This window comes from Primulina tabacum, chromosome 4 (genome assembly GCF_025594145.1).
Source record: "Primulina tabacum isolate GXHZ01 chromosome 4, ASM2559414v2, whole genome shotgun sequence".
Classification (NCBI taxonomy): domain Eukaryota; kingdom Viridiplantae; phylum Streptophyta; class Magnoliopsida; order Lamiales; family Gesneriaceae; genus Primulina; species Primulina tabacum.
In genome coordinates, this window is record NC_134553.1 from 2,650,011 (window position 1) to 2,877,440 (window position 227,430).

Consider the following 227,430-nt stretch of genomic DNA (forward strand, 5'->3'; position numbering starts at 1 on the left):
AGAAAGCCAGTACTAATTAAGTATATTTTCTTATTTCAAGATAAAGTAAATGTTACAATTGTTAATTGATTGACAAAGTTGGAATACAGAGTCAATAAACCAATTTCAGGAAAAATTTAGTAAGATTGCTCGACCGTTCAGTGAATAAAGTATGGAAATAATATCCATATTTATGTGCTTTCTCTAAAGCCATTGATATAGTGTAAATTCAATCATGAAATTGAATGATTCTAATCAAAACCTCTAAGTGGGGGGAGATGTATTTTGATTAATTTTTTTTGTTTACAATGAAACAACCGATGAAATATTAAATTAATATTTTATTACTTTACATATTACTGATACAAAGTATAATGTATTTCAAATGACGCCATAATTGAGTGAACTGAAATCCATCTTTATTATGAAATGCTATATAAACATGTAAGTGTTGAATTAAAAATTTTCGATCTACTTCTCTGAACAATAAAATTACTTTCATTACATTTGGAATCCATTGATTTTCAACACAAACGTAACATTAATTTATTATTTAATCCGATTTTAACATGATATTTTTAATTCATATCGAATTCAAGCAGTAATTTTCATTTGTCCATTTTAAATAAATAAAGATGATAATTGCATAGAAGTTAATAAATATTACGATAAGTTATTAGGAGGATAAATATAATTATCAGTCACTCGTTTAATCTAATATTCAGTGACAATTAGTTTTAATAGTTTGTTTTGATGTATAAAAAATAGGTTATCTGATGTTCGCTATTATGTAATATCGAAGAGATTTTTTGTTTTTTTTTTAAAAAAAACCCTAGTAATTTCAATTATTATTTATAAATAAACTTGATATATCACGTTTTCTTTCTCGTCTTCCCAAATATATAATCCATTTTTTCACATTTAATAAATCATTTTACTAATATATCCATATTTAATATGTATAATTTTATTCACTATGTTTTCCCAATATCACTAAATTAATGAGAAATTTGCAAAATAACATTGGTCAATTATTTATTTAAGAAAATGATCTCCTCAAGTGTAGTTGAAATATATTTGAGGGTGTCATTTTCTTAAATAAATAATTGAACAAGGTTAAAAAATAAAATACCCTCTAAATGAGGATGTATTAGAAAATTTACATGTACAATGTATTTTCTCAATGACATTCGTATTCTGCATTTAAATAAAAAAAAATTTGAACTATATAATTAGGATGTAAAGAGTTTTATTTTCGCTATTTTTTTTTTACAAATCAATTTCTATTTAATGTATTTTTAAAATTATTCATTAAATAAGACTAAAATAAGAAAAAATAATAATTTTCCAATAATTTTTTTAAATATCCAGTTATAAACCCATATATAATGGAAAGAGAGGTGGCACACAATGGTCAAGGATTCAAAATGGACTGATGTCGACTCCAAGCGTTGAGTGCTGACCTGCAAAATCCTACTTCACTTGCATTGACATCTCACAATGTTGACTTTTACCCAATTAAATGTTGAAAACACCACATTTCACACACACGCACGTATCTATATATATATACATACATATATATATACATACATACGGGGTGGAGCCACATGCTCCTTTACCCGGGCTTTGGGTGGTCCAATTTTTTTTAAAAAAAATGTAATATATGTAATAATGTAAATTTTGTATAATTTTGAAATAATATAATATTAACCCGAGTAGATCAATTTAAAATATTAAAATATTTTAGAGTTTAAAATTCTAGCCCGGACAGAGCCATATTTCTGGTTCCGTCACTGCATACATACGTGTGTGTGTTACAGCGGCGCCGGAAAAAAGGTGGGAATCGAGAGGACAGATTCTGAAAGAAATTGAGTTATTACACGTGCACATATAAGCGTATTTTTTCTCAAATATTTTGTTTGATTTTATTGAAGATATGGAGTGGAACTCGAAAGTTCAATCAAGTAATCTTGACATAAAATTTATGTTTCCTTAAAATGGCTATGTCTCTTTCCATTGGCAAAAATGCTCACGTTTTAGCTCCAAAAAATAAAAATGATTACGTTTTTAGAGTTAAAAATAAATTATTGCCGTATTTTATTTTTATTTCAATTAAAATAACCTAATATAATTTCATATAGAATGCGCCATCAATAATCAATCATACAAGAAAATATCACATTCATAAACAAAATAATATACATTAGTTCCCCATGTGCACACATTGTGTGCATTCTTATTCGGTTTTTTTAATAACTACTTTTGTTAAAGAAATTAAATTAAAATTAAAATAAAATTAAAACTTATGATTTTTTGATGTTTTTTAGAATTTTTTCACATAAATTTATTTTCCCATACCAAAAAAATAGAAAAAAAACGGGGGATAAAAAAAAAAAAAAAAAAAGAGGTATTTTAAGGATTCCAAAAAGACATTTTTTGTCTATGTTATGATTCAAATGGTATATGAAATATAGATATAATTTTTAATATTTACACAATAATATTTCTATAAATATATTATGTATATACGTATTTTTTGTTATTTATTTATTGTTGTTTTTGTTTGGGAGCGGTGATGTGTTTGAATTCTAAAAATTAAAAAAAAAAAAACCAAAGAGGAGGCGGAAGGCGGTTTGATTTGGCTTGTTTCTTTGGTTGTATATAGGCAAGTGAACAACGTAACTCTGTTTGGATTATATTTTTGTCAAATATATCAGACCATAATAATTATTTTATATTAATCTTTGCATTTTACAAAGATAATTAATTATTTCAATTTATTATAGGAGTTTATAAAAACCATTTTAAATAACTATTTTTAAATTAGTTCCTAATGAAACAAGGGACTTTACGTAAACAAAGAAATAAAATATTACTTTTATATGATCTTGAATAGACTCTTAACAAAAAAAAAGAATAAATAAAGTATTACTTTATACGATTTCATTTAGACTTTGATTACATATCTTAATATAAATTATCATATAAAAAAAATATATTAAATGTCACGTAATCGCATGTCGATCACAAATAATATATTTAATAAAATTTAAAGGAAGAAAGGATGCCACGTTTCATGTTGAAATGGTGCGTCGGGGCCAGTTTTCTGGTTTGGAGAATATCAAGAACTACGCCGACAAGTCAATATCTATTTTTTAAAAAATAAAAGCAATGTGTAATTATCATCAAACGTGATGAAATAATGCGTCGTCAGAGTTCCTCCAAATTTAAAAATCACACACACAAATATATAAATATTCCAGCGTATTTTAAAATTGTTGTCCTTTCATTTTGGAATTTCTTGGACAATGTTTTAATATTTTTATTAAAATTTTCGGGTCACGGAAAAAAACACATTCACCAAAGCCTCGATCCCCTATTGATATAATTACCACCCGTGGAAATATATTAAAAATATAAAATAAACTAATTCATCGTTATATATATTGGTTTATCGTCTCTAGATTATACATATTTCATTATCTCGTACGAATGATAATATTTTCTTGTTTTTAAAGAAAATTAGTAGTGGGAGATAATCAGTTCATTTCGTCATAAATACATTATTTCCATGTTTGGTACAAATGTTTGTTAAGTAGATAAATCACCAATGGTCACTTCAATGTTAATACCTTCAAAAATAAACGATTGAAGTTGTTCTTTCTTGAAGGATATTCGCACAACCTTTTATTTGATTTATAGTGTGATTAATCTTGATTTCATCAAGTTAGTTTTGAATTATTGATTTACAATCATTAATTTGACACCAGTGTTAATTTTGAGACGAGATTTCAGATTCAAGATTATGTTGTAACAGTTATTTTCTCGAACAAAAAAAAGACGGTTTTAAGAAAATAGTCATACTAAACTTATTTAGTTGAGACATGTATGGATTTTGTGCAATCAATCTATTTTCGATTTCATTGAACAAAACCCGATTAAACTATTGCTTAAAATTTCATCGAACAAAATCGATCTCCTACGATAACAAATATATCATTAAAAATAGTGATAATGAAATAATTGAAAGTTAAATTAAATATATTTAAGTTTGCGTGGTTAATTTAATTCAACTTAGGTTTGGAAAAACCATGTAATAGAAGAATAATTGTTATTTTATTAGCGAAGCCATAATGTAGTTAGTTATAAATGTCCATTTCAAGGTCAAAATATAGAATTATGTTAAAAATATATCGTACAATAATGATATTTAGATTTTTCTATTATGTCGTGAGATTTTGTATTGGATCTATCATGAAATTTTGATAAATAAAATTATCTATGTTATATAAATTTGGTTGTACATATTACTCCGATATATGTATGATACACATTGATATGGTGATAGATTTTCTACGATTTTGATTTTTTAACAATTAGAGAGGGCAATGATTTTCGTAAAAAATTTCTACCTCGAAGCATGTTTCAACTATGGTTAATTGTCTCACATCGGTTAGATAAAATCATTGAAGTTGCATATATGGACTTGAACAATACTCTCCTCTTGAGATAGCTTTTGCGGTTGAGTTGAGTTCAAGTTATAAGCTTAAAAACCATATAATGAAAAAGAAAAATGTTTTTTTTTTTGCAATTACAAATTTATAACCAAATAATTAAAGTTACCAACGATTCCGTGATAAATATCTTATTCGCACGAGTTTAAACTATTAAATAGAAATATATAATTATGTTTTTTTTATAATAATTATTATTTTCAGCTTTCATAGGTTACGTCGACCTGCTTTATTATTTTTTTTAAAAAAAGTGAAATTTAATTCGTACAATAAATATGTGGGCCTATTTCTCCATCTATCACGCCGAACCCCGCCCGCTTTTGCTCGCAACCCGTATTATTCGTCCACCTTGGCAGTCAAACTGAGATATATGTCATTATTACACACAATCTTTTTCACCAATTGAGCACGTGACTTAATTACTATTTTCTTAGTATAAATCTCGGCGAAAATTCTCCAAACTCCAACCCAAATCAATCATCTTCTCCATTTCCATATTTAACCATGATTCTCTCTCTTCTTTCTTGTGTCACTCTAGGGTTTCTTCTGGTTTCTTGCATTATATCATCCAAAAAACTTTTTCTGAAATTCCAAAAGTTCGCCTCCTGTGTCAGTAATTTTGTCAAGATTCCATTGTTCCTTCGCATCAATTGTCTGATTTCATTCTACCAGAATCGCCACCGCCTGCTGGATTGGTACACACACCTCTTGTCCCAATCCAAAACACAGACGATTATCGTGCACCGTATCGGTGCACCGAGAATTGTCGTTGTCGCAAACCCGAAAAACGTTGAATATATCCTGAAAACGAACTTCGTCAACTTTCCAAAGGGCAGGCCTTTTACGGATTTGCTCGGTGATTTTCTTGGGCTCGGAATCTTCAACGTTGATGGTGAGAAATGGAGCACTCAGCGTAAGCTGGCTAGCCATGAATTCAGTGCTAAATCTCTGAGAGAATTTGTGGTGAAAGTTCTTGAAGGCGAGGTGGAAACTAGGTTGATTCCTACCCTCGAAAATGCTGCGGAAAATGACAAGATCTTGGACATGCAAGAGGTTTTGAAGAGGTTCGGATTCGATACCATTTGTAAGGTTGCACTGGGGGCGGACCCTTTTTGTTTGGACCTTTCTCGAGCAGCGCCGCCTCTTGCGACTGCGTTCGATTCTGCTTCAGAGAAATCCGCAATGCGTGGGGTTGCGCCCGTTTCCACGTTGTGGAAATTGAAGAGAGCCTTGAATTTGGGATCGGAGAAGGACTTGAAAGAGGCTGTGGATATTGTGCATGGTTGTGTGGATGAAATAATTCAAGCTAAGAAAGAGAAGATAAAAAATGATGGCGGCGGCGGCGATCTTTTGTCGAGGTTTCTGGAAGCTGGTCTGGGTGGTGAAATGGTAAGAGATATGGCTATAAGTTTTCTCATGGCTGGAAGAGACACCACCTCCGCCGCCTTGACGTGGCTGTTCTGGTTGTTCACGGGTCACCGGGAAATCGAAAAGCAAGCGGTGGAGGAAATTATTTCATTCAAGATTTCCGATAACAAATTTGTTTTCGAAGACTTGAAAGAAATGAACTTTATCGAAGCATGCTTGTATGAATGCATGAGGCTTTACCCACCAGTGGCGTGGGATTCGAAGCATGCAGCAAACGACGACATTTTGCCAGACGGGACTCCTGTTTACCGCGGGGACCGGGTTACGTATTTTCCGTATGGAATGGGCAGAATGGAGGAGTTGTGGGGCGAAGACCGACTCGAGTTCAAACCGGACCGGTGGTTCCATAATGACGGGGTTTTGAAACCAGTGAGCCCTTACAAGTTTCCCGTGTTTCAGGCCGGTCCAAGAGTATGCCTTGGGAAAGAAATGGCTTTCATTCAGATGAAATATGTGGTTGCTTCGGTCTTGAGCCGGTTCGAGCTTCTACCTGTTCTTCACGAACAACCGATTTTTGTTCCTCTGCTGACGGCTCACATGGCTGGAGGTTTCCATGTTAGAATTCGTCGGAGGGCAGCGTAAATGGCGATGATGATTTTTTATGTTTGTATTTCATTAATTTAAACAATAAAATAAAATTATATAATTTTATGTATATCATTCATTACATCAAATTAAATGCAGGGTTGAAGTCAAATGGTCTGTTTTGACTCTTCTACCAAGCTTTCTTTTATTTTTTTCTCCCGACAGTATCACTGTTTTACCATTTGGAAATAACCAATGGTTTAATTGCAATCAAACCTTGGTCAAAATTTGTACATACGTGACGATATTGGTAAAATTGTTTATGTTTTGATTTCTACAAATTTGTTTTTTGTTTCAAAAAAAGGTTAAAACAAATTTTCTTGAAGAATGACTTTTTATATTATATTTATTGAAAATAAAAAATATTATCAAAACTTAAAAATTTTGATTAAAAATTATAGAGCCACATTAAAGTTTGATTGAATTAAACCAACCCCGCAAGCAAATGATTTATTTTCTAAAAGCATATTTAGTTTTTTTTCACTGATCTATATGTTAACCAAGTTGTTTGATATTTTATGTAGCGTTATCATATTCATTGATTACATATTTATATATAATCACGTTAGTTGTATCTTTTAAACCCAAAACAGATATTATTTTATATTTAAACAATGCTAAATTAATGTAAAAAAAATTCAATGCGAGAACAAATTTTTGCTATAAATTTTTTAAATATAAATAATAATAATAATAATAATAAAATTAAAATTAAAATAGCACTTTAGGAAGATAACAATAGCTTTTAAACAAATTGGTTTCTTGTTATGGAAAATTTAATATCCATGAAAATTTTATTCAATATGTCTTTTGATGTATATATAACATTTCTTAGGGTGGATATTCTACTATATATTTTTAGGAGATAATTATATTTTTGGTCATGTAATTTGCATTTTTCCAATTTTTGTCTTGTTAATTATGATTTTGTATTTATAGTCATATAGCTTGCATATTTTTTTTTATTTTTGGTCTTATTTTGCATTTTTACACATGTAACTCACATCAGTGTTTTTAAATTTATTGGTCATTTTTTAATTTGGAGGACGTGGATGTTGACATGAATTTTAGAAGGAAACTTGCACATGTGTCATGATTTTTTTAAAAATATTATTTGAAATGAAACAGGATGCAGGACTCTTCTAATTTAAAAAAGACCAAAAATGATAAAATAAAAAATTATTTGAAAATTGAAGTGTTATTTACACTCTATGTTTGGTTAATCACATTACAAATCTCCATCATATATTTTAAGTTGAGAAGAATACACTTATTGCCTCCTTTTTTTTAAAAAAAAAAACTTTTTCACCTTTTTAAATATGTTCCAAATATTGGAAATGTCTTTGAATGTTTCTTCGTATTTTTTAACATTATATTCACAATATTAATATGAATAGAAAATGTTGAATCTAATGTAGGTAAATTTCATAAATTTTTTATATTTAACAAATATTTTTTAAAAAAATGATTTTATTTGAAAAATAACTTATTTAAAATGATAATTTTTGGGCATTGATATATTTTCATAAAATATTACAATAGGTTGTCTTTTTTATGATATTTAACACAAACTATATACTTAACAATATGCTGCAAAATGAAATTTCATGTAGATAAAAAAAAAAAAAATTTTGGATGCAAAATTTTCTTAATCAAAGTTTCTTTTTAATTTTATTTACATATGTTTATTTTTCAGTTTATTTTTGTCTCATAAAAAATACACATGATAAATAAGAAAATAAATTACATTATTTTAAAAACATAAATTCATAATATATTTCCAGTTTAATTCTATTTTAGAATGAATGCTTATAAATCATAATAGAAGAAATTCACTGGATAATATAATATTAAAACAATAATACATTCAGAGTAGATATTTTATGAGACGGTCTCACGAATCTTTATCTGTGAGGCGAGCCAACGTTATCGATATTCACAATAAAAAGTAATACTCTTAGCATAGAAAGTAATATTTTTTCATTGATGACTCAAATAAGAGATCTGTCTCACAAAATACGACACGTGAGATCGTCTCACACAAGTTTTTGTCATACATTTATAGACAATGATACATCAACAGAAAACAAGTTTTATAACAATATATTAATTTAAAATAAAACGAAATTAATTTTAGGGAAAAAAATATTAATGTTCGTTTATGTTTCAAATTTTAAGAAAAAATGAGAAATATATTAAATTTGTGTTTTAAGCAAACAAATTTTGTTTTGATATTGTAATTGTTTTAGGAATTAAGATAAATCAATAAGTTCTTCTAAAAATTTAAAACATTATTGTTACGATAATTCTGATAAAAATTAATTGTTTGATTAAAATGAATGAGTCTGATTCTTCCATTCCAATTGGTATTGATGTAACCTGTCTGCCGAAGAAACGTTCAGAGATATGAAGCACAGCCCAACGTGTCGGCCATACAATAAAGGAACAAATGCAAAAAGTGTTTAGACTGTGTTTGATTGGAGTATAAAATTATGAAATGATTAAGAGATAAATGATAAAGAAAATGATTGAAATAGAAATATCATATATAGTGATAAAATAATATTATGTTTGGTATGATGGTTAAGAATGAGATAATTTAGAATCTTTGATGAATTGACTAAATTGTCCTTCCACTATTGCGACGGTGGTCGGCCGACGGTGTGGTGACCGGTCGGAGGCGACGGTGGTGGGAAGTGGTGGTGAGGGTAAAATTGAAAAAATAGGATGGATTAAGAGTATGATAAATAATCCTATGGGATGAAAAGTGATCATTTTAACCCACCTAATATAACATAATCGTTCATAGGAGGAATTGACTTGGTTAAATAAAAAACGTACCAAACATGAGATTAGGTGGTTAAAAAAAAACATAAACCCACATAATCAAGGCAACCAAATGCAGCCTTAAAAGATAAAATTAAAATAGTTTGCAAGACGTTAAAGATATGAGTAGGTCTCACGGTTTCACGAATCTTAATATGTGAAACATGTCAACCATACCAATATTCACAATAAAAAGTAATACTCTTAGCATAAAAAATAAGATTTTTTCATTGATGATCCAAATAAGATATCTGTCTCACAAAATACGACCCGTGTGACCGTCTCACATAATTTTTTGCTTAAAGATATTGTGTTTGAGTTTAGTCAAATATAATATCTATGTTATCTATCTATATATATATATATCTATATATAAAGAATATTTTGAATATAACATCTTTTTTTTCAAAATTATCTTTATATGATGTACATATTATATATATTTTTTCAATATTTCAAATTACACTCTATTCACTTTCCTAATAATGACAAAAGAAGATGACAATATCTTTCGTCTCCTAAAATTATCCTCATATGACGTACATATTATATTTTTGTTTTTAATTTTCAAAATTTCAAATTGTTCTTTAGACTCTCAATAGTTTTTTAAAATTATGAAATGACCCTAAATATAAATATAATTAATTCAAACAGCAGTATGATCCTTCAATAAATTTTAAAACAATAATAACATCCCTTTAAACTTACCTAAAGGATCTTAGATGGAGACAAACGAATGTATTTCCAAGAAAAACAAACTTCATGACAAGTGAAGATTGTAACTTGTTCCCATCCAGTGGCGGAGTCGGAAATATAGTTCTGCTCGGGATAGAATTTTAAACTTTGAAAATCCTTTAATATTTTAAATTAATCTACCCGAACTAATATCATATTAATTACTCCAAAATTATACAAAATTTACGTATACATGCATGTGGCTCCGCCACTGTTCCCATCCATATTGATTATTCTGACTCTATATATTTTTGAGTCTTTGCAGTGACAAATTAATACAAAATAGAGGTATTGGATATGTATTTTATTTTTTCGTAAGTGAATTTTGACATCATCTCTCAAATGTTCTAACAATAACAAAAATTCTTCATAATTGTCTCTATTTTCCATCACAAGCATTTTTTAAAAATTAGTTTCTCAAGTACAAAACAAGCATGTTAAGAGGCTACAATGGTGAATAGATAATCCTTAAGGTATGGATTCAAACTTTTTTGGTGTGTTTGAATTTATTGTGTTTTAAATTATTTCTACCATTTTATTTAATATGATTAAAAATAATTTCACGTTCCTTCGTTCTTTTTCCCGTGTTCTTTTCAGTTTTTTGTTTCCTCTTACACTTGTTATTAAATTTATATTGTTTAGTTACAATTCTTTTGATTTTCATCCATGATAATTTATTAACTTTGTCTACTCCTTAAAATTTTATTTGTTTGGCGTACAATTCCTAATGATTGTACCTTTTTTTTTTTTTTTTTTTTTTTTGTAGAAAAGTTCTGCCTTTGATTATTGAACAACTCGCAAGACTTCTTATTAATTGAAGTCCATATCTTCGCTTATAGAAAGCGGAGAACTTTAAAATTCTCATTATTTGTAATTAAGGATATGCATGTCATGTATTTTTTTTGTTATGCTACCCAAATCATAGTTTTTCTATTTAATTTTCTGTAGCTGCAAGTGTCTTCAATTTATATTGGTAATTTGTTGCTGTATTCCACATGCAACGCGTGTGTCCCGTCCATTGGTGTTTTAAAATATCTATATATTTGAATGTTCAAATTAGAGTGTTCTGTTTTTTATTTAGGAGAGAAAATTATATTTCTAGTTATGTAATTTGCATTTTTTTCACTTTTGATCATGTTGACAGTGAAAATAAAAAGAATTCCAAGTCATGTAACTAAAAATACAAAATTATCGTTAACAGAAGTAAACTAGAAAAATACAAAATGTAGAATGAAAAATGTAATTTTCTCTAAGTTTGTGATAATTTTTTTTCTTTAAGTTTTCCATAAATACCTATTCCTTTAAAATCGGTAAACTTGTATATTTCATACTCATTATTATCGTGTACGTAATATATTTCTTATTCCTACAAAGGCATTTTGCTGGAGAAAATCTATCAGGGCTAGGCATGAAAGACTCGAAACAACTGGAACGCCAGTTGAGGATTAGTGTCGAACGAGTTCGCTCTAAAAAGGTAGTATTTTACAATGCATATATTAATATGTCACGCTTCGAGCTCGGGCCTGCGCCTGCATGACTGCACAATGGACCCTGATGTGATCTCGTTGAAATGAATGAGCCGGGTAAGGAGCTCCAACAGATCAAACCAACAATTTATAGTGTTTGGGAATTTTGAGTGAATATAATGGTTGAGATTAACACCTGCAAACAAGAAAGTAACTCGTGAATGGGCGCCGGAGGGGTGTCAGACGTGGCCACTCCGATCCTAAAGTCAGCAGGTTGAAGATGAACACAAGCAATATTTGAGAGAAAATATGTATAGTGCTTAGAGTTCAAAGATTTCAGAATCCTTTAATGGCATTAATGCTTGTTATTTATAGTAGATGAATGGGTAGTTACCTCGATTTCCATGCCATCTATTAAGTCGGTTTACCATACTAGCCTCTGATGACTTCTAAGACACTCCAAGCCCAAGTTGTTCCGACAGATTAGACGGCCTGTATCAATCATACTCGAGTGTGGTTCAATTCTCGAGGTAACCCGGGTAGTGGCAAGTCGGTTGCCCATACCCTAGCATCTGATGGCTTCTAAGACACTCCAAGCCCAAGTTGTTCCGACAGATTAGACGGCATGTACCAATCATACTCGAGTGTGGTTCAATTCTCGAGGTAACCCGGATAGTAGAGTTCCCGGCTCGTTGGTAGAAAACCCGGGCTATGATGACTGCCCAAGGAGAGGAGAAGTGCCTGAGATGAGGCCTCTTGCCCGGGTCCTCAAGAAAATGACTAGCATATTGGTTCTGTTTTGGGCTAATCAAGTAATAAACCGGGTTGATGAGGACCCAGATCCTTATGGGAGTATCTTGAATTCAAGACCTAAAAAACCCCCTCCCTGGTGTCAAAACAAAAACAAGCATATATATATGCGTTCAAGTTGTCACTTTTCCAAAACGAAACTGTAATAAAATTGTAAGTTTTGATATTTCTCATCGAGTGTCCCTAATCTAGTGATTAATGTTGTATACTGATACATTTATATATTTGTCAGGAAAATCTTTTACTAAAATCCTAACATTTTTAAGTCGTTAGCTAGCTTCATAACTTAAATCACAGAACATATAAATTAATCAGAGATGTCTCAAATTTCACAGTGGCGTATCGTGACCAAATTTTTTAAGGCATTCAGATAAATTTTTTTTTTTTAAGGTTAAGCAGAATGAGTTTCAAGAAAGCAACACGAGCTCAAGCGTTTTTAAGGCATTAAGTTTTTTTTTTTATACTTAGCTTAATACGTACTTATGGTCATGAATAAAATTATTTAGCATATGGCTGATCGCATTACATATTCATTTTAGACTGCAAAAAATTAAATCGCCAAGGCGGCCGATATACTTAAATATATCTGATTCGTTTGTTTTTTTTTTAAATTTTTCTTGAAGTATTGAATCGAAGAATTCATCATGGATGAAGTTCATTCCTCTGTTTCAGTTAAGCTTGGAGTAGTTTGGTTTTCTTTCTTTAATATATTTCTATAAATATTTGGTTTTCGTTTTAGTCTGTGATTTTTAAGCTTCCTGGAATAATCTTTTTTCAAACTTAAAAAAAAAATATATATATATATATATAATAAATATATATATATATATATTTACGTTATGAAGATTGATTTTTAATTGTAATATTTATTAATGGAAATTTTCAGGGAATTTGAGACATTGAAATTGGTATTAATTTTCACAACATTTGTTATATGCGTAAAGAAAATTTTAAATATAGAAGACAAGAAAATTAAAATTATATTTTTTAAAAATAAGAATTAATTTAGATTTCCGACTAATCAATGAATTGATCAGCACTTGTCTCCTTCTGAATGGCGTTGTTTGAGTCTATGTCAATGAAAGTTTATTCCAAGAACCAATAATTTTGAAAATCATTACATTTTTTTAATTATTTGTAGATGAAAACAACATTTTATTCGTGATTTTAATAAGCTTAATAGTCAACTTAATTTCTTATTTTTGATACAAAAATAGGTTTGTTAATGAATAAGAAGGTTGAGTATTTATTACTAGAAAAAGTCCTCGCTAGTTTTCTTTCCCCCCTCTGCAAACATTTACTCCAAAACTTTTAATTTGGAGAGGAATAAATCAAATGAAAGAGATGTTAAATATTTGACCATCTTCAATAAATTCGAGCTTTTTTTACCAAAACTCTTGCGTATATCTGATATATATATATACGCATAGGTTCTTGATTTTTCAGATGTGCACCACATGAAAATTTTATATTGAATTTAAATTTGATTTTTTAGCCGGCGAAAGACTGTAAAATAGTCATTTTTTTTAAATAAAAAAAGCCTTGATTAGTGATTGTGATTTATATTAAAACTTTGTCGTAGAAAGGGACATCCTAATTTCGTTGCATATATTTTTACAATATATATAAAAGAAACCTTTTGAATGAGAATGGAGACCTGAACATTTCGACTGAAATTTTGTTCTTCCTTTTCTCGTTTAATATCTTTCTCTATATTGTTTTTCCCTCATGCTTTATAAATCTTGTGAATCCAGTTAAAGGCATGAATTTACACGAACAAATTAAAGAGCGCGATTGAATACCGGTACGACTACGATATTTTCTTGATCGTAATCATCATCACCATTGTCGTTGGTATAAAATAGGCAATGCAGGTAACTTATTTCTTCCTTATGGGGTAATGTTATTTCTTCCAAATGGAATATACATGTAATTTTGCTGGTTTTTTACAAAACTTATTTGTTGATGTATAGTTAATGGGGAGAGGGGATGATGTTGGAATGGTTCAATCAAATCAAATCTCCAAGATTCACTTGGCTTCTATGTTTTGATTGAGCCGTGCCAATATCATCTCATCATTAATGTATTTTGTTATGTTATATATATATATAAACATAATAATTTTTTATGGAAAAGAGATAGTAATCGTTAAATGTCTTACACCGCTAAATTAAATAATTGAGAGTTATATATATATGGATGTGTAGAATCCTCTTTCTTAAACTACCTTTTGAGGTTGACTTAAGCTTAAATATCAATTTTAACGGTAACTAACAATCCCTATGAATGATCATCCACGTGTCTAGAATTTTCAATCCAATTAATCATTTTTGTAACTTTTCAAATGTTCAATTATGATTAAGATAAAGCATAATTTATGTAGTTGTAGGTTGGTTATAGATTTATTGAAATAATATTTTTATGATAATTTAACTAATGAAGGAGCTAATATTGTTTTTCATTGATTTAAATTTTAAACAACTAAAAATAATTAAAATAAGATTTTAATGTTTAGTAAATAATGAGATTATGATGATCATACAAACATGTATAAGCTTGGGATTGTGTCTCAAATTCAAGATTCAATTATGACAAAGCTTTTGTCTTGCACCCTACATGCATCTACGCCCATAGTCGGCAATATGGTTTCGGCCTATGTAACACGGGGATTGATGAGATTCACCTCAAAACGAGTCCCCTCCACACCGACAGAAGATTTCCTAGTAACATATTGCTGGCCACACAAGCGCAGCGGCGGCTACATTATAATAACCAACAGATGATCGGGCCAAAATGAACATTCTTGCCCAGCTTGGCGAGTTATCATAAAATCACCACAATCAATTGAGAAGCAAACGAACTAAAACGGAATACTATGACATTCAGTTATGCAATAATATATCTTGTATGATAAATGTTGTACCCACAAGATTTAAATATCAAAATAGCTTAAAACCTTTAATCCGTCCGAGGGGATAGATAACTCATTGTCACAATGCTATAATTTAAAGAAAAGCACAACGTAATCTCTAGATTCAATGAAGTATGAAGAAGTTTGTGAAAATATATAACCAAACAAACGCAGTAAAGTCTACTTCTTAGAAGCCGAAGCATCCTTCTTGCCATCTAGTGACAGAGCCCCCAGCTGAGTAGTCGAGTTGATTTCATCCCACGCCTCAATCCATGTCACCATAGCATCAGCGAGCTTCTGGAAGTAGGGGTCAATTGAGCCGAGCTTCTCCTTGACAAGCTTGGAAAGCTCAATGTAACACTTTTGCACGGTGGTACAGTCCTTGGGCAGGGTAACAGATTGGAAGAATGGAATGATATCTTCCTGCCAGTATATGCCCTTGTATTCCTTCTTCAGATTGACAAATGGGTTGCTAGCTTTGCTGTGCCAGATATATGGCAGACCAGTTTTCACTCCTAGACCCAAGTGGTCACAGATAACCTGCATTTTATTATTTTCAACTCATTGAGTTCTAGGAAATAAAACTCAGAGTTGACCCTGTTTTCGCATGCCAAAACGTATGATTTTTTATTTGTCTGAACTACATTGCTGAAGATAGGGCGTATGAGAAAATGTCGTTGTTTAAAACATGACATCACATATATATGCGCAAGGGAGGCCTGGAAGCTCAATGTTGAGACCAAAAACCACAAAATCTTGACACTCCATTTTCGAAAACATTCAACGGGCATAGAAGAAATTGGGTCAAAAGTTGAAATTTTGAAGAACTATATTTTTATCCCTTTTGAAGCAGGGTGAATCACCATGCTCAGCCCCCTATACATTTACCCCCACACATATGACAAATGAGCAACGATTAAATTATGCAACCTAAATCTCTGATCCTGAGATCAACACTTCATCACAGTGCTAAAAATTATAAACTGTGGGCAAAGTGTATAAGGAGATCGTGTGAAGAAGCTACCTTAGTACACCAGCCAGCCCACATGTCGTCATATCTCCCGATAGGCTGGCCATCACCCATGAGCCCAAAATACATTGCAGGACCAATGAGTTCTCTATTAAATCCAAGATTCATACCACACATGGGAAACAAAGTGCCCTTTGGAATAGTTAAAACAGCATCAACATACCTATGTTTACAAACCAACATAAGTGCACATGTACTACTATTTTGCAGTATCTAGAGACAACATATGATAAAAAATGCGACAAGATCAAGCACATCAACCAACCTCGTGTTGCGTTCCCGAGGTTTAACAAGCTGGGTGGGGGCATCATAATCGGGAATGTTGAGCCAGAGTCCATGAGAAACCGCGGTTGGCACACCTTCACGCATGCTAAAAGGGTATCCACGCACGAAATCTGCTCCTTCTCGGAATGGATCGTACAACGTGTTGAAAAACAAAGGTGTGGATGGAGTGAGCAGATTGTGAATGTGTTGAGCCAATGCGTTGATGTCTTCCCCAGTTGGATTTTTGGCCACCTTTTTCCATTTCAATAATCAAGTTTTAAATAACATGGCAGTATCGAACAAATTATATGACAAACAATATAGAAGCATTTGAAAACATTACACATACGAATTAAAAGAAACATGTACATTGACCGTACAATTCCGGTATACTTTGTTCAGCATATTCTACGCCAGACATGTAATATGAGCATGTTCAAACGTATAATACATGGTTAGTTAACTCTTAAATAAATCTAAAAGGAATATCTTTCAAAGCATATTCTCAACGACCGTTGACTTCCCAGATCCCTAAAACCCGAAAAAATTAAAAATCCAAGAATCGGAAAAACGAAGAACTTACAAAGCAATCATCATCAATGGTGTAGATATACTTCTTCTTAGACACCATGAATCCAAAGCACCTGCAAGCAGAATCCTTGAAGGAGATGCAAGAGGCCTTAGGGCCAAGAATCCTGTTTATATCATTCCGATTGTAGAGCTCGTAGTCAAATCCCTCGGGAACTTTGATAACCTTGGTCGGATCTCCGTCTTGGACGATGATTAAATGGTAGTGCTGAAAGAACGGCCTCCACATTTCCAAGAAATCCAAGTTTCGGATGGTGGGTATCACTATATCCAACTCATCCTTGAGCGGCGGCATCACCTGCGTTGCTGGCTTCGACATGGTTTTCCGAGAGAGAGAGAGAGAATCAATCAGATCTAGGAGTGGTGATGGCGAAGTGATGGGGGTGTTTCGGGGGGGTGTGGAATTTATAGGGGCGTGGAATGCGCGTAATTTCGTACCGAGAAAGGAGTGACTACAGAGTCGAACACATTCAACGTCCAATTAATACCATTCATAAATCTTAATCCTAAATTATTTCCTAAAATTTTGACAAAAATCTAATAAAAAAATCAATTTTATTTTATATATATATATATATATATATATATATATCTATATCTACATATATCGAGTTAAATTTATACAAAATATCAATCGAATCTACTCTAAAGTCTAATCTAAATATCTATAAATAAATTTGTAGGTAGATCTCTTGTGTAACGGTTTCTACGTCAATAGTAGATCATATTCATACATTCAATGAAAAGTACTAATTTTTATATATATAAATAACGATATTTTCACTCAAATTAGAATAAATTGTACGACATAAAAAATAATATTTTTCACAGTTCAGATTAGATCGAATATCTATTTTGATATGTGAGATTGTATCACATAAATTTTGTTAGTATATAAAAAAGATAAAATCGTTTTCGTAAGTTCGATTCGTTCGACATTTGATATTATTTTTCAAAATTTTCAAATTAATTGATATTTACAATAAAAAAAATTAAAATAACTAAGTCCTATTAACCAAATTATGGAATTAATTCAACTTATATAGAGGGTGGTTTTTGTTGAGATTAATTTGACTTTTGTGTTGTTAAGTTCACATGGGGTTGCCTGTCCCCTCACGTTTTCTTCGCCATTTTTGAAGTTTTCCTTGTTTTTATATTACAAAATTATCATATAAAATAGTCTGATAATTGCATAATTAGGGTCATATTGTAACTTTTTATTATATTATTATTTTCGTACTCTGTATGTAATGCCCGAGAATTTGACTATTGTAATCTGAGATGATTTATTGATTATGAACTGAGGTGATTATAGCCGGACCATTTCGAGATCAGACTGGGCAAAACATATGAAAAGTACAATGTTTGGACAGAACTGTTGGCGCCCGAGCGGTAGGAAATGACCGTCCGAGCGCCAGTGTTCAATAAGAATACCATTCGGGCAGAACCTGTGGCGCCCGAGCGGTAGAAAATTACCGCCCGAGCGCCAGTGGATAACAAATGTAAGTCACGGACAGAGGGTTCCGCGCTCGAGCGGTAAAGATCGACCGCCCGAGCGCCGACTGAAAGTTAAGAAAAACGAGACACGTTTCTTTATCATGCAAATGGATATATATATATCATTCCTTCAGTAAAGGGACGAAAGAAAAGAAGGGAAATCAGAAGGAAAGAACCGAGAAAGCTTTGGAAGAAATCCTTACGCCTTATAGTTTGATCCGTCCGTCTGATTTTGAATCCGACTTCGGTACTGTGTTCCTATCGACGTAGGCTACAACTGGACGTAAGTTTTGCTACGTTTTGATATGATTTGGAATTATGGTATTGTCAGAATCTGATAGGATTCATATATGATGTTCTTGACATGTTAGACATCGTATAATCGAAACCGGACTGAAGAATAGATACCATATGGGATTGTTATGATTTTCAGAGTTGAGTTGATTGAGATTTCATATCAAAATTGAATTGTTATCGATTATGAGGTGTTAGAATTGATATCTGATTGATATGATAGTGCTGGATATATTGAAATGATGACATCATATTGTTGAAACAGAATTTGATTGAATTCTGATTATATCCAGTATTGATTGAGTGGTGTATTGATACCGTACCCTCAATATTGTTATTGTCAGATTGAGTATTGACATGCTTTGAGTTCGAGACTTCGACAGAGTCAGAGTATCAGAAAGAAAGGTATAAACTAATGTTGAGTTGGGATTGCACAACTCGAGTGAGGTTTGACTCGAGTCTCCCTAAATCACATACTTAGTTTATTGCATTGATATTTGTAATTGATGAGATTGATGTTTGTAGTCTATTGATTTATAGTCACTGCATGTATTGACTACTGATTGTTTAGTCATTGGCTGATTCGCCTAGTCACCGGCTGATTCGTCTGGTTATTGGCTGATTCGTCTAGTTATCGACTGATTCGTCTAAACTTTGGCTGATTCGCTTAATTACTGACTGATTCGTCTAGTTATTGGCTGATTCGCTTAATCCTTGACTGATTCGTCAATTCTGTGGCTGTTTCGCCCAGACACTGGATATAGGAATTATATCGATGCCGTTTAGGGTTGAGTCATTCCTATCGACTGAGATTCGATATAATTCTCAATATTCAAAACCGGGATCCCTAGGTTAGAGTTGAGTCGAGTCTGAGACGACGCGTTGTTTGAGTCGAGTCTGTGATGACTAGTTGATTTACAGTTTTATATCATTCATGTTTGTTGATTTGCTACATGTTAATGATAACTGTTACATGCTTTTGTATATGTTTCTATATGATTGCATGTTTACATTGTTTATACTGGGATTTATTCTCACCGGAGTTATCCGGCTGTTGTCTTGTTTTGTATGTGTGCATGACAACAGGTGGGACAGGCTCAGGGTCGAGGAGATGAGGAAAGATCGTGATTAGAGTGGAGGCTCCGGACTTGGATTAGAGATAGGGTTGGACACTTGATATTAGCTGTTAAACCTTAGTTGAATAAATGTATGTAGTACAAGACTTATACTTTATACTGAGATGTATATATGTTTTATGTCACTACGTTCCGCATCTTAAAAAAAAATTTAGACCCTGTATTACTAATTGATTAATTATTCACAGAAAATGATTAAGAACTTGATTAGCGTCCGGGTCCCCACACTGTAAGTAGTAAATACCATATGAAGCATTATCACTAATTAAATCGATCGACGAACGATTTCAAAAAAAAAAATCGATCGACGGACAATTTGAATTTAAAATTAAATGGATTTTTTTTATCGTGAAATGTATGATTATTCCATTATGAGATGCGATTTCAGTAAATTTTTTTAAAAAAAACATTAAAATTTTGTTTTGAGCTAACTTGAATTTTGATCAAAATGTATGATGATATCTCGTAAGAGCCAGGGTCATGGATGACCCGGAATATCAAATAGATTCTCAAATCCGAGTGAGTCTGCAGATGGATTCTTCTGGAGCCGGGCAGGTGCGAGCCTATGCTCTACTCTCCGGGCAGTCATAGTCCCGGGCTCTTGTATAAATCTCCCGGGAGGCATTCTACCCGGGCACCTCGATAACAGTGCCGCATTCTAGTGGTTCAGAAGATAAGATATTGTCTCGAGAAGCGCACCTGACAGAATCCTATTGATGTGACTTGATGGAAAAGTAGGGTGGCGTGACAGGAAGCGGCAAGTAGGCACTGAAAACAAGGTACCTACTACCTTTTCTCCTATAAATAGCAGGTATGTAATTCATTTGAAGGACTTTGGTTTCCTCTTCTTCACTTGTGCTGGAGAATGATTCATTCACCAACACATGTTAACGCACATATTTACACCAGTATCCTTTACTTTTACTTAAGTTACACTGGTTATCATCTTCACCTGCTGACTTAAGCATCGGAGTGGCCACGCCGGACACCACTCCGGCGCCCATTCACGAGTTCTTTTCTTATTTGCAGGTTACAGCAGAAGCCATATTGCAGAGATATATCTTCATCACAAATATAGTTCTTGCTCAGTTTCCTTCATTATTTTGATAGCAGATCCGGTGGAGCGCCCGACCCTGCTCATCCATTTCACCAGGATCTAGATATATATTTATTATTATCAGTATCAATAAAATTATTGACCAATATTTTATTTTCCTAGAATTATAGTTTTTGATATCTAATTTTATATCATTTGAGTTTCAGCCATTGCTAGTTAAACATGAGGAATGATTTTATTAATCGAATTCCAGATAAAAACAGCCACAACTTGCGTTGTCGACAAAGAGAATTTATTTTAAATTGAAAATGATGGGAATATTGTGTCGGTTGGTTTTAATAAATTCTTCTGGGTTGAATAATTTTTTTAACATGGCGTCGTGAATTGGAGATAACAAGAATCATGATAGATGAGAATCAACCGTTGATCATTATATTATCTATATATTTTAATTTTTTATTCATATATCATACGTATTACGTCGTGTCATCTCAATATATTGCCTAATTTTATATGAAATTTGTATCAATATAAAAGAAATTTTATATAAACACAATTTTAACAAAATACATGGCGTTTTCCATGAAATACAACGTGATCCACGACTTAAATTTTGTACCAAGTTTGGCATAATCTATAAATCAAATGGAAAAATAAAATTATAAAAATACCCCTAAGAAAGTTGTGCACTAATGGAAGGCAACAATTTGTATGAGACGATCTTACAAGTCATATTTTGTGAGACGAATCTCTTATTTCGGTCATCCATGAAAAAATACTACCTTTTATGCTAAGAATATTACTTTTTATTTTGAATATTGGTGAAGTTGACCCGTCTCACAAACCATCTCAAAAAAACCCTACTTATAATTGAAGCTTGAAGTAAACTTTGGTCAGAGCTCTTCAAATTAACTCAAAGGACGAATGACATGCATTTTCCTTTGCTTGGGAAAGCATAAACAAATCTATTACTACTATTACTATTATTATAAATATATGAGTTGAATTGTGAATTTACATCTATGTCGTTATCTTCATTAAATAATATTCATTAATACATATCTTTTTGGTGGTTTTGTTTTTATTTATTAATTAATGAATCTATTACCACTATAAATATATGAGTTGAATATTCATTAATACATATCTCTTTTATTGTTTTGTTTTCATTTATTATTACTACTATTATAAATATATGAGTTGAATTGTGAATTTACATCTATGTCCTTATCTTCATTAAATAATATTCATTAATACATATCTTTTTGGTGGTTTTGTTTTCATTTATTAATTAATGAATCTATTACCACTATAAATATATGAGTTGAATATTCATTAATACATATCTCTTTTATTGTTTTGTTTTCATTTATTAATTAAGAATCTAAACTAAATTGAAGAATTGCAATCCATTTTTAAAAAACACTTATATATATAATGAATTTCAAAATGATAAAAATAATAAATATATTTTTTTGTTTGTTTTTTCATAGCTATTAAATGACTACTAAAATAAATGGAAGAAAAATGAAATTTAGCTCCCATTTTTTAGAATGAAAAATTTAGCTACCATTTTTTAGAGTGTCATATAAATTTATCTTTCATTTTTTGGAACATCTTTCATAGCTATTAATGACTTCTAAAATAAATTGAAGAAAAATGAAATTTAGCTATCATATTTTAGAATGAAAAATTTAGCTACCATTTTTAGAGTGCCATTTGAATTTATCTTTCATTTTTAGAACGACATTTGCACTCCATTTTAAAAATAATATGTTGACGAAAATATTGTCAGGAATCCAAAAATAAAACTCAAATGTCAACTTTGACACTCAATTTTGAGTGACTACCAAAATGTCTCAACAACCCACAATTTTTGGACAAGATAGCAACATCACAATTTTGAAATCAAAATGATATTTTCTATTTTATATCAAGAATTCATGATGGAAAATTGATAATATTAGATATATAAATATTTAATATAAACTCGTTGGAGCTCATTTAGGGTCACCTTTAAATGAGTCGACAAAATTTCAACCTAACTCACTTAAACTGTTTGGTGGTGCAGGCCAAACCGACAAATCTAACCCAAATTGACGGATCAAATCAAAACACAATAGATAAAATAGTATCATGACCATAAACATATATATTCACGTGTTCATATGACAAACTTTTCAATCAACATGATTATGACATAATAACAACTCTATCAAACCATAAAAGATTTTTTTCATCCAAATATAATTCATAAAGGAAGAACAATGAATATAAATTAATAGAGTAATGGATTTTATCAAGCCCAAACAACAATGTACTTAAATGAAGTACACAAAAGTTAATACTAAAGGTCACAAGAATATAATAAACAAGATATCAATTTCTACCAACATAAATACAATTGAATGATAATTACTAAAATGAATTAAATCATATTAACTTATCATGGACAATGTCTAGAAAACAAATGCTACAAAGAGGAAAAAACAAGATGAAAATAACAAAAAAACTAATGTAGCAAAGAAGAAAAAGAAAAGCATGGAAAAAACAATATAAAAAAAAGCAAAAAATAATGATAAAACAAGTGAAAAAAGAATACAGAGGTAATATTAAATGTTACAAGAATATAATAAACACGTGAACAAAAAAAAATACGATGGTAATAACTAAATGTTACAAGAACATAACAAACACATGAACAAAAATTAAATGCATAAAACATCAATTTCTACCAACATAAATACAATTGAATGATAACTACTAAAATGAATTAAATCATATTAACCTTAACATGAACAATGAAAATAATAACCCATCAACTATGTCAAAATGCAAAACACGAGGTCATAATAGTAAGCTCACAAATGGAACTCATAATACAAAGGTAATACTAGAGGTCACAAGAACATAACAAACACACGAACAAAAATAAATGCATAAGACATCAATTTCTACCAACATAAATATAATTGAATGATAACTATTGAAATGGATTAAATCATGTTAACCTTAACATGGACAATGACTAAAATAACCCCATCAACTATGTCATAATTCAAAACACGAGGTCATAATAGTAAACTCACAAATGAAACTCATATATTTATAAGGTCACAAGAACATAACAAACACATGAACAAAAAATAAATGCATAAAACATCTACTTCTACCAATATAAATACAATCAATCCATTTTTTGTGATGAAATTTGCAATCCATTTTTAAAAAACACTTATATATATAATGAATTTTAAAATGATAAAAATAATAAATATATGTTTTTGTTTGTTTTTTCATAGCTATTAAATTACTTCTAAAATAAATTGAAGAAAAATGAAATTTAGTTACCATATTTTAGAATGAAAAATTTAACTACCATTTTTTAGAGCGTCATTTAAATTTACACTCGTGTGAACTCTATCTTTATTTTTTAGGATGTCTTTTAGTTTGATTTGTATTTTTCATTAATTAATTAATTTTAAAATAAATAGAATAAAAATGAAGTTTACGTTTTTGTTCAAAATTTTATAGTTATCCAATTTTTGAGTAAATCTTATGTAAGACGATATCAAATAGATATATCTCTAAGACGAGTCGACATTTTTTTATCAACTAATGTTAATGCATTTTAAAATAAATCGAAGAAAGATGAATTTTACTCTATTTTTCAAAATTTTATAGTTCTCCAATTTTTGAGTAGGTTTACTGTGAGACGGTTTCATTGATATATATCCTAATATGGGTCGACCCAACCATTTTCAGAGTGAAAACAATATTTTTTTCCATGATTCAAGTCGGATTGGAGACATGTATCACAAAATTGACCCACGAAACAGCTTCATATGAGTTTCTATGACAATTTTATTTTTAATTTGAGTAAATTAATATCCATAAATAACGTAAATTGTGTGAATTTACATGTATGTCCTTATTTTCGTTAAATAGTATTAAAAAATGCATGTTTTTTGTTTTTCAGTCATTGATGAATTTTAAAGTCAATTAAAGAAAACTAAAATTTTATTTTGAAATAAGATTTACAGTCTATTTTTTCAGGTCAAATGTTATATTTGTTAACCAAGACAAGACTTTTATTTCTTATAATTTTGATGTACCGTGTAAAGTCATATACAAACCTAATTGCGAACATAATGAGAATTGCACTGATGTGAGTGTCAATGGGTCAAACCGTAAAACTTTATGCATGACAGACCCAAATAATTATTTGGTGTCATGAGAGAACACTACAAAAGAATTGAAATGATCTTAAATTGATTATATCTGTAATAATTACTCTTATATATATCAAAGTGATAGGAAATGAGGAATAAAAATGAATTCAAATCTTTTTTATGTGAAACAAATTATTCTTACATTTATAATTACTTAAAAAGATTTATAAGATTTTGTTTATGTTTTTTAAATATTTATTTTGCTCGAAAAATAAAATGTTTTTAAAATATTACAATTATCTTCATGTTTTATGGCATGTCAAATTTCTTTCGATGAATACTTGTAGAACTTGTGGCTAATTTTTTAATGACGCGATTTATGTATAGATCTTTATAATTTCAAAATATATCATGAGAAATTTAGAAATTATGGTTGTTGTATATTCCACACGTACAACGCACGTACATGTCTTCTAGTTAAAATATATGTTATTCTCGTACAATAACGATGTATTAGAATCGAAACATGTTAGGGAATAAACACCATTTTTGCAACCCATCAATTATAGCTCCGGCGTGTAAGCATGAGTTTATCTGATAATCACAAACTTGTTGGTACCATGTTTTGCCCAGTAAGTCCGCAAGTCAATTGGGCCAGTAAAGTTGTAGCCTTCGGTTGCTAGTTTTTCCAAGACTTTCTTGAAAGCTCCCTGGCTCATTTTCCGTCCAGCAATTCTGGCTCCTCGTCTTTTGGTGCTCATAGGCAAAGGATACATTGATATAGTAGTTGTGCAGCATGCCGATTGCCATCCCCCACATCCCCATCGATAACACTGCTGCGGAGTACCAGTACAAGAGCAAACCGGAATCGGTATGCCAGATATATCCATATCAACACCATTTATCACGACATCCACGTTCTTTTTTGCCGCTTTTGCACGGCGAACAGAGGGATTGTCATTTTCCTTTGGTAGAGGACCTTTTCTTGGCTTCTTTCCTTTGGGATTTTTTGGATTAGCAGGAGCAGCCCTCTTTTTCAAAGGAGGACTAGCTTCCTTTTTAATATCCAGCTCCTTCGAGCCTGAATTTATATCTGCATCGGGTTGGTGTGGCATAGGCATGAATTGGTGACTGTCCGAAGTTTCTGCAAGAATTGAGCCGTAAGGGTTTGATGGAAACATATGCAAAAACTTTTCCCGGTGATTTATCCAGCTATCTCTAACATAGTCCATGTGCGTGACAGGAGGCTCGGTAACCACACAATCTCGAGGATGGAAAGCACTGTTGGGTGAAACCATCAAAGGATTATCGCATCCAGATACGAAAGGCTTCGTGTCTCGGTCGACCATAGAAGACATTAGCTGCAAACCAAGATGCCCTCTAAGTGGAGGTTCATAATAACCCCAATTCCTCATGCTGTCGTCGTCCATAACTTCTACCGAATGAGGGAAAAGAATATCACATCAAATGAATCCTCAACATAAATTCATGTAAAGCACCTTAGTGTTTGCAACAATCATCAACGAAGTAACCACTGAAAATAGAGAAACCCGCTAATCATAAAATTAGCATCCAAGAAGATCAAGACACCAAATTGCTAAAGCATTTGACTGGCAAACAATTCAAAGACGAATTAGCTGGACAAGAATAGATGGAGTAAGCACCTCCTCAGCATTGCACCCAATAAACAAAACTATCTTGAAAGTTATTAAACCAAGATCAGAGAAGCAAAGCACGCCAAACAAGACAAGCGAGAATACCAACCTAAAGACAGAAATTGAAAATATTATTATAGCCTTTGGAATCTCACGACACTAGACTCAAACTAAATGGTTCAAATTCTAAGAAAAATTGGCAATCGTTGGGCACCAAAATCCGGGAAGTGTGGAGTAGAATTCTAATTGAAGCACAACCCGCATTTCAACAAAGACGGAGATTCAAAATTACCCAAAAGCCCCACAATTTCAAGAACTGAAACACCAGTAAGATCTGGAAAGTTCAAGGAAATGAATAAACCCAGACGAAATTCAACAAAACAACTGAAGAATCAAAAGGATCTCTAATAGTTCAAAATCCCACGTCGAAAATGGCCAAAGTAATCGACCAAACGAAAAAATTTCAACAAAAGAATCAATATTTAGCATTTAGAATTAGAACCAGATCTGAAGAAGAGTAAACTGAACAGATCCAAAACAACACTTGAAAACAAACGGAACAGAACAAATCTTATCAAAAATTTGACGAACATTCAAAATCGAGAATCAAATCTGATAAAATACTAATGGGGTGTATTTATGGATTTTTAAGTCTAAAGTACAACTATAAATTGTTAAAACTTTTATTTGATTCAACCCAAAAATTTGGATGGATTTTTAAAACTTTTAACTCATACACAAGCTATTTATTTATTTCTCTGTCGCTTCACATCATCTCTCTTCTTATCTCCTCTCCTCTCATCTATCTCTATCACTCTCTTGAATTTTCGAAATGTATCTCTATTTTTTCATCTTTCTTTATCAAAATTTTCATTTTTAACTAATTTTTCATTTAATAATTTTCTATTTTAACATCATAAGAAATTTTGTATTCTAGATTTGATTTTGTGATTTTTAATTTATGATTTATACAAATTAATGTAATATTCAATAATAATACAAGATGATCCAATAAATGACACTTAATTCTTAATGATTGAATAGCCTCGCAATAACTATGGTTTTTTAAATTTTTTTTAGCAGTTTCAATTAATGTGTAAACTATGATATTTTTATACAAAATTATATCCACATAATGATAAATAATATTTTTTTCACATGTATAATATCAATTCAAAAACAATGTTACAGATTAATCAATTGATGTATTTTAAAAATCTATAAACATGCATACAAACTCACATATATATATATATGTAAGGATTAAAGATTTAACTTTTAAATAAGTAAATTTACTTATTAATATAAATATTGAAAAAATGTTTCAAACTGAATATGTTATATATGTAATTATTCTTTCATAATGTGTTATAATTAAGTATAAAATTTATAAAATTCTATAAAAAAAATTCCCAAAACTCTATAAAAATCTTGTAAAAAAGTCTACATGAATCTAAGTAAATCTGTTTATAAATCTGTGAGATTCTGTATAAGTCAATAAAAATCTATCAAATCCATAAAAGTCTATCCATTTAAAAAAATCATTAAAAATTATCAGAAATCTGAATTGAATACACCCCACTAAGCTTTGGAGATGAGAGATACCATCATGGTAACGGAGGACAGCAAATCATAATTTAAAAATATAACTAATAAAAAATATATTAAATGTAATTTTTATTAAATATGATTTTATATTGTATTCTTTTAAAATAAAATTTATAGTTTTACGAAGCTTATAAAAATTGATGATAAATTGATGAAAATCGTATTTTGTGAGACAGATCTTTTATTTGGGTCATGCATAAAAAAATATTACTTTTTATGCTAAGTGTATTACTTTTTATTTTAAATATAGGTATGATTGACTTATCTCACAGATAAAGATTTGTGAAACAATCTTACAAGAGACCTATTCTATTTTTCCACGATATCAAAATACTATAGGATAAATAAATATAAAGCAGTTTAAAATCACCGTATAAATACACAAAATGTAAGATAAATAATTATTACAGTCTTAACAATAATTGTTTTTTTCTAACTCTTCTTATCTAAGAAATTGCCAAACCGGCGAAAATCTTATACGTAACTTTTCAATTATTAAAGTAACATGAGTTTTCATTTAAATAACCTTTTTTAAGTATCAGAGTAGGAAAAGACTAAAAACAAAACCACTATATTAAAAGACATGTTTTTTTATTTTATTTTTCTTTTTAAAAAGACATACAAAGAATTGTGGTGATTTCATCCGTCGGGGCGAGTTTCTTGCCGAAGTACCATTTCTCTTTGAAAAGAAACTACACACTGCGTGTGCTATTCTGTGCGAGTGTGTTCGGCCAAGAAAGCGAAAAATAAAATAAATAAAGTACAAGCAGTGCAGTTGTCTCTGTTTGAACAAGACATCTGAGCTGTATCATGCATCATCCGCTCCATTTCCACACCGGAGGAAAGAAAGCAGCAGAAATGGGAGAGGTCTTATTCGTTCATCCGCTGTCATCTCTCCGCGCACATTTTTTTATTTAAACAAAATCTGTAAACCGTTTTGTTAATGCATTGGTGACTCGCTTATTTATGTGGGCGTGTGTGCTTTTATGCAGGAAGAGAAGAAGAAAACAGGGGAGGCAGCGAAGCCGGCGGAGGGGGGAAGCAAAGGAGGAGCCCTCAAGACTGCGGAAATTAGTAAGGATAAGATGGAATCCGAAGAACCCAAGGCGGCGGAACAGCCACAGCTGCCTCTTCCGCCGCAAGAAATTATCTTGAAGGTTTACATGCATTGTGAAGGGTGTGCTAGAAAAGTCCGCAGTTGTCTCAAGGATTTTGAAGGTAATTATTGATAAATGGATTGTATACCTTCTTTTCTTTTCTGGGCTTTTCGTATTTTCACTAAAAATCAGTTCTTTTTCCCCACACATTATGGGAAATTTGAAGCGTTTTCTTTTACGGACTTTCTTTGAAAATCAGACAGCTGATAAAAAAAATTCCAAATATTTCCCATTTCTTGATAAATGTTAAACAGGTAGATTGCCACTTCGTAGAACTTTTTAAGCTTTTCTTTTGGGGGTTTTCAGGAGTTGAAGACGTGATAACAGATTGTAGGACCAGTAAAGTGGTTGTGAAAGGTGAAAAAGCAGATCCACTCAAGATCTTGGAGAGGGTTCAGAAGAAGAGCCACCGCCAAGTGAAGCTTATTTCACCGATCCCGAAGCCACCGGCGGAAGACCACAAGAAGCCTGAAGAAAAAATAGAGGTGGCCAAATCTGAAGAGAAGAAAGAGGAGGAGGAGGTTTCCGGTTCATTTTTTTCAACTTAATTTGCCCTTTTTTCTTTTCTTTTAAATTTCAGAATTTGTTGGGTAGTTGGATTCATGTAATTTGCGTTTCTTTTTGTTCCAGCCTCCTGTGGTTACAGTCGTGTTGGGGGTGTACATGCATTGTGAAGCTTGTGCTTAAGAAATCAAGAAACGTATTGAAAGAATGAAAGGTATGATTTTTATTTGCTCAAAAAGTGGAAACCAAACAAATTTTTGTGTCCTCCTAAAGTTTTTACAAATTTTTTGCTGTTTTTGCTTTGATTATCCTTTCAGGCTGTGGTCGCAAAGATCCTTATTCTTTATTAGTCTTTACCTCTTTTTGCATCTATGAGATCATAAAGGAATTGGATGATTCTATATTATTCGTAATCAGTGGAATCTGTATACGTACACCTTTTTATATTGCAATATAATATTATATTCATTTCATTAGATCATGTTTCGGTGTTTCCTTTCTTTCAAACTTTCTTCGTTTAATATTATTAAATTGTTCGCTTGTAGAATCATGGGCAACCATCTGCGTATGTAACTGATGTAGTGGTTAGTTCCAGATGAATCAAGAAATTGTGAGTAGCATCTAACACATACAATGATACAATGTTCTCCGTGTGTAGGAGTGAAAAGCGCAGAGCCAGACCTAAAGAGCTCACAAGTGACTGTGAAAGGCGTATTTGAACCCGAAACGCTCGCCGATTATGTGTGGAAGAGAACGGGAAAACACGCTGTGATCTCAAAGGTGGAGCCAGAGACGAAACCAGAGGATAAGCAGAAAGAAGGGGATAATGTGAAGAAAGCGGAGGAGGTAGAAAAAGAGACCAAGAAAGTTGAAAAAGACAAAGAAAGCGAACAGAAAAATTCTCAGGTGTTCCAACCAGAGGCTGGAGATCAGGATGAGGATTCGAAAATGGATTTCAAAAGGAATGAAATCTTCCACAATTACCCTCAGAACTATCAGGTCTATCCTCATCAAAGGTCTATACAAGACTCGTACGCAACATATCCTCCTCCACAGATATTCAGTGATGAGAATCCAAATGCCTGTTTTATTATGTAAATGTTGGGAATCATGAGGGGCAGATTGGGGTTTTCAATTCATGTCCTACACTATTGACATGATCCTTATTTTATACTCTACATGTGTGATGTTTCATGGTGGAAAATTTAATTTGGACTAGGGGTTGCAATCGAATCGTGTCAAATATGTAGAAAATTCGAAGGTTTGAATTCGACTCGAATTAGTTCTATTCAAGATTGAGTCCAAGCTCGATTCGAAGTTCGAAAATTTTAAAATTTTAGTTCGAATTTGGTTTGAATTAAAGTTCGAGTTCGATTCGAAATATTCAAACATGTTCGTGAACTATTTGAATTATTGCTCGAAAATAAGTATTCAAACTCAAAATCTATTTATTTAATATATAATTATATTATTTTAATAAAATACTAGAGCTTGCAAACTATCGAACAAAATAATTTGGCTCGAGTTCGGCTCGAAAAAAGTTCGAACATATTCGAGTTTGGTTCGAATTCGATTAGTATCAAATAGAATCAAATATTTTTCTAGTCGGTTCAAAAAATTCGCGAACCGAATCTGATCGTTTACACACCTAATTAGACTTGAATATAGGATTTATATATCCCACTCTAGACGCATTCTAAACTAATGTCACGGGTGCTTCTTTTTCCCCTTTTGTTTCCTAAAGTAAGATTAAACAATATTGGATCCTAACTATTTGTTTTTCTTTTTCAAAAGATATATTTCATCATTGTCAAAATTTACCTGTATAATTATTATTTTTACTGTATTTCTCGCCTTTTTGTTGTTATGTTATGTTTTTTGTATCAAATGTATCATATTTTAAATATATCTAATAAAATTCAGTATAGCATTAGGAAATGGACAATAATATTTGTAGTTCTCTATATTTTTCATTTTTATCATATTATATATCAGTCTACTAATTTGTATTTTTTTACGTCTATAGCATTTTTCATCATAATATTTACGTAGCATAAAAAAAATTGACGTAGCATGATAAATAATTATGATAAAAAAGACTGAAAAATGAGGAAAAAAATTACAAATTGTAAACAAAACCAAAAAGAAAAAATATGGAAATGAGATGACCTAGATGTTGTTTCCTTGTTAGAAATTGTTCATATTCGATGTGATATAAGTAACTTAATATATCATGTGTTGGATTGTTCATAGTTGCGCCATTTGTTCTGCTCATAGTTGAAACACTTGTAAACTTTCGCGCTTCAAATATTTATTATTAGACTTGATAAGTTGTGTTAATTTTCTCACAATAATTGGATACAATGCATGAGATCGAATTAATTTTGAGGTTGAAATAGTTTTCGCATAATATATGATGTTATTTGCCATGTAGATGTTTCATTGGCCAATTCTTAAACTCTCCACTCTTTTTAACTTCGAATCGATGATTTTCAGGAATCCATGTCAGTGAAGAGGTTCATAGAAAAATGACCACGGAGATATGCAGCTGTCCATCCAATACCGAACGTGTCAATATTCTTTCATGCAACATTTGTTCTTCATGCATTTTATATTCCCTCAATCGGGTTTATTCGCATTTAGCAGTAAAGTGTTTTTGAGCCATGGATTTGGTTACCTTGTTCTTGAACATTTTCGCACCAATATTCACCTTCAATGCGTTCTTGTTTTTGTTTCCAGCGTATCTTTGTTTCAGGTCGTTCCGCTATGTCTTCCGCTCCATTTTCCGGGAGAATGTCGCTGGAAAAGTTGTGGTAATCGCCGGAGCTTCTTCTGGAATCGGTGAGGTATATTGTAAACGAAAATATAATTAATATGTGTATATGCCCATGCACGATTTACACAATTTGTGCAACAACTCGAAGTGCATTCATGAATAAACTGATTTTGAATGCATATATATGTTTAAAGCATCTAGCTTATGAGTATGGTAGCAGAGGTGCATACTTGGTTATTGGGGCTAGAAGAGACAAGGCTTTGCGAGAGGTGGCGGAGACTGCCCGTTGGCTCGGCTCTCCACTGGTTATTCCTCTACGCACAGATATTTCGAAAGTTGAAGATTGCAAGCGTTTGATTGAAGAAGCCATCAAGAATTTTGGGCGATGTAAGCACATGCAGATATATTAATATATTAATTTGTGTTTTTCTTAGAGGAATGTATAAGTAAATTTTACATTTTCTGGATTCAGTGGATCATTTGGTGATACCAGCAGGGATCACTCCTGCGTGCATGTTCGAAGACAGCTTCGATGTTACAAACTTCAAACCTGCTATGGTACATGGTCTAATTTTGAAATAAGGGAACTTTGGCCAAATATATATAGAATATATTTATTTCACTGATAATTGTATTGATTTCCCAATTGGTAGGACATAAATTTCTGGGGTCCCGTCTATACTACTTACTTTGCCGCTCCATACTTGAGGATGACAAAGGGCAAGATTGTAGCGATTGCATCTTCCAATAGTTGGTTGAACGCACCAAGGCTAAGCTATTACAATGTGAAGTATAGAGAATTCATGGTTTAATTATGATCCCAGCCAGTTTGGGACATTTGAGTATATATCACGATAACACGATCTTAATTGCTTTGGTTGGTTCCAGGCAAGCAAAGCTGCGGTTGTGAGTTTCTTTGAAACGATGCGAGTCGAGTTCGGGTCCGATATAGGAATTACTATTGTCATGCCCGGATTGGTTGAGTCGGAGATGACCAAGGGAAAAATCCTTTCAAAAGATGGAAAAATGGTAGTAGACCAAGAAATGCGAGATGTAAGGCTCCAAGCTACTTATCGGCCTAATTCATGTTTACTCATTTGTGTTTTTAAGAATCAAATTAGTGAGAAACTAAAAAGATGTACATATATACTTCAAATTTTGTTAACCTGTTTGGAAAAGCTGGCTGACCTTGAAGTACTCTCAGGTTGTGATGAGCGCTGTTCCGATAAAGTCCGTGGACCGATGCGCGAAGGAGATTGTGAACAGTGTTTGCCGGGCAGACAAGTACTTGACGGTGCCATCTTGGTTCAGAGCATTGTTCTTCTTCAAGATGATGTGCCCGGAAGCACTAGATTGGTTTAACCGCTGGTTTTGCATCACCGAACCAGAAACGTCACCGATGAGCCAAAAAATAACGAAATTCCCAGGTTTGAAGGAAGTCGTACATCCAGATTCTGTCCGATCTCCCAAGATTAAAACCTGACTACGAAGAGGGATATGTTTGGTTTATGTATGCCATTCAGGGTTTTATATATTATGATAATTGATTATGTAATAATAAGAAGGTGCCGGAGGAATAGCTTATTCAATGGCACTTTTCCCGGAGCATGGTGCAGTGATGATGTTTGTTTATGGTAGTTGTTTCTAAAGAGGGTGGTACTCGGAGAACCACCTTTAATTTTAATTAGTTTTCTTTCATTTGCCTGTGTTGCTTGTAATAGATATTATTTGGCTGTCATGTTTGTAATTAAGAGCACCTGCAATATAAACTTTGAACACTTAAAAATCAAGTACCTGTAACATTCATGTTAAAAGGGATCCTGTACAATATTACATGCGTTCCCGATTTACTCAAATTTCCCCAATTTTAAGACCTGGACACGAGTAATATATTGACATGGCAGGACTGGATCCATCGGAGGAGCACAGCTGCTTTGTATAAACTCATGGCTTGATGACCATGATTAAGAGTACTGACTAATTGTTTTGAGTCATCGGCGGGGTTAGTAGCTTGTAAGAGAGAGCTATACCCTTTGGCCATGTCACTTTAGTCTAGCCGTCGTGCAGGATTGACGAAGGAACTGCAACAAGCACTGGAGGTATAATGATGAGTTGTGCTGCATTTCATTTCAGCCAACAGTTGGCAAAACAGATCAACTTCACATGGCAACAGCAAAGGGCCATCACAATTGAACCCGTATTCCGTTTCAGCATCCTCGAGCAACGTCCTGAATAAATAGTGGTTCAAGTACTTGGTCTCCATCACGAATCTTTGCTTTTCGGGCCCAACGTACACCGAGAAACAGCCGTTAGGAGTGCGCGTTTTACTAGGGTTTTTTCCGCGATTCGATGTGATACTGTGCCAGGACCTGCTCTTGGTAAACATACTTGTCCCAGAAGAAGAAGATGATTTTGTTAGCGGGTTTGTCGACAGATAACTTTCGAGTTTCTTGAATAAGAAACTTTTCTTCCTCATCTCCGGCTCAAATTCCAGGTATCAAAAGCTAAAAAAGATGAGATTTTGGATGCTTGTTTCAACCCCTGTCATAAGCTAAACTGAACATGGACCCCAACGTCAGCTTTCTTGAATTGGTCATCTTTTGATCAATTGATTCACCAAAAGAAAGTTTAGTTGCAAACAAGAATCTTACTTGAGAAAAAGAATCAAGATCGTGGGATCTGAGAAGGGTCGTTGCAAGAGAATAAAGATTTGGCGTGCGCACACTCATATATATATACATAAATCAAGATCATGTACGCACAAATTCACATGCAAAAGATAAAAGAGCATCGGAGGAAGAGATAAACTCAACAGTCAAAACCAATGCTTGAAATGGGCAATCGCTGAATGAGGCAGGCGATATGTTGTATAGTCCCATACCCTCGTATATATAAGACACGCCCATAGTAATTAATTGGAACTAAAAAGTCAACTCATAGAAAACGTTACTACATTCATCCAAGGAAAAATAGGCTGACACATACAACGTAAATATTAGAACAACATTCATAACACTAGGTTTAGTGTTCGAACAGCTTTACTAATTACTAAATCGACTTAACAATTTATATAGCAATACAAGATGGTACTCCAAAGCAACAATTTTTTTTGTAAAATTTTGATTTTCATGATATATTATTTAGATTTAATTTTTATAATTACAAATATCTAAAGTATTCCAAGATAAAATATTTGATCAACAATGTGTTCCTAATTGAATGAGCAAATTGATTTGTTCTTTATGGGACAAATGAGGAGAATCTAATAAGGTAGGCCTTTTTCCCAATTTCAACGCCGTGGAGAGGTGAAGAAACAGCTAACCATTTAAAAATAATATGTAGACACATTGATTAATTTCAAATGGCGGTATCAACTTTCTTTAAATGGAAATATGAGTTGAAGCAAAAATATTAGGCAATGGTTTATCACACGTAACTTGTATATGTTTTATTTTTCTATTGTTCACGGTTTTAGTCCACTAACTTTTTTTTTCTCCTCGATTAAGCTCAGATCTGCAAAGATGTAACCTAAAATGTATATCACGATCAGGTTGTATTTAACTAGAATTTCCACGTTTTAATCGAAATCATACTGGAGAGAATCAGTAGAATCACTGTGTTCCACACTTTTGTCTTTCTTCCAACATTTAAAAATTTGATGTTTCGGAACTGCCCAGATTTGGATACCAATTAATGGTGGTTAGAAACATAATTTTTTCTCTAAAAATTTAATAATCGACCAATGACACGTGATTAGCACGATTGACATGAATTTCTTGCATCATCCTATATTTCTGTTTGACCTTTTCGGCTTAGTTTTTAAAATCCCTATATATAATTAATTGATGGGTTGAAATGATTACGATTAATTTATAATAAAAACATATTTGAAAAGAGTACGTGATTGATTATCAAAATATTAGCCATTAATGTTGTATATATGTTCGATTTAAATACTCGATTTTGTATGATAATGCCACGAAAGCTCCTGATCAATCCTGATTAGGGGCATAATTAGAAACTTTGATGAATGAAATAAAAGTTTAAAGTTTTTATAGCACAAAAACTCATACAATCTCTCACAGTTGAATTTAGCAAGATGAGTATTCTCTTTAGGTCACACATAAAAAATATTATTTTTATGTCAAAAATATTATTTTTGTTTTAGAGTAGGCCTCTCGTGAGACGGTTTCACGAATCTTTATCTGTGAGACGGGTCAACCCTACCGATATTCACAATAAAAATTAAGAGATATGTCTCAACAAATACGACCCTTGAGACCGTATCACACAAGTTTTTGCATTTGTTTTAAATATATGCAGAGTTGACTCGTCCCATAATAAATTTTCATGAGACTATCTCATGAAAGATCTATGTTTTTTTATATATATAGAATAGAAAGAAGGAAATTCAATTATTAAATATTTATTATCACAATAATGTAAAAGTGAAATATTTGTATTCATCTGATTCTCATTCAAATCCTGAAAATTAAATATGGTGGCCAAATAATAAATTTCGACGGGGTGTGCGGAGTTCAAACTTCAAACGCCACGAACTAAATCAGAAAAATATACTATTGTATACTTGCTTGCATATCATATATGACAAAAACTTGTGTGAGACGGTTTCAGGGGTCGTATTTTGTGAGACATATCTCTTATTTGAGTCATCCATGAAAAAATATTAATTTTTATGCTAATAGTATTATTTTTTATTGTGAATATCGGTAGGATTGTTCTCACAGATAAAAATTCGTGAGACCGTCTCACAAAAGATCTACTCATAATATATATATATAGACAGTAAAACTTTTGCAGATTAATAATCCATAAATTAATAATATTTTTAAGATAATATATATATTTTTCGTGATCCTGATTTGAGTCAACTTGCAAAATTAATAATTTCAATAAATTAATAAGATAATAATATTTTGAAATTTTTTCTATAAATATATAGTAGGACAACCGACAATATAGTAAATCATGATTCTAATGTTTGTTTTTTCTTAAAATTTAAATTTAGTTGGATTCATCTTTAACCTTTTTTCATTATATCCAAAAAATCTGATTTTGCATTTTCAAATTGTAACAAATATTTATGAAGATTATTTTTGCTATTTTCAAATAATTAGATCTGGAGATACTTGTGCTCAAATTAAAAGTGAATTTTACTTGATTAGGTAATATAATATAATATTATTTAATTATTAGAAATAACAAATATCATTTACATATTTTTATAAATATACATATAATGATTTTTTTATTTTGTATTAATTCAAGAAATATGACACAAGTAAAACATAAAATTTTTTTTATGTAATTAGATTTACATTTTCTGAATAAAAAATACTCTTTTAAATAATACATTATTATTTATCGATTAATTAATACATCTCTAAATGAATATAATTCCACGATCTCAACATGATTAATTTATAGATATTTTATGACAGTTTCCATTATATTTTCATTTACGTAAAAAATATGATTAAGAGATAATTAATAAATTATAGCTCAACTGTGACGTAGACAATGAAGCAATTAAGTCCAATTCCTTCATTTAATTATTTCCTCAATTGGCCAATTATTGGTTCACAAGAAGAAAAAAAAATTAAATACATTTTATTTTTGACTTTTAAGTAATTATTATAAGTTGTACATAATTTATTGCATTATTGGTCGAAGTTTAGGTTGGACCAGTTGGTCAGCAAACATCGATGGTTTAGTCGTCACTGTTCTGTGTCTCAGGTCCAACTTAGTGTCTTATTTAATGTTTGACTTTGTTTAAAGTTTAAACTAAGGACGGTTTAAACCAATTATTAATATTATTTAAAAGAATAAATTAACTTAAAAGTATTAAAAAAAATTGATAATAACATAATTTTTTTGGACGTAATTTGCATGCTACTGCCTTAATTCAATATGTCAATTAAATGATAATGACGTGTCTTTTCAGTATCTAGTAATCTTCGACATAATTCAGAAATAGTACAAATATTCTGAAACCTTTCATGATGAATTATATCAAACTTATAATGATCCAATTGAATTTTCAGATAATGTAGTTATTGTTTATTGAAATCACTAGGATAGAATTTCTCTGCAAGATTGTAAATATTATCAACATCAAACAACTTAAAGTTGTCTCGAGGTTCCAAAACAGAGCTAAGTCTAAGAAGTTCTACAGCCCCATCATTGAATCTGCAATATGATTTCTTCCACTTGAAAATCTATTGGAGCATTAAATACATCAAAACGGTAATGATGTTCAAATGTAATAGAATCCCTTTGCTGGCTCGAACATCCTGTAACATATCTATACCAAGCATTCATATCTGGTATCTCAATACCATTATTTTTACAAACTGATTGCACGATCATTAGAAGAATATCATAACATTCTGCTCTCAAAGTATGAAGTTAAATTTTTGGTAGTTGAGACAAAATTCATTGCATTTAAAATGTCCAAAGACTTCTCTTGCAAAGCTCGACAAAGCAAATATGTGATCCCCATAATCTTATGCATTAAATAATGAAATCAAATGATCTCAATGCAATCAAAAAACATGTAGCTTCCCCTCGTATAGAATTCGAAGATGCCTCCTCCATCATGTGCTCAAGCACAATAATCACACAGCTATACATATCTATCATACTGCAAATCGACTCAAAATGAGAACTCCAACGCGTCTTTCCATCTCGTTGCAAAGTACCAATCTGATTAAGGCCAGTACATGTGTCACAAACAAATGAGAAGTGAAATGATTAATGAGAAATAAAATTGAGAACTCAATTTTATTAATAAGAAATCATATGATTAATTTTAGTACCTATCTCGCGAATACCAATAACTACCATAGTTTCAATTTAATAGCTTGGGCAGATTGCAACTCAGCGTGACGTTTTGGAGATGCCTTAATAAGATTACAAATAGAATTCAATTTTGAAAAAAAATAGCCAAATAGAACTCTCCTTTTCAGCAGCAGCCACCAACGTTAAGTGAAGTCTATGTGCAAAACAATGAACATAATATGCTTGAGGAGAATCCCTCAGAAAAAGAGCTTGCAGTCCGTTCCATGAGCCATGCATATTGCTAGCTCCATCGTATCCTTAACCGCGAATATCTTTGATATGCAAATCATGTCGACCAAGCACATTACATATTTCTTTTTTAAGTGTGACCGCAGTGGTATCAGAAACATGCACAATATCAAAGAAACGCTCCATGAAAAACCCTTCACGATCAAAAAATCTCAACACGATAGTCATCTGCTCTTTGTCTGATATGTCTTTAGCTTCATCAATCAAAAGACAAAGTTTTGAACTCCCAACCTCTTCACGTATTTTCTTTCTTACTCTCTCAGCAAGAATATGCAAAATTTCTTTTTGAATATATCGTGATGTATACTTTGCATTTTTTGGTGCTTTTTCTAAAACAACATTATAATGTTAACATCCATTTTTCCCATAAGCTTTATCATTTCTATAAGATTACCTTGATTTTTGGAATATGAAGATTCATCATTTCCTCTCAATGCGCATCCTTGCAAACAAAGCCAATAGATGCTTTCAATTGTGGATGTAAGCCTCAAACAGTTTTTCTTCACTTCTTCCAATGTTTGTGCATTCATCACTTTATCAATGTGACAACTTACATTATCAAAGGACTCATAGATTCCACGACATTGTTATGTGGTGAAGTGAGACTTTCTGTATGCATCAATAAATCACATCTTTTCCCATCATTAACTCTTTTCTAACCTCTAAAACCATCAACTGTAAATGCAGCATAACGAGTACATGGGAAGCAAAATGCTGCATCTATATTAGGAGAGTACTCCAACCAAGGAAATTGCTCAAACCAACCTTTTTGAAATCGCCGGTATTGTTCTCCTATTTTGGTTCGCGGATACTCCATAACTGGTTGATATGGCCCCCTTAAGATATAAGCTCGTCTGATTGCATATCTTTCATTGACAGGACATTGCCAAATTGGAGTACGCTTGGCCGGATCTAGTTGAACATAGCCGCTAACATTACTATCAACTCTTTGATACTTGACCGGATATTGTTCATCATGATTTGAGATCTCATCATTAATTGGAGAATGATCATCTCTAGTTTATGTACTAGCTTTAGGGTTTAAAATATGAAAACATATTTTTATTCTTGCCTCCTTCCATTGAAAAATCAGTCTATTATATCAACCTATCAAAATAAGCAAATTTGCTGTAAACACAATTTAACAAAGAAACATATTATTCTGAGATACATACCATAATCATATCATTGTTGCCCCTAAAAAATGAAAAGCAAGTCATTCATCAACGAAAGGTATTGCCAAAGATGAATCTCAAGCATTTTTCACTACGCAGTATGACTCTTAACATTTTAGAATACTAAAATTTCAATGCACCGCGGCTTGTACATTAGAATCTTAAATATCAGAAGAATTTAAAACAGATGGATCCATGTGAAACCGGGAAAGAAAAAAAATAAAAGAAAAATAATATTTCAACCAATGCTAAAAAGGCAGACCTCTTTTTCACTCATAATTAGTAAATATTATTACTTGAAACACTTCGCACCAAACTAACGCATAAGATTCTCAGAAAAGCCATTCTAAATGAACCAGTTCATACTACGACCAAACAATTTTCAGAAAAGCCATTAAAATTACGACCAAACAGTTTGTACGCATAGCTTAGTAAACCAATTCATATTAAATGAATAATAATGCCTAGGAAATATTTACACAAATAAAAGTTCAATTACCTCAGTTTTTGCGGAAGACGAACCGTCAAGATCTCCCATGCAAATCTCACTCCCCTCAGTACCCATTTGTTTGAGATGATGCTTTTTGCGCAGAGAAAAGCCGTTGTGAGACGGCTATGAAATACGCTCAAAGAAATGGGCTCAAAAATTTGCTGAGTTGAAAAAATAAGGCTCAAATTTAATATAAAAAAACTCAATCCATATTATTACTTGGTCCAAAAATATAGCATGGGCTGGGCTTGAAGATTCGAGGGTTGACAAGCCGAGCGGAGCTGAACCAGCCGCAGCTAAGATGGATCCAGGAGATATCACGGCCTGATAAGCAGATATTCATGATTTCCACGGTGTATGTCGGTATTCCGCTGGGGAGAGGCTCGGTGGGGCCTTGAATTATTACAATGTCGGAATTTTAGCATATTTTGTCCCATATTCGATCTGGTTTTGCCATTGAATCGTTGTTCTCCTTTTGTACAATGCTGAACGTGTGAAAAACCACTAGAGATCAAAATATTATAGAATTCAGTCCAACATATCATGTAATCAAAAAATAAAAGCATAAGATTATCATAAATAAATAAGAGCTTAAGGAGGTTGAGGGCTCATCGTATTATAAACGTGTCTTATAAATAAATGTATTATATAACACCGAACAACCAAAAGATTTAAAATACGAACATCCGTGCAATTAAACATTTATATTTAAATATAATTTTTGGAATAATTTCTGTACAAACAAATATTGTAATTAGAGAATGAAATTCAATGCTCGAGATTTCACGATGCAGTTCTAATTTAATATCAAGATTTTAGTATACACACAGTTACCAAACACAGAAATGAACCAACTAAACAGAAAAATTGGGTTGGGTGCTGCCGGCAGATAACTCGAGACTGTCTCACAGTTGAAATTTTTTTTAAAAAAGAGTTTACCATGATGGTGAACCATTTTATATGAGTCAGTGGTCTTGACCAAGACAAAAAAGTATATCGAGTGATGTGTGCGAGTAAGTAGGAACCCGAGAAAGCAGACAACAAACACTGACCACCAGAGCATACCCCACACAATATTTCAGTGAGAAATATGTGCCACACGTTAATTGATCATGCGACATCGGAGAGTATCAACCTACGTCACCCCAAGTCTTACCAACTCGCTTGTGCCCCCGGCGGCGTCTCAGAGTTAATATTGCATGTACACGTGCAGGAAATACCTAATATAAAACTAATATTGTTATCTTCCTAAACTTTTCTTTTTCCTTTAGTACCAATAAGGATTATATTTACATATTATTTAAGATTATGATATAATTAGAAATATGAAACAATATATAATTCAACAAAAAATGGAGAAATGTAAGAAGAATTAAGAAATCAGTGGGGCACACACACAAAACACTAAGTAGCATGAATTCATGCATAACAAGCATTTATTTTGCATGTATCTCTATGAATTTATGTTGGATAAACACTTACCTGTGCAGACTCCAAATATTAGAAGTAATGCGGCATATGAGGCCATTTTTCTCCGGCTGGACGATGATTCGCGATCCATTTCTACTAGTCTCAGAGCTGTGGCAAAGGGACTGAGATATGAGACCGGCTCAACTTGAATGGACCCGTATCCATGTACAGTAGCCTAAATAGTCTAGCTAATCACCCAACTGTAGGAAGTGCACGAATCAAATTTGCTTAGACATTATGGCTGCAAATATATATCATAAAATCAGAGAAAATCAAACAAAATCTTTGAAAAATTAGATCCCGCGTGAAGTAGAGGACAGTCTTAGCGTTTGAAGAGATAATATATGATTCGCCGGATTTTCATTTGTTGTGGAAGAAGCTAGAATATCGGGATTTTAAGTTCTGAGAAATTATGAATCAATAAAGTAACTTCCGAACAATGCTTTTTACAAAATGTTTCTGGGAAAAGAGACTACAGCCGGATTTTCTCCAGTCCGATTCCATGCAACGTAACTACCAAAAAACGGAAATCAAATTACCAAGATCAACGCATAAGAAATATTCTATTCTCACTAATATTCATAGCATACGTACATGGAGACGGAGCATTGAAAGCACAAGTGGAAACGAAACAAAACAAATTAGGCTTAAATGTTGCTGCAGGCAATGCAGCAACATGCATGCTTCTTATATCATCATTTCTCTTACATTTGATGGTCTCGTGGGGGAAATAAAATACTAAAGAGTGTGCAATCAGTTCCGGCAACTGTGTATGTGCAGACATAGAGAGAAAGCTGCGCATATTTCATGCTTCTTATATCATCATTTCTCTTACATTTTATTCTGCTAGCTGATGTTGATCTTTTGGAGAAATTGCACGTACGCAGCCGATAGTAATTGAACTCGGGACCACTAAGCCTCATTCAGTCATTCTTGCCACTGGAGCAAGGGATTCTTGACTATCACACCACCTTACTTCTGAACAATGTAGAACAGCAATATATTAACATTTTTAGATCTTTTTCAGTCTTGATATTTTTTTTATTTGAAACTCATCTGCTTCAATGCAAATGATCATGTCTGCAAATATTATTGGAAACTAGTGAATGTGATTATATTGGACACGGTTTTGTGCAAGAATCGTGATCAAATATTTTAATACATCTGATTATAATATTTTAAATTGTAACTTATAAATCATAAGCCCACCCAACAAAATACACAAGTTGTTCTCCACTAAAAACTTATTGGGTGTGTAGCTGCTGTTAAGAACAAGAAGCATCTGCCCTCTCTCAAGTCTATAGTGCTTTGTTTTAATCATTATACGCAAAAAAAAATACTGACTACAGATACAACCCAGGGAAATGACAAAATAGCTTAGATTACACTTGATCTGCGACGAAAGAACCACCTAAAAATTTTCCCAAAAATTTTTACATTCACTCCCCGGGCCCTCATTCACTACTACCTTGGATCCCTGAAGTTCTCCGAAACTGCTTGTCTCCGACCGAACATGAAATCCATTGACCAACCAGCAGATGATGGATAGAATGCGTTGATGAATCTTCGGGATGGAGCCCTATGGATCTGTTGTGTACTGTTTTTCACAGACATGGTGTGACGTAAAGATCTTGATGACTTCGACTCAAATATCGAGTTAGTGAATGAGGTGTCGGATGCGCCAAACGATACGGGTCCATATGCATCAAAAAGTCGGCCAACGGCTCCATCCTGATGAGGTGGTGGGAATTTTTCACTCTTACTTTTGGCCTTAATATCTGACATCATTCTCAACCTCTGCAAAATAAATTAATACAAATCAATTTTCCGACTATAATGGTTATAGCATACGATCAATTTTGTAGAACCTATTCAACTAATATTCGACCAAGTTTTACAAGAATAGGCTCAAATCTTAATTGGAGGATAGGTATGATTTATTGTATTGAGGGGGAACTGAGAAGGAGGGGTTGTGGATTTTTGGAAAAATTACACTTAAAATTTCGAACTCTTCTCCCATGATAGTGGGACATCTAGCCCCATGGATGGACTAACATATCATTAAAAATTCGATCCATGTTATGATCTTTCATTATCACTCCAAACATACGCCACGGTGACCCAATCTATTTTTCCTCAATTATTTCTCAATGCCAAAGGATGATTATAGGGAGAACCACAGGGAAAATATTAGAAAATGATAATTTGTTGACTTACATCTATATTTGTTTGAAGTTCTGCATTGGCTTCTGGAGCTGGAATTGCACGGCTAAACTTATCACGAACTCTTGGCTTTTTGTTACTATCTATAGCAATATGTCTCCCTTCCAAACCACGTAGCCTGTACAAGAAAACTTGATTATGTTATCAAATGTTTATTGATTGAAAGAAAGATAAAAAAGGTAAATTAAAGGTACCTTCTTGCTTCTTCATCTTTGAGTTTTATGTCCATTTCCTTGCTCGGCGGAAACTTTGGCAAGCTTGATGGTTCACAGGCGTATGGTTCAGTGGTAAAGAACTAGTTGTACAAATAATAAAATATCAACGTTTCAGTTGGATTCAGCTGGAAAGTGAAAACGTAATGTAAATACTTACCTCACTATTCAAGGCATCAGCGGCGGTGCCTCGTTCTTCAGGATCAATCTCGAGAAGGGTTTGTATCAGAGCAAGAGAAGATGGAGGGAAATCCTTGTATATCTCAGCTATGCAGCGGTTGTACGGATGCTGAGGTTTATAAAGAGTTGCATTTGGAAGACGGGATTTCTTCCAGTAATCATCAGACGGAGAACCACAAAGTTTAAATATCTTGTGGAGTTGCTCAACCTATCAGCAAAAAAGGGGTCTATAAACTGATAATTTTTATCTGGAAATATACCTATAACAGTATGCAGTAAAATGAAATTTGAGAGTAAGGTTAGCTCGATTGGTATCTTCATCAGACAATTCAATATTAAGAGCTAAAAGATTTTTTATGCACCGAGTCTCCATGTAAAAGATGTGTGCACAAGCTTTTGGAATTTAAAATATGAGCACAGGGACAAACTAGGATTGATTTAGAAGAACGAGAGATGTTTCACTGTATTTAAGTAATACGCTGGCGATAATTTTTGTCATTTGGGGGGTGGAGGAAGTTATTGTTAGACCAAGGTCTATGGTTTGTACCAAATATTTGTAATGGTGCAACTTTTATATGTTAAATTGTGTGCAACAGTTCAAATGCAATGATGATTTATATGCTGCACCACACTGGACACAGCCTGTGTTTGATGCCACCCAATATTCTGAATAGATTATATCATATAAAATATATTTATTTTTGACAGAGCCCTCGATTGTCCTGCACACCCTCTTTTCTTCCAGTTGTATCAATAGGAAGTTCAAGTTAAAATGTTGTTGTCCACAAATAAACAGAAGCAAAGGTACCTCTGTACGTCCCCGTAATATTGGCTTCCCAGAAAGCAATTCAGCCAGAATGCAGCCAGCACTCCACAAATCAACACCAACCCCATAATAATTGGCACCGAGCAGAAGTTCAGGAGGACGATACCATAATGTTACGACACTGCTTGTCATTGGTTTCTTGCGTTCTGGATCAAAGAAAGAGGCCAGCCCAAAATCTGCTATTTTAAGGTTTCCTTCATTGTCGATTAGCAAATTTGAGCATTTAATATCACGATGTAGGACACCCTTGCTGTGGCAATGCTCTAGACCAGAAAGTAGTTGCTTCATAAAGCATTTAACCTGTATCAGGGAACAAAAGAAACTTTACTAGAGAAACTCAAATACAACATAAATACCATCGTCGGATAAGGTAATGAAAAAACGAGAAACGAAAATGAAATTTCATATTTTGCAAGAACGGTGAAAAAAGTTTTAAGTTCATTTCTTCTTGCAAGATTACCAACACAAAGTCACAAACACATAATTTTGGCAACGCAAAATCAAGATTCAGAAAACTCAGGCATTCACTAGCCACCCAGATCAATGTCACTTAATTGGTTCTCTTTGTCCTTCTCTTTCCTAAAAAAAAAAAAAGTTAGCAAATAATAAAAATCATGAGAATTAAATAACATCTTTAATCTAGACTAACATTCATGTAAAATGCTTAACTAACCACTAGAAAACAATAGCCTTGGATATCCAAGCCTCTAGGATTGGGATCAATAATAACAAAGATTAATCAATGTTCAAAGCATCCAAAGAGTACAACTTGCAAATTACGAAACGAATATAACAATAGAAACCCCAGAACCAAAAAGATAGATCCCCAATTTCTAGATAAGGACTCTTACAAGAAGTAGATAGCTATGGTAATTTTAGATGTTGCCGTCACTAGTCAAGTCAACATGCCAAATCTCTAATTATTATAGAATAAAATGCACTACAAGTCATTCAAAAATGCCAAGCTGACATAATATATTTGTTAAGAAAAAAACACGTCCACGAGCATTTGCAAGTAGTCAACCTTTTAAGAAACAGCATACTGATTGAATCCATGAAAAAATATAATAAATTAAGAAATATTACTTTTGTTTCCTTCCGAACTTTGTTACCTGGGGCTCAGTGAACTTGACACTTTGGATGGCAGCCAGGCCTGTAAGATCATGCTCCATGTACTCAAAAACAAGGTAAAGGCTACAAGACATTCTGGAAATAACCAAACCCTCAAGCTTAATGACATTGGGGTGATTCAGGCTCATCAGCACAAGTATCTCTCGTGCCATGAATCGGACAGCTTCTGGCTCCAAGCTGTCAAACCGTACTTTCTTTAATGCCACGACTTTCCCAGTGATCAAGTCCCGAGCTTTATAAACATTGCTGTAAGTCCCTTGCCCAATCTGCACAACAGAAACATCATGTGATGATGAAGTGCTAATTAAGCTTTTCCCATCAGGCCATGAGCCTATGTTAAGGGGACCCGCAAGCGAGACAGCTGCTATGGACCACTACTCATAAACCCTCTCTCCTCATTCTCGGGAGTAACTTCAAAAAGTTAGGTTCAATTGGTTCCCCTTAGGATAATAGAGGATTATGAGTCTAACTCAGAAGAACTGAAGTTAAAATCAAAAGACTTTGTACCGATGGTCGGTCTGCTTTGCCCTACTAAACTATTCAACTGCCAAACCGACTTAACCAAAAAACCACTCGACCCCATACATTTGTAACGAAGACAACATCACTGCACAAGTTCCTAAAGAATTCATTTTCCACCAGAAACATCTCTGGGATACTGCATCATAATTGACCATAGTTTTGTAGAGGCGTTGAAATGTCATACTAAAACTCATTGATGAATTCGGGGCGAAATATGATATCAGTGGTTATTGGTAGCAAGAAAATCCAAATGCCAGCATGGGACAGAGCAGCTCGAGGCTAATAGTAGTACCTCCAATAACCCTAATAATGAATTTCACACTCTACTTCTTCAGTTCTTCCCGATTCTGTGATCCCGCTTAGAATTGCACATTATAGTCACGAAAGAAAAATTAATCTCCCAGATGGTGTTATACCTTAGTCATAAGAAGGGGTACTTCTTTTAAACTTCAGGTAAAATTTTTTAAAAAAATTGGCAATTATTTTACAACTTCCCACCCCTCTCACCAAAGTCATTCCATTCAAATGCATTATGCATGCATCTAGGTAGTGTGGCTTTCTAACAAAGAATTGTAGCTTCCTCTGACATTCACGCGAAACTAAGCGTTGCAGCACACAAAACTCAATGAACTGAACAACGGCCATTAGGGAGGCCCAGCAAAATAGCCAACCTTCAAAAATCAAATTTTATTTAAAATTTATGCGGGTAATTACCTTGTCTAGTTTCTCAAAGGTGTTGGCACGGCGGGGTTTAAAGTTATCAATGACAGAGCCAACAACGTCGTTCAGCCAAGACGGCCACCCTTCGCCAGCACCGCGAACACCTCTTCTCAGACTGAACTCAACCGTCAGCGCCGGCGTCGGCGCTGCAAAGGGAACCACTTCTATCTTTTTCTCCACCTCCTTCTGTCCACTTTCCTCGACGACATCGTTCTGCGCCTTAACGGCGACCACTGCCTCTGTATCCCGACTTGCACCCTTTCTTTGCTCCCGACGAGAACTCCCGCCAACTTCTCTTTTCCCGGCGACCCTTTTGCCAAGAACACACCCCATAACACAGAGTTATCTCAACTCAACTCATTATCAGAAAGTAACTTCAGCACCCCATTCCATTCATTCAAGAATACACAAACACACACACACACACACCAACAACAACAAAAAATCAGACCTGGAAAAATAATCTTTTGCTCTTGAAGCAAATTCAGCTGCTCTTTTTCATTTATTGTAGAAGTAAAACACAAAAAAATTAAGGAAAAAAAAAAGACGAATCTTTTTTTAACAGTCAGAAACAACGCCACATTTAATGCTCACCCTCCTGTAATGCGCTTATGCAAACAAGCAGGGCTAAATAAATTCCAAAAAAAATTAAAAACAAGGAGGGATAAATTAAATTTTCAAAAAAGACAAGAAAATAGAAGAAGAAAAGCTCGGGAGTAGTCTATTCATTCACGAATACGGAAACCCAGCTAGATGAGTAAAAACAATTAAAGAATTACACTGACGACAGCATTTAATTCTCCGTTGTGAGTTTGCGATAGAAAATTAATGTCCGGGGGAAAAAAATTCCGTTCTCTCATGTGAAGTTACTGCATACATTGCGGGCGGAGAGAAAAGTTCGAAGGGCAGTTCCGAAAAGATCAGTACACTTAAAAAGAAATACAATTTGGCCTTATCCGGCTAAATTTATGATTTAGATATTATTTATATAAATTATATTTTAGTAATATTATAATAAAACAGTTTATAATATTAATATTTAATGAATCCCACCTAACATATATATTTTATATATATAAAAAACTGTAATATCATGGTAAAAACTCATGTGCGACTGTTTCACGGGTCGTATTTTGTGAAACAGATATCTTATTTGGATCATCTATGAAAAAATATTACTTTTTATTATAAATTATTATTTTTATTGTGAATATCGGTAGAGTTGACCTATCTCATAAATAAATATGTGTGAGACTGTCTCACAAAAGACTTACTCTAACAAAGGTCGCACATAATAATAAATTGTTAATATATTATCTAGTGTTGCAGAAAATGTTACATGAAAAGATAAAATCATTGTATTTCTTTTATAAATGAATATTGTAATAAATAACTGATTTTTTTTTTACTATTACAGTCTAATATAAATCGATATCAATATAGTAAAAAACATCAAAAATAGAAGAATTTCCTCTCTCAAAATAACTAAAATTAATATTATAAAAAAAGTAATAATATCAAATAATATAAAAGCCATTCAAAAAATAGAGGAGAAATTAAATTCCACCTACCTCGCCCAACACAATTGAAGAGACTTTGTTACATTCGTGGAAAATTAGTCCAACATTCGATTTTTTTAATATTTTATTTCATTTATAAATTTAAATTAATAACATATATTATAATTTATCGTTGTAAAATTACATTTGTGGCCGATAAATTTCATATTTTAAAGTAAATATATGAATATAACAAAGTTAATATCCATGCAGTCCCCATTTCTTTTCTTTTCTTTTCTTTTTTTTTTCTTTTTCTTGATAGTGATAATATTATATTTCAAAATAATATTACATTTCGTACGCGTGTTATTTACAAAACAAACAAAAATTTTTAAACAAATTCTAAGAGTATATTTAAATAATTCACAATTATAAAAATCCCAATATAAGAAAATACAAAATTAATTACTTTGTATAAACAAAGTGTATAAAAAAGATTAGGTATCTTGTGAGACGGTCTCACGAATCTTTATCTATGAGACGTGTCAACCCTACTGATATTCACAATAAAAAGTAATATTCTTAGCAAAAAAAGTAATATTTTTCATGGATGACTCAGATAAGATACTCGTCTCACAAAATACGACCCGTGATATCGTCTCACACAAGTTTTTGTCATGAAAAATTCAAATAATTTAAAATACATAATTAATAGAGGGTTGATGATCATTCATCCTCCACCCTTAAATACGTGTGATTAATTCATCACTATAAATACATAAAATGAAACCCGATTTTAAAAATAATAACTTTATGCACTTATTCAAAAATTATTTTGTCTACCTCCATAAAGCCCGTTTTATTTTTCCTTTTGCAAATATGTATGTGAATTCGAGAAGCAGAAATTAATATTAAAAATGTTCAAAACACGATATTAAATCACGGCCTCTTTTAGCTAAATGCACAAATTAATTCAATTCAACTATAAAAATTGATTTAAAAAAAAAAACTAAAATCTACTCCCTCCTTCTCGATTATATAGTCTTACCCTTTTTCCCACGATTAAGGAAAATAATTGAAAAAAAAAGTTGCATATAAACTTCCTGTTTTATCCACATTTAATGCGCTCAAAAAACGGTTACATGTTTTTCAAAATGGGAAAAAATCGTGTGAGAGCGTCTCACGGGTCGTATTTTGTGAGACGAATCTCTTATTTGGGTCATTCATGAAAAAAGTATTACTTTTTATGCTAAGAGTATTATTTTTTATTGTGAATATTGGTAGGGTTGACCCGTCTCATAGATAAAGATTCGTGAGACAGTCTCACAAGAGACCTACTCAAAAAATTTAAATATTATAAAAATTTATATATTTGAGACAAATAAGATTTTAATTTGTAAACTTTAAATGATAGTATTTCATTAGTGGTCACCGATTGGGCTGTCGACCCATGAGGGAATGAAAAGGACCGTGCATACAGTTTTAGTGGTGACTGCTCTCATCTCCTATTATAATCATTCATAGCAATGACGAAAGGAATTGATGATGCGCGTGATATTCACTTTATCAATTAGTTTGTCTCCAAGCTGAATTATTAGGGATATTAAGTTGTGGGTTTATATCCTAACTCAGAAACAACTAGCCGGCCGATGATGTGTGATATCCGTGAGAAGATTGAGTTGATTGATAATTATCGTGAAAAATAGCAATTTAACATAAAAAATTTATACCTTCTCATGAGTTGGGTGAGATCGAACTCATAAAATTGATCTGTAAAACGCTTTCGCAAAAATATTTATGGAAAAAAAAACCAAATAGTAGTTGTTTTCGATGTTTCAAAAGTGTTGGTCTCAAAAGTGTAATTCCGAAAAGAGTAGGTCTCTTATGAGACGGTCTCACGAATCTTTATCTGTGAAACGGGTCAACTCTAGCGATATTGACAATAAAAAGTAATACCCTTAGCATTAAAGTAATATTTTTCATGGATGACCCAAATAAGAAATCTGTCTCACAAAATACGATCCGTGAGATCGTCTCACAGAAGTTTTTGTCTTCCGAAAATTTCCAAGAATCCATGCAACACAATTAAATCATAATAAGATGATGATGAATACATACTTGGTTAGATGTCATTTTTTGCTTTATCTATAATGTTCTTACTACATTTGAGATTTGGTATACATATGCACAAATATATGTGCGCAGGTAGCGCCATTAAATTCAAGGGATTTAGGGAAATTTTCACTCGGATAATAGACCCATATAATTTTAAAACAATTACTCTTTCTCTTTTTTTTTTTCGTGGATGAAATATGAAGCTATTGGAAGCATCGAGGGATCTTTGTGCCGAAGATAAGGAACGCAATCTAAAACTCTTCGGGGCGTTTGGTAGGGGTGATTAGGTGGGTTTATTTTTTTTAACCCACCTAATCACATGTTTGGTACGTGTGATTATTTAACCAAGTCTATCCCTCCTATTAATGATTAGGTTATATTAGGTAGGTTAAAATAATACCTATCACCCTTAAGAATTATTTATCTCACTCTTAATTCATCCTATTTTTTCAATTTTACCATTCTCCTAAATTCAAACTCACCACCACTTCCTTCCACCGACCGCCCACTGCCAACCCACGCCGCCGGCCGACCGTCACCGCCACTTCCGGCCGACCACCGCAGCCACTTTCGGCCGACCACCACTGTCGCTTCCGACCGACCGCCGCCGCCCCCCACCGACACACAATTAGAAGGGACAGTTTTGTCAATTCATAAAAAAATTATTAATTATCACATTCTTATCCATCATACCAAACATAATATTATTTTATCATTATATATTATATTTCTACTTCAATCATTCTTTTTATCATCTCTCTTAATCATTTCATTATCATATCATTCAAACCAAACGCTGCCTTCCATACAAAACTATATTTAAAGCCACTACTTTCCCATTCCCCACTTACAATATTAAGGATTCACCGCACAATTTTGTTTAAAATATTTTTTTATATAAAAAACATATTTGGAAATATAAATTTTGAGTTATGAAGGAAAACACATTATTTTGCGTTTCAACTTATAAGATATAAAACAGGTAGTGAAATTGCTAATAATAGAATCGTAGAAGCAAGCTCGTAAATGCAAAACTATAAGTAGACTAAGTATACTGTTGAAAATGTGAGTATCGTATAAGTAAGAACAAAATTAAACGGAGACATGTAGCAACACTACAAGAAAAATGATTTTCCGCAGCACGTCATCAACAGCGTGCATTAAACGCACGCTGCGAATACTACTTTTCACGGCGTGCATTAAAAGAACGCTGCGGATATTACTATGGACGGCATGCATTAAAAACACGCTGCGGATAGTAACTTGATATTATTAATGGCGTGCATTAAAAGCACGCTGCGGATATTATTATGAACGGCGTGCATTAAAAGCACGCTGCGGATAGTAATATCTGCATCTTGCATTTATGTGTGCTGTTAATAAATTATATAAACGACAGCGCACAATAAAGGCACGCCGTTAATAGTATTATTAACGGCGTGCAAGTTTATGTGTGCTGTCGTAAGTAAATCATTTTTTTAAAAAAAAAATCGTGTTCAGACATTAACGGCGTACATTAATCGTACGTCGTCAATAGTATTATTCACGGCATGCATATTATAAGCACGCTGCGGAAAATGAGTTCGAATTTTAACGTAGCAACGGCTTTAGTAAAACCGTCGCTAAAGTTAAAGTTGCGACGAATTTAAGGCCACATTTAGCGACGGTTTACAAGAAACTGTCGCCGATTTAAGGCCACATTTAGCTACGGTTTAAATCGACGACGGTTAATAATTAACCGTCGCTAATAGACACATCGGTGACCGTTTAGTAACAAACCGTCACTAAAAAATCGTAAATTCTCTATTTATTCCCGATATCCGTTCTATTTTTTTTCACAACACTTAAAATTTTTCTCTACTTACATGATTTTAGTTTCGATTTAAATACCTGTTTTTGTTTCAATTTTTGGTTAATTTTTTAATTGTTAATTAAGATCATGAGTATTATTATTATAGTTGTATTGTATTTTTATAAAAATGTATTAAATTATAAAAGTAATTTTTTTTTTAAATTTACGCAAAATTTAGCGACGGTTTTGGAACTGTCGCGAAATTATAACACCGTCGCTAAATTAGCGACGGTTTGGCCCCGTCGCCCGTTTGCGACGGTTGTGTCGAAACCGTCGCTAATTTTTTTTGTTTTATGACTATTAACGGCGTACTTGTGCACGCTGTAGAAAGTTGTATTAACAGCGTACATATGCACGCTGCCAATAGTTTAACTATCAATAACATACTCTGCACGCCGTTATTAGACTAAACCGCAGCGTAAATCGCACGCCGCCAATAGTGTCAAACTTAAGACGACTTTCGACTTTACAGCGTGCGTCGCAGCGTGCATACCTTTCCGCGGCGCATATTGCACGCTGCGGAAACCCACTTTTCTTGTAGTGCAAGTAAAATTTCTTTAAAACAAATTCGTCTCCTTCAGTTTGTGCTTCGAAGATTTAACCAGATAACTGTTTTCTAGGATACAATGGACATACCACAATGATGTTGCACAAATCATGACACTGACGAACCAAAGAGTAATCGAACTTTATATGCGGAGCAAACAGGAACAGGAGCAGTATGCGCAAAAGAGCGAGTAGGAGGAAGCATGTAAGAACGAGGGAGAAAGTAGATTTCTGGTGTGTGTTTTCAAGCTTGGCACATCATCTATTTATACAAGCTGATATCATCCATATGAAAGGTCATATATTGCCATGAATAGGGCAGGCGAAGTATTAATAGTCAATCAGATAGAACACCAATAATTATGCATGTGAAAGATCTCACGAAGGCATATGGAAGGTCCCTTCCAGGAAAAAAATTGTAAAAGGTGACATAGCATAGTTAGGAGACTTTTGTCTTGATCGATCCGACACTCGATTCACTCAAGTCGCGCTTGTACGCTTGTACATATGTCAAGCTTTTTTCAAGTTTAAATCGGGCCCATAATTTACAGTATCTTGCGCCGACGTGTACAATAGATCTCTGAAACCCTGACTCCTTTTTTAGTTTTCAAGGTTCAGAAGCTGAAAACCACTTCCACTCGTTTTAAAAAAAATATATTTCTATTATTAATAAAAAAACATGAATTTTGAGGAGAAAGTACTGTTAGAAGTGTGATGGCATATAATTTGGTGGTATATGTATATTTATGATTAATTGATCATAAATTATATTTTCTATTAACATTTTTTTGGACGAATTTGTCGTACAAAACTTTTCGAGCGTTGTTTACTATATTGAAGATTTATTCAATTTAAACCTACAAACCAAGAAAAGAGGAGAAGCCACAAGAAGAATGCATTGTAAGCATAAATAGACTGCGATTTCTAAAAATGAAATTGGTTGCCAAACAGAAACTTTCCCAAAACCAAACCAATCTCCTCCGAAACCACATGCAATAAAATAAAATCTCCAAAAAAAAAAAAAAATTATACACGCCAGAAAAATGATTGGGTTCTCTAACAGATTGTAATCGGAAAATTTCCCTGGTGCGTGTCTGTTGGATTAATATTTCGACTTTGATTCTCCAAAATTTCGTCCTTCTGATTTTGTTCTGGTGTTGATTCACGAGCTCCTGCTGCCTTTTACACTTTATTTACTGGGTTGAATTCGTGGTTCTTTTGGTACTCTATGAAATGTGTAGGTGTGTGGAATATTGATTGATTTGATGGAAGATTAATCGTCGATGTTCGGGAGTTCTTAGAATTGCATTCTAAGATTTTTTGGGTTCTTTTCATTTTAATTTAGTTGTCTATTTAATAGTCATTAGAAGTCAAGATAATTTATTCATTAATTTTCCGTTGTTCGAAAGGTTATTTCCTTGTAGTTTCTGTTTCTAACTTTTTTTTCCTGTGGAAATTATTGTACTCTATCCAGAAGATGGCTAGCCTTTCATTATGCATGGTCGATATCTCTTGAGCCACCTATTTACTTAATCTAATTCGTCTGGAGAGGACTAGTTTGGAATGCTAATCATGAAACCACTTTTCAGATTCTTTTTCCCAATATATTTGATATGCAGTTCCACTATATTACTGCCAAAAATTGATTTGTTTCGCTATTTTCAGGATAGACTGTGATATCACTTCCCGAACAAATTGCTCTTTTGTTTTCCTTTCTGTGACAGTGAAGAACATGCTTATAATGTAACTGGCTTTGCTTCCTTGGTTGCTCTGCTTTTGAGTTTGGATTCTAGATTGTTAAAGGGGATTCAAATGGGGATGCATCGTATTTCATGTATTCATATTGGGTTGTCCATGGTAAATTCTAAAATTCAGTTGGTGTATTGGGTTTATCACCTGAACGATTAAGTTGGGTATTTTTAGCTCCCACTAACCGATGTTCTTTAGGAACTACATGATATTGTTTGTTGGGGATTTGCAAGACTATGACGAGAAACATGATGCAGTAGATTAAGTAATATCGTATGAGGTAGCAAGAAATAGTACAAATTATTAGCCAAGTCAGTCATGGGCTTGCCTCAAGTTCCATCTTGTAAGGTTGTTGAAGAAGTGTCAACATCAGTAAGTGCAATCATGGATATACCGGCTCGATTTGTTGGTGTAAGTGGCTGCAATATGGGTGGAATGCATGTTGGGCACTTGAGTAATAGGATGCCAGGGGATTCTTCGAGCACCTTTTCTTCAAGGAAAAATGTGAAGGATTCTGATATTGTTACTCTGCGTAAGGGTGGTACATCCAGTATGCACATGTCGAGAATTGGATCAACCAAAAAGTGTTTCTTACATCAGGACAGTGGAAAGCTCTTGCAAACTTCAGTTCCTAGGATTGTGGGTTTTAATTCAAATGCATTAGTTACCCATGCCAATCAGTTGGAAGACACACAATTAGATAATGGTTATTTGTCATCTAGCATCTGCTCTTCTTGTGATGCGACAGATTCCTCAAGTTCCATGGTCAGGAAACGTCTGTTGTCACCTTTGAATGGCATACTTTTGCCTGATGGATTCAATGGTGAACCTCTAGAAATTGGGAAATCAATATTTCATAGTCCTTCCCATTTGAGAGGTGGTGATTATAATCTGACTCTGACGAAAAATCAAAATGCTCACTTAAGCAACTTAGACTATGACAGTCCTTTAATATGGTTGACGTCTAACTTTTCAAGAACCAGTATGTTACATGAAGAAGAGTGCGAAAGGAACTCTAGTATTATCACAGACGGGCCTCTGCTTGAGAACCATGAATATAAATCTCGAATTCTGTCATCATCTTCCCATGGGTTTGGATACTATAGAAAATCTATTGAAACACATTCCAATGGTGAAGCATCGGATATTATACCCCATGAATGTGTTGCCTCTCCGCAGTTGTCTTTGTCACGCCTTGGACCTAGATATTGTGGAAGGGTGAGAAATTATACAGGTTGTGGTGATTTGAAGAAAGAGCTTTTCGAGAGCTATATTACGTTCAAGGATATGGAACAATCTCTTGAAGGAGCCATCTCAAGTGTTCTATCATTTCATAAAGATGAGAATGGTGTATCTTCAAGCAACATTCTTGAAGATGAAGTTTTTTCAATGAACTTTGACCAAATTGCTAATGATAGCATGATAGCCATACCAGGACAGAGCCCGAAACATACAACTTTGAATGCGAATCCAGGCAGAAGTTTAGGAGAACTATCTGTCCGAAGGTCCTTGGTAGGTTCATTTGAGGAGTCACTGTTATCTGGTCGATTAGCTTCTGGGATTGTGAGACAGGTGAATTACTTGTTCAGCTTTTATGCGCATACATATTATTAATACTGTGAATGTGTTGTAATTGTCAAAATCTGAGAACTTCGCTTACTACTTTTAACATATTGCACACCACATGCAGAAGATAGATGGTTTCCTTGCCGTTCTAAATATTACTGGAGGACGTTTTTCACCTCATCCACAGAAGCTTCCATTTGCTGTGACTAGCGTGGATGGAGATAATTACTTATTGTACTGCTCATCTATAGATCTTGCAAGCGGCCGTTTACCATCTAATGAATGTGAAGGCCAAAAGTTAAAGAGAAGTCTCAGTGTTAACAGCTCTTCCAACGAAACTCGCCTGAGAATACCTATGAAAGGGCGCTTACAGTTGGTATTATCTCTTTAACTTAATTGAATGTGTTTCTTAGTGTTACTTTGATGTTATCTTAACGATGTTTATAGCGAAGTAGAATGATCGTTGGAACTATTAAACACCTAAAGTGAAATTTTGTAAATAGTGGAGGACATCCCGGGAATAAGGCATGCATGACCCATTCGTAAACTACAAAATTTTCATGATGCCTCTGCCCTTTACAGTTTTGTTAGCTTATCAATATGTATTTTAGAATAAGGAGACTAAAAGTCTTGTATTAGTTATGTTTTGCTTGGTAAATGTTTGTATACCTGGTGCAATCTTGCGGTACCAATAGAAAATCCTTTGTCGGACTTCTTGTGGACGGAACACACTTGGAACTGGTGAATGATGGATGCAGGGTCCAAAATAATGTAGACCAGTAATATTTAATTTTATGAGCTCTGGATGTAACATGCCATCCTTCTCAGGAGAAGGAAAAAAACATTTTCAATCGATAATATTTGGTTCTGAAGAGTCTGAACAACATAAATGAATTTCCCAATCCCCCGCCCTTTACCAGTTGTGAATAAAGTTCCTCCAAACAGCAAGTGTCATTTTGTTCTCAAAATTCAATCTCCAGAGTGTTAGGCATCTTTCTCCCCTAATTGCATTTTAAGTGGGTTAAAATTTCTGCACATTTTCCACAAATGTTACTGTACTACCTTTGCTGAAAGGATGTTAGTCGTGTTTCATTACTTGCATTCACTCGAGCTTTCTTGGTGCCTATGGGAAGCCAAAGGGATTGTGATTGTAGGACTTTTGGGCTAAGTGCGTTTAAAAATATGTAATTGTTTTTGTGTTTTCTAAGTGTTTTTCAGGTTGGTGACTTTAAGATCAAATGCTATTTCCATTGGCTACTGAAGGAGGACGTCTACAAAATATGACTTTGCTGTGACTTAAGAGTCTTGTCCTAATTATTTTGCAACTGATTCTATGTCACTGATGTAAAAATATCTTTGAAAAGTTTGTTAAACGCCTGATAGAAATGATATTGGCAATCTGTTGAATTAAACAAGGTGATTTTGTAATCCGAAATATTGATATCTTGAACACAGGTCCTCAGCAATCCAGAAAGAACTCCTATACATACATTCTTCTGTAACTATGATTTGAGTGATATGCCAGCTGGCACAAAGGTGGGTCTGAATGTTAGGAACTAAAACAACATAGAAATTACTCTCTTTTAACTTGTTGAATCCTTCAACATTTATATGTCAATCATAAATCAAGTACACTCGTTCTTGCAAATTTATAGACGTTTCTTCGCCAAAAGTCTACTTTAGCTATCGACAGAGGCCAACAAAAAGACTCTGGTCTGAGAAATGAGGGCACACTTCCTTCGATATCAAAATCAGGTGATGATTCTTTATAGATTGCTGGGGCCTTTGGAGTTAAAAAGCTCAGGATATTTGGTATCGCCAAGTGAATAAATACTAATGGCATGGACAATATTCTTTTTATTAATATGTAGATAGGAGCGGATTTCTGTGCAAACCTTTGTATGCTAATAATAACACGACAGGTTCTGGTGTTCTCCGATATATCCTACATCTTCGTTTTATGTGCCCCCACCGAAAGAAATACTCAAGAGATGCACACAAATGCAAATCTGGACCATCCTTTTATCCTGCTAGCAACTGTATCAACAGTGAAGGAGAGCGGCGTTTCTACTTGTATAATGACATGAAAGTGGTGTTCCCACAACGGCATTCAGATTCTGATGAGGGCAAGGTATACCTATTAGTATTTACTGGATAACATTCTTATCATAGAAAAGCATGTGTGTGAAAATTAAAAGTTCAATCCCTGTGCATGAAATGCCACTGTTACTGTCGCTCAACATTTATTACCTTCTAATGTTGTTGCATTTGACTTCCACAACTTTCCTGTCAGTTGCTTCTCTGATTAAAAGTCCGAAGCTTTGCATATTTTTTGTAAGTTTTTAGTAATCCCCGGTAGTTCTTGATAGTTGTGTTACAACATTCCTTAGTATGAGCACTAATACAACATAGGATCAGAAGGAGAAGCTATGAAATTTTTATAGTACTGCCACGGAAATTGTATTGAATGATATAATCTCGTGACTTCCTTGTATGATACCTTAGTCATCATCATTTCTTGCTTTGGCATCCATTCTTTGTTCTTGATAGACTACTTGGCAGCGAGCTTCTTTGGCTTAATTCGACTATGGATTTATTTAATTTGATTTGATGATGCAGTTACAAGTGGAATATCATTATCCCTCAAATCCAAAGTATTTCGACATCCATCGGTGAGACACTTTGGTTCCATTGTGCAGTTCTGTAGATGTATTTTTCTCTCTCTCACATGTAAATACATGCTCCTCATCTGGGTTTCATGATGTTGTAATAATTTGTACATGTGAAAATGTATCCCGAAAAAGAAATAAACAAGGAAACAACTTCTAAAAAAACAATGAAAATTATCTGCGAATGGTAGAGATTTCTACGTTCATCTATCGCATATGGCAAGCCACGCCATATTTCAGAAGAGATACCATATGAAAATTAGTATATGGAATTCGGACAATTCCAAAATAATAATTACAACAGAGGAATACATTAAGTTGGAGAGGATAAAAAAACTCAAAACATTACATAAAACGTTTCGTTTGAATATATCATTGCTCTATCCAATAAAGTTCATAGTTGCCTACCGTGTCAGAAATATCAATCAATATGAAGATAAATGAATGAAACACCCGTAAGTAGTTTCCTATAAAAGGGAGAATTCCCATATATTTATGTCAAAATAAGTAGTTTCCTATAAAAGGGAGAATTCCCAAATATTTATGTCAAAATATATATTTTTTAGATACACAAAAAATAATAATTTTTTGAACTTAATCAGCTGATCTATAACTATACAACATAGGTACGTTACCCACTATACTTTAGTTAAATGTAAAGTTAAAAAATAAATGTATAAATAATATTTATCACAACCCTTTATAAATACTTAGCCAGCAAACTCTATTTATCAAGCAAGCACATATATTCTAAGTTAAGATTTGGCCTTCAAAAGCTCGTATATATCATCCTTAAACTATGAGGATAATGGACAAAATTAAAATCCCAGCTACTCAAACTTCAAAAATCTTCATTATATCCCAAATATCACTCAGAATTTTCGCTATAGCCGCAACCGGAGCTGCTGCGTATGTTGTTCTCACAAGCAAGCAAACTGCTGTAGCTTATGGGTTTCAAGTCGATGCTCGTTATAGCTATACTCCCGCTTTCAGGTAAGAACCATATCTAAGTTCTGATATCATATTTTATGACAGAAAGTTGAGGATTTTTTTTTCTTGTAAAACTGCAGGTTCTTGCCTTACGTGAATTTGACAGCATGTGCCTGCTCAGTTGTATCTGTGTTTCTAATCTTTTTCTTCGTAAACAAGGGGGTGAATCCGAAAAATTACTTCTACGTGTTCCTGCATGATTTGGTTTGTAAATAACTTACATATATCATCGTTCATGAAATTGCTGTACATACGTAAATACATGCAGAAGTTAATATTGGAAAATTTGACAGACGATCACGTTATTGTTGTTGGGTGGATGCTCGGCAGCAACGGCGATAGGTTACGTGGGGAAATATGGGGATGAGAGAGCAGGTTGGTTGCCAATTTGTGTTCACTTTGCCAAATTCTGCGACAAGTTATTCATTTCAGGAATTTTGACTTATCTAAGCCTCGTTTTCTATTTGTTCCTTACGGTTATTTCTGCTCATTTATCGTCCCACCAAATCCAAGCTTGAGGGTTGTATGAAGATCGTTTAAATGGTTTTCAATAGTATATGTAATAAATTCATCTGAATATCATTTTGTTCCTTTCGATTTAATTTTAGAGATCTTGATGTTTTACTTTGAGGCTAAAATTAATTTCACCACATGTTTAACTTCTCTTTTTCGATAATTTATCATGTTTGATCGAGGATTTTTTGTTTTTTTAACCAAGATTTTTTTTTTATAAATTTCCGAATAAAAATAGGAAAGTGTTTTGAAAGTTGTGAAAAAGATTGATTGTTAATTGTTCCAAGAAAATGAGGAAAATAATTTATCTACTAGTTATCATATTTGAAAGTAATTTAATATATGATAAAAAAATATTACTTTTTATTGTGAATATCGGTAGGGTTGACCGTCCCACAGATAAAGATTCGTGAGACCGTCTCACAAGAAATCTATTCATAGGCATAGTTTGGTACATGGGATAAGTGAGGGATTGATAAATAATCCTCCTTATCCCAGGTTTGGTACCTTTTTATTGATAAATAATTTTTTAGAAGGATAAAATGTCCCTTCTATTAGGTGTGATAATTTTAATTTAATGATAAAATACACTACAAATGACTTAATTGCCCTCAATTTATAAATGATTTTTATAAATTTATGCTAGTAGGTAGAAATTAAAATCAAATAAATATTTTTATTTATTTTTATATATTATATAATATGATAATTATATAAATGAATTCGAGATAATTATATAAATAATTTTTATAAATATCAATAAAATTATTAGTATCACTCGATTAACCTTAAAAATTGATATTTGACTTGACTCACAAAATTAAGGGTTCAATTATCATATTATATAATATATAAAATTAGGTAAAATAAATAAATCATGCAAGCACTATCGGCGCATGAACAGATAAAAATATGAACTCAAACAACAACTTTGAAATTATAAAATTTATTATGATAAGGTTAATTTTGTCATTGCAATCTAATATATAAATTTAATCACTCTTATTAAAATCATACCAAACATTAAATATAATATCCTACATCTTATTTATCCTTAACTTATCCTTATATTATGTATCACATATTTATTCTATTATGTGTACCAAACTATGCCATAATATACTGGGTTCCACTTAATTTAATAATTATAAGAGATGAAACGGAACTAAACTTTCGTAAATAAGACGAAATTATTTTTAATTTTTAGGTTAGTGAATCACTTCGTTTTCATCGAGTAGGAGGACTATTTACCAGCACTACTACTACTACTAAATATCGCTAGTTGGGTACAAATAAATTAAATAACCTCTAAAGTTTGGCTGGACTACAATTTTTAGGGTTATTAATTTCGTACCGAGTCATTTGCAGTTCTTCTTGAGAATTAATTTCTGGACAAAGAAAAATGTCCCAAGACGTGTTTGTTTGGTTGAATCTAATTCGAAGTTCATGAGCTTTTGGTATCATTCGAAAATATATTTTGATATAAATATTTGTACAATTAATAATTTTCTCTTACTATTAAAATATTTGTTATATTCACTCACAAATAAATTTTAAACATGCAATGTGTATATTCTTGATAATACATAGGACAAATGCACATGCTAAAACCCTACCATTTCTACAACCACATACTCATTCAACATAAGAAATCGTCAAATTCTAAAGTTTGGAACGATGTCTTTTGATTGAGATCCAATTATATAATATGAGTATGTCTCTTGTGAGATGATCTCACGAATCTTTATTTGTGAGACGAGTCAACCCTACCGATATTCACAATAAAAAACAATATTATTTCATGAATGACTCAAATAATAGACTCGTCTCACAAAATACGATCCGTGAGATCGTCTCACACAAATTTTTGCATTATAACATATATCTCCCGAACTAGGGAAAAAAAAGATTTAACCGTCGTACTTTAAGTTACTGAGATGCTGTAAAAAAAAAAACAAATGAATTAGGATTAATGTGATTCCGACTAAGGCTGGAATAATCATAATCTAACATATATGCGATAAGTCAATATCTTTGGTTACATGGGGGATTTCCATAGTTTTTGAGAAAGTAAACAGAGTCGAGAAGGATTTTCTAAACCATAGAAGCAATTTATCATCCAATAATGTCATTATGCATAATAAATTAAGCTCACACATAATAAAGACTTCCACAACGATCAAATGGGATATATAAAATTAATACACACAGAGTTGAAGAAGACAAAAATTCGTGTGAGACGATCTCACGGGTCGTATTATGCGAAACAAATATTTTATTTGGGTCATCCATGAAAAAATATTACTTTTTATGCTAAAAGTATTACTTTTTATTGTGAACATCGATAGAGTTGACCGGTCTCACAGATAAAGATTCGTGAGACCTGTTTCACAAGAGAACTGCTCGTTGTGATCATGCAAAAAATACCAAAATGGATGCATCCGATATATTACAACTCAATGAATATCAGAAAGATATGGATAGGAAATGTATCAGTTGAAGAAAGGTAAGGAATACAGCAAAGCATGAGCTAAAAGTGATGCGATTCACTAATATTAATAAAATTTTGGCAGAAAACACAGAGTATCTACACTCGAGTTAGCTCACCAAACCAAGAAATTTAACAACCAAACAGTCTTTCATCAACAACTACGCTATAAACACTTTTATTTTTCTACTGCAGATTCTAACCAATTTATGAACAATACAGAAAATGACGCAATCAAAATTAAAAGGATAAAGAATTAGCAAACTATTGTACATATAGATGAACAGTATTGATCCGGTTATGGTAATTTTGGTCTATGGATCTTTCAACATGCTAGTTTCTCCGATCATCGTTAAACTTAATGCTTTGCAAAGACTCCCCACAGCTTGCCACGGCCAAGACTGTCGACCAGATTCTTGGCACCTTCAACATCCAAATCAACAAGTTTCTGCAAATAAACGCCGGCACGGGCCGCCACCATTTGTTTACGGCATTTCTTTGAATGCACAAGCGATGCTAATGTAGAAATAAGATACTTTTTATCCAAATTTTGAGGTGAAGTATCCAAGAGTATAACTACAGAGACAATCCCTTTTCCCTCCTTCCTTAAAATCCTCCTATTTCCGGCATAATTCATCAGTGTCGATAGTGCTTTTGCCGCTGCTTCTTTCTCCTCGACCGCCTTACCATCCAACATTTTAACCAGCTGCACGATGCATCCTATTTCTCCCAATTCCTTTCTTGTTTTACTACTGTAAGCTAAATCGTACACAGCTTTTGCAGCTGCAATTCTCACCCCCATTGCGCCAAAACTCAGCGCTCCAACTACGCGACTCAGAAAACCATTTGCAGCAAGGAACTCGGCAATATTAGAACATGATGCCAGTGTCCTAACCAAGTGAACCACCACTTCGAAATTCTGGGCTGTGGGAGCAGAATCCCATATATTTTTCAGGTTCTCGATCCCGACTTCCCTAGCAACGAACAACTTCAGCTCATCATCCCCGGAGACCAAATTACACAAACACCCAATTGAATTTTCCTGGGCTAAAGCAGTACCGGAGTTGCACAACGCTAACAAGGTCAAGACAGCATTTTCCTCGATAAAGTTCTCTTTAATTTCCGTAAAAACAGCTAAATTACGCAAAACCCCGGCTGCCACAGCTTGAGAAATTGGCGTCCCTTCTTGACAGATTTCCAACAAAGACGAAATCCCTCCTCTGGACCCAATCGCCCTCGCATTCTCCTTCGAATTACTCAAAGCTTTGAGGGCAATGCATGACTTCTCTTTCGCGAAAATGCTTCCGGATTCGAGAACCCGCAGCAAATTATTCAACAGGACCAAACCCTCGGCCAACAAAACATGCTTGCTCGAGTCCACGGTCGAGATTTTAGCAATAGCAGTGACAGCTCTTTCCTTGATTTCGGAAGAAGAGCTGGAATCCAGTAACCTCACCAGCACAGGAACTATGCCTTGCGCCACCGCAATCAATACATTTTTATCATCTTCCTGCAATAGCCCGAGAAGCAAATCAAGTGTCGAGTTCTTCGACTCGGTAGACCCGATCTGAAGTCGGGTCATCAAGTTCCTAGCCTCGGTACGAACAGATTCCCGTCGACTTGACTCAACAGTAGACATTGAAGTTGAGTCACTTTTCCTATGCTCAGAAGGGGAAAAAATACCACTCCTGGCAAGCACTTCGAGGTCATTGATATGTGCATCGAGTTTCCCTGATAAGGAGTCGATATCATTCTGGGTCCTCAGCTTCCCCCCCTGCAGCGTTTGTTCGTGACAGAGTGCAACAAGAGAAGCAGCGGCGGAGCAGGTGGCGGAGAGGGACTGGAGGAGGTCAAACGAAAGAGGGTTCTCGGCGGCGGCGATAGAAACAGATATTTCCGAGAGGCGGGTTTCAAGTGTGGCGAGTTTGACTTTAATCAAAGACCATTTGCCCTTAAAGATTTGAACTTGGGAAATGGAATCGACGAGAGAACGTAGGAGAGCCTCAGTTGCCGTGAGTATAGGAGCAACGGGCTCTTCCTGTGGTGATTCTTTCATGGCTATGGAGGGTGGCGGAGGGGAAGAGGTACTGTGCGCGAAAAGGGTCACGAAGATAGGCCGGAGGGCAAAATGCAAGATATATGTGAAATTTATGGATGACGCGAATAAAGAGCGTGGACTTCAAACTGGGATATTAATTATTGATTGATGCATCGTCTTGTACTATAAAATACAAGTGAAATATTTCCTAAATCAATTATTGTTCGTATTGATTCTATAATATAATACAATAACAATATATTTGAAATTCAAATATACAAATTCAAGTACAATTTTAATTTTTAGGTACACCCGTTTTTTAAACGACAAAACCACTGTTGTGAAACATTTTATTAAACAAAATAATTTTCAATTGACAATCTACTCTGATTCTACAAACACGTTGAACACTTATATATTTAATATAAGTGGTGAATTAAGTGTACAAAAATTTAAAAAATTACACTCAATATAAACAAATTATAAATATGTTTATATTCTAAATATTAATTTAAGTCCAACAATATTATTTATAAAAAATATATATATATACCAGCTTAGATTTATTAGTGTTTTATAAAGAACGTGTGACATATAAATATAATTGTTGTTGTAGTTTGGATTGTGATAAATGTACGGTTATTAAAAATTTTATATATTATTATGTTTCCTTGTAAAAAAAATGAATTAGAATTATTTATATTCAATTTCAAGAGTATAAATATGTTAAAATAAAAGAGCAGTGAGCGCAACGCGCTAAGGAAGATAAACAAGTTGAATTATTCGGAAGCGAGAAGAAGAAGAAGTCAGAGTCGGATGTGAAAGCAGGCATTGCAATTTTTAATGATTTCGGGGGCCCAATTGCAATTCACACTTTTTATCCACTGGTCAAATTGACCCCGCCCTGCCGCTCAGTTACATTGATACATTAATGACAAAAATTTAGATGATATTATTGGTCATATTTTGTGATATAAATTTTTTATTTGGATCATGAAAAAATATTACTTTTTATATTAAAAATATTATTTTTTATTATGAATATCGGCAGGATTGACCCGTCTCACAGATAAAGATTCATGGGATCGTCTCACAAGAAATCTACTTTATATCAATTATAATTTAATTAATTATCTATATTTGGTGGTCCTGGTACACTAAAACTAGAAGAATTATTTAAAATATTTCATGGGTTTTTAATTTTTTTAAAAATATATTATTTATGAATATAAATACGTGAGACGGTCTCTTGCATCATTTACTATTATATTTGATATTATGACTACCTGGAAAGATACATATGGTAACTTTTAATTCTTTTGGCCACTACGTTTAGTTACACGCACCGGCGAAGAAAAGCAAGTGCAAAAGGATGGATGATTAAGCAAATGATGCATTGAGGTCAATCATAGCGGTTGCGTTGTGTTCTCTTTTTACTTTTTGTTCCACTCTGTCTTTTATTATTTATATTTATTATTATTATAATTATTATTATTATGTATTAGAAAATCTTGTAAATTGAGGAGTACAACGGTGCCAGGCTGCCCATTCACTTATTTGATCTAGATTTTAGTACTTGTGAGATTGACTTATCGCAGTTAGATCTTGCTGCTACCTCTGCCCTTTTTGTAACTTGCTTAATTAAAATTATAAATTATAATAACAAATATCATCGATCGATACGTGCCACTATTTTTCTTTTCAGCAAGTTAATTAAATTTTCATTCGTTGCGAAGCACATGAATGTGATACTTCAACAACGAGAGCTTTCACAGGCGAAATTAACGTAGTGATGAGTCATATATATATATATATATATATATATATATATATATAATATAACATAGTGTTTCGATTGACTTTGGGGACATTTAGTTATGAGGGTATTTAATTATTATTTTTAGTCATATTATATCTACTCATATGTAGGGATGTAAATAAACCAAACCGTTTGCGAGCTATTTGAAGCTCGGCTCGATAAAAATCTCGTTTGAGTTCGTTTGTTAATCATATAAAGCCAAACTCAAGCTCTATTTCGAGTTCGAAAATTTAATCAAACCAAGCTCAAGCCAAGGTTATTAGGCTCGCGAGCTTGCAAACATGTTTGATAATAGGCTCGCGAGTTCGAGCTCGATTCGTTTAGGTGGCTCGTAAGCTCGAGCTCGACTCGTTTAGGTGGCTAGTCAGCTCGAACTTGGCTCATTTGTTGAGTTGACAAATAAAAATATTAGTACTAATGTCAATGGAAGGAATTGAACACAAAACATAGTTGAAAAAAAAGATTGATTTACACCACATAGTCACAATTACATTTTTTTTATCTTACTTGCATATCATTATACTAAAATGTTCTTTAAAACATAATAAATTAACAGAAATACATCAACTTATTCTTTTTTCCCCAAAAATTTACATCACCGAGTCATATACACGTTGAGTAACTTTAAAAATTATTATCCTAAAATATTAAATTGAATATAATGAATTTATTTTGATTAAAAAATAAAATTTATTTGGAACACATCGAATGAAGTATTAAAGGAGTGAAATTATTGCAATGTTATTTATATGGTGATATCAGTGTATGACGAATATTTGTTATCTGAATGTTGGATGTATTATTTTGGGATGTTCAATAATATAATGAGTTAATGTTTTTTTAGTTGTTCTTTTTGTCATTTTGATTATTCATGAATGAATTTATATTTTTATGTCTGATTTAAAATTAGTTCATAGATATATTTAATTTTTAACAAGCTCAAATCAAGCTCAAACTCGAGCTCAATTCTATGCTTTACGAGCTCGAAAACGAGCCGAGCTCAAGCCAGGCTTGTTAAACATGATAAACAAGCTATTAATGAATCAAGCTCGAGCCAGCCCAGCTTGATTAACATGATGAACGAGCTTTTAACGAGCCGAGCTCGAGTTTTTTTCGAGCTTAATAATTTCAATACAAACCGAGCTCAAGCCTGATAATAGAAGCTCGAATCGAGCTCGAGCTCGATTACTAAAAGTAAACTTAAATGTCCTGCACTTGCGTCTTGGGAAGCAGTAGATAAAGAAGACTTCTTTTTATATAACCCAAAGCAACCCAAAGCAACCGGGGGTTGACTCACAATCCCAAATTCTAATTGGGCCTCGATGGATCTACAATTGGCCTTCTTAGTAACCCTCGCTCCACCCGGTGAAATGGGTCCAGCGAGTTCGTGATGGATCTTGGTTTAAGCTCCAGACATGAGCTCAAGTTTCCCTAATTATATTAATCTTGATTAGCATCTCATCCACGTTATATATTTAAGATATATAACGAATTTTATCACACTAATGATTTTTTTGAAATGATTAATAAAAAATTTAAAATGAGATAATAAATTTGAAAAAATAAAACCAGTCATTTGTATTTAAATAAATTAGATTTTTTATAAAAACCAGTTTTATAGATAAAAGATTAGCTTATCAATATCAAAAATAAAATAAATATTCTTGTGATAAAATAAAATTTAAAAGTAAAAATATTCCCACAAGGAAAGGGATAGTGGTGAAAAGGGACAATAAAAAATATACGACTCACTTTTTCTTAATAAACTCTTCCGTGACTCCCTTTTTCCTCATTCCCCCATTTTCAGGTTTAATGTGATAAAGTTTCAATTTTTCCTGTCAATTATTCGATCTATCTGCCCATCGATCAATTGGGAATTGAGGTTAATGGCGACTCGATACTGGGCGGTTTCTCTCCCTGTTGGGCAGAGCTCAGCGCCTTCCTCTCTATGGAGTCGCCTCCAAGAATCCATCTCTAAACAAGCCTTTGACACCCCTCTGTACAGGGTAATTTCGATTTCATACGCTTAATCACGTATATGTTCTGTGCTAGTTGGAGGATTAGCTTTGAGCAAGTGCTGTTTCTGTTATGTTATCATTGATTCTTATCCTGAAGTTTTCTTTTCTTTTCTTTTCTTTTCCTTTTTTTTCTCGGTGCGGCTGGCGGGGCAGTTCAGCATTCCGAATCTGCGAATTGGAACCCTAGATTCGCTATTGGCACTCAGCGACGACTTGTTGAAGGTGAGTTTTAGGGGAAAAAATATGATTTTCGTAAGAAAGTTAATTTTTGTTCGCTATGAATATTGTTTTTTGTTTGTTTTTTTTTTCATTAGGTTTTGATTTCTTGCTTAAATTTGGTTGCAGTCGAACAACTTTATTGAAGGGGTATCGCACAAAATTCGACGTCAGATAGAGGAGTTGGAGAGGGTATCGGGAGTTGTAAGTAGCTCACTTACTGTGGATGGCGTTCCTGTTGACTCTTATCTCACCAGGCAATCGGTCACATCTTGTTTTTTTATATTAAGTGGATTTTTTAAGAACGTGATTCAGGACGTGGGTGAAATTTTGAGCTTTTTGTAGATTCGTTTGGGATGAGGCAAAATATCCGACAATGTCGCCGCTTAGGGACATTGTGGATGGAATTCATGTGCAAATTGCCAAAATTGAGGATGATCTCAAGGTATTATTTTGTTTCTGAACTGTTTATTGACAAAACGAATTATTTGTCTTGCTTTTGTAGACAGTCCACGTCAAGAATCAAGATGCCTTGGCTTTACTAGTTGCAAACTAAAAACCCTGCCTATCTATTAAGTTGACTCAATGGTCAATTGTCTTATGTTTACCTGTATGGCGATGGCAGTTCCTTAAGGCTGAGGCCATTTGCGGCTTCCTCAGATTGTACTTACTCTACCATTGAACCATCCATAGCTTGTGTTTTCCCTGGCCTAGGTGTTCATCCTCGTATATGGCATGTAAAGGATTCTGAACAGCTCTGCTGTAGTTACTGTTTGAGATTGATTATTAGGACTGCTACATCTTTTAAATAAATTTCTACAATTTAGTTCTCTTGTTTGTTTCTTGTGTTCGAACCTTTAGGCTAATGTATTATTCGGACCGATAAACTTGCATCCCTAAGTTTCTCTTGATCAAGCCCTTCCATAGCTGTTATAACCGCGTGGGTTTTATGTTTCAGGTTCGTGTTTCGGAATACAACAATGTGCGGAGCCAACTTAATGCCATCAACAGAAAACAGGCTGGAAGGTGATTGCTTGATCTGAACTTAATCTAGACTTTGATCGTGGTGCCTTTTGGAGACAAAGGAAATAAATGCCTGCAGTTGTGCTGATCAAATCTGATAATTATTGCAGCTTAGCTGTCCGTGACCTTTCCAATTTGGTGAAGCCACAGGATATTATTGCTACAGAACACTTAACGACTCTCCTTGCAATTGTTCCAAAGTATTCTCAGAAGGATTGGTTATCAAGCTACGAGACACTGACGGCATATGTTGTGAGCACCCTATGTACTTGTCATGCATCGCCGCCCTACTCTCAATTGTTTTCATGCCCAGTGTATATATCAGCCATGATTTGTGTATTACATATTGAGATTGAGACATGCCATGAGAAAACTTGCATGCCCATGCATTTAATCCTTTCTTACTGAACCATTAGTTGGTAGTGTTGTTCTGTCATATATTGTCCTCAGTTGACTGTGTGCTTTAGAGAATTCTGTTTTTTTTAATGGATTTAATCATGCAATTGCTTTAGGTCCCGAGATCATCCAAGAAGCTACACGAGGACAGTGAATATGTGCTATATACTGTAACATTATTCAGTCGTGATGCTGACAATTTTAGAACTAAGGCACGCGAAAGAAATTTCCAAGTAAGTTTCGGCATTGTACTACATACTATTTTTAAATTTTTTTTTTTTCATTTCTGAATGCAGCTCTATGTTTTGTATGTATCAACTTGATAATATGTTTCATTCTTGTGCAATTAGATTCGGGATTTTGAATACAATTCAGAGACTCAAGAAACTCGGAAGCAGGAGATTGAAAAGCTGATTCAAGATCAGGAAGCGTTGAAAAGCTCTCTTTTACAGTGGTGCTATACCAGTTATGGAGAGGTATCATGTCCTGCTCCCTCCTACAGTTGCTGAAAGTTGGTTATCACTCATTTGTATCTTTGGTATTGACTATTGAGCACAAACTTTTGTATTCATTCTTTCATTAAAGCTGATATACCCTGGGCAGTGGAGCTCATCAAACCAAACTCCCTGATATCATACTTTCGTGGATGTCAATTTACTCAAACATACCAAGAAAGAAATAAGATGTCACTTGGAAGTGTGCTCTGATTTCTAAAACGGTGAAAGCAGTCTTTTGGGAACTAAAGAAACAAATTTTCCGCCTTGTCGATATTGCTACGAATAAAGCATAAATATTGTAATCCTCTGCTAATGGTTAAGTGCTTTCAAACATCACTTGGTCGTTTCTCCAATATATTCAAACACGTGTCCTCTCAAATAGGCGTCAACAAAGAGATTTTAAAAACTCCTCTAGTTATAAGAGCTTTTGTACAGGTAATATGTTTTACAGGATTCTAAAGATAAGGTCATACTTCAAGTGTCCTTCAGACAAAACCTGTGGCATGTGTCACATGTCTTAGAAATTAAAATAAAAAGAAAATTGGGGCACCATGTTAACCACATGTAATGGGTGTGTCCAACATGATTCAGAATAAATTTGGTTTGTTATTTCTGAAATTTCAGGATACAAACTGAAATGTTAGGAAAAAACATCATCGTTCTGTTCTCATTTCATGTACATTGTTTCTTCATGTTTACAGCCAACTTCCCGGAGTCTTTATATTTGATTCCTAGTCAAGAACACGTCTTTGAATGAGTTTATAAATAATTTTATGTTTATTTTGAATAGTGATTTGAAAATTTTGAGACTCACAGTATTATACTATTATATCGTGGTAGCTTATTAAATATAGACACTCGAGCAAACGATTTGATTGTTTTAACTGTGCCTTTAAATTTAAAATGTGATTGGGTTGATATAGTTAAATATATTGATAGGTATAATGGTATATCTTCTTGAATTTTAGCGTGGTTGATTAATAGTGTTTTTAAACCACTCAACACATATAAAAACATTTATCTCCATGTTCTAGCAATGCCTTATATCATAGTTTAAAAATTTTGTGGCACCCTGTGTTGTCACCTTATCCATGTCTTTACATTATTGTCATGCTTCGTTTTATCTCCACATCGTCACTAAAAATGGGCACAGAATCAGCCTTGTTTTGATTTTTATTTCTACCTTGTAGTAATGTATTAGACTTGGAACTGAGTTTGGCTTTATGCATGTCGATCTCTTTTACTTGTGGTATAGTGTGTTTTCATGCATGTGGGTGGAGTAGTGGTTGAGCATGGATTTGGAGAAACAGTAAATTGGATCATACTTTTTTAGAATTGTGATTCTACTCTCGCATTTGCCGATTATACACTGAATGAAATTTTGGGTTGAGTTCTGCAATTTTCTAGACAAGCAATCTCAAATTTAAACGTGCAATCGTTGTTGCTAATATTGCAGCAATGACCAAAATATCGAACCCACGACATTACTCCTGCTTCGTTAAGGAGTACCAGATGTTGTGTTGCAAGCAGCTCACCATTTGCTGCAAGAATGGCAGCAATCAGAATAGATCTGAACAAAGCTGCATACCGACATTATGCGGTCCAGCATGATTATTTTTGGGAAATCTAATTTTCTCGTTGAGTGTTTTCATTAAGTTGAGCCCAAAGCAATAAATCAGAGTTTTTCCTGTCACTTCATGGATTAGTGGAAGACATTAAGAAAGGGCATCTTTCTTCTCCTCTTCTGTGATTCTTATTTTTATTTTGTTGGGGCTCAATTGATTAATGCTCGTTTGATAATTGTATCGCTATTTGTCATAAAATGAAGATAGAATATTGGGTGCGGAAATCGGATTCATCGATAAACAAATCAGTAGGTTACATGAAGTATTTATTCCACTCTATCATCCTTACTTCCTTATCTGATAGCAATCTAATCAAATTAAAAACTTAAAATTCAAAATACAAATAATTCTCAATCCTAGTCAGATAATTATCTACTATGTATCTTCCAACACCATTTTACTTTTTATGTCATTCATCTCTAATGGAAAGACACCAATTCAGTGCTGCTGATATTCGTCTTTAACTTCTTTTCCTTACACGGCATGCTACATGTGCTTGCTTCCAGTCTCTGCATCCCTGATATATACTCCTCTAACATGCACATAATACGAGAAGAAGCGCAACCCTAAAACTGTAGACATATAACCATACATGAGTGAAACAGAATTTTGTTATCCCTGATTATTGGTATTTGAGCTTTTGGATTTGTTCAAATTTTTTAAGCCTTTATTTTTTGTGCAGGTTTTTAGCTCATGGATGCACTTCTGTGCTGTACGAGTATTTAGTGAAAGCATTCTGCGATATGGTCTGCCTCCATCATTTCTGGTAATGAACTTCGTATGCCTATGACCTTAATGTGATTGGATTTACCTTTTTCCTTCTTGGATATTCATCACATTATTGTCGAGAGTTCGTTTTGGCCTTTTATGTCAGTCTGTTGTGTTGTCACCGTCGTTGAAAAGTGAGAAGAAAGTTCGGTCCATTCTTGAGACGCTGTGCAACAGTTCAAACAGGTACGTCAATGGCCTGAAAGCTTTTTACAGTTGTCCCAAGCTTTTTGCAGTTTTTCTCTTTCGAATAAAGAACAGTTTTAGAAGCGTGTGACATTGATTCAGATAATGCATTAAACTTAGGGAATTTTCTTTGCACAGAATGTCAACTTGCCACTATGTGGTATCTTCAGTTAAAATCAGTATTGAGAAGTACTAAATGTGATTATCAGCGCATGATTTACTTTTGAAGAATTCTTTTAAGGGACAAATTCAAGTCCCGCACTTGTTATAACATGGCCTAGTTTGTCCCATTTTTCCTTGTTGACACTGGCATAATCGTTTTCGAATTTCAAATAGTAGGCATATGGTGAAGAGACGGTACACAATGACACAGAATTTACGTGTTTAGGTTATAAAGATCTATTTCCACGACACGATACCAAAATGGGCCAAAATATATTAAGCTCTTACTTAGAGTTATAATCAATGATTGGCCCTTTATATAGGTAAAAAAAATCGGGATAAAAATGGTAGGAAATGCTTCCTGTATCTAAATCAAAACGAAAAACACGCAAAATATACACATCTTAATCATATAGAACTAGACTATATTATTTAATATGTGGCATTTTCTTGTTTAACAAATTAAATATGGTGTCCCATCCTGTTAAGTTATGGTCTCTGACATCTTCCAATTTTTAGCTAGATAAAGCTTTTGTCTGTTATAATTTGTCTTCCATGTGTAATTGCAGCACATACTGGAAAACTGATGACGACGGAGGGATTGCGGGTTTTGGCGGCGATGCAGATGCACATCCTTACGTCTCTTTTACCATTAATCTTATTTAAGCTGAGGCCTTGCTGTGTTTCTGTCGTGCAAATATCTTGTGCGTAATTTTCGGCCTTCAGAAATAAAGGATACAGAGGTTCTGCATCTGTATCATCATGAAATAAATTATTCGGCTTTGTTTTCCTATCTAAGATCCGCTGATTGTATTCTCGTTATTCTTTCCCCATTCCTTACCCCTCTTTAACTTCTATTTTCTTTGTATGATATAAGAATATTAATTGTCGAGGATTACTTTCCATTTTGGATTTGAATTGTGATGGACATTGTGACCTTGAATGTATTACTGATGAGTAATTATAGAATAAAATCGTTTGTTATTTCAAACTCCATTTTTTAGTTTATCTCAAACTTTGAATACAAGGCAAATTGACTAGTGAATCCACCAATGTAAAAAGCATAACCTTTGAGGTAAATGGAATGATGGTGAATATGATTCTCTAGGCCCCCAATACTCGTCAATTCCTCTTCATCACGGAACTGGGCCAATGAGTGGCAAGCAAAAAATCAACAAAGAATAATCTTTTGGAGATGATCTTGGTCTCTTTGTGCTGCGAATCTAGATTGAAATCAGAATAATATATTTGTCTTCAAAATTCAATGTTTATCGTACTTTCTAGTAAAAATGTAAATATTCATATACAGTAAAAATATTGATAATTAATATAATAAACTTATCATGGCTCATGTGTCACATCCTAATTTTTATCAGTCGCTGAAATTGAAATTATCAATTTAGTAACCATATTAAGAGCTAATATTATAATTATTTGTCTCAAATAGTTTCTTCAGACGAAAAGTATTTAGATTTCCTAAAAAAAGTAATCACTTCTTTGTTAATGTCTTTTTAAAAAGAAAAAAAAAAAGTTGATGTTTGTTATTGGTTTTTTAGTTACAAATCGGGGAGTTAAGCCGATGTCAACAGACGATACTTACGGTGGCACTTGGGCTAAGGCCTTGTGGCTCTTAATTTTTTAATGTTTTGATGCAGCATACGTATAAACTTTTGTGCATCATCGTCTCTATTCTCTTTGAAAAGCCAAAACATCACTGACAGAAATCGCTTTTTTCCTGGAAGAACTAGAATTTGAGGATTAAAAAAACAGCCAACAACTATTGGTCCCAATTCCCAAGAAGCAATGGGCATCAACGGACATTATTAACAAATTACTCACATCACGTTTTGATTGATGGCTTTTTATTATTTATTATTATCTTTGGATATTGTGTCGTCTGTGGTTGTTTATAATGAGCAAATAAAATACTCAAACCATGGCCTCAGATTTATTTATTCTGTATTCATATTTTTACTCGATTAGCACTCGGAAAAATACAAGTATTATTTGTCAGATTCAGTACAACCCACACCAAATTTCTACACTTGGTAAAAAAAGAAAAACGAACCATGTTAAATGTATATTTTGATCGTAGTAACGTGTCTACTGGAATTCCTAATAAGTAAGCGTATATTTTATACGTAGAAGATGATAAATAAATTGATCGATTACATCCCACCACCTATACATGACCACTTCAAAGTTATCACACAAACCAACAAAATCCCTTGATGATAAACGGGGAAAACATGCATAGTAGCAGCAGATCGAGAGGAAGGGAGCAGGATGACTCAGTAGAATACATTCAAGAATCCAAAGAGTTTTCAACAGTTGGCAGCAAAAATCCCTTCAGTTTCTTGAGAAATATTTGCTTCTCCGGCCAAGATTTCATAGATAACAGCAACAGCAATGCAAGAAGTACTGATTTCTCCACCAGTGTCAGCAATCATGGGAGGAGAGGCCCCTATTCCCCTCCATACATTATTCATCCTGAAAATTGGTATGTTTTACAAGCCTTTCCGCGGTTATCTGCTGGTCTATCTTTTTTAACATTTCTGGAGAACTTTTTGGAAAATTAAAAAAACTTGTTTGGTATGAATAGCTCGCTATGTTTCAGATTCTTCTAGCTTGAGTCTGATTATCGAACACTGTAAATTATTAGCTAGCATTGGATATACATTAATTCTTGCACTTTTTATTTTTGTGAAAAGATGGCGGATCTGACATCTTATATTGCATTAGCTAGAGCTGCTGTTTTTATGTTCGGTCGTGTAGGTGTGTGGTAAATTTTTTCAGTTTACTAAAATAGAGGGACAACAACTTTTGTTATCGATCATATCGAATCAAGAAATGATGAATTTTTTGATAGTGTTGAAAAGCAATTGAAAACGTTAAGTGAGAAGAGAGTGGAAATTAATTGAGATTAATTGACATGTGATGGTCATTTAAATATATGCTAATTATATTACAGTCATAAATATTTAAGAAATAGCAACCAAGATTGCCAACGATTTTTTTCCAATATAAAAATGTTCTTGCTTTATAAATTTATAAGTACATATTTAATTTTTTTGATCGAGTTAATTTTAAAACAAAGTTAATTTGTTTGCTCGGTTTACTACTAGGTTGTGTTTATATTATTAAAATAGTTCATCTGGTTGAAAATCAGTCAAAATCAGGTTATGTTCGGGTTAACGTCCCGATTTATTAAATTTAAAAAATAAAAAATGCAATAATATACAAAATAATATAAGAACTAGGAATGTTTATAACGAAATGACTAAATAATTTTCTTTTCTAGTATAATAATCTATTAAAAATGTATAGATAAATTATAGAAGTATATTACACATTATTTTCTGAATTTTCAGAAATTTGTTTATATTAATTATTTTATCTTTTCTCAAGAATCTAGCGAGTAAATAAATAAAAAATATACATCTTATAATATTTAAATTTATATATTGGACGATACAGTAAATACTCAGAAAATGGATATGATCCATTTTTAGGCCGAGATTAATTCAAGATTCGAAACCAAAAAATATCAAAATACTGAAATTAAAGAAGGATACTGAAAATGCATGCAGGATGTACGTAGCATGGCAACAGTTCATTCTGATATGGGCTGTGTACTCATCTTTCTTCACTCCGCTGGAGTTTGCCTTCTTCCGAGGTCTGCCGGAGAATCTGTTCCTCCTCGACAGTGCCGGCCAAATCACTTTCTTCTTCGACATTTTCATTTGCTTCTTCGTTGCCTATAGAGACCCTCATTCATACTGCATGGTTTATAATCACAACTTGATCGCCATCAGGTGATCAGATGAATATAATGGAATTTCGACTCGTTTTATTCTGCTCACTTTCTTCAAAATTTTAGGTGTTTTATGAATGTGTGTGAGTATGTGTGTGTGTGTATATATATATATATGTTGGTTGTTGTAGGTATTTAAAATCAAGATTTCTCATCGATTTATTGGGATGCTTTCCTTGGGATGCCATATTTAAGGTTACTTTTCTTGTTCTCGTGATTGTTTCGTCTTCTTTCTGTTTCGTCTTCTTTCGCGCTCGAAATTTATCGAATGCAAAACTTAACTGACTCAGGGATGTGGAAGGAAGGAGATAGTAAGATACATGCTTTGGATCCGGCTAAGCCGAGCGCTGAGGGTGACGGAATTTTTCGAAAAGATGGAAAAAAACTTACGTATAAACTATTTGTTTACAAGAATCGTGAAGCTTTTTGTGGTGGAATTGTACTGCACGCACACAGCAGCTTGCATATTTTACTATTTGGCTACAACTCTACCTCCATCAGAGGAAGGGTACACGTGGATTGGTAGTTTAAAGATGGGGGATTACAGTTACTCGAACTTCAGAGAAATTGATCTATGGACTCGTTATATAACTGCCTTGTATTTTGCTGTCGTGACCATGGCAACTGTTGGTAAGTTCCTTGCGATTCGTTGAATTAAACGTATGATGATTGGCAATCAGATTATGTGGTTTATGAATCTAATGTTCCGTAGTTGGAATTAGGAACAACCCATAAATTTGTTTTGCTTGTCCTGCTGGATCCTCTAAACAAGATTCTATAATAAATTTGATTGTTTCCCTGGTCCGTAATTGCAGGTTATGGTGAAATCCATGCTGTGAATACCAGGGAAATGATATTTGTGATGATCTACGTTTCATTCGACATGATTCTTGGTGCTTATTTGCTGGGTAACATGACTGCTTTGATCGTCAAAGGTTCCAAAACTGTGAGATTCAGGGATAAAATGGGAGAACTCATCAAATATATGAACAGAAACAAGCTTGGAAAAAGTTTGAATAAGGCAATCAAAGGCCATGTACTGTTACAGTTCCAGAGCAGTTACGCTGAGGTTTCAGCTCTTCAGGATCTTCCTCTTGCTATACGAGCCAAGGTTGGTATCAAGCGTCGTTTTAGACTCAAAATGAACTCCTGTGAAGGTCATCTTCTTTGATTCTCTGTTTTTTTTTTCTTGGTGCAGATATCAGAAAAGATATATGAACCACATGTTAGGCTAGTTACCCTATTCAAAGGTTGTTCCTATGGCTTCATCAAGAAAATAGTAAGATGGGCATTTTTCTATATATATATATATATTACTATATATTTATGAAAATGTTCTAATAGTAGGTTGTTTTTACCATGCCACAACATATATCAGTTATTTCCTGTTCTGCTTATAATCTTATAAAACTTGGCAAAGTAAGCTTACTTGCTATGCTGATTTTTGAAGGCTATTAAGACGCACGAAGAATTTTTCCTTCCGGGAGAAGTAATTATTGAAGAGGGAAGCATGGGCGATCAACTCTACATCCTCTGCGACGGTAAACTGGTATAATACATCTAAATCATATACATTATCAACTCAAGAATATTAATAAATGAAAGGATCGCACCACAACAAAGTGGATTAGACGAATTTAATCTTCGATCAATTTTCTGTCTAGCACCAATAGTTTTCCTTTAGTTTTTGGTCAGTGTGTGAATTGACTTAGGTGCTATAAATGCAGAGTGCAGTAAGAAACTCAGAAGATAGTTATACAGAAGAATATGTGCCCAGCACGCAATCGTATTGCGCTATTGGGGAAATTTCTGTCCTTTGTAACATCCCTGAACCTCATACGATCCAAGCTGTCGAACTATCTAAGCTTCTAAGAATTGAGAAGAAGGCGATTCTGGATGCACTTGAGATGCACTTCTCAGATGGACATACTATCATTGACAATCTTCTTGAGGTGAGTTCATCAATATTTTGTGTTTGTGCTAATCCAAACTCCTGAAAATTCATGCAAAACTGACCGGTCTGTACTCAGTAGTTTATAGAAACACAAATATGTTTCATCTTTTGTCCTACAGTTATAGAAGTTTGCTACCGCCAAATTATTAAAGGGCCGTAGTTCATCCACCAAAAACTCGAATATTTTGGAGTAGTTTCTGATATGACATTTGTGAACAGATTATACATACAAATCCTAAAAACTCAATTATCTTTGATCAGACATTGCATTTAACCTTGACTTCTATGCAAGGAGTGTTAAAGAACCAAGTGTTGGCCAGCCTCCCATTAATGCGAGTGGACTAGTGTTTTCTGGCAACCATATTCACTAAATAATACAGTCCGGCATCATTTATCTGGTGGTTGGGTAGCATGGTCAGAATTAGTCACAAATACACGTGTAAGGGATTAAAACTCGAATTAGATCACATCGAACCTAGATTTCCATATTTAAAATGAAATGGCAATCATCTTTGCCCACATTTTGGTATGACTTCCAAGATTTCAACTTGATTTTCTGGAAAATATTTGGCCAATAATGAGCGAAACTAGAATTGTGAGTTAGCATGGTTACGATTGTCAGGGAAAGGAGTCTAATATTCAAAAAAAGATACTGGAGTCTGATATCACATTGCAAATAGGAAAACATATCTCAGAGTTGGCCACAAGATTGAATTGGGCGGCCAATGATGGAGATCTACACAGATTAAGGCAGTTGGTTGAAGCAGGAGCAGATCCCTCCAAGACAGATTATGATGGACGATCACCTCTGGTATTACATTTCATACTTATGTATGGCATACTCATCGCATGCGAGAAAGACGGATTTACTTTTGTTACAAATTGTGAAAACGAAACATTATACATCCAGTTATATAGCAACTTAAATTCTTTCTCAGCATCTTGCTTCATCCAAAGGATTTGAAGATATCATTCGCTTTCTTATCCAAAAAGAAGTGGAAGTCAATGTTAAAGGTAAATTTTTCTTATTCTCTACTCATCATCCCTTCACGAGTCTTGGGCTAAAATGCTGGAAACAATCTTCAACCTTGATTTGTTTATGGTGTTTATTTGGTTTTTCTTTCCATTTTGTTGCTCCGCAAGAAATTTCATATTTTGGTTATAATTAGACTATAATGAGTTCTTAATCTTTTAAATGCATGTGAACATTGTGTTAACAATATATATTATCTGAAGTCCCAAAGATCCATATATCATACAAATACGACATAAATAAATGCAGAATATCATGTCACTTGATATCTTTGTGTGTGTATCAAGGAAACAAATGATGAATGAGGTTCTCTTTTTTGGTGAGTGACTGATTGGTTTGTTCAACTGCAGACCATCTTGGAAAGACTCCATTATACGAAGCAATCAAGAATGGCCACGGTCAAGTAGCTTCTTTACTGGTTAAAGCAGGTGCATTTTTATCTGTTGACAATGCTGGCAATTGTCTTTGTGAGGTGGTAGCTAGTAAGCACACAGATTTCCTTCAAAGACTTTTGGACAACGGAATTAATCCGAATTCCAGAAATTATGATCTTCGAACACCTTTACATCTAGCTGCATCAGAGGGCTTGTTCTCAGAGTCTCTTTTGCTTCTGGAATCTGGGGCCAGTGTTTTTGCAATAGACAGGTAGCGAACTCGTGTTTGTTTTCAATAATGGATGTTAAATCTGTTGTGGGCCAAATAGATATTGTTCAACCGTTCGATAGCTAACATTACCCTTGAAGTAATTACAATTTTTAAAAATTTTGAGATTCGGTGTATATCATAAAAGGTGGTATATTTGTCATTGCGTGATCTAGTATTGATATTACATCTCCCAATTAGAATGATGATCATTGATTAAGGTAACATCATAATCTCCAAGCTACTATGACTTGACGCTTTCATTTTTGTGGTACTATCCTTTCGCGGGTGTGGGGAGTTCATTAAGATGCATGCTAAAAAGTAACTTGAAGTTACTTGATCAGCTTGACAAATATGCAATGTTAAACATATCATTTCACTGAAGACCGATGCTAAAACAAGTCTACAGCTTTCTTTACTTGTCACTTTCTTAACTATAGAAGATACGAGTTTTCTTTTTATTTTCGTATTTACTGCCTTGGTCTGTCTGCATAAATCTTATTTCCCATGGTATTCTCAGATGGGGCAAAACACCAATAGATGAAGCTCGCGTTTGTGGAAATCGGAACGTGCTTAAACTACTGGAAGATGCTAAGATTTCGCAAACGTCAGAAACTTTTTATTCCTCCTGTGAAACAAGTCAAGGTACAAGTACAACCACCCTTTCATTTCTGTATGATAGTATTTCATTATCGACTAAGAATTAGTTAAACAAAAGTAAAAAGACTTTAAATTCACATGTCTTGGCGTAAAGCCTAGACGCATTGCATTACACTAAACCCCCTTATATATCTGTATAGAATGTATACTCACATCGCCTGCATTTTTCCAACAGATAAATTGCCAAAACGAAAGTGCACCGTTTTCTGTGGAACTCCATCGGATCATAGGGATGGAAGAAGCTTTGGAGTCGTTTTATGGGTTCCAAAAACCATTGAAGAACTCATCGAAACAGCGGTAGCGCAGTTAGATTTCTTGGATGCTACCTGTATCCTATCAGAGAGTGGGGGGAAGATAACTGATGCAGGTATGATCAGCGATGATCAGAAGCTCTTTTTGGCTAGGGAAGTGAAGTTTACATGAAACAAAATAACTCAGAATAATTTTGACATAATATAATGGGAAAAGAGGGACAGATAAATGGTTATTTTGAAGTATGCATCTATCTGTGCGCGTCTGTCTATATACACACATGCTGAAAGGAACCAGAGTTCCAAAGAACATGAAGATGGTTTCAAATAAGCTGGATTTATATTTAAAATGTAATCGAACATTGGCTCGAATGATAATTATTATCTTATTCTTGCAAGTGTAATATATGTGTACACTTTCAAAAATAAATAAGAAAACTTTTTGATAAAGAAATATAAGATATAATACAATTTCATTTACAGAGAAAGACAACACCAAAAAAAAAAGGCTGTATTAAACCGGTAGGTTTTGTTGATTGGAGTGGTGACTTCAATTCAACCCCACTCGGTATTTCATTTGGATATAAATATTTTCATTTTTGTTGATAACTTTCATAATAATTATTGTTTAAATATACAATAAGCTTAACAAAAATACTGAATATGAAACGACTACCTGAAAAAAAAAATCAATTAATTCGCTAATTATAGATAAAAATAAGTTTTGACCGAAATTTTAAATATTTAAAAAGAAAAAGGAGAAAGCACGATGTGAAGCATATGGACGTGCAGAAGACTTGAAATCAACCATCTCCTTCTAAGCTAAATTAATAAAATTGTAAAGAATTCAATGATCATGAAATAGATCGTCTTTTCTCCATTAGATCTAGAATTTTCTCCAATGATCATGAAACAGAGTATCAATGTCTTTTCTTGGAAGGGATTCAAGTCATCACGTCAAGTACCATAATTTAAAAGTTTATTATGTATATCTCCAGCATGCCTTGTACCTCGAGTGACCAAATTCATAAAGAGAGAGCGAGACCATTGGATGAATAGAAGTCATGAAAATTGAAGGGGTATCATCATTCGATTAATTGAACTGCAGGGAACATTGTAAAAGGGTACAGCACAACACAACACAACACAACACAACACATACGTGTTACAGATTACATGCTGGGAAATTTTCACGTTCAAAACATCATTAAATTCAAGAATCTCAGCTCTATAACTGTAGCAAGTAAACGCCCAGTTTGCACATTAGTCCCGCAACAAAAGAGCCTCTGCATGGAATCTAGCGTTCTGCTACACAGAACTAAATCAAAACTGTTCGGATCTCAACACTACCAATGATGTAGCTGATACCAAGAAAATGTCCCTTTTACTGATGTATTTTACTCTAGGTATTGCAACGGCTCAGATTCAAAAGACTCCAAGTAATGTGGCAAAGGCAAAAACTAAAAACAAAGCCCCACCAATGAATCCAACCTGATTCAGTCAAAATGGTCATTAGCATTTAAAATATCACCAATTTTTTTAGGGATACGCTTGGATTGAGGGGTTTGAAGCCATGTATTTCAAATTCATTTAATTGCTTGAATAAAGTTATGTCGAGGGAATTACTAATTTATGTAGATGTATTCTTCAAATCCTTTCCCCAAATCAAGTAAGTACCTCAAAATCAAATTCTTCCACCCAAGCGCAATTAAAGTTTTTTAAGATGAAAAACTTTGTTTTTTACCAATTTTTCGGAAATGTAGCAGGATAAAAACGCCCCTCCAACTATTGCCATTAAAGTTGCCAGCAAGTGTCCTGCAATGGCTCCACTTGCCACACCCCATGGAGACTACATTTGAGAAAATATTATTGGTATGGGGAGCACAATACAGTAAAACTTCACCTGATAGTTTAAGAAGCTTATACCTGAGCTGCACCTAGGGCTATCGTAGCTAACATCGAACGGTCTCCCCATTCCTACAAGCAGAGGCAATGCAATGAGTCGATAAGTCGATATTTCCGTATACTTTTGTCAATGGGAGAAAATATATTTAAAGATGACCGGGAGTAAGAATTTAAAAGCAAGATATTCAGATAATATTGCAATAGCAGCGATTAAATATAAATTCAAAGTGGAAACATATATGATGGTTTTAGCACATTTTAGCGGCACGTGTGAGGAATTGAGATAAGACACAAATAGCATACACCACCAAGTTTGCAACTAAGGCGTACAAAGACTTAAAATTAACCTCTCTCTTTTTTTTGTCAAATTTACCATTGTTTTGATAAAATTGAAATTGATATTTCCAGTCTGGGCAAATTCCTTCAATTCACGAAGGTAAAAGAGATGTTTTGGCACCAAAAAAAACACATACGAGATAGTTTTTTCCTGTCATAACCAGACTCGGAAAATAATGAGTTAAAAAATGAACCATCTCAAACAGTAAAATGGTTTACACTGCTTTCAACTTTTAAGAAAGTTGATATCCTTTTGTCATGGTAAACATTTGATGCTAAAAAGAAATGCTTACAGCAAAGAATATAAGGCTAAATGACTTCCACAGAACTTCAAGCGGATTTGAAAGACGTTTTGACACCTGCATACATGTCAAATGTAGAATAGGTTAAGTAGAACTCAAATAGAATCCAAAAAGATTGTTTGAATTCAGGTGAATTACCTTTTCCTTAACAAGTTCTTCAGCTTCAACAAATTCATCAGATTCTTGTTTGCCTTGATCATCAGATTTCGGCTACTGCGGATGGAAGGTCCCATGCATCTTTAATTGATTTAAGACCAAAGAACATCAATAGTGCTACTGCAGCATATTCTCCAATTGGCAAGGCTGTTCATATAATAACTAATTATCAATAACCATTGCTGCAAGAAGTAAAGTATGAGTGATCGAGCTCAGTTTATTCGAGTTTATATGTCATAACTGATAATTGATGCACATCTAGGTAAATATCTAGCAATCGTCACATTTCAATTTTCATTTGGACTTGTAGGAGCAAGAAATGTTGATTTACACCAGCAAAAGGAACGATCGAGTTGCAAAGATGAGAGAAAAAGACCGGACAGGTTTGGCAGAACATGCTGTAGTTCAGATTGCAAATGAGAGGAATGAACAAAAAAACTGGAGTTTGACACTGAACTGCACCACAAATATTAAAAAGAATGTGTTTGCACGGTGTGTTAGTGCTGCGAACATAAGGAAGAACCTAAACGTGGCTTTTGGCATATGTTTGGAGCCAAATATCTAAAGGGTTTGACTGTGAACATAACATGATTGCAGCAGATACTGCAAGGCGACAATTTCTTTCAAGTGGGATCCTTACAAAACAGAAAGTGACAATTTGTGAGCTCAACAGTGACCTACCAAACTTGGGAAAACCCTATAATCATCAGTGTGAAGAAAATTTGTGTTACTTCAATTTTTTTTACTATAGCTTTGACAAGGCACCATGTTCACGTGTAAGAAGTACCAGATTTATTCATTCCATTTTGCTCATTGCTGTCATGGTTTCTAACAGAACAATGAACTAATGTTATATTAGGGAATCAGTAAATAATGCTAAATTGGCCAAAAGTTTCTGACATTTAATTCAGTAAATTCAGGCTTCCCAGGTTCACTTGCTCCTTCATGAATCCCTCAAACACGATACATAAATGTGGGAAACACTTTACACCCTGATACCTTTAATTTTGCGGGAGGTAAGGGACGATCCCCATCCACGTTCCTTAGATATGTGTGTTGGGGGAGAGAGTGTGTATAAGAGCTAATGCTTACTTGTTTTAAATTGAGCGGGCACCGAGTGAAATATCCGGCCAATTATGACAGATAGAATAGTCATAAGCGATAGAGCACCCATTGATCCCAAAAGGACCTGTCCACAGTTAACGGAAGTAAGAACAATGCTCTGTCAAACTCTATAAGCAAAACTAATTATTCGAAGGCAATTATGTACATCATAAAGTTCTGTGGATCTAGAATGCTATTACTCCAAAAGTCAATTCATATAAATATTAACCCTGTTTTAAGTGCTCCATATGCCCAAACTTAATTATCACAATTTCCCAAGATCTCAGAACCACAAATAACTCATTAATATTATACTCCATGGCACAGAAATTGAGAGAAGATGGCATTCCAAATAAGCAAAACTTGATCTTTTTTCTTTTCTTTTTTGCTTTCAACAGCTTTTGCATCGAACAATACAATCACGCATTCAAGAACTTATCTTCCTGCATTGACTGGTCACTTCCATATGTTTGGAGACACTAATACTAGTATTTAGCCCCATTAAAGCCAATGACTAAACTGAGTTGTCTCTTCTTTATTGCGTGACAAAGCTAAGTTCAAGATTTTTTAGCCAAATTCTGAAAATACTTTTCACCACAAAATTTCAAGGTACATGCAAGCAGCACAAAACATGGCGATAGAAAAAATCTCCAATTATATGCAAGCCAAAAACAAATCATAATTCAAATTCAAGACTAGCTCATGGACATTTTAATCGAGTAAAAGTACATAATTCATACTTGCAGAAGCATAATGAAGGAAAGAGATTGAGACAAACAAAAATGGGCAAGTACAGAGTAAGAGAGAGCAAGAGAGTTTCACACCAGAATTCTCTCATACTGCATGGCCAAGAGTGCAGCAATAAAAAAAGTCTGCAAAATCAAACATTAAATTTTAAGTGAAGTGACATCTGCCTCTATGCAGGAACCTAAAGTAGTAGAATTAACATAAAGTGCATACAACAAAGGAAGATATAAAAGGAATGATTGTTCCTTATAATAAAAAACACTTGACTAATCACTAAATTTATCAGACACCTTATATTCAAGGCGGAGTCAGATTTTTAACGAGGGGGATAAAATTTACTAAATCTTATTTTTTGCTCAAGAATAAAAAGAATTGTTAAATCTTAGAGAGTAAAACTTTTGATTATAAAAAATTCCATTGAAATTTGAAAATTTTCATCTCAGGGCAGGACACTCTCTCCCTAGCCTCTGCTTATGCTTCTTAGAAATACATATACATAATATTTCAAATGACTCAGAAGCACGAGTATTTGTAAAAATGAAACTATCAAAGCTGACACAGCATAGAGATGATATCACAGACAACTAACAAATTTCCCTATTCAAGTAATACATCTTGCATGTTGCACTCTATGTCCATGAGCATTAGGAACTATTTTGTATGCCAGAATTTACGGGTAAATTACCCCTACAAAAATTCAAAAACGCAAAAATCTCATGTGTAAAATTAATTGCATTTAAAACCCAGTATTTTTAAAAATCAGGCATAAAACCCCTTACAAATGAGGCAAATATACTTGAGGTTTTTTCATAAGGTTTAAAATGCTTGATTTTAAAAAATGGAACATACATTAGCCTACTAAAATTTTTTAGGGGCTTTTACTCCTTTTAGACTCTTCGCAAGAGAACCTGAGGCAATTAGCCCCTGAATTTACCGCAAGTATGGAAAATTGAGTTTTGTATTTTGTTAAAGCTATAATGTACCTGATAATTTACCTATGCGAAAAGAAATTAAAAACTGATTAACTGAATATGCGCAAATCTTGCTTATGCAGAATGTCAAAGCCTAGTTAACCAATTTTTTACTTAATTCCTAAGCTAGCGTACATAAGTTCATACATACATACCTACATACATACATACATATACATGTATATATGTATATACATATACGTATATATATATGTATGTATATGTATGTATGAAACTTATTCCAAAATTTGCAATGTTTTACCTTGTCTCCGATCTCAGAAACAAATATCAAAGAAAATGCAGCAGCGAATCCTGATTTTGCAATTGCTGGCAATATTGATGGTGTCCCTCTCCCAAAGGCAATCAGTAAAAATACTAAACCGCACGCAAAAAGAACAAGTGCAATTGAGATAGGATAAGGGATTCGATCAGGAGATGCCTCGCTGCCATTCATGAGAAGTTAATTATATTAGACAAGACAAGGACAGATTACAGTTGGATCATCAGTAATAAACATATGTGCACATGCCAATTTGTAAGAAGAAAATAATTGTCTCAACAGTCAGTGTTTACAGGCACTAATATATGTATATTCTTCACTTATTTTCTATACATGAATATCAATTAAAAATAATTACACTCGGATTGTTTACTTTCATTTTTATTCAGATGTAGTTAAAGTGGGTAATGCATTAAGAAAGTCGATTTTTGTTTCAATGAGTGACTGTTGATACAAAATGAGCTTGTATATGAGAATGAGTGCAAACAAAGGAAAAAATAGATACTTCACTTCCTAGAAACGATCCATAACACATCTAGTATAGTTCGGCAAAGAGACTATTTTTCAGAAGAATGAGTTTTTTCAAGATTTTATTCAACTGTGCCATCATCCTCACATAGCCTTTTCCTATATATAATCTCACTGCTAAAAAAAATTATCAAAGAAAGAACACTAAAGATCACAAACATTTTAGAAGAAGGGATAATGTGAGCTCCGCCACTGGGGAAACTTTCTTTGCGATTTTTTTGACTTTCTTCATAGCCTCCAGATCCAGTTCCAACATTTAATGAATTAGCCTTGATTGTTCTTCTCCTCACACACAACTGTGGTGCCTTCCAATAACATACTGTGTAAAGTAGCTATCATCATCACCAGCTTGAAATGTGACACTCTCATCAAGAAAAAGGCTTCTTGTGTATTTTGACCAAAAAGTTAAATCATTCAGAAACTATTAGTGATATTAATGTCTGAATAAAGAGCCTAACAAACAACACACCAGATCAAGATTTTGAAATATTCTTATTGGATCAACTTGTTTCATGAATCACCCTTAAAAAATAGAAATTAGAAATGTTACATAAAATACTTGAGACCACATAAATCTTGAGGCATCACAATCCTTAGGAACTGGTGTTTTTACTACAATGATGAAGCAGAGTCTATTCAGATTTCTTGAAGAGAATTTACCGCAGCCATCAGTACCAAGGACTTGAAAACATGGACTGAGATGTCAAAATGTGAAGGGAAAAGAGAGTAAGATGTGAGAGTACTTGGACCATACTCGGTTATATTCATGGTGGACACTAAATCAGAAAATGTATTGCTACAGCCAAAGTCAGATATCCATTCTACCGCAAAAAGTAACCCAATCAGCTAAACACCACAATATCACTAGAAACTATATTTAAGTAATATTAAGTGCGTTTTACAATGTGAGAAATAATGGGTTCGATGGTTTTCCCTCGTCAAGATTAATTCACTTCCTATAATAAGCTCATTCGAAATATACCTAAACACCACCACCACCACCACCACCACCACCACCCCAGATACAATTTTAAATTTTAACAGCCAAATTTCAATAAATAGGAGGAGAAGCACACAAGAATTCATAAAGACCGGTTCCCACATTACCTAACCACAATAAGTAAAGAACAAACTAATCTTTAAGGTGAATAAGAACTGTCGGACAGAAAATAGTTGAAAGAACTCACATGAAGATGAAGATTGAGAAAAAAAATTTCTGGGCAAGGAAGGAGGGAAGGGTAGTGAATTAATGAAAGCAAATATGGGACGAAGCTCGTTCTTGCTCACATTTCTTGATGCTACTAGAACCCCGGGTACCTGAAACGTCAAGAGTTGCATTTTTTTTCCTGTGACCGTATCTTTATGTTAAAAATTACTCTTGTATGCCATCGATTCTTGCCCTGTTATCTTTTCTAAATTGTTTAGAAATGGAAGAAGAGTAGAGGATTTGGAAATGTGGGGAAGATGATGAGGTGTGAGAGCAGTTAAGAAGATATAGAGTGGTCTTCAGTCTTGACTCTCCGTGCGTCGGGGGCTTGTATTTTTTATATATATCAGTTATTTAGCCGTAAATTACAAGCAATTAAATTGATATTTGAATCTTTGAAATAAAAAAAATAAAAATAAAAATATATTAAAATTAAAAAATTAAAAAAAAAAACAAAAGTATAATATTAGTATTGTAAAATATATTTAATCATAATCATATTATAGTTTTGTATAAATCAATAATCCTAAAATGTCCTTTTTATTATATTTTCATGATATATCAATTCACTATTAAATTAAAATATTTAAAAAAGGCAAATTCAAGTGCAAAATTTCATGAAAATTAAGTTAATGTTCCTTAATCATTCTACTTTATTTTTCACCGAAACAATAAATGAAAGATTATAATCTCATTTTTTCCCTTAAAATTACAAATTTGATTTTAACTTTTCGTCTAACGTATTTAATCTACTGAAGAGTACTAAATTATATTTTTTTCCCTTGAAATTTCATATTATTAATATTAATGATTTATCACCTTTAATTTTTTAAGTAACAATTCACCTATTTATATGCTTGAAAATTGAGTGTTATTAATTTGTTATGAATGAAGTTAATTTGTTTGAAAAAATTGTAATACATTAATGCTAAAAAATATCTTATTAGAATTAAATTTTAGCATGAATTAGTGTATAATTATATAAATTATGTTTGTGTTCATGCACAATGACGTAAAGAACGTAAAAGCCTAATTAACATATTTGAAATACTTGAAAGACTAATTTGACTAGTTAACTTACATTAGGGCTAAATTTGATTAGGATATTTTATAGAAGACCAGAATCCCTCAATCATTATTTAGATCTTGAGTCTCTACAAATACTTGTATTTGTAATTCATTTTATGATTAATGGAATAAAGATAATTTCAGAATTCTCCAAAAAAAAAAATCAATTTTTATATATTATTTTTGCCGGAGGATGTAACGTGTCCACCGCCGGCTTCTACCGTTGGGTTCCTTCATAGCAAGAAATTCATATCACGGCCGTCTCAGACATGTATTTGTAATAATTTAGGTGAGTAAAAATATAACAATATTCCTCAAAAAAGAGAGAACATAAAAGTTTAAACAATTTCTAGTTCGAAAATTTTATTTATCTAAAAGATGTAAACGCAACAGTATTCCTAAATACCAAATTGATCACCCCTGAAAATTGTATTCGGGTTTTAACTCGGCAAATTAAATATGAAAAACCCCTTCCGTTTGGCATATTTTTTCGTTTGATTGTAAATCTAATGCTAGCCACCATTTCCTATTCAAATAAAACTTTCGAAAAGTAAATTGATATTGAATGATAAAAGATATTGAACAGAGTTTTATATGAACTGATACAAAAATGGATCAACAGAACAAAATTTGCCAATCCTTATAAAAATAGGGTTTCTCTTAATTGAGTATTACATGAAATACCTATCAATTCATCTCATACAGAGTATTTAAGAAAACTGCAAAAAGGAACCGGTCATTCACTTTATATTGACTTCATATTTCACATAAAACTAACCTTAAATATGAAGTTCCGAAATTCACTAGGACTGCTCTTTCACCTTTTCTGAGAGAGATGAGAATGAGAATCGTGTTTCATTTCTTTCATGTGTTGCTGTAGCGTAAACAGAATTGCAGAAACCAAAATGGTAGAAAGAGCAACCATGCCAGGAAAATCTACTGCAGGGCTTTTGTATCTCCAAATTGCAGATGTACGGATACAAACTGATGCAAATCTTTCCCCAGATTGCTTTCTCCTGTGACAGTAAAATGGTTAGAAGCTGAGAAATCTGCTGCCGAAAAGGTGAAGTTGGAGAATTGACACAATAAAATGAGTCTCATCGCGCATAGGAATTAATTGAAGGCTCAAGCCAAAAACAGAAGATACCACAATTGTACCAGAAAGGCCAAATATCTTTACTAAAATATGTGAGGCTCCTAAAGCAAGTAAAAACTTTAAATGCAATGAACAAATGATACCATCTTCAAGTAACGTGCATTAGCTAATAAATGTGTAAAACCTCTGGAGACAACAAATGTCTGAATTGCAGCAGCCGCAAAATTATAAATTATAGTCCAAAAATGATGTTTCAAAATTGCTAGTCTCCACTAGTCCGCTACATATGTAATTATGTTCGCATGCAACCTACAGGTGACCTTTTTTTCTTTATATACTTTTTACACTCTTAGACTAGTATTGCCGTCAAAAAAGGATTCTTTCAGTCTGCATCTCAAATTAACCTGCTCGGTGAAGGGAGTTCTTTCCTAAATAATGTTGCAGAGCTCCGAATGATTTAGAGTCCCACAGCATGTAAGAGTTTCAATCATAGCATCAAAGGAAAATTCAAACAATTCTCAATCGAGTAAAAACATGGGCCAACGTTTTGTTCTCTGTCCATTGTTTTCCAGAGAAATTGCTCGATTCTACCTAATCTAGTTCTGGAGCTAATACCATATTTGTCAAGAATATCTACAATTCCAAGCAGACTACACAGAGAATCCATGCATACATCCCAATACTCTGAGTGGTCTACCTCTGGGATAGCATCAAAAGAAACACACATGATAAAAACTTTAAAATTTGAGAGGGAACTTGGCACTTCAAAAACCAAAAATTTGTGGATTTTCTTGGTGCAACCCTAATATCCTCACATCGTGTATATAATGCATTTACACAACAAAATCCATCAACTATAACAACACAAAGTTCATTAACCTCACTCTGACTAGCTTTCCATTTGGCAATAAGCTATTCCTCATACTTTGTAAGAAACTGGCATCACAACCACACAACTTCTGCAAAATAGACAAACGCTAACCTATAAGCCCCAGGTTGGACCCATCCCACAGACAATGTGGTGAGGGTCTCAGACTAAGGTACAGAGATCTAAATCAAATTTACAAAAAGAAATGGGATGCATTATAACAAATGAGAACGAACAAAAAGAGGGAAAGTAAATTGAAATATTAGAACTAAAAAGAGGCAGGGCCTAAATATATAAAATAGAATATCATCTCATGCAGACTATTATGAGGATATGTGTAGGGTTGTAACAAATGAGCATTAACAAAAGCAGGGATATTAAACGACATATAATAAGTAAAAAAGAAGCCGGGCGATATAGAAAAACCTACGACAAGAAGTCTTTGACTGGGTTCCACCAGTGTGCATCACTATTGCTTCTATTGCTTGAGCTGTGATCTTCATCATGCTTGCCTTGCATTGCTGCAATATAACAAAATAAGGCAACAAAAAGAGGAAGAAATAGAAGCGGAAAGATTTTCATTAAGCGAAAAAGTAACCTCCATTGTTTACTGGGAGCGAGTAGCCCTCAGTTTCCCTGAGAGAAGCCAACTTTTCAACTAGGGTGCGCTCTGCATCACTATCATTATGGTGGCATAACATCAATTGACAGATCATCTAAATATTGTATGATGGCATATGTTAAACAAGACACTAAATGATAAAATGAAAAAAAATTATGCTGCACAGCTGCACCTATTCCCATTGGAATTAAATATCCATCATTTTCACAAGCCAAAAAAGAATGAGATGTTTATCATAACATAATATTTATGGTGAACTTCTCAAAACTTATAAACTGGATTTCTGGAGCATGTAAAGCAGCGATGCACCCAAAAAAATAAAAAAAAAATGAATAAACAAAACAGACAAAAAAAAGATGCCATACATCAACTCGCCTCTATATCCTTATTTTTTGTACTTTCCTTTTTAAACTACTACCTTTAAATACTATTTTATAGCTTCACTGAAGTAGCATGGAGTGCGCTGCTTAATCATGGGCATAGGGCCATCTCTCGACCTTATCTAATATGTTACCAACTGCGGTCAATTATAATTAGAGAAAATACCAGGAGCACAAGCATCCATAAAAAGATGAACTGTCCAGCTCCTTTTTACATCTATCAAGCACCACTCGAAAACAGCCCACAACAAATCCCATAATGTTGACTAAGTCCGCGTGAAAGGGTGACACTTGGGTCCTAAGCATCATTTTCAGTTCCTCGTCTCATAGATTCATACTTTACTTTGTACTCCTAAACCAAAAGGCAAACCTCAAACATGAAACGATTTAAAACAGTATCATGTGCATGTCAACCAAAAAGTATACAAAATATTCAGTAGAGAAAACCGGCCAAGAGTGTATGTACTGAGGAAAGGGATGTTCACAAGAAGCAGGAAAAACTCACAACCAATCTATTGAACATCGACAATTCTTTACCAAACTACAAGGAAACAAAATCCCATAAATTTTAAAGACAACACACTTGAGCAATATGTTTTTGTAGACAAACTCATTCTAATTAAGTAGATAACGGACCTAATTTTCTTCGGGATCTGAACATCCACAGTAAAATAATGATCACCTCTTGCAGAAGGCCTGTTAATGTTGGGTACACCCAAGTGTGGCAACTTTATTTTATCTCCTGGCTGCGTTCCTGGGGGAATTCGTAGATCCTGAGTACCTCCCACAGTATTCACCTATGATTTGCACAAAAAATTACATGTCAGTGACCTTTTGAGGGACACGCTTAGTGGGTCGAAGTCTGATGCATTTTTATCTTGACTTACTGCAAATCACATGATAATCAGATTATTCCTTGAAAATGAGGGAAAAGGAGCAATTGAGTTTCATGATAATAAAAAGTCTAAAGCACACCAATTTGCAATTGGTAACCTGGACCTCATTTATTAATCATGGTATTTCCTCTTGATTCTCATTGGAGGTGACATGGAAGCCAGATATAAACATGTATCATTTGGTTACCACATTGTTCAGACAAATTAGAATAGTCCTTTTCATCCTCAATGGCTTAATATAAAGATAATAAACTTTAGACTGTTTCCCTGGCTTGATAGCTAACCTTGAGGCCACAGCGGACCTCAAGGTGATAGAAATGCAATCGTGCTAGGTTGGTTTCTCTCTCTTTCTCACAAATGGTGAGTACAGAATGCTCACTGTCATTGACGTGTAAGCATGAAACACATAAGATCAGAAGAAAGTTATATCGAACTAGAATCCTGACATAATTAGTAGTCCTGGTGCTAGAGTAGATATTGACACTCGTAAATTTTAAATGCTGAAAGATTTTAGCATGAAGTGTAATATGGTCAGACAGTCAGACTATATTCTCATCAATATCTAATGCACCACTGCATTCAAAAATAGAATTGTTAATACCTTTCTAATTGTCCCCAAAATGGCTTCTGTGTAGTCAACATTTACTTTTGAGAACAAATCCAAGCCATCCCTCTGAATTCCTTGTTTTTCCTCAATATGGAGGACCAGAAAAAGGTCACCAGCAATACCCCTGCAACGAGACAACAGCATGACAAGCTTTATGTGAAATACATTCAAATTTTCAAATGATGCACATAACACCAGAGGCACAGAGAGAGGTAACAGCGACACAAACGAAGAAAAAGCAAATTTTAACGTAACCTGCAGAAAAAAAGAACACGAAGAATATGCGACCCTTCTTGGTCCGTGGACAAGATAGGATTGACGTTGCTCGAAAAAAATGTTTGAACCATGTCTTCCAGAGAAGAATAGTTAGCTGGACTACAAATTATCACCTACACAGCCAAAATCAAATTAGACTGACACCTACCATAAGAGACTATGTTGCAGTCACTACTTAACGGTTCTGGAGATACCTTTGTAGTTGTATACCACAGCCCTCATACAAGATAAAACAAAAATGAGTCAAAGTGTTTTCAACTTAAAAGCCAAATTTTCTATTGACTGCTCCAGGGTCATTAATATAATAATTCCTTGATCATTAAAAAAAATTTCACCCAATTAATAGATGTCATAACATCCTATAATCCTAGAGACAACTTTCATCATTATTAGCGACAAACTTTTTTTGTTTTTGAAAAGAAACTAGATATTATTAATACTTAAATTTTACAAAACAAGCAGATGAGTAATCCGCAGGGTGACTATCAACACAACTTATAAAGTTACTATCCTAGTAACTTAGCGACAACTTTCATCATCATTAGCAACATAAGAAGAAATAATTGCTGTTTAAAACTATTAACCAATAGAGTAAGCCAGAACAGGTATTAGGATATTAAAAATGAAGGTGACCAATGGATACGAAATTGAATAAAAGTGAGATAAATGCGTAATGGTAACATAGGAAGGCAAATCTAGTTGTGAATTTATTTCATGAAGGGACAATTGCAAGTCAAGGATACCTCTTTTTATCGAAATTCCCCTCTCCACGAACTTGCATTGTGGATTCATCATCAATTCCAGGTGGAACAACCACGTCAATTCTATGTTTAGCTTGAACATGTCCACGTCCATTGCATTTTCGGCAACTATCAGTAATTATTTTCCCATCACCTCCACATTTTGAGCAAGTGGTCACCTACAGTTCACAGACAATCATCTAGACAGGAAACCAAACAAAGACAAAATCAAATACCACGAAAAATTAATATAAATAGCGAGAAAACCAGTCAGATTTACTACTGCTCAAGCCTTTTCGTAAAACTTTTCAGCCTGTTTTTGCAATTTCACTAAATGCTAAAATGTCCAAATAACAAAATTGCCAAGCATAATTGTTAAATTTCTTCAATTGTTTGGTCCCTTGCTGCTTGGAATCGGGTAGCTGTAAGGACCCTTATTTGAAGTTATTTAATGAACCATTACTGAGTTGCAGCACCTGAGACATAATGCCAAAAGGTGTCTTCTGCGTTTCAACCACTCCTCCTCTACCTCCACAGAAAGTACACAACTTCAGACAACTGCTGGACTTTGCACCCGTTCCACCACAATCATCACATGTCACAGTGCGTTGTACCTCAATTTCACGTTGACCACCAAAAATTGATTCTTCGAAACTCAAATATAAATCATATCTACAAAGTAGATGAATGAAAATAAATAAATCACGACATTCACGATCATGATATTGATCACCATACTCAATAAAAAGATCATGCAATTGTCTAGATCATTTGTATGGAAAAGCTATAATAACAGAACAAAGCATTATTGCAAGAGTTACATTCAGCTGCTCTCCATACAACTTTATAAAAATTAAGACAATTAAATCCTCTCAGATATAGACAACTTACAAAAGATAATCCATCTCACACTAGTTGAAGTTTTGATAAAGCCCTCATGACATTGAAATATCAATATCCGTTTTAAGGGCAGGTGAGAGAGAAAATCATTTTTAAAACAAAAATAAATCCTTATTGAACAGATTGACAGTAAATTTTGCATTGGTGGAGTAGATACAACTAAGAACAACATAGTTTTCCTTTTGCCTCATGAAAGATCCTGTCCCTCAATCATCTCAGCATCCTTGAACTTCAAGTAGACAAAACCAAATATTCATGAAATGCTCAGAGATCAAATCATCTATATTTTATCAAATTATAACATACTATTACCGAATGTCAAGATTCCGACTTCCTTTCTCTTTGAAACTAAAATTGAAGCCACTTTGTTCACCATTTCCTCCGAAAAAACCATTGGATTCTCCAAAAATATCAGCAAAAACTTCAAATGGATCCACCTAAAAATATAAAGTGAGCATTTAATTAGTGATGACTGACAAAGGAATTAGGAGAAACAAAAGGGCTATAAACTAGAGCAGAGAGAGGAAAAAAATACATTTCCAACTCAGAATATAAAAATATTACATTTACCGCCAGATTTTCGCAATCTTACCCCTTGAGGCCCAACATTTGATGCATCAAATTCTCCATGTAAACCTTCCTCACCAAACCGGTCATATGTAGACCTTTTCTCGTTGTCTGATAACACCTATATAGATACCTTGTTACAACAGCAAACAAAGGGCGGAGTATTAAATGAATCAAATTAATACACTGAATGCACAAAAGAATATATATATATATATATATATATAGAGGCATACACACACTCTCTCTCTATAGATAGAGGTTGAGAGAGAAGCTGTGAAGTGAGTCAATTGTACCTCATATGCAGCACTTATTTCTTTAAACTTTTCTTCAGCACCAGGTCTCTTGTTCATATCTGGATGATACTGTTTTCACATGAGAATTTTGAATTAAGAGTCAGTAGTGACCCACATTACGAAATGCAGCTTTTTAAACATAACCGGAACTCCGCAAAGAATCATATGACCACAAGCAAGCATACAAGCCAAGAAAAACACATATTAGGAACAAGCCATAATTGGTACGGCTTCATGGTGAAGGTGTGAATGCTGTATGTAAAGCTAAAATTATCATCAGTAAGCAAATGAATGTAGCACATTGAATGTAGTTGCAAATCAGATTCCACATTGGCAGAATAACACCACTGAACAATTACTTATGCTAGGAAACATTTTCCATCTTCATATTAATGCCTTCGCGATCAATTAAAGTATTAAACCAAACAGTATATGTGAACAAGTGAAAATTACCTTACGAGCAAGTTTACGATAAGCCGATTTAATTTCTTGCAGAGTAGCATTTCTACCGACATTGAGAACAGAATAGTAATCGGAACTGGAGGTTCTTTTAGCAGCAACAAAGGCAGCAAAGCGGCCGCGGCCGCGGCGCTGGTGTCTACGGTCACTGAAATTTGTAGAGAGTTCTTTAACCGACGGAAATAACGTTCTCGAAAATGCCAAGTTCCTGAGCTTTAGAGACAGATTCCTAGAATCGCAGAAGACGATATTTGGGTTTGTGGCATTTGAATGGATAGAGCTGAAGTAGTAGTTTTGGGATAACTGCATTGCTTAGAGACGAGGGTAGATTTGAAATCACCAAACCCTAATTTCTCAAATCAATTGGGGTATGTGGTCCGGTGCTGAGTTCGGATTTGGAACGGACGGAGTCTGTAGTACTTCGTTCGCGTTGTCTTCCCCTACCTAATTACCATTGGTGATAACTATATGAAAATTATTTAACTGTAATAATAAATTATAAAAATAAGGGATAAATTAATTATTAAGTCTGGTGGGACCTCACTCCCGAATCTATAAAATAATAATTTTGACATAAAAATTAAATTTTTTTCATGAATAATTCAAATAAAAATCAATGATTAAGTCTATTGGGAGCTCACTCGCGAATCTTTAAAATAATAATTTTGACATAAAAATTAATACTTTTTTCATGAATGATCCAAATAAAATATCTGTCACGGAAAATTAATTTATGGACTATTTTACAAGAGTTTTGTATAAATTAATAATGTCATGAAAAAATTAGAGTAGTGGAAAAGTGGAGCAAGATTATGAGAGATCGGATTTTAAAAAGAACGGAACTTACAAAATAATTTATTTGTTTTTCTTAAAGATTATTTTGAAACTGACAAAAACTTGTGTGAGACGGTTTCAGGGGTCGTATTTTGTGAGACGGATCTCTTATTTGGATCATCCATGAAAAATTATTATTTTTTATGTTAAGACAATGTTTTAGTAAGAGTGATTATTGGAGTATTAACGAAGAAATAATGTATTATCCGTTGTTTGACTGATTTTTTTTTAACCAACATTTTTTGCATTTTGTTTATGACAGTGAAAGAAAGTAATTTTGTTTCTTTTCTTTAGCAATCTCTACGTAAGTGAAATTGAGGTATGCACAAAACATTTTAGCAATTTGTGTGCAAGACATTCACCTTATCAGGCGTCGTCCGTCGATCATCTACTTGCACGAAGCCACGATGATGAAATCAAAAATCGGAAAGATGTTGTTCCACAAATAGAGGGACTTAAGGTTTAGAATTTGGGTTAAGGAAGAAAAGATTGTGGGTCAAATTTGTAGCCCATATTTGAAGGTGGAAGGGTATTTTAGTAAAAGAAAAACTTACTCACTACTTATCCGCGTCTGAAAAAATATACCAAACAAAAAGCACAATTATCTCATTACCACATGTCCTTTGAATAACCATTACATATCATTTTATCTTCTTAAATGTAATCACTCCTACCAAACATAACGTAAGAGTATTATTTTTTTTTTGTGAATATTGGTAGGATTGACCCGTCTCAGAGATAAAGATTCGTGGACCGTCTCACAAGAAACCTACTCTTTGAAATTTTACTTTCAAATATCCCAAAGCTAATACCTTTTTATTATAAATAGATATTTTACCAAGATAGATGTTATTTGTGCTTTAAAATGAAATATCAGTACTCTCGCAATAAGTGCACACTATGAAAGCTGGGGATTAAGATCATCTTTTTATAGTTGACTTCAACAAGATAATTTTCATCCACCATTTTCTATAGGTCCAACTGAAACAAATTAATCACAAGAACGATTGTCGTTTTCATTTGATTTATACGAAATGTAATAGACTACAAACAAACAGCATCTAGTATTTTTTTAATCTTAAATTAAAAAATAAAATAAACTATTTTAATTTAAATTAATTCTATTTGAATAATCATAAAAAAATCTTACTTACTATTTTCGTGAAGTTTATGTTCATATGCTAACTAATTTTTAATTAATTTGACGAAGTCATATTAAACTTACAATTATATCATCATTTTTTTATATTTTGAAATCAAATTCTATATTTATCTATAATTTTAAATTTTGTAGATAGTTTATCGTTCCTGATAAAATATTAAAAAAATTAATTTGAAAATAACAAAAATTATCATGTTCAGATGAATATTTTAATTATATAAGTACGCAAAGCTAACAAATAATCACTAATATAAAGGATGTCTATTGATTATTTCGTGAATGCTTTTAGATATATCTAATTGTTATAAAGTAGGCACACATTGTTTTATATATATGTGTGTGTGCGAGTCGGTGATTTTTTTTTTTAAAAGGGCCTTTTTTGGGTTAAAATATAAGTCAAATAGTACTGTGTTTTAGAATTATGAAATTCAAGGAGATTTGGTGGCACTTGAAATTGAAAATACCTTGTGTTTTGTTTCAGGCATATGGAAACATTCCAGATTTCAAGTTTTGAAAGTACTTAAAAGAGTAACTTTGTCTATTATCAACCTCTTTCGATGTTCTTGATACTAAAAAGATTAGCATGAAACCAAGAGCTTCATCGTCTACTTTTATCAGCTCGTGCAAGCTCCTCCATCAACATATGCGCCACTGATTTGTATCCCATTTTTCGAGCTGTAGAAGTATGGATCCATCAATCATCGAAATAATATACATAACAAGAACAGACGGCCACTGTAAGCGACAAAAATATCAAACCAACCTCTGTATATCGCTATCCCGGTTGGAACCATCTTTCGCTGCTTCAGGCAGCAATGAACTATTTCACTCACATCTCAAGAATGTCAGGTGATAAATGATCGTAATCTTAAAATACATAACACCATTATCTTATTTAGAAAATGTTGTTACACCACAAATTACATCAAGTCCACTGGGAGCCTCGGATCAGTTCTACGGATGGATGACTTCCAAGATTTCAAAACATGAAGCCAGTAGTGTTGATTTTAGATAAATAGTACTAGACAGAAAACTTACCTATTACATATCCAAAAAGGTTGACTCCTTTGTCTTCCACGCAGTGAGGGCAAATCCATTCTTTGTTCGCCCTAACTTCCTCCATTTCTAGCAGATGCACATGAAGCATGATTTAGTACCCACGATGAATTTTTGTTATGCCAGAACTCAGCTTTCAGCTTACCTTCACCATACCTGACCTTGAGACAAGCTCGGCAAAGAATACCATTACTAGAATGACAATTTGAGCAGTCGGTTTTGCCTGTATGAAAGATTGTGGGATATACATATCAAGATCCCGTATACAATGCAGAGGATGGAAGGATAAATAAGATGTTTTTAGAAGTAAACTGACCTGTACATGGTTCGTCCATGTCAAGATAACCACAATGTTTGCAGTCTTCTTCACCACACAGTTTCTTTTGCCTGTAAATTCTCGAGAAAAGTTATAGACAACCCAACGCAACTCATTAATAGAAACTGGGGGGCAAAAGGTAATCTCAAAGTAATTTCAGAGCTAAATTTTTTTGAAGTAAGCACACACAAAAGGCTGTCTCAAAGCGCAAATTCCATGTACTGGAATCAGCTAAGATAATACCTCCAAAGTCCAAACTTGTACTCCTTAAATCAAATTCGTAGTGCTGTCTGAGGAACTAAGACACTGGATAAATTTCAAAAATCCAATAGCTCCCCAAATGTGATCCTCATTGAGTAAAAAAATTGTCATTTATTAAAAACCTTACCTTGAACAGCAAAACAAGAAGCAACAATGAATATAGATGAGGGGAACAAGTATAAGAAAAGGTAAATATGAACTGTGACACATTGAGGTGGAGATACAGACACCAACATGTATTGAGCGGATAAGAGTTTAGTCTCGTTGGATTTAATGCAATTTGGTGGTGAAATGTACAATTTTAATAAAATTTGTGAGATTATAAAAATATTGGTCAGAGGGGGGTGCCACCCTCTCTTCCATGCTCAATAAAATGGGGAATGTGCGTCATAGTAGAGAACCTGCAGAAATGGCAGCAAATGCCATAGACAGGATTATACAAACTCCCCCTGCCTTTTCTCTCACAACGTCGAGCCAAAGCTTCCGGTGAAATCATGAGCAAGCTCCCTCCCCTTTTAGGCCTCCCCCGAAATCCATTTCCATGATTTTTTTCCTTGCTGTTTCCAGGATTATACATACTCCCCCTGCCTTTTCTCTCACAACGTCGAGCCAAAGCTTCCGGTGAAATCGCGAGCAAGCTCCCTCCCCTTTTAGGCCTCCCCCGAAATCCATTTCCAGGATTTTTTTCCTTGCTGTTTCCAGTACTACCCCTAACTTTCAAAAGCTCCAATTCCCCTGTTCACTAACAAGAAAAATAAAATGAAACTCAACTCGATTTCACGTACAAACAAGGATTGACAACAAAAGTAATGCAAACATATTATAACCACGTCTATTAATGCAGCGGTGGACCCAACAATGCAGCCGACGGGGCATGTTTTCATAAAAAAATAATATAAAGTTCGTATCTTTTCATGAATCAACCTTGAGACGTGGGTGATTTTCCACTCAATCGGGCGGAACGGCGCAAAGGGGTGGATCTGTAATCAACTTTACAGTATTTTCTGACTAGGGTTCTTTCAGATTTGGCCGAAGATGAAAGGGAACGCAGTTCCAAGATGGTCTTTTGCAGGCCCAAAGAAGCCAATCGAGCCTGTTATTGATTTCAATAAATGCACGCAAAGTTACACAAAGGAGAATATGGAAAGGAGCCACGATATATAATCTCGCCGAATGGTTCGATGAAGAAATTGAAACCTGGTTTTCAGAAATACGGGCGTTTCTGATTCCTTCGTAATCAGATTTTGCTCGCAGTCTTCCCATTGCGTTGGGTGAAATGAAGAGGCTTTCGTTGTGAAATCGGGATCGCCTCTTATGAGCCTTCGAGTTTGAATTTCAACGGGCAAATGGTCAGAACTCGTTCCGTTAATTCCACAATACTCCCTCTCGAAATTAAAAAAAGCTAAATAATATTTCTTTCTTTTTTCTAATATTATTGTATGTATATGTAAACGAGAAATAAATTTTTTGTATTTAAGTTACATGTTTTATATATTTTATATGGTTGTTGATCAATTCATAATTTCAGTACAGTAATTGGTTTTTTTTTTCTTCATTTTAATTTTTTCCTTAATGTTGACGTAATACAACAAACTATACATCTTATCAAAATGTTTGTTATCTTAAATTCGGTCGTCCCCGTGGTTTTAAACCTTCAAATTTTGTGCTTTGAAACAAGTTTCAACAATATCACGGGGAATGACATTTTCATATTCTTGAAGGTAAAGAATTATTTATACAGCACACATCAAATTTAGAAAGTTTGCCTTGAGAAGTTGCACCAAATTCCAATTAAGAAAACCATCCAACAAAACAAGACAAAATTAATTCATAGGAGAAGTCATCTTCGCTGCAGATCTTTTTCATGGCTTCCACAGAATAGTCGTCTCAGCAATCATGGAAGTGACAACATACGGATCCATGATTGAAGCAGGCCTCGGGTCCTCAAAATAGCCTTTCCCAGCCTTCTCAGTGTCCCTGCCGACCCTAATCGAAGCTCCACGGTTCGCCACACCCTGTAAAAACAATCCAATCCACACAATCATCGGTGACTGAATCCATCACACCTTGCAAAATATATATACATTACATTTAATAGGCGTCTGTAAAAGTAGTGACAAAGCTGTAACTCCAATGCACAAAATGGCTGGTTCCTATCAGTTATCTAGCAACTTGAGTTGCATCATTTTCGCAATAGCTACCAATTATTTACCAGTAGAACCAATTGTGTTGAATTCTGCTAACGCATACACGGGGAATGACATTTGTGCCACACTTTAGGCACTGGGATCGTAGCGAGGCTCTACCGATCAGATTATACCAATAACTACATCTCACCTCTCGCATAGCAAAAAATAAACAACTGCATCTACCGGTGAAGTGAATTTATAAATTCCTCAAAGTTCTCACCCTGACCGAAGTGGGATTCTACAGATTGGAAGTTTCGGTAATTTACCCATAAGAAGGTGTTTATGTCAGCGGTTTCATGTTTCCCTGTGAGACGGCGTTCATTGCCTTCACCATAAGCAGCAATGTGTTCTTTGTGCCTCAAGCCAAGCTCGTCAATTGCTTTCTTGATGACTTCATAACCTCCACCCTCTCTCATGGACTTGGTGCTGAAGCTTTCGATGGTTTAGTGTTAGATTTCAACGGAAAATTAACAAGATATAAACCTCAAAATTGTAGTATTGGACCTGTAATTTGTGTAAGCTCCGGCGCCATTCCAATCACCCTGATAAAATGGAAACGAAAAGGTAAAAATAGTTTAAACTTTTGCTCGGCCTGGAGCAAATGATACCCAAAAAGCAACCAAAAAATCGACAACGGAAAGAAAAAAAAGTACCTGTATGGGCTTTGGATCGAAGGAAACCACAACTCCAGCTATCTCTGTGATCCTCTGTCATGAAACAAAGAAAGTGTCATGAATGGCATAAAAAGTAAATGATTTTACTTAGGGCTCGAGCTTAAGTACCTCAAGAATGTAACGGAACACCCATAGCTGGTCACCTGAAGATAATTCCCACAGACGGCCCAACTTGATATTCCCACTGAGCAACACAAGGACAAGCAGTAAGTAATCATGTCACGAAAATTTTAGGCACAGAGAAGTCCAGTTTGATGTACCAATTCTAATGCAAAGTACGATCAGATTAATAAGAAAGTAAGAAACCATAATGATATACCTGGCCGGGCATAACTTCACCATTGATGCCACTGATGTTGATTCCAGCAGTATAAACATGCTTTGTAGTGAGCATCAACAATATCACGGCCAAACGCCTTATCAGCACCAATTCCACAGTAGTATGGTCCCTGAACGTAAGCATGAACAAGTTAGTAATCATACACAAATCCATTCTAAGTAACTAGAATCATATTTCGAAGTTGAAATTCCCTCACAATTAGTACATCGTTCCATTACCTGAGGTCCTGGAAATCCTCCAACAGGCCATCCATACGGCCACTTCACATCTTTTTGTAACAAAGTGAACTCTTGCTCAATCCCGTACCTGTATTTTGATCATAACATGAAAAATCTTGTTCCTATGTAACCAATTTTTTTTAAAAAAAATGATAGATCATAACACAATGTGGATCAGATCTTAATTTTGATTAATCTGGCTTACGCTCGTTATGTTTGATGCCTTGACTTTGATGTTTGAAACGCATCGAGCAGCAATTGTCCAAAAAATTGATTAAAGTGGGCATATTATACGAGTCTAAGCTGGATTTGTTGAAACTTAAGCATAAATAAGTATTCTTAATATTTAACTAGCAGTGCTGGGCACGCTCATCGCGCGTGTTAAAAATAATTAATTAATTAGTCGGAAATATTTTTTCCATCAATTAAAGATTAAGCAGACGGTTTTCTCCATCGATAAAAAAAATTTCTTTTATGCATGATAATATATACATTAAATAAATTGTCACATAAGTATGTTTCCGGACAATAAGCATGATAAATCTAATATTATATTTTAAAAAAGACAAAACAAAAAAAAGTCAAAAAAATTTAACTATTAATAACTTCCTGTAATCAAATCACATGCCAAAAAAAAAAAAATCATATCTTACTCTTTATCGGACTGTCTCATCTTTTATCATATAAGTCATATCCCATGTCATTCTAATTTAAAAAAAAAAAAAAAAAACAAATGTGCAAAATGGTAATACTTTATTATATTACATAATTATTACTCTTGTTGCATTAATACTTAAACATCATTTAATTGAGCATATATTAAACATATCAATCCCATAAATCTCGTGTTTTATGCTTAATAACCAAATAATCTACTGCACCACAATAAAATCAAATTTCCAAAGATTATCTCTTGTGAGACGGTGTCTCGAATCTTTATATGTGAGACGTGTTAATCCTACCGATATTCACAATAAAAAGTATTACTCTTAGGGAGTGTTTGGTTTGGTGGATAATGTGGGTTTATTTTTTTTAACTCACCTTATCCCTCGTTTGGTACGCGTTATTATTTAACCAAGTCAATAACTCCTATGAATGATTAGGTTATATTAGGTGGGTTAAAATAATAACTCCTCACCCCATAAGATTATTTATCCAACTCTTAATCCTTACTATTTTTCCAATTTTACCCTTCTCCTATATCCAAACTCACCACCACTTCCCGTCGCCGGACCTCCGCCGCCGCCGTCGCCGGACCGCCGCCGTAGTGGAAGAAGAAAAAAAAAAAAAAGGGCAATTTTGTCATTTCATCAAAAAATTCAAAATTATCATACACTTAAAAATCATACCAAACATAACACCATATATTACATTACTACAACAATCATTTTCTTTATCATTTAATTAATAATCATTAGTTTATTTTATCCTCCAAACCAAACGCAGCCTTAGTATAAAAAGTAATATTTTTTCACGGATAAGTAAAATAAGATATTTATCTCATAAAATACGACCCGTGAGACCGTCTCACACTAATTTTTTCAATTTCCAAATTAGTGTGCTGGAAAACAAGTAGAGTCGGATAGGATCTGGAGTTGATAGAGTGAATACTCACCACTCGTCTTGCCTCCTTTTGTGTAAAAGTTTGTTTTGTAGGTTAGCAAATGCGTCCAAGAACACTTTGTTAATTCATCGCCACCCCTTATACTATTTTTGTTCTTCTAATAATTTATTATATTTTTTTCTATTTGTACATTTAAAATTCACTTCAATCAAATCTAATTATATTTTCTTGAAATAGAATTAAATATGACTAGAAGTGCCGACTCAAAAACAGTTCAATTATTCGAAAATAGCAGGGGCAAAATTATCCAATCCACAAAAATGAAGAGTTTGACATGAGAATTTTAAGGTAGTTTGGGTGGCAGAATGCAATTAACCATTCGCATTCTCCCCTCTTATCTTCACGGCGAGACACAACGTTAGTTGAAATACTTGAAACTTTGAAGAAATCTCTCTTATCTAGATTTTGTCTTGGGAAGTAAAATCACAAGTAACAGTTGTTAAATGGCTTCTGTTTCAGCTGCTTGTAGTATATTTGGGACATCAATGCAAATCCCTCTGAAGAGTAATTCCAGACAGGTAATTCATTTTCGATTAATTAACACATTTTATGCCCTTGTTTCTGTATTTATCACACCGTTTATTCATCTAATGAACATTGCAGATAACTATCCAGAATACTAGGATGGTATCCTTTGGTTGGGCAACAACCGGCGCCGGTTTGCCTCGCAATATCAGAGTTCCAAGATTCCAGATTTGTGCTGTGAGACATGCATATCACGTACCAATTAACTAGGGGCATACTAATACAAATTTCATACACAATTTACCAAAATGAGATTTTTTTTTTCCAGTTACACATTGCTGAAACAAACTCATGAAAACCAAATATTAACAAAATACAATAAGAAGTATACAAAACCTTCGATTTATCATTTTTAAAAAAAATCTGCAATAAATTATTTCAATCATTTATGGTACTTCAGATTGAATAAAATGTTTTGTCTATAATTTATTGTAAATACCCATCATCGTCTTGTTTTGGGGAAAAAAAATTTAATATACTCGATTGTACGAAACAGTTGAAGTCGGAGACGGTGGATAAAATATGTGGCATAGTGAAGGAGCAACTGGCTTTAACCGCTGATGTTGCAGTCACCCCTGATAGCAAATTCTCAGATCTCGGTGCTGATTCTCTCGACACTGTACGTATGCCTCTCACTTAATATGTATTTTTCGTTTTCCCGAATGTAGAATATGTTTTCATGTTATTCAAGGATGATAATAGCTTCTAATTATGAGTACTGTGATTAAGCTGCAAATTGGATCCTAACTCAATTAATGTTTTACAAATTTGTATAAATTTTGAAACAATGTAGGTTGAAATAGTGATGAAGTTGGAGGAGGAGTTTGATATCACTGTGCCGGAAGATAATTCAGGCAATATAGCAACCATAAAAGAAGCCGCTGAATTGATCGAGAAACTTGTTGAGCAGAAGGTTGCTACTTAGACCCCCCCATTCACCCTACCATCCATTGTTCCTCAAATTATGCGGATGTTATTCATGGATTATTTGAGATTAGGTTAATGACTTCTTTTTTTTCCTTTTTTTTTTTTGGGTTGAAAAATTAACATTAAGTTATCGCGTACTGTTTTGAAATCTCTTCACGTATTTGAAGCTTCGTGACAAGAGTTTATTTTATTGTTGTCTGAAAAATAAATCATTTTGATGGAGGTGTTTGTCTAATTAGACTATCAATCATGATTTTGATCGATTCGATAATAATAATTTTTTACTAGGAAAACGATTATTAAAAAAAATTTAATTCATCTATAAGTAATCATCATTAATATACACATTTTTATCTAATTTTTTAATTGTCGATAACTATTTTTGGGAAAAAAATTTGTGAAAAAAATATAGATTGTATTTGATAAAGTAATTAAAATAATTATTATAATTCATTTTTTTTAAAAAAAATACGAGCGTATATATTTGATAGTAATAGTAAATCATAAGTCTCTTTATTGATCATTTAACACAGATTTTGGCAGTGGGGTTGGTCTAAAACACATAATGTTTGCAACAATTTTCATCAAAAATGCTAGTTAACGCCGTCGCCGGGGATCGAACCCGGGTCACCCGCGTGACAGGCGGGAATACTCACCACTATACTACAACGACATTTGTTGTTTCTTGAAAAAAAATCAATAAATATAAACATAAAAAAACTGCACTTCTACGCTTTACATTCGCTTCGCGTCGTTTCCGCAGAATTAAAAAGCTCAGATAAAACCTCAAAATCCGCATTAACATTACTCTCATCATTCAAGCATTAATTTTTTATTTTCTATATTATAATGAGAATAGAAAGTTAGATAATTGGACCAATTCGCCGATCTCGATTAATTAACTTTTATAGATGATATCTCATTATGATGACAATTTGTGTGTAAAGTCGAACTATTATTTATCCAAACATATTTTCTTATAATTTATTGATATTATAATTTTTCATGTTTTATTGGGACAATTTATAGGTTATTTGATTGAGTATGCTGATGGAAATAATAATTCTTCTCAAATCATTCCTGCATGTGGTGTAGTTTTCAGGCGCTGCAACAAAGATATAGTATTTAAAATGTCAAATTTCTTTCTTTGGTGCTAGAATTTGACTAAAAAAAAATGTTATTTTGATATTCTTATAATTATTTAACACACGTAGCGTGTGTGCCTTGACCGTTAATCCTAATAATAGAAGAGAAGTCCATTGCTGCTCTATTGTCGCTATATCTGGCGCCATCATATAGTTTAAAATCAGTTTATTCCATTTGATTTCGATTATTTTTATAAAATATCTATTAATTCAAGAAAATTTTGTTTCTTAATAAAATTCGATATTTGAAAAAAAATTTCTAAAGTTTCAATGTTTCCTGAAAATAAACCTATTTCTTTTACTAAACCAAACGCTTCCAATTTTTTTTATAAAAGCCAAATAATTCGAACCAAATAAAACTCGATTATTTCGACATAATAATAAATATTTAATATAAAGAAATCGAAGTTTACTAATAATTTGGTTTACTCAGTATAGCTTTTTGACAAAAAGAACCGAAACCGAATATATCTATTTTATTATTTAATAATCTTATTGTTTGTCATTATATTATATTTTTCATATAAATAATATTTATCAATAAATATATATAAAATTCTATAATAAATATATGGGCCGGGTTACAAAGCCCAGCCCCTTTAAACAATGAACCAATGCCCCTAAATTTTATTTTTTTTAAAAAATAATTTTTTATTATAATTATTATTATATTAATAAAAAAATGATTCGTCAAAACGATTTCATCTTCTAGATCGATCTACCCCTCCAACTAGCACTTGTTGGTTTCCGTTTTCCAGTTTCAACTCCCACGACAGCAACACACAAAAATGGCTACGGATTCAGACACATTCCAAGTACATTTTCTAGCTTCCTTTTCTCATCCAATCATTCATTACTCCCTGAAGCACATGGCGAGGAAAAATATATATTTTAACGCATAAAAGTTAACCATGCTTAGAATGGTTTAGATCTGGAATTTTAGCTGACATTTTTTTCTGATTTCAGTCTCTTAACACGCAATATTTTTACGTATATGCAGAAAGAGGAGGATGAGAAGGAGTTAGATTTGGTGAACGACGTGCAGGAGGCCCCGTTGCCGCTTACTGTCACTTCAAGGGTTTGATTTCAACTTTGCTTTTATTAATTTTTGACAAAACCGGAGCCTTTGAGATTGGATGACTGAGGATGTTGGGGAAATGCAGGTGTTGTATATGTTGGGGGATATAACTGCCGGACCCGCTTATCGATTTGCACAATGGTTGGAGTTGGTCCGTAAACGGAGCAGCAAGTATCCGGCATCGGGGTTTCCCCATCGACTTCAACGTCAGGAGAGCATACACATGAGGTACTTTTTTGCCGGTACGTGATGTTTGGGTACTGTCTTTTAAATGCTGTTGCATTGATGATACATCGATTGCATGGTCAGTTATTAAGACCACTGAGTGAGCAACTGTCTGCTATAAGGTTAAGATGGTTGCTTAATTGAGTGAAAGCAGTCCCGTTTTAGATTCCTGATTCAAATTCTAATTAAAGCTTTTTTAGGAAATATATGCATGGGGTAATTCATATCCATTTCGAGTTTGACATGAACCAAGTTATGTAAACGCTCATATTTTGTTTAAAAGAAGTTGGACATTTTTAAATGAGAGTACCATTAAATTAGTATGTGATAAACTGTAAAGTAACACAAAAGTCGATTGATTGAGCCCAATAAATTTCTTTGGATTGGATGGCTTCCCTTGGAGAATCATGGAATATGTTTATAAATCTACTTAGCTGAGAAGCCATGCCTACCTAGGGATATAATATAACTAGCTATTTCTTTGTTATCATGTCACTTGGCTTTATGAATGTCACTATTTACAATTATTTTTAATTATTTGAATATCCACTTTACTTTTTTTTCCCTATCTGTTATCCTAAATTTTTATTGGAAGAATTTCCCCCATCAGGATATGAAGGGAAGTTTCTTTAAGATACCTGTTGTGGTTATTAATTTGTATAAACTCTTTTCGTGAAGAACTCTCCTTCCTAAGAAGAGAAGATTTACTGAGATCTGACCCACACCGCTGATCAAGAATTTTGTTTGTAAATTGCCTTATGTAAACTGAACATATATTTGTTTTGCGCTTAGCCAAATAGGTGATGCAGGAGTTGTAAAAGAAAGCTGCATTTTATCAGTGTGAAATTAAGCTATATCTCAGCTACATCAACATTCAAGTGAAACAATACTCCTTCTGGTCTTAAGAGGAGCAAGCGTTTTATTTGTAAGCTCAGGAGAGGTGTCATAGGCAAAAAATTTGAACTTGTTGACATCCATTAAAGTATCACTTGCATGTTCCAATATTTCTATGAGAGGTTGATGATTAACACTGTTCAATATAGGTCTATTTGTGTTTTTATATCCTTTTTATTTATATGAGAAACATTTGCTTTCCCTTGGCTTATATTTATGTTTGTGTTTTAGTCAAGAAGAAAATAATCTTGATTCAAAAACTGCCTCAACTTCTGAACGAGCTCCAGAAATCAGTTTGTGGGAAAGACTTGGTAAATCTGGCATTATGGACATCAAATCAACTTCCTTCTCCTGGAGCACCCTTTCTTCTCTTCACCACACAGAGCATAGCAGCAGCACTGAGCAATCCGAAGATGAGATGAATAAAGCATTAGAGGTTTACTAGAGAAGTTGTAGTTGGTGAATCACTTTTTTTCTCCCCAGTTTCCTGATCTTTGCATGACTATAGTGTTGTAATTGTTGTGGCTAATCAAATTGGTTCAAAAGGATATCTTAATGCGGCCGCTAATATTGTTGACCAATGCGTGTATGTGTATACCTATTTGGGCAAAGATACTGTTATTCCACACGAAGTAAATATGCTCGTGTGTAATACTAATTGTACGATGTGTAACCTTTTATCCTCAATGATTTGGCAAATGGTAGATGCCATAAAACTTTCTCATTTTCTCCAAGCATGATATTTTGTGTTTGTATTATCCCCTTTTCGTTCCAGGATTTTGAGATTTAGATTTTCTTTGTGTGAATTTTTTTACTCCTCCCTCTCCCTCTATATGTATGCTAATAAAATATATGACAAGCCATTAACCAACTGCAAATTATACTTTCCGGAGTAGCTGTTAAGTTCTACATAGAGCACGAGAGCTCGTCTAATGATTTTTTTTTACATTTCAATGTATGTACTGTTGTCGTTCTTAATCATTGCTTTGTTATTTTTATGCCAGTGCAGGTCACTGTTAATTCTGGTGGCGTGGTGTTTTTCGCTCTATTCAACCAACCAGAAAACAACGAACCTTCTTCCACGGAAGCTGCAGCTGTTATAAAGTTCTCCTCATCAAGGATGGCCACCCAGTCTGAACGACTTGGGTATGAATTTGCGAAGTGGCTCGGTGTTCAAACTCCACAAGTTGTTCCTTCACTCTTTAGCAATGATTTGTTTAGATACGTGAAACAAAAACTTGAATATGCTAAATTTTGTACACCAACATTCAGGCTAGAGTCATTCACAATTCAAGTTCTGAATGGCTGCAAATTAAGGAGGCTGCAGAAAAAGCAAAAGATGCAGCTATGAGAGAAAGGGATGAGATTGGTGAGATGACGTGTTCAGAACTCCTGGAAGCTCTGGAGCTTAGTCGCGGCCTTTTACTTATGAAGTGCGTATAGAATCTCTTGCCAGATGCTATAGTGCGTCTAAGAAAATTTTCTTGCACAAATGCTCATTACATTAGCATTAAATAACGAGCGTAATAGACAGCAAGGTAACAAATTACTGAATTTATATTCAATTGTGATTGGATCTTCACAGCCTAATTGAGTCGACTCGTTTTTTATGTACCTACTTCTGTAAGTCTCTCGAATTTCTCGCATGTGTGATTATCATTGTCAAAAATTTCAACACCCCGTAAGATAGGGCCTAAGGCCCATTTAAAAATTAGAAACAAACTTTCAAGTTAATAGTTAGCTATGCACTTGTAATTAATCCAGGATATGGCAAGATTCTGCAGGCTTATTATCAAAAGCATGCATGCTTAATGTTTTACGTAAACTTGACATTTGTAGTTATGTGCATGGATCTCCTCTGTTGGAATGTTCAAATGCATTTGAGTCACTTGAAGCTGCAGAAAAGACTTCCGCAGCCCTGGGAAGAATTTTGATGTTGGACCTTGTTATAAGAAATGAGGATCGTCTACCTTGTCGCCATCTCAGGTGGCGTGGGAACTTTGCCAATTTACTCTTGTCTGAAAAAGTAGTTAGAGTAAACAACGATGCTCTGGAGGTAGCTTTTAATTCTGCAATCAAGAAATATAGACCCAAAGTGATTCGGGCACTTCAAAAAGAAAGAAGAGCAACTTCTGTTGACTGTAGATTTAGCCCTCCTCATCCAGGATTGGTATCACAGTCTTCTGATATTTCCGACATAACCGAATCTCCAAAATCTGGTACTATGAGTGTAGCGAGTCTCGCTTTGAATGAGTCATCTGGTTCTGATTTGCATATTGTGGCAATCGACTCTGGAGTTCCTCGGAGGCCGCCAGCAGGGAAACTTGCAAGTGACCAAGCAAATTACCCGAAGCTCGTCGAGCTACTCATAAACTGCCCCGAGTATGCGTCAGACTTGTTGCGTGAAATAACTGGAGGAAAACTAGAATCTTTACCACTTGATACCGATACCGAGACTGATTTACGCAGAAATGAAATAAATTCAGTTGTGGTTGAATTCAGAAATGGGTTTCGAGCAGCACTCAGAGACTTGCAGGGATTTCACATGTTTCTTCTCACACTTAACCAGAAACTAGATAGTTTGTTACGTGCTTTTCTCAATATCATTGACAAATCTTCTGGAGACCTTGACAAAGAGGATTTGGTGGTTCCTGAATCCCCGTCACTTGCTAAAGAGATGGAGGTCCATTGTCCTTCCCCAGGCACGGATAGTATTCTTGTTGATGACAATTCGAATTTGAATGATTTAGAATCACAGCGAACACCTCCCAGGCCACCATCTTCTGGATTTAAAGAAAGTTCTGAATATTCTCCGATACCACGTGATAGTTCACATGGGAAATTTAGTAAAGGAAGTGGTGAACCATTAGGTAGCTTGAGATTAACGTCAAAGATTCGCGACTTTTACCGATTTGCAAAGGTTTGTGACACAGTTTAAGAGTTGTATGTTGGTCTGAAATAAACGGCATCCTATCATGCTTTTTGGTCGTGTAATGTTTTGAATTCTTTTTCTAGTTAAGCAAAATTTGGGTAAATGTTTCAAAAAATTTTAAAATTATAATAATAGGTAAAAGTGGATATAATTTTAGGAACGATCCATTGTCCGAGAAATATTCTGTGGTAAGATATTTGAAGGAATTTTGATATACAGGTTGTTCCTTTTTCAGGTGGATGCAGAATTAAATAAAGAATTGGAAAAATGGAACGATATGCTTAAAAACGATGCAGTTAAACTTTGCCAGGAAAACAATTTCATCACTGGATTTTTTGAAGGTAGTGATAGCCATGGTGTGGTGGATGCTTATGAGTTGAAGGTAAAATCGTCTTGTGACGCTCAATTTTGACGCTATTTTGGTAGTTTTTGATATCTTGGAAATAAGAAGCTCCTTTTTATTTGAATCCTATTCAGGTGAGGCTTGAACACATTCTCGAGAGAATAGGGTTGATATCTGATGCAGCAAATACTGAAAAACCATCAGAAATCTCAGCTGGTCTGTTCATTGGCGGTGCACTCGCTGCTCGATCCGTATACACTCTGCAGCATTTAGGGATTACCCACATTTTGTGCCTGTGCTCCAATGAAATTGGGCAGTCAGATTCTCAGTTTCCTGAGTTTTTTGAATACCAAAATTTTTATGTATGTGATGCAGACCCTTTTGTTTCTCTTCATCTTCAAAGCTTCCTTCACCCCATGCTTCATAATTTTTTTAAACCTATTAATTATAACGTCATCTCCTGAACAGATATATGATAATGAAGACGCAAATATCAGTAATATCTTTCAAGAAGCTCATGATTTCATTGACAGTGTTGAACAAATTCGTGGGAAAGTTCTGGTTCACTGCTTTGAAGGAAAGAGTAGAAGTGCGACTCTAGTTCTGGCTTATTTAATGCTCCGGAAGTAAGTGATGGATGATTTCTTGACGTTTCAATTCTATATGATATTCACGTGGAACAGGAATTGATTATATATGTTATGGTATGAGAAAAATAGAATATGGAAAAAACCCTTGCAAGGGAATTAAGTTAAACAATTGACAATGAAGATCTGAACTAACAACATTCTGGATACCCTACCAATAAGCACATCCCACTTTTATTCTTTTTCCCCTCTCACGACCCTAATGAGCCCCTCGTATTCGGCCTGTGCTGGTCGGACTTGCATTAATAGTGTCCGTTGAACACATAATGAGTCGCAAAATATGACAAATTGACATGCAGACAAAAAGTGAGTTGATGAACAAAGAACAAAATCATCCTAAGAATAAAAATAAGTTCTTGTCTTACCAACCAAAGAAATTGCCAATTGGCAATTCTTTTTCGAGGGGAATACATGTTTGATAAAATGCAACTTTATGGCATTTGTTAACATTTCTGCAGATATTGAGTATTGCGTGGGAAGATACGTGAAACATTCAGTTGTCACTTTAGAAAAAGATTTAGCCCATCAAGGTTTTTTTCCCAATGCAGAAACTTTTCTCTATTGGAAGCATGGAATGCACTGAAAAGAGTTCATCGTAGAGCCCAACCTAATGATGGCTTTGCGAGGATTCTTTTAAACCTGGATCGAAAGTTGCACGGCAGAGTTTCTATGGAATGGCAACAACGCAGACCAACAATGAAGGTTTGCCCCATCTGTGGAAAGATTGCTGGCTTAAGCAGCAATTCTTTGAAGCTTCATTTACAGAAAGCTCACAAGAAACTATCATCCGGCAGTGTGGACAGTGCTATGACTATGGAGATACGGAAGGCTTTGGATGCACTCAAAATAAGTCGAGGAGGAAGTGTCAGCCCGACTCAGAGACAATCTCATTCCATGATCGATGAATAGATGGCCTGAGCTTTTCTTGGCTCGTGAAGTGCTCTATACTAGTTTTTATCGAGTGTGTGTTTGAATTGAGTTTTACATAGGTCAATTTGGCGGAATCTATTGTTAAGCTTTAATTTCTCCAGGAAATTTGAGCAACATATGGATGGAACATTCATGAATAACAAGCCAGGGAAAGACATATTTGCGTCGGCAAACCCCAAGTATAGTTATGCTGGTGTAAATCGAATAGTTGCGTGTGAAGCTAGCTGTATTTACTGGTCAAATCTTGTAAGTAATTTGTGTATGAAAATAGTATTTCTTTTAGTTCTACATAGGATTAGAAATCATGAATTATGTATGCATCTGTATTTTCTAAAATAATAAAACTGCTTGCATCCTTTTGATCTTGAATAACCCATATGCTGCTAACGTTAACTCGATGTTACAATGTATGAAATAAGCATAAATCCTATCCCCCTTGATGAAAATATCTATTAGCTTAGCCCCTTTGATTAGTTGTTTGATAAAATATTCTCATTCATTATTTCTAACACATAGAAAAAATTTAAATATATTATTTGTTCATTTAATTTATATAATCTTCAAAATGTTTTCTTAATAAGCTCAGCCACCTACCCGGCTAGTATATACTACGGGCACCGAATTTGGTGAAAGGTGGGGTGATGATGTTCCAAATTTCTATCCCTCCGTTCCGTCCTTGAGGTCAATGTTGTATTTTTTTCATCTGTCCGAATATATATTTGTATATATTTTTTGTTTTATTTTTCTTTTTCTATTGCTAATCTACTTGTATTCGTTAATTACTTCATACAAATATTCTTTTAATTACTTTGTATCAAATATTCTAAACTTCATCAAATTATTTTTTTAAACCCCCTTTTCTTTTACTTCGCTTGATTCATTGTTAATCAAACCTCGTCAAATGCTTGGCTTCAATTTTGTTCTTTAATTATTTATCTTATATCAATCAAATCATTAAATTAAAACTACAATATTATCTTTTATATTTTTTTATTTAAATTCATTAATTATTTAAAACAATAAAATTTTAGGCCAAATTTAATCATTCAAAATAAAAATATTATAATTTATTAAATATTATTTCACATCTATTCAAATATTTTAACAATTACAATATTAATTATTTATCCAATCTCGTCAAGTCAACTGATACTTGGATTGACGCTTAAAAGTTACAAGGAGTTGATATCTTGTTAGTCTAAACTCTAAAAGTTCTTTCAACCCGAATACAATTTGGTACGCTCCACCATGTACAAAGACGGAGTAACCCAATTGAATTACAAATCCATTTTCAACTTATAATTATCAAAACGTGTACAATACTAACCCACTCCTAACACACTACATCAACCAAGATCATAAGCACACTGCATCCTATTCTGATCCTCTTATTTTACACGAACATGGGGACAGAACAGCAAAAAAGTCTCGTGTGCATAGGTTGAATTCTCGAAATTTCTAAAATAAGGCGGGAAATGCCGAGCAAACAAGGTCTAAGTAGCAGGAGCCATGTTTGATGATGAAGTCGTCTGAAATTTTTTTGCTTCTTTTGAATCTAATCCCTCTGCAACTGAGGAGGTTTCCTCTCCATTAGAGCCAAAACTTCTAGGATTCATACGAAGCACCTCCTCTTTTGTAAGGATTAATATCTTACGAGCCATGCCACAAAATTCTCTGGTTTCGACAAGAAAACACTACTAATGAGCATGCAGCAAAATATTAGATGCACTAAATACGGAAACAGTGTAATAAGATAAACTGAAACCTATGGATAAAAGTGTTTAGAAAAGAGGGAAATATATATGTATATATCTTACTCCCAAGGATCGTCTCCAACAAGCATCATATCATCCTCATCATCTGTATAAACAAGAAGCCAATTCTTGCTACGAGCCCTGAGTTCGCCATTGAATACGAAGAGATTATCCAATTCAGCAATCAATTCATCGTAATTGTTGAACTTCGCAAGTTCTATAGACCTTCCAAGGGCCATTCCCTGCTTATGAACCTGAAATCGAGACATTTAAAATATATTTATATATATAAAGATGAATAACTATTGTCTGTAGAGGGAAAATGTCAATATCCCAGATAGAACCTTGGTGCAACTTCTTGTTGAAACAGTACTAACTTTGCCTTCCCTCTCTCTAGCTGCAGGATGGAAGCTTTGAAATTGTTTCTCTGATTCACAAACAGCAGCTGAAAAGTTCGGTTTTGAGCCCTTCGACTTATCACACCTTTGATCAGATTCAGTCGGAGAGGAATAATAGGAGATTATGCCTTGCTGTGTACGGCCTGAAGGCTCCATCCCTGTATTCAGCAATGCTGGCTTCGACGGTACATAGTTGCTGATAAGTTGAATACCAAAGAGCTTGCAATTCCCTTCGTTAGATTTCAGAGACTCGGGCATTTGTTTGCATATGGACTTTTGTGTTAGGTTTTGTGGTTGATCGGGCAAGATTTGGACGTAAGGTGAGGTTGGTGGAGGCATCAACCAATTTGTTTTCTGATTGTAACTAGTAGGACAAGATGTCGTAGAAAATTCTCTTAAAGTACTGTACCTGGCTTCCGAATGTGGTTGATAATTCGTATGGCAACTTTGAACATGAGTTTTTGAACCAGAATTCATCGCATCAAGTGGCCTGTCAGAAGGAACCATAGACCAAGTGTTCCCAAGTAAACCAAACTTTGCCTCTTGCTCTCGTGTTTGCCGCTTCAAATTTGATTCATCAGAAAACATACAGAAATTGCGGGTTGAATCAATCTGTGATCCCAACCCTGACAAGAGATCTGTGAATGATTTCTCCGTCCTTCCTGAAGATAACCAGTTATCTGATTCATATCTTCTTGAAGTAGAGACACAGTCAATTTGCTCATCTTCTACTGGTGGAGCACATAACAGTCGCTTCTCAGACATGTTTGAATCGTCTCTCTCCAAGAAAGTGCCTCTCAAGGTCGATAGTTCTTGTCTTTGCGAGACCTTTGGAATCCCACTGGAAGGTGTCGGGTCTAGTGCCATCTTAGGCGCACCTAGATTAAGTTATAGGCAATTAATCATGATTCGGCTTCCAATTAGATATATAAAACTACAATCATAGAAAAACGACTTTGGATAGATTAAATTGAGAAACACACCTTCCCTGGTAAGAACAGAAGAGTCTGGGGATGAAGGCAAGGTACTTGGTCGAGGCCTTTTTGATCTGGGGACTGGAATTGGGTTCATTGCATGAGGAGGTAAAGCAGGTTCTATGTTCCAAGGTGAAACCCTGTCAGGTCGAGGAATGGCAGAAGTTTCATCCCACCGCACCTTTATGCAAAATTAAAGGAAGAATTCTCAGAACAGAATAACGAGAAACAATTAGCAACTGGATGTTATGAGCCAAAAAAATTAACAAGGCAACGAGGAGAAGGAGCCTCATTGAGATACAAAAACAGAAACCTTTAGACATCTCCATTTTGAATTTGGCCATCGTTTTGCATCAGAGTCTCCAACACCAACTATAGTTCCAGTAAACCTAAAAGAAAACAATTTACATGATAAAACAGCACGACGAAATCAAAAGAAAAGTTGCATATCATTCAAAAATACTACCTACCTCTGTTCTGGTGTTTCTTCACCTTCAAATTTCATTTTAAATCTCATTCCCACCGAATAATTGCTTTTTACAGAGTTTACATATTGATCATATGGGACAATAAACTCAGCCGGGCTGGTCCTGTGACCAAAATGTGACAGGTGTTGAGGGGATGATTAAAATTTAGAAGAACAATAACGCTTGCCACTGAGAGAGATATATGTTAGCTCGAGCAAAAAACCTGGGCTTGTAAAACACAGTGAACATGGTTTTTGTTTGAGTAGCATGCCAAGCTGTTGCAAGAACACCAAGATGCATGTTGTGGCTGGATATGACCGATGATGGAACATTACCCTGTTGTTTCATAGCACGCCTAACTCCAACACGCAGCTCTCCATTCTCCCCCCTGAAATTGTGCAGCCTTTGAATCAGGTGTATAGAAACATAGCCATAGCTAAAGGCGTAAAAGTAAGACTGGTATCTAGCCTCAAAAATATGAAGGCATCCCCAGCAACAAGTCTCTTTGAACTAACAAACACGCTCCACCCACTCTGAAGGAGGTGCCTCCTGGGTTGACCTGGGATTAATCAAGCAAACAAAATCAAAAGTCGACCCTCCTTTCAGAAGCAATCAAGAGTTGGCTCGTATATAAAGGCAATCTACTAAATAAACACAGATTCCATATCATATAAGAATGTGGTTTTTTCTTCTTTTTCTTTCTTTTCTTTAATCTTCTCTCTCCCCACCTCTCTCTTTTTTTGGGCAATCGAGCATGCATTATAGAGCAACAGTTTGGTTTCTAATAACTACTATTCTTGGTAAATGATTTTTTGATATTTTAGACTCTTAGCTCTCCCTGAGCAACAATTTCATTTCTTTACGTCAATATTACTTCTTATCTCATAAACGTAAAATAGAGCCATTATATAACAAAACAAAGACACATTTACTATCCCAAAGACTTATGTATGTAGACACACAAACACATACACATGATTGGTTGATAGAATCGACAACTACTAACACGATCTCAATTTTCTAAAGGTTGAGCATGATTTATGTCAATCAAGAATATAGTGAATAAGCTCAAATCATGAAATGAGATTCATCAGAACGTTACCGCGAAAAATATGCCTGAATCGCCACTCAATTCCGTGTAAATCTTTGGCCACTAATTCCTGAGTGGGAGGTTGCTTTGTCATGTCCTGTCACGTTATATAATCGTAATGTTACTAACACAAAAAATCTTACAGCCCTAATCAGATAATATCTCATGACTTCGGCTGGACTCATCCTAACCAATGGGGGAAGGCATTCATCAGCATGTCGTCTTAGAACTGAGAACCCACCATGGGTGCTCGTATCTGATGCAGTAAGAATCTTACAAAAAGAATGGACATGAAAATGCGGTGGTGGAGGACGCAAAGTCTCCTTCTTCGAGGCATTCTCATCTTGCTGCAATAGCAAAACACATCAGAAAGAAAAAAAAAATCAAGAAATCTCTTACCCTGTGAAAAAGTTCCATCCAAAGTACATAAATAGGACAAAGTATTAGCTCATATAAATAGCACAAAATTGTTGCTCACATTTGGTTCGGGAATCAAAATAATCTGCGCAAACACTTCATCGGTATCTGGTTCAGCCTGTTCATGGAAACATAAAAATATAAAACATACGAACTCCCTACAGATAATAAACCAATACAAATTTCATAAAATGCTGTAGACAATCTAATTGGTTCATTTATGTTTAAGGGAACAAATTTACCTTCAAATACACATCAAGAACTCGACAGAGGATCTTTGGAGGAAGATTATACACTGGCATCTGCAGGTCTGCACTTTGTTTAGTCGACGCCTCCACCTATTCAATAAACCCCACAAACTCCAATAAAAGATCCAATCAAACAAAAACCCCATTAATCTGTGAAACGCATCAAACAACCACCATAGTTATATTTCATGCTCTCCGGAGAGAACAACTATAATCTCGTAGGATTAGTGAGCTCCAATTTCTAGTTAACAAATCTAAACGAACAGCATTAAAATAAAACAGTTGGACTCAAAATGCCAAAAATGGAAACAGATTGACCAAAAGTATTTTCAAATTCAAGAACTTGCGAAACGTTACAATTACTAAAAAAAATAAAATCTATTAAAACAAAAATCACACCTGTTCTATGTGACCCTGAGGAAAATAGAAAACAAGCTCGTTTTCACGCGGCACGGGAACTAAAGGACCGGCGCATGCTTTCCATAACTCCGTGTACAGCGCTGTCTCAGCATCCACTGTGATAAATAAAAATTAAAACTTCCGATCGATGTCACCAGAAGATAGACAAAATTTTCAGAAGAAGATATTAAAGAGGGAACAAAATATGCCAAACTTTCACCTGAATCATCTTTCCTGGAACCTGAGCTCTGTTTCTCCTGTCTGGAAACACAATCATCTGTCTCATGAAAACCCTTGACCAGAACCTCAGAAGCATCCATGCTCAATAAACAACTTTCAACTCAGATCTCTCACATCTCGTAACCCACAAACAAAATCAACAAAAACCAAGGAAAATTCAACTCTGAAAACCGGTAAAACAATAGGGAAAAAGAAACGAATCAGCCCAAAAGCCCACACCTCACGCGTGTTCGTGACTACGTAAGACAATTTGAGATAGCCGGGAGGGACCTGAGGCTTTTCTGCGAATGAATTCAATCATCCTTGAGAATTTTTCGTGTGCCCGTGTAGAGTATATATCGTTAGGACAAATGAAAGGGTAGGGAGAGAGTAGGAACGGAAATAGGAGGTGACAAATGGGGTCCGGATATTCGGGAAAATGAATCTGATCATTCGTATTTAAAAAATAATAATAAAAATTCATCAATATTATATAATAAAATACCCTCTTTCCGTTAAATTCCCCAAAAGCGTGTTTGGGAATCAAATAAAATAATCACTCGGCGTGTTGCAAAATTATAAGATAACCAAAAAATTTACTTTTAAAAAATAATATAAATTTGACATATGATGATGATGATGGTATAATTGAAGTGAGATTATCGTTATTTTTTTTATTAAAAAAATTTAACACGTAGAAAATAGATATAAATCATATAGACGTATTGACATGATTTCATATTAATATTTTAAATTGATCACGTCTGTTTTTGTATTCCATTCCCTCTTATTATAGAATTTCAAATTCTCACATTTAAAATGGAGAAGTCTAAACTTTGAAATTCATCTCAGTAACAACTGTCTTTGTCAAACACGGAGCATTTGTTTCCGCTTGTGATGGGAATTCTGAAGATGCTCAAAAAATATCTCAGTTTGAATTGTTGATATAGATTGTTATAAAACCAAACAGAGCTTTGTCCAGAAGTAACCCAGTGGCGGGGACCGGCAGACAATCTTGACGGCGTTAGTTGTGGTTGGGATGTTATAGCTAGGGTCATCAATGAACGTTAAATGGGAAGAAGTTTAGTTTTCGTGGGAAATTGAGGTTGTCTTGCCAAATACGGGCATTGTAGGATGGGTTTAGTGCGCACACTCTACCCTATTTAATAATCTCTCTTTTGGTTACTTTTATTTATTATTATTATTATTATTATTATTATTATTATTATTATTACACCACTGCGCTTGCTTCGGCCACATTTATTTTATGCCAAGAATATCTGTAGCCTGTATGTATGTATGTATTCAAGGATTTATAATATCAGCTCCAAAATTACACTATTAGTTAAAAAGAAATGAATATACTAAATATTATTTATTTATTCGCTCATGCGTCATTTATCTTTTTACCTTAGAAACGTGCATCCGTTTTTTTTTGTGTGTGCTTTTTGAATAAACCCAAAAAAATCAAATATAATAGTCTATAAATCATATTGACCAGATAGATAAATTATATTGAACAAAAACTTTATATCACAGTTCAGAGTCGAGATATTATTGGCACACTCATGCACCATGCTTGTCTTTATGGGTTATGGATAATTTAAAGATATTGTCTAAGTTTTTTTTTATGTAAACAATTAAACAACCTAGCTGCTAGCTATAGCTTACGCGTATCTGTGTTATTGGCTACGGGAAATTAAAATCCTGGCCTGCTATTTTTTTTTAAAAAAAAAAAAAAGTTTTGACTTTTATTCATCCATCCCCGATCATTTAATTTTCAGACCCATTATATATATATATATATATATATATATATATATATATACACGGAAGAGTTAAAATTTTAATGTAAGTTATAAGTAGTTCAGCGGATAGAGTCATTGTTTTTTGGGGTTTAGGATATAAGTTCAATTCTCATTGAGGTCATTTTTTTATTCTTTTATTTTTCAATTTATTTTTTAATTTATATATCAAAATTACAGTGTAGTCCCTTACTATTTCTTATAATTATATTTTGATCCTCATTTAAATATAAATCAAATAAATTATAAAAATATTATACAAGCACGCCGGTGCACTAATATATACTATTGTGGTTGCATTTAAATTTTCATATCTATCGGAAGAATGCAAAGTATTAACAGATTTCTTGCTCATAAAAGTATGTTTCCAGTGAGGAAATTTGCCATGTGTACATCGTTTCTTTCAAGTTTTGGTTAGATTTATATACAGAGAGTATTTATACAGCCTGTTGTAGTGTAGACGATGCTATACTAGCTACTTAGGTTAAGTTTAAATGTCATTAAATCTACCGTAAAAATGCGAAATACACCAAGTTTTTTTCCCTGATAACTTCATGGAACATGCGAAAACTCATTTTAAATGATATCTAGGATGTTGATCAAGAAAAATTTAAAACAAAAGTGTTGCGGGTTGATTTTATACGTACACATAATAGCAATTTTAATTTTTATGTAAAATTTATTGTGTTGGTATAACTTTTTTTCAGAAATTTTTTTATTATGTTTCTTTTTTTCTTAATAATTCAATGTGTGTGTATAACACATGTTTTTTTAAAAATTAATATTAAAAATGAATAAGGTGTATTATTAATCAGTTTAAACAAGTGCTTTAGAAAATGATGATATATGTTATGAATATGATGATGCCTTGACAGGTTACGATTATGCATATGACTTTTTACGATCATGAATTGTATTTTGCTTACATTATTTTTCAATGTTGCATGCTATGTATATATATTTGCTATCACGATACAAGTGTGTTGAGTCTTTACACTCACTAGGTGTGAGTGATGCAGGTGAGCATGTCGATAAGGAGGCTGGAGGTGCCGAATTCTGAGTTGGTAGGACTGGATGTGCGCACACGATCCCAGGATTATATCTTCCGCGCATCACGTTTTTATGAATTTTGAGTATACATGATCAGTTTATACATTTGTTATGATATGTTGGTGTTTTTCCAGGTTTTTTACTTGGTTTTATTCTACGCACATTATTGCTGGCCGAGTTGACAATGTTTTTGAACTGCAGTATCTTATTTGTCATTGAATTACGATTATTTTTAAATATTGTATTTTTCAGTAGTCTTGCGTGCATGTCTAGAAGGTGATTTTCAAGATTTACAAAAAATAAAAAATAAAAAAATTCTAGCAGTTTTACATTAACTTTAGGAAAATCGAATTGATTAGATTTGGTTTTTACCGAGATTTGTCATAAAAATTTGTCTTAATAATTAATTTTATAAGATATCACAAAAATTCATTTATTATGCTACTCATAAAATGTATGCGTACGCCACTCGTTATAGATGTACCTACAATTAATGAAAATATATATAATTTTTTTTTTTGTTTATTTGAACAATTGAGGCTCTCAGAAAAAGAAAGCATGGCTACAAAATGAAGAATGAGCAGCGTGAAATGTTCGAGGTAGGCGAAGCATCAAGTCGGTCGGGGGTCGGAGGGAGCCCGACAAGGGAGGTCCCAGCACGTGCGCCTATTGGTTTCCGAATGACAAGACATGTATTGATCCACCTTCTACTCGATTTAAGATTTAGATCCCACGATAACTCCAACTTAAATAGAGGTAGAAATTAAATTCGCAAGTTGCAACGCATGCATGCATACTAAAAGTTTATAATTACATGACTGATTTTAAAATGGAAAATATCATATATTCACTTTAAATGACAAATCATTGTATGCATTGCATTTTTTTTTTTTGTTGCTAATTTTATTATACATGTGATTTCTAACGACATCCTCGTTGGATTCGTTATTGTTGATTTCAGATCGAACGGCACGAAACAACATTTCTTTAAATTATCAATCATAATTATAACTTCTGTCACTTCAAATTTGAGTCATACGTACGTAGTTATAATTTAAAATGTCTTCAAGTATTCAAAAATAGGATAAAACATAGATTACTAAAAAAAATTATCGAACTTTTTAGGCATGAGAATAACTCGATCGGGGAATGACAAATAAATTATAGGGATTATATAATTATAATAAGTTAAAGATATATATGTTTCGTGTTGTCTCGATCTCCTTATCTCGTTCTAAACTCTCACTTACTTTAATAATTGGTGAATTAATTGCCTCTCTTCAACGAGGACAAGGATGCCTTTGACACTTGAAGAAAAGTTGTAAGAAAAGTTGTGGTCTTTTTAATAAATAAATATATTATCGGATACTAAATAATTTAAATGTGTTGATCGTGGCGAGAACTGGACAATATAAATTCATTTTAATAGTAAACATTGTGTTAGACAGGTCGACTCGTTTCATAATTATAGAAAAAAATTAAAAATAATATTTTTTTCTTAAATCGAGTCGGATATAAGATTTTATATATATATATATATATATATATATATATATATATATATATATATTTCAAGAGAGAAACACAGGACGTCATCGAAACCACCTAATTTGCATATTTTGCACGTGTTTTAATGTTGAATACTAATTTTATTTTATTTCGTTCCGGATGGCGGATCGTATTTTTACTAATTCATCTACTACCCTATAATAAATTAATTAGATTGGTCCCACGTCACAGCACCTGACCCCTAATGAAAAGATAATCTTAAATAATACTATACTATAAGATTTTAAGCTCGATATGTATATATACATAGTTATTGCTTTCTTGTACGTGTCTGATAATTAATTTGTGGGTTCATCGGTTTAATTATGGCCAGAAAATTAAATTCGAACTCATGGACATCCAATTAAAATCCAACTTCTATAAACCGTTTCATTTGACTTATTTTTTTTTTTAAATTGTGGATTTCAAATTATGTGTTTTTTTTATAAAAATTTGATAGCTTGCATGTAACCCAATCTGATGTATGAAAAATATTATTTTTACGTTAAAAATATCACTTTTAATTACATTTATGAATCAAGTCGACTTGTACGGAGATCTTAATATGTTATAATTGGAAAGTGTAATTAGTATAACAAAGTGGGATATGATTTAAATAGCATTGGTAGTTGAATTATGACAAAATACAGGGGTAAGAGTTTTTTAAAGTATTGAAACTGGAATTTTTTCTAAGTCGGAACAAAATTCTGAAAGGAAGCATAGCTTTTTAACTTTTGAACAGATGGGGTTTACAACAATGAATATTGTGAAAGCGTAGGGTAATGCCTTTTCTTTTTCTAGCCTGGCAATCGAACATGCAATACTGCAAATTTGTCGTGTACGTCTTTCCTTACGTTGTCATTTCATCTGAAAGTAATGTTATATTTGTTCATGTGTGATTTAAATAAGTTTATTATTTCTGTGAAATTACTTCTAGGATTTTAGAGAGATGAATTTCATGAATTACGCCAGTTTGCTGGGTTGTTAGATTCCAAATAAGCATATCCAACTAGAAAATTGACAATAAATTTGTACTCTTTTAACTTAAAACCTATCGGGTTTCAAATGTTTTATTCTAAAACGTAAGCCCAACAATATTCATTCCAACGATATCCTGACACCCATTCAAATATATATTTATTTATATATATATATATATATAAAATAGATCTCTCGTGAGACGAGTCAATCCTGCCTATATTTACAAGAAAATAGATCAAAATAAAAAATACTTTAAATTGGTATCATATTCCCCACCAAAAAGTGTGTACACACTTAGATATTAAACCATCATGTAGTGACGGGAAGGTGCGGTCATCGATATCTTTCGGGTGTGTACTGGTAAACTCTCAGAGTTATCGTAGTCAACTTTATGATTTGTTATGGATGGCATTATGTGATCCGGGATTAAATTTGTGGGAATATTCGCAGAAAAATAAGATGCTCGGTTGGGAACTTAAAGTAGCCAATGCCACGCAATATGTAGTTGAAGAATTCTGTAATAAATCTTTTTATTGTTAGGAATCATACTTGAAGCTAAATATTCGATTTTGGCAATGACATAGGAGCCGAAATCTGATTAAAGGTTCAGCGAAAGTGAGTGTTGTCTTACAATTCAAAACAAAATTTTAAAAAAATATAAATCCAAAATCGAATGAAAATTTGAAAAAAGTTTGTGTTAGAATATTTCTGTCACCCCAGTTTTTGTGAACGACAAAATAACAGTATTTAGCTGTTTCAGGACCCAAGCGTTTATTGTTCGTAATTACAGGTTTTTGACCGATGGATACATATTAACTGCTTGAGAGAACTTAAGCAGTAGATCACATGTCTTCCGATCATGTAAAATCAAAATCGTTTATAGTCTGGCCACACTGGTTAGATTTGAACAATTCAAAATGGATACGTTGAACTCAAGCTGCTTCTGAAAAATAATTATAGCATAGTTTATACCAACTCCAAATGAAATAATTTTTCTCAAAATGTCCAAAAGTCAATCAATTTTTTAGAAGCTATGAGCTAAAAGTAAGAAAAAAATAAACATTAAATGCTTATTTAATGTGTTGTACAATGACCGAAACGACAATGTCATTTTGTCGGGTATCAAATACAAACGACCGTTAAAAAGCACTTCCGACTGTTGAAACTTTTCAACTATAAATATGCATACTTTATATTGAAGAACAAGTTTAGTTGAATAAGTTACAAGCTTATATCTTTCATGTCTATATTCATTCAAGATTTATTACGGTACGTACTTGAGATATCATGCTTCAAGATGTTCAATTAGCACACACTCATCAAAATATATCAGATCTTTCAACGACCACTTTGTGCTATCATACCAACTCAAATCGTTCAAGCTAACCACTGCTTGTTGTGTTGTTGGCCTTCCTATGGGAAAATGCCTGCGGTAGAGAAGATAAAGCGTGGCGCAAAGCTTTTTTTGTTCTATTTTGAATTAAAGCTTCTATATATATGGCATTTGTGAGGCTACCTCCGCTGGTCAACTGAATATGGAACCGGCTGCTTTCAGAGGAAAATTTCCTGTGCAGGTATCTTGTTTAATTGTCATTTGCATGTCCAAAGTGACAAAACTTCGATTTACCGTCTTATCTCAGGGAAGTCTATATACTAAGGTACCTCTAGTTTGATCTTTGAACTTTACTCCCAAGCTATCCTCTTTGTAATTTGGCAATATAAAATATTAAATCATGAAGGAAGCCATATACATCCCAAGAAGGGAAGCCATTATACATCCCATTTTTTAAACAGTAACTGTTATTTGGGACAGGGACGAGGTAGGTTTTTTTCTTATGAGGTGAGTTTCTTCTCTCCTTTCTTTCAGGTGAAGTTTAGAATTTTCAAGGAGTGTCTTCCCCTTCCTGAGAGTTCTCTCAGACATACTATAAAGGAGAACTATAGCGGTTCAAAATTTAACCAAGAACTCAATGGACAGCCACTACAAAAAAAAGTGTTTCTAGAAGCGGTTTTTGAGGAGTACTTCTAAAACCGCTCGTGCAAACTGAACAACAAAATCAGTTTTACTTAAACCATTTCTATTTCCTTACTTTTAGGAGTGGTCGCATAACCGCTTCAGTTGCGCAATTTTTAGTACCGATTTGTATCAACCGCTGCTATAAATTGCTCCTATTGATTTAGCTATTAGAACCATTCTGGAAACTACTCTAATTGAATATTTTTAACAGTGGTTTCACAAAACCGGTGTTGTGGACCGCCCTTATAGCTCTGTTTTTTTAGGATTGATTTGAAAATTGCACCTATTAAATACATTTAGTATTGGTCGTATAAACCGTTTCTATACATTGCTCTTATTGATATAACTGTTAAGAGCATTCCAGAAATTGCTCATATTGAAGACATGTAACAGCGGTTTTCACAGAACCTGTGTCGTGAACCGCTTTTATTGCTCTATTTTTTTAGGATAGGTTTAGAAATTGTACCTATTGAATACTTTTAGTATTGATCTTATAAACCGCTTCTATAAATTGTTCTTATTGATATTACTATTAGGAGCATTCCGGAACTGTTGTAATATGCGTAATTGGTACGAGCATTATCAAACCGCACCTAAAATAAACAATAAAAGCAGTTCTTCAACCTGTACCACCGGTTGAAAAAACCGCTTCTATAAGATATAAGGTCATCAATAAGAGGAGCGATTTTGCAACCGGTGGTACAAGTGCTGGAGCGGTTAAAAACCGATCTTAAAATTGAAAAAAACCGCTTTTGTAAGAGTATTTTTTTGTAGTGAGCAAGTAAGACTTCTGTGCATTTAACTGTGATTTTCATCGTCATATGCACTCTAGGATAGTATTTCTGTTGACATGGTTCTAACTTACTAAAGAAACTTTATTTCCAATGCAGTTTAGCAATTTATTGTCATCGTTTCACCCTCTTTTTGCATCATCTCAACTTGCTCCCCCAACCTTGTCAAACAAGCCCCTATCACTGGCAATGCCTCGTGCAGTTACTGAAGATCAGTTTATGTACACATCTCGGTTGCTAGCTTTGGATAATCAGTATTCAGCTAGAATGCAATATGGTCATGCTCCACCAGTTGTGCGGCCTCAAATTGTCCCGAATAACTCTTTTCCACAGCATGTAGGCCAAAGAACAGCACATATATATGTCAGTCACATGCAACCAAATTCGGATCATTGAGGCTTGCCAGTTTCCTGCAATTATTATGTTGCCAATGCTTAACAACCATATATTCGTGAAGGCTTAGCCCATCAGAATTATTATGTTGCCAATACTCAAGAACCATATATTCCTGAAGGCTTAGCACATCAGATTCATGAGGATCCGTATTCTAGGTATATCCTCTCTCTCTCTCTTTCCTAACTTTTGTTGGTTAGTACGATTTAAAAAAGAAAAAAAGAGGCTTTTGTTGAAAAAGTTGACTAGAAATGCTTCTGGTTTTCTCAAAAGAGGTTCTTAAAGAAACTGAACTCAGTCAAGTAGTAAATGTTACATTATTGTGTTGTCCTCTCTTTTGTTGGTTAGTACAAACGCGTTTTGATTTTAAAAAAGAAAAAAAGAGAGGCTTTTGTTGAAAAAGTTAACTAAAAATGCTGCTACTACTAGATATTGGACCAGCACAGAAACCGCACATCACGTTCAAGGAAGTGGGATATCACATGATCAAGTCACCAATTTGGGAAGGGAGCATCATCAGTTATCTTTACAGAGTCGAGTACCTCCATATTGAGGCGGCACTCTATCCTCGTACGTTTCAAACCTTGTCCAGCCACGAGTAACCACACCTATTACACTCCAAGGAAGCTTTTCCTTCTCTTCCAATTACTATACTGCCACGGGGGCAGGATGGATGAGCCGATGATCCTACTACATCTTTAGACGAAACAGTGTTCAAAGATCTTTTTGTTGCACTGACTAGTACAACACCAAATGCCCTGCGCGTATCAATTATTGACCGATCATGAGGTCCAAATGTGAATCTATGTTAATCCCATGTTGATTGTCATGATGTAATGTCGCTGGTGCGTGACACTTGACACTTGACACTAGACACTTTGAAATTCACAAGTGGGGCTTTTTGGAGGAATTGTTTTTAAAATCCCAAGTCAATATGTATACCTCTTTCACAGTCATTAAAAAGATGACAACCGCCCCCATAACACAATCTAACAAACGCAACAACGATGAAGCCAAAATGATCTTTGTTTACCACTCCGAGACCGATGAAGTTATCCTCTTTGATCTTTGTATCCTCGATTCATTCAATGTTTGGAGTTTTTTTTTTAAAGTCAATGATAAAACCTTCAAAGATCTTAGTATGCATGTTTATCGATTTTTATCAAAATATTTGTTCTCTCATGTATATGTTGGATTCTCGCAACCTAGCTCGAAAGATTCATTCATGCACGTCGTTGTTGCCTCATTATAGAATTTAAACATTTAGTGGTTGACCCCTTGACCGGGTGTGCTCGACAACAATCTTATCTTATCTTACTATCTAAACATGGGGAGAGTTGCACACAATATATCACAACTCTCTATTTCGGAAGAGCCGATCACGTTAACCATAACAGTTTTTGAATTATATTTTCGAAATAAAACTTCTTTTTGAAACCCGCAATTGATAAACTTAAAATTTAATTATCCATTTTTTTAATAAATATTTTCACATTTAATTCTGGATTTTTTTATACAAAAAAGATGATAAATTGATTTGTACATTTGTGGTGAAAGCAAACCGCGTTTATAATAGTTTTCTTTTTCCCGATAATCAATTAATTTTTGTAATAAAATATCATATCGACTTGTAACAATCTATATTTCAGACCCCATTATGAAAATAGATAACGGATAAGTACATATGTTTCCACTCTTTCTCCATTAATGATTGGAGTTCGAGTTCTTCTATTGTGTATGTAATAAATAATAAAAAAACTCAAATATTTTGAATTACTTTTTTTTTTTTCACTTGTACAATCAAGAGCAGACAGTCTCATGAATTTTTATCTGTGAGACGGGTAACCCTACCGATACTCGCAATAAAAAATAATACTTTTAACATAAAAAGTAATATTTTTTTATGGATGACCCAAATAAGATATCTGTCTCACGACCGTCTCCCACAAGTTTTTACCTGCTATTAGTTTACCACTACATTAAGTCACATGTAATTGTAAGATTCCGAATCTATTTGATACTGACGATTTTTCAAATGCTAATAATGTCTTTTATCCCAATTATAATATTAAATTTGAAAATTATTCTTGTTACACGAAATAGATTACACATAAATTTGATATAATCGCTGAATTATTTATAAAAAATTGACATGCAGTCCATATAAATTATAAATATGGTCAATAAATTTTTTTAACAATTATCACACATTATCCAAATGATAATTATAAACTACAACAAAATAATTATATATTTTTTCAATATAATTATTTATAGTTTATATAAAAAGCAGATTTAACTCCAAAAAATAATTATATACAAAAAAACCAACCATGGAAGTCTGCTACACATATACAATAATGCTAATATATATACTATTAATAAAACAAGAGTACTTTTGGTGAAGTTTTTTCTAAAATTTTGAAGCTAACATTTCACACATTTAACTATAGTATATATTTAATTTTTAAATTATAATATTTTATAATTATAAAAAAAATCGGACAAATCCCATATCATATTTAAATTTTTAATATCACAAATAAATGAAACCTTTCAAAACAATAAATATCTACTACTATAATTAAAAATCTCTATAATAGAGACAAAATAGTGTCTTGGTCTATTTTTGAATCTTCCAATTTTGTCTTTATGTGATATCAATATTACACTTTGGTTTTTATTTGTTTTTAATTTCAACAAACAATTTTGTTTTATTTTTTTAACTGTAACAATTCAAATAATATTTTAATCCCTCAAATCATTTACCAAATTTTACTTTATTTTCTCGATAATTATAAAAAAATTTTACACACACCGCGTCTACGAGGCATATGGTTACAACGTGACCAATGTCTAGTTCGAATGCCCGGTAACGCTTATGACCAACATTGCCTGGGACAGGCAGTCAAAGTGGGACCCAGTCTGCAGGAACTCGATCAACTCTCTCTTCTTTAATACACGATGTGTGTGTGTTTTTTGGCTCTTCAAATCTCTTGGGATCTCTTCATCGCCTCTTGCCTGGCGTTATATCTCGGTGCCTGGTCAGTTTCGTTAACTATTTGGGTGAGGAGGCTTGGCGATGGGAAATTGCTGTTCCGATGTCGCCGGCGGTAAGTCGGCGGTCGGAGGAAGCACCAGCACGGCGGCCAACCCTACGAACGACGCCGTTGATACCTACCTCAGGTCTCGTGGCCACAACGGCCTCTTCTCCCAGATCGAGGTGCGTTATTGCTTCTTTTTTTTCCCACGAGAGGGCGTGTGAACTGGAGAGTGAATATGTAACTTTGAGAGGGATGGGATTGTTTAGAGGTAATAAATCGGATTGGAGTTTGTTCTTTATAGTATGCAGAAGTCGCTATTGTAGGAATGATTTGACTTTTTTTTTCTCACGAGACCGCCTCTTTACTCGGGTTCGGGGTAACAACTATGAACTCATTAATAGATGCCAAAGTCATATTAGTATTCACTTTTGGGTTCCGCGGTACCAATATGCTTGTGATTGCCGATTCTAAAAATCTTAGTTGATCTTACGCGCTAGCTTGAATTAAGTCTCGAGTGTGTATGATGGCTTTTAGGCTTTGCGATGCTATTCTTTGTAGGCTTTGGGCACACGAGGACCCGTGAAATGCTCAGGGTCTTTGGGAAAAATGCACACCACGGAAGTTTAGAATTTTCGGTATGGTCTGAACACTAGTGTTTCCTTTCATGTATGCTTCTTGAAAGCAAAAGTTTATCCCAAAGGAAGTTCTGAATGATCCAAGGAAAAAGGATAGCCTTGTACACATGTCTGATCCGATGGACGTTGACTATAGATTTTTGCATATATTGTTGAAACACAAAACCAGACCAAGAGTTTCTGTCAAGTAAATTCCTTTTCAAGGGAGTAGAATCTGACAATGTTTCCTCTTCTATTTTGATCAATGATCCCTAATTCATATATGTTTTCTACCTGATTTTTCGGAAAAAGGCTATGATCAATTGAATTTCTTTATTTTTAATGACAAGAACATTTATTTATTTTCTTCTTTTTGTTTATTGTTGAAGTTGAAAAAATTGGAGTCCGGGCACAAAAATTAATATCCATCCAACTCAGTATTTGGTTGTCACCCCAGTTAGCAGTCAACTTCCCAGTCAACAGACTAGTCAACTAGTCAAAGTTAAACTGGATTTATTGACCTTCTATGCTCTGTCATAATTCCATTTCAGTTTGTGTACCCATGTAAATCACCGGCTCATGTGGAGAGAGACCTCCTTTTCATGAGCTAGCAAAATGGAGTGTGGCGTCTAACACATGGTAGAGTGGAACAATGTTAATGGCAACTCTCTTCTAGAAATTCATCGACTGAATTGTCTTTGCTCCATCCCCTCAATAGTTTCATTATGCCAACTAGTTAATTGTTTGTCGTTGCAAGCCTTCTAATGAAGGAGTCTGATGAGGATAAAATATGCTTATATGTGTTTGAAGCTGAATTTCGTTTTGACAGATTCATGGAATTATCCAATTTTGTAAATACAGATTCATAGACTATGATTTTCAGCTACAAAAAGGAAACTTCTTATTTGATATGCATTTTGACAATTGTTGACGTTGGGTCAAGTATGTCATCCCGTGATCCACTCTGAATTCTCTTTGACTTGGCATCAGCTTCATTGACTTCTTGATATTTTCTGTAACCGTACTAATAGTTGTCTACTGGCTTTAGTAAATGGATTTGACTCTACAACAGTGTCCACTTTCGACATACTTTCTTGTTAATGAACCCTTTGAGGTTGGCATTCTTACTGTTTTTGCATGATGTGCAGCTATCTCTTTCTGCTTCAAACTTGCGTGATCGGGATGTGTTCTCCAAGGTATGTTGATGTATCACACTGAACAAGAAAGTATACAAGTTGAATTTTCTACCAATTCGTAGTTAGACAATCATATTATGTTGTTTGCCAACTACTTATCATCATATCATGCCACCATTCTCTGTTCACATCTCTTTATCTTGTTTTCACAATTTCACAAATCATTCTATTCATATGTCAGCACTAGAGTAATTAGCTCTTTTGTACATTCAATATTTTTCTGATGTATTACATGCTGTGGAGATATGACTGTAACTTTGAATTGCAACTGTTCCAGAATAATACATGTCAATATTTCCTTAACACTTTTTCTATGTAAAGTCGTGCTCTCTAGTATTTACCAAGCATACCTGCTAATTCTGGTGATTCCCTTTGCACATAAGTTGCAGCTGTTGGATACTTGTTCTTGCCACTCACAGTTGATGTCACCTTTCAGAGTGATCCTATGGCGGTTCTTTATATGAAAGGGACCGATGGTTTGCTTCAAGAGCTTGGACGCACCGAAGTAGTTTTGAATTCATTGAATCCCAAGTGGATTAGAAAGCACATAGTTACTTATCAGTTTGAGATGGTGCAGAATTTTGTGTGAGTTTTGATGTGTTACTATTGCCTTTATAACAAAAGTATCAAAGACTTCCTTATTTTTGTCGCAATTTTATAAAACAAGGAAACTGTATTCATTCCAGGGTTCGAGTCTATGATGTTGACACTCAGTTTCACGATGTTGATGTGAAGGTATATCAATTGTCTTTACTGTTTGGCTTTTGTTTATGAAAGATGGTGCCTTTTAAATTATTTAAATTTAATTTGCACGGATGTACCATTACCCTGATCGATGCTAACTCTCTTGGATGATATTTACAGCTAAACTATCTTTGTTAAGGTATGCAGAGATTTTGTTGAATAATCAGTGAGGCAATGTTAGTTTTATGGTTTTGGTTGGCTGGGTTTTTTTTGTTTGGCAAAATTCTTGTTTGACATTCATCTAGCTAAATTATCTGCTTAGCTTGTCTCTCTCTCTCTCCGATACACAGAAAAAGTAGTTTTATTTATCGAAGGAAAGATCGTGTTTCTTTGTTTTTTTTGTTTTCTTTGTTAGCTAATGGCAATGTGTAAAATCTGATAGAAGGATATGGTAAACGACATATTGTTTTTCTGAGCCTAATTGCTTGTGAGGTGTTCTTGCAATGGCGCATCTGAAGCTGTTGTTGAATAGCTTCTTTTTGCCGTCTCCTGTTTTTCAAATTCTTTATCATCCTGGTTGCCGATCTTTGCTCTCTTACATGTATTTGCTGTATATGGAGTATGTTTTTACAGTTTGACGAGTCCTGTACTCTAATATGGATGCCGAAACGTGATTTATGCTAGTTTTATGTTCACTGCTATCTACCAAGTTTGTATTTCTGTTTGGATAAATATATTCTTGTCTTGCGTAGGCACTTAAGCTGGAGGAGCAGCAGTTTCTTGGTGAGTCTAGTTGTTCATTATCACAGGTATAATTCTTTATCATTCTAGCCATGTTGCCTTTATCAAAGAAATGCAGCAGAAATAGAAATAAAGCAATCAGTATTAATTGCACAATCAATGCCTCTGAGAACCCAGACACATTGCGCCACAATGGAGTTCTGTTTTTCTGGGTCCATTGTTTTTATAATTTGCTTTGTTTTACGATATAGTTTAGAATACAGTACTTGCTTTAGAGGATAGTTTTTATCATAGTCAAGTTTTTTTGATATATTACCCTGGTTGGAATACCTCGTTAATCATATGAGTACTGCCTATAAGTTTTCATAATAGCTTCTCTGATATTGAATTTATTAGTTGACTGGAGTGTCGCCAGAATTCAACTCTGTTTCAGTAACTTCTTTATCATGGTTTAATTATTCAATTGTCCAGCGTTTTTGGCAACATGAAATATATTTGTTAAAGAGCTTTCTAAATTCCAGTGCAAGAAATTACTATTAGAAGTTGGTCATTTCCCTCACCAATGTGATCCATATTTCTTTCTTCCTATTAGATTGTCACAAAATCAAACAAGACATTGACCTTAGATCTTGGACGGGAAGAAGTTCGTAGTCCAACCCATGTGCGAAGATATGGTCAGCTCACAATTTACGCCGAGGAAATTGTGGCCTCAAAGACTACAACTGAATTGATATTGAGATGCTCAGGCTTGGAATCTAAGGATTTGTTTTGCAAATGCGTATGACTATGGAAGTTCTTCCTTTTAATTTTGCTGTTGTATTTGCATACGAAGGTGGAAGAGCTGATGTAAAGGTTCTTGTTTTGTTTTGTTTTCTTTTGTTAACAGGATCCTTTTCTGGTGATATCGAAAATCACAGAAAGTGGTGTAACTGCTCCAATTTGCAAAACTGAAGTCTTGAATAATGACCACAATCCAAAATGGAAACCAATTTTCTTGAGTATTCAGCAAGTTGGAAGTAAGGTACTGAAACTAGTCCTAAAAGGTTGCAACAGTAGATTGAAACTAAAAACTCATTCATCCTCTCACTTGGTGGCATACTTCCATGTTAGATAATTAAGTAGCTTTTTCCATAGTCCTAACTAATTCTTATCTAACGCACCGTGGAGTTTTCGTTCAAGCTAGCCATGAAAAACTTATTCCATGCTGAAACCCTATAACAAGCTAGGTTCTGGACCGGCATTGGTGTGTTCAAATTAAACATGAATAGTTGAAATAGAACTGAATGCGAAATTGGAAGTTACGTTTTCTCATCCCATTTTAAGCTACTTTCTTTTTTCTTTTTTAGGGGTTCTTTTCAATGTAATAATAAATTCTTATTGTTGCAGGACAGCCCATTAACCATCGAGTGTTTTAACTTCAATAGCAATGGAAAACATGATTTACTTGGGTAAGTGACTGTTCGTTTCTATTTGCCAAGTACGTTTACTGTTTCTGAACTTGCATTCTCCACATCCTTATTGTCCAGGAAAGTTCAAAAATCACTGGCAGGGTTAGAAAAGCTACATTCTGTTGTCACAGGGGAGAATTTGTTCATCCCAGTGTCTGTTGAGCAAAATCAACAAAACAAGGTAAAATGTCTAGTTTTCCTCAATAAGTTTTCCTACCAGAATGTCATTGTTGCTTGGTTTTTGTCTTTCATCCATAGGTCTTGAAGAGTCAGTTGTTTGTGGACAAGTATTCAGAAAACATCCGTTATACATTCCTAGATTACTTGGCTGGAGGTTTTGAGCTGAACTTCATGGTTGCAATTGATTTCACTGGTATGCTTGTTTACATGTGTGTTTGATTTTGTTTTGGCTGTCTTACGTGGCTAGATCTGTTTATTTTTTTGAGAACTGGATTTTTTTTTTCAATTTCAATTTGTGCATTGAAAAAATAGATTATTTTTGGCGATAGTTAGATAATCAATTTATGCTGCTGTACGTTCTGCCTAGATTCATGCATCATAATTTTACTCCTTCAGTGGTATTTATTATCTTAGGAAGATTTTGGAGAGAGCCTGTTACTTATTATAATACATTACATATCGAAAATAAAGAGTTGTTACTGTGAAAGACAAACCAGGCCATGTAATAGTGGATGGCAAGAATTATAAATTTTACATGGTTTCTGTATTGTTGAGACATTTCCACAAATTAAGTTGATATAAGTTACTTCTTGTTCTAGGCTTGATTTTCCTCCTTCCTAAAATGGTTCTTGCTGGTTCAATCTCGGATTATATTTTTGAGGCAGATCCTGCTATATAGCGGTGGTTGTCTGGTATTGTTTCAACCAATTCCAATAGGTTGTTTGGGCTAGAGGTCGGGTTCAAGGTTACATAATAATTTCTGTATAATATTTTGGGTTTAGGATAAAGGTGACTTCCACCGAAACCTAATACTCACCCAATTATATTTATGATAATAAATGTTAATATAGAGATGCAGTGGTCATGTCATGTAGTTCCTACTACCTCACCTTTTTGTATATATGTTGTGGTCCCTTAGTGGCCTCCACCTATCAACTTGATATATTTTGCTCATTACTCCCTACTTCTGCTATGGCATGTATGGTCACATTTAAAGTGAAGGACTTTTCTTGCCCCTTTGCCCGATGCACTGAAAAGTACCATACTTTATCTGCTTCAAAATTCTGAATACGTTAAGTAAGAAAAAAATGCGCCAACTACACTACTCATTACACAAATGAGTACCGAAAAACTGTAGAAATATGACCACAAAATTGTGCACCGTGTGGAAATAATTTTCTGATTTGATCATGAATAAATTAGATTGATTCCATCCATTAAACTGTTCTCATTTTTGGATTTTTATTGCCTGGGAATGAAGAGGAAGTGATTATGATAAATAAAGATTTGCAGTTTGTTTGGGCATATGGTTCTTGCACAGTGGATGTAGGTCAGGTGGTTGAACCACATTATTTATGTGGCTTTCCTTTTTTGGACATCTTTTACTTTTTGGAATTCTGAATAAATCAAACATGAAATTCTCTGCAAAATAATGTAATCATTTGATTATCTAAAAACTGTGTTGCCTCTTTCTTGTGGACATATGAGGGGCTATAAGCCTAAGTTATGAAAAAGGTTGAAGTATCAAAGGTGGATTATGCATGAGCATACATTTTCTGATTGTCATTTTCCCTAGCTTTATAAAATTTAAGAACTAATTTATCAAGATTTCGCTTTTCCTACCTTCAAATATGTGGCGTCTTTGCTTATATCTCTTAGTGATGAATGCACGTCAATGTATATATTTGAATACAATTTGATCGGAGTTTTGAATAGGTCTTCACTAATGCTCGCTTGTTTAACCAGCTTCAAATGGCAATCCCCGATTACCGGATTCATTGCACTATATTGATCATTCAGGAAGATTAAATGCATATCAGAGAGTAAGATAGATGTATTTCTAAGTGATTTTAACACATATAGGTGTGAAAAGACAAATAATTTCACTTCTCTAAATTTAGGCAATTTCAGAGGTAGGAGGAGTTTTGCAGTTTTATGATTCAGACAAAAAATTTCCTGCTTGGGGTTTTGGAGCACGTCCAATTGATGGTCCTGTATCCCATTGTTTCAACTTAAATGGCAGCAGTCATTATTGTGAGGTGAACCTTCTTTTTTAAAACTTGTTTCTTTCCACTAGTGGTAATTTTTCATCATCACTTATTATTTGTCCCAGGTTGAAGGAATCCATGGGATTATGATGGCATATACAAGTGCTCTTTTCAATGTTTCACTGGCCGGACCTACATTATTTGGACATGTAGTTACGAAGGCAGCACAGATAGCTAGTGGATCTGTTGCCAATGGTGAAAAAAAGTATTTCATTTTGTTAATCATCACGGTAATGAAACTTACACTTTCAAGTTTCGTATATGGATTGTTTATACTGAATTGCGTTCTTGTTGATGCATCTGCATCATGCATCTCTTAACAGAACTGTGTAATAACCTTGCAGTTATTAGGTCAAGTCATTGTCGCTTCTGTCTGATTTCATGCGTTTTTTTGTTTGATCCTGTCTTATCTGTTCCAACACCCGAACCTCTTTAGGATGGGGTTATCACAGATCTTCAGGAAACAAAGGATGCCCTTGTCATGGCATCAGATCTGCCACTGTCCATACTAATTGTTGGGGTTGGAGGTGCTGATTTTAAGGAAATGGAAGTATGTATTTTTCTTATCTTCTTTAAATGGTCTCAACTTGTTAGAAGCATATCCTAAAATGGGCGTAGCAACATTTCCAGCTGATATTTGATATCCATCCCACTCTATGCTGTACTTTTGCCATTTTCTTTTATCAGATATTAGATGCAGATAAAGGGGAGAGACTTGAAAGTTCGAGTGGAAGGGTTGCATCACGTGATATAGTTCAGTTTGTCCCTTTCCGAGATGTACAGGGTAAGCCTGAAATGTATTAGATAAAGAACCTCTTGGTCTATGTGGGATAATATTCAAACACGATGCTTGGTTGTTGTATACTTGTATAGTTCAAAATTGTGCTTTCCGGAGAGATGACAGATGCCCTGCCAAAAAAAATAATATCAGAACCAATAGCACTGGATTGATTCTCAGTCTGAGCAATGGATGAGGATTTTTGGATCCGCATGAGAAATAATCCAAATCCCTGGATTGTCTGATAACCTTCACTAGAAAGCAACCAAAGTGTTTTGCATGGGTTAACCTACATTTTAAAGATTTGGATTGCACCATTATTATCACCACTTATAAACTTTAGTGTTGCAGTCGGGCTCGATTCAATATAACTGTTACCTAAAGTTGGAGTCTAAAGTTGCGCTAAAAGATTGTTTTAAGAAAATTTTAATTTTTATTTGCAGGTGGAGAAATCTCCGTGACTCAATCTCTTTTGGCAGAATTGCCTTCCCAGTTTTTGACATACATGCAAGTTCGGGGTATTACTCCAAATGCATGACGATCTTAAATTTGCTTATAGCATTCTTGTTATGTGGCCTGTGGCTGGAGCACCAGAGCATCATCTCCGTTAAGCTTCTGGTGAGATCTTTTTTCGTCTTACCAGTGAAAACACTTGAAGTTGTTTATATAACAATTTTGCACGTGTTCTTCATTCTGAAAACGAGTACAGAAATATTTTTTTGTTTAATGCGTAATGTTATATTCTTGTTTAACGTGTAATGTTTCATTTTGTTGGAAAAGATTTGCTTTAGAAATATTTCTTGAATGATGAAGTTGTAGAGAGTTTCATTTTGTTGATAAAGATTTTGTGCAAGATAATTGCAATTTGTGAGGAAATGTTTTTTTGGTCATCCAGAGTGTTTTTCTGATAATTGCTATTAGCCTATGTATAGTTTTGCTTCCACTTTCAAGTAAAAGAATTGAGAGGAAGTTAACAGTTTGTTGACCTACGAATCTACGATGTTCCTGTCTTTCCAAATGGAGAGGTAAGGCGATATGTACAACACAATATTTAAATTTAAGCGTAATGAATACAAACAATTTGAACGAACTTGCAAACTTCTCCGGTTGACCAAAATATATCTTTTATCAAATTCTTGTACTCTGACTTAATTTGAATAGATGCAATTATATATATATAACTTAATTCAAATTTAAATGTTTACTTAGAAGATCTCAAATTGCTCGTGAGCCTTTTGATTTATTAATAGGTCATAAGTATATTTAAAATCGAACAAGCTCATTAGATCAAGCCATTATATAATTTCACTTGACAAGGTTCAAAAACCAAATTCAAATCAAACAAATTAAGACTTAATTCCAACTTGTCCTAAACTTAAATGCAAAATAATTCGTATTCAATTTTCGAGGCGAGCCTTGAGATACCTCTGTAAAATTTAACCTAAGCTCAAACATAAAGATGTGAATGATATCCAATTTTTCCCCGTTAAGGTTTGGAGCACCATGTGTCTCGTTTATTTTGCTCACGCATTACATACTTTGAAACAAGGAGTCGCTTCCTTAACTCAGATTTTGGTAAGGCTACAAACACGATTAAAAGTATCATGTGCTAATTTTGGAGAATAAAACATTCTGGTCTTCAAATTATACAGAACCATCAGCCAAATATCAATACATATTGAGGGAGGAAGAGTAACATTTTGTATCAAAATTGTAGGAAGTCCACATACGGAAGATGCGTGAGAGAAAAACCTGCCAAGAATTATAGGGCAGCTAATCAAATATGCAGAAGACACCACTTGAAGGGAGACTGCGTAATCCATTCAATTTGTTTCTGGTGGTTTTGTTTGGTGAAATGTTTCCAGACATTCTTTGGCTCTGTGGACCTTTGATTGAAGATAGAAACTCCCATTCTTAGCATTCCGTTCGAACAGGTTATCATACTGCTGAAAACAAGAGGTGATATTCCAAGTCAATGCCATTATGTGGAAAATATAGAAAAAATTTGCAGACAACTGTTTTTAGTCATTTTATAGGGATGGGAAACCTTCAAAATCTCTTCCCATGTTGTCTGTTCGGTGACACCTAAAATTTGCCTTGCCTCTGCTTCAGTCATTGTCTTACTTGCCCTTTTGATGTTCTGCACAGCTTCTTGAGCAACTCCATTCTTTGAGGCATCTGAAATAAATAGTAGAAGTGAAAGAAATATTGAAAAAGGCCAACCGTGAAAAAGAAACTGACGACACAGCATGGTCATAATCCCTGAGTTAGTCCCTAACTAATTTCAATGAAAGCAAAAGATACATACATTCGATCAGAAATGATAATGATGAGGGCTTATATGCACCAATAGTAAGATGTTATCAGATTCAAAACTCCCTTGCTATTTCACCATATAATAAACAGGTTGTCATTGAGAACATCTTGTAATCTGTTGAAGCTTCTAAGATGTTCACGATAAGCTTACACAAGAACTCCAGTCATAATCCCAAAAGAGGACTTACTTGCAAGGGCCTGACGATATGCTTGCACCAATGCTCTGGCCATTATTCCAGATCCCACTACAATCAAGTTTGCGAGAATCCTCGCAGCCTACGAGATTGAGTAACAATAATAATGAATTAGCAATTGAATACAGCCTCCCAAATAATTACTCTTGATTTCAATTGGTGGAGAATTTGGTTCTTCACTTCGATACAATCTTGGAGTCTAAATATGATTATATTTTGTTTAAATACTGGACATGTACGTTATTTCAGGAATTTTCCATATAAAAACAAGATCCAAACATAAAAGCAAGAATACAACTGCGTTAAGATAAAAAAAATGTAGTTATTTACAGTTCATATAAAAAATAGATAAGTTATCAATGAAAGTCAATTCAAAATTGGCAGAAATAGATCAAATGCATAAGAAAATTTAGTATTCTTCCAGAGCTAATTGAATGTCGCATTTCCAAGTTTTATCATTACCATGTTACCTTGGCAAGGAATACTGCTTGTTACACGAAAATACGCCTCATCGATACAACAGAAACAGAGGAAGAGACATAAAACAGCCTTTAAATTGTTCCAGGATAAGAAATTCATAACCCTATACTCGCGCAATATCCCTCATCATTGGCATATGAGCACTTGAATATAAATCAATCTTGACATGCTAAAAATGAAAACAAATGAAATCCACGGTTTACTTTCTTAAAGTACTACCGACTCTCAAAGTACCTTCTACAGGAAATAAATAACAGTTTGTGACGATTAAAAATTAAAGAAAGTGGAATTCATAGAAATCAAAACTCGGGAGATTACTGCACAGCACTCTCCCGCTCCTTCAAAATTTGACATCCTCAAATTCCATGAAGAGCTATAGAACTAGCCATCTGATAAGACAAAATAGATATCTTGACTTTAGGTTTCAACCATTATTAAATCTCTGTAAAAGCACTTCGATTTGCACAAGTAATTTTTGCCTCCAATATTTTCCAAATCATTACAATCGAAATTCATGGGTTCTTCAGCGTCTGCCACCCACCAGGTATGGATTTTATTCAGCAGATGAATACAGAATGCATGATACACACATGAAAGAACATGTTTTGTTTTGAGCCTACAAAAACCCATTTGGATAACAAAAATACAATAGTATGAGAAAACAAACCGAATACAAAATAGCATTTATATGCAACAATCATACTAAATGAATATCAATGGCCGTAAAGAAATTCATCCAATTCCCAAAACCCCACACGCGATACCCAACCCGACCCAACCCGACCCACATAAAATGGTTTGAGCAAGCCGAATGAGAAAAAAAAGCTCATTTTTCATCTATTGTTTTGCGTTTCAACCATGTCCGCGATTGATATAAATATGTGCGTGAGAATAAGTTAACCTACTATCAATAACTAGCGAACATATTAATATTCAAACACACAAAAGGAAAGGAGACAAAGACAGAGGTGAACCATGGCAGAGGTGGCGATACGCAAGGGCGGTGGAGGTGGCGTCGACGGGGGTTGATGAAGGCGGCAGCGTCGATCAGGGCGAAGATGGTGATGATTCGTGTGTAGGGATAGAATGGACTTTTTCCTTTGATTTTATTTATTATTTTTCTTTTTTTAAAAAAAAATTTAACGGGTTTATTCTTAATTATAGAATAAAAACAAAAACCAAAAACAAGGAACCGGGGTTCTTAATCCCGGTTCCCTTAATTTCTTGAGGACCCCGGTCTTTTTGAATTGACCCGGTTTTTATTTTTGAGGATGCTAAAAAATTTGTTTTAGTTTAAAGAAATAGATGAAGGTTGTGCGAAGGAACCTGTTTTCTTCGAAAACAGCGTTTCTTGGATCGTTGAACAACGCCGCTTTCATCCCACAACCTTCTTCAATCATACCTCCAGCTCGAAACCTTCATTCAGTGACAGGTACTTTGCTTTCCATTTGACCTGATTCTGCTTGTTTTTGGTTTTTGTGGCATGTCAGTGTTCTTGGGTTATTTGCAGTACTTATGGTTTACTTATGGAATTAGTTCTGTAAACTTAAGTTTTCAGACGGTAGAACTTTACGTTTGAAGATAATGAAAAGGGGATGGATCATTTAAGTTAAACTTTGATATATTCTCCGACTGGAGATTGGTGTGCTGGTTCTTATGAGTGTAGTTCTTAGTAAATGTTTTGTTTTTTGTATTAAAATTTTGCATGCTTTTAGATGTTATTTTGTTGTATGATTGGCTGAAGATGGTTGAGGATTGCAATAGTAAAATGCCAAATCAATGAGCTTTAAATTTTCTGTTGTTTCCAGCGTGAATTAGATTTCATATACAGATGTAAAATGCCTAAGTGTAATTGATTCTCATATATGTGCTGATTTCTTTAGATGATCCGACACTTCTTCATATTCTTGAAGGGTGCAAGCTACCCCCAAATTTCAGAACAGCGAATTCCGTACACGGAAAAATCATTAAACATGGGTATGGAATGTGCATGCCCCTTTTATCCATGTTGATTACCGTGTATACATCATGTGAACAACTCAATCTTGCTAGAAAATTACTAGATTGATTTTTCTACCTTAATTTTGATGTGGTTTATTCCAATTTGTTATCAATAGTTTCGTGAAGGTTGGGGAATTTGATGTTGCCAAGAAAATATTTTTGGCATCATCTACACGAGATGTGGTCACTTGGAACTCAACAATTGGAGGTTGTGTAAAAGACGGATACTTTCTTGAGGCAATTGGCCTATTCAAAGATATGGTAAAAGCAAGTATTGAACCAGACAAATTTACTTTTGCATCTGCTATTGCCGCTTGCTCCAGGCTTGGAGCTCTTAATCATGGACAGTGGGTGCATGAGTTGATGATCGAGAAAAAAGTTCAACTAAATTATATTTTGTCTTCTGCTCTCATAGATATGTACTCAAGATGTGGAAGAATTGAGATAGCTAAATCTATATTTGATACTGCCTTAAGAAATGATGTTTCCATATGGAATGCTATGATTAAAGGTTTAGCTATGCATGGCCTTGTTTCAGATGCAGTATCTGCGTTCTCAAACATGCAAATAGAAAAAATTTCACCTGATCCTTTAACCTTTATCAGTATTTTGACAACATGTAGTCACTGTGGGTTTGTGGACCAGGGTCGCTACTATTTTGACATTATGCAAAAGAATTTCTCGATTCAGCCACAACTTGAGCATTATGGAGCAATGGTTGATCTGTTTGGGAGAGCAGGACTGCTAGAAGAAGCTTATGCATTAATTCAAGAAATGCCGATGGAACCTGACGTTGTCACATGGAGGGCACTGCTTAGTGCTTGTAAAACATACAAAAATCACGAGTTGGGTGAAATTGCGGTTGGAGAAATAAAGAATCTTGAAAGTGGAGATTATATATTGTTGTCAAATATGTACTGCTCTGTAAATAAATGGGACGATGCAGAAACTGTGAGGCATGTCATGAATAAGAAGGGTAGTCCGTAAGTGTAGAGGAAGAAGTTGGGTCGAATTGCACGGTTCCATTCACTACTTTAAGGCTGGTGATAGGTCACACCCTGAAACTGAGGCGATCTACAGAGTATTGGAAGCGTTGCTCCATCGCGCAAGAATGGAAGGTTATGTATGTGCACGTGACTCAGTTTTCATGGATATATCTGAGGAAGAAAAGGAGGAAAACTTGAATTATCACAGTGAAAAGCTGACATTGGCGTATGGGATCCTGAAATCGAGTCCAGGAACTAAAATTTTGATTTCTAAAAACTTGCGTACTTGTACTGACTGCCATTCTTGGATGAAAATCGTGTCGAAGGTATTGAATAGGATTATAACGGTAAGGGATAGGATGCGGTTTCATAGTTTTGAAAAGGGCTCTTGTACCTGTGGAGATTACTGGTAGCTGAACTTGAGTTCGCATATCATTTGGTCCTGCATCGACTTCGCTAGAAAGACTTCTCCTCAACATCGTAGCAAATCTGATGTGAACAAAGGTTGAGCTGCATGGGATGAGAGAAACAATGAGACATCCGACCCAGGTCGAGCAGTTCAGTGTATTCCCTAAAAAATACCTCAACTAGAAACTAGTAAATTATGTGAGAAAAAATTCAACTTCTGTTCACATAAAATTTTCAGGTTTTAGTTGTTGATCTTAGTTGCTTCTTAATCCATTGCAGTGAGTTTTAGTTTCTTGCTTGTTATATTTTGATTCTTGAGCTATAGTTTCTCCTTAATTAGGTGAAAAGCAACACCAAAAAGGAAAAGTGAAACAAAATGAAAGCAGCAACACAATCTTGAGAGTGAGGCCCGACCTTCTCAGTTCCATTGAGATCGACGCTCCATCAAATCTTGAAAATGGAAAGTTAATCCCATCGGATTTAATATCAATAACAAATTTTTTTTATGTAATATAGATTTTAATTATTTATATTTATAAAATAATAAAAAATTGTCTGATCTTCCATGAGGATATTGCATCATCACCACGAGGTTTCTATATGTAGATGTATTAATTTTCAATATCTCATGTTTCTCTTATAAGAGATTCACGTAAGTTCATTTTATTTTATTTTATTTTTTAAAAAAAGGTGACGCTTTTGTTTTATTAAAGATAACACAGTTGTAAAGTACTGGTTTAATAATTTAATTGAGAAAATCAATCTTTTTCTATTTGAGTTGTTACTATTTTCATAGTATTGTATACACTACTATCTTATATTAGAACTCTTTGGAAGTAATTAGCTTAGAAAATGGTTAAATATCATAATAAATCCACATTAAAAATAGATTAAAAATTATATTATATTATTATTATTTGTGAAATAATCATGGTTTAACCATCCAATCCATCCAGCCATATAACAGGTAACATTTTCTTTTAAAGTACAACTAGATAAGAAATTAAGATCGCTACATTCAAGAAGGGATTATTTAAGAAGGGATATACAATTTGCTACATTCATGCATCATATTTGTCCTCGAATAGGTCTTTTGTGAGACGGTCTCACGAATCTTTATCTGTGAGACGGGTCAATCATACCGATATTCACAATAAAAAGTAATACTCTTAGTATAAAAAGTAATACTTTTTCATGGATGACCCAGATAAGAGATCCGTCTCACGACACAAAATGCGACCCGTGAGACCGTCTCATACAAGTTTTTGTCTTTGTCCCCAACTAGTACATATTAAGAAACTTTTTAGTCAATGCATTTCAAGTATTCAGCTAATGATGAATCATGTTTTTCATAATTATTACAATATAATAATTGGTGAGAGGATTACAATTTGTCAAGACAAAAACTTAATATTACTTGTTTTTTTTTTGAACTCTTAGATTTTAAATTCTTTCATTTTGTCCCCACAAACTAACTTGTTTGATTACTTAATATTAGGATAAGATTATAATCACCCCTTAATTATACTTGAAATTAAGCATATGTATAATCTTTGTTATATTATAATGCATAATTTTTTTTAGAAAAAACTATATTTATAATTTTAATATATTTTCAAATTTAATTTTACCATTTTTTCAAAAGATTTAATAATTAAATGACAAATAAAATAAATTATTAACTCAAAAACTTTTTTACATTCTCTTCTCGTTATTTTCGTCATCTTAAGTATTATCTTAACTAAATTCACAAAAATAAATAATCATAATTAAAATCCAAATTTACAAAAAATAAATTTTAATTTCAAATAATATTTATATTTTTATCACATTAAACACATGTATTATTGAGGACTAATACATTGAATCTGTCGACACTTGCCATCCGGACCAAACATCCCCTCCTCCGCCAAAAATATATCGGGTTTTCCTGTTTCTACACGCAAATGACATACCTGCAATTTATTTAATACAAATTTTTTTGGTGATGCATTGCGAAAAATCCCAGCTTGCAAGAAAGGGCTTACCCTCAACTACTATTTGTAATGACGTTCCAACTATCGAAGTTCTCTCGCTCCAACCATTTGCATTAATATCAAGTTAATGTTTTTTTTTTCCATAATCGTTCCTTTGGGCTTATTTTAATGTGATAAAGCATTGGGATTTCCTTGATTTATTGTCTATTTTGGTTTAATCTTGAGGGAGAGTGGTGGAGAAGTGTGAAAAATGAAGAATGGAAGACGGGTTTTTGCTGTGATTTTGGTTTTGTGTTTCTGTTGGAGGATCGGAGCTTTCAAATTTCAAAGGACTCAACAAACTGAGAGAATCTCCGGTAAGAATATTGTTTTCATGTGTTCTTGGTGGGCACTTTGCCATTCGTTTGTTAATTTAACTTGATTGAAATTTCGTACCTTTATCAGTTAAGTTGCTTTAACATCTTGTGGTTTGGTTTCATTTTTGTTAAACTATTTTTTATTTGGGAAAGTGAGGATTTGCTTGTTCGCAATTCAATTATACTTTTTTTTTTCTTTGGAAGTGCGAGTTTCAAAAGGTTTCTTGAAATACGTGTGTCTAGTATGCTCGCACAGAGCACTTTTCTGAAATTACCATACCAGCATTCCCCAAACACCATCCCGCTCTACTATCAAGCGAACTCGTTTTCTAAAGGTAGCTCCTGTGACCCATGATTTTCTGATGTGTTAGAGGTTCCAGTTTTGGACCTACTTTCGGTCGTTTGTAGATCGAGTTGATCCAGTCTCTCAAAATTCTCTTGGTTGGGTTATGATGACATGCTTAGTCGTATGGATTTATTGTATTAGGGAAGGAAGGATTACTCAGTAGAGAAGTTTAAATCACTCTATGGTATCATATGGTGTTTGTATGTATTGATAACATCATAAAGCTGCTAATGGTAAGTTAACGAGTTTTGTTGTGCAAGCTGCTGTTAAAGCCTATGAAGCATGTATTTTGGGTATTTTTGTTAGGGTGTCTGTTTTGGACTGAGAGAGTTAATTAAAAGTGAACATATGTTACGTGCCTGCGTTTGGGATCGTGTTATGGGTCGTTGGACAGTGAAATCTTTTCGTTCGGAGTAGAATTCCTGTCTTTTTGATTTACGCCCTTGACGACCTATGATTAGCTGAAGAGTTGGGGCTCGAGAGAACAAGAGAACCACCCGATCTTGAAAAATAAACTTTTATTGATAATATTTTTTGATAAGCATCTCTTTCTCCCAAATCCCTACATATACTAATGATGCAATCCCTCACAACTGAAAGAAAAATCCTACCAAATTTAAAAGATATGCTGAAATCTCAAAAACAAGGAAATAGTAAAACAAGGAAATAATTATCTTTGCTAACTAGGAAAAAATCTTCTTGCTCCTCAACTTTTAACCCTAAATTTCCCATGTGTGAAACGTTGATACCTCTTGGGCTCGTCCTCCTCATTCTTGGGCTCTTTCTCCACATTGGTGTCCACAGCCCCTTCTCGGCCCACGTCGTCTTCGCGGCTCGTGACAACATATATAGGATTGTTTTGAAATGTGTGTTCAAAAAATGGACTGGTTTAGTAGGTTTTAAGAATTTTGTATTGACAAAAACGGTTCTACGAACAAAAGGAGTGCATGGCCCATTGTGCGTGTTTTATTCTTTGTCACTAGCTCTTCAATTTGTTCACTCTCTCAAGGTATGTCAGGTAGGAAGAATAACTCATACTGTTTGAATTGACATGACATCAAATCGTTAGGAGCAAGTAACACCTGGTTGGGTATTTGATTCTCTAGGTTTTTTTAAGTCTTAACTTATATCTATCAGTTCGGTTGATAAGTTTCAACTTCTTTTGAGGTATTATTAACCTTAAAGTATAGACTTCCTTTAAATAGCTGACATTTGAATTTCAGGAAGTGCTGGTGACGTCTTGGAAGATGACCCTGTTGGAAGGTTAAAAGTTTTCATTTACGATCTCCCCAGCAAATACAACAAAAAGATTCTACAAAAGGATCCAAGATGCCTCAATCATATGTTCGCTGCAGAGATTTACATGCACCGTTTTCTTTTATCAAGTCCTGTTCGAACTCTTAATCCTGAAGAGGCTGATTGGTTTTACACCCCTGTGTATACTACTTGTGACCTCACACCAAATGGTCTCCCTTTACCTTTCAAATCGCCTCGTATGATGAGGAGTGCGATACAGCTTATTGCTTCAAATTGGCCTTATTGGAACCGGACTGAAGGTGCAGATCACTTTTTCATCGTGCCTCATGATTTTGGTCCATGCTTTCACTATCAAGTAAGAAATTCGATCGATGCATCTCTATGTTCTGTACTTACAAATTCAGGATTTGGGTATTGTTAACTATGCTATAAAATTGTAGAATCTGGTATAATTACAGAAATCGGGTAAAACTCAAAAATCTTGTTATCACTGACAAAAATCGTCAAAATATCGTCCTATGCATTTGTATGTCAAAATGCCAGTAAACATCACGTAAACAAATTACATCATATATTTAATAAATTAGGGCGAGTTCTATGTTTAAATAACGAGTTAAAGTAGTGTTTATCTCAGTTGCGTCTTAGCTTAAATTTCTTGAACCTACTATTAGAATATTTGAAATAATTTTGTTACGCAGTGGAATAATTTGTTATTAAATGTATGTACTACTCTTGTTCAGGAAGAGAAAGCTATTGAAAGGGGAATTCTTTCACTACTCCAACGGGCTACCTTAGTTCAAACATTTGGACAGCGAAACCATGTTTGCTTAAAGGATGGCTCTATCACAATTCCTCCATATGCTCCTCCACAGAAAATGCAAGCGCACTTAATTCCTCCTAGTACTCCTCGGTCTATCTTTGTTTACTTCCGAGGTTTGTTCTATGATGTTGGTAATGATCCTGAAGGTGGTTACTATGCAAGGTATCCTCTCAATCTTTATTCAGTAAGAATGCATGTGTTTGAAAATAAGATAAACCTATATTGGTGAATCCATTATGAACCATTTTTGAAAAAATAACTAAATATGCAAACAAAATATCTGTAGTATAAAAAATTAAAAATACCTTCTGCGACCTTAAACAGAGTCATTCATTATGAGTTATAAATTATTGATTCAAATTTTATTTGAAAGCCATTCATTTAGAAGATATAAATTATTTATTCAAATTTCATTTGAAATCACTGTTTACTCATGTTCTGGATTTATGGAAATTACGATGATAATTTGATGATTTCATTGAGGATTGAGAGACATGCCCTATTCTTTTTGTAAACACAAAAAACCTCCTTACGCAATTGAATAAAGGTGGGCCTAGTAATTTAATCGAGGGGGCTAGTTCATATTTTAGTTTGTGAAACATTCATCTAAAATTTTCCCATCTGGAATATAGATTTTGTGGTAATATATGCTACTAACTTCTCAGAGGAGCCCGAGCGTCAGTGTGGGAAAACTATAAGAACAATCCTTTGTTTGACATCTCAACAGAGCACCCGACCACCTACTATGAGGATATGCAGAGGGCTATCTTTTGCCTGTGTCCACTTGGATGGGCTCCATGGAGCCCCAGATTAGTCGAAGCAGTTATATTCGGTTGCATACCTGTCATTATAGCTGATGACATTGTCTTACCATTTGCTGACGCTATTCCATGGGAAGAAATTGGGGTATTTGTAGCAGAAAATGATGTTCCCAAGCTGGATACAATTCTTACCTCCATTCCCATCGCTGAAATACTAAGGAAGCAGAGATTACTCGCCAACCCTTCCATGAAACAGGCCATGCTATTCCCGCAACCTGCTCAGGCCAGGGATGCTTTTCATCAAATCTTGAATGGGCTTGCTCGTAAGTTGCCACATGGTAACAGTGTCTTCTTGAGACCTGGTGAAAAGATATTGAACTGGACAGCAGGTCCAGTAACTGATCTCAAACCTTGGTAAGATGCTGCCTGTTGGTAATGGTCCCATTTTTACACTAGAATTCGATACCTTTTTGTTTTTGTAGCAGGATTTTGTGTATCTTGAAATATATTTGATTACTCTTATATTTTCTTGTAAAATAATTCATTACTGCTTGTGATAGCATTTCTGGATGTTGTTTGACGGCATTTCAAATTGCACTTCATTCGATAATATTTTAAATTATGATATGATTTTATAAATATATCAATTCAAATGACACTATGATCTTTTATTTTTTACATAAATAATAATTATTTTGGATATGTTTTTTTTTAATATAACTCTAATGCATATTTAATTTTATAGAATATGTTTAAATTTTACTATTTATTATTATAAAAAAATACTAAATAACATAGGAAGGAAATCAAAATTTTCAAAACAAAATGTATGCAAACATATATTTGATCTATAACTCGTGATCTATGGAACAAAATGGGTTAGTTTCATTTTGAGTTTCAGCCGTTACTTGTATATTTTAAAGGGTAATCTATTTGCTATACAAACACACAGAAGAATTATGAGACGAGAAAATAAATACTCGAAATAATCTGGCATTTCGAAAAAATTTACAGTAAGTTATTTGCACAACAGGATTCATTTAAGAACTGATAAAAGAAACCATCATGACTCTTGTAGAACAAATGATCCTTCTATCTTTTTCTCCGAGAATTTAGGAAAAGTTAAAGGGGCAAAAGGGTCACTAAAACTCGAGGATGGCGCGGGTTTAAACACGTACGGGCCACCCTTAACACCCCAAACCTGAAAAACAAGGGAAAAGAATATTCTAAATTACTAAAAGTACTAAAAGACTTTAAGAAAGAATATTTTGTAGAGTCAAAACCAACTTGGTTCCCATCTTCATCGTATCCTTTGTCCCATTTGTGTATTTCATTATTTTTCGACACAGCGAGTTCTGAGGTGCAGAATGAAGCACCATTCTGCAATATTTTGGACATATTAATTCCTTAGCGTGTCAAATTCTACGGTTACGAAAACCTGATGCAGGTTTATCGATTCAAGAGAGAGACAGTAGACATACCCAGGTATTGGGAAATCCGTCTCCTGGAGTAGATCCTTCGTATAAGCAATGTTTCCCTCGTTCACAACGTTTCAGATGAATGGTTGTCAGATGCTCAGCAATGTCCTACAGTTAAAGTTGAAGTTATTGTCCAAAAATGTCCTTGTCTAACATGTTCTGCCACAAAACCTAATTGCCTTTGATATAGCATCACTTCTGCCCTTTGAGACCTCGACTCAGACATTTGGCAGTTTGACTGGCCATATCCACTGTAATCTAATGCCATTAATATGTGAGAAAAAACTTTATCATTGGAGAATTAACCAATCTCATTTTCTTTTAGAATATGCTGTACCTAAAACAAAAGTAATCTTATAGCCTAATCTTGTGTGATATTTGGGCTTACTTTCTATTATTTGAGACTATTACTTCGCTCTTTCTGTCTGCTAAATGTCAATGTCGCCAACTAGTGATTCAGTTCAAAGCAATCGTAAATGTACACCCCTTGTCACCAACTAGTGATTCAGTTCAAAGCTATCGTAAATGTACACCCCTTCATCAAAACAAAAGGAAAACGCAGCGAGAAAGGAATATGCAACCAGAAGATTCTATCTTTATCAAACACGATGATAGAAGGCTTTCTATCCACCAAGGCACGGTTTGATGGGAAGGAAGAGACGTTAATTAATTACACATATTTTTTCATTCGCTTAGCTCAGCTTCTACGCTGGTTAGAGTTATAAATCATTTTGTTATCTATAATTATTGATTATCATCCCTATATTTCATCATATTTCATCCTATCTCATGAACTAAATAGTGCCCAAATATACAATAATAGCACACAAGTTATAATGGATAAGTTCTTTGAGCCAAAAGTAAGAGGAAGCAAAGATAAAATAGAATCAATCACAACTACTCTTTTAAGTTCACATTCTAATAGTAAACAAAGCTTACTCCAATAACTTCATCAGGTTGCGGCCGTTGTTCCTTTGATCGATCACAGAAGTTCCTGTACTCTTCTGCATCCCTGATTGCATACGTACTCAGCTGTTCATTGAGCAGGGATGTCAATATCAAAATATCACAACTTCGCTTCAGGGAGAAAAGAAAGAAGAAATACAAGATTGACTTTTGAAAGGTCCTAAGATTCTACAACCACTCAATTTTAACTATTGAAGACAAAGTATAAGAAGAAACTGAGACAAAAACAAAAAAACAGAAGAAACTGAGACAAAAACAAAAAAACAAAAAATAGGTAATCCCACAGCGTGACATACAAAATCCAATACGTTATCTGTAGTCGCTTACCCATAATTTGAGTGTGTAGGACTGTTGTGATAAACACATTTACTATTTGACATATTGAAAAAATATGAAACAACCATCACTCTCGGATGAGAAATCACAAGAGTATGCCTACAGGTCAAATAAATAATATAGGTAACAAGGTCAAAGCATTATAACACGGACAGTTTGATCATATTCTTAATGCATGATAAACCAAAGAGATCCTTAATTTTGGGTCATTAATAATTGTTTCATGACCATAATCGTGTTAAATTAAGACTGCATAAATTGTAAGGGAGAATCATTCTTCTCAGTAATATTTCGTTCTCCGAAAAACATCCTCACACAAAAGATCAATATAAAGCACCCCTTTCTAAAATATCTGCATGGAATATATATTATGATGGAAAATTCTTAATTTTTATTCAAGAATTTGTATGCTGTACCATATTAATACAGTATTTAAGAGTTAATCTACAAGAATGCTGGTAAAGTTGCATATCAATTTTAAAAGGTAACATCCCAAAATTAAGTGAAACACAGACTTGAAGCTGACCTCAACGTCACATTTCATCTCCTTTGAACACGGTTTAACCATGAAAAATCTCTGCATCCAGAGAATGCACATATAAATGAAAGAAAGTAATAGGCTTCGGAACATAGGCATCCTAGCAATTATAATGTCAACTATTCAAAAGACGTAAGAAAATAAATAAAATGTCATTATCTTATCATAGTTTCAGAACCAAGAAGAACTGGAGATATAAAGGAATTAGGAACAGCATGAAGAAAATGACACCATGCCAGGTACCTGCCGAAAAGGTTTGTGAGGAGTCCTCCAGAATGCCTAATCACAGAAAATTGAGTTTAAAAAAGGCCAATTATGCAAATGAAATATTAATCCAAGCAAAAACCAAAGCTTATTGAAGATGACTTCAGAAATTCTCACCTGTTCAAAATATAAAATCTTTGAACCATCCACCATTTCTGTAGCAGGGCATGAAAGCCATCTGCAAAATTAAATATGAAGTCAAAGAGATTTAACATCTTTTGATGAAGAAAAAGAAGAAGAAAATAAAAATTCTTTCAAATTATATTTACACTAAAAGATGCCCCATTTTAAAACGAATTTGTGAATAAGAAGCTTTTAAACTGACCAGAACTTGGAAGCACTAAATGGCAAACTAACATTCAAAACCAGAAAACATTTATCGAAATTTCAGTTGGTTTTTCATTAATTCCGATTCCGACTTCCCAAATTCTCGAGCTGTCAAACATAAACAACCATATCTGAAAGTTTCAAGCTTCAACAGTGATATTATCACCAATTTCACAAAACGGTAAAGAAAATTCGAGCATCAACACAAACAAAAATACAAAGCATATGTCAATTAATCAAACCTCATCTCACCAATGAAGCGTTTAAAACGCTGCTAGAGTAAATTTTCGTGGTTGAAAACAAACAGTACCTTATATTGAAGTAATTTTCCGGGTCTCTCGATGCTTGCTCCCTCGAAAACTAACAAATATGAAAAAAAAATTAATAGAACTCAATCGCAGAAAAAGAGTATCAAGAAATCTACCTTCTCACCGACGAGAGAGTCGGCGACGATGCGAGTATGGTCCCAGCGCGTGGTAGACTTGGTGACGCGCTTTAGCAATAAAGCGCCGCCGATCAATACTAGAGCTTTCAGCACCACACCGCGAGCTTTGTTCCACCCGTTTGAGTCGGAGTCGGAGCCCGAAGCCGAGCCAGTGCACATAGTATACCGCTACTCAATCCACACATTGCTCATTCACCATCCAATTTTCAGAAAATATAAAATTAATATTTTGTACTTTTTTTATTAAAAGGTATTACACTTTGGACCCCAAAGTTCTTGTAATTATCAATTTATCTCTTAAACTGTGCATCAATCATTGCATTACTTTTACCCCTCCAGTTCGGTTTTTTTTTTATTAATTTAAAAATAAAAAAATATTTCAAAAATAAAATAATTTTACAAAATTACTTTAATCCGTATTTCGTAAACACGTATTAGAGTGAAGTGGAACATTATCCATCTCCCACATGGATGAGCATCCGTGCTTACAAAGTACGGATGCTCTGTATATTAATATTGTATTTTTATATTAATATTGTATTTTTATGTTGCGATTAATATTGTATTTTTCAATATTGGAAAAGTAAACATAAATGGTTCAAATGGCGATAACACATGTCTGAGGCATTAAAAATTTGGATGGATATTTTTACAAATTTAACAAATGAAAATGTAAGTTGGAAATTGAAATAAGCTTTAAACAAACATGAACAAAGTGCAGAAAATTGAAAGCTAGAAATTTGCGAATGTTTGTATAGTCGTGGCTCGTTCATCTGGGTTTTAGTAGTGTCCCACTTGACTCTCAAGCCTGGTGTTTGGTCCATTCTTGGATCCATATGCTTCGACCCAATAGAACTTTCAGGCTATTGTAGAAATGTTGGATCCATACGCTTCGGCCCAAGACATTAAGTCATGTTCGGCCCTCTGAGTTTCAAACATGGTAATCTAACTTCTTTGAAAGGGTAATGCATGAATTGTCTAAATTAACATGACATTTGATATTTGGGTCGATAATCCTACACAAAAAAAATTGAGTTTAAAAATGATCTCCATTTGACCACATTTTTTTAAAGTAAAAATTGATAATCTCATATTAAATAAATAATCAACGAATGCCATAAATTTAAATGAACAATCGCAATTGACCTTATTCCCCCTCGGATTTTCCGTGGATCTGTTTCGTGGTTGCAAAGATCACATAGTGTAAAAAGCATATTTCTTGGAGTGTGGAGAACATGCAATTAAGTAAATTTCCCTGCTTTTGTTAATTTCAAACTTATCAAGTGTTCGGTAGCTTCACTGCAAATTTGTCACGCGCACAAGATAAATTATTGTATTGCCCGAATTTGACTTTATTATTTCCAGTTGGTTCAAAGATGTTTGCGCAACTTTTACGAAAAAAATATTAAAATCTAATATGTCTCCTTAATTTTCACAAAAGACGAGTGTGAATTTTTTATATTTCACACGAGGGTTTGATGCCTCTAAAATTTGAAATAATATAATTTTTTTTATTTTTTTAAAAATTAGTATAAACACTCAACAAGTGTATATGAACGCTTATATTTATAAACGACAAAAACTTGTGTGAGACGGTCTCACGGGTCGTATTTTGTGAGACATATATCTTATTTGGGTCATCCATGAAAAAATATTATTTTTTATGCTAAGAGTATTACTTTTTATTGTGAATATGAACAGAGTTAACCCGTCGCACATATAAAGATTCGTGAGACCGTCTCACAAGAGACCTACTCTTTATTAACATGGAAGAATCGTGATCCCTGACATTTAGCATACAAATATCGTTAAATATAACGAACTATAGAAGTGATCAATGCTTGGTAAGAAGAAATTCGATTTGGTTAACAAAATAAGTAACAGTTGTTGCACATGATGCGTACGTGTACAATTTATTAAAGGCGTGAAATATGTTTTGTGGACTTATTTAAAAAATAATAATAATTACCGCGTCGAATTTATATAATTAATGTTATATTCTCATCAATGTCACGCGATGTATTACTATAATACATGAAATGATAATTTAAAATCATCAATTTAAATTATACAATTAGATATTAATAACATGTTGTAAAATTAAAGAAAACAAGTGACTTAACAACATGTTGTATTTATTTATTTTTTTAAAATAACGTTGTTTCTTAAAAATTAATTAATTTAAAAAAAAATTGAACTAATAATTCTTAATGGACTATTATCTTGTCTATGCAACATCTATTTGACAGACAATTCCTCGAAGAATCATAAATTACGTATAATTCAAAAAATATTAATATCCACAATATTAAATCTCACAATAGTTTCCTCGTAAATCATCTTCTATCTGTTGTGGGTCAAAGGCTCCTTCGATTCGTATTTTTTATAGAGAAATATTGTATCATTTCTTTTTTTACCTCGAAAAATTAAGGGTTTCTCCACAAAGTTAGACAAGAAAAAATTCAAAAACAAAAAAAAAAAGATTTATTTAAATCAAAGGTCAAATTAAATATTGTATAAACATCGCTGAAATTAATAATTATATAGCTATCCATTAAATAGGATCTCTTCATAAAAAAAAATCTGAAACAACATCCATATTGTTTATTGTAAAAACTTTGATATATTTTTCAGGAAGAGGATCTCTCAGCCAATTTCGGTGGTCCATGGAGAAGTTCTAGCGGTCCTTGAAGGGGTAAAACTTCTAGCTGAGAAGAATTTCAGTAACGTTTTAGTAGAAACAGACTATTTACTGGCAGTGCAAGCAGTCACAGCCACTCAGGAGGATCTTGGATATGTTGGTATTTGTGCTACTGATATTAGAGAACGCCTCAAAAATCTTGCAATCTCGGAGTTCTCCCATGTTTACAGGTCGGCTAACGTAGTAGCCCATCATTTAGCCAGTTTTGTTTCTTACTCCCGTCTTCCGTCTGTCTGGATGAATGACGAGTTTTTTTTTTGGTTAGTGCAACTTGTAAAGGATGATTTACCTCAATAAAGTTACAAGTTCTCTTTAAAAAAAAAAAAAAACTTTGATATATTTTTCAGAAAAGCAGATGAATATCGTAATAATTGGGCACAAAAAGCCATCGAATTTGAAAGCAATCCAATAATATTTTTGAATAATTATAGGGTATCCAAAAGATCCGATACACAAATCAAGGTCAAATGAAACGGAATTTAACATTTAAAATTAAAATAATGTTAATGACATTTCATCCTAAGTTGACTACTTGATTAAAACGCAAAGCTAACATAAGCTTAGATAAACATTATTATATTATATATTCCCATTTTACGAAGCTCAAGGGTTGTTTAGAATTAAGTGTAGCCGGCAAGAAATTTCCCGGGACACTTTCCTACTAGAAATTAAGAAGAATATTATAATATGGTCAACTATATTATAAAATTTACATATAAAAATTCGAGGTAGAATCGAATAATATAAAACAAAAAATTGTCTATATATAGCACCCGAAGTATAAACCCCATTTGATACCTGTGTATGAATTGGACGCTCCTGCTACGCTTGGTAAGTTTTCTTCTATTTCTGCAGAGTTCATCATCCTAGCTCAACTTGCATGTGCAATGGTCAACTTGTCAAAATCCCGGTTGCCGCCATACCTGCCCATCCTTCTTCTTCTCCTTCTCCTAGCTTCGGCACATAACTCACAAGCCAAAACCAAAAATGCAGTCAAAACCAAAGTGTACCTCTCACCAAAAATCGAGTTGGAACCAGGCATGGTCTCCAACAAAAACTACCTGGCCATCGATTTCCCCCAAGGCCACGTCGCCATCAAGAGCTTTGACGCCGAACTAGTCGACCAAGATGGCAAGTCCGTCCCTCTCTACCAACTTTATCTGCATCATTGGATCCTTATAAAATACTACCAACCCACCCTTAACGCCAGCCTCCCACCGATTTTCGGAAACATCAGCGGAGTGTGCAGCGGAAATTTTCTAATTCAGTACTTTGGATCCGGGTCTGAGACACGAAAGACCCTGAGCCACGTCCCGGATCCTTACGGGATCGTGTCCGGCAACCCGTCGGATGCTCCCGCGGGGTACGAAGAGAAATGGTTGCTCAATGTGCACGCTATCGACACTCGAGGGGTGGTGGATAAAGTAGGATGTCTCGAGTGTACATGCGACCTGTACAACATGACGAGGGACGAAAACGGTCTACCCTTGCCTCCGGATTACTACGGCGGCTTGAGCTGTTGCCTTGATGGGAGTAGATGCAGGTTGAAGGGAGGGCACCAGGGTGGGAATAGAACCTATTATTTGAAATATACGGTGAGGTATTTGGATTGGGATACGTCCATCGTGCCGGTCAGAGTCTTTGTTCTTGATGTAACAGATATTGTGACAAAAGCCAACAGTTCACAAGGGATCGTTTATCGGCATGATTGTCAGGTAATCAAGCAACTAAAAAAGAAAGTTCTTGATGAACATGAATTGTCGAAAAGATTCTAATGAATGTATGTATGTATTATATATCGAATAGGTTGAGTATCAAGTGAAATCTTGCTCCAACACTAGTCTTTTGGATAAGAATTGTTGCACTGATACGAAATCCGTGAGTTTTACTTTACCAAAAGGCGGCAATCTAGTATATGGAGTTGGGCACCTGCATGTAGGAGGCGAGAGTATTGCCCTCTATGGACAGGTACGTATTACGGTAGTTTCAAATCTCAATGATATATAATTTACTAGTTTATAAGGTTGTTAATTAATTTAGCAATAAATGGATCCAGGGAGGAAGAGATATATGTAAGTCCACTACAAAATACGGGACAGGACATAAAGCTGGAAACGAAGCTGGCTACGTTGTGGGAATGTCGACCTGTTACCCGAAACGAGGCTCTGTCAAAATTAGTGATGGGGAAACTCTGACTCTCGTATCTAAATACAACAGTGCAAGAAGACATGCAGGAGTCATGGGACTCTTTAACATCTTGCTTGCTGATTCATGATCACTTCACTTGTACCTTAATTAACTCTTACGATTTTATGTTTTATTGGTTCATATATATAATAATTATGTGATGTATTTTGTATTACAGTGTCGATCATAATAAGATACACGCGTATGTATTATTAATTAGTACATTTTGTTGCTTGAATTGTGTCGAATAATCTTGTCATTGCTATAATTCATTAGGAGATTTATTATTAAATTATGTTTCATATACTACATATGACTAATATTTCTTCCTATAAAGTATAAACTAAGCCCATACTTCATCTCTTTCATCTTCAAACAAATTAAAGCCACATATATAAATTCAACGGAAGTCAATTAAAAACAGTCAAGAACTATGATTATGATATGTTAAACCTGTTTACAAGCCCCTCAACCTGATAATCTCAAAGTTTATAAGATTTCCAATTGTAATTAGGAATCCTTTTTAACTCGTAAATATAAAAGGTATATATTTTAACAGATAACTCTGCATTTTCAAAAGTAGTGGACGTGCCGGAGTGGTTATCGGGCATGACTAGAAATCATGTGGGCTCTGCCCGCGCAGGTTCGAATCCTGCCGCCCACGTGTTTCTCCTTTTGAATCTTTTCCTTACTGACTGAGTGCTCCTTTTTCCGTTTTTTAAACATTTACATTCAGGTGGCAAAGTAATTTCGTAAAACACGCCTTTAATAATGACCAATTAATTAATGATAATAATATAAAAATGTATAAGATTTCAGATGTTTAAACTTTTTCTTTTAAAAAAAAGTAACGTGGAACTAAATTATAATTTAAATTCCTATTTTTTTTATTTTTTATTTTACATCTTCCATTGTTTCATATATAATTCACAAAAGAAAAAGTAAAAAATGAGTAATGTGCGGTCGTAGACAGCTATTGTTGATATTAAGGACAAGCACATCGTTACACTTTTTAAGGGCTAAAATTCTCAAATTTCGTATCCAAGTTTCAAAAAATTTTTTAACTGTTGAAAAATATATTTAAAATGTGAGTATTGAATATTTGAATGTTGAATATTTGAATGTTGAAAATAAGAGTTGTAAATATTGAAAATTAGTGTGTGATGATGTAGGTAATGATGTATTTTATTTTTGGATTATTTGTAAAGATTTCCTATAAATAGATCTCTCATTTGTGAAAAAAATCACAATTGAGTAGAGAGAAAAATATTATAAAGTGTGTAGTTTGGTAAATTTTGAGAGTTTGAGATTTTTACTTTTTACCATAAATTTTTACTTTTTCACAACACGTTATCAGCACGAAGCTCTAAAAGTCCTACATACTTTTCCAAGCTCCAAACAGAAGAAAAAGGTAACAAAAATAATTATATTTATTTTAATGTTATTTATTTATTGTGTATTTATTTAATATACAATATAATGTTATTATTAGAAATAATAAAAATAAATTTTTCATAAACTTGTTATAAATCCTGGGAGGATGTTAAGACGACATCCCACACTCCCGGTAAGGGATACGACAAGTATAAAAGCCTATAAGGTTTTTAAACAAAATAAATTATGACACTCACTATAATATTATGATATGATATACATGATTATTTAAACATGTCTAATATTATATATATCATATTATTATCATAAAATTATACAAATACATACCTTTATTTTTTTTGTACCCCAACGGTCATAAATGGTAAACAACGGCTATTTTTTGCCCTATAAATATGATCTCACAAACACATTCCATCACTCCAACTTTCTCTTCTTCTCTAAAAATTATTCATCATCAAATTTTTCGAAGAAAAAAGAAGATGACTTTCTCAATGTTATTTTTAATTATTTTGGTTATCATACTCACGAGTCTTTTATTTATCGGAGAATATCCTCCTCGTGTGTTTTCTTTATTTTTACAAATACTTGTACTTGTTGTTTATCCGTTACTTTGTATTGCAATAATTATTAACTAATAAAATGCATCGTAATTTTTTAGTACCACCATGTCAAATTTAACAAAGCTCGAATTTGTTGCGCTCGACATCACAGGAAAGAATTATATGCCATGGACTCTAGATGTAGAAATGCATCTTGAGTCATTGGGTCTAAGCGAGACCATTAAAGAAAATGGCATATGCACGTCACAAGAAAAGGCAAGAGCCATGATATTTTTGCGTCGACATCTCGACGATGGATTGAAATGTGAATATCTGACTGAAAAAAATCCCATGGCTTTGTGGAAGGGATTAAAAGAAAGATTCGAACATATAAGAGAAGTTATACTTCCGACCGCCCGGGATGAATGGAATACATTGAGATTCCAAGACTTTAAAAAAGTCAGTGATTACAATTCGGCGATGTATAGAATAATCTCGCAATTAAAATTTTGTGGACATGAGGTCACAGAATCTGAGATGCTTGAAAAAATATTTTCCACGTTTCATGCATCAAATATTACTCTACAGCAACAATATAGAGTACGTGGATTCGCGAGATATTCTGAACTCATCGCCTGTCTTCTTGTGGCGGAAAAAAACAACGAGCTATTAATGAGAAATCATCAGTCCCGACCCACTGGATCAACAGCATTTCCAGAAGTAAATGTTGTAAGTAAAAATGAATTTAAACCTGGAAACCAAAATCAAATTCAAAGACAAGGTTTTGGTCGAGGTCGAGGTCGAGGTCGTGGACGTGGACGTGGACGTGGACGTGGAATTGGTCGTGGTCGTGGTCAAGGCCGTGGTTTTGAAAATAATCGAGATAGTTATTTTTATAACTCATCTCAAAAGAACGTCCCAAACCATCCACAGAAAAGGCATCATGAGAATACAAGTGTTAATGAGAAGCACTCAAAAAGATATGAAAGTTCTTGTTACAGATGTGGTACTCCAGGACATTGGTCCAAAGTTTGTCGAGCCCCTGAGCACCTTTGTAAACTTTATAAAGAATCATTAAAGGGGAAAGAAAAGGAGACCAACTTCACTGAACGCAGTGACCGTTTGAGTGATTTAACTCATTTTGATGCTGGTGATTTTATGAATGATTTCTCTGGAAATGATCAATATGTTGGTGGGATAGAAATGAACAATATTGATGCTGCAGATTTTCTCAACGATTTCTCTGAAAATGAACAATATAATGGTAGAATATAAATGTACAATAATCTATTTTTCATGTATTCATAGAATAATGTTTTATTGTATAATTATGATTTGTGTTATATTTAAATATATATTGCAAGTAATTTATTTCATTGCATATTTTTTTGAAGTTCAAATATGGAAAATGCTATGAGCAAAGCTGAAGTTTGCATACCCGACAGTGGTACAACGCACACTATCCTCCGAGATAAAAGATATTTCTTGGAACTAAAACCAACAAAAACAACGGTGAATACAATATCAGGTCCTGTAGACTTGATTAAAGGATGTGGTAAAGCACAATTTTTGTTACCTAATGGTACAAAATTTTTGATCAATGATGCTTTATATTCACCACAATCGAAAAGAAATTTGTTGAGTTTTAATGATATATATTCCCATGGGTATGATACTCAAACAATGAATGAAGGGAATGAGAAATATATGTGTCTTATCACATATAAATCAGGAAAGAAATATGTGATTGAAAAACTACCAATGCTCCCTACTGGATTGCATTATACACATATAAGTCCCATTGAATCAAACATGGTAGTTGATAATTCTTCGATATTATCCAATTGGCATGATCGATTGGGACATCCTGGTTCAACAATGATGCGAAGAATTATAGAAAATACACATGGTCATCCACTGAAAGACCAGAAGATCTTTCAGAATAATAAGTTTCAATGTAAAGCATGTTCTCTTGGAAAACTTATTATAAGACCATCACCAGTCAAAATCCAAACTGAATCACCAATGTTTCTTGAACGTATTCAGGGTGATATTTGTGGACCAATCCATCCACCATGTGGACCATTCAGATACTTTATGGTATTGATTGATGCCTCCAGCAGATGGTCACATGTATGTTTATTATCAACTCGAAATGTTGCATTTGCAAGATTACTTGCTCAAATAATAAAATTGAGGAATCAATTTCCCGATTATACAATCAAGAAAATTAGACTTGATAATGCTGGTGAATTTACTTCCCAAACTTTCAATGATTATTGTATGTCTATGGGAATCATTGTTGAGCATCCTGTTGCTCATGTACATACACAGAATGGATTGGCTGAATCATTGATTAAACGTCTGCAAATGATTGCTAGACCAATGATAATGAAAACAAAGCTCCCTATTTCTATATGAGGACATGCAATTTTACACGCTGCTTCATTAATTCGCATCAGACCAAGTGCATATCATAAATACTCCCCATTACAGCTTGCATTTGGTAAAGAACCAGACATTTCTCATCTGAGAATTTTTGGATGTATGGTGTATGTGCCTATTGCACCACCGCAACGAAAGAAAATGGGACCTCAAAGAAAGGTTGGAATTTATATCGGTTATGATAGTCCATCAATCATTCGATATATTGAACCTCAGACAGGCGACGTGTTCACAGCACGTTTTGCTGATTGTCATTTTAATGAGGAAATCTTTCCAATGTTAGGGGGAGAACAGAAACATACCGAAAAAGAAATTACATGGTATGTATCATCATTGTTACATCTGGATCCAAGAACAAAACAATGTGAAAAAGATGTACAACAAATTGTACACTTACAAAGAATAGCAAATCAAATACCAGATGCATTTGCAGACACAAAAGGGGTAACTAAATCATATATACATGCTGCAAATGCCCCTGCTCGAATTGAAATTCCAAAGAAACAAATGGAAGATACTCATGATGTCATTAAACGCCTGAAGCGTGGAAGGCCAGTCGGTTCCAATGATAAAAATCCTCGAAAAAGAAAATTCATAGAGAAACACGATGATCACAAAATAGAGAATGACGTTTCTGAAGAAACACATGATGATCACAAAATAGAGAATGGTGTTCCTGAAGAAACACATGATGATGAAAATGTTCTGTCAGAACCACAAACTGACGAGAATCATGAAATCTCTATCAATTATATTAATACTGGAAAAATATGGAACCGAAAAGATATAGATGAAATTGATGATATATTTTCTTATAATGTGGCAATCGACATCATAAATGATAACGAAGATCATGAACCAAAATCTTTTGGTGAATGTAAAAATCGGCAGGATTGGATAAAATGGAAAGATGCCATCCAGGTTGAATTAAATTCGCTAAATAAACGTAATGTTTTTGGACCTATAGTCCTTACACCTGAAGGTGTAAAACCTGTTGGATACAAATGGGTTTTTATTCGAAAGCGAAATGAGAAAAATGAAATAGTAAGATATAAAGCTCGACTTGTTGCACAAGGTTTTTCTCAAAGGCCTGGAATTGATTATGAAGAAACGTATTCTCCTGTGATGGATGCAATTACGTTTCGGTATTTGATTAGCTTGGCGGTATCTGAAAATTTAGAAATGCGTCTTATGGATGTTGTTACAGCTTACTTATATGGATCACTTGATAGTAATATATATATGAAAATCCCTGAAGGATTTAAGATGCCTGAAGCACAAAGTTCAAAACCCAGGGAATGTTATTCTGTGAAATTACAAAGATCATTATATGGGTTAAAGCAATCAGGTCGAATGTGGTATAATCGACTAAGTGATCACTTGATGAAAAAGGGATATGTAAATAATTCAATATGCCCTTGTGTTTTCATTAAGAAAACAACATCCGGATGCGTAATTATTGCTGTATATGTTGATGATTTAAACATCATTGGAACGAATAAGCGACTCCGACTTTGCAGAAACAAGAAGGTAACACTTGTTGCAAAACGATGAAAGAATTGTATAATGGTGTGGTATTTTATTATCGAGTTTAATATTTTGTGGGTCTTTTTTCGCATGAAAGATATCTGCTCTAAATGCTTCTGAAATTTTGATTTTTATCCTCATTACGGATTAATGGGGGATTTTGCTTTTGTTTGTACATGAGTAATGATAAAAGAGATTTTCTTTGTTTAGACCATTCGAATATTTTAAGAAATGGGAATTGTAGTCCTCCGTGAGTTGTTTTGTCCCTCGTTTTTTATTGAAACATAATGAAAATCGAACTGCCGACCACTTTGTCATTTTTAGAGCCGAAAATAGATTAGTGGTGTCCCGTGTAGTGTCTTGAATTTTTAAGCTATTGTTGTTTTGTAATTTTTCTTGATGAATATGGAAAGCCAATATTTGATTGTAATTTGTAAATAGTTTAAAGCAATATAGTTGACCATTTCAAAAGGTTCGAGAAAATTGTAGGCAAAATTTCATTGTAGTCTGTTAATTTGACGCGAGGATGCTTGTTTATGGGTAAGAATTTAAGATCGAAACAATGATTTTCTCTATATATTATTATATATGGATTTATCGACAAAGTTGAAAAGGTCATATTTCGTGTTAGATCGTCGAGTAGCGCAGCATGCTCAAAATCCCGAAGGACCAGGTTGCAGGACACTGTGCTGGTGATGGGAAGCTAGGGCCCCTTATTGATGATTCAGGCCTTTTCTACAAGCCTCTCCAAGCCGATGGACGTGGATCGAATGAAGTTACTTTCTATGCTTCATTCTCTTCGAACACGAAGATTCCAGACCATATCCGCAAATTCTTCCCCAACTTCCATGGTACTCAACTAGTTGAGGCATCCGATGGATCTGGATTGAAACCTCATCTTGTTTTACAAGACCTGAACTTCGGTCGGATAAATCCATCAGTAATGGACATTAAGATTGGTTCAAGAACATGGGTTCCACAGGCACCAGAGGATTATATCCAAAAGTGTTTGGAGAAAGATAGAGAAACTTCAAGCCTTTCGCTTGGATTCCGGCTATCGGGTTTGCAAATTTACGGTAGTGGACAATCTGGGGTGTGGAAACCGGATAGGAAGTCTGTCCAGTCTCTTTCAGCAGGTAAAGTTAACTTGCTTCTAAAAAAGTTTGTTTCTTCAAACTCTTGGGATTCAAAACCGGATTGCTCTTTCGCTTTGATTATCTATGGTGGTTCCTCGGGTATCCTATCGCAGTTGCTGGAGTTGAAGGCATGGTTTGAGGACCAAACCATGTATCATTTTTATTCTAGCTCGATTCTGATGATGTTTGAAAACGAGCTTGCGAGAGATGGGAAGAATCCACGGGCAGAAATCAAGATTATTGATTTTGCGCATGTTTTCGACGGAGAGGGTGTTATTGATCACAACTTCTTGGGGGGAGTCTGCTCTTTGATAAAGATCATCTCTGAGATTCTTACTACTCCCGAAGAGTGTACTTCCATCGTCCCCACTGAAAATGGGTGCGACTTAAATTAACAGGCCATGCTGTGTGAAACGATAGAGCATCGAACGATGACAGTTGTTTCAATAAAATGATACCAGTATGTAATTTTTATATAAGTAAAATTTGTGCAACAATTTTGCGAAGACTACGCCTGGCCATTTTTGAAGTTTGAGTGAATTGTCCACAACTCTTACTAGTAGATTTTAATCATAGATCGTGTATCGATCAAGAATGTTTAGTGTGAGTTGATTAGCTATTTGTTCTTTTTTGATTTTGAATTTGAGATATTGCGAGGGAATCAAATAGAATATTCATCTCACACAAAAATTGATTTGTCCGATCATCTCAAAATATTTTTGTGTATATTAAAATTGTTTCAAGATGGGTGTGTTACATACTAATTAAGATATTGACATGGAAAGTTCACTTATATATGGTTTAGATTATTTACGTGTATAAGATATTTAAATCTTTTTTAATTTTCAATTTGGATTTAAATATATTATCGGAAATGTTGATATGTAATAGAATGACAAAAACTTGTGTGAGACGATCTCACGGGTCGTATTTTGTGAGATAGATCTCTTATTTGGGTCATCCATGAAAATGTATTACTTTTTATGCTAAAATATTATTTTTATTGTGAGTATCGGTAGGGTTGACTCGTCTCATAGATAAAGATTCGTGAGACCGTCTCTTAAAAGACTTACTCTAACGTTTTGTTTTTGTTCTTTCTCATTAATGATAAACGTGTGTGTTAGGTTCAAAAAAAGGAGAAAACGTCGGAAGAAGTTTATTGATCCGATAAAATTCATTTTAAAGAACAAATTAGAGCATAGAAAAATAAACATGATGTCTGCTATTAAAATTTTATATAAATTCGTCATAAGGACTTTAATTAATACACAAAGACACCGTTTGTCTCGAGTACTTCTCAGTATTAATATAAATAGTCATATCTTACCACTTGTTCTGTACAAGTATTATTTATCTCGATCAATCATATTATTAATCATTTATCTCACATCAATCAAATTCGTAATTATTTATCTCACATCAATCAAATCAATAATATAAAAATACGATATTACCCTTAATAAATAATATTATTAATATTCTATTAATATTTTCAACAAAAACAAAATGATAATATCATATTATCTCAAATTTAATCAAACAAATCAATCAAATCAAACTCTATATTAACTATCATTTTCTATTTATTTTATTATTACAGAGTATTACTTATCATTGTACTATATATCCCATACCATGAACCAAACAGTACCAAAATGTAGTTTAATTCAATTCAAATAGTATTATTACTATATATTGGAATAACTCAGAGTTCCTTTTCTTTTCTTTTTTGATAATTAAATGATATGTCACATTAATTTATTCGCCAAAAAATAATAAATTTAAATAACGATATGAAAATATTGCTACTTTAATTAAATATACACGATAAAGTGCAGAAAACGAGCAATGTCCTGATACCATCGTCGGTACCGTCCACGAGCTATGTGCTATACGACGTCGTTGCAGTAGGTGAGTTAAGACGTCGCCGTCAACAACCGCTCCCGTAGCTTTTCTTGGTAGGTATATCGATCGATCACATGTCGGAAAATGTCCACACCAAAGGTCAAACAAATCTTCAACCTCGACCATGTTTTATACAAATTTTAATATGTATTGCAATAATATACAGACAAAGTTATAAATTCAACCAATCAGGCACACAGATAATATATTACACGTCTATACATAAAAGAGATAATTCAGATACTAAAAATATATATTATCTACGGTCTACCTCAAACGCACCTCCACTTCTTCTCACCAACTATTCTTTACAGATTCTATACTCAAATCCCAACAAAACAAAATCCCCTAATCTACCCTTGAACAACCCAAAATTCCAACCAACTCCCTGATTTTTACCAACCCTTGCCCAATGCCAAATTAATATTTATACCCCTAACTCACGACGTTTCCTACTTAGGTTCAACTCTAAAAGAAAATAGTTGACACCCAAGAATTCCTTCATTTCTAGAAATATGGAGACCAAGCAAGAAGAGATAATTTTCCGATCGAAGCTCCCGGATATCTACATCCCAAAACATCTCCCGTTGCACTCCTACTGTTTCGAAAACATTTCCAAATTTAGTACGCGACCGTGCCTTATTGATGGCTCGACGGACGAGGTTTACACCTACGAGGAAGTCGAGCTTACGTCCCGAAAAATCGGGAGTGGCCTCAGCAAGCTCGGGATCAATCAAGGCGATACGATCATGCTCTTGCTCCCTAATACACCCCATTTTGTGTTCGCGTTTTTAGGTGCTTCGTATATTGGGGCCGTATCCACGATGGCGAATCCATTTTTCACTCCTGCCGAGGTTTTAAAGCAAGTCAAGGCCTCGAATGCCAAGCTTATTATTACACAAGCGTGTTACGTGGATAAAGTCCGAGACTACGCGCTGGATTATGGGATCAAGGTGATGTGCATTGACTCGCCGCTAGCAGAGGGGTGTCACCACTTCTCGGAATTAACTTCCGCCGATGAAAGGGACATGCCGGCAGTGAAGATACACCCAGACGACGTGGTGGCTCTGCCGTACTCCTCCGGAACGACCGGGCTCCCGAAGGGCGTGATGCTGACACATAAAGGTCTGGTGACCAGCGTGGCCCAGCAAGTTGACGGGGAGAACCCGAATTTGTACATACACAGCGAGGATGTTATGCTCTGTGTGATGCCTTTGTTTCACATTTACTCTTTGAACTCCGTTTTGCTCTGCGGGTTGCGGGTTGGGGCCGCCATTTTGATCATGAAGAAGTTTGACATCGTCCCCTTTTTGGGGCTGATGCAGAAGTACAAAGTGACGATTGGGCCCTTCGTGCCGCCGATTGTTTTGGCGATTGTTAAGAGTCCCGTGGTGGATAGATACGATCTTTCGTCGGTACGGACGGTGATGTCCGGTGCAGCGCCGCTGGGGAGGGAGTTGGAGGATGCTGTGAGGATAAAGTTTGTGAGCGCGAAACTTGGGCAGGTACGTACGTTGGTTCCTTGGTTTACTTGTCAGCAATAACCATTAATTATTTAACATATTCGATTTTCCAAAAAATTTGGACTGCAACTCCATTCAGAAAAACCTGAGTTTAATCATAACTCTCAAGAGTCAGCTCCGCAAATGTATAAAAGTTCATTTTTAAAAAATTATTGGCGAGATTTTATAGATAAATCTCCAAAAAAACAAATGAAAATGGTGGTGCATGCAGGGTTATGGAATGACGGAAGCTGGGCCGGTGCTGGCGATGTGCTTAGCATTTGCAAAAGAAGCGTTCGAGATAAAATCCGGCGCATGCGGCACAGTGGTTAGAAATGCTGAGATGAAAATAGTCGACACGGAGACCGGACTTTCTCTAGGACGCGACCAGCCTGGTGAAATCTGCATCAGAGGCGATCAAATCATGAAAGGTCCGGTCCAGTCCTCTACATTTTAAAAAATTCTTAATTCATTCTATTTTATATAATATGCTTACTGTTATTTTGTGACGATACAACTATAGTAAAATAAAAAAATCCAACCCGCAAATCATAGCAAGATCCGGGAAAAAGGTCTCATTTGCCTTTGTGCAACCTCCAATGACCACCACCACCAATATAAATGACATACTTCAGTTGCCCCCACAAACTTTACTTTAAAATGGGTTGGTGATATATATTTTTACTCAATCCCATTAATTGTTTTAATATTCTTTTATGTGGGATATCGTTCAATCTAAAAAACTAGATGCGACAAGAGCATCTACTAACGCCCACTCACATGAGAAAATGTGTGGGACATTCAAATAATTGAACGTCCTGTGTCAGTTTTTTTCTTTAAAAAAATTAGATAATTATCGACGGTTTGAATTAATAACAATACAGGGTATTTGAATGATCCGGAATCTACCCAGAAGACAATAGATAAAGAGGGATGGCTACACACAGGCGACATCGGGTTCATCGATGCGGACGATGAATTGTTTATCGTCGATCGATTGAAAGAAATAATTAAGTACAAAGGATTTCAAGTGGCACCAGCCGAACTCGAAGCGATACTCCTCAACCACCCTTGCATTTCCGACGCGGCCGTCGTCCCGTAAGTCATTACTATGTTATATATATATATATATTACGTGCATTATATTTATGAAGAAGTAGAGTTGATAAGCAAATTTGGGGTTTATTTGAATTTGCAGCATGAAAGATGAGGCCGCGGGAGAAGTTCCGGTCGCCTTTGTTGTGAGATCAAATGGATCGGTCATTTCGGAGGACGAGATTAAACAGTTTATTTCTAAACAGGTAATTAGACGGATTTGGATCCTTTGTGACTGAAAACATCATTATGTGTTGCGTACGTTTTACACGAGATGATCGATTGATCATCTGATTGACCTCAGATAAATTTGAAAAATTGTCAAACGTAACGAGAAGAACATCTGATCATCTCGTGTAAAAAGAACACATCACAGGTTCATCCACAGCAGATTATCTAAATCCTAATTAGACTTCACATGTTCATTAAATTTCTAAGAGAATGTAGTCTAAAATAAATCACACGACATAAGGTGAACTAATTCTAAGAGCAAAGTAAATATTTTTTTTATAAAAAAATTATTCAGCAAAATGTATCTTTATTATAAGCCCACTTTTAGCTTTGTTGATTTTATTTAATCTATTGTATCGTGGGATTAAAACGATTTTTTTTTTTAAAAAAAGGGAAAACTAATTTTTTATTTTCTGAATTTCGATTTTTTTTTTATAATTCTTTCTCATAAAATTCAATTATATAAGTGTAAGTTATATACGAAAAAATATATATAATTGATATAATATATATTGTTTGGTTTAGGTGATATTCTACAAGAGAATAAATCGCGTATTTTTCATCGATGCGGTTCCCAAGTCTCCATCAGGCAAAATATTGAGAAAGGATCTCAGAGCAAGATTAGCAGCTGAAGTTAATTAAACATATAAAACACACATTTTCAGAAGAATTACTTTAATTACTCCATCTGCAATATTTTTGAAAGTACCCATTTGGGAAATTAATTACATGCTTGTAAATTTATGTGTAAGGGGTTTAAATTCTGGAATCGATACGACTTTCTTGAATTTAGTTATTGCAGCGGTTCACGTGCAGTTCCTTGCCGTTTTAGATCATTTTTCTTAATAATAATTTGCCAAGTAAAGAATGGCATAAAAGGATCTTAAGGTACGGAAAAGCACAGTATTTTGACCAATAATGATGAAGCATTACTCGACAAAAAACTTGTACATATTATTTCGAGAAAAAAAGGAAAAAATTACTTAATTAAGAGCTTGACAGTAAAAAATAAGTTGACTGGAAACAGAAAAAGACTTAATAAAAAGAAGTTGACTGGAAACAGAAAAAGACTTAAATAAAAGAAGTTGACTGGAACCACAAAAATGTCATTACGTGATAAACGTAGAGATAATGAACTGTTAAATGATTATTACTGATTATATAATATGATAGACACTTATAATTTACGTACATCGTATATATTATTCGAGGTCAAATGGAAAGAATGGCCTTTCGATAAGCTCAAACTCATATACGAGCCGGCATCTATATTATACCTGGGGAAGGTTTAAACTTGGATGAAATGAATGGCTACCCGCCACAGCACATGCCAGCTGATTTAGTTCTTTTTGCTCATCCTATGTCCATGTGAGACTTTTAGCAATGGAGGATTTTGAAGGTTAGACCATATCTAAGCTCGAAGATTTTCGGTTTGCCTTTCGATATAAATATGTTTCTTGGCCTGTTGTTGCAAGATTTATCATTACGTAATTCCAGTACATGAAATTTTATGCGTAATTTTTCAAAAGTACTATGTTTTAAATGAACTTAAATAATTTTTGCTTACATTTGATGAAACAGTTTCATTTCTTGTATGCGTATATGAATGGTGTATGGATCTTCCGTTTTGCGATGATTTTCAGATTTATTTAAGGATATGCATGTTGATGTTATCAGAAATATGAAATTTGAACTGATCTTGATTGCGCTTTGCCATTTATGATCTTCGAAGGAGCACAAGAATACCTACTATCGGTGAAACCTGAAAAGGGTCGTGCGATCGATTCAAAGTTTGAGGTTAGAGATCTCACGAAAGTGTCTTATAATAATCAACTCATACTAAACAAAGTCAATGTGGACATCCCCAAAGGAGTTATATTCGGCGTAATCGGGCCGAGTGGCAGCGGAAAGTCAACCTTCTTGCGGGCCCTTAATCGGTTATGGGAGCCCCCTTCTGGCTCCGTGTTTCTTGATGGTGCAGATATCTGTGAGCTAGATGTCCTCGACCTTCGTCGGAAAGTCGGTATGCTGTTCCAGCTTCCAGCTTTGTTTGAAGGTAAAATGCCGTCTTTTGGCATATCCTTGTTTATTTTCTCGAGGATAGGGATCTCGTACAAGCAAAGGGCATATTGGTTTGCAGGTACAGTTGCGGATAACATACGCTACGGGCCGAGTTTAAAAGGGAAGAAGTTGAGTGAGGAGGAGGTGTACAAATTACTGGCTCTTGCAGACCTGGATTCATCTTTCTTCCACAAGACTGGTGCAGAGTTATCTGTGGGTCAAGCTCAAAGGGTGTCTCTCGCCCGAACCTTGGCCAACGAACCAGAGGTTGCATACCTAAAACAAATTTCTTTATCATTTTTTAAAGTCATTGTGTGGTTTAAGTTTCGTATCCGTGTTGTGTGAAGGTTTTGCTGCTGGATGAACCAACGAGTGCGTTGGATCCAATATCAACTCAAAACATAGAAGATGTTCTGGTGAAGCTGAAGGAAGATCGAGGAATGACGATTATCATGGTCTCTCACAGCATCAAACAGATACAAAGGATTGCAGACTTGGTCGGGCTTCTTGTAGATGGCAAGATAGTAGAGATTCTAGAACCAAATCGTCTCTCTGAGACTAAGCATCCGATGGGACAGAAGTTCCTCCAGCTTAGCCCATAACTCTAGCTTCTCAAAATTTTCACCTCTGTTTCGATTTAATGATTGCATCTCTAGTTCTTGTGTTGGGGGTAAGTGTTATGGTTGTTTGTTATGTGTTGTGTTTGCATATCTACAATAAGTGCATCGGATAGTAAGCATTGAGCCACTGTTGTTAGTTTGTTGAACATCATTTGGTCTAAGTTGCTGAGGACTGGCAACCAAATTAAAGAATCTACTGCACAAAATGAGATTACAAAAATATTGTAATAAAGTAACAATATTTAATCCTGTGCCTATCTAATTAACGATTATAACCTATCCAAATGAAAACTGAAGAATCGGAGAAAAAAAGGAAAAAATTATTTACAGCCTTTCCCGAAAGAATTCTACCAGTTATCCAAACTTCACATCCTAATTTTCATTTGTTTGCCTAAGACTACTTTTTCAACCGTATGAGTTAACATAAAATTTTGGTTTAACTTTTCACCACTCTCTAGAATATAATATTCTTGTATTGCATTTAAATTTCAAAATATAATACAACATTTTAAATGTTTAAAACATCAAAAGGACTATTAAAAAAATTCAATAATTTAGCACATTCTCATTCTCCAAAACCAAATATGTATAGTGAAAATTATATCCTTGAAAAAGCAAAATAAATAAATGACATTCTTTAACATAAATGTTACGTGAATAGCAGAATACAAAACCAAACATGACCCCTTTTTTTTTCCACTTTGTTATCAAATTTGGTTAAATATGAAATCTCATACAAATCATTTAGTAAAATTACTTGTGCATTTGCAGTGTACATGGAGACTACACCGGCTTGAGTCCATGCTTGAGTGCAGCCTTCCACACGATATCAATCTGATCAACATTGATAGCTCCAACTTCATGGTGTTCCCACCCTTCAAGAAAGTGAACCAGCCCACCCGCATGGCAAGCATGAACTATGCCTCGTCCCAATGTATACTACAATAAATAAATGCATAAAGTTAGAAACAAGGCTCGATTTTTACGTCGAATCGTACGCAAAAGACCCCCTGTTTACAATCTAAATTTAATTTTTTTTAACTAACTACGCAGAGTGTAGTTAAATACCTCACACGATCCCAGTCCCTCGACTTCGTCGGGAAGTCTCATTGCTGCAAGCATCCCGTATGTGCAGTCTCTCCTGAATGGAATAACGGGTGGAACTACAAACTGGTGGAAATGTGTTCCTGATGGAGCCCAATACTGTTCACGTGGCGTTGCCCATTTGCCGATGATCCATGTCTGCACAAAATGCATGATTCAACATTTGCATTTGGCTTGGTTGTGTTCGTATAGCTTGATGGATTTCGAGATACATTTCAGATGGTTCGTTGTTATGTACCATAGTCTTGAAGCAGAATGCATGCATAAACGACCAAAAATGTTTACCTTACAGTTCTTAGCTGCTTGATACTTGGTAACCTGTACTAAGTATTTTTGGCAGTCCGCAGGTAATTCTTTCTGAATCTTTGTGAATCTCTCAATCGACAATGTTAACATCTGCATAAATCGGATGTTTTCATGAATTCTTTCATGAGCTTCATATGATATTTGATCATATTACAGTTCAGAATAAGATGGTACGAAAATTTTGTAATGTTTTGCATACCAGAACTTTAACCTTGCGTTGAGCAAGATAAAGGGTGATGGCCCTGCCAAGTTTAGAGGTCGCCCCTGTTAAGAAAACCTCATCAACGTCTCGAGGAATCTCACGCAGGATCACTGCAGCCGTCAAGGTGTTTCCATGAACCACTCTGACTTTAAGATCGGGATGCTTTGAAGTAAATAGTGTTCCACCTCCATTCAGACCTTCATTCTGGAATTTTCATTCATTTAATTAGGAAAATAACCACAATATTCGGTAGTAATGATTGCCTTGTATGTGTGCAGAGCAAATCTTCGAGCACCAAATGCGACGGTGCTGAAATAACCCATGCCATACTCTCGGGAAAAGGTCGAACGACCTTTGAGTAAAAGGTACATGTATCTGGAACCCACACGTGGGTAAGGTGAGAATACTCAGGGGCATGAGACAACTTTCTGTAAGGAACCCCATAACAATCAAAATAAAGTGCTTGGGCTATTAAGCTATATAAAGATTTTTGTTGCAAAGTTACTGGTGATTATATTTCCTGGTATCGGCAGTAGCTGGCTTCGGGTAAGGCAAAGTGCGCCATAGCTGCTACATTTGCCCAATATTAATCTGCCTCTTACATGAAAAGTAAAAGCAAACAAATGTTACCTTGTTTAATGCAGCAAGGCTGATGACTTTAACACCAAGCTTATCAGCCGTGAGGATAGCATCTTCAATTTGGTTATTGATGCCTTTTGCAGCAAAAGGTAGGAAATACTGCAAAATTTATCACCGAAAACTTCATGATTCATTGAGGCGAATACAAGGTTCATTTCAAATCTCTCGGCTACATATTGCATTATATCATTCATTTGCTCTGTATCATCCAATATGTGGACTAGATGAAGTACAATACAGAGTACCAAATTTAGTAGAAGATTTGACCCATAAAAAGATACCTGAAAACCGAATCTTGGCACTGCCCAAGTTTGGTGCAGTTTCCCTCTGAGATGGTAGAAGCTACACAAGAAAGTCTTTGACTTGGCCCACATGACAAGCATCACCAAAAATGTATAAGGCCACAACGGAAACAAGAAGAGTTTGTTACTGAAAGGTATCGAGCTAAATGATCGGAAAACAAAGGGTGCGTGCATTGCTGAGATCACATCTACAACGTGTGCTAGAAACACAAAATCCGGTACCCTGCTACCTGTGCCATGGCGTCACAAGCATAAACAACGGTTAAAGACCACAGCGTGGATTAATGTATGCAAAAGTTAATAAATTTATAACTACTAACTATATTCAGAGAGAATTTATAAAAAAATTTGTCATGAAACAACTCTATAATTTAGAGGAAACTCACTTGTCCTGGAACATATTTCTTGATGAAAAGCCCAATAATTTGCGTGCATTGTATTCCATAACTTATCATAAAGAGGCATAAAGAGGCAAAAATTAGACCTCATCTCCTTGTGATGAAGGCTGTGGTATCTGCAGAGTCAATGAGCTGATACTTTATCAAGAAAACCAAACAGAGGCATAACTTCAAAATTAGCCCATGGATAACAATTATTCACACACATGCGAACACAATAACTGAACTAATGCCAATTAAAACTGCGTGAAAATAATTGTGTTGAAGAACACACACACACATACTTGCTTCGATACTAGATACTTGTAAAGCCCCAATAAATTGATATTTGAAATTTTTAGAGGGATACAATTTAGACACTTCATATAATTTAGTTATTTCTTTTTTCTCAATCAAAACATAGAATAAGAACTTACGTTGGTGTGTAGATCAAGTACTTTAGAATAGGGATGGTCTCGAAAAGGCCATGGGGAAACACTTCAACATTGCAATGCCCCAAACATCGAAGAAAATCGAACAGCAAAAGATAACCGTACATCATAGTTATCGATCCATAACCAAGAAAGGCAGTTCCCAAAGTCGGAATCCCTACAATTATACATAGTAAAAGCTGCTCCAAGAATGTTGTATGCCCCGCTGCATCACCAAGAACGAAATACATATGAAACAATAAAAAGTTTTACATTTTCTTTTGCGGCAAATGCAAAATCTAATCTAACAAGGGTGAAATACGAATAGTAAACTAACACGATAATCCTATGTGGTTGGATGTTAGTACTAGTGAAGAGGGCCGTTGTTACTTTGTACCTGTGAAAGGATGATTAATTTTAGAGCTATGATGCAGCCAATGGTACCGTTGAAACAAAGTGGGGGAATGTAATAATCTGTGCATCCAATAAAACAATGGCTCCGATATTCCAATGTGGAGAATCAGGCAACATAGTACGCCCTTTGTGTTCCAAACGGGAAGACTGGCCAAGGAAGGGAAACTCAAGTACACCAATGAAGCCAGAATAGCTTGAAGAATCAGAAAATTATCCCTGTCACACAAATTATCAAGAAACTTGAAGTCTTCGACAAGCACAAAAATTGTATAAAAAAAGCCCCCCCGAAAATAGAAATCTTAAAGAAAACGAAGTCGAACCAATGCCACTCCGCATCGATTTGTTTAAAATCCACGCCTCGTTGGTCGATTTGCCGCGTCCGATTAAGGAAAAGCATGCTACTGTAAGTGCTCCATAGCTGATGAACAAGTGCTCTGTGTTCAAACAAGATAAGAATATGCAAGCACCAAGCACCTTTCTTGATTTCATCTTTGTAGATAGAATACAGGACTTTTGCTATTAAAGGTCCATATAACAAATACTGTTTCGAGAACAAAATTGACAAACAATCAGACTTTATACTTTTGGAAATATTAGACACCAAATTTAACATTTTTTCACTCAACGAAAAATTGGGCTTTGAAGTACTTGCCTTGAAATTATTCAAATTCTCCCATGGCCAAGAAAAAAATGGAGCATCCCTTTTACTTGGACTGCAAACTCTTTCTTTTTCTGATGACATCTTTCCCTCTTTTTCTTTCTCAACCATTTCTTGTTTTCTACATATACATATATAAAAAAAACTGTTTATGACCTCTGAGTGAACCCTTCAACTGTCAGAAAGAAGAAAGATACCAATACATATACATATATTAAAAAAAAAACTGTTTATGACCTCTGAGTGACCCTTCAACTGTCAGAAAGAAGAACGATACCAAGCTATATATACATATAGAGAGAGAGGAACCAAAAAATACACTGTTAATATTTTCCTCAGTTTACTGGATCCAACAACCATATTCAAGCATGTGAATGTGATGGGCAAAAGTTAGCCATCATGTTTCGGGTACATAGGTGTCATCTAGAGAGGGGGCTGCTTAGACCAATTTTAGTTCGCATTCAGACTTTCTAAAAAAGAGTTTATGCATGCGTGAGTCTAGCTCTAACTAGTCCGAAACTCGCTGTAACGGAAAAAAAACAACGACGTCGAATATGGGTCGACCCGACTGCGTAACATCACACAATAAAGGAATTGAATATGGGCAGGGTGTGCATGACAGAGATGGATGGATACTTGGAGAGACAATTTTTATGGTGTTTTGGTGGTGGCTCGCAGATTGTAGTTTACGGTTGAGATGTTGACAATGAACTCAATTATCGGCTCCCTAAAGTTTGGCTAATATTCAGTCTCCATTTAGACAGCAAGGTCCACGAATTATGCATGGAGGGGTACCTTGCTAGCTAGCTACCTATTCCATGGAGCTTTTCTTGTTGAATGGTAGAATCATTAACAGCGAGTCTAGTTTTTAGAACATTTCCTCTTCACATGTCTAAGAAACTCCATTTTTTTTATTAGTCTCGACGTTTACGCGTTATGTTATGTGCATGTATTATATAGTTAAATATATTTGTAACTTATAGATGATTTTTTTTTTGATATTGAAATATGATGGTTTCACTAAAATAGCTTTTTAGCAAATGAATTTTGTTAATACAATTGGTCTATTTTTGTAAAAGACAAAAATTTACGTGAGACGGTCTCACGGATCGTATTTTATGAGACAGATATCTTATTTGGGTCATCCATGAAAAAATATTACTTTTTATGCTAAGAGTATAACTTTTTATTGTGAATATCGGTAGGGTTGACCCGTCTCACTGATAAAGATTCGTGATACCGTCTCACAAGAGACATACTCTTTATAAAATTCAATTTGTGTCCTTAAATCTCACACTTCTTTATATACAGTTTGGATAGACCCAAAACTCGCTTTCTCATAAAAGTTTGGTGAAAAACGCGATGTTTTCCAACCAAGGGTATTTCTTGCAATACACTTTTGGAAACATTAAATATTATATGTCTATTGCTACAACTTTTAAAAAATATATATAAGGGGGCAAATACATTCCTCCCATGAATTTATATGATCTCGTGTTGAATCAATACAAATAATTTAAGGTTATCTTGAAGAAAATGAATAATTTTTTTTTTTTGGTAATTTGAAGGGTATTCTATTTTTCATCGTGTTCACAAAAGATTTCATTGATTTTGTGTGGTGAAAAATTTATGGGTCGGCAGTGCGGATTTACATCATCTTTTGAACTAATTTTCTACCTAACACTTCATAAATTTTGGGCGCACTTGGTTAGTTTTCGTTGGCTCATTTACAGAATATGATGTGCACAGATATTTAAGTTTTGGCACGACCTTTTTACCTCTCCTGTATTTACGGAGATGATATAGGTTTCACAAGAATGATCTAGAGATGTATGTTTATATATTACATACATACAGTATATCATTTGAGTAATTCATAGAAAAATATTATTTTTTTATGTCAAAAATATTTATTTTTATTGTAAATATGAACAAGTTTGATATGCAAAACCGTTTTACGAGATACTTACGTTTATTTATGAGTTTTTGTGAGACATATTTTGTATCATTCCACCGCTACTTCGGTAAGTTCTGTTGATAATTTAGAAGGTTAAGATATATTGATCAACGAACTGTTAAATTTGATTTTTTTGAAATTCCTTGTGGTTTTCAAATTATATATCTTAAATAAAAGAAATTACAATTTTAAAATCCTGGAAATAATATTTATTCGGGACGAAAACGTACAATCTCAGCCGTCCTTTTGCTACTGTAATCCAAAAATTTACTGAATAGTCATTAATTTACTTGTACTATTTACAATTCGATATTTAATTTATGCACAATGATAACTTATTTAAAATTCTTGATTTTTTTTTTTTATTTTTCACTTTACAACACATCACTCGATCTTCATATATAGGACTAGTAAGACATGTTAATTAATTATTAATTAAGCAGTAAAAATCAGTTTTGTTTATGTTACCAACGTATAAGTAGTTTCTTTATCCACTCAACATATGACAAGTATGCTGAATAAATAAATTATAGTCACTTGTTCAATCATAATGCATTGATGAATGATCATGATTCATCCCTCGATATATATGATATTACCCATATGAGTAATATCTCTCAAACCGTAAAAATTGGAATAATTTGATGTCGTATGTGTTATTCGTCTCTTGCAAAAGAACGTTATTCATGCTACCACCTATATGCACCCAATCGAAATTAGCACCATGCGATCTACCAATTAATTAACGAAATTAAACAATTATAAAAATATAGGGTAAAAACTTGTGTGAGACGATCTCACGAGTTATATTTTGTGATACAGATATCTTATTTGGGTGATCCATAAAAAAAATATTATTTTTTATGTTAATAATATTACTTTTTGTTATGAATATCGGTAGGGTTCACTCGTCTCACAGTAAAAATTCATGATACCGTCTTGCAAGAGACCTACTCAAAATGTAAATAACACCTGTTCATTTGAACAATAGCTTCTTTTTTTTTTTTTTTTGTTTTGTTTGGTTGTGTGGCAAAATTCAGTAGTTAATACACTAAGCATTATTTTGAATAGTCTTCGCGGCTTAATAAGTAGCGTAGCTTCATCTACTGAGACGACATATTTTGTGCAGCTAATTGGATAAATAGTAATGCAAAAACGGCTTAGATATTCTATTTTTAATTAACTCACATAGTATCAAATATGTGGGTTTTCTTAGTTATTATTTTTTAGAAAATATAAAAATCAAATATTTTAATTTTGATTTTTTTATATAATGGATACATAAATTTAAAATGATTTATGTGTAGGAGTTAGTTGAGAAAAAGACTGAAAACTGTGTTGAAATATATGTATTTTGGTGGACCTTTTCATCATTAATATTAATCAAATACCTCTTCGATGATTTAAAATGAAGTTGGAATGAGTTTTATATATAAATTTAGACAAAAACTTGTATGAGACAGTTTCACGAGTAGTATTTTGTGAGACGGGTCTCTTATTTGGGTCATCCATAAAAAATTATTACTTTTTATGCTAAGAGTATTACTTTTTATTGTAAATATCGGTAAGATTGACCCGTCACATATAAAGATTCGTGATAACATCTAACCTATTCATAAATTTATTCATAAATTTAAAAGCTGGATTCAAGTGTGACTAATTAAGTGACGGTAACGAGTACTAGCCTTGACAACAACTTATGTCCTAACGTGTGTTTTCTACATCTCCAACTAATCAGGTTTTCAAAGAAAATGACTCCTAATTATTATACTTTTTATCATTTTGGTATAATAAATTAAACACAAATTTTTTTTTCTTAAAATATCTTATTAGTCAATTTTATGAGACATATATTTTATTTAGATGACTCGTGAAAAAATATTATTTTTTATAGTCAAAAATATTACTTATTATTGTAAATATAACAAGATAGCTAAAATCGATAAAAAATGTGAAAATTCTCTTGGTCGAAATATATATTTATTTATACGGTTTTTCATATATAGTAATAATAAATATTGTAACCACGTACATCACATAAAAACGTCTCTTTGAGATGAATGAACCTTTCTGCACATGGAATTCAAATCCACTGGCAAAGGATCGGAAGCATATGGATGCGATCAGAATTTTCAGATCATATCGAAGAGAATGCGTCGTATCGACATGTACTTGAATTTGGCTCAAATTTAAAACCGCTAAGCCTACATCGATCCGACGGTGTCGAGTAGAAAGACGTAAGACATTACATTATTATATATCTTATCATAATATATTGATTTATCATCTTTGGATTATTCATTATCTCGTTGAATCGATCAACAACACACTAATTAGTCCTCCGATCCGAAACTCGACAAACCCTGATCGGTGTTGGTTTGCTGCTGCTCATGGATATCTAAATAGTCCTCCGATCCGGAGCTCGACAAATATGGAGAAATCTTTCACGTATCACATTTGTTAAGCCAGGTTGTGATACGGTTCGTTAGTCCCATCGGATTAATTAATGTCTATTTTAATTATAATAGAAAATAAAAAGGAAGCTTCCCACGCATAATTTATTATAATCTAAAGCATGCAGGTATTCGAAAAAACAGTGTAGGAATGAAAAAACATTACTGTATCTAAAAACCAAAATGAGTTAACATATAAATGTTTTTACATGATAATATATATGTATTCGAAATTACATAAATATTTTTCTCTTCAAAATGCACCTCATCAAAATTTCTAGTATCTCATATTAGCACCAACCTGTTTTCACATGTACAAAATGCATGCACACCAAACTGCACACAATACCCATTTTCGAATTTAAGTTGGTAGGTTTGCATTCGTAATGCACCGATCTGTATTCTGGAGCCTAACTGAAAGAAATATATGTATCGAGAAACAAATCCAAACTTAACCCATGAAGTTGACCTGTGCATTCTCAGTTCTGTATTTTTGGAGATCTTCTTGGGCACAAATGAGCCTACACAAAAGAGAAGCGAGTTTCTTCAATTCACAGCATAAGCTCTTAGTATGTGAAGTCAAGAATCAATATAGATCGTCTCTTCTACACAGTCCCCCTTTCTATTTTCTTTATACCTAGACTAGCGAATCGTGTTCTTGTAAGAGATTCGAATATGATCTCTTATGCTTTTCGATTATCTATATTCAATGGACATATAATGAAGTATGCAAGATTATCAAACGTGAGATTCTTGGTGGTTATAATAAATACCTCCATTGCAAATCAGATATCTGGCGAAGTAATTCTTTTTCCCTATCATGGGCTGCCTCTAACTGCAAAAACAGAGTCCAATGAATGGCATCTGTACGGACCATCTTCTCACTAGTATTTTTTTTAGAAGAAGACATGTTTAATGTTTAAAAGAGTACAGGGAGAAGTGAATTCATAAAAACTCTGTACTTTTGCATACCGAAGATTTTTCTGTCACAGTTGTATTTGTTGGCATGCAGCCTGCATCTACAAATAGGACTAATCGAATTAAGTACTAAGAATAGACATATATCAAAATATCTTAACTCCAGATTCATTAATCAGGTTACCTGCATAATCAGCAACAGCTACTTGCCTCGTAAGATTATGATGTTAGAATTTTTCTCAAAATCATGTTTTACGTGTATACAAACATGATATATAATATGCGGAAGCTTAAATCGAGTGTTACCTCCGACCATTGAAAATTTTGATTTCTCTGCTTTTCTTCTCGGTTGAAGCCTTCTAAGCACTGCACGCTCTCTTTAGATGGTGTATATTTCTTATGAGGTGTGTGTGCTTAGGGACCTTAATCGTTGCTATTTATAGGCATCTCATACCATCAACGAGAAATTTTGGGAGCATTATTTTCAAAGGAATAATCGTGTACGCATCTCAGTTTCTGAAGTTGAGTCGGCGTACGCAACTTTTCGTCAAAAGTTGTAGGCTTCTTGGCCGTCGCCAACTCCTACACGGTATGTCTTCCTTTAACATGTGTCAAATTTATTACATTCTCCCACTTGACACATATATCTCATTTACCATAGGAGAAAACAAAATACATGAATCATGGCGATAGGTTATCTTAAAAACGAATATTATCTTCCATGTATTACAATGCATTATGTCTCTCAAAACTGTATAACTTAATGAATAAACCCAATGTTTATTCGAGGTCCAACTTTATTGATATTTCTCGAATTAATGAATATGTGCACAACAAATATGAGAAAATATCACATCATAGTTTCATTAATTTGTTCTTACAACAAAATTACATAAAGGAACCAAGTCCCATTCTTTCTGTATGATCCTTAAATTTCAATGGTGGCATGCCCTTAGTCAAAGGATCCGCAATCATCAATTTAGTGCTAATGTGCTCGATAAGTAACTTCTTATCTTTAACACGTTCTCTTATGGCTAAATACTTAATGTCGATGTGCTTGCTTCGACTACCACTTTTGTTATTTTTAGCCATAAAAACAGCAGCTGAATTGTCACAATATATTCTTAATGGCCTAGATATAGAATCCATAATTCTAAGCCCTGAAATGAAACTCTTCAACCATAAACCATGTGAGGTTGCCTCAAAACAAGCTACGAACTCAGCTTCCATAGTGGAAGTAGCAGTCAATGTCTGTTTTGCACTTCTCCAAGATACAGCTCCACCAGCTAGCATGAAAATATATCCTGAAGTGGATTTTCTTGAATCAATGCAGTCAGCGTAGTCTGAATCAGAGTAGCCAATTACTTCCAAATTCTCAGTTCGTCTGAACATAAGCATATAATCTTTGGTCCCTTGAAGGTACCTCATGACTTTCTTTGCAGCTTTCCAATGGTCTAAACCTGGATTACTCTGATATCTTTCCAACATCCCAACAATAAATGCAATGTCAGGTCTAGTGCAAACCTGAGCATACATCAAGCTTCCGACAGCAGAAGCATAAGGAATATTTTTCATTTGTTCCCGCTCTAGATCATTCTTTGGGCATTGGCTTAAATTGAATTTATCTCCTTTCACAACGGGAGCTATACTTGGTGAACAATCTTTCATCCGATATCTCTCTAAAACTTTGTTTATATAGGTTTCTTGAGACAGACCTATAATACCTCGAATTCTGTCTCTATGTATCTTAATGCCAATGACATAAGATGCATCGCCCATATCCTTCATATCAAAGTTTTTAGAGAGGAATTGTTTCACCTCATATAACAGACCCTTATCATTGGTTGCAAGTAATATATCATCCACATATAGAATAAGGAAACAAATCTTGCTCCCACTGACCTTCTGGTATATACATTGATCCATGGGGTTCTCAACGAATCCGAATGAAGAGATAACATCATGAAATTTTAAATACCATTGGCGGGAGGCTTGTTTCAATCCATATATAGATTTCTTAAGCTTACAAACCAATTGCTCACCATTACTAGAGAAGAATCCTTCAGGTTGTTTCATATAAACCTCTTCCTCTAGTTCTCCATTGAGAAAAGCTGTTTTCACATCCATTTGTTGTAAATCTAAGTCAAAATGTGCAACTAATGCTAGAATGATACGAAGAGAATATTTCTTAGATACAGGAGAAAAAGTCTCCTTGTAGTCGATTCCTTCCTGCTGAGTGAATCCTTTAGCAACGAGTCTTGCTTTATACCTTTCAATGTTGCCTAATGAGTCTTTCTTTGTTTTGAAGACCCATTTACATCCAATGGCTCTTACACCATCAGGCAACTGAACAAGATCCCAGACTCCATTAACTGCCATAGAATTCATCTCTTCTTTCATAGCATTAAACCATAGTTTTGACTCATTACAACTCATGGCTTGTGAAAACGTTTCAGGATCATTTGCGGCTCCGATGTTAAAGTCCGATTCTTGTAAATACACAACATAATCACTAGATATTGCTGATCTTCTTATTCTAGTAGATCTCCTTAGGTTGTTTGGTTGATCAACAATTTCTTGTTGTTCTTCATTGACAACTTGATCCACTGGATTTTCATCAACAATTTGTGGAACTTCAGTAACTGGTTGTCTAACACCCATTTGGTCTTGATGGGTGTGAATAACGACCAATCTGTCATTTGAATAAGAGGGTTGTTCATTAATGTGATCATTCTCAAGAATTATGTGATTTGAATGATCACTCCCACTAATCAAATCATTTTCAAGAAATTTTGCATTTCTTGATTCCACAATTCTAGTGTTGTGAGATGGACAATAGAATCTGTACCCTTTGGATTTTTCGGCATAACCAATGAAATATCCACTTATAGTTCTTGGGTCCAGTTTCTTTTCATGTGGGTTATAAACTCTTATTTCAGAAGGACAACCCCAAACGCGTATATGTTGCAAACTCGGTTTCCAACCTTTAAATAACTCAAATGGCGTCTTTGGGACAGTCTTAGATGGAACTCGGTTTAATAAATACACAGCTGTCTTAAGAGCTTCAATCCACAAAGATTTGGGAAGTTTAGAGCTACTAAACATGCTCCTCACCATGTCCAATAATGTTCGGTTTCTCCTCTCAGCTACACCATTTTGGTCCGGAGAACCAGGCATAGTATATTGGGCAACAATCACGTGTTCTTGGAGAAACTTCGCAAACGGACCAGGTGCTTGTCCATTCTCAGTGTATCTACCATAATATTCTCCACCTCTATCAGTTCTCATGATCTTAATATGTTTTCCACATTGCTTCTCCACTTCAGCCTTAAAAACCTTAAAGGCTTCTAGTGCTTCGTTTTTGTTATGAAGCATGTAGATATACATTTATCGTGAGTAATCATCAATGAAAGAGATGAAGTATTTCGGACTTTGCATGTCCATATCTGGACAACAAATATCTGAATGTATGATTTCTAATATTTCTGTACTCCTCTTGGCACCCTTTTTAGACTTATTGGTCTGCTTTCCCTTAATGCAGTCCACACAAGTCTCAAAATCAGTAAAATCTAAAGTACCAAGTACTCCATCATTTACTAATCTTTTAATTCTCTCTATGGAGATGTGTCCCAATCTCCTGTGCCACAATATAGAGGAATCTTCATTTATAACACATCTTTTAATACCTCCCTGAACATGCATAGTGGTGTTATTATTTTGTAAAGAAATAGAGAAAAGACCATCAATCATTGTACCATTTCCAATAAGATTTGATTTATAAAAAAAATTTATTGATTTATTCAAAAACTGAAATGAATAACCAAGAGGTACAAGTTTTGAAACTGAAATTAAATTCCTAGAAAAACTAGGAACATAAAAAGTCTTTTCTAATTTTAAAATATAACCACTATTCAACACTAGGCAGCAAGTCCCAATAGCCTCCACATGCGAAGACATCTTGTTTCCTGAATAGATGCTTCGCTCATTTTCTATTGGCTTCCTTAGGTTTTGCATACCCTGCAAGGTATTTGTAACATGGATTGTAGAACCAGAATCAATCCACCATGTGTTATAAATCATATTAACCATATTAGATTCATAACAGACAAATGAAGTAGGAATACCTTTCTTTTCAAGCCAGTCCTTAAATTTATTGCAATCCTTCTTAATGTGTCCCGTCTTTTTACAGAAGAAACACTTGGATTCTTTCTTGATGTCAGGTTGGAGTGGAATTATTCCTTTCCCTTTTTCCCTTGACTTTGGCTTGCTTCTTATACTTTCCTTGTGTAGTCATAAAAACATTTTCACTCGTTTCCATTAACAATCTTCCTTCCTCTTGAACACACATGGTCATTAATTCATTAATTGACCATTTATCTTTATGTGTGTTATAGGAAATTTTGAAAGGTCCATATTGTTGTGGAAGAGTGCATAAAATGTAGTGCACAAGAAAAGTTTCAGACATTTCCACTTCAAGTGTCTTTAGCCGAGCCGCTGTATCCCGCATTTTCATTATGTGCTCTCGCACACCTCTCACACTGGTGAGCCTTAATGAAGAGAATTCCATAATTAGGGTGCTTGCAAGAGCCTTATCTGAAGACTGAAACTGTTCATCAATAGCCTTCAGTAATTCTTTGACATTATTATGCTGATCGACAGAACCACGCATACCAGCAGAGATTTTGGTTTTTATGAACATTACACAGAGTCGATTAGATCGCTCCCATTTTTCATAAAGATCAACATCATCCGGAATGCTGTTTTCAGTAATAGCAGATGGTTCGTCTTTCCGTATAGCATAATCAATATCCATCCACCCTAATTGAAGAAGAATTCTTTCTTTCCAAATTTTATAATTATCGCCCTTTAGATCGGGAATGTCACATTTCATATCAGAAAAAGTCGCAGGTTGCATAACTGCACAAAATATCATATGCTTAAAATTTTGAGACAATATCATGTTTTACCAATGTAAATCATGTTTTTTAAAAATCTAGTGACATAAAATTTGCCTGTGGGCTAAAATTTTAATTCAATAAGATTTTTCTGTAACTTTATGATAAAACTATCAAAATATATTTTCCTTAACTCATGTGGGTAAATTAAGAAAAATATAATTTGATATTTTAACCTAATTAGTTATATAAATATAATAAAAATCCATGTGGGGTAAATTTTATTATTTTTATATAATTAATTACAATTGATGTCCATTATGTGATCAAAACCCACTTAATGCATAATTTTTTCATAATTAAGGATGCTGTGGTTATTCCTCAATTATTTAAAATTATACGGTTCACCGGACAAAATTTTGGCTTCACTTAATGCTTTATATAATAATTATTTCGCAATCAACACTTTCCAAGAGTGCTCCCAGGAAAGATGGGTAGTGCTAAGGCCCTTTAAATACCCAACTCCTAGACAGAGCAATGTTCATCAGGGAGACCAGTGGCTAGTCAAGGCAGTTTAAACCGGTCTATGAAGAACTCCCTTAGATCATGTTTTCTTACGTCACCTTATAATTATTATTCAACTTAATTATCCACATTTATGTGAATCTTTATAAGCCAAAATTTTTCATATTAAATAACTTTATATTCACATTTTTACTTAATATGAACAAATACGTTCCCCATCAGTTTTTCTCTTCAATCAGAGTAGTGATAAAGTGAGATTATTTGTTCATTTGTGAATATCTGAAATATTTTAATTTAAATATTATATTCACATCTCACTTGATATGTTCATTTTAAATTATAAACAACTCAATATAATTTAATATGAACATAATGTGAATATTGATTTACCAAAATATTTTTTTTTAATACAATTTGCATTTTAAATTTCAAGAATAAATGCAAACATAATATTAAATTTGCATGTACACATCAAACACTTATCCATAATATTTGACATTTTATATAATATGCAAAAATAATTTCTAAACTTGTATTGAACTTAAAATTATTTTAATGTGTACAAATTATTTAACCAAATGCTATATGTATACCGAATTATACATATAACTTAATAACACATTAATTTTTATTTAGTTTTATTATTATTATTATAAAAATTATAATAATAAAAACTAAATAATTAGCATGGGTCCCACATATTAATTAAATATTTATATATAATTTTTTTTAATTAATAATTTTCGTACAAGAATTTTGAAATTTTGAGCAATTGACTAATTGAACAATTGACTCAGACCCATGTCTCCTTCGATTTTAATGTTGTATCTCTGATTCGATTTTAATGCTTTGTCTGTGAATAATTCGCATTTCACATCATTACAGAATGCATTATTACTCCATCTTCTTCATGCAAATTTTGTGACCGAGAATTTGCTCTCATAATTTTCAGAAACTTTTCCTTCCGAGAATTTCAAAAATGCAACGTGAAGAAATTTTGAAGAAATTTTCAGGTACGTAGACTTTCTTAAAATTCATATCCACACTTCAAGTTTTACGTAAAACTTTCAAAAAATTTCTTAAGTTTTGATATGAAAAACAAATATTTTCAAGGCAGATGTATCATGGCTCTGATACCAATTGTTAGAATTTTTCTCAAAATCATGTTTTACGTGTATACAAACATGATATATAATATGCGGAAGCTTAAATCGAGTGTTACCTCCGGCCATTGAAAATTTTGATTTCTCTGCTTTTCTTCTCGGTTGAAGCCTTCTAAGCACTGCACGCTCTCTTTAGATGGTGTATATTTCTTATGAGGTGTGTGTGCTTAGGGACCTTAATCGTTGCTATTTATAGGCATCTCATACCATCAACGAGAAATTTTGGGAGCATTATTTTCAAAGGAATAATCGTGTACGCATCTCAGTTTCTGAAGTTGAGTCGGCGTACGCAACTTTTCGTCAAAAGTTGTAGGCTTCTTGGCCGTCGCCAACTCCTATACGGTACGTATTCCTTTAACATGTGTCAAATTTCTTACATATGAATGCAATCCTATCAAGAAAACCATAAACAGATAAAGAAAAAATTTAGAAGAACGCCCAATGTAATTTTCTCACAACCATGCATTACTCTTTGAGAAATATTCGACTGCAGAACAGACTGAAGCATCGGAAAAATGGCATGACCAAGAGGATTTGACTGTGTAGCATTGGAAGGAAATGACAAAGAAATAGCGGGATGTTGTGTGATCACCTAAAAATTGACACAAACAGATATGTGATTCAAATGCTGCCCAGAAACCATTAGTCATAAAGTCACTTGTGCAGCAACTTGTGATTGCAATTTAGACTACACCAACATTGCAACCACCAATCACAGTTTAGTCGACCAAATCATATGTTAGTAACTCGTAGAATATATTTATCAGATAAAGAAAATAACAGATAACTCCCAAGTGAAAACACAAATTTAACAGGAAAAATTAGTGACGTCAAGTTGTCTAGATTTAGTTTAAATCCATTGAGTTGAAAACACAATCACAAATGTTCAAAAACAAATCTTAACCTGAAGCAATCTCCAGCCAAGACTTGCAGGCCAACGCACAGCAAGGAAGAATGTGCCACCTTTGTTATCACATAAGGAAATATTATCACGCAGAAACTCTAGTTACAGGCATCAGGTTTTGAAGCAAAGAACTCAATATGCTAGAACACCTGCAGATTTTTTTTTTCCGAATCCCTCTAATATAAGCATTTTTAATCCATTCAACATGTTAGATTAGATTTAAACCGTGATACAAGTTATTTCTGCTTTGTACAAAATTTATTCGACATCAAAGAAGTAATATTAGCATATTTAAAGCATAAAAAAATATAAAGTAAATAGCTAGGAAGACACACAACATTTTTGTGATGGATTTTTGACCAACCTGCATGCTGTAGCTTTTCTGTAGCGTAGGAGCTGGAACCACCTATGGAATAAGTTAATTTATCTGAAGTAAATGTAAGCGCAACCAGATAGAAGTTACAACAGGACATGAATAACAACCTTTTCAATCTCAACATTTTCTGATGTAACTTTAAATCGTCCTTTTTGCTGAACAACTGCACATTTCGCCGTCTCCTCAAGTTCATCAACACTAGCTGCATAAAAATTCCAAAGTGAAGCAAGAATGTGTATAATTTTTTATACATGCAAAGCTCATTTCCATCAAAATGAGAATTTTTGAACTATAGGGCACCTCTTACTTGATGCTTTTAATCCTCTGGACATAATATCTAGATGCCCGTTATCTGTTGTTCGCTGACCTGCAGCTCCACCACTTGAAAAAACTTGTTCTTTGTCTCTAATATAACAGTTAAATAAAAATGTCGAGATAAAAAGTGAGATACCGAAAGAAAACATTGTGAACATACAATAAGAAACTATTTGATCACTCGTTGCGACGTATGGGAATAATTGTAGATTTTTCAACCAGATGGTAAGAATTTACTTGAACAGGAAATCAAAAACCGACTCTAAACATATTGTAACTAAACAAAAAATGAAATCACTTTTTCTGCTGACTGCAGAAGTGAAGAACTGAATCCTTAAAGCATATAGAGAGAAAAAACGGACATGCTGTTTAAAAGACTGTCACTCGTCGTCGGGATGAGTGAATCTCGAACAAATGCGTACCCAATATGAGTTGTTGTAGGAGCTGCATCTGATAAATATCTATTTATATTGGACAAAAGTTTTTCTGCCATTTTTTCATTTTCATGAGATGCTTTTTGAAAAGAATTTTATTCCTTGATATATTTTCCTTTTTTATCTTTAATATTTTGTCTTTCTAGATATGAGGATAATCTCGAAATTGATGATATGATCTCTTATAAATTCAATATGTGATATAAGACTATATTTTGATATGACTCGTAATATCTTTAAGATATGATATCATAATATCTTTAAGATATGATATCACAATATCTTTAAGATATTATCCTTGTTTTAAAAAGAGTTTGTTTCCTAATGAAATTTGTTTTTCTATGTTAAATAGGACTCAAAGGAGAAGAAACGAAAGTGTGAGAGAGTGACGATACAGAGCAAAAACTTTCGGAGTGACAGAGATGCATTTGTACGAAGAAAAGGTTTTCTGATTGAAGCCATCTCGTGATTGATAACTTGTTGCTGTGAAGTGCTGCCAACATCCGAAGACAACACCTAATCACCGTGTTGATTAGTGTGTGGAGTTTTGAAGATTTTTTTCACTTCTCAGTTGATGCATCCTATGTATTTTGGTTAAACGGTTTGTTAGAGGTTTAGGATGCAATTTGTTACTCGCCTTAATAAGGGAGTTGTTTTATTCTTTCACTAGTAATGGTTTTTGTAAACTTACAAGTTTTTCTAGTGCATTATTTTGCCCTAAGGCACCGCACAAGTATTTTATACTTGTGCATAATTTACATCTCGTATCTCGTATTATTATCATTATTCCAGCTACGTGTAGGTGTGTTAAAATCATAATTTCCGCTGCATGTTGTCGTGGGTGTTACAACACCTACGCACAACACCTACATTCTGATACACACAACACTCACTCTCAACTCACACATACACTGTGGAAACAGAACTTTCAATTGGTATCAGAGCTTCCACTTGACGCTACTAAGTGAGATCCTGTTTTGTTTTGTTTTCAGAGTGAAAAGGAATTATGGAAGGATCAACAAATACTGTATTTAGGCCTCCCGTGTTGGATGGATCAAACTATGCATTGTGGAAAGTAAAGATGAGGGTTTTTATTAAATCCATTGAAGAAAGAGCTTGGCAACGTGTACTTGATGGTTGGAGTCCACCAAAACTCGAGGATGCTGATGGAGACACACGGCTCAAACCTGAAAGTACATGGACTGTCGATGAAGTGCAAACTTCAAACTTTAATTCCAAGGCTCTCAATGCTATATTTTCATCTGTTGACACAAGGATGTTTAATTTAATCACCACTTGTGTATGCGCCAAAGATGCTTGGGAGATACTCCAGAAGCACTGTGAAGGATCCGCAAGTGTGCGTAAAACTAGGCTAAGGATGGTGACATCAAAGTTCGAAAGTTTGAGAATGGAGGACAAGGAGTCTATTCTTGAGTATGATAGCCGGTTGAGACAACTTTCTAATGAAGCTCACAGTCTTGGAGATCCCATGTCCAATGAAAGATTGGTGAACAAAGTTTTAAGATCTCTACCTGAGAAATTTAATGTCAAAGTTTGTGCAATTGAAGAATCTAAAGACACTTCAACAATCAACCTGGATGAATTAATGAGTTCCCTCAGAACTTTTGAGATGAATCTTGATTTACAAAAGAAGGATAAAGGGAAGACAATAGCCCTTGAAGTTTCAGCTGACTCTTATGATGAAATCCTTCAAATATCTAAAGAAGTGAATGAATCTGATTTAGGTGAAGATTCTATCTCTCTAATTACTAAAAAATTCGGTGATTACTTGAAGAAAATGAGAGAGAAGAAGAAAATTGGACAAAAATATGTGTTGCCCAATATCACCACTTCTGCAAAAGCTCAAAAGTTTACTCCTATGAAAGGACAATTTCGACCAAAAACTGAATTGCAAATCCAATCAAATGTCAGAAATTTGGACTCAGTACAATGCAGAGAGTGTTCTGGATTTGGACACTATGCCAATGAGTGTGCCAATCGACTTCGAAGAAACAAAGGCATGGCTGTCACTTTGAGTGATGAAGAGTCTGATGATGATCAAGGATCAAGTGAATCTGAAAATCACACATCGTTATCTTCTGTGATCAAGGAAAAACGCTCAATGCAAATCAATCCTTTGGGTGTTGCCACAGGTGTTGCAATACCTGGCCGCAACACCTCTTCGAATTCAGTATGTCTTAAATCTACAACCCTTACGGAGGCAAGTCAGTCTGAAACTCAAGAGGTAGATGATGATGAAGTCACTCTAGAAAGTGTGCAGACGATGTACGAAGAATTATATGAAGACTGGATCAAAAGAACTAAAGGAAATGCAATTCTCTCCAAAGAGAATGTTGAGTTAAAGCCACAAATTTCACGACTTGAAGTAATCTTAAGCAAGAAAGATTTGGAATTATGCAAAGTCAAAGAGGAACTTGGAGAAGCAACTCAGATTCTTGCCAAGATGAATTCAAGTTCATCCAAACTTGATTCACTTTTGATGATTGGACAAAATGACAAAGCTGGACTTGGTTATCCGAATAGTCTGTTCGAAATTGGAGAATCTTCCAATACTGAGAGAAAACCAACTGTTTTTGTCAAAGGAAGTGTTAAAACCTCAAATGCTACACAAACTGAAAAAGGTGCTCCATCTAAAAGGCAAATATCTACCAAGAAGTCCAAATCCAGAAAACGCCACTTTATCTGCCACTATTGTTTTAGACCTGGTCATATCAAACCCTACTGCTTTAAACTGAGAGATGATTACAAGAGATGGGAATCAAAACAGGTGTTGCCACAGGTGTTGTATAACACCCGACGCAACACTGCCAACAGAAAACCGACGGTAAAAAGGGTTTGGGTACCAAAGGCTAAGATTCAATGTTCTGTTATTTATACTTCATTAAAGACTAACATAGCAGGAATATGGTACTTTGACAGTGGCTGTTCGCGCCACATGACAGGTTCTAAAGACCATTTGATTGACTATGTTGAACTGAGGAGTGGTCATGTGACATATGGTGGTGGTGCTAAAGGAAGAATTGCTGGCAAAGGAACCTTGAATGTTGATGGACTGCCTAATCTACACAATGTGCTTTATGTCGAAGGGCTTAACTCAAACTTAATAAGCATAAGTCAACTTTGTGATGACGGTTTGCATGTTAAGTTTGATAAAGACAATTGTGAAGTGTTTGATAATTCTAATACTCGTATTTTGACAGGTACAAGGTCTGCTGATAATTGCTATCAACTTGGAGAAGACTTAGTATGCAATCATTCAAAAGTAAGTGAACTAAACTTGTGGCATCAAAAATTGGGACATGCAAACTTCAAGACATTAAAGAATCTTGGTAAGTACGATACTGTGAGAGGTATGCCTAATTTATCCTCTGGAATTCCGTATGTTTGTGGTGCATGTCAAAAGGGTAAGCAAACACGTGTTCCCCATCAAGTGTTGCAACACTTTGGGACAACACGGTGTCTTGAACTCTTGCACATGGATCTTATGGGTCCAATGGAAGTGGAAAGTCTTGGAGGTAAGAAGTATTCATGCGTTTGTGTGGATGATTTCTCTCGCTTTACTTGGGTAAGATTTCTTAGAGAAAAATCCGATACATTTGATGTTTTCAAGAAATTACATGCTAAGATTACTAATCTACATAATCTGAGGGTTGGTAAGATAAGGACTGACCATGGTAAAGAATTTGAAAACTCACACTTTATATCATTTTGTGAAAAGAGAGGGATAACTCATGAATTTTCGGCCCCTAAGACTCCTCAACAAAATGGAATAGCCGAAAGGAAGAATAGGACACTGCAAGAAATGGCTAGGGTCATGTTAAGTTCAAAGAATATTTCAAAGAGATTTTGGGCCGAGGCCTTGAAAACAGAATGTCATATTTCAAATCGTGTGTACTTAAGGAGTGGTTCTACTATGACATCCTATGAAATCATCATGGGAAAGAGGCCGAACCTTAAGTATTTTCATGTCTTTGTGTGTGTATGTTATGTTTTGAATGACCGAGACCATCTTGCAAAGTTTGACTCTAAAAGTGACAAATGTTTATTCGTTGGTTATTCATCTAATAGTCGTGCCTATCGCGTGTATAATCTGAGAACAAGAACGACTATGGAGCCTATTAACGTTGTTTTTGATGATCTTGCAGATCTAACGGGAAAAACAATCGAGGATGATATTGATGGGCTGCTGAACGAAAGTGAGACACTGCCTAACACAGATGTTGCACCCGGTGTTGTAACACCGGAGACAACACCTGCACTGGCAGAATCAAATGATGAACTAGGAAAGTATACTGAGAATGATGACAGTGTAACCAATGAAGAGATTGATATTCACAGCAAGGTTCAGAAAAATCATCCATCATCTCAGATCATTGGAGAAACATTTGGAGAAATGCAAACGAGAAGAAATGAGAAGGTAGACTATCGCAAAATGATGGGACTAGTATGCATGACTTCCGTATACTCTCAAGTAAGTCATTCTTGTTTTGTTTCACTCATGGAACCCAAAAATATAAATGAAGCCTTAAAAGATGAATTTTGGGTTGATGCAATGCATGAGGAACTTGAACAATTTGTTAGGAATGATGTGTGGGATTTGGTTCCCAGACCCGATAATGTGAATGTTATTGGAACCAAATGGATCTTTAAAAACAAAACTGATGAATCTGGAATTGTTGTGAGAAATAAAGCTAGGCTAGTGGCTCAAGGGTATACTCAAATTGAAGAAATTGATTTTGATAAAACGTTTGTCCCTGTTGCCCGGATTGAATCGGTTAGACTTTTACTTGCTATTGCATGTCACATGGACATAAAATTATATCAAATGGATGTGAAAAGTGCCTTTTTGAATGGCATCTTGAAAGAAGAAGCTTATGTAAGCCAACCTAAAGGATTTGAAGATCCACACCACCCGAACCATGTCTACAAGTTGAAGAAAGCACTCTATGGACTTAAACAAGCTCCAAGAGCATGGTATGGAAGGCTTACTGAATATCTGCTTGACTTAGGCTTCAAAAGAGGTGAGGTTGATAAAACCCTTTTTATTCAAAAATCGAAGCATGATATTCTTGTGTGTCAAATTTATGTGGATGACATCATTTTTGGTGCTTCTTCTCAAAAGCATGTTGATGAATTTGTTAAATGCATGTCTACCACATTTGAAATGAGCATGGTAGGAGAATTAAGTTTTTTTCTTGGATTGCAAATTAAACAAATGCATGATGATATCTTTCTATGTCAATCCAAGTATGCCAAGAATTTGGTGAAGAAATTCTCTACTGAGAACACTAAGCACATGAAAACACCAATGGGGTCGACTGAAAAATTGTCCAAAGACGATGTTGCGGCAGGTGTTGAAAACACCCAGTATCGCAGCATCATAAGCAGTCTTCTTTACTTAAGTGCAAGTCGTCCCGACATCATGTTTAGTGTTTGTTTGTGTGCTAGGTACCAGGCTGATCCTAAAGTCACTCATCTAAAGGCTGTCAAAAGAATTTTGCGATATATATCTGGAACAGTTGACTTAGGTTTATGGTACACCAAAGAAACAAACACCAATTTAGTGGGCTTTAGTGATGCTGACTGGGCTGGAAACTTAGATGATAGGAAAAGTACCACGGGTGGGTGTTTTTATCTTGGTAACAATTTGGTGTCATGATATAGTAAAAAGCAAAATTGTGTATCTCTGTCCACTGCTGAATCTGAATATGTTGCAGCTGCTAGCTGTTGTTCATAACTTTTGTGGATGAATCAAATGATTAAAGACTATGGTTTCAACAGTGACACCTTAATTATATACTGTGACAATTCAAGTGCAATTGATATTTCAAAAAATCCAGTACAACACTCTCGAACGAAACACATAGACATTATACATCATTTTATTCGAGATTTGGTTGATAAGGGTACAATTCGAATGGAATTTGTTGGAAATGAGAACCAACTGGCTGATATCTTTACAAAACCATTGGATTTTGAGAGATTTTCCAATCTTAGGAAGTCTCTCAGCTTGTGTACACAATGATCGCTCACGGATGTTGTCCTCGGTGTTACAACACCTGTGGACAACACCCAGCATGCATGTGCATTTCATTTTTAGGATGCTAGACATATTGCATACATCCTGCTTTGTGTGAAGCCTGTACAAGTGTAGGATACTGAATGGTGTGCTCTCAGTTGTGAATCAAACTTTCCATCAATATTCTCCAAAGAATGGTGTGTGCTCAATCTAAGTCATAAAGCTGTTGAGGATGATCGTGTACCACATGATCTTGTCCAATGTAGATAATGACTTAGAAAATTCTTGAGCAATATGGTGAAAAATAGAAAAGAGAATAAAATAGAACAAAAAAAATGTTTAGAAGAAAATGGAAAAAGCTACCTAGAGGAGTCCAATGAAGACCGTTCTTCTAGTGTGGGAGCTACCACTTCTAAGTCAAAATACAGATGGAAAAAGCTACCTAGAGGAGTCCTATGAAGACCGTTCTTCTAGAGTGGGAGCTACCATGTCTGAATTAAAAATGTTCAAGAAAGTTTGAGTCCAACTTGTGAGTGTTGCCAAGAGGTGTTGCCAACACCTAAGTACAGACTGATCACAGTTTAATCACATGTGTGTGTATTTCATTTCTTTGATCATATTTTAGGCATAAACTTAAGTCATTCATACTGTTGTTTTGTGAATTCATCATGTCCAGTGGGCTACCAGTTTTTGATTCATGAAATTCGAAGAACACCCTAACCAACGTAATTTTGAAATATCTTGATTGCTAACTGTTTGTGGGGTTAATTCGACGTGGTGTTTTATCCTGCCTGATTTCTTGAAATAATGATGGCACTATTTCAGAAAGTTACCGTTGGGTGAGAGTAAAAATTGAGTTGAAAAGGTGCTGAAGTTGCGGCTCAACAGAATGTTACCGTTGGAGAGGTGTGCTTAAATATTTAGGGATAAATAAGGAACAACTTTACGGCTTACTATTTTCCCTCATATTCTAAAATCTCTCCTACCCTAACTATTTGTTTTCTTTTTCGCGCAAAAGTATCTGTGTTCTTCGTAAATTTCTGTCTTCTTCGAACTTCCCTACTTTGCTATTCTCTATTTCGCAGATGGCTGGCTTTGATCCTCAAGACATTAGGAGTGAAGTGGCTGACTATGAGCTTCTGCTGGGTGAAAGTGTCCATTCTGGACAAAAAGGGGGAGTAGATATGTAGATACAGATATAGCTGGAACCAGTGGAGCAAAAATGGCTGATGATGATGGCAGTAATGAAGGATAATGAGATTTTGAGTTTTTTTTTTCTCTCTTGATGGTTTTAGTATTTTAGTTGTCCTTTTATTCTCTCTGATCTTTGTCCCTCCTGATTAATGAACTATTTCGGTGTTATGATCCGAATGTTGCAACATCTAACATACAACACCTGTGTGAACTGTATTTTTCATCAGGGGAAGGCTTAACGGTAGAATTCAGGGGGAGTCAACTAAAGTTGGCTGAGTCACTGATTTGCTAACTCAGGGGGAGCTGAGATGTACAACCATTTTTGGGTTGTTTTGTCCAGAAAGGCAAAAAGAGGGAGATTGAAAGGAATTTTATTCCTTGATATATTTTCCTTTTTTATCTTTAATATTTTGCCTTTCTAGATATGAGGATAATCTCGAAATTGATGATATGATCTCTTATAAATTCAATATGTGATATAAGACTATATTTTGATATGACTCGTAATATCTTTAAGATATGATATCATAATATCTTTAAGATATGATATCACAATATCTTTAAGATATTATCCTTGTTTTAAAAAGAGTTTGTTTCCTAATGAAATTTGTTTTTCTATGTTAAATAGGACTCAAAGGAGAAGAAACGAAAGTGTGAGAGAGTGACGATACAGAGCAAAAACTTTCGGAGAGACAGAGATGCATTTGTACGAAGAAAAGGTTTTCTGATTGAAGCCATCTCGTGATTGATAACTTGTTGCTGTAAAGTGCTGCCAACATCCGAAGACAACACCTAATCACCGTGTTGATTAGTGTGTGGAGTTTTGAAGATTTTTTTCACTTCTCAGTTGATGCATCCTATGTATTTTGGTTATACGGTTTGTTAGAGGTTTAGGATGCAATTTGTTACTCGCCTTAATAAGGGAGTTGTTTTATTCTTTCACTAGTATTGGTTTTGTAAACTTACAAGTTTTTTTAGTGCATTATTTTGCCCTGAGGCACCGCATAAGTATTTTATACTTGTGCATAATTTACATCTCGTATCTCGTATTATTATCATTATTCCAGCTACGTGTAGGTGTGTTAAAATCATAATTTCCGCTGCATGTTGTCGTGGGTGTTACAACACCTACGCACAACACCTACATTCTGATACACACAACACTCACTCTCAACTCACACATACACTGTGGAAACAGAACTTTCACTTTTGATTTCGGCTGCTCAGTCGTTGAACCCAAAGTGTTCAGATCATCATTAGATTTTTCATTTTTGACTCTAAGAAAACAAAATGAATTTCAAAAGCTAGTCCAACCATATTCAATTTTGACAAAGTGTTTCAGTCGCATTATTGTGAGCTTTATGCAATGGGACTATGGGAGAGACATAGTACGCAGGACTATGTATCTTCTTGGCACAGTACAACAGGAAACAAAGCATGATCCAATATTTGAAATTAAAAACCAAAAAGCTAGTTGAATATTAGCAGAGGAAAAGGGAAACAGGCGGTATGAAAATAAACATTATATGAAGGAAAGGGTTATCATATTATGATTATGAAGACATACGCGTTAGTTGTGGAGTCTCCTATTGAAAGAGAAGCATGCACATTATCATCCTGTAAAAGGCTATGAACTTAGAATCTGACACCAAAATATATCCAAGAGTAACTTTTTTTTCCAAAACCACATAACGGCTTAAACATACTGAATCTGCAGCATCAGAATATCCACTTGAAAAGGATGACTGGTGTAGAAGTTGTGAAACTTGTTTAGATAAAGACAACTGATGTTGAAGTTGTGAAGCTTGTTTAGACAAAGACATCTGATGATGAAGTTGTTTGCTTTGTATATCTTCATCTTTTTCTGTTATAACATCATCATCCTGAATCTGAAAGAATATGTAGTTAAGCAAGAAACAATTGCATCGATTAAATCTAGCACACAAAATTCGAAAATATTGAATACCAATGAGGCCTGCGCCTTCATGTCTTCAAGGTTGAAGTTCCAATCACTAATCTCACGTATATATTCGTTCTGCAGATGTTTGTGACCAAATTAAAGAAAAACTCGCAACAAACACCAAGCACAAAAAGGTTGAGTTCTCACAATATGTTTTTTAACAAGTTGAGACCAAATTTTCTTCAAATGAAAACTATACACTAGTCAAGAAATTGCATCCATTTTATTAAAACTATGGGGAGATTTAAAATCAACCTCGCGCCAAAAAAGTTATAATAAAACCTTATCTCAGTTATCAAGGATTAATTATAACCTATTTTATTTGAAAACAGAGATTGTTGTTTGAAAAAAGGACTTGACAGAAACAGCCGAGGATGCAAAAGTAAACATCATTTCAAAAAGACTGATTCCTAGAAGGAAATATTATACAGCTGGATATATATTTTTATGGAGACCCGTTGCTTCAAAGTATGAACTTAAAATCAGATATATAAATGTACACGAATTGCTATGAATATCAAACAAATAATCAGCTGTTGATATTGGGTTCATCAACTTGTCATTGTCACCGAGGGGCGAGGATGTGGAATCAAACCTGTGATATTTCTTCTTTCTGTCCATCTGGAATTTTCTTTTGTGCAAGCATGTCTTCCTTCTTTCTCTAAACATATAATACTTTTATTTTAGAATATGTTCACATCGAGAAATATATGATGATGATGACAGCTATTAACTATTATTTTGGAACAGCGTTATAAAATAACAAACCTTTAATGCCTGAAGACAATCACCAAGAGTTGGCAACCCCTCTATTAGAGTTCTAGAAATATAGTCATTAGATCTTGCTTGCTTGAAAAAAGAATGCCTCATTAACTTTTTTGCAGACGGCCTTTTTAAAGGATCTTTTACCAAACAACCAGCAATCATCTGCTTAAAGGACTGGAAATGCAATTACAGGACACAAACATGTAAATAAATGTTTCATTGATTATTATCAGACATGCTTTTCAGTAATATACCTTAGAGAACTTTTTGTCGCTCTCGTAATCAAGACCTGGGGGTGCATTTTGCAAGGTCATGAGCAATACCTATAAAAGCAAACCATACTGTGAACATTCTTGAATCAGAAAATAACCTGGTTACCAGAGGGCTCCCATGTTGAAAGAAAACCCTACTTAGATCAATAAAGACCTTCATTGGAGGGTATTTTGAGAAAGGGGCATGACCATGGGCAAGCTCCAAAGCGGTTATGCCAAAAGACCAAATATCAGCTCTGCAAAACATTTACCCTTCAAGTGAGAAAAACTTCCGTATCTTTGGTTATTATAGAAACTGTAGAAGTATACAAGACTTATCCACTGACTTGAAGTCATAACCATGCAATTGTTCCATGACTTCTGGAGCCATCCTACACAAATACAAAATTCACTCCCATGATACAGACACAAAAAGGACAAATGGTGAAAGACTAAGCTCAAACTGAACTCTATAATGAGCAACATCATTCAAACAATGTGAATTTTATGAACTCAAGCTTATCTGTCACTTTGGCTACGCAACCAACAATTTATTGAAGTTCCCACTGATAATTGCACCGAGTATAGAAGGATGGTGTCAAATGTTATAATTTCCAATGAATAGATTTAGTTTTTATCGTATTAGTATTTTGTTAAATATTATCCTATCAATCTATGGTTGTCAATCTTGCCAGATGCTCATAAGTCATAACATTCAGATACCAGACCGACATAAAAAATAAATCACCAAGGGTCTTAGTTGCAGGAAAAGGTATAGAACACTGAATCATTTGACTCATACCGGCAAGGAGTGCCCACAAATGTATTTCTCATACGTTGCCTGTCACCAGAATCAAACAAGCAGGCAGAAACACCTAAATCCCCAAGTTTGATACCACCATGTGCATCAATCAGAATATTACCAGCCTGACAGAACACAATAAAATAAAGTAATGCACAATATTAACATGATAAAAGATGTGAATATTGCGCACTATACTAACCACGTGTCAAGGGCCTGGTGCTAATTTATTGTGATTGTATTAAAGCAAGTGCCCAGCACGATGCTCATGCTAACACAGGCACTCAGCTCAAAAAGATTCTTTTTTGCATGTTACATAAACTTCCTGAAATTTCGAACTAGAAAATGCTACTTCTCATTACACACGTAAGAGTTTTTCACACACATTTATAACCTCACAATAACTTGAAAGGAACCTAGTTTAGATGATGATGTGGTCCATGGAATCGAAAACTGCTGATACATGCCTTTGACATTTCTTGTAAAAAAACTCATACTTAAGGAGCAGACTCAATTAAGTAAAACCCTCAATTAAGTAAATTTTAGAACTTAAGGAGCAAACTCGATTAAGAAGAACACATGTTTTTTCCTTAAAACCACCCTTAATTGTTGCACCTGTACAATATTCTTATGATTATCATTAACAGAAGGAAATGATATGACTTAGAGAGCCGCAATCAAGATTTTTGTATCCTTACCCTTGATTAGTGAAACAGAAAAATAATGGCTCGCTTTCTCATCTCATTGGAACCTTCGCAACAACCACCTATCCAAACATGAAAGCTATTGAGTACTATGTTAATCCAGTCCCTAGAGATACAAGGCATGATCCACAGTCTCTACCATGTCTTATCATGCGCTGGAAATATCCTTTCTATCAAGCTTTTTTGAAATTACCATACTGAATGACAATTAAAAGTTTAAGCAATTAAAGAGATCAGACACTTAAGTTTCTTATTTTCAACTGCCATAAAATACACACTTTAAGTAGATTGTATTTTGACAAAATTAAACAGACATCTACTCACCTTGACATCACGATGAATGTGGCCATGTTGATGAAGATATTCCAAGCCCTTCAACACCTCACGTAAAATTGTAGCAATAACTACCTCCTCGAAACCATTTGGATGCACAGCCTTCAATATGTGAAGGCAAGAACCTCCAGCCATGTAAGGCATAACAACCCACAGAGTGTGATCAATAACAAAGGAGCAGTGTGATTTAAGAACATTTGGGTGGTCAACTAGGACCATTGTTTGCGCTTCCCGTTAAACATTATTCTGGATGTAAATGCCGGAACTGAGTAAGAAAATTCATTTTGCCAAAGTTTCAGGATGCAGGATTGATCATCATTCATTTAGAATGACTAGTTTAAGGACGTACGAACATATCCAGGATGTCGTACATGTAACTAAGTGAAATTGCTTCTAATAGAACTGATAAAGTTTATAAGATTAGCTCTTGGTGAAAACATTATAGCATAAATATAAATGAACTTCCATTTTTAACAAAACACTCTTTAAATAACAAGGGAAACACCGCAAACACCTATCACAAACATTTCAAAGTCATAAGTCTTCATTCACAGGATTAATATTCATAATCATAACTTGGCAGAGAGATGAAGTACCAGATCACAATTAGCCAGCTCAAAGTCCAGAATTTTGATGGCAACTATCTCATCAAGCGGATCGCACAGCGCCCTATGGACCGAGGCACTGACACCATTCCCAATCTCCTCAAACAGAGTATAATGCTCTGCTCCAATTGGATATTTCTTCTTCTCCTTCTCCATTGAACTCAAACCTCAATCTACAATCAAAACACTCACGTAAATACAAATCAACCCCAAAGCACAGCCTCGAAGCTCGATACAGATATAACTACGCCTAGCTGGTCATCCTAGAATTCGAAATTCATCAAGAAATAAACCTGATTCTAGACCCACATAAACAGACACGTTGAAATTCAAGCTTTCTTAGAGAATTTCCTCATCATCATCAGTTGCATGGATGAATAAACGCAGAACATCCTACATTCGAAACTCCATCAACAAACAAACCCAATTTGGAAAAACAAAAAACAAACTTGCGTAGACTCGTTGAATTCAATCTTTCTTCGTGATTTTGCTCCTTCTCATCTATTGCATGTGATATCAACCAAGAGCGTGAATAAATGCAGAAGCATCCTAGAATCCGAAACTCGTCAACAAATTAAACCGATTCCAAAACCCAGAACAGAATAACGTAAAAACTCAACTTTATTCGAGATTTTCCTGCTCTTCATCCGTTGCATGTGAAGCCAATAGGCAATAGTACACATGGTTAGCCGGAACGGAACGGGAACGGTGACAACTGTTCCAAAGTTCAGGGCAAATCGGTGATTGTGTTGTAGCGCTGTTCTTCGACTGTTTTATCGGCGATTTAACGGGAAAGCAGAACGGAATGGGCGGAACGGAACGGTTTTGGTGTTTAAAAAATATGGTTATGAGATATTCATGGTTCATTACGGTGTATGGTAATAGAATGATTATGTTATTGATATTATATTTCATAGTTGTTGATGATTATGAAAATGAATGTGTAGAATAGAAAGTTGATCTTGAGCCAAATAGGAAATGGAACTGCATAAACGGTATGAAAAATGTGGCAGTAGTTGTGGTTTATAGTATAATGTCTTGTATATTGATCCAATTGTTGTGAGACTATTTCCATTAGAAAGATAAGATATAAGGCTATAACTTTCATGTTTTGAGTTTTGTTCAAATCATTAGGGAAGACGAGCCAAAAGTGGCCCGAAGTGTGTCGTGTGTATCGTTGTTCTTGCACTGACACATGTTAGGAAAATGAGCATAACTTTTTACACAGACCTTCAAATGACATGAGGTCAATTGGAGATGAAAGAAAACACATAGGGCTACAACTTTAATGTTGACCACTTTTGCTAATTCGGAAGTTAAAAATGAGTTTTTCGGCAGAATGTGGCGTGCATATGGACAATCACGTCAATATCCAAATGTTCGAAATCAATTTAATCTACGAGATAGTGATGAAAAATATAACAATGATCTCGCTCCTCCGCGTCACTCTTCATGGTATTAGCTTTGGTATGTTATAATTTTTAGTGTGTATTTCTTATTGTGCTATTATTGTAAAATAGTTTTGTATTGAAAGATTAATTTGTAATAATTTCATATATTTTATTTTTTAGTATGATGTAATTTATATTTTATTTTTTTTACCAATTTTTTGAATTTATTAATTTTTTTATACAAACGTTCCGCAACCGTTCCGCAACGTAACATTGGAACTGGAACGGTAGCTGTCGTTCCAAGCACCGCAACCGTTCCGGCAAACCACGATAGTACATTAATAAATGCAGGAAAAGAATCACGCGGAATGATGATGACACATTAAATAAAAAGAAAGCTTGAAAACAGATGGCAAGAGAAAACCTGAAACTGGGGGAGTTGAACGTCGACAGATATAAAGATATATATGTATCAATAGATGAAAATGGAGGGAGAGTTCATCCAGCATATATCTCTGCCATTTGTTATGTTGGTAGGCAGCATTTTACATACATTTCTTATTTTATCATCCTTTTTATTTTAGGTACGTACGTATTTACGTGGATTGTTTTATATTATATCATATTTTTCGGATTATGCATATCTAATAACTATTAAAAACTATAATAAAATTTTATAAATCAACTCAACTCTACATACATAATCATCATGTACATAATAGTTAATATTTTTTCGGATTATGTATATCTAATAACGATTAAAACTATAATAAAATTTTATAAATCAACTCCACTCTACATAATAGTTATTATTTTACGTATATCACATGTACATCGTTCGTTAGTGATTATAGTATATATGTGTGTATAAATATGTTTTTTTTTTTAAAAAAATTCTATTTGTAAGATTATTTATATATATGTACACTATAAAGTGCTTTTCCTAATAAGACATAAATTGTATAAAAAAAGCATCCAATTTGGAATATAATTATAGCGATACGAGTTACGACGTACGTTTCACTAACCAAATATGGCAAAAATAAATCACTATTATTTTATATTAATTTAGATTGCAATTAATGAAAGTACTAATTTAGGTTGTGTTTGGTTGATAAAATTTCAAATCCATGAATTTCGATTATATTTTGTTGTTAACAATGAAATATTATATCAAATCTAAATCCATACATTAGTTATTTACGCATTAGTTATATAAAATAGAATAGATTTCAAATAATAGAATAAATTTCAAATGTCACTATTATTAGGTGAATTTGAAATCTATAATAATTAACATGAAATACTATACAAACATAAAAATAAAAAATTTGAAATTTATGATATTAATGATCTAAACAACAAAAATATAATTAAATATATATTTGAAATATTTTCATCTACTTTATTATATTTAATATTTGAGTGTCTTTCAGTTACGAACATATCTTGATATGTTTGGTGGAAAACGCAAAATTATATATATATAATTGGAAGATCTTTTTCATGATTACTTATATAGGTGTCAATTATGCTGGTTTCTGTCACTAAATTAATATTGTGATAATTACTCTATTAAAGAATTTGGAGCCACTTTTCCTGTCCACACACCAACATAGTGAAAGTACGAGTACCTAATCTTGAATTCAAACTCCATAATCATCAAGGTGTCATTTATTATAACATTTAAATCATGGAAATATAAAGATTGTTCAGACTATGGAAAATTTCTTTTGGGTCTCGTAGGAACAAAAGCTGTGAACCTAGAATCAGTTGTCCAGCATTAGCCTAAATCGTCCTATTACAGGTAACAGGTATACCCTTTTATTTTTTTGGCTACATCAATGTTTCAGTGTGGTTGAATGCAACTCAGACGATGGTTCCACTGCTCGAACTGAGACCAAGCCAAGCCATTTGTTGCCTTGTAAATAGCTTGAATATATTTCTCGTGACTACGTTTCTATCTGAGATTTTACAATCCCACCTCTCTTTTTTAATTTTTCGAGTGTTTGCCTATTGACAGTGATATATATCTCTATGTAAATTATAAATTAATTTAACTGTCCTAAAAATTAGGGAGGAGCGGTGAAAAAGAATCAACTTCGAAGATGATTCTGACCAACTGAAATAACTGATGGCTTAAAATCCTGTAATCTCAATCGGCGGTCATTTTCACTTAGTAGACATAGCAAGAAGGGAATTTGAATCAGAAACATCTGAATATATATGATTTGGGACCCAAATTCTACACAATCTTTAGTTCTTGGAGCCATGTGGTATGCAATGGGCACGGATCCTGTTTTCCTTCTGCTGTTGCTTTCTCCGAGAGTGAATAAAACCAACCATTCCGCCATTTGAACTGACAAACGCGACATTTATGAATAGTTAGGAGGCGTGACAATTTGAGGATTTAGTTTCATGAAAACAGAAATCCATGTTCTTTACCTCCTTGACTGCAGTGGGGAAGTGAGCAACCGAGCGTGAGTAAGCACATAATCTGTCTTCCATCGCTTCTTCGAAGACTATACCTTTTTCTGCAGCAGCAGCGGCTGCCAATTCAGCTATAAGAGCGGACACCTAATGTCGAAAATTTTAAATTAACCTAGTTGTTTGTATTCAATCCAATATGCTTTCAGAGTTCAATAATGTAAGGTTTTAAATGAGACGATCATTCGATACAATGTTATTATCAAATGATCCTCATTACATACAAGAGATGATTTCTAGAATAGACTGAACGAAATTACCATCAAAATTCCAAAGTTCGAATTATTCTTAGGTAAGGTGAAATGGGTACATCTACCTCAGAACGATATTCCTTCTCCACAGCACCAACTGTTGCACCAGGGTTACGGGCTCCAACAAGCATGAAAGCACATATCCAAATAAGCTTCTCAAGCATTTGCTTTTGAAATGCATCTTTCTCAAGTACCTATTTTTTCAACAGAAAATAATCTGTCAAGAAAATTGAAGTATTTAAAAGATAAAAGATAGCAACAAAAAAATACACGGAAAATATCATGTTTGATCAGCGAGAGCAACAATTGCCAGTATAAGGTGTGAGCATCTAGGTGGTGAAATAACCAAAAGATCTAGCTAAATCTGTTGCGTGCCTTACAATATTTGAATGGCACTAACGAGCTACAATTTTTTACTTAATGGAGTGGAGACAAACTTGTGATTAAAAAATTAGTATCACGTCGTTTCAATCATGCTTTGATGGAACAATAACACACAAGGGATTCTTGAGTCAATATGTGCGGTAATTGCTTCCACGGGTATGTGTGGTTTCTGACGCGGCATAAAGACCAAGACATAGGACTTGAGTTACCTTATAATGAAATTTTTGAACTGAATCCTTCCTCACAACTACAATTTTGGCTCATTCCAAAAGACTATCTTATAGCCATTAGTCAGTGGCAAACTGTTCTCTTAAAGATAGCAACAATCCAACCCGCTATATAATTACTGAGTTGAATTCGCGGGAGAAATAGATCAAAACATCAGACTTTACCTTGCAAGTCAGGCCTCTAGCCCTCAGTCTTCCAGCAACTGCCGATGCCCACTTCCCATAAACAGCCGTTAACCCTTCAGGATTGGTGTCAGTTATCCCATCAACAGGAGGTTCGCCCAGCTTAGACACAGCAAAATACGCCAAAACTTGATCGGCATTACCCAGTCCCTTACTTTCAAACCATGGCTCCAGCATTCCATTCTGGAAAAACACCAAATCTGCTATAGTTTAAGATTCAGCATCTTTTAAGGTTTAAAACACCTAATTTGGCGAATAAATAAATGGACTGAAACCAAAATTTTGTGACAAATTTGGCAAAGATAAATAAATGTAATGTATTTGAAACTAAAAAATCATCCAAATTTCATTATAAATCAATAAAATATTCTATATTTCCAAGATAAATAATTCATTTTGGGTAAAGATTACAAGCAATGAGCTATAAACATAGAGTGGACCATCTAAGTAACTAGGAAAAAATGATTATATTTTCTAAAAGAATCAGATAAATATGTTCATATCAATCCTCTCATACCCCCCCATTATTCGAACTCGAACGACATAAAAGAAAATTATCACCATAACCATGAATCATCGAAGAAAATCCGCCAAGCAACAGAAATCATGAACACAATCATACCGCTCCACCGCGATTTCGGAGTAGAATCAAGAACGGCTTCCAGATCATCATTTCTTGTACACACTAAAATCGGACCCTTGAAATCAACCGGAACAGATTCCCCTCTCTTAACCAAAACATCTTCTCCACTACCCAAATCTTGAAGAGCTCTGCCCACGCGTCCTCCACCTACTATAATGGCAGGAACCACCACTTTCTCAGCCGCCATGGTGGCAGAAATCGAAAAGGATACAGTTGCCGCGAATTTGGAGGTGGTATTTAAACGGGAGGGGCGGAGGGAGGAGCTACAGGGAGAGAGCACGGCGGCCATAGGTGGGGTTTGGAGAGTGAGGAGCAGCCATCAGTGAATAATTTTGATGATTCTGATTTAGGAAGTGAGCCACTCGTTTTCCACGACTATATCCGAAACACCCACAAGTTTTTTTTAAAAATAAACAATTTTAAAAAATTAACAATTTTTTTTTTTTTAAAAAAAAAAGCCGAAGGGCCGAGGTTTCAGACCCCGGTTCCTCTTTTTAAATTATATATTTCAATTATCGATATAAATTATAATATACAAAACTTTAAGGGCATTCTTTTTTAAATACTAATATTTAAAACAATCAAATTGAGATAGCGGAGCGGGCCGTCAACAACCCGTCATTTGATAGGCTTGGCCGATCTAACTGGTATTAGACAATTGTAGTTATATCAGGTGTATCAACATATCGTTTGAGCAATTCGAAATAGAATAGATCTTTTGTAAGATGTATTCAGGAATCTTTATCTATGAGACGGGTCAACTCTACCGATATTCACAATAAAAAATAATACTCTTAACATAAAAAAGTAACACTTTTTCATGGATGACCCCAAATAATTTGTACCACAAAATTACGAAAAGTAAGACTATCGCACACAAATTTTTGTCTTCGAAATATTACCAAATAGGAGGGGACAATCTAGTTGGCTTAGCTCATTTTAACGACTTTAATATGTCAATTAAATTGGCATCGACAATTTTATGAATAGTAGAGTAAGTTGTTTAAAACGTTTTCACTATTATTATTTTGATAAAAAAAAATATAAATCGTGTTGTTTTTTAAAAGTAGATAATATTCTTGAAGTCAAACATTTGGGCCTCCCGGTGATAATGGATCCTGACTTTCCCCGGTTTAAATTTGGGCCCGTGCACTGAGAATCAAAGCTTGAAGTCCAACAAAAATATTTAAAATAGACATTAAATACTGTTGGTCGTATACATTTTTCTTCTTAAAGTAGAGAATTTATTTATTAGTTTCTAACAAATTTGTTTTTATTCAATTAATGTGATATTTTAATAACCTAAAAATTTATTTTATGCAACTTGATTTAAACATGGGAGAAACAAAATTGTGCTTCATTCTTTATATTAGACATGGTAGTCCACATATAAAATCATGAGTAACATTATTAAGAGATAAGGTACGATACAAAATAAAAAAGTTAGAGATGTAAACGAATCAAGTAGAATAGTATCAGGTTCAAGTTTGACTCGGTTAATGTATATACATGATTGAGCTCGATTCAATCTTTTATAATAAGGCTCGATTTCGGCTCGTTTTAAAGTTATTAAGCTTGTGAATAGATCGAACTCGGCTCGTTAATAACTCGTTTATCATGTGTAATGAGTCTTACTCAAGCTCGAATCGTTAAGTAGACTCGTTTTCAAGCTCATTAAACAAGATCATTTTCGGACTTGTTAGACAAGCTCGTCCAACATTCTTAGCCAAAATGTCAACCAAGATATAAAAATTTAGGAAGTAAGCATATCTTTTTATAGTCTTTCAATCACTTTCATTACACTCAAATTTTGATGTGAAGCGATACAAGTTATTATCGTACAATCAAGACCAAACAAACTAGTCAAGTTCGATATAGACGAGCCGAGCTCGAGCTCGCGAACTTACAAGTCGAATATCTTTAAGTTTGAGCTCGGATCAAAACAATTGTCGAGTTCGAAATCGAGATCTAGCTCAGCTCGATAAATTTAATAAATAAATTTGTTATCGAACCGAACTTCAAATAAGTCGCAAATATCTTTGATGTTGCTGAAATCCGCGTTGGTAGCTGGGAGGTCGGATCTTCACTTGGGGAGCTCATATCAGATCTTCGAAAGGTAGCTAGGAGGTCGGATCTTCACTTGGGGAGCTCGGATCGGACCTTCAAAATCTGAAAGCACAAACATGAGTGTTAGAAGGGGGCCGGAAGGTTGTTCCGGCGTAGCCCCTCCGACGCTCAAGTCAGAGAACAAAAAACTGAGAGAGTAATGTGTGTGCTGAGAGAATGTGAATATATGAATGAATAAACAGTGAACGAAACCTGGTATTTATAGGGGACCGATAGAGTCCTGATTTGGTAGGTTTAGATCCTCAGAATCTTGAAAGATTTGAGTAATCTTGTGTCAGATTTGGTTAGATCTTGTGCCAGATTTGGTTAGATCTTTAATGGCTTTATCTTGTTGGGCTTGATTTCTGTGGGCTACCCGTTAATATCTAGGTAAGAGCTCTCAGAAGCATGAGCCCGCGAAGGATCTCATTTTCTTGGGAGCTCGGCCAAAGCATTCCCAAACGGCATGAAAGCAAACTCTGGGAGGTCGGCTCGGCTTTGCTCTTGGAGGTCGGCATAGGAGGTCGGCGGTGGAGGTCGGCCATCTCACTGATCGACGAGATTGTGAATATGAGAGGTCGGTCTGGATGACCTCCCACCAGCTTCATGTGAATGAGGTGATCTCCTGATGGGCTCTGTCCCGAAGATGACCTGCGAGGCTTTCCGAGTACCTTTATGGGCTCTCTCTTTTTGGGTTACCGAGAGTAGGTCGGACCAATCTCCGATCCGGGGTATCAATCTTGATTCATTGTCGTAAAAAGGGGCCATACCTTTTGTCAAGCCGTCAGCCGTAATAAATTACCGGATTTTCACATAGTTCCAAGTACAGATTTTTAATGCACAACAAAAAAAACTTCCTTGTTCAAAATTTCAAATTCAAATAGCCGTTGGTTTCATCTGTAACACCAAAAAAGAACACTACTACATAATAAATTCATGCCACCCCACTAGCACACAAACCAAATCTTCCCCGAGGTTCAGAATCTCCACTCAACTCTCCAAAATCTCTCAACCTCTTCCTTCGAAATCCAAAATTTTGAACCATGGCTTGTTGCAAAGAAACTACAGTTTCTCACCAATCTTCCTGCAGCTCTTCCCTGTATCGGAACCCACTTATCGAAATGAAACAAAGCCGTAGCTCCAGCGAAGGCGAGTGGAACGGCGCCTCACTTTCCGTGCGTATGCGCCGTAATTCAGCTTTTGTCAATGATGATAAAGAGAATGCGGTACCAAATATTAGACCCGAAAAACCTGAAAAAATTAATTGGCAAGGAAACACGGTTATTGAAAACGGGAAAAAAGACAGTTTTTTAAGAGATTCTTCAAATGGGAAGGAGAATTTGTCGAAGCCATCTTCTTTGCAGCTGTGCATAAAGAAGCACGAGCCCGAATCAAGCATTGGATTGAAGATTTGGGATAATTTTGGTTCAGAGAACACGGATTCGGTCAATGTTTGGGAACATTCTGATTCGGAAGCTGCACCAGTTCCTTCATGGACGACTTTGCCGAATAGGTTAGTAATACTTGATGAATTTTATCCAAGATTTTACCTTGAAATAATGGTGGAAAGGGGAACAAGTTTTATTTTTAAGAGGCACAAAAGAAACATCAATTGGCCATCTGGAATCGAAAAAAAAAAGGATCAAAAAGTCCAGATTATACTGGCTCTGGATTTAATCAATGGAGATGGCGTGGTGATTGTGCTTTGCAGGTCCTTGTTGTGTAGGCCTTTGCCGGTGGATGTGGGGAGGTGCACATGTATTATATTGAAAGAAAGGTCGCCCGATGGATTTGATGGAGGCACATTGTACACACTTTATACAAACGTAAGACCAATTTCTAAGTTTTTACGTTTGGCACTTGACCAAATATCATGTGAAGATTATAGGGCTTGATGCAAAATATTTCTAATTGCTTTGTCACATGATAGGAGGGTCAGGGGAGACAAAATCGCAAACTTGCGGTGGCTCGTCACAGAAGATGCAAAGGAAGATCAGAGTTCACAATATCTCAAAATCCCAAGGCCCAAAAGATTGGCTTAGATGACAACTTAATTGGCATCGTGACTGCCAACATAATGGGATCAAAGTACTATATATGGGATCAGGTAAGCATCAAGTTTCCTAAATTTAGTTATATGGTCGCTGTAAAATTTTGTTTATTTTTTAACTAGAAACAGAAATTGATCTGTAAAAGCCTATTTTTATGGCTTCGATCAGGCCTCCATATCCCGACGACTAATACAATGGGCTGAGCAAGTCATTAGAATTATAAAGTTAAATTGATTTCCATATTAAAGTTACGAGCCCACAATGAGCCATATGATAAACTTGTCTTGAGCTTGAGAATTTCGAATGTAAACTAAGCAGTATCCGTATTTATTGCAAAAAAAAAAAAAACTCGTGAGTAGAAGCATTTTATTTTCTTGAACTGTATTTGCCGTGTGTCACAGGGGCAAAGCCAGAATGTGTTGAATAGAAACCCCAAGTTATTGGCTGCTGTGAAGTAAGTTGAATCCTTAGAAACCATTTTACAGGTTCATGATGAAGTTATGAAAGCTTGACTACAGATTTTGCAGATTTGTCCCTACTATATCTACCTGGACTGGAAGCTACCGAAGCATGAAGGCATGGGTTCCAAAGCACTACTCTATGCAGCTGAAGAATACTAATCAGGTAAACTTGATGCGTGATTCGTTCTCGCTGTCTGGGCCCCGAGTTTTGAGTATGGAGGTGATATATAAACTCAAAAAATTTTAGGAGGATATAAATAAAGTTTTTGTATATGCAGTACATAAGAATATTATTTTGAGGCGATATATAAGGGGTCCTCCCCAGCACCCCTGTCAGGTTCCTCTGACTACTCTTCCTTTATATACCATAACCATCCCGGAAATGGTCGAGTTATAGTTGAAAAGTTTGTGTTTTTTGTTCTGCAGCAGGCAAGATTTGGGTGCCATCAGCTTTCATTAATAGTTGTAGATGTTAGGTCCTGAACTTCTAAGTTGGTTTGAGAAAATGCAATTTTTATCTACATACCGAACTTTTCCGAAGAATGAGAGCCTATAATTATATCGAGTACCTTTTCATGTATTAGGTACAACATATTAACGGATTACCCACAGAATGGGTGGTGAATAAAGATAAAGTTCATCAGCTGTTCTCAAGAGTTCCTCGTTACAATAAGGTTTGTAGGCTGATTTAATCTGATGACTTCATTCTCTTACAAAACTTAAGATACTCGATTACTTCGCTTAGATCTCGAAGCAATACGAGCTGGATTTAAGAGACAGAGGAGGAAGGGCAGGTCTTAAAATTCAAAGTTCGGTGAAAAACTTCCAGTTAACTTTGGAGGTAATCATTCATTACAAGTTTTGTTTAAAGCAACCAAATTATTCGAAGAGACCTATCAAAATCGTATTTTGGTTGACATTAGAGGAATGGAATGCAAACGATCCTTCAACTTGGAAGAGTGACAAAGTCCAAATATGAAATGGATTATAGGTAGGTGACATCAACTATAAATGTCATGTATCCTTCCTTGGTGCTATTTTCTTTGAAATTACTGAGAATAAGAAATAATCTTTTTTTGCAGATATCCATTGACTGGATACCAAGCCTTCTGCATATGTTTGGCTTCCATTGATACAAAACTCTGCTGCACAGTATGATTCTAACATTTATTAATCGATCAAAATTCCAATGTAAGAATCAAATCCTATGGATTTTAATGTAACTTGCTTACATCTAGAAAGCACACAACATAGCATGGCCTTGTTTTGAAGCTAAAGGGCAATTGAAATTTGACCATTTATTTGGGCATTGCTGTGTACATTTGTGGAAATTTAGTTTGTAATGTGTATTCGACAACTTCTCGTCTTGGTTAAAGTATCCACATTCAAATAGTTTTTATCTTGCCAAATTTTATACCCCACAAATTAATTCGAATTTAATCGGTCGGCTCAAAAATTAAAGACCGTCAACTGTCCATTGACTTTCAGTGACGTGATAAATGCTCCAGGAAAAATGGAATAAAAAAGCCAAATTGCATCATGATTTGACTCTTTGGCTTTAGGTGGTGAAATTAGGTTTAAAAATTTACATGTAATAAAAAAATACAGAATTTTTTGATAATAAAAAAAATGGACAAATTATGGATGGTTTCTTATCTATGGCGAAAAGGAAATTTGAGGTTTTTGTGATTATATGTTAAGTAATATTGTTGGCCATATGTATTGTTTGTTCAAATTAGAAATGTATTTTAATTTCTATGTAACTACGGTATATTTTAAATCTCGGGTAGAGCAAATTCTTGAATACGGGAACAAAGTAACAACAATTTTATCAAATCACAAAAACTTGCACAATGATTTCCTAATTCAAAAAAGAAAAGAAAAACTTGTACTATGAAATTTTCTACATTTTTCCATCAATTTTCCTTCTGCAAGGGCATTAAATATTTTATGCGCTTATGTCCTATATTTTCATACATAATGAAAGCAACTTTTTAACTCAATAAATTGGTAGAACAATATTCTGACACATTATCAACAACAGTTACCTTAAGAACGGACATGTAAGAAGGGAAAACTAATCACACTAAAACAAAGATTGCCCAAAATAGATTTTAGATTAAGTTCCTCCGTAAGAAACCATATATTAAAGAAATGTGATGGATGAATTGAATAAACATTATATCTACACATCATTAATTATAAAATAGAGGGGGAAATCTATCATTCCTATTAGATCGAAGACAGAGGAGAAGCATGCATTAGTACTAAAAACCTAGCTAGTTGTTTTGCATGCTCCAAGTTATCAAGTGTCAATCTGCCTGTTGGCTTAAAAAAAGAATCAGTTCATCTCAGTCACTAAGTCATGAAATAATATCACTTTTATTGCTAATCATCAAGCTCGTACATTGGCAATGCAAAGGAATCATAGTCCCCGAAAATAATGTCATGCTCCTCAGCGAACCTGCTCGAATCTTGGAAATCAAACGAGGTTTGTATGTCTTCAGGAAAGTAACTTCTGGGAGGAACATCGCGTTCAGAAAGGCTCAAAGGGCTGTCACAGGTTGCTGTTTGCTCCAACATCTCCTTGAACTTGGAGGATTGTTGCAATATTCCAAGGGCCGACGTGGCAGTGGTGGAGCCACCAAGATATGGTGGCGTTTCGGTTGTGGTCTCAGCCGAGCTCGAGCTTTGATCATTGTAACTAAGGTAGCCCGATCCAGATTCTTGATTAGGGTTTTGGATCTTGTTAATGTCAACTTTGTCATTAGGGTTTGCTCTTGCGAGAGGTTGCAACAAATTGATATAATGACTTAGGTCGAAATTAGTGATCGCATTGAGCCCACGATATTGTATGGCTGCCATGTCATATGCAGTCGCTGCTTCTTCTTGGGTAGCTGCACAAAATCGAAATATAAGAAAAATTATTCAAGGTTGATTGGTAAAATCGGTTGCTTTAAATCCATAACTATATGTTATATTAATGAATTCAACAATCATAAAAAATTTTGTGAGAAAGTGTTAAAAGTTTAATTACATGTTCAATAGCAGATCTTGCCAGCTGGTGAGAGTTGGTGATCTACACAATATAATTAACCAACCATATTTGTTTGCTTTCGATTTACTAACTATTTGCCATTATATTCTTTGACCATAAATGCCTTTCATTTTCCCTATAATATCTTAGGCAAAAACTTGTGTGAGACGGTCTCACGGGTCGTATTTTGTGAGACAGATCTCTTATTTAGGTCATCCATGAAAAAGTTTTACTTTTTATGCTAAGAGTATTGCTTTTTATTGTGAATATCGGTAGGGTTGACATAAAGATTCGTGAGACCGTCTCACAAGAGATCTACTCAATATCTTATATATTATTAATTCCATGTTGATATATCATATGTTTTAAACCATAAAGCAACTCATGTATTACTTGAAAAAGATAACATTGTTTTTATACAAAAAATAATAATCTAAAATATGCATTAATGATTTGAGTTTATAAAGTAAGTCATGAGAATAGTAACCAACATGAGTGCACCCAATTGTCATTGTCATTATTAAGAGTACCAAAATTAATTATTCGAAAGACTCGTCAACTACATGTTGCATACATATTGGAGTTTGTTTAAATGCGATTTAAGAGTATTTTTAATGTTAGTGATCGGGATGTTTATGTTTGGTTGTTAATATAGGTAAAACAACACAGATTTTGGTTTATTATTAAGGAAGTATTCTTAAGTAGTGTTTTTCTATTAGGTTACATCTTTGTTGTCCCTTTTCAAGTTTATCATCCATAATTTTATTTGATAATTATTACTATATTTAATGGTAAGTGGAAATAGTTCGAGCATTAAACAACAAATGAGTAAATTAACAATTAAAATAAAGAATTAATTAAATTACAAAAATATATTCATATAAGCAATGTGTATGTATTACGCGTACCATATGTCCCAAGGTAAAGATATTTGTTGCCAAAAACTCTTCCTATGCGAGCTTCCCATCTTCCATTGTGATGATGTCTAAGCAAAAAAAGGGCAAAAAAATAAAATAAAATAATAATTAATGCCCAAAAATCTTGAAACCAGGAAATAGATAGATAGTAGCAATCGCTCGAATTCATCATGCCTATTAGTTTCCCCATTTCTAGAGCCAATTTAGTCATTGTCTTTAGTAGGAATGGCCAAGAAACTGGGTACGAAATGGAAGGAAGATTATTTTTTTATATACAAAAAATGTGCGTATGATTTTAATATTTTCTCCGACGGACACATATTTTCGACACATGAGATTCACCTCTACTCGACATCATAATACATACATGTATCTTTCGAATTTTAGAGAGATATTCATAGAGTTAACAAAAATTGGCAAAGTTTGAAGTGTGAAATGTTAAATGTGATAAAAAAAAAAAAAACCCCCGTTTTGCAATAAGTGTTAGTAAGTTCAAATTTTGGCATAGGACCCTATAATATTTATGAAGCTCATCAAATTATTTTAGTTGGGAGATTGTGAATTTTTTCAAAGCCATTAATTATTAGGCTCTATGTGAGTCTTTGTCATATGTTAATTTTGTCACGAAATTGGACATACAGAAAAGATAAAAGGAGACAAGTAGAAAATATTTTTGTAAGAGTAAAAACAAATATATATTATTTTAACCAAAAAAAATTATTAATTTTTATAAGATGAAATGAATTTCAATAGAATGTGGAAACTACCTTGCCACTCCTCTATACTTTGACACGCCTCTAGAAAACCCACTGCTTTTCCTGCCATTTAAGTTCATGAAAATTAATCAGTTGATAACCTAAAAGGTAACAAGAATCTTGACCAAAATGAAGTACTTATTTTTTAATATAATATCCATAAAATATACACTAAAAAATTAAGAGGGCATAAAATTTAATAAATTTTCACTAAATCTTTTTTTTCTTTTTTTTTTTGCTAATCACTCAATACATGGTTGTGATTTTATTTTAATTTGTACCTTCTTAATGAACCGATGTACTCTTCCTTTGATTGACCTTCCATTTCCTTAAACTCTTGTTGATAAGTGGAAATCTACTGAACATTAAAACAAAAAAAAAAAAGACAAGCTTTGGATCAAAATAAGTCGTTAAATTGTAAGTAATCGCCAATTTCATGAAGTCGATAATCCAATTTAATTTGTTTGGAGTTGGAATTACTAGAAAATTTAGGATGGTGTCTTGTCCCCAATACTTCAATGCAGCCAAGTCATATGCATGTGCAGCTGCTTCTTCGTCATCGTAGGCCCCTAAGAACGCAATTTTAAAATCATAATGTGGGATAAGATTCGGTGAAAAAGGCCAATTCGTGATCAAATCAACGAGCTTTTTCAACACTGAAAAGAAGTGTTTTTTAAATGCCCATTTGTTTAAATTTTTAAAGAGGGATTTTTTGGATTTATGTTTTGGATATTTAAGTTAAGTGATAGTTATGGCCAATATACTTACCAAGATATACTGCATTTTTGTAGGATCCCATCAACCACCATTGAAAAACAATGCAAACCAACAAAGAGTAAAAAAGGTGAAATCACATTAGTGATGCCAATATTTTGATTAAATAAACTCTGTTACTCTTTCTAAAATTAATCATGAATAGTTTTTTTTTAAAAAAAAAAAAGAAATGAAATCTTGACAAATGACCTACCTTGCCTTCCTTTCTTGTTCTGGGATTCATTCCAGCAATTCTTATCCCACAGATGAGCTTCATATCGACCCGTCCACCGGTGTCTGAAATATTATTTCACCACCATTCATCAAATTAAAAACTCACGATGATCAGTAATAAATGGATGACTCCAACATGCAGGAGAAAAGATAAATCACGTAGAGAATTAATTACCTGGTAACCCCTCGATAAACAGAGCTACGTTGCTGAGGAGAATCTCTGGGAACACTTTTACGTGTCCGTTTGGCCTTTGGAGAAGCACCTTTGCTCTCCTTAATATTCTTGTCGCTCGAACTGACAGCGCCGTTTTTAAGGTTCTGCTTTGACGTTTTCGCCATGAAGATTTTTTTCAGTGCGGGGAGAAGAACCTCAAAAATCCACACGTTTTTAAAATGTAAGAAAAAAGAAAAAGAATACACGGGGTTTGATGAGATTTGTTAACCAAAAAAGAAGACTAAGTCCTCCGATGTTATAGCGTTAGTGAGGTGGGGTGGCCGGCGGGGGAAAGGGTGGTTTTGTAGGTATTTAGTGGCCGTCTGAAAACGGCTGAATTTTCTTGTATGTTGTCTTGATTTGGTGTGGGCTATTGGGGGTGTCTTGATTTATACTGGTTTTGGCAAATAAACTTTTTCACTTCAAAATTTATTACACGGCTGCAATTTCTGGTCGTCATATTTTAGTTTACCGCATTTGCACCTCTTCCTAGCCAAAAAAGGAGACATTTAATATATGTATCTAAATTACGTTTTGTCCTACCAACTCATTCTTGCTTACATAACTACTGGTTTAATAATGAAAATATATATATATACATACATATGAATAGGTCTCATGTGCAACGATCTCATTTATCTATATATGTGAA

The 227,430-nt window shown here is 34.3% G+C and overlaps 30 protein-coding genes, 1 long non-coding RNA gene, 2 other non-coding genes and 3 pseudogenes across 54 annotated transcripts; 18 read left to right on the forward strand and 18 right to left on the reverse strand.

The window, feature by feature from the left end:
• Positions 1–4,981: 4,981 nt before the first annotated feature.
• On the forward strand, positions 4,982–6,579 carry LOC142541417 (cytochrome P450 94B3-like). Its single transcript, XM_075647952.1, has one exon. It carries the CDS (start codon positions 5,001–5,003, stop codon positions 6,504–6,506), a length of 1,506 nt encoding a protein of 501 aa, XP_075504067.1. The 5' UTR covers positions 4,982–5,000; the 3' UTR covers positions 6,507–6,579.
• Positions 6,580–15,207: 8,628 nt separating this feature from the next.
• On the reverse strand, positions 15,208–17,579 carry LOC142542382 (putative UDP-arabinopyranose mutase 1). Its single transcript, XM_075648989.1, has 4 exons — positions 17,135–17,579; positions 16,553–16,803; positions 16,282–16,450; positions 15,208–15,797 (listed from the first exon to the last, which is right to left on the reverse strand). The coding sequence occupies exons 1-4, from the start codon at positions 17,456–17,458 to the stop codon at positions 15,438–15,440; spliced, it is 1,104 nt and encodes a 367-aa protein (XP_075505104.1). The 5' UTR covers positions 17,459–17,579; the 3' UTR covers positions 15,208–15,437.
• An 8,195-nt stretch (positions 17,580–25,774) lies between these two features.
• Positions 25,775–27,576, reverse strand: LOC142542383 (protein BASIC PENTACYSTEINE2-like). Its single transcript, XM_075648990.1, has one exon. It carries the CDS (start codon positions 26,723–26,725, stop codon positions 25,886–25,888), a length of 840 nt encoding a protein of 279 aa, XP_075505105.1. The 5' UTR covers positions 26,726–27,576; the 3' UTR covers positions 25,775–25,885.
• A 1,588-nt stretch (positions 27,577–29,164) lies between these two features.
• Positions 29,165–31,397, forward strand: LOC142542384 (heavy metal-associated isoprenylated plant protein 7-like; annotated as a pseudogene).
• A 1,329-nt stretch (positions 31,398–32,726) lies between these two features.
• On the forward strand, positions 32,727–34,739 carry LOC142541418 (11-beta-hydroxysteroid dehydrogenase 1A-like). Its single transcript, XM_075647953.1, has 6 exons — positions 32,727–33,065; positions 33,190–33,382; positions 33,468–33,553; positions 33,649–33,780; positions 33,884–34,048; positions 34,200–34,739. The coding sequence occupies exons 1-6, from the start codon at positions 32,883–32,885 to the stop codon at positions 34,476–34,478; spliced, it is 1,038 nt and encodes a 345-aa protein (XP_075504068.1). The 5' UTR covers positions 32,727–32,882; the 3' UTR covers positions 34,479–34,739.
• A 5,375-nt stretch (positions 34,740–40,114) lies between these two features.
• Positions 40,115–40,922, reverse strand: LOC142541327 (uncharacterized). Its single transcript, XM_075647878.1, has 3 exons — positions 40,766–40,922; positions 40,500–40,637; positions 40,115–40,434 (listed from the first exon to the last, which is right to left on the reverse strand). Exons 1-3 carry the CDS (start codon positions 40,920–40,922, stop codon positions 40,115–40,117), a joined length of 615 nt encoding a protein of 204 aa, XP_075503993.1.
• Positions 40,923–44,458: 3,536 nt separating this feature from the next.
• LOC142542385 (putative serine/threonine-protein kinase At1g54610) lies at positions 44,459–49,959 on the reverse strand. The gene is made up of 7 exons (XM_075648992.1): positions 49,049–49,959; positions 47,794–48,078; positions 46,664–46,981; positions 45,836–46,063; positions 45,658–45,758; positions 45,458–45,581; positions 44,459–45,037 (listed from the first exon to the last, which is right to left on the reverse strand). Exons 1-7 carry the CDS (start codon positions 49,385–49,387, stop codon positions 44,705–44,707), a joined length of 1,728 nt encoding a protein of 575 aa, XP_075505107.1. The 5' UTR covers positions 49,388–49,959; the 3' UTR covers positions 44,459–44,704.
• Positions 49,960–55,945: 5,986 nt separating this feature from the next.
• Positions 55,946–61,262, forward strand: LOC142542386 (uncharacterized). Of its 6 annotated transcripts, XM_075648993.1 has the most exons (8): positions 55,981–56,152; positions 56,732–56,923; positions 57,014–58,387; positions 58,506–58,757; positions 59,837–59,917; positions 60,037–60,136; positions 60,304–60,512; positions 61,001–61,262. In XM_075648993.1, exons 3-8 carry the CDS (start codon positions 57,134–57,136, stop codon positions 61,055–61,057), a joined length of 1,953 nt encoding a protein of 650 aa, XP_075505108.1. In that variant the 5' UTR covers positions 55,981–56,152; positions 56,732–56,923; positions 57,014–57,133; the 3' UTR covers positions 61,058–61,262. The 6 variants fall into 6 exon arrangements, with proteins under 6 accessions (XP_075505112.1, XP_075505108.1, XP_075505110.1 ...); XM_075648997.1 differs by lacking the exon at positions 55,981–56,152 and adding an exon at positions 55,946–55,966 and having other exon boundaries at positions 56,732–58,387; XM_075648995.1 differs by having other exon boundaries at positions 55,981–56,220; positions 56,732–58,387.
• Positions 61,263–61,646: 384 nt separating this feature from the next.
• Positions 61,647–62,659, forward strand: LOC142542387 (CASP-like protein 1F1). Its single transcript, XM_075648999.1, has 3 exons — positions 61,647–62,043; positions 62,121–62,244; positions 62,334–62,659. The coding sequence occupies exons 1-3, from the start codon at positions 61,850–61,852 to the stop codon at positions 62,556–62,558; spliced, it is 543 nt and encodes a 180-aa protein (XP_075505114.1). The 5' UTR covers positions 61,647–61,849; the 3' UTR covers positions 62,559–62,659.
• A 2,422-nt stretch (positions 62,660–65,081) lies between these two features.
• On the reverse strand, positions 65,082–67,191 carry LOC142542389 (uncharacterized). Its single transcript, XM_075649000.1, has one exon. It carries the CDS (start codon positions 67,095–67,097, stop codon positions 65,400–65,402), a length of 1,698 nt encoding a protein of 565 aa, XP_075505115.1. The 5' UTR covers positions 67,098–67,191; the 3' UTR covers positions 65,082–65,399.
• Positions 67,192–70,678: 3,487 nt separating this feature from the next.
• On the forward strand, positions 70,679–76,511 carry LOC142542390 (V-type proton ATPase subunit C-like). Its single transcript, XM_075649001.1, has 11 exons — positions 70,679–70,904; positions 71,070–71,138; positions 71,262–71,389; positions 71,478–71,577; positions 72,091–72,158; positions 72,266–72,407; positions 72,668–72,784; positions 72,902–73,027; positions 75,356–75,439; positions 75,548–75,627; positions 76,359–76,511. The coding sequence occupies exons 1-11, from the start codon at positions 70,785–70,787 to the stop codon at positions 76,453–76,455; spliced, it is 1,131 nt and encodes a 376-aa protein (XP_075505116.1). The 5' UTR covers positions 70,679–70,784; the 3' UTR covers positions 76,456–76,511.
• Positions 76,512–77,752: 1,241 nt separating this feature from the next.
• Positions 77,753–84,558, forward strand: LOC142542391 (potassium channel SKOR-like). Of its 2 annotated transcripts, none has more exons than XM_075649002.1 (13): positions 77,753–78,289; positions 79,380–79,604; positions 79,735–79,798; positions 79,894–80,233; positions 80,419–80,714; positions 80,802–80,882; positions 81,054–81,152; positions 81,331–81,555; positions 82,180–82,368; positions 82,496–82,571; positions 82,941–83,235; positions 83,753–83,883; positions 84,068–84,558. In XM_075649002.1, exons 1-13 carry the CDS (start codon positions 78,021–78,023, stop codon positions 84,313–84,315), a joined length of 2,538 nt encoding a protein of 845 aa, XP_075505117.1. In that variant the 5' UTR covers positions 77,753–78,020; the 3' UTR covers positions 84,316–84,558. The 2 variants fall into 2 exon arrangements, with proteins under 2 accessions (XP_075505117.1, XP_075505118.1); XM_075649003.1 differs by having other exon boundaries at positions 83,753–83,877.
• Positions 84,559–85,208: 650 nt separating this feature from the next.
• Positions 85,209–91,983, reverse strand: LOC142542392 (protein PAM71-homolog, chloroplastic-like). Its single transcript, XM_075649005.1, is given in 11 exon segments — positions 85,209–85,634; positions 85,888–85,992; positions 86,070–86,120; positions 86,678–86,743; positions 86,825–86,893; positions 86,895–86,989; positions 87,935–88,031; positions 88,771–88,818; positions 89,927–90,107; positions 90,632–90,791; positions 91,660–91,983. Coding segments are annotated over 11 exon segments (1,089 nt in total). The 5' UTR covers positions 91,811–91,983; the 3' UTR covers positions 85,209–85,568.
• Positions 91,984–93,352: 1,369 nt separating this feature from the next.
• LOC142542393 (uncharacterized) lies at positions 93,353–100,914 on the reverse strand. Of its 4 annotated transcripts, none has more exons than XM_075649009.1 (11): positions 100,449–100,914; positions 99,996–100,064; positions 99,725–99,820; positions 99,445–99,569; positions 98,709–98,904; positions 98,236–98,411; positions 97,211–97,340; positions 96,396–96,510; positions 95,313–95,381; positions 95,142–95,232; positions 93,353–93,763 (listed from the first exon to the last, which is right to left on the reverse strand). In XM_075649009.1, exons 1-11 carry the CDS (start codon positions 100,761–100,763, stop codon positions 93,565–93,567), a joined length of 1,581 nt encoding a protein of 526 aa, XP_075505124.1. In that variant the 5' UTR covers positions 100,764–100,914; the 3' UTR covers positions 93,353–93,564. The 4 variants fall into 4 exon arrangements, with proteins under 4 accessions (XP_075505124.1, XP_075505123.1, XP_075505122.1 ...); XM_075649008.1 differs by having other exon boundaries at positions 95,310–95,381; positions 100,449–100,913; XM_075649007.1 differs by having other exon boundaries at positions 95,313–95,389; positions 96,350–96,510; positions 100,449–100,913.
• A 1,990-nt stretch (positions 100,915–102,904) lies between these two features.
• LOC142542394 (uncharacterized) lies at positions 102,905–105,485 on the reverse strand. Of its 5 annotated transcripts, none has more exons than XM_075649011.1 (8): positions 105,281–105,485; positions 105,008–105,176; positions 104,485–104,797; positions 103,823–103,893; positions 103,652–103,729; positions 103,489–103,575; positions 103,214–103,270; positions 102,905–103,125 (listed from the first exon to the last, which is right to left on the reverse strand). In XM_075649011.1, exons 1-8 carry the CDS (start codon positions 105,344–105,346, stop codon positions 103,049–103,051), a joined length of 918 nt encoding a protein of 305 aa, XP_075505126.1. In that variant the 5' UTR covers positions 105,347–105,485; the 3' UTR covers positions 102,905–103,048. The 5 variants fall into 5 exon arrangements, with proteins under 5 accessions (XP_075505126.1, XP_075505128.1, XP_075505127.1 ...); XM_075649013.1 differs by having other exon boundaries at positions 103,214–103,250; positions 104,485–104,818; positions 105,281–105,484; XM_075649012.1 differs by having other exon boundaries at positions 103,214–103,253; positions 104,485–104,818; positions 105,281–105,484.
• A 309-nt stretch (positions 105,486–105,794) lies between these two features.
• Positions 105,795–108,177, reverse strand: LOC142541328 (glutamine synthetase cytosolic isozyme 1-like; annotated as a pseudogene).
• Positions 108,178–109,476: 1,299 nt separating this feature from the next.
• LOC142542397 (uncharacterized) lies at positions 109,477–110,802 on the forward strand. Its single transcript, XM_075649017.1, has 4 exons — positions 109,477–109,646; positions 109,732–109,830; positions 110,150–110,272; positions 110,447–110,802. Exons 1-4 carry the CDS (start codon positions 109,572–109,574, stop codon positions 110,576–110,578), a joined length of 429 nt encoding a protein of 142 aa, XP_075505132.1. The 5' UTR covers positions 109,477–109,571; the 3' UTR covers positions 110,579–110,802.
• A 379-nt stretch (positions 110,803–111,181) lies between these two features.
• Positions 111,182–111,253, reverse strand: TRNAD-GUC (transfer RNA aspartic acid (anticodon GUC)). The gene has a single exon. It is a non-coding gene; the product is annotated as a tRNA-Asp (tRNA).
• A 1,167-nt stretch (positions 111,254–112,420) lies between these two features.
• LOC142542396 (dual specificity protein phosphatase PHS1-like) lies at positions 112,421–118,803 on the forward strand. 2 transcript variants are annotated; one of them, XM_075649015.1, is made up of 11 exons: positions 112,421–112,540; positions 112,726–112,803; positions 112,889–113,031; positions 114,154–114,358; positions 114,932–115,108; positions 115,195–115,355; positions 115,762–116,842; positions 117,090–117,236; positions 117,332–117,559; positions 117,666–117,823; positions 118,393–118,803. In XM_075649015.1, exons 1-11 carry the CDS (start codon positions 112,514–112,516, stop codon positions 118,751–118,753), a joined length of 2,766 nt encoding a protein of 921 aa, XP_075505130.1. In that variant the 5' UTR covers positions 112,421–112,513; the 3' UTR covers positions 118,754–118,803. The 2 variants fall into 2 exon arrangements, with proteins under 2 accessions (XP_075505130.1, XP_075505131.1); XM_075649016.1 differs by lacking the exons at positions 112,421–112,540; positions 112,726–112,803; positions 112,889–113,031; positions 114,154–114,358 and adding an exon at positions 114,362–114,377 and having other exon boundaries at positions 114,927–115,108.
• A 1,008-nt stretch (positions 118,804–119,811) lies between these two features.
• LOC142542398 (auxin response factor 2A-like) lies at positions 119,812–125,173 on the reverse strand. The gene is made up of 14 exons (XM_075649018.1): positions 124,742–125,173; positions 124,522–124,637; positions 124,117–124,212; positions 123,936–123,992; positions 123,649–123,804; positions 123,470–123,554; positions 122,836–122,926; positions 122,591–122,755; positions 122,371–122,490; positions 122,214–122,289; positions 121,910–122,081; positions 120,873–121,804; positions 120,592–120,782; positions 119,812–120,448 (listed from the first exon to the last, which is right to left on the reverse strand). The coding sequence occupies exons 1-14, from the start codon at positions 124,839–124,841 to the stop codon at positions 120,268–120,270; spliced, it is 2,538 nt and encodes an 845-aa protein (XP_075505133.1). The 5' UTR covers positions 124,842–125,173; the 3' UTR covers positions 119,812–120,267.
• An 11,021-nt stretch (positions 125,174–136,194) lies between these two features.
• Positions 136,195–144,922, forward strand: LOC142542399 (protein BONZAI 1-like). 2 transcript variants are annotated; one of them, XM_075649019.1, is made up of 16 exons: positions 136,196–136,548; positions 138,132–138,179; positions 138,616–138,764; positions 138,866–138,914; positions 139,616–139,672; positions 140,197–140,382; positions 140,491–140,625; positions 140,991–141,052; positions 141,131–141,233; positions 141,311–141,425; positions 142,979–143,055; positions 143,134–143,271; positions 143,346–143,510; positions 143,717–143,830; positions 143,968–144,064; positions 144,502–144,922. In XM_075649019.1, exons 1-16 carry the CDS (start codon positions 136,408–136,410, stop codon positions 144,594–144,596), a joined length of 1,731 nt encoding a protein of 576 aa, XP_075505134.1. In that variant the 5' UTR covers positions 136,196–136,407; the 3' UTR covers positions 144,597–144,922. The 2 variants fall into 2 exon arrangements, 1 of the variants encoding a protein (XP_075505134.1); XR_012819511.1 differs by lacking the exon at positions 144,502–144,922 and having other exon boundaries at positions 136,195–136,548; positions 143,625–143,830; positions 143,968–144,049.
• A 727-nt stretch (positions 144,923–145,649) lies between these two features.
• Positions 145,650–148,169, reverse strand: LOC142542401 (mitochondrial import inner membrane translocase subunit PAM16 like 1-like). Of its 3 annotated transcripts, XM_075649022.1 has the most exons (5): positions 148,023–148,124; positions 147,151–147,217; positions 146,563–146,650; positions 146,106–146,236; positions 145,650–146,004 (listed from the first exon to the last, which is right to left on the reverse strand). In XM_075649022.1, the coding sequence occupies exons 3-5, from the start codon at positions 146,603–146,605 to the stop codon at positions 145,882–145,884; spliced, it is 297 nt and encodes a 98-aa protein (XP_075505137.1). In that variant the 5' UTR covers positions 146,606–146,650; positions 147,151–147,217; positions 148,023–148,124; the 3' UTR covers positions 145,650–145,881. The 3 variants fall into 3 exon arrangements, with proteins under 3 accessions (XP_075505137.1, XP_075505136.1, XP_075505135.1); XM_075649021.1 differs by lacking the exon at positions 147,151–147,217 and having other exon boundaries at positions 145,650–146,001; positions 148,023–148,169; XM_075649020.1 differs by lacking the exon at positions 147,151–147,217 and having other exon boundaries at positions 148,023–148,167.
• Positions 148,170–148,222: 53 nt separating this feature from the next.
• LOC142542400 (pentatricopeptide repeat-containing protein At5g50990-like) lies at positions 148,223–150,738 on the forward strand (annotated as a pseudogene).
• Positions 150,739–152,324: 1,586 nt separating this feature from the next.
• Positions 152,325–156,544, forward strand: LOC142542402 (putative beta-1,4-xylosyltransferase IRX10L). Its single transcript, XM_075649023.1, has 4 exons — positions 152,325–152,775; positions 154,345–154,733; positions 155,119–155,360; positions 155,864–156,544. The coding sequence occupies exons 1-4, from the start codon at positions 152,670–152,672 to the stop codon at positions 156,375–156,377; spliced, it is 1,251 nt and encodes a 416-aa protein (XP_075505138.1). The 5' UTR covers positions 152,325–152,669; the 3' UTR covers positions 156,378–156,544.
• A 392-nt stretch (positions 156,545–156,936) lies between these two features.
• Positions 156,937–160,534, reverse strand: LOC142542404 (chromophore lyase CRL, chloroplastic-like). Its single transcript, XM_075649024.1, has 9 exons — positions 160,293–160,534; positions 160,179–160,228; positions 159,659–159,719; positions 159,521–159,556; positions 159,266–159,316; positions 158,377–158,469; positions 157,441–157,545; positions 157,247–157,339; positions 156,937–157,160 (listed from the first exon to the last, which is right to left on the reverse strand). Exons 1-9 carry the CDS (start codon positions 160,470–160,472, stop codon positions 157,023–157,025), a joined length of 807 nt encoding a protein of 268 aa, XP_075505139.1. The 5' UTR covers positions 160,473–160,534; the 3' UTR covers positions 156,937–157,022.
• A 691-nt stretch (positions 160,535–161,225) lies between these two features.
• Positions 161,226–165,423, forward strand: LOC142541330 (uncharacterized). Its single transcript, XM_075647879.1, has 5 exons — positions 161,226–161,275; positions 162,948–163,194; positions 163,785–164,729; positions 164,821–164,982; positions 165,071–165,423. The coding sequence occupies exons 1-5, from the start codon at positions 161,226–161,228 to the stop codon at positions 165,287–165,289; spliced, it is 1,623 nt and encodes a 540-aa protein (XP_075503994.1). The 3' UTR covers positions 165,290–165,423.
• Positions 165,424–165,783: 360 nt separating this feature from the next.
• Positions 165,784–165,865, forward strand: TRNAS-AGA (transfer RNA serine (anticodon AGA)). The gene has a single exon. It is a non-coding gene; the product is annotated as a tRNA-Ser (tRNA).
• Positions 165,866–171,079: 5,214 nt separating this feature from the next.
• Positions 171,080–172,871, forward strand: LOC142541419 (inositol polyphosphate multikinase beta-like). Its single transcript, XM_075647954.1, has 2 exons — positions 171,080–171,110; positions 171,739–172,871. The coding sequence occupies exon 2, from the start codon at positions 171,757–171,759 to the stop codon at positions 172,636–172,638; it is 882 nt and encodes a 293-aa protein (XP_075504069.1). The 5' UTR covers positions 171,080–171,110; positions 171,739–171,756; the 3' UTR covers positions 172,639–172,871.
• A 1,722-nt stretch (positions 172,872–174,593) lies between these two features.
• Positions 174,594–178,356, forward strand: LOC142542406 (4-coumarate:CoA ligase 1-like). The gene is made up of 5 exons (XM_075649026.1): positions 174,594–175,653; positions 175,883–176,081; positions 176,535–176,748; positions 176,849–176,951; positions 177,502–178,356. Exons 1-5 carry the CDS (start codon positions 174,664–174,666, stop codon positions 177,616–177,618), a joined length of 1,623 nt encoding a protein of 540 aa, XP_075505141.1. The 5' UTR covers positions 174,594–174,663; the 3' UTR covers positions 177,619–178,356.
• Positions 178,235–180,324, forward strand: LOC142542407 (ABC transporter I family member 17-like). 2 transcript variants are annotated; one of them, XR_012819512.1, is made up of 5 exons: positions 178,235–178,375; positions 178,709–179,032; positions 179,117–179,304; positions 179,385–179,797; positions 180,216–180,324. XR_012819512.1 is itself a non-coding variant. In XM_075649028.1 (4 exons), the coding sequence occupies exons 1-4, from the start codon at positions 178,360–178,362 to the stop codon at positions 179,637–179,639; spliced, it is 783 nt and encodes a 260-aa protein (XP_075505143.1). In that variant the 5' UTR covers positions 178,235–178,359; the 3' UTR covers positions 179,640–179,848. The 2 variants fall into 2 exon arrangements, 1 of the variants encoding a protein (XP_075505143.1); XM_075649028.1 differs by lacking the exon at positions 180,216–180,324 and having other exon boundaries at positions 179,385–179,848.
• On the reverse strand, positions 180,324–184,568 carry LOC142542405 (very-long-chain aldehyde decarbonylase CER3-like). Its single transcript, XM_075649025.1, has 12 exons — positions 184,410–184,568; positions 184,085–184,211; positions 183,753–183,973; positions 183,416–183,648; positions 183,025–183,244; positions 182,597–182,724; positions 182,190–182,440; positions 181,900–182,007; positions 181,267–181,473; positions 181,047–181,157; positions 180,726–180,899; positions 180,324–180,596 (listed from the first exon to the last, which is right to left on the reverse strand). The coding sequence occupies exons 1-12, from the start codon at positions 184,448–184,450 to the stop codon at positions 180,441–180,443; spliced, it is 1,977 nt and encodes a 658-aa protein (XP_075505140.1). The 5' UTR covers positions 184,451–184,568; the 3' UTR covers positions 180,324–180,440.
• Positions 184,569–188,718: 4,150 nt separating this feature from the next.
• On the reverse strand, positions 188,719–189,643 carry LOC142542409 (uncharacterized). Its single transcript, XR_012819513.1, has 4 exons — positions 189,603–189,643; positions 189,473–189,519; positions 189,274–189,335; positions 188,719–189,021 (listed from the first exon to the last, which is right to left on the reverse strand). It is a non-coding gene; the product is annotated as an uncharacterized LOC142542409 (long non-coding RNA).
• A 6,742-nt stretch (positions 189,644–196,385) lies between these two features.
• On the reverse strand, positions 196,386–211,297 carry LOC142542408 (serine/threonine-protein kinase BLUS1-like). 2 transcript variants are annotated; one of them, XM_075649029.1, is made up of 15 exons: positions 210,676–211,297; positions 210,071–210,325; positions 209,043–209,167; positions 208,588–208,632; positions 208,416–208,497; positions 208,244–208,312; positions 207,993–208,163; positions 207,820–207,885; positions 207,231–207,299; positions 206,971–207,153; positions 206,832–206,881; positions 197,589–197,686; positions 197,389–197,483; positions 197,270–197,311; positions 196,386–196,593 (listed from the first exon to the last, which is right to left on the reverse strand). In XM_075649029.1, the coding sequence occupies exons 2-15, from the start codon at positions 210,296–210,298 to the stop codon at positions 196,396–196,398; spliced, it is 1,521 nt and encodes a 506-aa protein (XP_075505144.1). In that variant the 5' UTR covers positions 210,299–210,325; positions 210,676–211,297; the 3' UTR covers positions 196,386–196,395. The 2 variants fall into 2 exon arrangements, with proteins under 2 accessions (XP_075505144.1, XP_075505145.1); XM_075649030.1 differs by having other exon boundaries at positions 210,071–210,344.
• A 2,864-nt stretch (positions 211,298–214,161) lies between these two features.
• Positions 214,162–216,603, reverse strand: LOC142542410 (uncharacterized). 2 transcript variants are annotated; one of them, XM_075649031.1, is made up of 5 exons: positions 216,230–216,603; positions 215,590–215,807; positions 214,879–215,007; positions 214,521–214,652; positions 214,162–214,434 (listed from the first exon to the last, which is right to left on the reverse strand). In XM_075649031.1, the coding sequence occupies exons 1-5, from the start codon at positions 216,537–216,539 to the stop codon at positions 214,321–214,323; spliced, it is 903 nt and encodes a 300-aa protein (XP_075505146.1). In that variant the 5' UTR covers positions 216,540–216,603; the 3' UTR covers positions 214,162–214,320. The 2 variants fall into 2 exon arrangements, with proteins under 2 accessions (XP_075505146.1, XP_075505147.1); XM_075649032.1 differs by having other exon boundaries at positions 215,590–215,790; positions 216,230–216,507.
• Positions 216,604–219,294: 2,691 nt separating this feature from the next.
• On the forward strand, positions 219,295–222,218 carry LOC142541420 (tubby-like protein 8). 2 transcript variants are annotated; one of them, XM_075647955.1, is made up of 9 exons: positions 219,295–219,869; positions 220,068–220,182; positions 220,287–220,463; positions 220,809–220,861; positions 220,926–221,031; positions 221,453–221,542; positions 221,614–221,709; positions 221,792–221,859; positions 221,951–222,218. In XM_075647955.1, the coding sequence occupies exons 1-9, from the start codon at positions 219,400–219,402 to the stop codon at positions 222,024–222,026; spliced, it is 1,251 nt and encodes a 416-aa protein (XP_075504070.1). In that variant the 5' UTR covers positions 219,295–219,399; the 3' UTR covers positions 222,027–222,218. The 2 variants fall into 2 exon arrangements, with proteins under 2 accessions (XP_075504070.1, XP_075504071.1); XM_075647956.1 differs by having other exon boundaries at positions 220,935–221,031.
• Positions 222,219–223,045: 827 nt separating this feature from the next.
• Positions 223,046–227,206, reverse strand: LOC142541421 (AP2-like ethylene-responsive transcription factor At1g79700). The gene is made up of 8 exons (XM_075647957.1): positions 226,740–227,206; positions 226,545–226,627; positions 226,346–226,354; positions 226,058–226,146; positions 225,859–225,932; positions 225,590–225,640; positions 224,814–224,890; positions 223,046–223,765 (listed from the first exon to the last, which is right to left on the reverse strand). Exons 1-8 carry the CDS (start codon positions 226,901–226,903, stop codon positions 223,257–223,259), a joined length of 1,056 nt encoding a protein of 351 aa, XP_075504072.1. The 5' UTR covers positions 226,904–227,206; the 3' UTR covers positions 223,046–223,256.
• Between the last annotated feature and the right edge of the window lie 224 nt (positions 227,207–227,430).

Bases quoted from the DNA above. Each gene is read 5' to 3' on its own strand.
- LOC142542393 (XM_075649006.1), bottom strand. From the start codon at position 100,763: ATGCAGTTATCCCAAAACTACTACTTCAGCTCTATCCATTCAAATGCC. The intron at 99,821-99,995 runs GTACAATTGACT...GTATCTATATAG, and splicing joins AAATAAGTGCTGCATATGAG to GTGTTATCAGACAACGAGAA. The intron at 93,764-95,141 runs GTAGGTTTTTCT...TTACTGTCACAG, and splicing joins CCAGTCAAAGACTTCTTGTC to GAGAAAGCAATCTGGGGAAA.
- LOC142542389 (XM_075649000.1), bottom strand. From the start codon at position 67,097: ATGAAAGAATCACCACAGGAAGAGCCCGTTGCTCCTATACTCACGGCA.
- LOC142542404 (XM_075649024.1), bottom strand. From the start codon at position 160,472: ATGTGCACTGGCTCGGCTTCGGGCTCCGACTCCGACTCAAACGGGTGG. The intron at 157,546-158,376 runs GTAAGCTTTGTT...CTTTAACTGTAG, and splicing joins AACCTGATGAAGTTATTGGA to GACATTGCTGAGCATCTGAC. The intron at 157,340-157,440 runs GTATGTCTACTG...AAAATATTGCAG, and splicing joins ACGGATTTCCCAATACCTGG to AATGGTGCTTCATTCTGCAC.
- LOC142542399 (XM_075649019.1), top strand. From the start codon at position 136,408: ATGGGAAATTGCTGTTCCGATGTCGCCGGCGGTAAGTCGGCGGTCGGA. The intron at 138,180-138,615 runs GTATGTTGATGT...GTCACCTTTCAG, and splicing joins ATCGGGATGTGTTCTCCAAG to AGTGATCCTATGGCGGTTCT. The intron at 143,056-143,133 runs GTAAGATAGATG...CTCTAAATTTAG, and splicing joins GATTAAATGCATATCAGAGA to GCAATTTCAGAGGTAGGAGG.
- LOC142541420 (XM_075647955.1), top strand. From the start codon at position 219,400: ATGGCTTGTTGCAAAGAAACTACAGTTTCTCACCAATCTTCCTGCAGC. The intron at 220,183-220,286 runs GTAAGACCAATT...GTCACATGATAG, and splicing joins TGTACACACTTTATACAAAC to GAGGGTCAGGGGAGACAAAA. The intron at 221,032-221,452 runs GTAAACTTGATG...TTCATGTATTAG, and splicing joins AGCTGAAGAATACTAATCAG to GTACAACATATTAACGGATT.
- LOC142541327 (XM_075647878.1), bottom strand. From the start codon at position 40,922: ATGGAGTATCCGCGAACCAAAATAGGAGAACAATACCGGCGATTTCAA. The intron at 40,638-40,765 runs GTTAGAAAAGAG...ACATTGATAAAG, and splicing joins TACAGTTGATGGTTTTAGAG to TGATGAATGCACAAACATTG. The intron at 40,435-40,499 runs GTAATCTTATAG...ATGTTGTTTTAG, and splicing joins TTCATATTCCAAAAATCAAG to AAAAAGCACCAAAAAATGCA.
- LOC142542382 (XM_075648989.1), bottom strand. From the start codon at position 17,458: ATGTCGAAGCCAGCAACGCAGGTGATGCCGCCGCTCAAGGATGAGTTG. The intron at 16,804-17,134 runs GTAAGTTCTTCG...AAATGGAAAAAG, and splicing joins CCATTGATGATGATTGCTTT to GTGGCCAAAAATCCAACTGG. The intron at 16,451-16,552 runs GTTGGTTGATGT...TTGTAAACATAG, and splicing joins CCTCGGGAACGCAACACGAG to GTATGTTGATGCTGTTTTAA.
- LOC142542410 (XM_075649031.1), bottom strand. From the start codon at position 216,539: ATGGCCGCCGTGCTCTCTCCCTGTAGCTCCTCCCTCCGCCCCTCCCGT. The intron at 215,808-216,229 runs GTATGATTGTGT...AAACTATAGCAG, and splicing joins TCCGAAATCGCGGTGGAGCG to ATTTGGTGTTTTTCCAGAAT. The intron at 214,653-214,878 runs GTAGATGTACCC...TTTCGACATTAG, and splicing joins AGAAGGAATATCGTTCTGAG to GTGTCCGCTCTTATAGCTGA.
- LOC142541418 (XM_075647953.1), top strand. From the start codon at position 32,883: ATGGATTTGGTTACCTTGTTCTTGAACATTTTCGCACCAATATTCACC. The intron at 33,066-33,189 runs GTATATTGTAAA...ATATGTTTAAAG, and splicing joins CTTCTTCTGGAATCGGTGAG to CATCTAGCTTATGAGTATGG. The intron at 34,049-34,199 runs GTAAGGCTCCAA...AAGTACTCTCAG, and splicing joins TAGACCAAGAAATGCGAGAT to GTTGTGATGAGCGCTGTTCC.
- LOC142542391 (XM_075649002.1), top strand. From the start codon at position 78,021: ATGATAAACGGGGAAAACATGCATAGTAGCAGCAGATCGAGAGGAAGG. The intron at 79,799-79,893 runs GTTACTTTTCTT...TAACTGACTCAG, and splicing joins CTTGGGATGCCATATTTAAG to GGATGTGGAAGGAAGGAGAT. The intron at 80,715-80,801 runs GTTGGTATCAAG...TTCTTGGTGCAG, and splicing joins CTCTTGCTATACGAGCCAAG to ATATCAGAAAAGATATATGA.
- LOC142541417 (XM_075647952.1), top strand. From the start codon at position 5,001: ATGATTCTCTCTCTTCTTTCTTGTGTCACTCTAGGGTTTCTTCTGGTT.
- LOC142542387 (XM_075648999.1), top strand. From the start codon at position 61,850: ATGAGGATAATGGACAAAATTAAAATCCCAGCTACTCAAACTTCAAAA. The intron at 62,044-62,120 runs GTAAGAACCATA...GTAAAACTGCAG, and splicing joins AGCTATACTCCCGCTTTCAG to GTTCTTGCCTTACGTGAATT. The intron at 62,245-62,333 runs GTTTGTAAATAA...AAAATTTGACAG, and splicing joins ACGTGTTCCTGCATGATTTG to ACGATCACGTTATTGTTGTT.
- LOC142542401 (XM_075649020.1), bottom strand. The intron at 146,237-146,562 runs GTAAGTCCTCTT...TATTTATTTCAG, and splicing joins ATATCGTCAGGCCCTTGCAA to ATGCCTCAAAGAATGGAGTT. The intron at 146,005-146,105 runs GTTTCCCATCCC...TCTTGTTTTCAG, and splicing joins CATGGGAAGAGATTTTGAAG to CAGTATGATAACCTGTTCGA.
- LOC142542383 (XM_075648990.1), bottom strand. From the start codon at position 26,725: ATGGACGACGACAGCATGAGGAATTGGGGTTATTATGAACCTCCACTT.
- LOC142542396 (XM_075649015.1), top strand. From the start codon at position 112,514: ATGGCTACGGATTCAGACACATTCCAA. The intron at 115,109-115,194 runs GTTGTTCCTTCA...ACCAACATTCAG, and splicing joins TCGGTGTTCAAACTCCACAA to GCTAGAGTCATTCACAATTC. The intron at 116,843-117,089 runs GTTTGTGACACA...TTCCTTTTTCAG, and splicing joins ACTTTTACCGATTTGCAAAG to GTGGATGCAGAATTAAATAA.
- LOC142542397 (XM_075649017.1), top strand. From the start codon at position 109,572: ATGGCTTCTGTTTCAGCTGCTTGTAGTATATTTGGGACATCAATGCAA. The intron at 109,647-109,731 runs GTAATTCATTTT...TGAACATTGCAG, and splicing joins TGAAGAGTAATTCCAGACAG to ATAACTATCCAGAATACTAG. The intron at 110,273-110,446 runs GTACGTATGCCT...GAAACAATGTAG, and splicing joins GTGCTGATTCTCTCGACACT to GTTGAAATAGTGATGAAGTT.
- LOC142542406 (XM_075649026.1), top strand. From the start codon at position 174,664: ATGGAGACCAAGCAAGAAGAGATAATTTTCCGATCGAAGCTCCCGGAT. The intron at 176,082-176,534 runs GTCCGGTCCAGT...ATAACAATACAG, and splicing joins AGGCGATCAAATCATGAAAG to GGTATTTGAATGATCCGGAA. The intron at 176,749-176,848 runs GTAAGTCATTAC...TTGAATTTGCAG, and splicing joins TCCGACGCGGCCGTCGTCCC to CATGAAAGATGAGGCCGCGG.
- LOC142542390 (XM_075649001.1), top strand. From the start codon at position 70,785: ATGGCGACTCGATACTGGGCGGTTTCTCTCCCTGTTGGGCAGAGCTCA. The intron at 72,408-72,667 runs GTGAGCACCCTA...CAATTGCTTTAG, and splicing joins AGACACTGACGGCATATGTT to GTCCCGAGATCATCCAAGAA. The intron at 75,440-75,547 runs GTAATGAACTTC...CTTTTATGTCAG, and splicing joins GTCTGCCTCCATCATTTCTG to TCTGTTGTGTTGTCACCGTC.
- LOC142542386 (XM_075648997.1), top strand. From the start codon at position 57,134: ATGGGCTTGCCTCAAGTTCCATCTTGTAAGGTTGTTGAAGAAGTGTCA. The intron at 58,388-58,505 runs GTGAATTACTTG...CACCACATGCAG, and splicing joins CTTCTGGGATTGTGAGACAG to AAGATAGATGGTTTCCTTGC. The intron at 60,513-61,000 runs GTATACCTATTA...TTGATGATGCAG, and splicing joins CAGATTCTGATGAGGGCAAG to TTACAAGTGGAATATCATTA.
- LOC142542398 (XM_075649018.1), bottom strand. From the start codon at position 124,841: ATGGATGCTTCTGAGGTTCTGGTCAAGGGTTTTCATGAGACAGATGAT. The intron at 122,927-123,469 runs GTAACGTTCTGA...GATTAATCCCAG, and splicing joins ATTCAGGCATATTTTTCGCG to GTCAACCCAGGAGGCACCTC. The intron at 120,449-120,591 runs GTAAGATATATA...TGTCGAAACCAG, and splicing joins GTTGGAGACGATCCTTGGGA to AGAATTTTGTGGCATGGCTC.
- LOC142542405 (XM_075649025.1), bottom strand. From the start codon at position 184,450: ATGGTTGTTGGATCCAGTAAACTGAGGAAAATATTAACAGT. The intron at 184,212-184,409 runs GTATTTTTTGGT...ATGTATATGTAG, and splicing joins CTGAGGAAAATATTAACAGT to AAAACAAGAAATGGTTGAGA. The intron at 180,597-180,725 runs GTATTTAACTAC...TATTTATTGTAG, and splicing joins AGGGACTGGGATCGTGTGAG to TATACATTGGGACGAGGCAT.
- LOC142541330 (XM_075647879.1), top strand. From the start codon at position 161,226: ATGTTCGGCCCTCTGAGTTTCAAACATGGTAATCTAACTTCTTTGAAA. The intron at 161,276-162,947 runs GTAATGCATGAA...TATATTTTTCAG, and splicing joins AATCTAACTTCTTTGAAAGG to GAAGAGGATCTCTCAGCCAA. The intron at 164,983-165,070 runs GTACGTATTACG...AAATGGATCCAG, and splicing joins GTATTGCCCTCTATGGACAG to GGAGGAAGAGATATATGTAA.
- LOC142542407 (XM_075649028.1), top strand. The intron at 179,033-179,116 runs GTAAAATGCCGT...ATTGGTTTGCAG, and splicing joins GCTTCCAGCTTTGTTTGAAG to GTACAGTTGCGGATAACATA. The intron at 179,305-179,384 runs GTTGCATACCTA...TGTTGTGTGAAG, and splicing joins CCTTGGCCAACGAACCAGAG to GTTTTGCTGCTGGATGAACC.
- LOC142542385 (XM_075648992.1), bottom strand. From the start codon at position 49,387: ATGGGGTGTGTTCTTGGCAAAAGGGTCGCCGGGAAAAGAGAAGTTGGC. The intron at 46,982-47,793 runs GTAACAAAGTTC...TCCCTGATACAG, and splicing joins TCAAGTTCACTGAGCCCCAG to GTTAAATGCTTTATGAAGCA. The intron at 45,038-45,457 runs GTAAGTCAACAA...TTTATTTTGCAG, and splicing joins AACTTCAAACAAATATAGAT to AGGTTGAGAATGATGTCAGA.
- LOC142542408 (XM_075649029.1), bottom strand. From the start codon at position 210,298: ATGGTCCTAGTTGACCACCCAAATGTTCTTAAATCACACTGCTCCTTT. The intron at 208,633-209,042 runs GTATGAGTCAAA...GTATTTGTGTAG, and splicing joins TTTGTGGGCACTCCTTGCCG to GATGGCTCCAGAAGTCATGG. The intron at 208,313-208,415 runs GTCTTTATTGAT...TTGCTTTTATAG, and splicing joins CAAAATACCCTCCAATGAAG to GTATTGCTCATGACCTTGCA.
- LOC142542394 (XM_075649010.1), bottom strand. From the start codon at position 105,346: ATGGGAAGACTGCGAGCAAAATCTGATTACGAAGGAATCAGAAACGCC. The intron at 103,730-103,822 runs GTCAGTTTACTT...TCTTTCATACAG, and splicing joins CATGGACGAACCATGTACAG to GCAAAACCGACTGCTCAAAT. The intron at 103,271-103,488 runs GTAAGTTTTCTG...TGAGTGAAATAG, and splicing joins CCTTTTTGGATATGTAATAG to TTCATTGCTGCCTGAAGCAG.
- LOC142542402 (XM_075649023.1), top strand. From the start codon at position 152,670: ATGAAGAATGGAAGACGGGTTTTTGCTGTGATTTTGGTTTTGTGTTTC. The intron at 152,776-154,344 runs GTAAGAATATTG...TTTGAATTTCAG, and splicing joins ACAAACTGAGAGAATCTCCG to GAAGTGCTGGTGACGTCTTG. The intron at 154,734-155,118 runs GTAAGAAATTCG...ACTCTTGTTCAG, and splicing joins GTCCATGCTTTCACTATCAA to GAAGAGAAAGCTATTGAAAG.
- LOC142541421 (XM_075647957.1), bottom strand. From the start codon at position 226,903: ATGGCGAAAACGTCAAAGCAGAACCTTAAAAACGGCGCTGTCAGTTCG. The intron at 225,933-226,057 runs GTAATTCCAACT...AATGTTCAGTAG, and splicing joins ACACCATCCTAAATTTTCTA to ATTTCCACTTATCAACAAGA. The intron at 224,891-225,589 runs GTAGTTTCCACA...TTTTTTGCTTAG, and splicing joins AAGTATAGAGGAGTGGCAAG to ACATCATCACAATGGAAGAT.
- LOC142541419 (XM_075647954.1), top strand. From the start codon at position 171,757: ATGCTCAAAATCCCGAAGGACCAGGTTGCAGGACACTGTGCTGGTGAT.